Source organism: Lycorma delicatula, chromosome 4 (genome assembly GCF_047948215.1).
Source record: "Lycorma delicatula isolate Av1 chromosome 4, ASM4794821v1, whole genome shotgun sequence".
NCBI lineage: Eukaryota > Metazoa > Arthropoda > Insecta > Hemiptera > Fulgoridae > Lycorma > Lycorma delicatula.
In genome coordinates this window covers 157,403,602-157,622,131 of record NC_134458.1, presented here as the reverse complement: position 1 = coordinate 157,622,131, position 218,530 = coordinate 157,403,602, and the positions used below count along the sequence as shown (strand labels likewise).

General features: G+C 30.9%; 3 protein-coding genes across 8 annotated transcripts; 1 reads left to right on the top strand and 2 right to left on the bottom strand.

Moving 5' to 3' along the window:
• Positions 1 to 12,700: 12,700 nt before the first annotated feature.
• LOC142324017 (peroxisomal acyl-coenzyme A oxidase 3-like) lies at positions 12,701 to 147,229 on the bottom strand. Of its 5 annotated transcripts, none has more exons than XM_075364574.1 (15): positions 147,094 to 147,229; positions 79,775 to 79,919; positions 67,947 to 68,105; positions 65,529 to 65,684; positions 63,650 to 63,797; positions 57,251 to 57,422; positions 50,050 to 50,165; positions 48,532 to 48,695; positions 45,437 to 45,562; positions 42,331 to 42,451; positions 30,800 to 31,030; positions 28,988 to 29,139; positions 23,657 to 23,786; positions 20,004 to 20,158; positions 12,701 to 18,196 (listed from the first exon to the last, which is right to left on the bottom strand). In XM_075364574.1, the coding sequence occupies exons 2-15, from the start codon at positions 79,913 to 79,915 to the stop codon at positions 18,104 to 18,106; spliced, it is 2,064 nt and encodes a 687-aa protein (XP_075220689.1). In that variant the 5' UTR covers positions 79,916 to 79,919; positions 147,094 to 147,229; the 3' UTR covers positions 12,701 to 18,103. The 5 variants fall into 5 exon arrangements, with proteins under 5 accessions (XP_075220689.1, XP_075220688.1, XP_075220687.1 ...); XM_075364573.1 differs by having other exon boundaries at positions 147,085 to 147,220; XM_075364572.1 differs by lacking the exon at positions 147,094 to 147,229 and adding an exon at positions 146,892 to 147,078.
• LOC142324018 (transmembrane protein 17-like) lies at positions 147,214 to 166,502 on the top strand. The gene is made up of 4 exons (XM_075364578.1): positions 147,214 to 147,649; positions 148,265 to 148,368; positions 160,128 to 160,241; positions 165,698 to 166,502. Exons 1-4 carry the CDS (start codon positions 147,547 to 147,549, stop codon positions 165,962 to 165,964), a joined length of 588 nt encoding a protein of 195 aa, XP_075220693.1. The 5' UTR covers positions 147,214 to 147,546; the 3' UTR covers positions 165,965 to 166,502.
• A 4,919-nt stretch (positions 166,503 to 171,421) lies between these two features.
• LOC142324015 (pleckstrin homology domain-containing family A member 8) lies at positions 171,422 to 207,730 on the bottom strand. 2 transcript variants are annotated; one of them, XM_075364571.1, is made up of 6 exons: positions 207,534 to 207,730; positions 201,047 to 201,102; positions 194,689 to 194,807; positions 192,937 to 193,087; positions 191,296 to 191,392; positions 171,422 to 172,793 (listed from the first exon to the last, which is right to left on the bottom strand). In XM_075364571.1, exons 1-6 carry the CDS (start codon positions 207,673 to 207,675, stop codon positions 172,777 to 172,779), a joined length of 582 nt encoding a protein of 193 aa, XP_075220686.1. In that variant the 5' UTR covers positions 207,676 to 207,730; the 3' UTR covers positions 171,422 to 172,776. The 2 variants fall into 2 exon arrangements, with proteins under 2 accessions (XP_075220686.1, XP_075220685.1); XM_075364570.1 differs by lacking the exon at positions 171,422 to 172,793 and having other exon boundaries at positions 189,646 to 191,392.
• Between the last annotated feature and the right edge of the window lie 10,800 nt (positions 207,731 to 218,530).

The window sequence follows — 218,530 nt, the reverse complement described above, 5'->3', positions numbered from 1 at the left end:
AGGAAATTATTACATATATTAAATCTTTTTGTTAATGTAACATTTATGACATAGTGTTTTTAAACGCATGTTTTGTACAGATTCAAACTGACTTTTTCATTAGGGCTTTATATTTTAACATTATTTTTAATTAACTTCATACACATACTATATATAAAAATTATTATACCCTAGAGCTGGAAAAATTAGTTTTCTATTACTTTCATGAAAACAATGGTTTAAGAGATAAAACATGAATAACAACTGTTCTTCACTGTTAATAGTTGAAGAGATTGACAACACTAAAACTGACTGTTGGAACCTTTAAAAAAATTACTGCAAAATATAAATTCCACATCAGATACTTAAAAATTTTCACAATAATACTAAGCTGAAACTCATGTTCTAAAAATTTATGATATAGGTTTTCAATGTATCATTTACAAGTAGCTTAAACAATTTCTTAATGTTTAGCACTTTATCAATTCTATGGGTGTAGGTCTGACTCTAATATTTCTGTACATTAAGGATGCAAAGACATGAATACTAATAGTACATCCTTGATATCTGGTAAGGGAGCTACTTATTGATCAATTTGGGAACTCAGTTTCTTATCAAGTTGCAACACAAGCATAATGGCTTAAGTGTCTATCACAAATGTCAGAGCCTCCTAACCTCCCGTCTATATAACCAGAATGGAAAAGATAAACTCCACGATATAGAATCAAATAACAAGTGGAAGGAAATCTAGATAGACAAGGACAAAAATTAAAACTGAAACAGGAATCTAGATCTACTCCATGAAGGAAAAATAATATCTAAATGTTATTTACCTTTAGTTAATGTGAATACAGTTCCCAAGCATATCAAATTGAAAAAATGTTTTTGGCTGTAATTTTAATACTTTATATCACAATTCAACATTAGCAGTTCTATAATTAGATATTTTAACAGTGTTTAAATTAATCATATTTATTTACCTATGAAAATATAATTATATTACTTGTTCAATTCTCGAAGTAATTACATTTTTTCCCCACTACATGTAGTTATACATTACTTGAGTCTACAGAGTGGTATTAATTTTTATAACACTTGTGCCTTTAAAAAATTGTGCTAATTATATATAAATAATCAATATATTTTAATATATATATATATTTAATCTATATGAATATAGATTGTACATAGAGATAATATAAAAACATACATATATAATATAACATGGAAATAATACTTATATATATATAAAATTCTCTACTATAGACACCATAAACAAGTTACTTATTTAATTAAATTTTGTTTTCAATACTATTTTCTTTCTTCTAACTACAAATATTATCATATGAACTCAGTAAATTTGAAAAAAAATTGAAAGAACTAGATCTTACAAAATAGTATTTTGATAATATATTCAGTGTTTTACATAGGCTATTACAAGGTACATGAAAAGTAAATATAATCATGTGTTAAAAATCAAAGAAAAAACACACGCTATGTAATTACTTAAATAATGTATTAATAAATCACTATTATATTATATGGTAAGAGTATAACATCCTAATAATATTCTAATATTACTGGTAATAAAAGTATAAGGCACACAGTATATAATAGAAAATAAAAATACAATTTGAAATAGTTTTAATAAACAAAATAATACTGATAAGTAGGAAAAAATAGACCTATGAATATTCAGTATGGAATTATGTACCTTCCTGTAAGCTTGTTTGAATTCAGTATTAAAATTCAAATAATATGTTTACAAAGTAACAACTTTAGTATAATAATCTAATTTAAGTTAACTAGCAATAAGAAGGCTCTGACCAACTATTATTTACATAATAAATATTTTTAAAACAGTTTATTAAACATGAGTTTTCTAACAAATGTACAAGGGTCAATAATTATAAACGCAAATAGGTATGGAAGCAAAACAGTAGGTAAGAGGGTTATGATAATTTCAGAACAGTAAGTTGGTAAACCTGTAACAACGTTTGATCAACTGTTTGAAAAAATTGTTTTGTTTGTAACCTCAAAATCTCATTTTGAGAAGGCAAGTCCCCTTGAAGTTTGTGAATTAGTTGAACAGTGTGCAGTGAACAATTTTTTTGTTTTCTGAAGGTTAAAAACTGGTTACCATTTACTCTTGTATGACCAAACAATATAGACAAAGTTGTATAAACTAAAGAAATCTTTACAAGCATGTACAAAAATTTAAAGATTGTCGAAATTCAGTGACTGATGAGCACCGCTCTGAATGTCTAATTGAAGTTTCAACTCCAGCGCTTGAAACTCAGACTCACTGACAAGAAGATCGACAAATTATAGTTGAGATTATAGCTGAAAAATTACAAACAAGTGTTGGTACAGTTAATAAAATTATCACCTACAAGCTCAAGTACCATAAAACAAGGGTAAAATATATTCTAAAAGAGTCAACAGATCACCATAACATGACAAACTTTCGCATGTGCACAGAGTTGAAACAATGGTACCAGCAGAAATGTGATGCTTTTTACACAGTATTCAAACCTTTGATGAGACATAGATTCATCATTATGAACTGGAATCGAAAAGAGAAAGCATGGAGTGGAAGTATACAATTTCACCTGTCAAAATTGTGAACCTGGCCACCAGCAAGAAAAATATGATGATAATCTTTTGGGAAGCCAAAGGCCTGATTTTTGACAATTTTCTAGAAATTAGCAAACAATAAACAGTGTACACTACTGTGACATTCTTATCAACAAAGTGAAGCCAGCAGTGTCAAAAAAATGCCTGGATCTCAGTGCAAAAGCATTATTCTGCTTCATGATAACGCCCAGCCTGACAGAGCTACGGTAACTCCAGAAACCATCGAAAAATTGCATCAGGAAGTTCTACCTCATCACCACACAATCCTGATCTGGCCTCATTGGATTTCCACTGTTTGGTCCACTCATGTTGGTGAAACCTGGTAAACAAGCTGATTCAGAGATGGGCTAAGTGTAACAATGTTGCTGGAAATTATGTTTTAAAGTGAAAAAATTTCACACTGATTAAATAAATTGTTTTAGCTCCAGAGCAATTTATGTCTTTAATTACTGAATGACTCTTGTATTAACATATTAACTCCCCATGTTGAATATTTGGGTTACAGTATAAATATATACAAATGGATCACAAGAACATTTTTGGATCACCCTACAATGTTCTGTTGATGCAATTTTTTACCTTATAAGACAATAGACACTGAGTCAGTCTAGTCTGTTATAAACTAAACATGACCTTATACTAAGTTATATTTATTTATTGTTACATATAAACAACCATAAACCCATATTTACAAAATATTCATAACAAATTTATATTCTATGTTTTCATACAATAGGAAGAATAAACCATATAGAAAAATATAAAATAAAAATGTTTAAAAAATGATAATATCATTATTAACATTAGGTTTTCATATTCATGACTATAGTTAAGCAGACCAATAAATTTTATATTTTGTTTTTGTATGCATTTTACAATAAAATAAATACCACTATTTTTTATATAATATGATTGGAAAAATGATCATTTCTGTTAATAAATTGTCTCAAAACAGCTGAGTGAAATACTAACATTATAATATTTTATTATGCGTTTATTAGCATACTGATGTTTTTTTTATGGTTTACAATTTTTAATCTTAGCAAATATTTATTACAGTTACTATAACCTTACAGTTACAATAAGTTTGTATTTATTTATTACAGTTACAATAAGTTTGTATTACACTATATACTAGTTTTTTGCAATTAATAGTTGCACAAAACACATGAGTATAAAGATGCAGTAGTACAGTATGCAACTAATGATCCAAAACCACTCATAAAATTTCAACTGCAGAACAAAAATATAAAATATATATATATAAAATATTTCAGTATTTTATAAAGTAAAATGCAGTAAATTACTTTAAATACATCACTGTATAATGAAAATTAATCTGGATCACATCTATTATGCATCAAAAAAGTAAACTCATCAAATTAAATATATGTTTTGGTAACAGTCTGAAAAAGTCATGCCAAATCCTTAGAAACCACATTAAAAAAAAATTGACTTGATTTTTAATAATGTCTTCTAATTTTTTTTTTTCTTTTTACAAGAATCAATTTTTTATGTATAACAGAAACAAACATATCTCTCACAAAACAAACTTTTTCATTATCTGATGATATTAAATTCAAACGCTGGATATTTATTAAAAGAATTTTAGTTTAAAAGACAGATGCAGCTACATTATAAAAAATATAAAAATCTTCAATAAAAAGTATTTGAGAAGAATGGAGAAAAATGGTCTGATTTTGGAATTCACTTTGTAAAAGATTATATGCATTCAAATTTCAAGATTGAGAAAATTATTATGATGTAAAGATGCTTATATAATGATTGATACTAAAGAGGAGCAAAAAGAACTACTTGTAGATTTATTGTGGCAATAGATCAATTTTAATAAGCAAAATATAATTTTTAAGGTCATTTTAAATAAGCAGAAAATTCAGCAAAAATTGATCAAGTGTTTAATCATTTGACTTCTTTTTTATCTATGAAAATTGAATCCACCTTGATTCTCTTTAAATAATTCTGAGTTCTCTATGAAATCAGAAGCAGCAGTTTCTATTCTTTTTATTGTGTCACAAGATAAACCCTACTGCAACATTGTAAAATATCCTTACTTTTCAGGAAGATATTCATGATTTTAAGAATGTTTCTCCCTGTGCATCATGGATCCTTATCAGTTCATGGATCTTTGTCAATGCCCTTTCATATTTCTCTTTTGTCAAGGCAGCGTTTAGCATTATTCTTCTAAACTGTCATCTTCCAGTTCAATTCATGCTTTCTCTTCAACAGACTGAAAGTACATCTCGTCATGTAATCACCAATCATCACAGACACTTTGCTTTCCATCTATAGACTTATCATAAATTTTATTCATGTTATCTACCTACAGAGACAATTCTTCTTTCATAGAGAAAAATTCATTTGCAAACTTAATTGCTGTACATTTAACTGTTAAGTATCATTCAACTGTGCACCACTGTTTTGAATTTCTAAAAATACCAATATAAAAATGTTTATTTCAAAGAAAAAAATTTGTTCTTGAGGATATGAAATTTTTTGAATTGTCATCCTAATTTAATTTAAACTACAGAGGATTTTTCAAAGCAATGAGGTTAAATTTTGAATTATTTTGATTTAACATACTACATGAAGAATTATGGTGGCAAACAAAGAAAGGTTAAGAGAATATGTCTGCTTCTTCAGATATCTCAATGGAACTCATGTAACTCTTATAAACTGCAATAAGAACAATTTTATTAGATTAACATGATCTTGCTTAATGCAAAATAAATAAGTTCATATTTAATATGTATGTTAAGTAAAACTAGAGACAGTTAATAAAGAAAAATCCTAAATAGGTATTAAAAAAAACAACAAACAAAATTAATGATTTTTAATCATTAAAATTAATGATTTTCTTAATAAAATTAAAAAGGGAAGAACCAATAGCTCATCAGTACAACCCCAACATATTAGTGGGAAAGAAGAAAAGGATTTCTTATAATCATTGAACCACCAGAATTGACTGCAAACGGAAATGAATGAGGAGAAATAAACACCACAAACCTTGTTCCTCCTATATTAACAATTAGTCATTCACCGACATATAAAGTTCAAAATGGCTCCATAATAGATTAGCCTAAGAAGCTTTTAGAAGTAAAAAGAAAAAAACACACTAATAACTGTGTGTGAAGAGATGGAGATTGGCATATTATAAGGAGAGCTGTCATTAAGTCTCTGATGAGAATCACCAAAAAGAAATGCTGGAATTAAATTTACAACAAAATCATGAAGTTATAAAATCAACACAGGAAGATGTTCTTGTTTCATGAAATTCTGATGATACATGGATAGAATATGCAGCAAAAAATAAATACAATATCCAATTTATAAAGAAAGCTTCAACTTACTGTGTATCATGTACTTCATTTCTTATCATAACTGAACATGCAAATAAACATCATTAATTGTATAATTTTTTATATTCAAAATATGTAGAATACATATAAATGTAAAGAATAATATAATGTAATAATTACTAAGAGAAATAAAATAAAAATCGTACACCATTAATAAATCATTATTTTAACAAAATATCATAATTTCAGCCTACAATATAAATTCAATTTTGAAGGATTTTGTAAATTTGAGTTTGATGATTTTCAGTAAAAAAAAAAAAAAAAAAAAAAAAAACACCAAATACATATATATAATAAAATATTTGTAGATTTATTAAAATATAAGTAGAACAAACCGATGACTCTATGCTGAATTCGAGTAAAATCACTTATACAGAATATACAGATTTGATTCCGACTCTATCCTACCATGGAATTAAGCTCTGATGTACAAATTATCCCACCTTCTTTATTTTCTATTATATTTATGGTTCTAAATCTTGACTTACATATATAAATTTATACCTGATTTATTCAAAATAAATTTACTTCAGTTGCTAGATGAATTCATTAACACTATTTATAAACAGATCTTGGTTTACTGTAAACTTCATGCAAATGTAGATTAAATTGATATTAATCCATGTAAAAAAGTAGACAATCTTTATTTTAGGCTCAAAATAAAATTAGATAATTTTAAAACTAAATTTCTAAAGGTATAGATTTAAATAAATAAAATAAGGCACAGACAGATAAACATTTAAATATACGCTATCTCTATATATATTAAAATAATATTTCTAGAACATTTACTAAATACATACACAATATCATGAAGATTAATATTTAAATTTAAAAGAAAGTTTTTTTAGAGTATATTAAAATAAGTTAATATGATGACTGCTGATGATTAAAATATTATTATGTGTCACAGATTATATAACTTGTTTCACTGTTCTTTTCCATTGTAAAATGAGTACACGTCTAAAATATTAAACTGACAGCCAGTCTTGAACAAAATCATTTTTTTTATACTATTATAATTTTTATATACCTGTATAGGTTGAAGGTCATTCTAGATTTTAACATGTTCAGTTTTTTCTCAATTTTTCTTCTGATACTTAAACTAAAAATTGTTAATATGCAAAATTTAGAATGCTCAGCAAAGGTATATTTATTTACTTTCCAAAATTACATTCATAGAATATAAATTTTTACTCAACTAGATATATAATGACATTTCAACCCTATCTGCCACTTAATCCTAGGTACTACATGTTGTAGTTCTGATTTATAGCAGGGTCATCGTTTCCTTTTATTCTATTTCATGTAATAAAACTTTTGTAAAAAAATAATGCCTTGTACTATTTTATTACTTAATAGAAAACAGATTTACAGTATTTGATTGGACAACTACGCTATATCTGTAAAATCAAATAATCTGATTTTAATGATCACTTTACTTATACAAAATATTTTGGTTCCTTCCATAATACACCTGATTGCTTTAAACTTTTAAAACAATTTATCACAGGAATTTTATGCATTATACTTTTTTAAACCAAAGATAACTGCTATAATTTACTTTAACAATATTTACTCTAATGTCATAATAAGGAATAATTCTAGAATCTAATGAAGATAATTTTCATATAAAATTACATTCAATACAGAGTCAAACATTTAAAATGTTAATTGATAATTAAACTGAATATCCTGAAAACTGTTGGATACCTTATTAGCTTAAAAGTTATAAGGTACAAGTAGCAAAAATAGAAGTAATACAATATAAAATATAGTTAAAACAAATTATCATATCTACTACAGTTATTCACTAATTCAGTCTTGTATATTTTTAAAAAAATTTACCAATAATAATAGAGCATTATGATGATCTAAAAAAAAGTTTAATTTTTGACAAACATTCAGATAAGGTAGAAACTATAAATCCTTTTAATATTCTATAAAATATAGTGAAACTAGTCAATTGTTTTTTGCAGCTGTAATAAAATATTGCATAGTCAAAAATGAACAAACTGAAACTGGGCCAGTAATAACATTTTTAAAGGAATAATGTCTAACTAAATTCCTGCATAAAGAACTGTGTAGAGGGTTTTATTATCAGACCCATGTTTAAACCGTTCAATCATTTTTATAGATTGATTCTTCCTAATAATTTTGAATAATCACAAAGACAGATCTCCCACAGTTTACAAATGCTGTTGCTCATTGTTAAATGCAATTTCAGTAAATAAAATATACTGGATTTTGTGATATTTTTCCCACCAATAGCATCAATTTGAAGTATATGAATACTTTATTCTTTTTGCACTGTTACTTTGGCAGAAAAAAAGTACAATGATTTATACATGATGATCAATCAAAGTTATCTTTTTTAATCAAAATAATGAAACTAAATAAGTTTTTTTTTTGTTTTTTTTTAATTTTGTTTGTTTCATATTAAATGAAAATGTTTAAAAATAATTTACAACTAGATTATTCTATCAATCAATTTTATTAAAAAAAAATTAGTGACCTGTTCAAAACGGACCCTGAACAAGATGGAAACCTTCCCATTTTGGAAAATAATGTTGTTCCCATTAAAAAAGTGGAAAAATCAATGTAAATCATCCTATATAATACGGGACCTCCACAACACTCAAAGTTAGACACCCTGAATAATACGGAAAATATACTGTATAAACTATGGATATTAAGAAAGAAAAAATGGTTATTTTATCAGAATTTTTAGAAGGTAATTAAAATCAACAGTAGCCTATAAGAAAGGTATTACAGATGTATGCCAATTGACAAAACTGATGTCATTGTTTACTGTGTGACAATTTGTCTATACTTCTTTCCTGTCAGTACTGCAGTCGGGTTTACTCACTTGTAAACTAGTCTTACATGTTGAGCAATCCAACATTCATGTTAATTTTTTACTGCATAACTATTAATGTGTTTGCGCTTTACTGTATTCTTGTATATTGAGTCTGCATCTTATTGCTGTTTTCTAACTTACTGTGTATATATATATATCAGTTTACCATAATTTTATAAATTTGTTTTGTTTTAAAATTCACCAAAATATCTCGTAAAAACATTGCTTCAACACTAAATGAAACAGTTAAAGTAACTAAACTAAATAATAAATGTAAATTGGCTGTACATCACTTAATGGACACGTTTAAGTGCAGAAAAACTCAGATCTACAACACTTTAAAAAATAAGAGAAAAGTTAGTGACGAGTGGTTAAAAGAAAATGGGAATATGAAAAGACAGCAGAAAACTACATAAAGAAATAAACAAGATGTTGTGGGAATGGTTTGTTAGCAGTAGATCTAAACATTTGCCAATTTCTGGCTCTATTTTACAAAGCCAAACTTTACTGTTAGCTAAAAAATTAAAAAAACCCTGATTTTAAAGCTTCTAACAGATTGCTGAAAGTCTTAAAAATAGACATAACATCATTTGGAATGAAGTTTGTGGAGAAGCAAGTGATGCCAATAAGTCTGTAGCTAAGGAATGGGAGACAAAACTTTCTACCATTCTGGCTGCTATGATCAAAAATACATTTTTAACTGTTTTGAAACATGAATATTTTTTAGAACTTTGCCAACTAAAACACTAGCGTTAAAAAGGGAAAAATGTTTCGGAGGAAAGATGTGAAAAGAACGCCTTGTTCTTGTTGTGAGTGACTTTATGACTTGTTCTTAAAGTGACTTAACAGAAGTTTGCTGCAAGAAAAAACTGTACTGAATTTTTGGAGTATTTGTGTAAAGCACATATGCTTTAGAACAACATGCTGTTAAAGAAAAGACAAAGCATGTAACATCAGCTGACATGTGAAAATCACACAAATAATCATGATGAAAATTCAACTGAATCATAGGTACTGTATTTTTGAAAATGCTTTTTTATAGTTTTTGTAGTAATAAAATTGTGTAATAAAAATACCTGGTAAGCCTACAAATTGAATTATTTTAATAAATTATATACTGTATTATTATTCCAGTAGATTACAGTATTTTTAGCATGGGACATTATTACTTAGCACAACAGTACACAGTATGTTCATCATTACTGTCGTAACTGTATAAAACGGAAACCTGTCCAAAATATAAAAAAATTGATCCCATTGGTTTTCATTTTAAACAGGTTTCACTGTATATATTAAATGAGAAAATAATATTTAATGGGTAAGTTCAAAGACTGAAATATAACCAATGGTCAGTGTTATTAGCACACAACAGTAACAAGGGCCACTGTGCTACAAAAAAATTCATCAGTAAAAAGGTTATTATAATATTAAAATATACAACAGATATATTAGAAAGAAATTTTAAAAGTAATTTATTGAAGTAAAAATCAGTTCATTAAAAAAATTATCCTAATTTCTGGGTTGTCTAATTTATAACTGAACAAAAAACTTGTAAATTAATAATCTCATTGAGATGAATATATCTCGGTAATATACTCATAAAAAATAATTTTCACTTTTTTTTAAAACCAGTTTAATAGTAACTATTTGCAGTATTAATAGTTTACAAAATAATGATATGCTGAAAATAAGAGCTACAACTATTATAAGCCACTTCACCGGATGAAGATATAATGGAGATAAGTAAAATCCAGTAGCAAGCTAGAAACTGCATTCATTTATTGATGGTTATACAGTATGTCCAACAAACAGCTTTTGATTTTGATTTGCTATCACTTGTCCACTCCCCCACTGATTCTAGTGAAACTTCACAACCTTTTAACTAAAGTTCTAAAAATGTTTTGTTCAACCTTCTAGGATTTATAGAAACAAAATGGCAGCTTTAAAAAAAAACATCAATTTCAGATAAACCAAATTTTTATTCATTACAAAATAGCTGGTAAAAATGATTAAAATAGATGATAATTAAAACTAGAATAATTAAAAACAGTTAGATAATTAGTCATAGTTATAATTAATTATTAATTTGTTTTATTCAATTTGAAGAGCTGTTCAACAATACATCATCTGTTTTTAATCATTTTCACCAGCTATTTTGTAACGAATAAAAAATGTGGTTTATATGAAACTGATATTTTTGTTTGAAAGCTGCCATTTTGTTTCTATAAATCCTAGAAAGTTAAAATTTGCACAGAACATTTTTACAATCTTAGTTAAAAAGTTTATAAAGTTTCAATTAGAATCAGTGCAGGGATGGATGAGTGATGCTAAATCAAAAGTGTATATCTCCTCGTGGGATACGAGAAGATATTTTAAGTGTATATCTCCTCGTGGGATACGAGAAGATATACACTTAAAATATACATTTACTTGTGTATTATAATTACCAAGTCATTGTTAATATCTTCTATTGCAGTTTTAAAGGTATAGAAAATCTCTCATGAGTACAGACTTTCACTCTCTTTGGATTAGTAATACTGTTCTTCCACCATGTTTTTTAATCTTTGTTCTATGTGCAATTTGCTGTCACTCAAATTTTATTCCTTCTTTGTTATTTTATGAGAATGATTATTTTTTGTACCGTTATAAATTAACAATTATTAATTGTAAATTGTAGTCATTATTTCTGACATTTAACTCATTTTAACAACATTCATTTTAACATTTAATAACAATCTTAGAAATTTGTACTCTAGTATTATTAGTTATGTTCTGTAGATAAGATTAAGTATCTTCATAAAACTTTGAATACAATAAAAATGTCTACTTCCTAAAACACATTTTTACAATTTTCCATATTACACAGACAAATTGTAGTTCCTTCAAATTTGGATCAACAAATTATTATATATCATTTTTACAGATGACATAATTTAAGAAAAACATGTCAACGCATTACAACTAGATGATTGAAATAAATCAATGAATCTATTGAAAATTAATGTAAAGAAAGGTGACAGTAATAAGTTGATAATAAGAACAGACAAAAAAAAATTATAAAAACAATATAACACATTACCTATCACAAAATAAAAAAATTACCACAGAATGAAAAAATATTATTGTACAAGTAGTCAGTAACTGAAAGTTACATAATTAATACAATATTTGAAAGCACATTTTAAATATTAAAATTTAAAAAAATTATTAAAGATCATGCAAACAAGAATTAATTTTATAAAATATTATGTGTGAAACAAACAGAATATACAAAACTATTGGAGTAATAAACAATCGCATGTTGATAGATTTCTTAAATGGTTTAAACATATGCAGGAAAATAAAATTGAATGAATACCTAAGAAGAATTGGAAATAATCAAAGGAAGAAGACTTACAGGTAGAACTTGAATAAAAGGTGGATGAAACATTTTTTGGGAAGAAGTCAAGAGAAAACAGCAATGACACAATTGTCAGAGATCATAAGAATTCATTAAAATCTAAGATGAGATTACCAAGTATGATATTATATATGAATTCATGGTAAAGACAAACAGAAACTGAAGCAACAAAATATTACATCTTATCGTGACAATGAGTAATGCTTTTATAAATAAAAATGCTTTTATAATGAGTAAAAGCACTTCATAAATTTATGATCTGTAGATAAAATAATGTAGTAGATTGGCCATATATTTTAATTTTTTACCAGTTTATAATTTATTCCTGATTATACTCCATAGCATAATCAATTATGATTTCACACAATTAAAAATTATCAAATCAGGGATTCTTTTACCATAAAGTGGCACATTTTGAAGGATTTCTAATAAATATATACATCCTAATTAAATATTTTATGTAGTTTAATACCACATCATACTACAAACTTATTTTTGTATCAATTGTAATTATAAATAAAATTATTTATTTAAAACAATATCCGTGTCAAAAATCACAATAAAAAACGTTATTAATGAAAATGTTTGTAAAAATATTTCTAATCTAAAAACCTATCTTCTTTTAATACTTTGTTTTGCTTTAAAAGAAAATAACTATAAAATAGTACAAAAAGATAAATCACAGATAACTCTTAATATAGTTTTACATGTTCAAACTTCTTGATAAAATAACACATAAAAAAACCTCCTACTCTATATATTCTACACTTTTTTAATACATTTAAATACAATTTTTCAAAGTCCATAAACAAAAAATTTAAATTCATTCATAATGAAATCCAATTCCAATTATAATTCTTTTACAATATACTGAAATAAAATAGATCAGCAGAGTAGCTTAATCATGTTACCTTCAAAGATTTCACAAAGTATATATAAAAATTAAATTTTAAATTACTTACTAAATAAAATAATAATATATACTGATCAGTAAATCTGTTCAAGCAAAACTCTGCTTTAGCTAGAAATCCTGTCAGAAAAATGACTAAGTTCTGTTACATTTATCTTTAATTTACATTACTTTAATCAGACATTGTTGCTAATAAAGTTTATTAAAATTCTGGATAAAATTTCTTGAAAACTGTTACATGTCTTTATTTTAAATTTTCATTTGTTTATTATTTAAACAGCAACAACAACAGGCTAATGTCCAACATCAGTTAATGGTAGATCAAAATTAATTTTGTAGTGAATGAAAAATGCCATGCCTAATCAGGACTTGCGCCCAGAATCATCAGATAAAGGGTATCTTATTGTTGTAATAATTAAAATTTTTATTGGGGATATCATTCTAATTCTCTGCTACAAACCTTTTGTGAACTTTTAAGCTTGCAATAGGTAGTTAAATTGTAAATGTTCAAGTCTGATAAAAATATTGAATATATTTATAAATTTACTTCTTTCTGGTTTTGTATAATTTTTGTGCTAGTTTCTGAACATTTAAACAGTTTTAAAAGTATACCGCACAGTATTTATCATTAAAGAAAAGGTTTTTTTTTCAAATGGTTTATTAAAAATAAACCATTTGAAATTTATTATTTTTTTTATATTATAGTTAGGAATTGTAATTTTAAAAAAATATATCTTGCGTACCCGTATTACTGGAAGTACAATTTAAATGGAGTTAATCTTAATCTTTTTTTTTTAAATTACCAACAAATAAAACAGTTTTCCTTACATATGCCTAAATATTACATTTTTATATTTTGTAATGTTATGGAATGTTAAATTGTACAAATGGGAAAAACTGAAATCAAAATCTATGTAATTCCAAAAGTTTTTTCAACATAGACTGACATTTTCAAGAATTATACAGAAAAGAACACAGTTTAGTATGATAAACAATTTTTTCCCATCGAGTGATTTACTTCAGGATACCAACAAAATATCTATTGCTCAAGTAGGTATGTATGGACAACTTTACAGAAAAAATAGTAATAATTATTATAATTTGAAACAAAACTACCTCAGGCTGAAAAACTGAACTTTTATTCTTTTACTTACTTAACTTTTACTTTTCCTAAATTATTTTATGGATAAGATAATTTTTATTTAAAACTGAAGTAATTATTTATTATACTGTAAGGATAACCATTATCATTTATGAATTTATATTTTTCATATGATAAATTTTTGAAATCTTGTATAAGTTTAACAGGGCTCTGTGTTAAAAAAAAATATATTTATGTGCAATCAATTCTATGGTATTCTGATATTTGTCCAATATTAAGTTCTAAATATATTCCTTATTTTTTTTTACTCATTAAAAACAGTTCAGAATTAATTATTTACATTGCATTAATCTTGAAATATTTTTTTAAAGACATCAGAGAGTAATTAATTTACTTTATTAAATAAAAAATAAACTTTTAAACCAAGGGGTGGCCAACATATAATGTACAGTGGAATAAAAGAAAAAAATTAACTCAAAAGCAGTCCTGCCATCTTGTAGTTTCATTTCCTTACTATTAACATTCAAAAACTCATTGACCCATACCCTCTCATTTTTGTCAGTCGCCCCGTCATGGAGTCAAGTATGCTAAGGTAACAGGTCTAAAACAACATGCAGGGATCTAATTTTTAACAGAATAAGTCAACACTAGTGACATTCATTTTTGATTAAAAGCTGCTTATGATGATAAAACTTAAGTATTGTGAATGGGTGGTAAAGAAAATATTGAGGATGAACCTTGCAGTGGTTGATCAGTTTCTGTGAATGATAAGAAGCACCAAAAGAAGATGGAATACCTCCTTCAGTACTTCTAAAACACATAATAAAACATCTCAGAAAATGTGTGCATTGTGTTTGACAATCCACAGGGCAATATTTCTGCAACACCATTATACTTGACACCATACATAATGTAGAAATACTGATTCTATGGTTAAATTGAAATTTAAATCTACTCCACAGTATCCATACTCATCAGGTTTGGCACCCTGCAATTTTCACTTTTTTCCACAATTAAAGAGGAATATTTAGGGTATTAGAGGGACCATGAACACAGTGACATTGTGGATTAAGGAAAGACAGCATTCTTCATTGATGGAATGAGAAATGTGTAGTTGTAAATGGTGATTGTATGGAAAAATAATGTAAGGTAATTATATAGAAAAATAATTTAAGTTTTTGTAGCAAAAAAATGCACTTTTATGCCATATCTACTTCATTTGATTATCTCTTTTCATTTACAAGTTGAGTGACTATACTTTACATTTCAGCCACTCCTTGCATAATTTTTTTTGTTTAGCAAAACAAATTTGACTAATTTCAGATTTTTACTAGAGTATAACTAATGCACTTCTATTATTTTTTTAAAAAGATATTTATATATATTTTCTAAATAACACCAACATTTTATTCTTTGGTGGAAAATTATGAACAGTTTTTATCTGTAGCAGAACTGAGACACACTTGGACACCCCTCAGATTGGCCAGGTAATGAAAAATATTCAATGAATAAACAAGAGTAGCAGAAAATCCAGAGACCAAAATATGGCCTGCTAAATTTTATCTCTAGGAATGCACACTTTAATTTTATAAGAGAATTTTACACCTCCATCCTTATAAAATTCAGTTAGTACAAAAATTTAATCCTGGTGATGTACTATGTTTAGCACATCATTTGAATGAACTGGAGAATAACAAAAACTTTTTGCCAAATCTTAAGACTTTCGATGTGCATTTTCATTATCTGGCTTCATTAACAAACAAAATGGCAATAGTTTGGGGAAAAATTGATAGAAATTTCATAAAAGACCATTGCATTACACTCCTGTAACCATTTGGTATGACTACAAAAATGACTCGATCTTACTTTTTCAAGAAAAATGATGGTTACACAAACCAACCAATGATATAAATAATAGAAGGCTTCACAATCATTTTATTTCAAAATTACAAGAACACATCAGTATTTTATTCGAGCAAAACAGTGGAACTTTTAAAACAGTACTTTACAAATCACACAATCTCAAGGATAAAAACAGATTTGAGAGAATGAACTTTTAATCACCTGATTTGAGAACACCACACTTTTTCCAGAGGAGTTTACAGAAGGAAAAATTATATGCAAAACTTCAATCTTATAAAGAGTTGAAAGCTAATATTTCAAAAGAAATAGCAACACCAGAAATGTTACAAAAGAATGACAAGAAAAAAGCATATTCATGCTTTAAGTGTAATAGTTTATATTTTTTTTTATTTTTCACAAGTAATATAAAAAATGCAGAATATATTTTTAATTTAAAAACTTTTATTTCATTAACTTTAGTGAAAAATGTTATCTTACATGCACTTTATCTGGCACTTGCATTAATTATATCAGGAAAAGATTAAAATAAGCACATTAATTTAAAGGAGAAAGTTATTAATTTCAGTACAAAATTAATACTTTAAAAAATTACATGATAAAAGCATGCATTATACATTAAAAAACACAAATTTATGAAATTAAAAAAATGAATTTATGAAAAAAATAAAAGAAGATTGGTTGAACAGAGCTAAAACACTTAAACTCTAAAAGTACATATTATTTTTAAATGTATATAAGAGAATTAAGTTACTCTAATAAAAAAATAAAAACTTATATACTATAACAATTTTTTGGCTTGCTGCAACTGCATTAAATAGGTAAGAATTTTTTAATACACAAATTACACACTAAATTAAAATTGTTAAAAGATATATTTGTAGAAAATAAGTAATAACTTATATGTACAATACTTTTACACTGTAATCTGGAAAAAACCGTAATGTAGTAATTGACTTTTAAAAAAGTGTGTATATAAAAAACTAGAATACTGTCTACTAAACTACAACAAACTGCTAGTCTCAGCAAAATTACAATTCATGCAAGTTTCACTGAATGAATAAACTTATTTACTCATTTGCAATCAGTTTGTAATTTAAAATTTAAAAGTTTACAATTAAACACACATAAATTTTGAATAAATTTGTTAAACATTACAAAGTGCTAAGAGGAGGTAAAAATACTAATAAAAATAAATTATTTGTAATCTTCTATATATATATATAAATGAATGTTTATTTGTTTGTTTGACCCGTATGAGCTTCTATACCACTCATCTGATGATGATGACACTTTGGTGAGTTGTTTGCATGCCCGCGAAAGTTTCTGAATTAGTTTGGACCCGCTGGGTGGTGCTGGGGTTGAGGTATATCAAAAAATAGTATTTATCGTTCAATTTGGCTCATATTCAGAATATATATATTAGTTATGTGAAAAGAAATATTTTTGCGAAAAATGGACCCGCTAAATGGCACTGGAGTTGAAATATTTAGAAAAATTTAATCACATAATAACTGTCTGAGAAGTCGATAATGAGACAGACAACAATCAATATAGAGAATATTTCTCGATATATACACTACAGTCAATTTAGTAAAATAAGTTTTAGTTTATTTATTTATATATTTTTTTTATGAGTTTAATGAATACAAAGGGGCCCAAGGTGTAGAGCCCCTGGTTAGACAGGAAGGGCAAGTGAAGTGAACCTTGACTGGCTAAACATCCCTGATCATGACGGGGAACACAAGTAACCATATAGCATGGGCGAAGCTGTGACGGGTCTGCTAGTAGACAATAGAACTTTATACTGTGACAATGCTACTGACATCTGCAAATATCACAGTCTGTTATTTTATTACATACATACAGAAAAAAATAAAATTAACAAATCAATACAGACAAGATGGTAACATCATCTAGAAATAATAAACATTTATATAAATAAAAACAGCAATAAAAATATAGTTAACAAATGACATTATAGATTAGCTTTCAATACAATCTCTCTCCACCATTTTGGTCGTTCCATTGCTTCAGGTTTAATAAATATCTCCATCAACCTTTCATACAACTGAAATTTAAAAAAAAAATATTTTTAGATTGTATAAACTAGTGATTTTTTAAAAAAATACAATGCTTATCAAGGCTAACATGTCAACAATAATGTATTTTCATTTAACAATGACCAATGATCAAATGCTTAACTTAACCAATGCCCAATAACAGCTATTCCTCTTTTTTACAATAAAATAAGGAATGAATGTTTAGCATATATGGAAACATTTTTTTCAATTTTTAAAGAGGTTACTTTGCAATTTCATACATTTAGACCAATGATTTTCTAACTTTTTGATACCCTCAATATAAAGCGCGATTTGTACAACTCCTGCAAAATGCCTGGTTGTCTTGGTTTTGACCTTATTATTTGAAGTGAATCTTTGTCCAAAAAAACATTTCTTCATGTTTGGGAAGAGGAAATAATCGCTGGGTGCTAAATGCAGAGAATACATTATATGTGTAAGCACTTTGAAGTGTAGGTCATGGAGTTTTACAGCAATACCGGAGATGTGAGCACAGAGCCATTATCGTGGTGAAAGAGCACTTTCTTTTTGACCAAATGTCGATATTTAGCCTGAATAGCAACTTTCAATCAGTCCAGTAGTGGTGGTTTTTTCAGGTAGTCTATGAACACCACACCAAGAGAATCCCAAATCACAACCACGACGTCTCCTGCAGATTGAATCATTTTTGTTTTCTTTTGGCCCACTTTCACCTGCTCCCACCCACTTTAGGACTGCTGATTGGTCTCTGATTTCATCTACTGCCATAAAATATCAGAGAAACTCAACAAAATCATGTTTAAATAAGTCTAAACACTTTTGATAAGTATTCAGTTAAGTTTTTGACCAATTATTAATAAACATGACACTCAGCGAGTTAAAAAAGCTTTTTGATATACAAAACATGTGTAAACTGTGGTCGACACGATCTTCGAGATGTTTGCAATGTCAGCAAGCTCATATACTTCCAGTCAATGATCATTTAATACAGGATTGTGTATTTTTGTGACAATTTCTTGGTCATAGTGTTTTTTTTGGGCATACCAAGTGTTAATCTTGAATGGATATATAAACATTTTTAAATTCATTAGCCTACATTTTTAGCATCTAAAACAAAGGAAGACTCTTATAAAAGGAAACAAATTCTTTTTGTATATTCATCCTTTAACAAATGTATTAACATCCAACCTTTTAGAACAAAGTACTTTATAACAGCTTGAATTTCAATTTTACCCGTTTTCAGAAAATATAAACTAATTTACTCAATCACCATAAACAAACAACTAATCAAAAGTGTCTGAAACTTTACAGCATGCCATCTATAAAGGATCATTTTGTATATCATAGACCATTTAGTAATATCTGCGTCATCTCCATGTTAGGATTAGAACTTTCTGAATTTCCTCATAAAGATGCATATAAGTGCCAAGTGCATACAGGTTATTTATTTTAAATTCAAAGATATGCATAACTACATGAAACAGTGTCTTAAAACTTGTTAAAGATGCTGAGGAGCTTTGATCATAATCAACAATCACAACTAACCACTATATTGTAGAACACCACATGCATCAATAATGAAACAGTAAAACATTCAACTGATAGAACACCAAATGCAAGAACACAAATCTTTTAAAGATCAACAAAGAAGTTTTATTGTTTAATTAGAAAAGTAAAAAAATAGTATCAGATAACATTAAAAATCATCTTTTTAACTTAAATGATATAAGATTTAAAAATATTGTAAATATTAATTAAATTCCTAACTATTAATGAAATCAAAACATAAACTGAAAAATTATTAGAATAAACACAAACCTTTCCATCAGAACATGCAATAATTGAATTCAGAATATAATCCGGTGGAGCTAATGCATCAACCAGTCCTAACACAGATGATTTTAACTGAAGGCACAGTTCTAGCATCGCTTCTTTCATAAGAACTGAAAGGTTGGGTCCACTACAATATCCACCTATAAAAAAAAAATGTTATTGATGCAAGCATAACATATAACATTGACCCCAGCATTTTCTATCTTTTTACTTGTAAAAGGATTCAAGATTCATATAAAAATGGCATCAAGGACATACAATTAAAATGGTGTAACTAAAAATACAAATATAGGATTCAAGTTACTTCTCCAATTTAGGAACCCCCTCTCTATAGTAAGGTTTCTGCTCTAGCCATTGGTGTAGCTTTTTGAATGTCTTTGATGACTCCTTCAAGTCATTTGTAGGTTGTTGAAGTATAGTACACTCCCTTACACATCGGCTTCTTGAAGTAGAGGCTCAGGTGGTATGATGGCAGCACAGTGTTTGACGAATTGCAAGTGAACATTGTTTGCTCTGTGGAGATGGTGTGTAGTATAACATCACAGGTGTATACTGCTACTACAGTAGTATTCCAAGTTCTTTGAAAGCTAATCTGTAGTCAAGGCCTGCTAGGCACCTGACTGTTCTTTATTAAATCATGATCTCCTCCATAGGGGTACTAGCTGCTCCTCCCAAATACCTATTCTATATCTTAGGTGTGTCTCACGTAAAGCAAAATAGGCAATTCTAGCAGTATTAGTATTGCCTAATTACTTGATTCTGCCAATAACGTACAGTCCATTATCGAGTTTTTTGAGCTGATCTACGTGAGGCTTTTAGGTTAGCCCCCTGTCAAGGATTATGCTCAGATATTTAGTTGTATGTTCCATCTTGATCTCTGGTAGCCCTTCCTTACCATTTGCTTATGGATTATAAGAGTACCTGCAAACTTTTTTTCTCTTTTAATGCTAGGTCATTTTCACTGCAGTATGTTTTGGCTGGATTGTAGGCTGTTTGCATATTAGTATTTAGTTGGGTTCTTTAATTATAACCTAATGTTAACACTATGCCATCAGTGTACATGACCACCTGACAGATTCTCGCAGGCAGTCTGGTAGGTCATTTGTGAGGAGGAGAGAGAGGACCGGTCTGAGTGGTAGACATTGTGAATGCACTTAAGTAGCGTTCCATCTGCTGGGTGATCAGTTCTATAAGCTGCCTCCTGTCATCAAGGTATTAAACCAGTTTCCTGTTCTTCCTGTGATTCCAAATCTCCTCATGTTGTTTATCAACAGGCCGTGGTCCAAGTAGTCTGAGGCTTTGTTAAGGTCCAGGAAAACACTTGTAACATTGCATCTTTCTTCTATTTAGTCTATGAAGTACTATGATACTGATATTATGAAGCCATATTGTTGATCAGTAAGTTGTTTCCCAGTGGTCCACAAATCTTGTCAGAAATATTTTTCTACTATTTTGGAGGAAGGTAGGAAAGAGAGATGGGATGGCAGCTGTTTGCACCTGTAGCTGGGCCACTTTTACATGTAGGGTATACGTTTGAAAGTTTTAATTGTGTTGGGAAGAGATCTTGCTTGAAAGATTTGTTTACTATAATTGTCAGCAGTATGACGATTTCTCTCAAACATTTTTCATCTTTATGGAGATGTCATCCATACCAGCAGAGGTCTCAAGCTTGAGGCTGTTTATAATTATAAAGATGGACATTTCTTTGGTACTTTAGTAACTTTGTTTTTAAAATACTGTATTATACTATTAAGTATAATTGAAGGACTTCTTTAATGATTAAGTTGTAATTTTAATCTTACATAATAGAACTACAAAAATTAACCCAGGTTTTTCAATTTTAATAAATCTGAAAAAATTTTTGAAATTATGAAGGATTAGATTTACAGTCACATGATATTTAAAAATTATTGTTTCCTATATATTTATTAAAAAAAGTAAAGATTAGGAAAAAACAATAAAATAGATAGCCCACCTATGTTACTAAAAAGAGCAATCAATTTTTATTAAAGGCTAGCTGATCCGACAATGCTTTGCCATTGCTAGATTTGAGTAAATATAAAAATTAAATGAACAAAAATGAAAGTTTGATAAAACATTAAAAAACTGAACATTACGGAACTCCACAAAATCTAACCTTTCCCTTCGTCTCTTCTTCCCTTTCTCCCCGTTTCCCTTTTTCCATTTTTCGCAAAAATATTTCTTTTCATGTAACTAATATATATTCTGAATATAAGCCCAATCAGACCATAAATATAATATTTCAAAATATCTCAACCCCAGCACCTACTGGATCCAAACTAATTCAGAATCCTTCATGGGAGTGCTCACAACTCGCCAAAGTTTCATCGCAGTCGCATGAATGGTATAGGAGCGCATACAGGGCAAACTAGTACAGATTATGTAAACTCTTACATATCTCCATTAATATATCTGTTATCTCAAATGTAAATATGCATCTAAACAAAATAGCTGGATGTCAATCAATAAAATATGATTAGCTTTTTTTTTTTTGTATTGTTACAGTGAAATTAACAACTTGACAATGTTGACAGCTGGACTTCCATGTTGGATTGTTGGCAATACATTTTATTTTTATAACCATTGAAGCTTTTGTTCATTCTTTCTTGTCAAGTGAAGCTCACATACTTTTATTTAGTTGAAAATGCAATTTGTTATAGTGGTGAGTACATAGAAAGCATGAATGAGATGTTTCATCAAAGGTTTCCAGGCATCAATTTTTCACATTGCAATGTTGTGTGAATAATTATCAATACTTTTAAGAAACTGGATCTTCTGTTAAAGACAAAACCCAGTCTGGAAGACCATATATTCTGACAGAGGAAAAGTTAAATGATATTTCTGATTGCATAGCTTAAAGCCCAAAAATCTCAGAAATTGGCACAACCACAAATCTCAAAGAGTAGTATGCACAGAGCACTGACTTAATATTTAAAATTACACATATACAAAATAACTGCAGTGTTTCAAAGGACTGTGAAGATTAGTGCCCTGGACGTCCCAGCACATCATCAGTTGACAACATTGAAAAAGTGAAGAAAATGATTATAAACAATCGCTGAATCACTATCAGAGAATCAATAAGGATTACTACCTGGAAGTTCTACAGTGTTTGCATGAAAAAATCTGAAGAAAAGACTCAAATCTATGGTGATACAATTCATGGCAACTGCACCAAGATAATGCAACTGCTCACACTTCACTGCTTGTTCATGAATTTTTGGCCAAAAACAACAGTTATGATTCCTCAGCCTCCGTATTCACTGGACATGTATTTACTGGACATGCTTATGACTTCTTCTTATTCTCCGAGCTGAAAAGAACCATGAAAGTACACATTTTGCCAAGATTGAAGAGATAAGACAAAATCGCTGAAGAAGCTAAATCCCACACCAAAAACCACATTCTAGAGGTGTTTCAAAGATTGGATAAAGTGGTGGCACAAAAGTATTATATCTAAAAAGAAGTTTTTGAAGTGACAAAATCAATATTGATGAATAAACAACAATTTTTTGAGAAAAACTAAAATTCTGCATATTTTTTTATCAAACTTCGTACACTTATGAATTAACAATTAAATTTTGAACATAATGAATTATCTAAATTGGTATAAATACCTTGATACAGCAAGCCAATATGTTTTTGAAGACTCCATAAACCAAATAATACAAACAGATGGTGTAAGACAGGTCTCAGATTAGAATCGCTCTGTTCACATCTTGACCAGAAAGAACACATCACATTATACTGAAAAATAAATAAATAAAATTTTAAATAAAAATATTAAAAATTTGATAACATTACATATAAATAAATAGAAACAAGATCATGTGGCATAAATATCATGATAAAAAAAAATGAAATGTAGCTCAGAAATCCAGCTGATGCAATTATTAGTTTTTCTTCCAACTCTTCTAAAGAACCAATGGCCAGTGTGTATATAAACATACACACACGTATATATATATGTAGGTTATCCAGAAAGTAAGAACTGTTTACGCATCACATGCACAGAGATTCACTCCAACAATGGGTTAAGACTAGCTGGTCTCAGTTGTTCTGCTATTGCTGTAAAAATTTCATATCTGTATTGTGAGAGAGTGATTTTGTGCTTTTTTTTTATCTATGACCGCATAGGATAACTTTAATCAGTATCTTATCCAAGTCTCTTCAAAGGGACTGTTCGGGCTATGTGGGCTTCCCAACACTTTTTCATACATTCTGATCTCCACACCTTTACTGGTGTTGAAAATATTTGTGTTGTGAGTTTCTTTCTTATAAGTGTGAAGTGAGTCCTTGATTTTTTCATTTAATTTTATCTTCTCTCTGGTATCTTCTGGTATAAGGCCAATTTTCTTCAGATTCTCTCTTATTTTCTGATCTACCTGCATCCTGTATTGGTGTTTTTCCAAGTCTAGATTGTACTGTACCAGCTGTTACAGATGTCTTAAATCTTGCATCCTCATGATGTGTCCAAAGAATCCTCATCTCCTCTTATGCATAGTATCAGTGATATGTTCTTACTCTTTGTAAAGAATTTTGTTGGGTAAAATCCATCACTGCCCATCTTTCTGGTACTTTTTGTTGATGCAGGTTGTTCCAATTCTTCTTTGATTTTCCAGCGTTTCATGTCAGATGAACTTAGTGATAAATTTCCTGTATGTTCATGAACTCTGTTAAATAAAAGTGATGACGACATCAAGATAGCTGTTCGTGAATGGCTTAATGTACTGGTGGCAGATAAATACTAGTGCGATGATTTGACAAATCCTTGGAGTGAGGAGGTGATTACATGAAAAAATAATTTTAAAATGTACATTTTAATGCATATATTAAGTTAAAATAAATGTAATAAATTCTGTTATATAACAAAAATGGTTTTTACTTTCTGGATGACTTTCATGTATACATACATAAATATATATATATATATATATATATATATATATACTAACTTAAATGTAATTTATTTAAGTTTATTTTCCTCTCTATTGGATAAAATTAAATATAATAACAAGTCATATTTTACTTAAAAATATTATCTTTATCTCTTGGGTTAACCAATCAACTATACAAACTTATAAATTAAATACACTACGTTTCACTTAGAATTTTCTAAATAGGTATAAACTTCTCTAAATTCTCTAAATAAGTATAAACTTTTTGTTTATAACAATAACTCATTTCGAAAAGAAAATATCAACAAAATAGTATATAAATATCATATCATATAATATAAATTTCATAAATAAAAATATCGATAAAATGGTCATATTCAAGCAGATATCTAAATTTTCTATCAACACAACCAATATCACATAAAAAAATCAGTAAAGAATCTTGCAAACAAAGTAATAAAATTTACAAACCCTGAAGATAAACCAGAATATATAAAAAAAAGCAAAATATCTATTAATAAATAATATTTTTTTGGAAAATATTATAAATAAAATATTTAAAAATACTAAATTCATAAACACTATAATAATATATCAACCAACCATCCTAATAATAAATAATAAGAGTGAGAATTACGTTGCATTACCATATGTTGCAGATCTGTTAGAAAAGATTAAAAAATTGCTAAAAAAGGATTTTGCAAAAGCCCATCAAAATTACAATAATCTAAATAGTATATTTTCTAAATTAAAATTATCGATAGAAAAAAATCAACAAGCAAACACAGTATACAGCATTCAGTGTAAAGATTATAAAGCATTGTATATTGGACAAACACTTCAATGCCTTAAAAAAAACAAAGCCCAAAAATACAGAAAAAAGGAAAGAACAGTGCTCAAAAAATATACAATAGAACATGAACAATTGTTCAATTTCAGCAGCACCAAAATATTAGACACAAGAACAAAATACATGTAACAGGACCACACTAGAGATGATAGACATCAAAAATAATACAAACTCTGTCAACAATAGAACAGACATAACCGAATTAAGCAACATATATGTTAATTTAATTTTAAAAACCTTATTTATATTATAAATCTAGTTTCAAAGATGTTTGTAATTTTTGAGAAAAATTTGTGCATTGTTAAGGTTTTCAATACACAGGAAATAGCCAACAGGTTATATAAAGAGATACATATAATTATCTAAGATAAAATGAGTCATATATGAGTAGGGGGTCTATTACAACAAGAGTGGAGGTATATTGTTATCTAGGATGGGTAGACCAGTTAATTTCTTAGTATGTAAGAGTATTTTGTATGTTATGTGTATGAATGTGTATTGTCACCTGAGGAAGCTTAGAGAATTCTAAGTGAAATGTAGTGTATTTAATTTATAAGTTTGTATAGTTGATTGGTTAACCAAGAAATTAATAAAAATAATATTTTTAAGTAAAATAAGTCTTGTTATTTTTATTTTATTAGATCCTCCAAAGTACAGAGTAAATAAAGTAGGATGACTTACCTTATTCCACTACACATATGCAGGAGTGCTTTCGCGATTTACTCACATCATCAGCTGCATTATACATTCATCTCAAATTGCACTACAAACTTTGTAAAATATAATAACATAACATGCATTTATTTATTTTATTTAAAATTTAGACCCTTTAATCTTTTTATTTTAAACTTTTTTCAGTTAAATTAAAATTAAAACAAAATTTAAAAATTTGAAAAATTAAATAAAATTAACATTAAAAATTAAATTGTAAAAATATGATGTCAAGGCATAAAATCAAATACGAATAATTTTAAGTAACGCAATTAATTATGCATGTTGTCCACTTAACTGAACTTATTTTACTGTACAGTTAAGTTAAATGGACAACATGCATTACTGCTTTACTTAAAATTATCTTTAATTCGATTTTATGCCTTGACATCAAATTTTTACATATGTAAAAATTTTAATGTAATGTTAATTTTAATTAATTTTTCATATTTTTAAATTTTGTTTTACTTTTTAATTAAACTGAAAAAAGTTTAAAATAAAAAGATTAAAGGTTTTAAATTTTAAATAAAATAAATAAATGCATTTTATGTTGTTATATTTTACGAAGTTTGTAATGCAATTTGAGATGAATATATAATGCAGCTGTACTTTGGTTGATCTAATAAAAAAAAATAATATATATATATTTGTATATAGTACAGAAGAGTATATGATTCTTAAAAAAATCGATTTAAAAAAAATATTTATGAGGGTTATTTTTTTTTCAAGGTCCGATCAGTCGCGAAATAAAAATCCGTGCAAAAATCGGATGAACCTTTGCACATATATGTTGCGCAGCGTCTCTAGTATGGCCTTCAATCACGCCGCGTCACTTCGTTTAGTTCTGAACAAGCAGCTAGCACGTAAACATGTCTACAATAATAGCATCTGTGAAGTGCATGTGGTAATTAGATTTCTTCAGGCTGAGGGGTGTAATGCAGCTGAAATTCATAGACGAATAAGTAATGTGTATGGTGAAACTTCAATGAGTGACAGCAAAGTGCGACAATGGTGCAGGAACAGATGTTGAACAGATGAACAGGATGTACAGATGTTCATGATGCAGGCGGTCAGGAAAGGAACCGAGTGTCAACCGATGATCTCGTTGAGCGAGTGGATGAGGCAATTTGAGAAAATCGTCGGTTCACAATTTCTGTATTGAGTGATTAGTTTCCTGAAATTTCAAGGTCAGCACTCTACACCATTGTGAATGAAAGACTTCAGTACCGCAAACTGTGTGCGAGATGGGTTCCCAAGATGCTGTTCGACCATCACAAAACAATGAGAATGGATGCCTCCCTAACGTTTCTCCAGCGCTATCACAATGAAGGAGAAGATTTTTTGAACAAAATTGTCACAGGGGATGATACATGTGTCCATTTTGAAACTGAAGAAACAAAAGAACAATCCAAACAGTGGATGCATTCTCATTCTCCCAGTAAACCAATGAAGTTCAAGCGAACCTTCTCCAACAGAAAGTGTATGGCTACTGTGTTCTGGGACCGGAATGGAGTTCTCTTGGTGGAATTCATGGAACGTGGCAAGATCATCACTGCAGCCTCATACTGCGTGACTCTTCACGTCTACAAAGGGCAATTCAGAATAAGCGGGAAGGAATGTTGTCTTTAGGCATTGTCTTTCTCCATGACAATGCTCGGCCACACACTACAGCTGTAACAAAGAAGCTCCTGCAGCGTTTTCGTTGGGAAGTGATTGATCACCCACCAAACAGCCTGGACTTGACTCCATCCAATTTTCACCTCTTTGCTCACATGAAACACTGGCTAGGAGGACAACATTTTGGCACAGACATCGAGCTGCAGACCAGCGTAGAAACATGGCTGAAAACACAGGCGGCTCTGTTCTATGACGAGGGTATTGGAAAGTTGGTACCACGCTACGACAAATGTCTAAATCGGAGTGGCGACTATGTAGAGAAATAGTGTAACTATGTAAGTACTTGTTACAAATAAAATTTTTTTATTTTCACTGTGGTTTTAATTTTGTGACCGATCGGACCTTGAAAAAAATAACCCTCGAATATATATTATATAAATAGTTTTTAAGAAATAACTTCTTTTTATATCTTATATTTTTTATTATTAACAAAGTATTTTTATTTTTTACTGGTTTATACAAATTCACTGTAGAATACAAATTACATTAATCAAGAAATATAGTTTAATATGAAATTACCTCATAAAATATACTTCTAAATGGAAAGGTTTAGTTTTTAATAAATAAAAATAATTAAAGTATATTTATTTTTACAAATGAAACGTGACACTGACAAAAAAAAGAAGACCTTTTAAACCTTATATTTGATCTAAAATTAAAACATATACTAATAATTCCAGTACATTATTACTCTTTGTTTCTCTATTTTACTATTCCATTATTTTTTTTAATTTTATTATTTCTATTCTATTTTCCCTTTTAATAATATAAAAGGTAATTCAATTCAAAAAATAAATAAAAAGAAAAAATACCTCAGCAAAGACGAGTGACAGTGTGTGCGCATAAAATACTTGAGTTAAAGACCTTGCAGAAATTTTGTCCAACAATGATTCCAACTGCTGACGCTTTTTATCAGTCTCGTATAATAAATGACAGAGAAGCCATTCATAAGTACTTATTATAACTGAAATCATATATTAATCTATAAACAATAATGATTCATCAGGTTAAGAGAAAAGAAGAAAGTGGAAATAAGATGGAAAGAGCATAGCTTGGAAGAAAGATTAAATACAGATTTCATTTCTACAATATGAAATTTGGTGGAGAAAAATTGGTATATTACAAAAATGTAGTATTTTTTTTCATTGACAATAAAAATATTATACCAGTCTCCCTCAAGAATTAATCCCCACATATAAGGTATAAAAATAAAAGAGTGAAGAAAGTCTGATAACGATGATGACATAACACATGCAAAAGTAAGGTGTGTAACATTCAACTTAATTGGGAGAAAGATAGCAATTGAATAGATTATGAGATTAAGACAAAGCAATATACTTTTAACTTGACTACTTATAACAGTAATTGATAAAATTAAGGAAGAAAGGGATGGAAGACTAGGAAAGATAAACAGAAAAATACAGCTGTTTGCAAATGATATGATTTGTGAAGAGAAAAAAAAAGAAATACAGAAAATCAGAAGCTCAGAAAAAGGATTTTGAGTTATGAAAAAAAAAGAACAGGAAAAGAGACTGGAATGAAATACAGAAATCAAAGAGTTTTCCAAAGTGTAGTGGAATTAATGTAAAATGAAAAATACAGAAAAGAAGTAAACAGATTCTATATAGTAACTATATTGTCTTGGTCCTGAGCAAGAAATTCAAGCAGCATCCACAGCAAGTTAATAAATGTCTGAAAATTATGGTGGGAAAAACAAAGGGGGATACAAGATGAAGAAAGGAGTTTAGAAGAAATGACTGAAGAAGAAAGAAACTATGGAAGGAGGAGAAACATAAAATTGAAATTTGGTTGCTACACTACTAAGATTTTATAATATTTTTCATTTAATCATTGTTTTTCCTATAAAATTGAAGTAAAGTAGGACAATAACATGTCTACTTTATCATACAATAATTGTTATACTAATTTTAACAAAACTTCAAGAGTAATATCTGTTTAAACTAGAGTAAAACTTTACGTGTGATAAAACTTATACAAAATTTCATTCCGCTCCAAAAATACATTTCTTTGGCATTTTCTTGTCATGGATTCAATTTTTACTCAGGAAAAATTTTGGCCAGTAAAATCTGAGATAAAAATTCTATAGAAAACTTTTTTAAATGAGATAGGTCCTCCTACCCTCATCATAGCAGAAATTTTGTACAATTTCCTTATTGAGAATATCTTCTGGAAAAAGATTAAGAAACAAATTGAAAACAAGCCATCTGGAGAAAATTTTAAAAATGAACAGGGACTCCACCTCCCATATTGAAACAGAAATTCTGCCCCTCAAACGAGAACAGCTGTGATTGATTTAATTCATGGGATGCATTTTGGCAAAAGGATTCAAAGGAAAAGTTCTTACAATTGAAATCAAATACAATAGAATGAAATTTTAAACGGTAACACTTTTTTGAAATTTTCACTAAGGTCCCTTTCTGATAAACAAAAATTTAACAATTAAATGCTTGATAAATTAGTATTAAAACAAGAAGAAATGGCCTACATTCTTCAATTCAATAAACATATATTAATTTTTTCAAGTATATCATAATTTTACAAGTATCCTTAATAAATTTAAAAAAAGGCTAGCAAAACTAAAATTACATAAAGAGCAAACTTACAAGTATGAGAGCAAACATCTTGAATTGATTTTCCATTCCACACTGCTTTAAGTTTCTTATCATAATCTCGTAAAAATAAGATAGATGATAAAGGGAACTCTTCAGTTATATTTTCAGGACTGTGTAGTTGCCTTAACAACCAATTGCTAGTCTGCTGTAGTAATACATTATTATCACCTTCATAAGTTATACGAGCATCATTGCCGCTTCTGCGTTCTGTTATTCCAGCACCTATAATAATAAGAATAAAAAATAAATTCTATTCTACATAAAATAAATAGATTTTTAAAAATTTATTGAAATAAGAAAAGGTAGCAACATAACTAAGTTTTTTTAGGTATTTATATAAAACTAAAAATGTTGTAAGCTAGAAAAGAATTGTTAATCAAATTTTTAAATTACTGATGGATGAAGCCGTTAATTGATGAAAATCCATTGCAACAAAAAAATAAAATGTTATTAAATTTTTACAAAATTTATTTTAAAAAATCACTACAGCTGATAAATTCTGTTTGTAACACCTAAAGAAGATACAGTGTATGAATCAGTTGTGAATTTTTAAATAAATTCTGTGAAAATTTAATAACATACTTTATTTATTCCATTAGGTAAACAAATTTTTAATTCCAACCACCAGAAAAATATACCACCATCCTTTCATTACCTATCAAATTAAAAAAAATTGAATATAATCAATCCCTCAAATAAAACGTAATAAAATAAATTTCATGATTATAGGTTAGATTGTTTCTGAAAAATAAAAGCCAATAAACATATAGACATGCACATACAGAAAATTATTATTACAATGAAAAGTTTAGTACATTGCCAAGTTTTAAATTAATGAGTCAATAAAGTTAACTACTAGAAAACTTCATATTCATAAATAAGAACACTTATCTTATTACTCCCTAACCCTCTGATGATCAGATTCAATTTTTGTTAATCTTGATACACCACTACTTAAAAAAAAAGAAGAAAATTCATATTCAAACTGATAAACTTGGAGCTGTAAAATGATAAAAGTATTGCAAATCTCTTTTCAATATGCCAAGTTCTATGTTAATGTTTGTGATATCACACCAGCACAATCTACAAGAGGTGAAACAATCACTCATAATTTGCAAATGAAGAGACAATTAAATGAAAAAAATACGGCATAAAAGTAAATTTTATTTGCTATAAAAACTTACTTTATTTTTCTATGTAATCAGTTACATCTTCACACTTACCCCAACAGTAAACCAATTTTCTCATTCTGTCAATGAAGAATGCTAACGGTCTTAACATGACCCATGGGCGGCGATGTTTTATTGCTGTAGGTGGAAGACATTTTCAACAAAAAAAATAGAGTTCATGCAAAAACTATTTCAAGTAACTTAAAACATGCATTCATGCATAAAAACAGCATATACATTGTGTTTTTGCTGAATTCTGCCACCAATCTGGTTAAGGAACAATGTTTAATTATCTCTTGAGAAAAAGCTTACGCAAAAACGGCACAAGTCTCACTTAGCGTACTAGAATTTGCAAACTATAGGTGATGATTTTGGTTATGTTTTATATAGAGTTCTTTTCATGTAAAAGACACTGAATAATAAACAATAGTAATGTATCAATGTTACGTAATATAAAAACAGCAATTTTGAAGAAGTAGTGCACTTAGGCAGAGGATAGTATAATATGGTTTTATTATAAAAATAATATAAATATCTTTATTCATTTCCTTCTGAATTTTTGTCTCAAAAATTTTGTTTGAATTCAAACGAAGCAAGCAGAAAATGAAATTTTGGAAGGAACAGTTTGTAAACAAATTACTTAAAAATGAGCGAAAAACACAAAAAATAATGCATGTGTCTTGTTACATAAGCACAGTCATTGAACTCAGCTGATAACTGAAGTAAAACGGTTCCCAATCATGTTGTATCAAGAATTTCCATCTCAAAATGACTGAAAGAACATCTGCCATCTCTTGGAATTTATATTTAACTACATGAAGACAAACAGCGGGTCACATTCAGAGACCCATATATGGGTATCAGCCCTCCAGCATACGTACACAGGTAGCCCATACATGGGTTTCTGCCCACGAATAGTTAATTATGTAAAGAAGTGAAAATCACAGAGCACCAAACCTGGTGAGTATGGAAACTGTGGAATACATTCAAATTTCAATTATAAAAGACTCTGTAGTTCTACATGATGTATATGTGTGTGTGTGTGTGTGTGTGTGTGTGTGGGGGGGGCAAGCATTATCAAGCAGCAGAATTACTAACCCCGTGGATTAATAAACATGACACACACATCACCTAAGATATTTCAAGCACCAAAATGAAGTGTTCCCACCTACTCACAGTACTTCAATCACCAGTTTCATCAATATAAATGTCTTTTGGATGATAATAAATGTCTCTACCATTCTCTTTTTCACTGTTAAAAATTCAATCACAATTTTTTAGATATGTTGATGCAGCAGGTGTAATTGACTTCACAATAACAGTGACTAGCAAAAAACGAGAAGGTATGGATAAATGAGTTTTGAAATGTTAGTAGTAGGGGAATAAAACTACTACAAGCTGGTAGCCGCAGTTGGTTTGTGTGAAATTTTGTTTTCCTGTTACATTACAGTTTGTATTACTTCGTATGTATAATTTGATGAATACCAACATTCACTGAATTTTAGAGCTTAGTATACTTAAAGCATTAGAAATGACTCATCTGTCATTTGTAAGTGTTTAAAATAAGTTTACAATATCCACCTTGAATGTAAAATGTACTGAGTACCATCCGAAACATATTAAATTTGCTGAATTTATTCTAAGTAAAATATTTTATGATAAGTTTTTACAGTTTAGACTCTTTGGGTGAATAATTCATAACACAAATTTAATTATTCCAAGCAATAATACCATGGATTAAGAATTGACGGACAGTTTTGTAGAACTGTTTAAAAACAAGACTGAAGAAACAGAGAAAAAACCACAGAAAGAAGTGTTAAAAAATGTATTAATAAAATATTCATACTCATTATAGAGTGTTACATTATCGATTCAACTCAACCAATTAATTAAGTTAGCATAATAGTGAATAGCATTATCTTTTAATCAATAAAATATTGGCTGCATTCACTTTACAAAATGATATGATGAATTTATGAAAGTGGGATATATTTTAACAAGCTTCCACAGGTTTTACAGTATTAAAAATTGATTTGATTAACAGTCAGATACCTCAGTAAAAATGAATAGGCAAATATAAAGAATACAGTCAATTAAATATTCTAATGGAAGTATATCTGTAAATACCACTGGGCAGCGCAAAAACCAGTTGAAGTGTATTATTGGACATGGAATTAGATATAAGTACGAAAAAATAACTTTGAGATCTAACATGTATTTAAAAATAAATAAATAAATAAAAAACATTTTACACACACACAGACGCGCGCGCACACCATGGTTGTCTGAAAACTTTTGAGCCTCAACATGAAGATGGCAGCACTAATCAACAAAAGTTAGGGAATGTATTCACGCATGCGTTGAAAGGTACTCACTGAAATTTCAGCCATTTTGGACACTCAGTTGTTTGATAATCATTTGAGTAAGTCATTGTGAGCGTTTGAAAATGGAAAAAAATCAAATATCATGCTGTGATTAAATACTTGCATTTGAAAGGCAATATGCCTACACAAATTAAAACTGAGCTGAATGCTGTTTACAGGGATTCTGTTCCATTATTTGCCACCATGAAAAGATGGGCAGCTGAATTTAAACATGGTCATACCAGCTTGGTTAATGATGAGCGTTCACGATGGCCAAAAACTGCAGTCACCACCGATATCATCAAAAATGTTCACCAAATGGTACTGAACGACCAATGAATTAAGATCAGAGAGATAACAGAGGCTATGGGCATATCAAAAGAACATGTTTGTCAAATATAACTGAAGGATTGGATATACATAATCTATCTGCACATTGGGTGCCGTGTTTGCTCACTTTGGACCAAAAACGCATTCGAATGCGTTTTTGGACGCATTAAACTACTCCAGCATTTCCAAGCCATGCTGGAGTAGTTTAAGCAAAACGAGTCAGATTTTTTGTGTTGATTCATAACTGTAGATGAAACATGGATCCACCACTACACTCCTGAGACAAAATAACAGTCAAAACAGTGTACTGCAAATGGTGAACTCCAAAAAAGGCAAAGACAGTCCCATCAATTACCTTCAAAAAAGGTAAAACATAACAGGACAGTATTATGCATAATTACTTGACAAGCCAAAGGCAGAAATTGCAAAAAAATGACCACAACTGAAGAAGAAAAAAGTGCTTTTCCATCAGGACAATGTGCCTGCTCACACTTCAATGAACGCCATGGCTAAAATTCACGAATTACACTTTGAATTGGTTGATCACTCACCCACTATATTCACCAGATCTGCCCCCAGCAACTTTTTCTTGTTTCCTAACCTTAAATTTTTGCATGGAGGAAAGAGATTTTCATTGAACAAGGAGGTTATCGCATACGTAAATGCCTATTTTGCGGAGAAAGATGCCAGCTACTATTTGGAAGGGTTAAAGAGGTTACAGCATTGCTGGAAAAAGTAGATCAACTTGAAAGGAGATTTTGTTTGAAAAATAAAACTATATTTGACAAAAAAACAATTTCTGTCTCTGTATTTCTATGTTAGACTCAAAACTTTTCAGACAACCCTCTTATATATATAATTTATGGTAAATTCCATGCATCATCTCCTCTCTAATTACAAATAAACTCTTGTCATATTCTTCTTATTCTTACAAGGTTTGTTATATTATGTAAGCTTTGACCAGCTGATATTTATTATCTATTATAGTAATTATTGTATAGTTCGGGATTGACTAATATATCATGGCACCACTATTATATATTCATTCATTTACATATCAATCTTTTTTTTCTTGTTTAACCTCCGGGTCCACTGTCAGATAATGTTTCAGAAGATGAGATGAATGATTTGTAACGTGTGTGAAAATCCCATGACTGACTGGGATTTGAACACGGGACCTCCAGATAAAAGGCAGAGACTACATATCAATCTAACATGGAACAACTATACAGATACATTATCATTCCAAATAACTCAATCTGTTGATACTAAAATGTATAATAAAACAACTACTCTTTCCAATATTGCAGGAGCATTTGACCCATTAGGTCTCATTGCTCCTATTGTTTTCTATCATAAATGTTTTATGCAATCTTTATGGCAACTTAAAATTAGTTGGGATGACAGATTACCCACAACAGTATTATCACAATAATGTTATACAAATATTATAATGGTTATACAATCAGTTGTACTTAATTGAATTAATTCAGATTACTTGACCAATTAAATTCAACAATGGCGCTAAGATTAACTCAACTCAAATACACGGATATTCCAATGCCTCCATAAAGGGCTGCCATATCTACATTCAAACTTTATTTTCTAATCAAACAATTTCATGTAACTTACTTTGTTCCAAATCAAGACTTGCTCCCTTAGAGCAAATAATACTACCAATACTTGAATTATCTGCTTGTTTATTACTCACATGTTTATTAGTGAAGGTAACACTGGTCAACATGATTTTTGTCTCACGAGTACCATTAGGTGAAGTTGATGCAGTTATTTATCCTGTTTTCAAATATGTATTCAGAATTTCTCCATCACACACAGTTTTTTTGTTATTTTAATTTTTTTAAATATTTTAAAACTTATTTTATTCATTTGTCCATTGTCAAGTAAAAGCTCCTTGAGCATTGTAAATATGATGGAACCAAATGAGCTAACTCAAAGGGTGGCATTGCTACTGTTGTGCAGGTTCAGATGTGTATAGACATGTATAAATGTGATTATGGAATGGAATGCAAAGTTGGCAGGAGTCTATTACTCCCTACTTTATCGCAGAACCTGGACAGAGTCCCTTGCTGCTGGATCTTTCTAATCGGGCTTGTTTTTAAAAGGGTTATTTTTTAATCTCGGATCTAATTTTTCAAGTTTTGTCTATTATTATTTTAGTGAATTTAAGACGGATTTAATTGCATTCCAATCCGTTGTTAAACCAGGGTTATCGAACCCATTTCATGGGCCGACCGCGGAAGGCTAGGCTTATAAAGCCTGTCCTCCCGACGTAATTCCCCTTCAGACCGTCCACTGAAGTCCTTTCGGTGCTAACTCTTTAATAGGCTAGCAGGAATACGCCACAACGGGGCACTAGCTATAAGGAGGGAGCAATGCGTCCCCTTTTCCGGAGGAGTCGCAATTGCTGGGTTATTTTATCTTACTGTAAGTTTAACTTACAGATGGTGATACCTATTCGCGATCGCGGTTTTGGGGCGGCGATTTTCTGGAAAGAAGTAAACAAAATCTGATTAGTGTAGCACACATTCATCAGAACGATGCCAGTTGTGAGATAGTAGTGAACCAGTAAACACGTTATTGTGACTGCTTTGTATGTTTGAATTATTGTGTATTACACATTTACAACTTTATTTATTTTAATTAGTCGTTAGTTACAAAATGACTAGTTTTTTTTTAAATCATCCTAACAATTTTCATTATGTAAGTGGTGAAGTGACACTGAAGTTCCAAAGACAAAACCTTACTCCATTAGTAAAAAAAGTGTTATGAGCTTTATTTTGGGTGTAAAGTCAAGGACCAAACAAGGGCCTGGCCCCACACATCATGTTCTACATATAGAAAAATGGCACATGCCACATGCCATTTGCTATCCCTATGATTTGGAGGGAACCCCAAGATCACTCTTCTGACTGTTATTTCTGTTAACATTAAAGTGATTATATCTGTAACAAACATTAAAGGGATTACATCTGTAACAAACATTAAAGGGATTACATAAAATCAAAACTTACAGTGGTGTACCCTAACTTGCGATCTGCAATGGGACCAGTTCCACACTGGAAAGAATTGCCCATACCAAAACCTCCAGAACATGTGACATTAGATGAAGAGAGCTCAGAGTCTGATGGAAGTAAAGAAGAAAAAGAAACAGATTCCTAATGGAGATACTTATGAGGATAACCCAACAGAATGGCGTTTGTTCATTAATTCCTCTAAAGTTAGTTCAAAAGCTGTGTTTCAGCATAATGGCAGTAAATTCCCATCAGTACCTGTGGCCCACTCTGCTAGTATGAAAGAAACATATGAAAACTTTAAATTTATACTGAAAAAGCTTCATATGCAGTGTACGAATGGAACATTTGTGGTGATTTGAAGGTAATTGCACGTATTCTTGGTTACACAGAGTACTGTTGTTTTTAGTGTGAATCAGATAGTAGGGACAGAAAAAACCATTTCATTAGAAAAGAATGGCCTAAATGCGAATCACTCATTCCTAAACAGAAAAATGTTAAACATGACCCATTGTATAATCCAAAAAATATATATCTACCTCTGTTATATATCAAACTAGGTTTAATGAAGAATTTTGTCAAGGCCATGGACAATAATCCTAGTCTCATGTATTTAAAACAGAGGTTTCCTAAAATTAGTGATGTAAAAATTAAAGAAGGAATATTTGTGGGTCCACAAATATGATCACTAATGCATGATGAAAAGTTTGAGGAACTATTAAATCCACTGGAGATAGCATCTTGGTGTGCATTCAAAAATGTTACTCAAAAAAGAGTTTTTTTGGGAAATCAAAAGGCGGAAAATTACTGTGATATTGTCAACAATCTTATAACATTGTCTAAAAATTTGGGTTGTAATATGTCATTAAAACTACACTTCGATGAGCACAGGGAACACTTTCATCAGAAGATTTCAGCTATGGAAAAGAGGTATCAAGGCAAATGGAATCCTAATATGCTGGCCGATTATTGTTGGACCTTCAAGAGGGATGTTCCACAGGTGAAATATAGCAGAAAATCATTTCTTACTTTCGATGCGAGTCAAATGTTTGAATATTGCGTAGTTAAGAATGCAGAAAGTATTAAAATATTTGAAATTATAAATGCCTGTCTCTCAGAAATCTTGCATAATTGGGAAAAACTGATATCATATTTGAATTTAGGAGAAAGAATACTATCAGAATCGTATATTTTCTTCCTGAGACAAAAAAAAAAATTGTTTTACAACATTCTCCAGTGTAATCAATGAACAGAATATACATATTGATGAAATACATTTGCATTCAGATTCAACAATAGCATTGTCCTGGATTCATGGACATCCATCTAACTGGAAGGTATTTATTGGCAATAGAATTACTGAAATTCAAAAAGATACCTCAAATGCTAGATGGGATTACATTAAGTCTTTTGAAAATCCAGCTGACGTATTGTCTAGGGGTTGTAATCCAATTAAATTAATCGATATGTCCCTTTGATGGCATGGGCATCCTTGGCTCTTACAATTTCCATCTCATTGGCCAAATACTCATATTACCTTTAATAATTACAGTAAGGATCCAGAATGTCTTATAGAAAAACTTAAAAATATATCAACATCTTTTATACACACTGTTTTATTTGATGATACATAACAATTTTCATCTTCACATAAGGTAATTTGCACATTCAGCTTGTTTCTGATTTATTCACAATCTTAAATTAAACCAGTGGCCATTAAATTAAATTAAATGAACCATTGGTCATTTAACTACAGGGGAATTAAATCAGACCCTTATCTTTTTCATAAAACAATCTCAACATGGACACTTAAGTAATAAAATAAATAATCTTAAAACCAATCAAGTTATCTCTAACCAAGTAAAATCATTTCACTTAATCCATTTCTGGATGACTTAGGACTATTATGAATGGGAGGCAGATTAAAACACTATTATATTATCAGCCCTATTATATTATCATCCTATTATATTATCATCCTATTATCTTAACACTAAAGGCAAACATAACCAAATTAATTATTACTACTGAGCATTTGCATTTTTTACATTCTGGTATACAATTAATGCATCATTCATTACACCAGAAATACTGGATCTTAAATAATAAAACAAGTATTTCATCAATCATTAATAAATATTTGATATGTTTTCCTTTTAATGCAAAAACTCAAGTGCAATAACTAGGTCGGTCAGTTACCACCTTTCAGAGTTGTACCTTCCCGACCATTCTCTCTGTACAATAGACTATGGAGGTCCACTTACAATTCATCATGACGGGCAGTGGTCCAAAGCCTTAAGTAATCTGACATCACACTTTTTATATGTCTCAGTAGTAAAGCAATTCACTTAGAATTAGTCTCAGATTTGACTACACAGTCATTCAACATTACACTCAAGAGATTTATTTCATGAAGAGGTATTCCTACCCAAATCTTTTCAGATAATGGTTCTAATTTCCGTTCTGCCAAGGACATTCTTTATGACTTATTTAAATTCTTAAATTTGGAGAATCTAAAATCAAACATTCAAGTCTTTTCATCCAAACAAAACATATCATGGTCATTTATTCCACCTTCTTCACCCCATTTTGGTGGCTTATGGGAGAGTGCAATTAAAAGTGCAAAATATCATCTTCGTCGTGTAGTAGGATAAACAATCCTGAACTTTGAAGAATTGTATATGGTTTTGACACAGGTTGAATGAAGCCTGTCTTAATTCTCGTCCCATTTTCACTGTTTCTACAGATTGTAGGGACCCAGAACCCCTACTGCCTGGGCATTTTCTTGACGGCTGCCCACTTATGTCTTTATCTGAGCCTGATTACCAAAAGATTGAAATTAACCACCTAGGGCATTGGCATTTACTCCAGAAATTCGCCCAATCCATATGGAAACGATGGTCTAAGAACTATCTTCATTATCTCCAACAGAGAAATAAATGGAGTTTTCCTTCGAATAATCTATCTATTGTGGATTAAGTATTAATCTCTAAGGAAAACTCTTCACCAATGCGTGGAAACTCTTGAGTTATCACTCAAGTTTATCCAGGTCCAGACCAATTAGTTCGAGTTGTCGATTTGAAGACTGCTAATGGTAAACTACAAGGACCTGCACATAAATTACATTTACTGCCAGTATCTGACGATTAATTGAATATTGTTCATTTAAATTAAAAAAACAAAATAACTGTCAAAATAACATATTACCAATGATAATATTCTTAAAATGATAGTTTCATTGATCTGATATTTTACTTTATTATTGTAATTTATTAATGTGCTTCTGAGATGTGATTCTTAGTAAGTTGATAAATGTTGTATATTGTTATAATTTAATATTCCATAATTAGATCAATATATTTATATCATATTCATATGCTCTTATACTTCTAACACTCTACAGACTAATTATCATACTACACAAAAGGCACATATGCAGAGAATACATACAACACACAGCATAAACACACATACATACATACAACACACAAATATTATTTTATTGTTATTTATTAAGATGCAATAAGTCATCATTTACACTTAATTTTCCAATGGCATCACAATAATTCTAGCCATTGGATACTTCTTCTCAGCAATAGGTGTCCCCACAAACAACATACTTTAAAGAAATCCAAATCTATAAGATTCTAGGTACAAGATTATACAAAATTATTTATAGATTTACATACTTAATAACAAGGTTGATGTGACTGTGAGCATTATCATTACTATTATTATAATTACTAAACATTATCATTATTAATTTGTAATCACTACTGTATAATTGTATATTGATATTAAATGTACTATGTATTCAATTGTATTATAACAGTATACTTGATTAAACTATATTTGTTACACTGTAAGAAATTATTGAAACATTACTTGTATAATTTATATTTGTATTATTATTATTATTATATATATTTATATATATATATATATATAAAATTATTATATATTATATATATAACATTCATGTACCTTATTATATAACTCAATTATTATTGATGTTCTTATGTTATTATTATAAAAAAAAGAATTTTTTTTTTGATGGGGCAGTATGTTAAGATTTATTTACTTTCTTTTTCTTCTTAATTAATGAAAACAAGCTGCTGTCACGTTCTTATTTACTGAACCAGCTGATATAAAATATTACTCTACTTCATAACTGTATTGTTGATTATCCTTTAAGGCGTTAATTAAAACATATTAAAACTGTTCTAGCTATACAGAATTATAAATATGTAATCTAAATGTACACTTAAACTAACTTCATATAATTAATTCAAATGTAATAATTTAATTAAAGATAATATAATATAAAGTGAATAAAGGATGTGTTCAATGAATATTTCAGTATCTGACAAATATTAGTGTATACAGTTAACATAACCAAGGTATTGCACCGAGGCTGTGATTGTTGTACATTACAATATATACATTATTATATGTTAGATTCTAGATTAAAGAGCTTGCCAAGATTTCAAAAGAAAACCTAAGAATTTTATCAACCCATAAGACTAATAATAAGGCCTCCTCCAAAAAAATAAGTATAGAATCCATGAAAAATTAAGGCTAAATTCACACTTAATCTCATATAAAAATTAGCTTTATTAATAACTCACGTTTCAAATATCCGAAGCCTCCACAACATTCACGGCACTCTTGCAATCCATCTCTACAGATCCAAGTTATAAAAGGTTTGAAACATGAAACCATTGCATGAACACCAGACACAATTAAAGGCTATAAGAAAACAATTTTTTAAAAGAATATATTCTATTGTATACCAAAAGCAAAAATATTGAAAATAAAGCTAGATTAAAAAATAAACTAGAATAGTTTAATCTACAACAAAATGAATATTTTAAAATACTGAAATTGACAGCAAAACACTAACTCAGTTGGTTGAAATATACAAAAAGAATAAGTAGATGAAACATTTAAAAAGAATAGTGAGAAATTATAAATATGAAAAATAAAATTATACAATGACATAGAGAATGTTATAACGATATTAAAAAAATGTATATTAATTTAATAATGAAGTAAGATTTGTTTAACCAGAAAATTAGTTCTAAATCTTTTATAACTAATTAAACTATTCATTTTTTAACTGAAAACTGAACCATTTTTTAAAAATGTTATGTTACTCATATTCATAATAATTAATGTAAACAATACAATAACAATAGTGCTGTTATTCCGCACTGTTGTTACAGCTAAAGTATTTGTTATGATTTTATAAGTTAATAAAAGCACATTATTCAGGAAGTGATAAAAAATGTGTATTACATACAAACTGTTACAAATTTATTATTTCATAAATTAATAATATTAAATTAAAATTGGTTTATATTAACACATTCAGTGCTGAGCACTTGCAAATGTGTGGTCTATGCCTAAATGCAACCTGTTGACCACACACACATATGTGGTAGTACAGCAGCTTTTCTATCTCTACGGGTAGAGATCAGCATGTTAACTTGGTACCATACATTAGTGCATCAGGAACGTTTATATTTTGTTACTGTGCAGTTTGATCATAGTAACACTGAACTGGCTTTTTTTTATGGAATTTTAAATTCCATAAAAAAATGTATGGCTTTTCATCACTTTTATAAGAGGATAGATTTATAATAAATAAATCAATTTTAACTGAAATACAAATAATTTATAAAATAAATTATTTGTATTTCAGTTAAAATTGATTAGAAAATTATATTTTATTTATATTATTATATATTAATACTATTACTTTATATTAATATCATTATTATTTACTTTTTATTATTATATTATTGATACTATTATTTACACTTTAAATTATACTTTTTGCAACTATTTATATCTTTTATAATAAAATGTATGTTACATAAATATGTTTAATTTTATTACTATTTTTTAAAAATAAAAACATTAAAATATACAATGTATTATTTCATTATGTTTTTTTGTTTTTTTAAATATAAATAGTGTAGTTAATTTACTTGTTTGTCAGATCTATTCTAAAATGTTCCTAGGAGGAATCTATATAAAAACTAATTTTCATGTTGTAAACAAGTCAGATGACAGATGAAATTATGAAAATAATCTGTAAATTAATCTGCTGATGCAAAAGTAAAATAAAAAATTCTAATCAACTTTTGATATATGGAATAAATTGAGGATTTATTGCAAGTAAATTTAACAGAGACTTTTTATAAGTAAAATCTATAAACTTAGGTCTTTCTTTTTTCATAAAACAAAGAAAAAAATTATTTTTATCTAATTAAGACTAGAAAATTAGTTAACATAAATTGCCAGCATGAACAAATAAGAAGTTTACAAATATGCTCAACCATGTGCAAGTGAGTGTTCAAGGACTGTAAAAATCAAGTGCTTTTTCGTCTCCTGTGCGCAGCATGCACTAGTGTGTGGTCGTATTTTTGGATTTTTCTAACATTTTACATACTTTATACTCAAGACATATATAAATGATAACTAGTATAATTAAGCAAGTTAAAAAAAAAAAGAGACAGGTAATTGACCACCTTTATATATGAAGCATGTTTTTGAAGTAAGTAGTTTGGAATTTGCCACTGCCCATAAATGTGACATAAACAAATGGTGCTTGTATAGCTCAGTTATTTCAATCAATAGTCAAGTGTTATCAACAATAGTTTAGTCATTTTGTTGTTGGTTGTTTATATTCATCTATTTATAATGAAAGGTACATTGGTGATTTCACCAAGTGTGAAGTACAAGGAGTTATCTGATTTTGTTGGCGAAGAACAATTCTGTAGATGAAATTCACAGGCAAATTTTGATGTTTACGGGCCGAATATTATGAGTGACACTAAAGACAATGGTGCCGTTCATAGGCAAATGGATATTCATGATGAAGAATTTAAAAACATATCTCATATTTATTGATTGTTATTTAAGGGATGATTTGCATTTGCTAATTCTATGTTAAATTTCAGGATGATCAAGCCGAGGTTTACCCGATTGGCATCCTTGGCTACTGAGTTTTCTTCAACCCTCACACTGTTTCCTTGCCATGAAGACCCAATAAAGAGTAGTTGTTCTGACAACTAGTAAGAGGTACCAGAGCATAATGATTGGGCCTGAGAGATAGCTGATACAATCTCCATGGTTCCCACTCAAAAGATTATCCTTTAGGCTTCCTAGGCAACTTGCTGTACAATATCAGAATTTGTATCCAAACATGGAGTTAATCATTTACATAACTAGAATCAATGTAAGGAGTGGGAGAAATAACTGAGAACACAATACATTTCAATGCCTGACACAACATTTAGCATGTGACCTAAAGAAGCAGTTTTAAAGGATATGCATAGATATACCGACCAGACTTACACATGGATTATTAAAATATACTAATAATAGAATTACAAAGAACACATAAATTGTATTTTAAAAAATAAAGATACGTTCAATGTAATGAGTAAAACAAGGCAATAATATTGAAACTATGCAAATATAAATCATATCTTATGGAAAAGTAACGACCAACAAATTTTTACGCGATACATTTTCTAAAACAATCTTGGATTTACTCTTTTACAACAAAAAAGTTATTTTAAAGTCAATTTAAAATACCAATATTTTACTTTTTAAAGATTTTAGATTATAAATGAGATCTCATTTTCAAAAACCTTTTTTAAGGATAATATTTTGAATAAATGAATCATTTAAGAAAAAAAAAAATAGTAAGTAATTAATTACCATATCTTTCAAATTAGCTTCCTCAGTTCTTGACAAAACAACACAATCCAAAAACTGATCAGTAAACGTCTGAATGTATGCTTTAAAAGCATAAGTTGCAGCAACATAAGGAAACAACCTCCATTGCTAAAGTCAAACAGAAAGTAAAAATTATTAATCTATACCTATGTTTTATAGAAATATCACTAATTACACTACTTAAAAAAAAAAAACAATCATTATTAAAAGTGACATGTAATGATGAAATCTGCATGTTCACTTTTAAAATATAATCACATTAATAATTATGCTCCATACTAATAATTATAAAACATTTACTGGATGCATAAAAAAATTTCCTTTTATATAAATAAGTGTACCACTGTTCATTTCTTGGAGAATCTGTATTAGAATCAAATTCCTTTTCAACAGACTAGCTCACAAATGTCAGCTTTTTGGCACATATAACTAATAAATTTTATGTTGCATTGTAAAATTTTATGTGCATTCTTTTTTTTTATTAATGCTTTGCAATATTTAAATGTATATTTCTTTTGAAAGGCCATAAAATATATATCTACTTCATCTAGCATGTTTGGCAGATTAGTTTTACTTATTATTCATATAAAGTGTGAAATCTTACTTCTTTTTGCAATCCATCTATTGTAGATTATGTAAATCAATTTCTGTTATCAAAATTAAAAAAAAAAAAGTCTTATAAAATCAAACATGAAAAGCAATTTTTGTTAATTTATAATCCTATAATATAATGTAAGTATACTTTTCATGTTTTATGTTTTTGAAAATATATAAAAATTCCTTACTTGGGAATTTTTTAGAAAGACTGCCAAATTGGAAGCATAGTTGCAGATTCACAAACTTCAGGACAGATGGCAAGCGATTATGCACCACTTTACAAAGCTGCAAAAAGTTGTTTATTTATTCTCTTCCCAGCAGCTTCTGTGTTTGCAATAAGAAATTAGTTTTGTGGTAAATGTAAAACTGTCACACCTGATGTGATTTCAACTGAAAAACTTTCAGATGAAAGGCAAAAGACAGTAAGATACTACATCAAAGAGGTTGACAAAATTATCTTTCTTTATGGTAATAATATGTGAGCCATGGATACATTATTAAATCTTAGTAAGACATATCGTTATAAATTACTGTCACGTGCCATTTTAACCAAATAAGAAGGAATATCGTATCTTTTATTTATTTCATTGTTCATTAATACAGAGTGAGCAACATAAAATTGAACCCATAATGAAACCATTACTCAACACTATTTATAAAAGATTCTCACATAACTAGTGTGACTATTGGATGTATATGTTATTGCTGATTGTTGCTGCTATTTATCAGGTGGTTACATGTCAATACAGTATACATTTTGTTGCAGTGTAGTATTGTGAGTGAAGTTTTGTTTGTGTAAAATGCCTTATTCAATCCAGGAGAGGATAACTATAGTTGAGGCCAATATTAGTTCTGGATCTCTTGAAGAATCATATTAAGTATTCGTAGAAAAATTTCAGAATGCCTGTATCCCAGTGAAGAGTAGCATACACGATTTAGTTAAAAAATGGCATACAACAGGTTCGATTTCAAATGCAAAACGAAACAGGCAATCTTCCATTAGGACTCCACAGGCCACTGCCGATATTGAAAAAATTACTGATAGTCTAAAAAGATCACTATGCAAGTTATCGCAACAATCTGGTGTTAAATATACATCTTGTCGTAAAATTCTTCATGAATTAAAATTGGAACCATACCACATTACAACTATGCAACAACTGAAGAATACAGACAACGAGCTGTCAGCAGAATACGGTGGTCTCCATATTCCCCAGAGTTGTCTATTTGTGATTTTTCCTTTGGGGCTAGTTAAAGAAGCGAGTTTATGTATCTAATCTCCGCAATATTCATGAACTGAAGGTGAACATTCAACAAGAAATCAACACAATTGACAACATTTTGCATCAGATGACTCTCAATATGATCAGTCAAGCACAAAGTGCATCGATAAACAAGATGGTCATTTTGAACATCTTTTGTTAACAATAAGGCAAATAAATGCAACATTTAAATTATGTTTTATGTTTTTGCTTATTTAATTTATCCGTATCATTCATAAAATTTCATTCCAACATAACCTACCCATTCTGTAGCAGTTACGTTATGGGTTCGGTTTTATCTTGCACACCCTGTATAATTTAATAACAATGGGTAATAAACATTTTTTAATGTTTCTAAATGTTTAAAATACTTGAAAGCAACAAATTTAAAAACTTCACTCATTTACCAATAGCAATCATCCTGTAATACAATATCGATAATTAACAATTAAAAATTTTTGTTTGTGATTTACTACTGATAATGAGAAGGCACCATAAAACCAAAGTAACAATACAAACTTTTTATGTTAATTTACTATAGATAGCAGGAGCATACTTACATTTAAGACAACATAGAATATTCATAAAGTTATCAATGATGACCGGGTGGAAGTTAAAATGAACTAATTATTAACTCACAAGTTATCAACTGTGACGAATCATTCTACATGATTACTTAATTACAATAAATTAATCGATTCCAATATTTTTTTTATAACTCTGCTAGTATTCTTCAGAATTTTATTTCTACTTTACATCAAATTATTCATTAAAATATTTTCTTTATAGCTATATATATATATATATATATCACTTACATATATATAAAAGATTCAAAGGAATCATACACCATAAAATAAATGGCATGTGCAACGATTTACATAAATCTTTTTAATAAAAACGTCCATTCTTAAATCTGTTACCTATTTCAGCATAAATTTTTTCACATATAAACAATCAGCAAATTTCTATAAATGTACTGTAACTATTCAAAATTTTTTAATGAAAATTGCAAGAGAGATACATATTTTATAAATTTCATTTGAACTACACCAATGTTGAACTGTTGTGACACTCTCATTGAATAAGTCTTGACAACAAAAAATACATATCTGATTACAAATTCCATACAAATATTTGTGCAACAGTTAAATGAGCAAATAAATCATAAACAAGCAATGAATCATTATTCAAATATGACTAAAATACAAAACTTACATGTAACTGGTAATCTAAAATAGGTAACTCATTGCCATTACTGTCACTGAATTGTGTGCGTTGAGCTGCATATCGTACAGCAATAACAGCAGCCATTGATAAATGGTTAATACTTTCTTGAACAGTTGCAATACGACCAAATGATAAATTTTCTAAAGCAGCTCCTGAAAGAACATAATGTAAAATAATACTTTAGATGGCACTCTGCCTTGATACTAACTGTTATATTGTCAAGCTCTTGAGTTATTCAAATTTAGATACTTACATGTAGTCTTTTGATTTCAAATCAGTCAATTCTAGTACAATTTAAAAAAACATTAGTTATCATTTAACTGAAACATTTGATCACTTTGATTAAATTAATGAAATCCATTAATCTGATCATTTCTGTAATATCTCTACGTGGTACATTAATAGTGTTTTGATCAGTGTCTATTAATGATGAAGTGTTTACATTTCAAAGTAAAAATGGCAACCGTGTTACTAAATCTGCAATACAATCTTCTAATTACCATAAATATAAGTCTTGTGCTGACAGAATATCTCTTAACAAATGAAACAGTTATAAACCATGCTGCACAAAGATTTATACATTAAAAAATTCAGGAACTGCTCTAGTTAAAAAAACTCCAAAACAACAGCTAATGATTCAAATATCAAGAAATTGTTAATTCAGGTGCTAAATTAAAGGCTATTTGGAATCTAATTAGAAATAAATTTGATGAAAAAATTGATATCTCTCAACTGAAGTATCTGCTGTTAACAAGAATCAACACCTTTGAAACGAGAATTGGTGACAAATCAAATGATTTGTCTAATGCTGTTGGTTTTCATTCACACGTGGATATTAGAAATGCAGCTTGGCATTTTTTCAATTTTTTATAAAAATTACAATTTATATCAATTAAATAACTATGTCAATTTAAAAGGTAATTAGTATCTTTATTTAGTTTTCATTAATTTTAATGATAATTTTGTTGATGTTGCAATGAATGAAATATTCAGCTGTGATTCTTTTTACTCTGCATTAGAGTTAATATTGAAATTTACTATCAGTTAAACATTGGTTTCTAAAAATTAATTATATATGATTTTTAAAATAGATTATTAATCTATATTACATGATCTTTCAAATAACCTTATTTTTAATACTGATACTAATGATGTAATGCATATTGATTTATATAATATTTAAAATTATATTTCTGTATTAAATGAAAAAATAATTAATTAGTTTCTTTTAATTAATTATATATAACTTTAAAAATGCAGATTATAAATCTATATTACATGATCTTTCAAATAACCTTATTTTTAATACTGATATGAATGATATGATAGACACTGATTTATATGCTAGTAATATTTAAAATTATATTTTGGTATTAAATGAAGAAATTTGTTCCCAAATTTTTTTTGAAAAACAAAAGATAAAAATAAAAGTGAATTAGCTATGAACACTATTTTAGCTATGCTACAATTCCTTAAGATCAAAATAAAAAAATGTAAAGGAATTACCTAAAATTCTTTGAGGATCAGTAAATGAAGTTTCATAATCACCATCAGGAGTAACATCTCCAGTTCGATTTAAAAGATTCTCCTTGGGGATGCGAAAGTGATTAAACATTAAAAACCTGAGTGAATTAAAAAGAATACTAGATTAAAAATTAATATTCATACACATACATACACAAAAATATAAATAAATAAAGGAAATAATTACAGCAAAACTCTTTGTTTCACAAAAACAATTATAAATAAACAACTGGTAAAATATCAAACCGATGTTTTTTTTATTAAGTAGTCTCATAAACATACTATTACACATGGTTTCACTCACAACACCTGAAATCTGTATGATTAAAAACAGTAATCAGGACAAATGAACATTTTAACTCAGCTTGAAATTATTTTAAAAATATGTAACTTAGTTTTTTTCAATTTTGTGTTTTGAGTGAATAATTACTTTTGTAGTTGTTGTAGTATATATCAGAAGAAAAGTAATGATATTGCAAAAAGTGTCCTTCCTTGAATTTTATATTTCTTACATTCTTCAGTATCCTAATCCAAAAATACTAAAATCATAGTTACAAAAATTCTGTATCCAAGGATTTATGCTTGGAGTAAATATATTTTATGTTAATCTCTATAAGCTTATCTCCATAGTTAAAATAGGTATAGTTTAAATTAAAATCAGGAATTGTCATTTGCATCAAACTTTATTACAAAGGGTCCAGCAGAAATAAGTCCCCGATTTTAAATGTAAATATAAGACATTATAACAAAATTATAAAAAAAATAAAATATTTTCTGAAAGAAGTGTTTACCATTTATTTTCACATTCCTACTGTTAATTTTTAAAAATTATGTGATTCGTATGCCAACCTTCACTATCTATGCTGGTATTTAACTTCTCCCAGAAATTCTACATTACTTTTCTCATCATTTCCAATGATATTGCAGTGATTTGTTGATGGATATAAACTTTTAAATGATGGAGATTTCTAGGCTTCTGCATAAAGATCTTAGCTTTTAATGTCCCCAGGACATCTAAACTTCACATGCTGCAAGATCAGGTGACGATGGGATGTCTCCTTGTTGTGAAATAAGACACCTGGGAAACATTTTTCTGAGGAAATTCATTGATTGTCTTTCTGTGTGAGCAATGGCCCCATCTTGTTGAAACTATAAATTTTTGACTTGATTTCAGACTTCATTAAGTCCTGGTAGCAAGAAGTCATGTAAAATTTTTACTACTCTATCTTAGGAAGTTACTCTATCTTATTGCCTTTCTTCCTCAAAAAAGTATGGCCCTATTATTTCAAATTCAGCAACCATGCACCAAACTGTAACACGCTCAGAGTGTACTCACAAAATTGTATGGAATTATTTTCTGCCCAGTATGAAAAGTTTTACTTGTTAACACAATAGGATAAATGAAAATGGGCTTCATCACTTGACAGCACAGTTGAGTTCACTGGAATATTTTCCAGAATAGCCTAGCAAGAAGCAATATGGCTAACCCAGTTATATTAAATTAGCTGCTGCATGACCATCATTTTGTAATGATGAAACTGTAAGTCAGCGTGTAAAATTCTTCTTACAGTCCGATCAGAAATTTTTAACATAGAAGTGAGTTTAAGAGCTGATTGACGTGGAGACTGTGTAACTGCTTGTTTCACTGCTTCAATAATTTTGGGTGTTTGAATGCTTCGTGGCTTACCTGTAGCGGTAGGCCGCTTCTTGGCCTACCTGGTGGTTTCTTCTTCAAAGCTGAACTGATAGCTCTAAAACTGGATATCCACAATTGAATTGTCTTCTTATCAGGTATCATGGCAAGTCGACCTAGCCAAAAGCATGAACGAAATAATCGCTGCAAGTTGATGACCCTGGATGGGGATACATTTTACTCCCCCCACACACACCCCCCCAACCAGTCTTATATCATCGTGTGGGTACATTGTGGTCGCGTAATTCGGCCCAGAATCTGTTTATGGTATCTTTGAGAAGATCACATGTTCCATTTGACCATGGAAAGAAGAAGAAGGAACATTGGAACAAGTCTCAGACAACTGCAAAGACTTAAAAGGAACTTAGACCAGGTAATAAAACACTTAGGTAAATGTTTTCCGAAGAAGAAGAAAAACTGGCATGGGGGATCATGGCAGAACTTACATATCAGCTGGGACACCTGGTTTTCAGCTTAAAACAAAATATGAGAAGTGGGTTAGCAAAGTACATCACTACTCATGAGAAGGAAGTTTGTAAGATTTACAAGGGTTTTAATGCCCTCATGTAGATGTCTCTACCCTTAACTACATTGACACAGGCTACCCAGACAGAAGGATTCCAGGAATAAGGGATAAAAGACCAGTTGAACATGAATCTATCTGACGAAGAATTGATCGTGTTATTGGCCAGGAGATGGCTGGCACAAATAACTTCATGGATTGGTCAAGTCAATGAACCTCCAAAGGAGGGGGATGTGGTCTGTTTTTGTGACCTCTCTAGTCAGCCTGACTAGAAAGCGCAGAGGATAAAGCAGTAATGGCTAATGCAGCAATGATAATGGTGTGCGATTGGATGAGAACGAAAGGCAAATTTACCTGTTGCAAAGTAAAACCGTGATGATCCCGATGACAGGGAGACGGAGAATAGGTGCCTTACCTATCAGAACTGCAGAAGGACCGATACAGTCTGTTAAGAACGTGAAGTACCTGGGTATGTGGCTTGACCACAGAAGGTCATTTACCTTCCATGTACAAGAAACCTGCACAAAAGCAGAACAGGTTACAAAAAGCCTGAGTGTGCTGATGAAGACCACAACTGGTCCACAAGCCTCAATTTGAAGACTACATTCACATGTTATAAATTCAGTGTTATTATTTCGTGTTATAATTTGGCATAGGGCCTTTAGTAGTGATAGAAATAGACCTCAATTGGAGGGTGTCCAGAGGAAGATAGCTCTAAAGACAGCGTCTGCTTATTACTCTGTTTCTACTGAGGCTCTCTTGGTAGTCACCAGCGTACCCCCACTACAGGAGATGGTGAGAGCAGGAACTTCTGGCTAGAACAGAGGAATGGGTCGCTGGCACTGCAAATGCATCAATCAAAATGATGCAAGAATGGATGATAGTGTGCACCTTAGCAGAGAGAAAACAAGACTAATAGTGATGGCAGGAAGGTGCAGTATCAGACCGATACCAATCAGAGTGGGGGACTAGCAGGTACAAAACCAGAAGACTGGCTGGACAATAGAAGATCGTTTACAGCTCACGTCAATGAAACGTGCTGTAAGGCAAAACAGACAGTAAAGAATCTATGTAGACTAGACTACTGGGTAATACGGCAGGACCATGTGCTTCAAAACGCAAACTGTATGCTCAAGTTGTGGGATCGACATTACTGTAAGGTGTACCAGTGTAGAGAAGAACAATAAAAGCAGAAAGAAACAGAAAGCTACTTTAGGGGGTACAGACTCATTGCACTCAAAATAGCTTCAGCATACTCATCAATGTTGACTGAGGCTATCCTAATGGTACTGGGTATTCTGCTCCTACAGCAGCTGGCAAGAATGAGAACAAGGCTGTGTGATGGATGAACAAGAGAAGTAGCTCTAGAAGAGATGAAGAGCGACTGGCAGACAAGGTGGGACATGTTGAATAAGGGTATGTGGACGTACCAGCTGATAAGAGAATTAGGTCTATGGGTTGAGAGGAGATCCGATGAGCTAAATTTTTGGCTCACCCAATTCCTGACCAGCCATGGTATGTTCAGAGTATACCTGCATAGTAATAGGAGGGGAGAAGACGATACCTGCCCTTATTGTGGCGAAACAGATACTCCAGAGCACATGGCCTTTGAGTGTTGGAGATGGATCATGCAATGGAATGACTGTGAGGGGAAGATGGGAAGACTAACACACAAAATATAGTATCTACAATGCTTGTAGGACCAAAAAACTTTGAGGTAATATCCAAATACATAACGGGGATATTGAGGGAAAAAGAGCGGGACGCAAGGGGAGGATAGACAGCCCGCAGAGGAATTGCCATTTGTCTGTGCTTGCATGGAAGGATGGCAGTGGGACTCTTGAAACCCCGAGCTGTTAACACCGAGTCCCGGTGGGGGTTCCCCTGTTTGAGGTAGCGCAAAGGATCTAGTCCCAGCTTGCAAGGCGGGGCGGCTGTGAATGGCATAGCTGGGTCTAGTGTTGTCCCATTCTGGGGTTAGAGGCAAAGGCATAAACACAGGTGGGGCAACCCCCCCCCCCCTGTGTTTATGCTTAAGTATGGGTCTGGACCTGGAAAGGAAGGAAAAAAGGTTAGGTCACTATTTCCGTGCAGTTTTTTCAATTGTTTTGTTCAAATTCAGTACCAATCGAAAGACCTAACAAAATCATATAACTAAAATAGGAAAGAGAAAATACAATAGAGGAAGAACTATTAATGGTAGTTGGGTTTTTGGTTGCATCGAATGAGAAACAAAAGCAGGATTATTGGTTCCTGTTGCAACATGTGGACATGTCACCTTATTGCCTATTCTACAAAAGTATATTCTTCCTGGTATAATAATTGTTAGCGATTGCTGGAAAACATATAATTGTTTACAACATAAGGGCTACCAACACTTTGTGGTGAACCACAAATATAATTTTATACATCCGGATACGAGAGCTCATACACAGATAGTTGAATGTACATGGCAAGAAGTGCGTTCAAACATTCCTCGGTACGGAATTTGTAAGCACCATTTGCATGGGCATCTCGCAAGTTCTTTTTCAAAAGAAAATACAGGGACTACAAGATCCGACATCATCATTTATGGTCCACTCTTGCTTCAGTGTATCCTGACTATATGATGGAGTTGCCCAAAACAACTGATAACATTACTGCCATTATAGATTCTGAGGAAAATAATAATTTCACTCTTCCAACTTTTGAAACTTGTATTTTTATTAATTATATAACACATTTTTCAACATACTTCAATTTGAAAGCGATTAAGGTTGAGGATGTTCAGGCACACAATTAACTTCTTTTTTTTTAACTATATGATGTATTAAAACAATAATAAATGCGCACTCTTTTACAATGTAAAGTACGAATTAGTTTCCAATCTCTATGGCAGAGTGGCAGCATCTTTGCCTTTCACACAGAAATAATAGGTTTCAGATCTGGTCGGGCATCGAATTTTTTACACGCTACAAAATTCATAATCAACCATTCTAGTAACTGTTATTGAGTGTTAGGCTGTTGTTATATGAGTAAATATATAAATTACATAACTCAGCTTCAAACAAATAAAAATTTAGTTTTTACAGTACTGTGTAGTATGTAGTTATGTGAACAAAAAAAGGTCTACTAAACTTCCACAGAAAACTGCAAAAAAATCATAATATTCATGAAATGTATGGAAAGTAAATAAATATTTATTTACTTGTGTTAGCAACTGTAAACTGACACCCTGTTACAATGTAATTAACATTTTTCTTTTTTTGATTTAATGCTAAATATGGAAAATTTTTTAGCATATGAAAAATTAAAGCCATACCAGGATTCATTTCTAGAACCTTCTGGCTTCCAGATGGTAAGTTCTTGACCAAGGAGACCCAAGCAAACTATATAATAAAAGAATATAACAGGCATTTTAAAGTATATATATGAGGTATATCCAGAAAGTAAGTTCCATTTCTAAATATTGCTGCTGCAGAGCTACAATCACAATTCTAAGCACAAGTACTGAATTGTCTGATATATTAAGAAAGGGTTGACACCATTCTTATTCAGATGTCTAATCTGCATGCTTCTTAATGTGTTTATAATTCTTTAGAAAATCAAGACATCTGCTGTCTATGAAAATTTGGTTGTGATCCATTTTCTGAATGCAAGGAATATTAAACTGGTTGAAATTAATCATCAGATTTCCAAAACTTATGGAAAAAATGTAATGAGTGATTCCACGGTATTGAGATGGGTGTGATTTTCTTTTTCAAAGAAATCACATCCTTCTTTTTTCAAAGAAGGATGTGATTGAACAGAACTAGTGACCAATTTACCAATGATTTGGTGTGCACAATTGATGACAAGACTAAAGAGACTAAACAAACAATTCACTATCTCATCTCTTTTCAAGCATTTTCCAGAAATTTCACCATCACTTCTACATGAAATTGATCTGATAAACTGAATTTTTGGAAATTGTGCACAATGAGTGACTAGGATCTTGGTCACACAAAAATGAAATGGTTAGATAATGTATTAAAATTTTTGATTCCATTCAGAAAACAAAGTGATTTCTTGAGCTGTATACTTACTGGATATGAGACATGGGTATCAATCACCATATAATGCCTGAAGCAAAACAAGAATCTATGGAATTGTAACATATTACATTGCCCAGAAAGACAAAATGGAAGATGTTTTCTACGCACGGGAATAATGTTTTAGGGGGAAAAAGTTGTTTTTTTTGTGACTTCTTGCCTCAAGGCAGCACAATCAATAGTGATGTCTACTGTGAAACACTGAAAAAATTGTATCTTACAATCTAGAACAAGAGATATAGCTTACTTATTCGTGGTGATGTGTTGATTCATGATAGTCACTTAGATGCTGCCATCAAAACATAATCTATCACCCCCTTCAGCTGGAAAGTTTGATCATCTGCTATACAGCCCAGACCTTACACCAAGTGACAATTACCTGTTATCGGTGGCATCATTCTATGACAAAGGGACACATCTAGTGTCCCAATACAGTAAGTGCCTCAATAATGGCAGGAACTATGTAGAAAAAAAGAGTAAGATTTATACTCCAAAGCAATAAAAATTTTACATGAGTATCTCTAATCTTTTTTAATAGTCCTTCGGAACTTATTTTCTAGATAACCTCTCATATATATATATATATATATATAAAATTAGGAATTTCAGGCGCCTCCACTTTATAACATAATAGTATAAAGATATTGTATGCCATGCAAGGGTAGGTCATTATAGTATAAAATATTCTGTTTAATTTTCTACCAACATAAGGTTTAATCCTCCTTTACAGTGAAGTCCTGGACTTCCAAGCTATTTCAGCTGATCTGTTGGGAAATGATTACACCTAAACAACCTAGTTTGTGGTTAATTATAAAACACATCAATTTACCTGTAATGAAATCAATCAACAAACCGATTAAATTAATTTTTAATCTAATGTATAAATTATCACCTTACCCATTGTCAATACCATTAAGACCAGCTTTCTCACCGATATCACCGACAACAATACCAGGATAAGGTAATAATGTTTTTGGATCTCTAATCGGAACAATAAATGCATGTAAACCATGAAGAACATCATTTGATATCAATTGTGCAAATAATAAAGCATGCGTACATTGTTTACCTGGTTATAAAATAAATAAAAAATATTTTAATTAATTTCAATCTTACTTTTTAAATAAATATAACTAATTAATAACAATCAGATTATTAAATGGAAAATATAGTTTGTGTATACAATTACTGAATATTAATCTTTATTACACATTATAGTACATTTTGTAGTAGTTTTTTTTTTTTTAATACAAACCACTTAATGGAAAAACTGAGTTAGGTACCATATTAAAACTTCTTTTTCCCATTACTACTGTAAGTTGCAATTTATACTTATTTGAAGAAATCCTGTAAGAAATAGAAAAATTACACATAAAAAGAACCTTGTTTATTACCAATTTTCTTAGTCGTGCAATTTTATTATTCTATAATTTTGTTAAAAGATTATATTAAAAAAATGATTAACAGTTTTAAGTTTGTATGAAGTACATCTCAGAACAGAGTTGTTTAAGTGCATAAAAAAATAACTGTTAAATGATCAGTTTCAGCACGGTAGCTTTTTTCTAATTAACAACAGAACCAGATCTTATAGTAAATATTATACAGGCAACCCTTACCCAGCATAGATACAGACTGATTGATGTCTTACATGTATTGACAAGTATTATCTTGTAGACTGACTGAACTGAAGTAATTCCAAATTCCAACAGAGGGAATTTAAACTCAATATGTACAGTGAAAATAGGCATTCATATAGCAACTACAAAAATTAATGTCAACATGTTTATATTACTGCTTGATGTAGTGGTAGGAAACAATTTGTCAGTTGTAAAATGCTGAGCTATTGTAACATTCTTCTTGATAAATTTAGTCTGATAAATAAAATGTATCATTCAAAGAGAACGTAATATTGGAGTATACATATGATTTTACAGTAATAGAATTTTTTAAATAAGTTAATGTTATTTTGATTTCACACAGATTTTGGTTCAATTTTAAAAATAATAAAACTGTAATAAGAGGTGCAGACATACTGAAGCATTTGGGAAATTATCAATTAAAAAAAATAATAAAATTATAGCAATGACAAGAAATTTATTTATTATTGATAAAACTCACAAGCTTGTGATGATGTCAATTCATTTTCTTATCTGCAATCTATTCTAAAACTAATAGCAACGAAGAATAAATAAAAGAATAATAAAGAAGAATCTAAACAGAATGGTCATTTACTCTTGAAAATTAACAATATCCAATTATGTCAAATCAGAAAAAACTTCCTTTTTTCCTGTTTAGCCTTCGGGGATCACCATCAGGTATTACTTCTGAGAATGAATGAGGATGATATGTATGAGTGTAAGTGAAGTATGAGTGTCTTGTACAGTCTCAGGTCAACCACTTCTGAGACGTGTGGTTAATTGAAACCCAACCACCAAAGAACACCGGTATCCATGATCTAGTATTCAAATTCGTATAAAAGTTGCCTTTACTAGGATTTGAACGTTGGAACTCTTGACTTTCAAATCAGCTGATTTGCGAAGACGCATTCACCACTAGACCAAACCAGTTGCTTAAACCAGAAAAAACTGTTTTCATGCAACCCAACTTTGGCTTACAAGACAGTAACTTTGAAGAGTTGCCATTCTTTTTTTTTGGCAGATATATATATATATATATATATGGTTTTAATAACTGTAAATTAGCCTGCACTTAATGTACTAAATGAGCACATGTCAATTCTGAATAACAAATATTTTGACCAGATGGGTTAACTCATTTGCTAAAAATATTCTAAAACAATTCCTTTAAAAAAAAGCTATTGTTTCTCATTATATAATAATTATTAACCAATTTCTCTAAAAAAAATTTTTTCAAATTATGTTATTAATCCTTCATGAACAACTTTACTCCTTTTTTAGAAAGAATAATTTTTTTGAAACGTACAGTTCAAATTTACAAAGGGTTACTCTTCCTTTAAAGCCAGTCTGAAAATTATAAACTGTAATAAAACTAACTTGCAGAAAACGTTTTTGTATTAGTAAATAATTATGTTCTCTTAAGAATGGGGCTTCTCGATTGTGCTCCACATATCCTGTTATATAAAAAAAAAAGTTCTATACAATCAGAGGATCTCTAAACTCTTTTGAATTTTATTTTTCACAACAAACATAAGTAGTGTTCCTTTAAAAGCGAAATGTATTCTGCTTCATTTTCTACATTCAGAAAGCTCAGTGTTACCTCCAAGATTATTTTTAATTTTTATTAATGATTTTCCTTACTGAGGAATAAGTAATAATACAAATTGTGACCATCTACTGTATGCTGATAATAAAACTGTAGTCCCTGTGAGAGTAACATAGATATACTTTTAAACAGATCAACTCTGTAACTTAAATAAAAGCAAGACTTAGTTGACCACATTTAGTTTGAATATGGTTACTTAAAGAGATATGTAAACTGTTAAATTTTTGGACTTTCACTTACACATGGAAGTGGCATTTTAAAGCCACATAAATTTGTTAAATGGAAAACTAACTGACTTAATTTAGTTTTGATTTTTTTTTATACTTCAAGAAACAGAGTTTCAGGGAACTGTATCCTTGCAATTTATTATGCACAATTTCTGTCAATTTTACCGTACGGTATACTACTAATTTGGTCAAAGTGTTGTTTGGCAATCTATCTTGTATTAAAAAAATAAATAAATAAATGTTATATCTAGAGCTACATCAAGGAATTCATGTGTATCACTATTTATTAAATATAGTAATTTCTACACTAATGGCATTGTATGCAACTGAAAATAGTCTGAATGTTAAAGATCAGAAAAATGAGTTTCAATGTACATAAGTAGTTGTAATTTTCTCTGGCATAAGAAGATAAGATTTTATTATGCCTTCTCAAAGACTAAGTTTGTTAAATGCCTACACATATGGATATCAAGTTTTTTCTCTTATTACCATCCGATTAGGAATCGCAATACTGTTTAGGACAAAAATACATTCAATAAATTTTTTAATTGTACCCTTTCTACTCCATACAGAAATTTCTTTCTTAGCATGTAATACACTTTAATTGTGTAGTACATGTTTTAAATTTCTTTTACTCACTTTTTTCTGTTTTTATACATTTATGTTTTCTGAATTCTATTGTTAACTTAAGACACATTTAATCCTACACTGTAATGATATAAATATAAGGAGATATTACTAATATTATTATACACATAAGTATAGTAACTACAAAAATAATTTATTTGATATAGATCATTCTCAAATAGTATAGCATCAAAAGAAACACTTTCTACAAAACAAATATAAAATAAGTTACATAAATAATAATAACAGTTTTTCTTTATGCAGATGTAATATTCTTGAATCAAATAAAAAACAAAAAGTAACTGCTGTTGTATGAAGTACAATTGTAAACATCAACCTTTGTTTAGTCTACAAAATTTATTTTTTTATTATTTATATTAGGTTACAAATATCATGTTAAGGCAACAAATGTCATACAACTCAATCTAATATGTTTATACAGATAATGTTTTATTTGCAGATGGTAGGTTGAATCAGCCACTTATGATACTGCTGATACTACTACAGCTGATGCTTATCTCATTAAAAATTTTTATCCTAGTATAAAGAATGAAGTTTCAATTTTTAATTATTTGCTGCATTTTAACCAAAAATTATAACATAATAATTAAAGATTAATAAAGTTTGAAAGACATCAGGTAATACATTTGAATGAATTTATAATATTATGTACAAAAGAATCTTCTTCACTGTTTGGTACGGATTTTTATTTGAAATTAAAATAAACTCCCATAAACATCAGTAAATAAATAATGGCAATTACTTATTTAAAACACATGATATATGTATATATTTAAGTTACCAATTTTCTAGTTTCTGATAACTATGTGAGAGTAAGTCAAAATATTAATCGTGTCAAAATATAATCAAAAAGAGATTAGAACAGGTCTTCAACCTCAAGAAAAGAAAGGAATTTTGCTTGAATGTTCATACTGAGCATGTTAGAATGAGTATGAATGTATACAGGCACACAGATCTGTGTGCCTAATATATAATTAGGCACACTGTATATTGACGTTGAAAGACTGTCTGTATTTGTGTTTATATAGCTATGTTTTATTAATGTATTTTTTGAATTTTAAAGAAAGTTTGATCTGAGTAACTGTTAACTTAAGGAGCTTGCATACACACTTTAGTTAGACTCATTGAATTAAGTAAACAAAAAAATATTATATTTAAATAAAATGTTAAATATTTTAAATAAAGTTGTGTGTGTGCAACAGAAACAACCCACAGTTGTAGAACATTCCCGGAACACGGATTTAGCCATGTGTTTTTTTTTCAGTAATAAACTTAACAATATACCTTTTCAAATATTAATATAAATATTTTTCAAATGGGCTCATAATAAGCACAAATAAGATTGAGCAAATTTCTCATTTAAAATCCACTGAATTAATTTTTGAGTCTTAAATATTAGATATAAATAATTTTCAACCAGTTTTCATTTTCCACAAGAAACGAATTAACTTACCCATTAAAATTAAGCTTAGGGGCTGCTAAGAAACATATATAAACAAGATTTGAAAGAAGTTAGTGTGCCAGCTGGACAATTATTTTTTGGAATTTATTACAACAGGATGAGTTTTATAACAAAAGGTTTTGCAATCAATCTATAGTGCTTTAGGTATAATCCAGTAAATTTCACAATAAATTTTGTGATAAAATTAATTCCACTGCTAGAAATTTAAACACATATTTTTTATCGAGACTAAGATGGAGAACATTTCTTTTACTCAATTTAATAAAATGCTACGTCATGCAAATATATTTAAATTAAAATCAATTATATTTTAGATACGGTATTGCTGTACTATTTAGGCAAAATCTAATCAAAATTATTTAAGCCATTAAACAGTTTTTTTTTTTTTTAATAGTAAATCTTCTATATTTTAGTGTTTCAAAAAAAATCCTTGGAGAAAGGTTAAGAAATAGATTAGTTTTATACAAACATATGTTCTGAATTTGTATTCAGCGATACCAAGCAGATAATTCTTTGATTAAGCTGAATATAACATAAGAGCATATACATGACAGATAAGCACATATACATTTATCGTAGCCTTATAAATTAGGACATGAATTTAATAAAATACAGTATTTACAACAACAAAAATCATTAAATATTTTATTTAAAACCAAGAGAAATTTTTCCAAATTTTGAAAAAATATTATCTGGCAGTAAATGATTGATGTGAGAGGAAATAACTTAAAGGAGATCAAGGTACTTCAAAATGAGATCATAAAAAATACTCAAGATTTTGGATAATTAAAGTACTACGAATGAAAAATTGAATTTTAGAGATATGTGATCCAAGTTTCTATTAAATGATTAAAAATTCTACAAACACGAATCCCCAAAAGTAAAAAATCTAAAACTTTTACAGCTTAGGAAAAGCACAATTATAAAGAGGATCTTGAATTTAACATAATCACCATGAAAGATATTGTACTGGGCCTTTTTAAAAGAGGGGTCTGCGTTTAAACCTCTGTCTATAAAGATACTAATAAAGAAAAAATTTATATCATCAAAAGAGAGGGTATTTTTAAACTGATTTTTATGGATTATAGTTCCAATTTGGGATGGCTCAGACAAAATAAAAGAAAAATTGAAACTATAATCAACAAGCATTAGGATGTTATATGAATACAGACTTAAAAAATCAGTGATAACCTAACATCACTTAGAAGTGGTTATATAGTTAGTTAGTTAGAAACCAAAGTTTCAAAACATCCCTGTAATGAACTAGAATTAGAAATCCCACTAACATTGTTACTGGATCCTTTGCTGTTCTTACTGTCTGTGAGAATTTCAGTTATGTGTCCAGTTATGGGCTAAGGACCATCCTACAAAACTCAAAGATTTAAAGATGTTCCAAGAATAAAGACATCTTCCATTATTGACAGTAGGCTAAATATGGTAAGAGTGGTTGAGGTATGGCTGGAGTTGCCCTCTTATACTTGGCATTTCCCTCTTTAGAATGATAGATAATAATTAGGAAACTTATTTATTAACAATGATAGAAAAAATTTACTGTTAAATAATGATACAGAAATAATAAGTAACAGCTTATCAGAATTTTTAGTTTATTAAAAATCTTTTTGTATAAGTTTTCAGCCATAAGAAGATTTAACAGTTGTTTTATCTAAACTCTTTTGAACAAAGAGCATTTACAATTTTCATTATATATATTTTTACCTAAATTTCCAGCCCAACATTTAGCTGACTTAAAATCAGGAGTGTGAATAACAAATTCTTGAGTGCTAGGATCAAACACAGCTCTGGTACCCATTCTTTTCGTGTCACTACCATGTGCTACTTCAGTTAACGCCAAACAACTTAAAATCTGAAATAAAGTTATCATTATTAACTAATAGTATTGATCACTCCTGACACCAAAGTAGCAACACATACAATGAAGCAATTTGACTCAACATCATACCAATATGAATAAATCAAAGCCAATATTGGTTTACAATATTTTTATGAATAATTTATATAAAAAATGAAATGAAAAAACACTTCTAAAAGATACTTTAAGAAAACTGACGCCAATTTTAAAAATCTGACAGTTTTAGTAATAAATTTAGAATTGCTGTTTTATAATACTAAGTGAATAAAATAATAGTATTGTTAGATAAATAAAAAATAGTAACAAGTACTGCAGTAAAATAAAAAATGAATAAGCCTGCAAAAATAAACAGAATAAACAGAATGCTGAAAATAATGAAAAAAATTAAACTACTAGTACAAGACAGCCAAAAGTTTCTGAAATTTGTATTGAATGCACTATCAAACATCATTAATAGCAGAATACATCCTAATTATCTAGGACATTAGCAGCTTCAATCTAAGCATTTGCTGATAGCGAGCAGTTTTCCACAGTCAATTTTTCTAGTGATTTGTGATTTTTACAATGATCGATCTGAGAGAGAACAGTATATCTGTGACAAGTCCTGTTTTAAACTTTGTAAAGCAGCTGTAGAATCACACAAAATGATAGTGCAACCATTTGCAATAGAAGGTGCAAAAACTGGATTAATGAATAAGACCCTTTAAACTAAGCAGTAATCATTTTAGTGGAAGAGACCATATTCACCTCAGCCAAAGAGAGCACATCAAGTCAAGAGCAACATAAAATCCTTATTGTTCTGTTTCTTTGTACTGATGGAATTGTTCACAAGGAATTTAGTCAAAGAATTATTTGAGAATTCTATCATGCTGTGTTCTAATGTGACTAAGGGAAGATGTAAGAAGAAAGCAGCTAGAGAAGTAGGGTAAGAATTACGGGGTTCTTCACGAAAACAATGCGAGACCAAAAACCGCTTTCATCGTGCAGCAGTTTTTGGCGAAAAACAACTTGGTGGTTGTTCATCATACATAGTATTCAGTTCTGTATGGCTTGTTGCTCTCTCCCAAACTAGTAATGATGATTTGATGGGATAGAAGAGATTCAAATGAAATAGCAAGCAGTGCTTAGCGCATTCACCAAAAAAGACTTTCAGAAAGCATTCTGTTCATCGTGGAAGAGCTGCAATTGGTATCTGAATTCCTAAGAGACCACTTGGAAGATGACAGTAGCAAATAAGATTCAGAAACGATGTGAATATATTTTGTTACATTTTGAAAAGTTTTAGATATCATCTCATATTACACAGTACAGAAATAGTTAAAACATTTCTTTTTCTTTTAAATAGAGGCTAAATACATCCATATTTTAAAAAATTTATTACCCTGAGAAAAAGTAAAATAAAGTACATTAATGTAAAAAAGAAAACAATGAAAAATGTAAAGCAATTTTCTATAAAAATTCTCTCAGCACATTGAAAATCACTTATCTTTTAAGACAACCGGAAACTTATTTGGTTTAATGTAAATACAATATTTCTTGAAGATTGCTAATGTTAGTGAGACATGCTCATGTTTCCTATCAATTCAGCCAAGGAAATATCTCAGCAAAGACATGTTTAAATACAAATCCCATAACCAATTATGTTGGAAAAAAAAATGTCTAAAACTGCCTAAAAATGACAGTTTTAATGATAAGACAAAAAAAATTTAATTGAACATATCTTACCTTCCCATTCCAAACATCATGAAAAAATTCTTGATGTCTTTCTGTCCCAAGATTCAAAATAGCATTAGAAAACAATGATATTCCAAGACCAAATTTTGCAGACAAACTTGGATTAAGCATATTAACTGCTTCATTAACACTCAGCAGAAATAAAGTCTGAAAGAGAAATAAATTATCGAATAAATAACACTTTTATATACCAAATTTAATAAAAATTTCAAATATTGCAAGCAACAGATAATCTGTCAGAAATATATCCACCAGAGCAACATTTTTGTCAAGATAATTAATAATGAACTGCTTGCTACTTTTTTTTTTTTTTTATAAAAAAAGTAAAAGTCATTTATTATCAAAAAATTACAGTATCCACCAACAACAAACCAGAAAAAAGCACTAATTTCACATAATACAAATGTAAAACTGAAATTCTCATTCTTTTGCGAGATTGTTGTGAATAGGAAGCAAGAGATAGGGAATAAGAGATTGAAATTTTCCAAAGGTACTTTCCTTGGAACACTCTTGTGTTTTAAATTAAGAAATATTAAAGAAGAATTTTATTGCTGAATATTTATTCACTATATTATTCCTAGCCTGTGGCAGTTTGCAAGCATAATATATTTTTTATATTACATTCCTCCACATTTTGCCAAAATGAAATATTCTCATGACACACTTTCACTCAAATGCTTGACTGTAACTGCACACACTCTCCAATCGTTTCATGCTGTTAGTTTGTAAACCAACATTTAACTTTTTTTTAAAGTTTTAGTTAATTACTTATTACCAATTTAAAGTATAGTTCCAACTTATTTAAAAATTTTTGGGAAGATTAAAGGGATTATTCTCCACAGTCAGTGTCAAGTACTCTATCAATAAATTTGTAAATCAAAAGTTTTTTGGCCACCGATGCACTTTTCTGATCACTGATGTTTTTATTTTATTCTGATTTCTTTTATTTATTGTCAATTATTTGTTTTACTACTAACTCATATATTTACAAATTAATCTGGCCTTAAAACAGTTCTCTTTTTTTTATTAATTAAGTATTTTGTGATGTTGCTCTGATCCATGATTTTTCCACATTTTTCTTGATATCTTTGGGAAACTGCATGAGAAGACTCCTTTTACACCTATGGAGTAGCACACCTGATGTACCCATTCCTGATATAATCATATCCTGAATAAATATAAATATAATAAAACATAAATAACAAGCATTAGAAGTGATTAAGTGTTTGACAAGGATCAAAGCACTAATTTAATTATTTAAATAAAAAATAATAATTCCAGAATGTAGTCCAACAGTTGAGAAACGCTAGTAGTAAAGCATCAACAGTACAACAAAATACTTTGAAGGAAATTGACCAGAATAACATGTAAATTACAAAAAAAAAATTATTTAAATGAAGTTTGATTCTGTTTACAGACAGCGATAATATCCTTATCTCATTTCTTCCTACATTTTGTACCTTTAAAAACAGAATTATAGTTAGGATGGTAAAAAAAATAATGAATTACAAATTCTGTGGATATTTTTTCATTCATTATTCAGTCTAAAAATATTTATAAGCAAAGTGAAAATAGAAGATAAATAAACAAATATTTTATTTTAAAACAATAACAAATAAATTACAAATCAATATTAACTGAAAAAAAATAAATAAAAAATTTTTTTGTGGTCACCAGCCTATTGACTGATTTGATGCTATTCTCCATTACAGACTACATTTTCAATTATCCATTTTATACACCAATCTTTTTCTGCTTTTCTACATTTTTACCTTCTATATATTCCTCTGCTATAAAATTAACTAAATCTGAATGAGTTAAAACATAAGCCACTAACCCACAAATGTGGGTTAGTAGCTTAATTGGCTTGGTTAGTAGACTTAGTTAAGTCTTTTCAAAAGAGTTTGTAATAAATTTTTCTCTTTTCAATTAATATAATTGATTAAATTTTATCAACCGAAGAAATCTTCCATGATCTAAAAATAAACAGTATAATAGCGAGGCAAATACGTAAAGATACTCAATAAATAAAAACAGGGGAGAGAGAGAGAGAGAGAGAGAGAGAGAGTAAGAGAGAGAGAAATCATAATAGAAATTATATGAACCATATAATCTGCTCGTTAGGCAATGGGGCAGAAAATTTTAATTTTTCAATGAATTTTTTATTTAAAACTTTATCAATTCAGTCATAATGATTCTACAAAAGAAAGTTTTTTAGATAAGTTTTCAAAAACCAGTAATTCAGACTATTTTAACAGGAAAACATAATATTTATTTATTTTTAATAATAAAACCAACACAGGCTTATTTGAAAATTATATTTAAAAACACAAACAAAAAAATACATTTTTTAATTCTGACAAAACACAGGCATTTTTATAAAAATAAATAAACAAATAAAATACATACTCTTTCTTTAAAATTTAGCTTATCAAGATCATTAAAAAATTCAAGTGAATTTAATCTAACAAGCTGTTTGCAAGTCCATCTTTTTTCTTCTTCAACACTTAATGGCTCAGATGTTTTCATAAAAAGTGATTCACTACGCAACTTAGACCAGATTTTGATCTGAAACAGGTATTAAAGACAAAAGATTAAAGCGTTGTTGAAGTTGTAAGAAAAAAAAAGGAAAAAATAGTTGATAGTGATAAATTCATCATGTAATCTTAAAGTATTTGTGGAGGAATGTAATATAAAAATATATTGTACTTGCAAACTGCCAAAGGCTAGGAATAATATAGTGAATAAATATTCAGCAATAAAATTCTTCTTTAATATTACTTAATTTAAAACACAAGGGTGTTCCAAGGAAAGTACCTTTGGAAAATTTCAATCTCTTATTCCTTATCTCTTGCCTCCTATTCACAACAAACTCGCTGAAAGCTTCTCGTACTTAAATGTAGAAAAGAACACTTTGCCAAAATGAAATATTCTTATGACACACTTTCACTCAAATGCTTGACTGTCCGATCGTTATCATGCTTTTATTTTGAATGTTATCACGTATGGGGCTCATATACTAGCCCTCAGCAGTATTTATACAGTCGCCGCCAAATAAAAGTGAACTTGGAGTGGCAACAATTACTACCCAGCGTAAAAACATGTTCCTCACTCTTATCCTAACCAAATAGCTGTTGCCAGCCTCCATGGTGTGAGCAGTAGCATCTCAACCTTTCATCTGGGGTTCCTGGGTTTGAATCCCGGTTAGGCATGGCATTTTCCATAAGCTATAAAATCCCATTTCCATGTAATACGCACAAACTTCAAGCTCATGTGGTGATATCATCAAGTAAAAGAAAAAATTGTTATATTTTTTAATAAAGGGATGCAACAATTTTGAAATGAAATACAGTTGGCTAATTATGTACTTACTGTACATTATAAAATGTAATAACAGGTGACAAAATGTTATCTATTGTACTAATTACAGGGTAAATATTGCAATAGATGGTTAGTACTGTAACTTTAATTATTTACTGGAAAATGAATTATCCATTTAATTCCTCAGCTAGAACACTCTCCTTGCTGTCATCACTGATTATCACTATTATCACTGTCACTATATAAAGAGACAATGAAAGATTCTGTCAGATAATCTATTAACAATTCTTGATTCCAACATTCACCTTCAATTTGTTTAACTTTTCACAGTAAGGTTTCTAGTGTTCGTCGTTCATCGAATTCATTTTATCTTCACACAGTTTCTGCACTTCTGACATCTTACATGTTTGTTGTGGCTTGCAACATGTCGTTTTACCTCTGATTATACCATCTCGATTCAATTAAATCAGGATAGTAAAATGGAAGCAGTAGAGCTTGATCCCCAAGCTCCAACAATCTTTGTCTTTCCAACAATCATTGTTGTCTTTCCAACAATCTTTCAAATCAGTATAGTTTTCTGTTACGTTTGTTCAACTTAATTACTTCATACAATTGTAGTTTAAGCACTTGAGACAAAAATGGAATACAATGTTTCTGTAGTCAAATAGTAATGTTTTGTTTCTAGCTTGATGACACTGGAAGTTTTTCATAAAGGTATTATGATACGAACCATCGTCAATAACTACTGCAGACACAGGAGGAAAATTAGAAACTAATTTTGTTTCAGCCCATTTCAAATAATTTTTAGTATTCATGCTATTATGGTAATTGCCACTTTTTAATTAGGCTGTACAAGTTAACGCGCATATGAAATAAAGCCCATTTCACCTATGGCGTGTTATAATTAAGCGTTCACCTTTATTTATTAGTAAATGAAGTCCTGCACTGCAGTCGTCAGCCCATGATTTTTCTGTTGAATGGCATGATAAAGCATAGAATTTATTTAAGTATATGATCACCTGGTTACATTTTTTTTAAATAACTGATTGCCTGCAAATATGAAATCATTTTCTGCCTAATATCATGTTTTTCAACTAAAATCTTCTTTTCGTTTTCTGTTATGCGCCACTTAAAACCTAATTCTTTCAAAATTCTTCTTAAACCAGTTCCACTACCGTTAAAATTAATTCTAATTTTCACTTATTTACAGAATTTGTTAACTGTTGGCAACTCCCTTATCTTTGAGTGAAATTCATTCACAGTTTGCCTAACTACATCATTATCAAAATCATCTAATCCAGTAACCAGTTTAGAATGTTTCTTCTACTTTTTCCTGAATTCTGGAAATGCCACAGGCAGCTGCAATTCTCTCTTCACACTTCTGTTTAGGGATTAAGTGTTTGTCATTTTTTTATTTTCCTACAGCTAAAGATTCTTTCTTCATGAAATCACACACATTGTTTACAATTTTGCACACCTGTTTTCAAAAATTTTTACCTTTCACAACAGACTTAAATTCAGCCATAACTATTTGCACATGAACGAACTACTTTAAAAAGTTTACACCATAAACCATGACAAAAACCTTTTACAAAATATTGTATCGTGCATTAATTGACTATGTAACAAAATACACAACAAATGTCAAAAGAACTGTACCAAGAGGCAGAACCACAGAATGGAACTTTATATACATGGAAAAGGAAAAGAGAAACAAAAATAAAACAAAATAAAAATAATTTTTTGGTATTTGTAACATGATTGTTTCTTAATACTTTCTTTTTTTTTGTCTTTAGTCATTTGACTGGTTTGATGCAGCTCTCCAAGATTCTCTATCTAGTACCAGTCATTTCATTTCGGTACAACCCCTACATTCTACATTGTTAACAATTTGTTTTATATATTCCAAACATTGCCTGCTTGCATAATTTTTCCCATCTACCAGTCACTCCATTATCAAAGCGACTTTTAACTATATTTTTCGAAATTCTTCATTATTCATCAATTTGCTGCAACACCTCTTCATTTGTCACTTTATGCACCCATCTGATTTTTAACATTCTCCTATGCATTATATTTCAAATACTTCTAATCTTTTCTTCTCAGGTACTCTGATCATCCAAGTTTCACTTCCATATAAAGCTATGCTCCAAACATATACTTTCTAAAATGTTTTCCTGATGTTTAAATGAACCTTCAGGTGCTCATGACTTGGAGAGTTACACAAGCGCTTGTATGGTGGGTATTTGGCTGCCCACCTATTCCAGCTTACATTTCACATTTTACACATTTTTTCACCATGAATAACAGAAGTTTAAATAAAAATCAATATTTATACATAATTTAAATAAAAATCTTTAATACAAATACATGAATGACTTTTGTTTACATGTGTAATAAATGAATAATCCTAAATAAATGATAGCAACATATGAAAGACAAAAGATGCCGCATAAATGAGATAAAAAATGTAAATACAGTAAAACATAATAAAAACAAAGCAATGGCAGGCAATTAAAACTATTTACTAAAAAAAAAAAAAAAAAAATTTGTAAAGTCACTATCCTGTGTCTCTGACAATTTGAGCAAGTAATGTGTCGCACAGAATGCTTTTTGCATACACATGTTGGGCAGATGACAAGCTAATTTACTGAAATTGTTTTTTTTCTATCCGCATATATAACAAATTTGTCGGATGTTTGATACTGACATTGTGCTGGTTGACCTCTGTACTTTTGTAAGAAAACCTGAGGATCTTTTGGATACTTTTCCTTCCCGCCTTCCCGTTCTTGTAAGTTTTGTCAAAGAATGGGTAAAAAAAAGTCTCGGTTTTTTGCCCATTCTTGCAAGTTACATTCAATTAGTTTCATCTCCAAGTTGAATGTGTATTTTCTTCTAAGAGGTTTTTGATCAGAATTGTTTGCATGAAAAGTTTCATTGAATTTATTCTGGTGATATCCAGCAAGCGAAAAAAAAATAGTTATTGGTCACCACTGAGTTGTTCTAGAGGTTGAAAGTCTCAAACATATTAGACCAACAGTGTCCACACCCACTTTTGTGGAATTATAATCCATTACATGCAATGGCTTTCTAGTTTCCTCATCAATTTCATCAGCATCATGCATTGTTGACAAAACCAGACGTTTTTTTTCTTTGTAACCATAGAAACCAAAGTTTTATCTGGTCGACAGCCAAACTGGTATTTTCCGGGAATCAAATGCCAATTTTTGGTAAGAAATTCTGAAGGAACTTCTTTTTTATTTTTTTTTAGAATTCCTAAATTGTACGACCTACATCCAGTAAGTACTCTGCATGTGGACAGCTAGTAAAATAATTAACAGCTGTTACATTTCTATTTATATTTCTGATTGGGTCAATCAATGTTTTGATCAAGTGGCTTGTTTGAACATACAAAAGATCCTGGTTTCTGCTGTTCAAAATAAATAATCATGTTGTGTGTGAAAAATGTGCAGGAATCACACAACACATAGATCTTTAGTCCATATTTGGCAGGTTTCGTTGCCATATACTGTATAAAACTACAACGGCCCCAAAATCCAATTACCATTTCATCAACTGTAACAAATTTCTCTGGGTTATATGAAATTTGGCAGTTTGATACAAAATTATCAAAAAACTCCCTAACTGGGGCTAATTTGTTGGTGTTAGAATGTTGAACTCTAGTATTTAAATCATCGAATGAGGCTTCTTAATAAAAATCGAAAACAATTTTTACTGAAGTTTGCCCAGAGAATTGTTAGCTCAGTGCTGTTATCAGTAAAAAAAATTCTGACAAGTTAGTCTGATTGCCTCGTTTTACAGCCAAAAAAAGTATTGCACCAAATGTAGCTAGTATTTGTTCTTGTAGTTTTTAGATAATCTCCTTTGCAGCTATGAGAATGAGCTAATTTTTTTTGTCAATAAAAATATTTTTGTATTTTACAATATTATCAATCATATCAGTATTTATTATTCAAAAAAAAATAACAATCCAGCTCTGTTTTACTTTGGCAAGAGGTCTTTTAGGTCCAGGAAAAACCTTCACTACATTTTTTGGTTTTGTTTTTGATACTGTTGCAACAGGATCAGAGGCCCTTCATGAGTTGCCCCACCCGTCTTTACCTATGAGGAAGTGAAAGTCGGAAGTTTCATTGACATCTTCATTAGTCAGTGTCCAAATCAACTTCAGAATCACTGTCATGTTCATCTACTTCAATATTTTCCAGCTGAAAAACTATATCACTCTCACTGTCTATATCAAATGCTTCATTCTCATTTTCAAGGTCTACCAGTTCATTGAAAACCTGAAGGATTTCATCTGGTGTATGGAATCGTCCCGTAAAAATACTAGAAAATGTTACTTTCACGTAAAATTTCTCTGGTTCTAACAGAATAAAAAACAAATATGTTTATATAAATTTTAATAAATATAACTACAAACACATAGTAAAAAGAAATAAAAAAAATTAGAAATATTTACTTACATTTTAGTTTAACGAACAAACACACAGTAGAAGACAAGAAGTCACACTGGTCAGAGTGAACGCTCATTTTATAAGACAAGGGCTCACATAGGCGGTAGGTTGGCCACCAGCAGACCCTTGGGAATTTACCTTTTTTTTGCCACTCCCTCACATGGTCAACAGCCAACTTATAATAATATCTTATATCTGAATAGTTCATTTCAAAATACCTAAAGCCCAACTGCCTTATTAAACTCTTTACTAAAAAAAAATTAAAAAATATTAAAAAGGAGGCCAATCTATGCAAGCGCTTGAAGGTTAATTTTTGATATGAGCAAATTATATTTCTGACTGAAAGCTTATTCCACCTTTGCTATTCAGCATTTTATATTGCTCCTGTTTTGCCACCTTTAGTAATTCTACTTCCCAAATAAAAAAATTCATCTACCTACATAATCTTTTCTCTTCCTATTTTTATATTCAGTTGTCCATCTACATAATTTCTATTATATTTCATTATTTTCATTTTGTTCTTGTTTATTTTCGTGCAGTAGTTCGTGTATAAGACTGCGCACCCATGCCATTCATTGTTTCTTCTAAATCTTTTTTACTCTCAGCTAGTATTACTACATCATCACCAAATCGTAGAATCTTTACCTTTTTACCTTGCACTATTCTCCAGATTTAAATTGTTTTTTAACATCATTAACTGTTAGTTCTAAGTAAAGATTAAAAAGTAATGGGAATAGAGAAAACATCCTTGTCAGACTTCCTTTTTTATTATGGCTTCTTTCTTATGTTCTTCAATTATTACAGTTGCAGTTTGGAATTTGGTTCCTGTAAATATTAGCAATTGTTCTTCTATCTCTATACTTGAACCCTAAATTTTTTAAAATGCTTAACATTTTATTCCAATTTACTTATCAAATGCCTTTTCTAAGTCAATAAATGGTATGTATGTTGGTTTGTTTTTCTTTAATTTTCCTTCTACTATTAATCTGACCACTAAAATTGCTTCCCTTGTCCTTATACTTTTCCTGAAACCAAATCGGTCTTCTCCTAACACTTCTTTCACTCTCCTTTATATTCTTCTGTACAGAATTCTAGTTAAGATTTTTGATGTGCGAGTAGTTAAGCTAATTGTTCTGTATTCTTCACATTTATCTGCTCCTGCTTTCTTCGCTATCATGAAAATAACACTGTGTTTGAAGTCTGATGGAACTTCCCTTTTTTTGTAAATATTACACACCAGTTTGTATAATCTATCTATTGCTTCCTCACCTGCACTGCACAGTAATTCTGCAGGTCTATCCCAGGAGCGTTTCTGCCATTCAAATCTTTTATCCTCTATTAAATTCAGATCTCAGTATTGTATCTCCCTTTTCATCTTCTTTGACTTCTTCTTCTTTCTCTATAACACCAGTTTCTAATTCATTTCCTTCATGTAACTCTTCAATATATTCCACCCACCTATCAACCTTTTCTTTCGTATTACAAATCAGTGTATCATCTTTATTTAACAAATTATTAGATTTTAATTTATGTATCAAAAAATTCTCCTTATTTTCCCTGTATGTTCCGTCTATTTTGCCAATGATCATTTTTCTTTCCACGTCTGAACACTTTTCTTTAATCCATTCTTCTTTCGCTAATTCACTATTCTTGTTTATAGTATTTCTTACTTGCCGATACTTCCTTTTACCTTCTTCATCAATAGCATTCTTATACTTTCTACGTTCATCCATCAACTGCAATATATCCTCTGATATCCCAGATTTTCTACCAATTCTCTCTGTTCCGCCTAAGTTCGCTTCTGCTGATTTAAGAATTTCCTTTTTAACACATTCTCCCATTCTTCTTCTATATTTTATACTTTATTATTTTTACTCAGACCTCTTGCAATGTCCTTCTCAAAAATCTTTTTTACCTCCTCTTCCTCAAGCGTCTCTAAATACCACTGATTCATCTGACAACTTTTCTTCAGGTTTTTAAACCCAATCTTCATTTCATTATCACTAAATTATGGTCGCTATCAATGTCTGCTCCAGGATATGCTTTGCAGTCAAGGAATTTATTTCTAAATCTTTGTTTAACCATGATATAATCTACCTTTTTTCTTTTTTCCTGTTTAGCCTCCGGTAACTACAGTTTAGATAATACTTCAGAGGATGAATGAGGATGATATGTATGAGTGTGAATGAAGTGTAAGTCTTGTACATTCTCAGTTCGACCATACCTGGGATGTGTGGTTAATTGAAACCCAACCACCAAAGAACACAGGTATCCACGATATTAGGTAGATATAATCTACCTAATACCTTGCAGTATCACCAGGCTTTTTCCATGTGTATATTCTTCTATTATGATTTTTAAACTGGGTGTTGGCAATTACTAAATTATACTTTGTGCAAAACTCAATAAATTGCTCCCCTCTTTCATTCCTTTGGCCAGCCTGTATTCACCCACAATATTTCCTTCCTTGCCTTTTCCGATGCTTCTTAATACTGTAAACACACAAAAATACACTGCTTCTACTTCATAAACAATGGCTGCATCATGTTTATGCTACTAAGAGATGACCAATCATGGTGTGTCAACATTTCAGAAAACAAAAGTATAGCAGTGACATGCAGGCTGATCATCCAAGCTCACAGGCTACTGTACTTCTGGATCTAGAGCTTGATGCCGAGCTTGAACAGCAGCCGATCCATTTTCTGTTCATTCAAGTATAGTAGTTTCTAATGTTCAAATCTTCCACAGTATTCTAGAAATTTTTTTCCAATACATTGCTTTGCTCCTGGATCTTTCTCTTTTTAAATGTATTTGTCGATCTACATTCTTTATATTCTCTCTTTCTTATTCTTACAATGTCCATTACTAGAAACATTTCTAAATCTACAGGTGACATAATACAAAAAGTACATTCATCCTTCCAAAATTTTTCAATTCTGAAACTGTGTTGTTTGTTTTGAAAGAGAGATCACATCATGAAACTTGAATGAAGATCAGCCAAAACCCCAACATACCAATTTTGGCTCATTACAGCTTTCTTTATAATATAACTATGTAGTGAAAATTAACACAAAAAGGTGAGAAATCTTCATCTTTAAAGCAAAGTAAAGGAATTCAGGGAAAGAACATAGAGTTATTGCTATAAAACCCCTTTTATAATATAGTATTTTACTTTTATACGGATTTGAATACTAGATTGTGGATACCAGTGTTCTTTGGTGGTTGGGTTTCAATTAACCATACATCTCAGGCATGGTTGACCTGAGACTGTACAAGATTACTACTTCATTTACATTCATATATATCATCCCCATTCATTCCCTGAAGTAATACCTTATGGTGGTTCGAGAAGCTAAACAGCAAAAGCAAGAAAGGACAACAACCCAATAATACTAATGATGATAGAAACAAAAATTTTAATATCCAAACTCAACTATATAGATTATGTAATTTTTAATTTAAAAAATAAATCTTCTATTTCCGTTGTCTGGAAGGAGAATGTTTATAGATATATTTTATAGATATTGCTTGACACTTATGTGATAAATATCATCCTTATAAATCAGTCTTTAATGTAAAATTACAGGCAGATAATTAAAATATAAAAACATTACACTCTATATCACTGTTAAGTGATATATATAAACAACACTTGTCAATACAAACAACAAATAATTACCATTTATTAACACAAAAGGCAAAGATGTTTTATAATTAAATTTTAGTAATAACTAACTCCTCATTACAGTTTTGCCTGCGCTATATGGTTACTTGCATTTCCTGTAGCAGTTAATCTGTTCATATTTTTTAGTAAAGTAACACGAGTCAGGAGTATCCAGTCACCCATACAGTAACAGTGGCAGTGGCTGTGTTGGTTGAGCCATAGCGCTATATCCCTTCAAACCCCTTAAAAAAACACGGAATTCAAAAAAGCTTGAAAATGGTTTTTAAATATTTATCTGAAGAATATTTCCAAGACCAAATCTACTGAATATCTTGTTTAGTATAATCATGATTGGGAAAATTTACAATCATTGTTCAACATTATTTTTACATTTCTTCATCCCCTTTCAAGATCAAATTTCAAAAATTTAAATTAAAATTTTTTTTCAAAATTATTTATTCACACGAAGATTACATTCACAAAAAAATCAGGTTGATTTCTTCACTTGTTACCAAGAAATTAAAAAAATAACAGTTTAAAAAAAAAATCAAAAATCCGTTTTATCTCTTGAAACTAGAAATTTCAAAAAAATGTAGAAATTGGTTTTTAGATATTCACATGAATACACACTAAAAAAAACAAGCTGATATTTCATTTGTTACAGAGAAATTAAAAAAGAAATAGTAAATTTCATTGTTACTCCAGTTTACCTCTTTAGACTCAGAATTTCAAAAAATCCTTTCTTAGCATGCAGTTACACAGTAAAACGAAGATGTACATAAATTTTCATCAATTTATCTTCAGCAGTTTTTGCTTGGTGTTATGACTCACTCATGATTTGTTGTCTTCAGTTTCAATAAAACCTATATTGAAAATATCTCTACTGAAAAATATCTTGAGCTGTAAGAAAGCAGCATTAGAATTTAGCAGCTCACCACCTAGTGGCCTGAATGAGAAGTGTAGCACCATAACAGATTATATTACTTACACATTTTTATCAATAATTTTTCTTTTTTTGATAACATTTCCAAATAACCGTAATCTGTTAGATCGAGAGTGTACCTGAAGCATACAAAAGTTAGCCTTCAACCTACCAGAAATACCCCATTTGAATTTTGAAAATCAGACAATTGTTTGCAGAGATAATATAAGGGCATTCCATTGCACCTCCCAAAACAGTGCCCCAGGGGCATCTTATTTGTTACCAGTCAATGGTGATGATTGATCTAGCCTCCCACAAGGTGCTCACATACTTTATCACCCCAGTCTTACACGCAGTCCACACAGGAAGTCCATTATTGTTAAACAGAAATTTTTTTAATTTATTTAATATTATTTTATGTAACATAAATTTAATTGTATTATTTCTGTAATATTATTCATTCAATTGATTCAAATCATTCAGTTCAAACCCAGCTCACACAGTGACAGAGACTCACAGTTTACATTCAATTCATTAAAGTGTGCTTCAACCGGCAAATCTCCACTACTACATATAATTTTTTTTTTTCTGACGTCAAATATATCTAAAATCCTTCTCAGTTATGCCAAGAAACATGGGTAAAAATTTTGTTGCGATTAATAGAGTATGTTTTTGTTTATCCCAAACAAACAAAAACACTCTTCCTCTTTATATATTAGTATAGTTATATCAATAAATTGGATCTACCATTTTTCACCATGTAGGTTAAATGCTGCAATCATAATGGTTCTAAGTAACCTAGCATAAGATGCAAGTCTGAAAACAACAATGCCATCAATATCAACAATAAGCACCCTATGCTAGGCTTACTAAGAAAAGCAGAAAATGAGTTCCTGTAGCTTTTTTCATCGAGCCAAATTTTATTCTTACATGTCAGCAAGTGAAATCCACTATAATGTAGAAGATACTTCTTCCCCCAACAAACAACTCCTCTTTCATTTTATTCACTACAACCATAAACTACTTTATTTTTTGGAACAACTAAAATAAATATACATATTATACTACATTTATATTTTCAAACATATTATCATCCACAGTATTGAATAATATAATTAAATATAATATCAAATCCACCAAATGCAGTCAGTAAATAGTAAGAACACTTATCCAACTAGAGTTCATTCAATGTTGAACTACTTCATCTTCACCAGTTAAAAATTACAAGGTTATACATAAAATAGCAGCGTATCATGTTTTATCATTAAATAAATCCTCCTTCATATACCATGGAACAATATTGAGTGACAATACTTCTTAAACTATTGGTTATGATAACAGGACTACCAATTAAAATAAAACACCATTGTATTCAGTTTGTTTATTCATTAATTTATGATCGCTTTTAAATTCACAAATATTATATTTTTCTAGTACAACTATTTATCTATTATTATCGTTATTTATCTCTAATAAACAATGAACAATATCTCTAATACATATGCAATTACTGATGTATATCAGTAACCGCATGTAATATGATTACATATATAAAATAAACATGCAATACACTAATTTTTTATGAGGTTATCAGTAACTATTAAAGTGCTCTGAAAATCTCTTAACAAAAGATCTGTGGTTTTTCCTTTACGTATACAAAAATCAAAATTATATATATAATTTTTTATACATAAAAAATTAAGATATTACAAATGTATTTGGTAGTTTTGATATTATATTTAATTATATTACATATATTTCATATAATTAAATTACAGCATTTCATAAAACAAATATTTCATTAATAAATAAAAGAGCAACAGATATTTAAATACTTTAATTAAAGATAATTCACCTTATGTTGGAGATCCTTTGGACGCTCAATAAACAACCTCATTTGTTTCCAATCAAACGATGCTTGTCTTCTGTAAGTGTCAAGAGCACTGACTGGAAAATCAGGTACTAAATGATCAAGTTGTTCCATTTCAATTTCCATTATGCTGCAAAAATAAATTACATTTTAAATTAACTTATAGTTAATTACTAAAAAAGTAATTAAGTAAAAATGAATTTTAAAAAATACGAATTACAATGATTAATTAATTAACTATCATTCTAAATTCAATAAAAATGTATAATAAATTTAAAAATTAACAAATTTCCTGACCTAACAAAGCATAACGTCATAAATATGAGTATAATAAGTTTATTTTCAAAAATATTAAAATGAATAAACAAAAGAAAGTAGGTTTTTTCCTTGAAAATTGGCATTTAACTGATTTGATGCCAGAGCTATTCTCTGTTCATTTCTACTCTATATTAATTTATCAAGCTTAACATATTAACTGCATCTAACATCCTCACTCATCTGTTTTAAATATTCCAAATTTCACTTAACCTAGATTTTACCGTCTATTTAAATAATTAATTGATTAAGTACCCCCTGGTATTCTAATACACCAACCTACCTCATCTTTTTTAAAACTAATCTCTTGCTTCTCCTGTTCATTATAAGATCTCTTCACTTCATAGTTTACCTATTTATTCAGTTTTCAACAGCCTTTTGTATCACAAGACTTCAGACATCTGTATTTTTTCTTTTCTGATTTTTTCAACTATCAATGTTTCTCTAGTACAAAATAGGTAATATTTTACAAGAAATAAAAGGTTTGGTTTTAATTCAAGCACTAGTTTGGCTTTTTGTGTGAACTTCAATACAAGAAACAAGAGTCCTTGGGAATTTCCAAGAACTTTATTTGGCAACAAGATGGTGCGCCTCCAGTCACTCAATCAGTCACGTACATTGTGCGTGACTGGTTGAATAAAATTATCCTCAACCGCTGGATCGATTGCCAGTGAACAGATGACAGGGCTTGTTTGCCGTAGCCTCCACGTTTGCCCAATCTGACCCCATGCAATTTTTTTTCTTTGGGGGTTTATGAAGGATCAAGTGTATTTGCCACTGTTATCAGCTAACCTGTTCAACTTGAGACATAGGATTGAAGCAGATGTCACATCAATTACTCCAGACTTGCTGATTAAAGTATAGGCTGAACTCTCCTTTTGGCTGGATGTGTGCTGTGAGACGAATGGTGCTCACATTGAAGCTGTTTGAATTGCTCTATCATTTCAAGTATAATTTATCAATGTAAGTAAAATTAAGGAAATATTACATAACTTTAAATTCTGATATTCATTTTGAAACATACATTAGTTTACCTTAAGGATTATTTGTTATCATACAAGACTACTACACTTTAACATTATGTACAAGAATGTCTTTCTAACATTTAGATCTACATTTAATACATTCATCCCAGTCATATGGACTAATATTTTATTTTTCTTATGGCTGGGATGCGTGTAAAGCACCTGAAGTACAAGAGATACCAAGAGAGCTGCTTAATGATGTTCAAATAAGCTAATCAATGTAGTGAACAGAGTGAAGTTGCAGGTTTAGCATTGATGGTGCCAGTATTTAACAATATTAACGTAACATTTATACTCTTAAAATTGACACATAATATAATTCTATCAATTCTGGAAATAAAAAAAATAAATAAATTAAACATTTAAGATCAGAATATAAAAAAGAAAAACTTACGAATTAGTCGTTACACAGGCTGGTATAAGACTGAATGCCATACAAATTAAATCTTGCCACAAAAATATTATAAAATCTAACAAATAATTTATGGCCAAAAATGATGTACTGCAATTAAATCAAATAATAACTTGGGAATTTCAAAACTACATCTCTCATTTAATTACAGGTCTTCAGGCTTCCTGTAATTACTTTTATTTAGAAAAAATATTATAGTTATATAGATACTGTAATGCAGTAGCATACATTAACATGCTACTGCGTATTAACAAATGCTACATACGCATTTCTACAACATAGTATTTTATTTATCTATTAATTTATTCCTTAATTAAAAGTACAAAAAATATACTTTACAATTGGTACTGCATAAAAAAGAAAAATATTTCAAATTAATGAATAATGAAGATCAATACTGTATGTAAAATAAAAGTTGCACATGAACTATACAAAAATTTAAATAATCTTCAAAATGTAATCCTTGAAGTCAAACTAAACATAATGTACACGGGTTATTAAAAACTTTTAACACAACTGAAAAGGTCCTACCAACCAAATTCAACCCCCTCTAACAACCCTTAATTAACAAAAATCCAAATATTGAATAACTTATAAAAGTATGTGTATTTCTGGAGTACTCGATGTTGCTAGAGTTTTTAAGCTTAAATACGGAACATCTTAAATTCCTTGATACTCTCCCTTGATAAACCATTTGTTTTCAAAGGATGTTAAAACTTTGGGGAGAAATGAAAATAACACACATAAAATTATCTAACATCCTGTCGAATGAATATCTTGGCGCTCGGCCAAAAATTATCATCAAACGCGTAACTGACAATTTAAAAAACCTTTTTTTAAATAATCACGCTTCAAACAATTTGAGACTGATAATTTTTAACTCTAGTTTCATCCTTTATCTCTCTACGTACCATTTCCTACCTATGAGATAGCTACTTACTGGTACTTACTGGTGCTTACTGGTTAGAAGTTCCACAATTTGTAAAATTTCAAAATTCACACAAAAACTTAAATTAGTTCTAATTTGTTTTCTAACTTACAGCAGATATATTTCTGCAAGATTCATTTAAGTGCAAACCATTACAAACAAAATGCTGTCTTCTTAAATAAGTTAAGTGTGATACTCAAAGAGTTACGTTTTTAAAAAAATAACTTTATTTATTACAATTAATATACATTTAACTGTAAATAATTAATCGCTAACATCATTATACATGCTAATGAGTTATAAAATAGGACGATGTAACATCGAACCAGTCCTGAATAGCGATTTTAGCCCATGAGTGCTGCACAAAGACTGACTAATTATTATTACATTAAGAATAAAGAAACATAGGTTGCAGCTGCATTACATTCTTTTTCACGGTGGCTTTTCCTAGAAACTAGGGATAGGCAACACTCGTGGCTTATGGAATGTAATGCAACATCTATTCTCAGGTTATTCTCAGGAAGGTAACCTATATTAATAAAGTGTATTACCATATATTTAAAAATCATTCCTGAGGTAAATTAATACAGATGTGTATGAATTTGCTTTATTTAATATTCTGATTAGCTTTGGCTTATCATATCTAACCACGATTATATTAACAATTGATCGGTTTTTTATTAACTGGAACCAAATTATTGTGTATTAAGAAAATATTACTGAAAGGAAGAAAATTAAGTTACGTATTTTACTTTATCAGTTTTACCTCACACTATTGCAAAACAATTATAATTAGTAAAGTCTTTTATCTGATTTTTAACAGATTCTATAATCCAATACGAGTATAATGATGCTTTCAGTTTAACCTCGACTTCTTATTAAATTTAGCCTTAACTTGTTATTTTATTTAACAAGTTATTTTAACACTTAACAAGTGTTATTTAAATATTTATTCATTAAATTACTGCATCCATATCCACAATGATCCTATAAAAGCAGTACTTTAATCTTTTTATTAATATTATTCCTCAAATTTTTAGTCGCTTTGTTTGTAAAAGTTTTATTTTAATAGGTTGATGATTTAGTTGTTTGATTTTCTGCTTTTTATTTTAGTTTTAAGAATATTATTACTTCACATGAAATAACTGTTACATTGAAATTTAGATTTATAGTTTTTTTTCTTTTATTTTGAGGAATGTTCTAACACATTTAATACACTAATTTAAGCGACTGTATTTGCTCTTCTTCACCTAACGTTCCTTCTTCTACACCCTTATTCGTCAGCTCTACTTTATTTTTAAATTGACCCACTCTATTTTTTAACTGACTTCAAAAAAGGAGGAATATATTCGACCCGAATATACTTTTTTTGTGTTTGTTTGTGCATAACTTTTTTCCTATTAATCCGATTCAAATAAATATTGTTGCAATCCAGAGCTGCTTTTCGAGGTGGTACCATGATATTGAAAAAAATCTTTAGATATAAATCGGTCTGAAAACTAAGAAAAAATCTTTTTTCGCAGTCCAGCAGTTAAGTAGGGACAGTGGGAACCCTACTCTATATGAATGCTTCACGACATATGATATGGTCTTCTGTAGGGCAGGTAGCGTCAGTTTCTTGACAAAATATGTAGCACCGTTAATAAAATCATCAAAAATCGAGATATCTCGTCTTAAACCTTTCAGACCCAATATATATTACATATATAATATACAGCATCAGTAGGGACAGAGGGAATCTCATAATTCTACATACGTGCACACATTACATGGTATTTTGCAGGGTCTCTCACAGGGTCGGGCAACTAAATTTCTTCACAATACTTGTAAAACTGATATATCAACCGATGACAACCCTTCTAAAGTGTGTGTGTGTGTGTGTGTGTGTGTGTGTGTGTGTGTGTGTGTGTGTGTGTGTATATATATATACACAAGCTGTCATTTTAAAAATGAAAATTTTATTAAAAAGTCGTTACGAATACACTTCTTCCACCAAAGGACTCTCAGATTACGTTTGAACACACGTAAACAGAAGAAAGCCAAAAAGGTCAAATTAAAAGTGTACCTCGCTTCGCTAATTCGATAAACACTTTATTCGAATCGGTTCGTAATCATAAGTTAAACTGATCCGCGTTAGGAAAGGGAAAGTGTGCTGCACCAAGGATTACAAACAGAACTGTCAAAAAATGTTATAAAAAAGATTTAGAAAACCGAGTTAAATTCTAGATCAAAGAATTACAGCGTAAAAAAAGGGCATTTAAATATTAACGACTAAATTAAGCAATATTTAGAGAAGCAACTGTGAAAAAGATAAAAAAATATTCATTTTAAAAAAGTATGGATTTCAGTCGACCTCACTGATCCAATGACGCTTTTACCTTAAAAATTATGCAATATTAAAAATATAATTGAGGAAAAAAAAAACAAAATCTTAAGTAAAAAATTTTCATTTCATTGATACCCTTGCTCGACAGCTACCTCATGTAATGTTTTTAATAATATCTACGGCTTGAAAAACAATTAAATCAGAAGTTACAAAAAAAAACTCAAAAGATATTTTTTTAAATTCTTAAATCGTATCGCACAGGACCCTTTTTTTACAAAAAAAAAAGTCCCCGAATCTTCTACATCAATATTAAATATTAAATGCAACTGGATTTTCAATCCTGAAAATTAAAGTTAAAAAAAAGCTGACAACACGGTTGTAGGACTTTCCCGTAGTAGGACTCTTTTAAAGTCCTACAACTGTGGGTTATTCTGATCCACGATTTACACACAATTTAAAATATTTATCATTTAAATATAATATTTTTTCGTTTATTTAATTCAATTATTCTAACTAAAGGCGCGCGCGCATAATGAATTTAATTTGCGCGGGTGTAGCTGTACTAGCGGCGACAGTCAACACTAACTAAACTAATGTAATTTTACAACTTATACAGAACAAATTTCGCTTGTACGGTCAGCAGACTGGGGTAGCCGCGAGGCTTAACACACCAGGTACCGAGTCGAATAAGCGATCGAATTCGAGAGCCAACAAGACACATTTACCTTTTTATACTTTAAATATCAGTCATTTATTTAATTCTACCGCTCACCTGTGACGTCACAACATAACAGACGACACAACAGCTGTACGTCAATGCTACCGACCTCTGAAATATTAAATAAATAATTAAAGTGTAAAAAGTAATTTGATTGGTAACCGTGTGGAATTTTAAATTTCCCAATCCAAGAGAACGGGGAAAAAGGAATCTTGAAACATCGATATTTGCAAAAACCCCTATACCCAATATTTTGGCCAATTGCTATACTTTCCCTTTACAGATAAGGTGCTGCAGCAGCAACAGAATTATAAGGGGGGGGGGGGTAAAAATTAATAAGTATAAAGGAAAGAAATTAAAAATATTAAGAAACCGAATAATATTAAAAGATTTAATATCCATAAATTAAATTTAAAGGAAGAAATCATCGAAAATTTTAAAAATAAAACTGATAAAATCCAAAAGGACTATTGGGGCAAAATTAAAAGTAAATTAATTAAATCCGCAGAAGAAACCTTTTCCCAGCCAAAAGAAAGAAGCAAGCTTGGTGGAATAATACCTGCGACGAAGCTCTTGTTACAAGAGAAAAATTTGGAAAAAATATAATTCCAGCCCGACTGAAGAAAACACTAAAATGGGGATAGAAATTACAAAGGAAACCTCTAAAGTTTTTAGAAAAACAAAACGATATTTTGAATAAGATATAAATAGATAAAAGAAGATATAAAAATAGAAGAGAATTATAATAAAAATAATACTAGAGAATTTTACCAAGTCTTTAAACTTTCCACTTTTAACCCGATCTGCACAAACGTTAAAAACGAACAAGAAAAATTAATAATGAACAAGGATGAAAGTTTAAGACTAGCCAAAAATTATTAAATTGCCTGGATCCCAAAGAAACTTTTAAATTTATTAAAAATAACGAAAAAACTAAAAATGTTCTACCTCCAGATTTAAAAGAAATTACAGAGATCATTAAATCTTTAAAGAATAACAAAACTTGTCGAGATAATTGTATAGCAGCAAAAATTCTGAAGTATGCAAGCGATGAATTACGCTCCAAACTGAAAACCATTCTAAAAGAAATCTTGGAAAAAGAGAAAATCCAGACGGTATGTAAAAACGCGTTAATACATCTACTCCGTAAAAATATTAATAATTACAAAGGGATCTCGCTTCTACCGGTTCCGAATAAAAATTCTGTCCAAAGCCTCGCTAAGCAGAGTACAGCCGATAATAGAAAATGAGATAGGTGAATACCAAGGAGGATTTAGACCCAGAAGAAATTGCGCGGAACAAATATTTAATTTAAAACAAATTTTACAGTACCAGAGAATTAGTAACAAAATTAATTAAGATATTTATAGATTTTCAAAAGCCTGCGAGATTCCATACATCGCGAGTCTTTCTTTAAAATACTAGAAGAACTTAAAACAGACACAAAAACAAGTAACATTATTAAAGAAACACAAATACAAAATCTAAAGTTAAATTTCTTGGAGATCTTTCTGAACCATTTGAAATAAAAACAGGCGTCAGACAAGGAGACGGACTTTCTCCTACCCTCTTTAACCGCACTCTACATAAAGTAATTAGAAAATGGATGACAGAACACGAAAAACTAAATATTGCAGAAAATGTTGAAATGGAAAATAAAAAGAAATTTATAAACACAATCTGTCAGCCTTCGCAGATGATATCGCGATATTTGCAAAAGATACGGACGAGGCTCGTATTAAAGTCCAGAAATTACGCGAATGTGCAAAGATAAATTTACAAATTTCTTTCGAAAAAAAATGGTTCTCCTACGATAAAAAAAAAAATTACTAACTAATAATTCTCGAAAATCAAGAAATTAAAAAGAGTATCAAAATTTAAATATCTCCGAGAAGTACTAACGCCAAACGCTCTAGAAAAGGAAACGCTCAAAATGCAAACGCGGAAACGGCGTTAGCGTTCGATTTAACATGAAATTTATATAATAAAAAATCGCTTTCGCGTAATGCTAAACTTCGACATTAAAAAACAGTTATTCTTCCGGAAGCGTTATATGGTGCTGAGCGTTTGCAAAAGTTTTCGGAAGAAGACCTTTTTGAAATAGAAAAAAGAATTTTAAGAAACATACATGGACCCGATCATCAAAACGGAATTTATAAAATAAAAAACCAAACAGAAATTTATAAAAATACAGACACCATCTGGAGAAGAAGATCACAATTTTACGACCGTTTAAACAGAATGATCGAAAACAGATTAACAAAATAAATATTTAACTTTATCACAGTAGAGCTATTAAAACTAGCCGGTTTAAAGAAGTAGAAAACGATCTTTAAACTTTAAAAATCTCCAAAGAAACCTATTTAAATAGAGACCGATTTAGAAAACTAATCAAAGAATCTAAGTTTCCAGAGAAGGATAAGATCAGTATAGAAAGTGAACCGAGAAAGAAAAATAACAGTGAAAAATGAAAAAATTTTGGGAAAACAAAAGAAGTACCAAACTACTATGCAAACGTGATCCTTAGTAATCCGGACGAACAAAAAAAAAATAAAAAAGAAAAGAAATTGTGCTAGTCTATGCTAATACATAAAGTAATAATTAAACTAAATTCGTAATAATAGTATATTTATTAGTTTACCTTAAAAATGGATGCTATAAAATGATTTTATTATGTATTCAAAACTATAAACTGACTTTTGATGAAAGATAAATTTTCTTGCATGCGAAAAATTAAAATCTGATACGGCATAAAAGACAATACACTATACACAACAATGTAATATATTGACGTCCTTGAAATTATTAATTAATAGATTGAAAATGATTTTTTAAACCCGTAAATTAATTTAAGGCGAATTGTTCGAAAGAGATTTTTATCAAATTTCAATTAAACAAAATGGCAACGGAAGCATGAAAACCACGCTCATAGTTACAATTACGCTGTATTAAGCGGAAATACGAGTAGAATTGTTGTCTCGGTTGATTTTACGTTCTATAAATATGAAGCGACAATTCAACGTGATTTATGTGTCTGTAAATTGATTAATATTCTACTATAAAAATGTCTCTTATACTTATCTGCTTACTTAATTATTGATATCTAGTAATAATAAAATCAAAAAAGCAAAGAAAATTACCCAAAGAAAAACGGCATAACCGACAATTCTATATCTTTTTACTATTTAAACAAATCATGATTTTAATAGCTATATAAATTCTCATATTATATTAAAAAATCCCTACAATAAATTATGTCGGCCACTTAAATATAAACTGTTAATACGAAAATACATTTTTCTAATATCTGCCTTAATTTTCAGTAAATAACACATGGTTTTGAATTTAATGCGACAAATCATTTCATTAATATTAAAAAATCATTTCAAAAGCATAATTGCGGGGGTTATGGAGTTTTTTTGTTGTTTAAAACGCCCTTAATCAAAAATAACACTGATAAACATAATTTCTGTTTCCTAACATGCGATACATGATTTTAATCTGTTTTTTGGTGGTGAAAACGAATATGAACTCAGAATCTTTCTATCACCCACCATTTTTGAAACGTTTTTAGATTTTAATTAAAGGATTTTTTTTCATTTTTCAACCTATAGTTAGCATTTTAAGTTCCTATATTGTATTTTGTTAGCTCATTTTTTATTGTTTAACTTTATTAATATAATTTGTAAGCTATAAATAAACAATACTAGACAAAGAATTAAATCATATCATTGTCACATATTATGACAACGTATCTAGTACTGAAGAGTGAGTCTTCATGGACAAGATTAATCATATCTATGCAGGGGAAAACATGTAGCTGAAAACACAGCTGTGTTGTTTGTATTAAGTACTGGATTTAGGAATGAATTAATTTTGTTCGCTCTTATTGCTGTCTTAAGTTTGTTAACAGTTATGTCATAATGCCTCGGAAATTGTATAAATGATGAGGATGCCTTTTGTTATGTATGTGGTCAGTTTACCATAAAATCAAATAGAAAAATCATTACACCTTTAATTAAAAAAGCATATCATTTGTACTTTCATTGTAAAATTGGTGATCTGGATAAGACGTGGGCTCCTCATATATTGCACTAATTGTTCTGTATATTTAAGAGGATGGCTGAAAGGTACATGGAAGGCTTTGCCATTTGGTGTACCAATAGTTTGGCCTGAACGAAAGGATCATGTAACCGATTGTTACTTTTGTTTAATAAGTGTGTCTGGAATTTCTAAAAAATCTAAACATACTGTAAAATATCCTTCATTGCAATCTGCAATCAGGCCTGTACCTCACAGTGAAATTATTCCAGTTCCTGAACCACTGTGAATGTATGTTTCGAAAGCAGCGATGAAGAATCAGGCAGTACTGAAGAAGAGAAAAATGAATTATCTTTCAATAAGCCACATCTTATATCACAAGGTGGATTAAATGACTTGGTTAGGGATTTAAATTTATCAAATATCAAGTTGAACTGTTAGAATCAAAACTGCAAGGTTGGAATTTACTTCAAAAAAATACAAAAATTTCGGGTTTTCGAATCCAACAAAAAGAACTTTCTCAGTACTATTAATGGAAACCCACCGGGTTGGTCTAGTGGTTAACGCGTCTTCCCAAATCAGCTGATTTGGAAGTCGAGAGTTACAGCGTTCAAGTCCTAGTAAAGCCAGATATTTTTACATGGATTTGAATACTAGATCGTGGATACCGGTGTTCTTTGGTGATTGGGTTTCAATTAACCACACATCTCAGGAATGGTCGAACTGAGAATGTACAAGACTAACACTTCATTTACACTCATACATATCATCCTCATTCATCCTCTGAAGAATTATCTAAACAGTAGTTATCGGAGGCTAAACAGGAAAAAGAAAGAAAGAAGTACTATTAATGAAAATAATTTGGTTTATTGCACAAATATTGATGAGCTTACGTTGCACTTAGGACAAGTTCATACATCTGAGGACTGGCACCTTTTCATATATTCGTCCAAGTTTAGTTTAAAAGTGGTTCTACTGCACAACGGTAACAAATATTCTTCGATACCAATCGCTTATGGTATTAATTTTAAAGAGACGTACGATGTGATGAAAGACGTTCTTGAAAAAATAAATTATAAAAAACATAGCTGGAACATATGTGGTGATTTGAATGTTATAGCTATTTTTTTAGGCATACAGTTAAGATATACTAAGTACATGTGTATTCTTTGCGAATGGGACAGCCGAGCTAGAGATAAACATTATGTTACCAAAGGGTGGAAGAAACGAGACAACTTAACTCAAAATAGGAAAAATATTATTCATGAGCCCTTAGTTGAACCAAAAAAATATTTTTACCCCCTCTCCATATCAAGCTAGGACTAATGAATAATTTTGTAAAAGCAATGAAGAAGGATAGTCCGGGATTTTTGTACATCAGGCAAAAATTTCCGAATGTAAGTGAAGGAAAAATTAAAAAAGGAATATTCGTTGGTCCTCAAATAAGAGAGCTGGTCAAAGATGATGTATTTAACTCGATGTTAAATAATGTAGAAAGTGCAGCTTGGGCTTCATTTAAAGACGTTTGCAAAAACTTTCTCGACAAACAAAACTCCGACAATTACCACGATATTGTTAATCAACTTCTTACTTCATACAGAGCTATGCGGTGTAATATGTCTCTGAAAATGCATTTCCTCCACTCACACGTGGATTTTTTCCCGGGACAACCTCGGAGACGTAAGTGACAAACACGGTGAACGATTCCACAAAGACATTTCGGTGATGGAAACCTATAAAGGGAAATGAAATACTAACGTGCTAGCCGATTACCGTTGGGACATTAATTTGGGAAGTGCCTGAGGCTATTTATAAAAGAAAAGCATCAGCGGAATCATTCTAACACAGGTCTGGCCATGTAAAATTATAAATTTTACAGATTTTAAATATATTATCCCTTAATTTTTATTTTAAGCGTAATTTATTTAAAACTAAGGGTGACAGAATAATTGTATTTACAGATCTATAAAGTACGCAAAAAACAATTCAAGAAATGGTATCACACTTAGAGAAACATTAACATTTTTTTTTCTATCAATGCAATTACCAAACACGATGAAACTTCATATTTTATATGTGTTACCTTGAAAGACCAATATCTGGCAATGTCGATTTTCTCCGGTGAATGTCGACAAATACCAAATACGTCGTTGAAAAACCGAATATTTGTTTTCGAACTTTCGCCGGCATATGTCGACAAAAACAGATAAGCTCTTGTGGGGGTCGAAACGATAACTAGAAATTAAAAAAATAATCACCCGATACCAATCTCGAAGGTAAATAGATTACGAGAAACCCTCGTACAAAAAGGGAAGTTTAAATGTAAGCCAAACATAACCTATACTCGTTTCGCTCGCTATTCTCGTCTAATTAATGTTAAATACACAAATTATATATATGTTATTATCCAACATTGGAGGCGATTAATCAAATTCACCGCGTTCAGCATGCACCGATAGTGAAAGTTGAATAAAAATATTTTTATAAAAAATTGAACAAAGGGCAAACCATCTGACCATTTATTTGTATCGTTATCGTTCATCCAGGCAGTTAACATATTCTGTATATGCTGATCGGCCCTTTCAATTTATAAAATGCTGAAAGTTTGATTCATTTTTTTTTTATAAATGCAGTTAATTTGATTAATCGTCTCCAGTGTTGGACAGTAACATATATAATTTGTATATTTAACGTTAATTAGACGAGAATACAGTAATATTAATATTAGGATACAGTAAAAGTCCCTTTATTACTCGTATTACTAGATCAGTATTATTAGTATCTTCGTCAGTTGCTGATTAACAAAAGTTTCAGATTTCTGGTGTGTCGTATAAATAAAAGTTAATAATAATTAAACTATTCCGTTTAGTAAACTCTTGCATACTGGTTACAAATGTTATTTTCTACCTTACGGTGTAAAATATTCAGTTTTTATTATTGGATTATCTGGTGAATAATCAAAAATGAAAAAGAAACAATCAAACAGGAGAAAGAAAGATATCTCAAAAAACAAGATGAATATGAATAGAAAGAAAATGTTAAGAACAAGGGAAGAATAAAAAAATTAAGAGAAGATGATATATAAAGAGGAAGAAAACGTTAAGACCAAGGAGAGAATAAAAAGATTAATAGAGGATGATGAATATAAAGAGAGAAAATTTAAAAACTAGAGAACGTGTACACAAATTAAGATCAGAAGAATTATATCAAACCAAACAGCGATTAAATGATTGGCAACAAAAAGCAAATAAATGAAATTATCATCACCTCCGACTTAGGGAGAATATTGTCCGACAATGTCAGAGGATTAATGAACTAAAAGTTAAGAATTTTTTGCAATTTATTAAAGATCGGGGATGTATGCCTCAGTGTATATGTTGTTCTTGTAAGGATCTATTTTTCAGTCATTCTGTAGTTAACTTTAATATAGATAAAATTAAACAGAAATTCCAGAATAATTACATAAAACTGAACAGAAATTAAACTAGAAAATCCAAAAATAATATGATTCTAAATTATAATTTTCAATTAATATTAAACAATCAGATGTTTCACCAAATCTATTACATATACACATGTAATAATGCCTATTAAATTACATATGGTATACATATTTTTAAAAGTACATAAAATTTTATTTCACTAATAACTTCTGATTTTTTTTCATATATTTTTTTTATTGTTATTATTTATTGTAAAACTTTTTTTACAATCACGGGTTAATAATTATTAATAAATCAATATATTTAAATTAAAAAAAAAGTTAAAAAAGAAAGAAAGGAGATGAAATATGACTCGAACCAATGTGGCTTCCCTTGTAAGATACAAATATTTCATTAATTAAAATTTGCTTTGGCTGTAACTCTGGAACCAATGAAAATAAGTACGATTTATGATATATCGTTGAAAAGCTCTCAATTAGGGCTTTAAGAATTACTGCAATTAAGAAAAAGTCCAAAATCCAAATTTTGGGGGATTTTGGACTTTTTGGACACTTTTGGTTCAGTCGATTGCAATCAAAAGGGGAGGTGTGCACCTCCCCTAACTAGATGTTACAACAGTTCTAAATTCAAAATTTCAACATCCTACGGCTAATCGTTTTCGAGTTGTGAGAAATACATACGTCACGCCGAAACTAGTCAAAATGGATTCAGGGATGGTCTAACTGGATATTTCCGTTGAAATCTGAAAACCGAAATTTTTCGCGATCACAATACTTCCTTTACTTAGTATAAGGACGTAAAAACGGTGAAACAAGTGACAATCTGAAGAGTCTAAATGTCAATTTTCACGGCTGCAACACTTTCAGTTCCCGATATGTAAAATTTTCATGAAAAAATTTGTTCCCCTTTCGGCCATTGCCGAAATTGGATTTTCATCCAATTTGAATAAAATTGTTAAGGGACGAATTTAGCTGTTAATGAATTTTGACCTGAAAAAATTAAAAACATGGGTCCCAGAACAGTACCTCCATTAGTTTTAAAGATATCTGACGTAAACACAAAGATTGCGGGTAAAAAATAACACGTTTTGGGTTTAAAGTAAGAAAATTTTATGAAATGGTTAATTAAGTTGTATTTTTTTTCAATTAGAAATGAGGAAAATCTAATTTTGAAAAAAATCCATGTAAATCTACTTTTTCCCCCCCTTACTCCCTTACGCCAGACCCGAAATTAAGCATAGAACAGCGTAGGGGGTGTCCTTTATACATCTACTTAAATTACTTAATCCATACTTGTTGGGTAAAGTTAACAAAAAAACACAGCTCGTATCTGCCAAAAGAAATTGGACTTTAATGAGAAAGAAAACAATTGAACTTATGTTAAATCATAACCTTAAAAACTAAAAATAAATTATGAAATTAACTTAATGATGCTAAATAAATATTAGCTGAATTAGCATATGAACGAAGATATTATATGAGAAAATAAATGAATATACATTTTTTAAATACACATTTTGACAATATACAATTTAACAACTCCTGAAAACAAGAGAACATGAAACACCTTATTTTCAATTATAAATTTAGAAAAGCATAACATCAATAAACATAGTATGTCTGAAAAACTATTACATTGCTGACAAATGCTGTAATATTGAAAATTAGGAATGAACAAATGTCATTAACTTAGAAAAATGAATTACAATATTTTCAGTAGAAAAAAGAGTTAATTACAATTATCAAATTGAAATAAGTAATAATATGTAAATAGAGTTCATTTTGGTAAATAAGCATTCTTGAAAATATAAAATTGCAAAGTCCTAAAACATAATTGCACGTCAGGAATAAATTGTTTTAGGTTAATTTTAGAGCAGTATTATGAACACAGTTCATGAGTAGAAAAAAATTAATCTCGAGGATTAACAAGATACAAGATTAAATTGTAGAGTTAATTATCATAACTACAAAATTGAAATTAATAAAGCACGTAAAATAGGTTGCAGCTCAACAATGACAACCTTATGTAAGTAACCTGTCGTGACTGAACTTAAGTGAGTAAATGGTTTTGTGAACTACACTTGAAAGTGAAAATGCATAAGGTACGATGAACTGAATGTTCCACAAATTTTTACTGATAAAATAACTGTTTAAACGTAATAAATAATGAAAAATTAAACTTGCCTGTAGCACACAAATATTAGTAAACGACGAACTGGTGAATGAAGGTAAATGGATACAGAGTTATTCCTGGGCGTAGTCCGCCGTGGTGTATCAGGAATGCAGGGGTGAGACGTGGTGTAGAGTTAGGCTAATACGTAGTATCTCAGATATGTAGCAACGAATTTAAAGATTCTGCATCGAGGAAAATGTAATCTGCAGTTCGGGAAGATTCAGCGTCGATAGAAATGGCAGTTGGTAGTAATTGAAGCACTTTCAGGAAAAACGTAATATAGTGAATTTGAACAATAACTGATCTATTCTGGACTGCGTTGTACGAAGTAAAGAAGTGACTGAGTCCATAGGTCTGCACACCAAGAAAGTCTGTCCTGGACTGAAGAAAACTGTGATATCACGAAAAACTGACGAGTATAACTAGAGAATGTTTTGACAGAGAAATACCGCAACGTTTATGAAGACAACAAAGTATTAACAATTAAGCGAGAAAGAGAAAACCGTAAGCTGTACATCCAAACAACATGAAAAACAGAACTGGAATGAACAAAGCTGGCGTAGTGTGAAGAGGGGGAAAAAGAAGGCAATAGACAGAGGAGTGTGTGTGTGTTGACAACACGAGCTAGTGTGCTGGTATTGTTGGTAAGACAAAGAAATTAGCATAGACGGGAAGTTTGGGTAAGAAAGAACATTTCGAAAATTAATATTATAAGCAAACAGACCATTAAAAGAGTTACGTAAGACAGATAAAAATTGTTAAATACGAACGAGCAGAGGAAATGACGTAGTCGCAGACAAAGAAATGTATATTTCTAGGAACTTGACAATATTGAAATTGGTTGAGAATAAAAACACTAAGCCTAATATATACATTAAGATTAAACAGCAATGAAATAATGCGTGATAGAAATAAGCTAACACCAATAGGCGTTATTACCTTCAAAGTTGCTCAAAGTGGCCCACGTTTTGTTCAATACATGATTTTTCTCGACGAATCCATTCTTTTCTAGCGCGTCTCATAACGTTAGGAGTATTCTTAATAGTTTCTGCAGCTTATACTATGCAATTCCTTAGTTCCTCTTGTATGTAATCTCTTCTAAATAAACAGTTGACTTCATCCAACTCCATAGAAAAACGTCTGGTGGCGTTAAGGTCGGGAGATCGTGGTGGTCACTTCACTGGTCTGTTTCGACCAATCCATTGTCTACCCTAGTTAAATAATCCTTTACATTATCAGAAAAATGAGGAGGTGCCCCGTCGTGCATAAAAATTAAAACTAATGGAGGTACAGTTCTGGGACTCATTTTCTTTAACATTTTCAGGTCAAAAACCATAATAACTAAATTCGCCCCTTAATGTACCTTCCCAGAATTTCAGCAAGTCATTTCCCCGGGGGAACTAAAATCCGAAGTAAATCTTTCGCTAACCGTAAGTCGCTAACGAAGCATTTTCAGGCCATATTTATATGAACGTTTTTCCTACTTTTAGTTATATAATCAGTTTACGAGAGTTTGCCGTATAGTTCTGAATCACTCTGTATGTGTGTATATAAATTATTACTTTCCCGTCTAGACAGCGCTATAGCAGATATATACCTCTAAAAGGAAAAGTAGTGTAATCGGATCGATTTCAGCATATGCAGTTTTTACCGGATCTTGACGTTTTGATACCTAAGGAATTCAAAAACCGAATGAAAATTTCCCGGATGAAATGTTCGTATGTACGTGTTCGAAGTTGGCCTCTAAATCACCTTATATCTCCAGAACTACTGGACTGATTTTTACTAAACTTGATCAGATTACCATTAAATTCTAAACTTAAAAGGTGAAGGGAGTGAGGCTGTAGAGCAAGGTATGCATCAGTATCTAGAGATTTAACCTAATTAAGGACATACTAGGTAAATTTCATTAGAAAGCTACCTATTGTAATGGGTACCATTATTCGACGACCAGAAAATTTCGACATATCTTCGCGTTTCACATCCCCCAGACCCCAAAACCACCGTCAGTTCAAAAGTTTATATATATATATATATATATACGAGGTGTGATAAAAAAATACGGTGAATGAATTTTTATAGCGGCAACTGCCGACGCTACATCCATATGCTGTAATTTGTCAAATAGCGTGATCAACTGAGACAGGCAGGGACAAGTTGTAACACGTTCGAGCTTGCCAGTCAGCTGCCTGAGCCGCTAGAGTGAGGTTGTGTTTATCGTGTCTGTCGCGCAACATGGATTTTGTACAACGCATTAACATTAAGTTTTGTTTTAAGTTGCAAAAGAGTGCCAAAGAAGCTCACGAAATGTTAGAATCGATGTATGGCGATAATGTGGTAACTTTGAAGACTGTGTACAAGTGGTATGACCGATTTAAAAATGGAAATGAGTCTGTTGAAGACGAGCAGCGTGCGGGACGTCCAGTAACCTCAAAATCAGTTGAAAATGAGCAAAAAGTGGAAACAATGGTTCTTTCAAACAGCCGAATGACTGTTCGAGAGCTATCGGAAGACCTTAACATCTCGTACGGATTCGTTCAAAGCATTTTAACTAATGAATTGCAAATGAGACAAGTGAGTGCAAAATTTGTTCCCAGACTTTTGAGTGATGAACAGAAGGAAAATCGTGTGTCAATTTGCACGGAGTTGAAGGGTCGTCTTCATGCAGATCTGGACTTCATGGCCAAAATTGTAACTGGAGATGAAATTTGCGTCTATGGCTATGACACTGAGACCAAAATGCAGAGTTTCCAATGGAAAACCAGTTCATCTCCTCGCCCTAAAAAGGCACGTCAGTCAAAATCCAACATCAAGGTCATGCTCGTTGTTTTTTTTTCGATAGTGAAGGCATAGTGCGATCAGAGTTCGTTCCAAGGGGAACAACTGTAAACTCTGAATTTTATAAGGGTGTACTGCAACGTTTGCGAAACGACGTACGAAGAAAGCGACCAAAAAAATGGACCAATGGCTTCCTTCTTCATCACGACAACGCGCAGTGTCACACCTCGCTTCTCATTCGCGAGTTTTTGGCCGAAAAAAGTGTTCCTGTCTGTCCACATCCGCCATACTCACCGGATTTAGCACCATGCGACTTTTGGCTCTTCCCAAAAATTAAAACTGTGCTTAAAGGAAAACGTTTTGACACCATTGCTGACATTGAGAGGGCCACGACCGAGCAGCTGAAAGCCCTTCCGAAAGACGCCTTCCAGAAACATGACTGGACGCCTCCAGTCATGGAGTCAACGTTGGGATAAGTGCATTGCTAGCCAAGGACAGTACTTTGAAGGAGATTAAATCGAATTCTATGTAACCTTATTACTTTTTTTAATAAAAAATTATTCACCGTATTTTTTTATCACACCTCGTATATACATATATTTTCACTTTCTTGTGGACACGATAACTACCGAAATTTTCACTTCCAAATTGATACATAAAATATAACAACCCAAAATCTCGGTCGAGTTCGTTAATGGGCAAAATCGGACCATGGGGGTGCTTTTTCGAAAAAACAAAATACCGCCATAACTTTCTTAAGTAAAATATCGAATTCGTTTAAAGTTCCTACTATTCTTTAGATAAGGGCCTAAAACTTATCTAAGTAAAGTTTTTTGATATCACCAACCATTGGCTCAGGGAGTGGAAAAGATGGGGGTCTCGAAGACAAAAAAAAATCATAACTCCTTTAATAGGTGCAGTATCGAATAGGTTTAAAGTGGTCGTTAGTCCTCTAAACATTGCCTAAAACGTTTGTCTAAAACAATTTTTGGTATGACCAACCCTTACGGCAAGAGATGACTAAAATGCTGCTGGAAGTGTAAGAAGATGGGGCTTGTCGTATGCTAAACATGTGAAACTTTAATCACATGCAACCATTGTCGTATTGAGTAGATTTGAATTTTTTCTTAGCTTTAACGTGGAAATCTTTTTTATCTGCTACTTAGCACTGGTGAAATCTACCTCCGCCTTCCGACGTGCTGAAAGGAATTTTTTTCTTAGTCGCATTTATTAACAATTAAAAAATAACAATATTTGAAAAAACAATTTGCAAAATCGCACCCCCACCCCAACGAATGCTCTAAATTACTATGTTGTGACGTCACAGGTGAGCGATAGAAAGAAATAATATTTAAAGTGTAAAAAAGTAACCCGGTTGGGCTAGGTCTCGAATTCGATCACCCGGTCGACTCGGCACCTCGTGCGTTAAGCCTCGCGGCTACACCAGTCTGCCGACCGTGCAAGCGAAATTTGTTCTATGTAAGTTGTGAAATTACGTAAGTTTAGTTAGTGCCAACCGTCACCGCTAGTACCGCTACATCCGCGGGAATTAAATACAGCATGCGGACGCGCCTTTAGTTAGAATTAAATTAAATTAACGAAAAAATATTATATTCAAATAAAATTATAAATATTTCAACTTAAACTGTGTGCAAGCCGTACATCAGAAACAACCCACAGTTGTCAGCTTTTTATTGTTGTAATTATTAGTTATTAAACATTATGCCAAAATAATACTTATTATTATTTACTTATAACACAATAAAATAGCCGTTAAGTTACTTAATGATAATAGATTTTTTTAACGTGAAAAACGTCATGCCTGACCGGGACTCAAACTACGAACCTCCGGACGGATGAAAGGAACACACGTTACCGGTTCGCCACAGAGATCGGCGGAGTGGCAGTTCTTTTTATTATTTTAATAATACTACTAATAATAATAAACTACTATAAAATTTAAAAAAAAACAGCTCAACTCAAAGCCGTTCTATGAGGAAATTAAAATAACATATATGTAAAGAATAGGTATAATAGATGTCACACCTAAAAAAAAATTCAATTTAACACGGTATCGTATAATAAACAAAAATAACAATAAAATAGAAAAATACAAAAGGAAATGACGGTATTTATTACACATACAAACGACAATTTAAAGTGATAAACAAACGCACACGCACACGCAAAGAATATTATGATGAGACTGTAGATTTGCGAGACTAATTGAAAAGAATGTCAGCTAATAAAAGTAAAAAAGAATATTTATCTTTAAGCATGTTAATAATGTGTTATCAAAATAAAACAGTTAAGTGAATAATTGCGAAAAATGAATGATTTATTTTAACTGATAAAACCCGAATGAAGTAATTAATTTATCTTTTATCCTACTCGTTAAATTTCAAGTTACTTCAATACCAGTCCATCAAATATGATCACATTCGTCGTTGTAAACGTGTCGTCCATCACGAACACACCTAAGATAAGCAAAAATCACTTCCCCACTAGACGATCCAATACACATATCGATTGAATAGACATGAGAATATGTTACGATCGCGCATGACTAATACAGAATGAATACATTTTATACATGGAATCTTTTCAATAATTTATAACCTACACAGATTTTCTTTCAATTACTTCTTCCGGTCAATATCTTCTTAATATTAATTTAATAATTTTCAAACTTCCAGTTCAAATAAAAACATAACAAATTTTAAAAAAACGAACCATGTTTTACACAATATTTTAAACCTTCATTACAATATCGTACTGTAGACGAGAAGTATACAGTGATCGTGTAAACATATAGAACAGTGTCTTGTTAATAAAATTTAGCAAGCACAGCCCATATTCTGCCACGGTTTTTGGTTTAAAAAACTGGAATTCTTTATTCTTCAGATCTCACATTAAATTTAGTAGCGGAGTGGCAGTGTTAATATTTTATGTACAGTGTCCCACGCAGAAACGAAGAAAATTTCAGGACATGATCTCTGGTGAAGATATTTAAAAATTTTATAGTTTCAAGTTTGCAGATATAGGTTTGGAAACGCTTTATTTTCCAGTTAAGGCTAGCAAAGATTTCGCCCGGATTACAGCTCTTCTAATAAAAAGAAGCTCTACTGTAAATTTTGGGATCCAAATTAAGGAATAAAGTTGATGGTTTCTTACGTAATTTGAACTGGGAAATAAGATAAAACAGGTCCTAGAACTATAACTCCAGTAGATTTTAAGATATCCGACGTAAAACACAAAATTCGGTGTCGAAAAACAAGTTTTTTTAGGTTTATATTTAACAATAGCTTTGTTAAATGACCAGTAAATGCGGAAGATTTAGTAACAAAATTTATAGAGAATTTAATTCTGAGGAAGATTAATGTAAATACAGCCAATAAAAAGTAAATAAACACATTAAAAATCGTTTTTTTTATTGAAGCAAAAAAGGAAAAAACACAGAAAATCGATTTCTTTCTGAGCCTAATAAACATTCTTTTTAAACATTCGTCGGTGTTAACGCTTTATTGTCACTTCAGTTTCTGTAGACATTTAGTCTGGCCGTGGCCTTTGTTTGGATAACATCTGTTTTTTTTTTTTTTTGTTTTGGCGAAAAAATGATTATTTTATTAGAGAAAAGAATTGTCGTGAAATTTCATACGGAACTTGTAAAAACCGCTACTGAAACTTATCTTTTATTAAAAAAAAAAGAAGGTATATGGCACTGAATGTTTATCACGTGCGGGGTATTTGAGTGGTTTAAGCGTTTCAGAGATCGCCAAAAAGACGTTGAAGATGATGTTCGCCCGGGTCGCCCGCCCACGTCAAAAATGAAAACAAATATTGAAAAAATTGGTAATATAATCCAACCTGACCATCGGTTAACTATTCGTGCGATTGCTGAAACCGTAGGAATTGACAAAGAATGCGTAAGGTAAATTTTACATAACAACTTTAACATGCAAAAAGTGCGCGCGAAAATGGTGCCTAAAATTCTCACAATCGAACAAAAAGAAGCTCGTGAAAATGTTTGTTTTGACACTTCGAATGCCATTTCAAATGACCCAAACTTCTTCGAAAGAATGATAACATGTGATGAATCTTGGTTTTTCACTTATGATCCCGAAACTAAGCGTCAATCCATGCCAATGGAAGGCATGCGAGCAAATCAAAATTCAAAGCAATGATGATTGTTTTTTTCATTATTTATGGGACTGCGTACCATCACAGGGTTCCTGAAGGTCAAACTATTAATCAACATTACTACCTTGAGGTCCTTGATCAACTCCGAGTAAAAATAAGAAAAAAACGACCCGAATTGTGGAAGAGCAAGTCATGGGTTCATTATCAGGACAACGCATGATTCACACTGCATTGTCTGCCAAGACGTTTCTAGCCAAGTATAACAACCCAGTGTTAGACCATCTGCCTTATTCGCCTGACCTGACACCATGTGACTTGTTCCATAAGGTCAAATTTGCATTAAAAGGAACGAGATTTCAGACCGTCGAAGCTGTGAAAGAAAAAGCGGCACACGTCATGAAAGAGCTCAGAGAAGAAGACTTCTAGCACTGTTTCGAACAATGGAAAATTCGTATGGAGCGTTGTAGGGACAGAAGAGGGCTGTATATTGAAGGGAATAATAACTAAATATATATAAATTTAAAATACATTACAGCATTAGTCTCGTTATTTAATAGTCACACCTCGTGAATGTATATATATATATATGAGATCGAAGTAGTGGTCTGATACCGAAATATCTATCATTTTGAGGTGGAAGCAATTGCTAAATTTTATTTATTTGTGTTTTTTTTTTGTTTTGGCGTTTCGGTATTGAACAAAGAGGTATTGTAGACCAGTTATAAAACTAGTAAAAACCAGGCCGAAGTGAACCCTAATCAAAATGGCCATTATGGTTAGAATTATCGTATCCCTCAGGTTTTTACATGAAAATGTTTGTCTTTCAATAACCTTTAAAATGGTGTCACCTTAACAGTTTCCGTTTAACATTTTTGAGCTGCCCCCACATGACAGCCCTCTGTATACTTCGGATGTGGTGGTCTCGTACCGAAAAATAGTTCGTTTCGAGGTAGGAGAATCTGTTACTTTTAAGCGGATTTGAATACTAGATAGTGCATACCGGTGTTCTTTGGTGGTTGGATTTATATTAATCACACGTCTCAAGAACGGTCGACCTCAGACTGTACAAGACTACACTCCCATCACATTCATACATATCATCCTCTGAAGTAATACCTTACGATGGTTCCGGAGGCTAAACAGAAAAAGAGATAGGAGCCTCTGTTAAACTTGATTTTCTAATCCACATCCGTTGACAAGTTATTTAAGGACTACCATACTTTGTTAAAACTACACACACACACACACACACACACACACACACACACATATATATATATATATATATATATATATGTATATATATACATATATATACATATATGTACACACACATATGTATATATATGTGTGTGTGTGTGTGTGTGTGTGTGTGTGTGTGTGTGTGTGTGTGTGTGCCCTCTCACCGCGTACGCGGAGGGGGGATAAACGGTATTTATTACTTTTGTAATGTAAAATGTTTTTTTGAATTAACAAAAAACATTTACAAAATTAACTGACAACAAAAGTACAAAAATATAAATTTGAAATAGGTAAATGAACATTTATATTTATTTTAAAATATAATTTTATTTTTAATAATAATCTAAAATTAGTTAGTAAACTTTTTTTTTTATGAAGTAGTAATAAATTCTTAATTTTGGGTAAATAAGTTTAAGCTTCAATATCAACGACGTAATAAGTTATCGAATTCATCGATTTCCATTCGTAATTCGAAGAAAATTAACTTTACTTAACTTAATTTTAAAATGTTATAAAAATAAAAAATTATAAACTTTTAAATACGTTAACTTTAAAAACGCAAAACAATTTTATAAACTTTTACATAAATTAGCTTTATAAACACAAAAAACGACTTACGAAGAATACCAACAAAAAATTCGGGCATTTCGAGATAAACGAGTACGATTTTAGCCGGTGTTAACTTTAAAGCGATTCCTAAAATAATTAGGAATGTGGTTACACACAAACGTCCCTGACGGATGATATAATACGGCCTTAATTCATCTCACCTGACCCACTATTGCGAAAAATATGAAAATCTTCAGTAAAATCGTTGTCAAATGACCATTTTACTTCAAAAATTATGCAGTATTAAAAGTATATTAAACAAAAATTCTTAGTAAAAAAAATTGAACCCAAGCTGAGCTCCTCGCTTGACATCTACCTCAGTTACATCTTACAAAACACGATAAGTATCGGAAATTATAAAAAATTCAATTTTTTTAGAATTCTTAAGTCCTGAATCCCTTTCTTTTTTAAAAAAGCTCCCATGTCATCTACCTTAAATGTAAATACAGAGTATTTAATTTAAAAGAGACCCCCATCGCTAAGTTTAGTCAATAAATAATAGTTTACTGGCAAACACTTAAGTTATTTAATAATTTACAAAAGATATTGAAAATTATGTCCATCCATTTCATTTGATGAAAGATCATCTAGAAAAGTGCTGCAGTAATCCTCCCGTGAGTCATCCTCCCCGAACTACAGGAAGATGGTTCTAAACCTACAAACCAATTCAAAAATTGCCATCATGCGTTTCCGCTCACTATACTTTGTTACGCAGATTTCGAGTGTATCTTAAAGCCGATCGCGACGTGCTACCCCAACCACAAAAGTTCATATACGGTTTCCACAAAGCAGCACATTCTTTACAACAATCTTTACCTGAAATGCGGCGTACTGCTCCATCTTTATGTTTCAGGGAGTACGGATTAGAATGTGCGCATTATTTCACTCTACCTGGATTCTCGTTCGATGCGATGTTGTACAAAACGAATATTCAACTCGAACTGATTACAGACTATGACATCTACATGTTTTTAGAAAAAGAAATCCGCAGCGGCGTTTCAGTTTGTGTTAAGAAACATGCAGAAGCAAACAACCCATACATCGCAGAGGCGTACGATGCCAATCAATCGTCCAAAGCTCATGATTATAATTTTACTATGAATAACGGATGTGATTGTAAAAGTTTGCAAAATGTAGAGGAATTTAAATATGTAGGAATTACTTTAGATAGTAAATTAAAATCGAAAAGCCGTAAAACAAACCTACAAAAATACCTTTACATAGTTACTAGTAAATTTTATTATCTCAGTAATATATTACCTTCACAAATAATGATTCTATTATATAAAACAATGTTTGAATCATTAATTAGGTATGGAGTTGAAGTACGAGGTTCAACAGAAACTATTTAACTGAAAAAATCAAAAAGGCTCAAAATAGAGTTTTTTTTTTTTTGTCTTCAGTCATTTGACTAGTTTGATGCAGCTCTCCAAGATTCCCTATCTAGTTCTAGTCGTTTCATTTCAGTATACCCTCTACATCCTACATCCCTAACAATTTGTTTTACATATTCCAAACGTGGCCTGCCTACACAATTTTTTCCTTCTACCTGTCCTTTCAATATTAAAGCGACTATTCCAGGATGCCTTAGTATGTGGCCTATAAGTCTGTCATTTCTTTTAACTATATTTTTCCAAATGCTTCTTTCTTCATCTATTTGCCGCAATAGCTCTTCATTTGTCACTTTATCCACCCATCTGATTTTTAACATTCTCCTATAGCACCACATTTCAAAAGCTTCTAATCTTTTCTTCTCAGATACTCCGAACGTCCAAGTTTCACTTCCATATAAAGCGACACTCCAAACATACACTTTCAAAAATCTTTTCCTGGCATTTAAATTAATTTTTGATGTAAACAAATTATATTTCTTACTGAAGGCTCGTTTCGCTTGTGCTATTCGGCATTTTATATCGCTCCTGCTTCGTCCATCTTTAGTAATTCTACTTCCCATATAATAAAATTCTTCTACCTCCATAATCTTTTCTACTCCTATTTTCACATTCAGCGGTCCATCTTTGTTATTTCCACTGTATTTCATTACTTTTGTTTTGTTCTTGTTTATTTTCATGCGATAGTTCTTGCGTAGGACTTCATCTATGCCGTTCATTGTTTCTTCTAAATCCTTTTTACTCTCGGCTAGAATTACTGTATCATCAGCAAATCGTAGCATCTTTATCTTTTCACCTTGTACTGTTACTCCGAATCTAAATTGTTCTTTAACATCATTAACTGCTAGTTCCATGTAAAGATTAAAAAGTAACGAAGATAGGGAACATCCTTGTCAAACTCCCTTTCTTATTACGGCTTCTTTCTTATGTTCTTCGATTATTACTGTTGCTGTTTGGTTCCTGTACATGTTAGCAATTGTTCTTCTATCTCTGTATTTGAACCCTAGTTTTTTTTAAATGCTGAACATTTTATTCCAGTCTACGTTATCGAATGCCTTTTCTAGGTCTATAAACGCCAAGTATGTTGGTTTGTATTTCTTTAATCTTCCTTCTACTATTAATCTGAGGCCTAAAATTGCTTCCCTTGTCCCTATACTTTTCCTGAAACCAAATTGGTCTTCTCCTAACACTTCTTCCACTCTCCTCTCAATTCTTCTGTATAGAATTCTAGTTAAGATTTTTAATGCATGACTAGTTAAACTAATTGTTCTGTATTCTTCACATTTATCTGCCCCTGCTTTCTTTGGTATCGTGACTATAACACTTTTTTTGAAGTCTGACGGAAATTCCCCTTTTTCATAAATATTACACACCACTTTGTATAATCTATCAATCGCTTCCTCACCTGCACTGCGCAGTAATTCTACAGGTATTCCGTCTATTCCAGGAGCCTTTCTGCCATTTAAATCTTTTAATCCTCTCTTAAATTCAGATCTCAGTATTGTTTCTCCCATTTCATCCTCCTCAACTTCCTCTTCTTCCTCTATAACACCATTTTCTAATTCAGTTCCTCCGTATAACTCTTCAATATATTCCACCCATCTATCGACTTTACCTTTCGTATTATATATTGGTTTACCATCGTTGTTTAACACATTATTAGATTTTAATTTATGTACCCCAAAATTTTCCTTAACTTTCCTGTATGCTCCGTCTATTTTACCAATGTTCATTTCTCTTTCCACTTCTAAACACTTTTCTTTAATCCACTCTTCTTTCGCCAGTTTGCACTTCCTGTTTATAGCATTAGCCGTATCTTCACGAATTTTTATGATAATCAGGACCTTCTACGGAAGGTTCAGCCTTCTGGCCTCCTCATCCTTATTACAGACGACATCAGTAACATGAGCTGAGATCGTGTTATAATCTCGTTCTGAACATAGCATTTTACTTCCATCTACCTTATTATAGCGTACAGTTCAGCAGTAAAGACACTCGGAATGCCGGGCAGACCAAACATATAGATTCGGTCATTAACAACAAATGCGCATCCAACGATATCGTGATGTTTCGGGGAAGAATATACTGAGAAACTAAAATGTATTCCTTTGTCGGTAAACACCGTTGTTAGGTATATAGAAATTGCTGCCGATAAAGAAACAATATTAAAGCCAATTGCGGAAAATTTGCTACAAAAACTAAATGAAAGAATAGATGTCGCCAACTTTGCTCAGTTAATGGTATTTATTAGTTATTTTTTTAATAATGAATTGCACGAAAAACTTTCTTGTGAGCCACTTAAAAATAGATGTACAGGGGAAGACATCTTTTCAACGGTAAATAACTTCTTTGTCACAAATAACATTTTACGGGAAAACTGTGTAAGTGCAACCAGTGACAGAACAGCTGCTTTAACCGGAAGAAAGAAAGGATTCAAGGCAAAGGTAACTGAAATAACACCCCGCATGAAATTCATACTCTGTATTAGCCATCCGCAAGCTATTGTAACCAGATTATTACAATACTGGTTACTATTGTAACCAGAGATAGTGGCCAGAAATACATCGTGTGTTGCAGGATGTTATCACCGTAGTTAATTTTGTAAAAACAAGACCCTTGAATAGTAAAATATTTTCAATAATAAGCAACGAAATGGGCAGTAGCAACGAAAATCTCCTATACCGCACAGAAGTTCGTTGGTTATCTCGTGGGAAAGTGTTAAAAAAAGTTGTTAAACTGAAAGATGAATTACCCATTTTTCTTTTGGACAAAGATAAGAGTTCAAAGTCAGCCTGCTTTTTCATTGACGATAAATGGCTGTAGATAGCATATGTTAATGTTACTAGGCTGATATTTTTTAAAAAGTAACAACATATAGATTAAATTAACACAATTGAAAGTTTGATAAAACATTAAAAAACTGAACATTAGGAAAATTCACAAAATTTAACCTTTCACTTTTACCCTATTTCTCTGCTTCACTTTTACATATTTCCCCCCTTTCCCGCTTCCCTTTCCCTGTTTCCACGTTCATTTCCCCTTTTTCTTTTTCAATTCCCCCTTTCTTCTGTTCCCCCTTTCCACCAGAAGAAGAGAGTCGTATGTATATTTGTTTGTTTCGTAAATATCTCGGCACCGATGCCACTTAGCGAGTATAGTTTTTGCAAAAATCTTTTTTTCACTAACCAATACATATTCTGAATATGAACCAAATCTGATCATAAATACAATTTTTCGAAATATCTCGACCCTAGCGCCACCTAGCGGGTCCATTTTTTGCAGAAATATTTATTTTCACATAACTAATATATATTCTGAATATGATACAAATCGGACCATAAATATATTTTTTGAAATATCTCGACCCCAGCGCCATCTAGCGAGTCAAAACTAGTTCTGAAACCTTCACGGGCGTGCGCACAACAACTTACCAAAGTTTCATCGCAATCGGATGAATGGTATAAGAACGCATACTGAACAAACAGACAAACAAACATCCATTTATATTTACATCTTCCCAGTTTACAGATCTTCCCAGTCATTTGCTGAAAATGTAAAAATAGATCGTCTTTCGATAGCAGCTCAAGTACACTTAATTGACATGAGAAAGAACAACATTACAGTCCAAATTTAAAGTAAAATCTATTCATAATTGGTGGATGGGAATGAAAACTGAATATCCACATTTAGTTGCAATTTTGTTTGTCTCTACATGCCTGTGTGAAGTGGCGTTTTCTGCAATGACAATAACTAAAACCAAATACAGATAAAGTTAAGAGTCAGAATAAAATTTTCGAATTTCATTAACAGAGGGCATCAACCAGATTTTTCCGATATTACTAAACAAATACAATCACATTGCTCACGTTAAATTCATGTTTTCGTTATCTTAATTTATTGAATTATTAATACTAATTACGTAATAACGAATTATAACTAATAAAACTTAAAAACCGTAATAAATTAAACGTGCATAAATAAAAGCACAACGATTATTATGTTTTCCTATTAGGTGGGTGTAAATATTTTCAGGTTCGGTAGTAATGCAGTCTCGACCTTCTCCAACACAAGCTTTTATTTTCATTGTATGCACTGCACATCATTCTAAAATAGAAACCGATCGTAAAGGTTAGCTTTCATATTTATATATGTAATATCGAGTTAAAACTGCGGCGTTCATCAGAAACTGACATCAGATTAGCACAGGTATAACACTTCCCATTTTTATCTTCTCTTTTCACGGTGCAATGATAAAATCCACCGTAATTTTTTTCCTCACTAGTTTTTCTTTATTTCTTATTTTTGGAATACAACTTAAAGGTTATGAATTATGAACTGTTAATTAATATTTTACATCGAAAAACAATCACGTCAATAAATCGAATATTTTTTATATTAATTGTTACATTAAAGAATAATCGTAAAAGAAAGACAATAAATTATTTATTTAATTAATTTAACTGACTCATTTACAGTTTTTTTTGTTGACATTTTATAAGGCGATTATAAATATTACAGATCTTAAAAAATTTAATTGTTTCATTTAATACCAACTTTACGCTCCAGAAAGGTTTATTGTAAATAATTACGGTATTAATTTGTATATTTTATTCCCGATAAAAAATTTTATCGAAACATTAAAATATCTATATACACATAGTAAAATATTATGATTCGCTTATTAAAAAAAATCGTTATTTTAAATACTACATCTACAAATAAATGGAGAAAAATAACCTAATTACTTTTTATACAATTTGGTTTGTAATATTCACAGATACAGGTATCGATGAAAATAATATAAACATGTACTTCTTTGAATGTTTTGCCTATTTTGGCTGTAACTACCAAAGTAACGTAACTGTGAAAGCTAATCGAAACTATTATAAATAAATTTTATGTAAAGACGTTTTTTCTTTTTTTTCAATTTATACAACTCCACTGCTTTTTTCAGTTTTATTTTTAAAAAAATTGAATCTACTTTTACTTCCTTTTACTAAGTAAAGGAAGTATGGTGATCGCGAAAAATTTCGGTTTCCAGATTTCAACGGAATTATACATTTGACCAGTTTCGGCGTGACGTCTGTACGTACGTATGTATGTATTCGCATAACTCAAAAACTATTAGCCGTAGGATGTTGAAATTTTCGATTTAGGACTGTTGTAACATCTAGTTGTGCACTTCCCCTTTTCACTGCAATCGACTTGACCAAAAGTGTCAAAAAGCTCAAAATCCAAAACATTTGGATTTTAGACTTTTTATTAACTACAGTAATAAGCCCTAACCGAGAGCTTTTCAACAATATATCATAAGTGGTACTTATTTTCATTGGTTCCAGAGTTATAGCCAAATAAAAATTTAATTAATTAAATATTTGGATCTTACAAGGGAAAGGCACATCGGTTCGAATCAGACTTCATCATCTTTTTTTTAACTTTTTTTTTAATTTAAATATACTGATTTATTAATAATTATTAAACCCTGATTGTAAAAAAGATTTTACAATAGATAGTTCAACAATAACAATAAAAAAAATAATATATTTTATTCATTCGTCGACTAAAACAAATCGATTTGATTCCAGTTAATCGAAACTAATTATTATTAAATTTAATTTAATAATTACTTTAAAAAAAGATAAAATCATTAAAAATTACAATTTCAAATGTTAGCTAAGATGAGACATTAGCAAGTAATACAAATAAAACATAAAAATTAAAATATTACAAAAATATATTAGTAATTATTACAAAAAGCTTTATTTAAAAATGGAAAGAATCGCAAACAGCAAGCGCTTTCCCTAGGTTGTCATAATCGTCTGACCTTTTTTAAAGCGATTTAAAATTGTTTAAAATGTATATCGTACTGAGAACAATTAAGATATTAACATATAAATGCGACATCTTTCAATTAACACAAAAAAATAAATTTAATCGATTTACACATACATTTTACGTCAAGGTTAAAAAAAAACGTCCACTGAAAATTAATATTTATAAAAATAATACAGGAAATACGTTTACTTTAAGAAAATTAAATTCACATAAAAAATTTGAATAATAACTGCAATTAAGACCGAACTGAATTTAAAAAACTGTTACAGATACTTAAATAAAATTTTAAATATCTGCAGCAATGAATTTACCACAGCTTAGAATAAATTCTAACGTACAAAACCAAAACTTATGATAGATCAATAACTCGAATACAAACTACAAAAAAAAATTTTAACTGATGTATTTAAATAAATTATTTTTAAATCCTGCATAGATTACGTAACGTTGATATACTTTTATTTTAAACTTTTTTAAATATTATGAATTAATTATGCAATATTTACAATACAATTGCAAATAAGATCAAACACGAGAGCTATTTATAAATTAACCTTAGGTCAAGTAATAAAAATAAACTGAAAAAAATTTACTATACTGTATTCAAAAATTACACACTTATATAGTGTTCAAAAAGTGATGTAACTTTATGGGAAAATGGGTGAGTTACAATAGTTGTTGCCCAAGTGAATAAATGAAGCTACGCCTACTCCAAATTGTCAATTTATAATTAAAAAAAAGATAAAGGTTCAAGTGAACGAAGAAATCCAACTGTAAATAAAAGAACAACCACTCAGAAAAGGATTTCCTAAAACGGCTTCCAATATGCGATTTACATAATTTAATACGATAATGCATGCTCTTAAACAAATGTTGAGAAGTTTGTTAAGGAATTGAGGCGACACATCGTTCAACTTCGCTCTGCGATCTGGGAACGGTGTAAGGATGAGTTTTGTAAGCAGCATCCTTAAGATATCCACACAAAAAAATTCAGGAGGTGATAAATCAGGAGAACGAGGGGGCCACAACCCCTTCGAAATCACTTTTCCATGAAAACACTGATCCAGGAAAGTCACAGTGTTGTTAGCTGTATGAGCCATAGCATTATCCTGCTGAAACCTCGTGTATGCTAGCCGGTGTAGTATTCACAAATTGTTGCACCATCTTATGTAGCGCTCTGTGTTTACGCTGCCATGAAAGAATATCATGAAAAAGATTCGTCTACGTGAAACTGCAAACCAAACACCCACTTTCTGTCCGTGCAGAAGAGGCTAGTGCAGCTGATGTGGATTTTCCGTACGCCAAAAGCATGAATTCTGTGCATCCAAGCATCCATCAAGATGGAACCATGCCTCATCAGACCAAAACTAATCATCGAGTTCTTCCCCATCTGGTGTTACAGATGACATTAACCACGGATAGAAAGTTACACGTTTTCCAGTGTCTGCAGCTAACAACTCGTAAACAACACGAATTCTGTACGGATGCATTTTAAAACACTTCAGCGATGCCGTGTTGGCACTACTAACGGAGAGACCAGACTGGCTAGAAAGACGTTGCACAGATTCTTGGGACTAACAGAATATGCAGCTTGCACGTCGATCAAATTTTGTGGTGTTAGCACTTTCGGTCATCCGCTTTTGGCTGTATCTGCCACATTCCTGCCCCTTGGAACCTTTCTTAGAGCCGTCTTGTTTGGTGCACCCACACCACACTTTTCTGTGAAGGCATTCTGAGTCTGGGCACAACTGGCACATCTAATGTGTTGGAAGATAATGAATATTCTCCGCTGCTTTGTGTAACCAATTTTTCCTCAATTAAATCAGCAAGTAAAGAAGGAAATATTCTGCTATAAGGTTGCGTCACTTTTTGGACACTTTGTATTACTTCTCTACACAGATCTCGCCAATATCAAGCACTTACCTTATAGTGGCATCAACTCGTACATTCTCTCTTCAAAGAACTGCCCCCCAAGGTACCCGTCCATTCATTGACTCCATCCATCGCTTTTGAAGTATTAAGCAGCCGACCAGTTCTTCAAGTTTGTGAGTACATGAAAATCACACGGTGCCAAATCGGGGCTGTAAGGAGGATGGTAAAAAATCTGCCATTTACTCTTGTTTAATATACACCCTTACTGATAGGTGCGAAACTGTGCAATTGTCACGAAAAAAAGATCCACTTCGTTAGCATATCTTACCGTTTAATCCGTATCACTCTTCTAAGCTTTCTCGACTTTTTTCAATAAACGTCTGCGGTTATTATCGTACCAGGTTTCATAAATTCAGGTGACAAAACTTAATTTACGGTTTCAAAATACGGTAGCCGTCATTTTTTTGTTCGAATCGGTTCATTTAAGTTTGGAATTGTTCGGCCGATGTGTGTACGTCCACTGTTTGGACGCTCTTTCGGCTCAATACTGATGCATCGAGCTGTGTCTCGTCTTCGATAACAATACTGTCCAGAAGTTCGCTTTCTTTATTCCGCGATGGATAAAGAAAAATGAATGCGCCTCCCAGTATTTTCGTTTAATGGGCACGTGTTATTCGTTTCGGTACCCGTCGTGCACAGTACTTAGGGAAACCCGATTCGTGTGTCCAATTATCCCGTAAAAAGTAGAAATTTTGAACAAAACTTTCACAGAGTTCTGTAATAGTAATTCTGTTCGTTTTTCACGAACGGCATTTTCCAACTTTTTCTAAGAGTTCATCACTCGCAACGGAATGTCGCCGTCTTCCTTCCTCATTGTGCACTTTAGTTCGCCCTTCCTGAATTTCTTGCACCATCCTCACACAGAACCGTCACTCGTTACATTATTACCGTAAACTACGACACCCGACAAACGATCTCGACTGCAGATGTTCGTTCTACTTTCAAAAAAACGATTGACGCTATGTACCTACCGACTGACGGAAACCGCAACAAACGCAATCACACTTCGCCACGTACTACTCCAACAGTACAGAACGAAACTGTGACTAACTATACGTGGAACGATATTTAAGCTTAACTAATATCTATTGACATGTACTAAGTAGCTATGAAAATCAGTTTGTAATTCGCCCGAACGGAATTTAAATTACAAATACGTATTCAGAAAAAAATGTGGTTCCGATTTGACCCTCTCGACCAACGGACGTTTTTACCATAAAAATTATGGTTCAAATCCTAGTAAAGGCAGTTAGTTTTATATATACCGGATGATTCAAAGAAACGGGAAACTTAAAAAATTAAATAACGCTAATGAAATTTTTTTTTTAGAAAATTAATTTTATTTCATGTAATTGTATAAATGTTGCCATTTTTGGATACATACATTTTAGTTTATTTTTTAAAGATGACATCTTGCAGCTGACCTCCTCTTCTACGTAAACACTCACGAATTCTCTTCGTTAAATTGTTCATGGTTTGACGTAACATCTCAACTGGAATTTCCGCAATTGCTTCTCGGATCTTTGCCTTCAGTTCTTCCGTTATAGCAGGTCTACTGTGGAACACATTGCTTTTAAGGTGACCCCACAAAAAGTAATCGCAAGCTGAGAGATCAGGCGATCTGGGAGGCAATCTAATATCACCATTTCGTGAAATGACACGTTGTCCAAACAATCAGCGTACAGCTGCCATCGATATTCGTGCAGTATGTGACGTTGGTCCGTCTTGTTGAAACCAGGCTGTGTTAAGAATTGATGAAAATCTCTTTTGTTGTTCCACAACAAAGGTTTCAAGCACGGCTAGTTAACGAGCCGGCGTCACTGTAATCGCAAGACCGTTGTCATCCTCAAAAAAATAAGGGCCTATAACACCGTAAGATGACATAGCACACCACACGGTCACTTTCTGGCTGTGCAACGGACGATGGTGTAGCTGCATAGGATTTTCTTGTGCCCAGTATCTGAAATTTTGCTTGTTAACAAATCCACTGAGGTGGAAATGCGGTTCGTCTGTCATCCACAGTTCGTGAACAAACTCTTCGTTATCATTTATCTTCTGAATAGGAAAAAGTTCCTGTCTTCTGACAGGAAAAAGAAAGAGTTAGGGGTTCTTGAAACGTCGACATCTGAAAAAACCCCGATACACAAAATTTTCCGATCGCCATACTTTTTATTTATAGAGTGCAGAGTGGACCACGAAGAAACGGAAACTTTCAGGACATGTTGTACTGGTGAAAATAATAAAAACCTTCATTCATATTAACATAGGTCTAGAAAAGCTTTCAAGTTACGACTAACGAAAGATTTAGCTCGGCTTTCAGCACTTCTAATAAAAAAAAAAGCTATGCAGTAATTTTTGGAGCCAAACTGAGACGTAAAGTTGGTGGTTTCTTATGTAAATTGAGTTGGGAAATAGGATAAAATTTCCCAGAACTGTAACTCCAGTAGTCTTTACGATATCCGACATAAAACACAAAATTCGGTGTCGAAAAACAAGTTTTTTTTAGTTTTGTAGTAAAATAGCTTTGTTAAATAATAACTAATAAATGCAGAAGCATTAGAAACAAAATTTGTAGAGAATTTAATTCTAAGAAAATTAATGTAAACACAGCCAATAAAAAGTAAATAAAAACTTTTAAAAATCGGTTTGTTATTTAAGCAAAAAATACGAAAAAATAAGACAGAAAATCGTGTTTTTCTTTCTGTACCTAATAAACATTATTCTTAAAATAGCAAAACAAAAAAAAAATACATGAAATAATAAATGGTAACAGAATAAATAATCATATCAGGATCGTTTCGTATGAATTCAATGGTATTTAGTATTTTAATCAGTAACTCTTCTTTAGTATTAACTTTTTGTCGGTATACTATCGTTTTCATATGGCCCCAAATGAAGTAATCTAGTGGCGTTAAGTCAAGTGATCGTAGTGCCCGATCGATTGGTCCACCACATCCAATCCAGTTTAAGAAAATAGCATTCAAGTAATTTCTAGCTACTAAAGAAAAATGTGCGGGTGCATTTTCCACCGTTGCTGGAAAATCATTTTCAATCTAGTTTGTAAAGGTACATCCTTCAAAATAGCCGGCAAATTATTTTTCAAGTTATGAATGTACCCGTAAGATTTTCATTAAAAACTAACGGTCACAGAATTTTATCATAAATAACGTCCGACCAAACATCAATGTGAAATCTATGTTGGAAACTAGCTTCAACAGTATCATGTGGATTGTCTTCGCTCCATAAATGATTATTTTTAAAATTTAAGGCTCCATTTCTCGTAAAAGTGGCTTCATCAGTAAATAAAATTGAATTACCTTATCAGCGTTGTCTAGAAGCCATAACGCACAAGTTGTGATCGCCGGGGTAATCTGTTGGCCGCAAATTTCTAAACTTCTGCAGTCGGAAATGATAAAAAATATTCTTTTCGTAGAATGCGCCACACTTTGTGTTTTGACAAACCGGTGCGACATGAAATTCGCCTTGCACTGGTGCCTGGGCTACACTGAATCATACGATGTTCATCATTAACACGATGATATACTTGGCGTTCAACAGAAAACGGAACATGTTGGAAATGATCTTTTCGTTCGTAAATACTGATACACCAGCGATTTTTTTTTAAATGCTTAAAAGAATGCTTTAAAAATAATGTTTATTAGGTACTGAAAGAATAATACGATTTTCTGTCTATTTTTCGTCTGTTGTGCTTCAATAAATAACCGAAAAAAAAGTTTTTTTAATTTACTTTTTATTGGCACATTAATTAGAATTAAATTCTCTACAAGTTTTGTTACTAAATCTTCCGTGTTTATCAGTCATTTAACAAAGCTATTGTACCACAACCTAAAAAAAACTTGCTTTTCGACACCAAATTTTGTTTTACGTCGGATGTCGAAAAACTGCTGGAATTACAGTTCTGGGACCTGTTTTATAATATTTCCCAGGTCAATTTACCTACGAAGCTACCAACGTTTTCCTTAGTTTGGGTCCCAAAAATTACAGTAGGGCTTCTTTTTATTAGAAGAGCTGAAATGCGGGCGAAAATTTTCTCTAGCCGTAACTCGAAAACAAAGCGTTTCCAGACCTATATATATATATATATGAACTTTTTTCATAATTTTCACCAATAGAACATGTACTTAAAGTTTCTCCGTTTCTTCATTGATCAGCCTGCAGATATGCTGCTGCTGCAGAAATGGCCGGGGAAGTAATATTAACGGAATATCCTAAAAATTAAAACGAAAATAATTAATATAAATTCTATATGTATTAAAATTATATTTGTTAAATTATTTTTTTTATAACGGATACAGGAACTGAATACCGGATGAAAGATTCGTCTGATAAAATTTCAATCGCAGTTATAAAATTGTATTTTCATTATAAATTATAATATAAATTAAAACCTTTTTAAGATTAAAGTATTTACACGAGTTTTTGCGGATTATTAAAATAAAAAAAAAACCAACCTTTATTAGCTTCAATTAATAATAATTCGATCGTTAAGAACACACAGTTAAAATCATGGATGATAGTCAGCAAGAGTTGAAAGAAGTTAAAAAGATAATCACGTTATTGTATTTCGCAAGGTTGCAGGAAGCGATGTACTAGAAAATTGATCGTTGAAGATCGGGGTCTTACGTATCAACTTAATGGGCCAATTTTGATGATTAGTATATCTTTTTAAATTTGTAGTGAAAATTCCTCCGGTTTAATAAATAGTACATCATGTACGGACTGCTTGTTATAACGTCACGAAGACAATTGAAGATAAAATTTATAACAATGATATCGTTATTGCTTAAATACAATTTGCATATAATCGATGTTATATTAAAAATTAACATATTTACGCGATTAAATTTTAGAAAATTAATAACGAAATAAACATTAAGTTAAAAAAATGAATATTCCCACAATCCAGCTAATAAATACTTCATGGAAGGAAGTGGTTCATTATATACCACTATCTGCAATTTGTTCCTATTATTATGATTATTATTGCTGCTATTATTAATAAACTTTTAAAAGAAAAACTTACGCAAGATAAAAATTCTTTTACTTGTTCTCTAAATTTCTTTAGTGCCTGCCTAATAAATACTAAATTCATTTGTCATTAATTTGGCGTTTCCTTTAAAAATTAAAATTTATAAGCAAGAATTAAAAAAATATGTTTTTTTTCTATGTTATAGTGTTTTCTTCTTATTTAAAGTTGCTATATATATAAATATATATATATATATATATATATATACACTGTATATCAAATTTATTTTATTACTTTTTTTTGTTTTATTTTTATTTATTTTATTGGGTTTTTTTTTAACTTTTTAAATGACTTCTTAACAAAATAATACAAAACAGAACAAACTGTAATTTGGTACAAAGTAATTGTAAATATATGACACAATATGGTCAGAATAATCCGAGCTTCGATGCTTCGTTAAACCCAATTTTCCATAATCCGAACCGATCCATTTAAAATTTCTAAAGCCCATATTAACAATTTATAATTCTCAATATGGTAAAATATGGTCGACAGACTTGTAATAGAACTGGATTTCGATTCCAAAAATTTTCTCTGTATAGACGTAACTAAAATTAAATTTTATTACAAGAATATGACAGAATATCCTGTTACTAAATAGAGTCTATCTCGGTATCTGTCCTTATGTTACAGGAAATCGATCAAAGCATTTTGTAAACACTGACCAAATGGAATTTCCAAGAATTTCAATTGAGGTATCCGGTTAGCGACTCAAGTAATGACGCTCGGCTGTTCTTTACTAAAACAGTGCTATACTCTAAGTCGTTTCATTAACACAATTTAACTTACGTAAAGTTTTATATTTGTTTTTTTTAGCATTTTGTTTTACTGTATTAATGAATTAAAATGTTTTTTATTTGTTAGTCTACGTTGTAATCTATATAATAAAACAATTTGGTAAAAAAAAACAAATAAATAAATAAAATATTTTTTCTGCAATTACTCCGCAACTGAAAAGCTACAGACTTCGCTGGGATCTTAAACAGGCCATACATAACCAACATGAACCGAATACTCTCATTCAATCATACGTTTTAAAGGAACGTAGCTTTTTTCATACGCAAAGCCTTACCTCAGTGGCATTCAAATCGAGATTTCTCAGCAACTAATTCAAACAAAATTCATTTGCGTCTTAAAACACTCACCACATCAATTCCCATAAAATGAGCTCACACCGACTTAGATCATTCAATTTCTAAAATGATTTTAGGTGAATACACACATTTTCTCACAAAAAAAATACAGTAAAATCGCTCTATCTCAGAAACTAATTAATATAACGAATTCGTTTGGGTCTTAAAACAAACACCACGTCAAATCGTATCAAATGACCCAACAACGACCAACAGGCTGAAGAATCTCAATTTTCGAATTTTCTATTAAAAATCGGAAACGGAGAATAAAGTCCCTTTATACTAGTTATAAAATTATTATGCTAGGTGCAGCTTTTCTTCTATAGATCTAAAACGTCTGTGCGGGTTCCACCATGTTCAAAACACAGCTGTATACGCCTCCATGTCCGGTTTGTTCATCCGTAACAGCATATCAGTGATATTAATTTCAAATGTTAACCGAACAACGTCTTGGATCTGCTCGTTGTTGACACATCTGCGTTCAGATCTCTTCTTTTACAAAACCCCAGAGTGCATTGTTAGGTGTGATGAGGTTAGGGCTTCTTGCTGGCCAAGGCGATGGAACCGGTATCTCTTCTGACCTACGTTCGATCCAGCGATTCGGAAAAATCTCACAGAGGCGTCTGCGGACATTCAAAGCAAAATGCGCTGGAGCACAGTCTTGCTGAAACACTGTAATGTCAGCGATCTCTATTGCTGTTAATTCTGGAAGAAACCACTCGTCGATCATTCTCAGATAACAGTGTTTATTAATTGCATCATCGAAAAAGTAAGGACCAAGCAGATGTTCAGTTGTCATCCCAGTCCAAATTATAACGTGAGGCGGATGGTGTTCGATTTCCTTAAAAAAGTGAGGACTGTCTTTCGCTCAGAAAAAAATCATTTCCGTTACGAGAGCTTCCATAAATCGCTCACTCGTCTGAGATCATGATATTCTTTTTATCGTTTCGCAACGACAAGAAAAGCGTTCAAGCAATAACTGACATGCATAAAACGTAGATAAAAGTCACTGTGACTCGATTCATTAAATGCGATTAGGCGAAAACATTTAACTTTCAAGTCCTTCCGCATATGGTCTCGCATTGTTGATCTTTGAACGCTTAACTCTGCAGAACGTTTGCGCGTTGATTACATCTTAACGCATCAAGAACACTTCCCGTTGCAAAGCCTTCTTCTCCCACGTCAGTAACATTTGACATGATAGTGACGATTTCCCAACACGCACAAAGAACTCATTCATAATGTTCTCCGATGTTTTACCCGTGTGTGGACATTCGTGGATCCACACACAAGCTAACAAACACTCTTCGAGAGTGAACGCACTCGTATCCGCCATTGTTCCACACCTGACTACGTCTAAGGTCATCCCACCACGAATGAATACACCGGACGATCCTCCACCACGGGTTATCCTCACTACCTTTTCCAGCAGCAGTAAGCTGGTTTTATTACAGTGTAAAGGGAGTTCCCGCCCACATACTACATAAAATAAAAATACTGCGGGACGTTTCATTCTTTGTTGCTACGGTGGAAAAATCTAGTCCATCTTTTATTGTACTGAATGAACTGGAAAATTTATTTATCGGCAATGATGAAAAATTACGGAATTTCAGATAATATTCGTCAGTGTAACAGTACAATATCATTTGTTTTATTTGATGCAAAAGTTGACTTTCCGCCTAATTACGGGCCTTATTGTTTCAGAAGCCATGGCGTAGTTCATGATCAAATTTCTCAAATATAAGCCGAAAACCTTGAAAGTAGTTCATATGGTCAATCATATATTTTTGACTTTGCGAACAAGTATCTAAAGTAAAAAACACTTAAAATGTTGAATTTTCTGAATAAATTTAACCCTTATATACATTCATACAAAATCATACATAAGATCTTGCTTTGAAAAAAACGCCGACATCTAAATTTTCAAATGAGGTTTTACCATGAACCCTCTGATCCTCGGCGTTATAATGATCGAACAGATTTTGAAACTTCTACAGTATTTGAATTATTTGTTGGAGCACCGTCATCTATCTCACTGGCATATTACTGTTTATCAAAATGGAACTGAATTGCAAAGAATCGATTACGATAGTACATGCACTGTGATCCTATGAGTTATACGTTAATTTGGCCATGTGGTGATACTGGTTGGCACATAGATATACAAAGTGGCGATGTACAACAAATTAATACATGAAAAAATGTCTATGAAAGAATACAGAATTGCTGCAAAGGTAGCGCAGTCCTGCAGGTGCCTTCAATAATAAACGCTGAAAAATTAATTCAGCAAATCTTTGTTCGCGCTGAAGACAAAATAAAGTATATCAGGAGAGAACAAAATAAATTGCGTGTGGAAATTTATGTAAGTTTAGCGGTTGCATTACGCACGAGGGCTGAACAAGAAGATCTTATATTTGGTAGGATAGTTATTTTACAATCTTCCTTTATTGGTAGCCCTAGAAATATGATGCAAAACTACCAAGATTCTTTGGCATTAGTTAGAAAGTTTGGGAAACCTGATCTCGTTATTACATATACATGCAATGCTGGGTGGCCAGAAATTGTGAATAGTATTTATCCTTTGGAGACGGTTAATAAAGACCAGATATTGTAGTACGAGTTTTCCATGCTAAAGATGAGGACTGAAACGATAATTTGTGGAGTAGAAATATTTGGAAAGATTAACGTTTATGTATACAGTGAAATTCCAAAAACTTGGTTTACCCTACATTCATCTGCTGTTAACTCTGAGAATAATTGCAAATTTAAAGATCAAGATGATACTGATAAAATTGTATCTGCTGAAATCCCCGATCTTTCGAATGAAACATTTTATGAACTGGCTAAGGCTCACACGATACATGGACCATGCGGTCACCTGAATCCTTCTTGCATTTGTATGGAGAATGGCCCAAAACCATTTAGTAAGGAAACCAAAGAAAATGTTAATGGATATCCACTACATAGACGGAGAAATAATAGTAGAACTGTAACTAAAGGTATAAAGGAAGAGTGCATTGAAATAAGCAATCAGTTCATTGTTCCTTAAAATCTTTTTCTTCTAAAAAAAAATTACTTTCGCACACACATAAATAAATGTGAAAATCTGTTCAAGTTCACGTTCCATCAAATACATACATAAATGTACGTACAAAGGTCGTGACTGGTGCAATATGGAAGTTACAGCCCAAGATGATATGATTGAGCATGACGTTATAAATTTCTTTCCTGAATATGTTGGTCCAACTGAAGTTGCATGGAGGACGTTTGCATATTCTACACAGAACAATCCAGGCAGGTAGCTAGGATTTTTTTCAGGGGGGCTAAGCGGATGATGATGATGACGATGATGATAAAATAATAATTAAATAATATTAACAATTGATATAATAATAATAATGAAAATAATTTTTTTATTGAAACGGTCTTTTATTCTTTATTTCGTTTGAAAAATATAAAACAAGCTTAGATTTAATACATCATTTACTACACAAATAAGAATCATAATGTTAGTATATAATTTTTTTTCATAATCCACATTTATACTTCACACTCATAAATTTACACTCCAATAAAAGTTATGAATTATTAGAAAGCTAGTCGTCGATTTTTCTTTCTCGCCATAATATCTAAAACTTCAGCAGGATTAACAGTAATATCTCTATGCATTGACAAATAAACTAACAAAATTAATCTTCCATCCCCCTACTTGTTACGCGCAATCGTTTTGACTCTCTTCATTGTGGAGAACGATCGTTCATTATTACATGTTGTTACCGGATGAGTCGCTAAAACTTGCAAGATATTATGGATATTCGGCAAATATTCTTTATTGCAGCAATCCAATATTATATAATGCATCAATCATTCTAGATCGCATTTTAAATTGAATGATTATCTCCTCGCACCAAATAAGATATTCCATTTCGAGGACAGATTCAGAACATTTATTATGATAATACATCGCTAAGATTTATAGTTCATTCCTTTTCGAGGACTAGCTAAACCTGGTAAAAAAACTTGAAAACTATTTGAAGATTCTTGGAACGCCATCTACCTGCCTACGCATGTGCTTGGAATGCGATAACCAAGTGTTGCATTTCTGGCTTGCAGGAAATTCTCAGTAATCAATTGTTTTTATTAATATTGCATCAAGAGTGAGCGCGGCGCTCACACGTCGAGTAACGGCGGGTTAAGGTATATAGGAGGGAATTAATGACTAGGGAGATGATTATGTACCGATTTATCTCAAATTTTGTGAAAATACTTTTGAGAAGTTATACATTACGAATATGTAAAATGCTAAAAATGGATTTTTTGGACCCAACTTACTAGATTTAACCCCTGAATAATAAAGTCTAATATTGTCAAAGCCCCCATCGCCCGACAATTTCGGCGGAGGTTATAGCTCCCTTAGCTCCCCGCTCGCTACGTGCGTGTAATCACATACTGTAGTTGGTTTGCCAAAATATCAAAATGTATACTTGAAGAGTGAGTCTCCTGAGAATGCACTAATTAAAGCTGAGTTACGTAATACACAATAAGTTGCACGGTATAAGTTGAACAGCAATTCGACTACAAAGAGTCCTTATATTTATTCGGAAACACCTGTTCATTGTACGTAAGAGGGGAAATCAATAACATACATGGAGGTATTATTTAAAAACCATAGGTCTAATGTACAATGTGTCAGGTTCTGATCAAGAACGGTATTATTTACGCCTATTAGAAAACGCACACACTGCGCTACGTAGAACAGTAGCCCAAATGACCAACTAATGTAATGAAGTATTTAAAAAAATAACATTTTCTTAAATTACCAATTTTATTTATATAAAATAGTATACAATGATATAAGGTCAAATTTAATTCAGCCTAATATTTACGTGTTTTTTATCCACGTATGTTTTTTCAAACACATAAAAAAATTAGTATTAACTTAATTAAGCCCGCCTTTTTTTAATGATTGATAGTTAATCAACTAATTCTTTGCATTACTAACTAACTTAATTACTAACAACTAATTCTTTGCATCTAAATGTTTCTCTAACCCAAGAAAACTGTCAAAATGAATTGGGATATCGAGACTTTACTTTAGGCACACGCGCGCGTCTCTCTCTCTCTCTCTCTCTCTCTCTCTCTCTCTCTCTCTCTCTCTCTCTCTCTCTCTCTCTCTCTCTCTCTCTCTCTGTGTGTGTGTGTGTGTGTGTGTGTGTGTGTGTATGTGTGTGTGTGTGTGTGTGTATGTGTGTGTGTGTGTATGTGTGTGTGTGTGTGTGTGTGTGTGTGTGTGTGTGTGTGTGTGTGTGTGTGTGTGTGTGTGTGTGTGTGTGTGTGTGTGTGTGTACGGGTGGGGTGCATGCTTGTACATATATATATATAGGTGTTTAAAAAGTGACGCAACGTTGTGGAAGAATGTTTACTTCTTTTGTTCCAGGTTTAATTGAGGAAAATTGAAGAAAAATGGGTTACACAATGCAGCAGAGAATATTCATTGTCTCCCAATAAATTAGATATGCCAGTTATGCCCAGACTCAAAATGCCTTCACAGAAAAATTTGATGTGGATGAACCAAACAAGTCCTCCATCAAGCGGCTGTAAAAGTTCCAAAAGACAGAAAATGTGGCACATACAGCCAAAAGCGGACGACCGAAAGCGCGGTCGACCACGGGGTCAAGACCGGCTGTAATTTGGTAAGAAGTTAGAGGCTAAGAAACAGGCGCTACGAATCGTTAGTGTAAAAGAAAACTCCAGTGTAAGAATCAGCTATTGACAGTGAAACCGAGAATAAGATTAGGTGAAATAAAGTAGTGAATCAATACACCATTAAATCAATTGTTACAAAGCCTCTGCGGCCTCGTTCATGTTATTGCTAGTTTTTTGCAGTTATTGCTTTTATTTGTTTTTGTGTTAAAGTCGTGTTTATGTTTATTGTTTTGTTTTCTAACATGTCTTTTGTTTTTGATTACGTTTATATTTTGTCAACCTTAGTATTTGATGCTTATGTGTTTTTTGGGGTAATTTAATAATGTGGTGGTTATGTCTGAGCCTGTTTACAGTTTGTTTTGTTTGGATTATTTTAGTGTTATTCTTTTACATGTTTTTTGTGTTTTCGTTATAGTCTATCTTCTTCTTGTTTTTCGTCTGGTATTGCGTGTATAAGTGATGTATGCGCTTGTGACTTTGAATGCAAGAAACGCGTTTAACTGCGTTACGCACACTGCGATCAAACGTGCACTGAGGACTCTTGGTGTTCCTCAATATCTTGTAAGGATCATTTGTGCTTATTTAAAAGAAAGGAGGATGATATGTGAGCTTGAAGGTGATGTGCTGGAACGGAAAGTGAGTGGAGGAGTTCCCCAGGGGTCGGTTTTCGGGCCGACCTCTGGAAAATAACGTATCATGGGGTGTTCCGCGTCCCCCTTCCTTCCGGGGTGACGGTCGTTGGTTATACCGACGACATTGTGTTGGTTGTGTAGGCAGATACTCGGAGGGAGGCATCTGAGAAGATAAGGTCTCCTATTTCTCAGTGAGCTTCTGGATGGAGGGTGTTGGCTTGAGTATGGCACCGGAAAAGACCGAAATCGTAGCGATTTCTACTGCAAAAAGAAGACAGACTTTGGCGGTTGAGATCCATGGAAAGAAAATACTGTTGAAGGCTGCCGTTAAATATCTCAGGATGTGGATTGACGCACGACTGAGATTTGGAAGGCATGCCTTCGAAGCCACTGAAAAGGTGGAGAGGGCAATGCGATACATTGCGGGGATTTTGCCAAATTGTAGAGGGCCGGTTCAACAGCGGAGGAGACTGCTGACAGGGATGGCCCATGCCACGCTATTATACAGTTCTGAAGTCTGGGCAGATGTTATAATATAGGGAGATACAGGAGAGCATTGGAGTCCTTTCATAAAAAAATGCTGTCTACGGGTTGCAGCTGCTTACAGGGCCGTCTCCCGGGAGGCGGTGGAAGTGATAGCAGGATTAATCCCGACTGATCTAGAGATAACTAAACGGAGAAGGCTGCGCGAACCCGGAACACTGACCACAGTGCGAAAGGCAAGTGGATATATCGACTGATTAGGAATGTTGGTGGATGGGTCTGGAAATCTGATGGCTCGATGGATTTTAATTTAACGCAGCTTCTGTCGGGTCATGAGGGTTTTAGAGCTTATTTGTTTAGATTTGGGCTCGATTACACAGACAGCTGCCCTGTTTGTGGAACTCGAGAAACGTCTCACCACATCTTTTTACGGTGTCCCCGCTTTGAACTAGAGAGTGGCGAAATCTTGGACGCGCTGGGTAGGAAAGACATGTTCTTACCTGAAAATTTCGAGCAGATTATGTTAGCGAAGGAAGAGAATCGGAAAACAGTTGCGAGATTTGCCAAGGTAGTAGTAGACAAACTGCACATCGCTGAACAAGTTCGAAGGGGGATTAAGAGCCGAAGGGTTTTAATCCCCCTTCGATCGTGTTCAACGAACAAGGGGAGAGGGCTGCGGTCGAGACTCTAGGAGGTTCCCCGAACTTTTGGGGGTCGACTGGACGCAATGAAGCTGTGGTCACTCCTCCGGCTGGAGCCCGTAGGTAAGTTCCCCCACTTTTGAAGCAAACACTGAAAAGTATTTGAGTTTGTGCATGCTGTTGGGCGTTTGTGTGCGAGTATGTGTACAGTACTGTGTGGCTGTCGCGTGCGTTCGGTTTTGTTTGTGATAATTGGTTGTGTGTGTGGGCGTGTTACTCCGCTCCTGAAGTAATGCTCTATCAGCGGTTTTTCAGGAGGGGAGTTGCCAGGGGCGGAGATTTAGTCGGTAGTGCGCAGGCACATATACGCACTTAATAACATTTTCCAGGACCTGTTAGCGTGTCCGATACTGCTTAGCCGCCCGTAAATGGGGTTCCTCCACCTCTTAAAAAAAAAAATACAAGTGGTTTCAACAGAACAATGCTACGGCTCAAACAGGCAATAACACTATAACTTTCTTGGATCAGTGTTTTCATGGACAAGTGATTTCGAAGGGGTTATAGCCCCCTCAGTGTCCTGATTTATTCCCTCCTGGCTTTTTCTTGTGGGGATATTTTAAGGATCCTGCTTACAAAACTCATCCTAATACTACTCCCGAATCGCAGAGCGATATTGAACGATGTGTCGCTGCAATTCCTCAACAAACTTTGCACGTGTTTAAGAGCATGCAACGTCGTATTCAATTATGTGAATTACATAATGGAGGCCACTTTCAGTAACTATTGTAAGTTACTCATTTTTCTATAAGGTTGCGTCACTTTTTGAACATCCGTTTTACATATAAATATATATATGTGAGTAACAGCAGTTAAAACTCAGTTATCTTCTCTCATTAACCAGTCTATTAATAATGTTTAGGGTTATAATCCGATAAAAATTTAAACAAAAAATTAACAAATAACTCTTATGTTCTTAATATTAGTTATCAGACAGAAAAATTTATTTATATCTGGAGAGATTGTGATAAATAATATAAATAGGAAATGTTAAAGTTTCAAATTCGAATAATTAAATTAAAATTGAATACATGAACTCTCGAATAAATTACGATCACGTATTTTATAAGAAAACGAGCGGTCGAGTAATCAAGTATGGAAAAAAGCCAAGTTTATATGACCGATAAATCTGATACACGGAAAAAATATTACAGTTTTAATTCACACACGGTCATATAAATAAAACATCTGTATCGGATAACTTAATCAGATAATTAACAGCAGCTACCTCATCGTACCAGTAAACACATTTAATATAAATAACGTTTTTATTAACGAACTAATCAGATTAGTTAAATTTATATACTTATTTTCTTAGAAACAGTTGTGATTAAATCATCACCACATCTGTTTATGACTTGTACATGAGAATATATTACGGAATTTTTTTTTTTTTTCTAACGCAAGGCACAAACAAACGTAACGAGAGATTGCAACCTAGTTACTCTCGCTTATAGTCTTTATACTAGTTTTGGGCGACCGATAATATTATTCCATTCTTTTATTTTTGCACAAATATTATTACAACGTAAATATTTTTTAGTTTATATGTTTCTCGTTTTATTTATCTCAATAGTGCCTTTATAAAACTTTATAAAACATTACTGTTTTTATACATCGAATAACAAGTGATTAAAAATTAAGATAAGGTATCTTAATACACAAGAAATTTTAGGATTTATATTTATTTTATGGATTTATTTTATCCATCTGAGCAGTGAAATTACAAAGAATATTAGATTAAATAGAGAACATAAGGTAGAGATAAATCATAAACTGACACGAATACGAACTTTAGATAAACAAGAAAATTAGCGATAGACGCAGTAAGAGAAGAAATCAGCGTAGTAATCAAAATCCAGAGGACAAAAATAGACCTGCTGAGATTTTCGGATGACATCAGTCATTACAGAAAATGAGCGCGATATTAATGATGAAATTTAAAAAGTAAACGATAATTTAAGCGATAATTACAACCTTAAGATCGACAACGACAAAATAAAAGTAATAGTTTGTATACGAGATAATAATTAGTCAAAAAATGAACTTTAGAGCGAATCAAAAAATTCAAGTACTTTGGGAGCGTCGTAATACCGGACAGTAAATAAAGTCGATATAAGAACAAGAATCGCGGTCTAGCAAAGATAACCTTCAACAAAAAGAAGGAACTACTAGGTGCCGATAACATTAGTTTAGAGATACAGAAACAGTTTCTTAAAACGTACGACTGGAGTGTAGCGCCGTAAGGGAGCGATAATTGGACTGCTAGAACCACACAGCAAAAGAATTTAGAAGTACTAGTGATGTGGTGGTCTAAAAGCGAGTGGTAAAAATCAAAGATAAACAAAATCAACGATAAACATGTACTAAAACGAATGAACGAGAATTGTCTGGAAGACTATAACAAATTACTCATAATTGGACATTAGAGAGTCCGCTAGACGATTATCGAAGTAATCGTTGAAGCGAAAAACCTGACAGGAAGGGTTAGGGGCCGGAATATATAACACAGAACGGATAATATGAACTACCCGAAGTACGAACTAAAGAGAACGGCTCAAGAGCATCGGTTAGACGTAAATTTTCCAGCGTGGGAAGCTGAAAATCTGAAGATATTAGGATACTGAGATGTACTGAATAGCACTAATTTAATGTAAAAGGCACAAACTAAATTTCAACTAAAGAATGCTTGCGATTACGTGAAAATTAAGAAACAGAGTTATAGTAAACACATCATCACTTATTTATTTTAACATAACAAGCATGAAAATGCAATAGATCGCCTATTCATATAATCAAGACTAAAAAAAATCAAAATTTCGGAAAAGGCAGAAAAAATTATAATGGCGCTCTCCAAGCTCATGCGGAACGTGGAGGAGCCAAGGTCATCTAAGAGGAGGCGGCGCTTACCTACAGCAAACGAGTCAGTGGTCGCATACGCAGCCCCGGTTAGGCATAGCGCACTGGACGTCTCGAGAAACAAAAGAACTTTAAATCGTATCCAAAGGAGGAAGGCGTTACGAGTTGCCTCAGCCTATAGAACAGTGTCGTCCAGCGAGGCGGTCTTCGTGCCTCCGATGAGGTTGCAGGCGTGCCTCATATGAATTTAAAAGTACGTGAGCGAGTAGAAAGGTGGATGGGCACCCCAAAGAAGCAAGTCTCGGGTACAATGCTGGAAAGGTGGCAAAAGAAATGGGATGAGGCTGTATCGCTGGACGTATGGGATATCCCAGATGTACGTAAGTGAGTCTGTCTGGGGAGGGAGGTGAATGGGAAGGTCAAATTTTGGCTCACAGGCCATGAAGCGCCTATCTGACGAGCAGGAAAAGAAGAGAAGACGCCGGGTGTGTAGTATTGTAGCCTGGAGGATACAGCCAAGCACACATTTTTTCAAGTGCGACAGATGGGCAGAGAACAGACAGCGGTCACTGGGAGGTTGGCTACTGACAATTTGGTCGATGTACTTCTCTGCGACGAAGAAAACTGGAACTCTATTGCGGAAATGAGCAGGAAAATACGGCAGCAGAAGATAGACGAGAGAGATGAAGAAGAAGATGGTAGAATATAACATTTTCAAGAATGGGGTATTTTCTATCTTTATTAATTTTTACATTGTGTGGTATGTGACAATAAATATATAAGTATGTCTTGTTTGTTACAGAAAGGAAATATAAAAAAAAACGAGAGAAGCCTTGCAGCCTTGGCTGCTACTGGGCTGGATGGGGAGAGGTCAGCCAGGCAAAGAGGCATTTGGGAACCCTTAGGGAGTCGTCACTGCTGATGATGTGTCCAGTACTCTTCGATCCACCTAAGGAGTCCCGTAAGTGTACAGTATGCTTTGAGTAATGCTGAAAGGCGGGTACCAGGACATGCTGTATAAGAGGGAGAGGTTTTAGCCGGTAAGAGCCCCAAACTTGCCGTCTGTATGGGCAGACGGCAGCTGGGACAACTTTTCCCCCCCCCCCCCCCGTCGTAAAAAAAATATATAAATAAGTTACCAGATTAATAAACGTGATAAACCTAACACTCACAAACACTAGGTCGAAAGGAAAATTCAGAGGCGAGCTCTTGCAACCATTTGAGATCAAAACATGACTGCGCCAAGGCGATGGGCTGTCACCGCTATTATTCAACTGCGCTCTAGAAATGGTAATAAGGGAACGCCTCAAAATATGCCCCCCAAAAATAAAACTAGGCCGAAAAGACAAAACAAACTGTCTTGGTTTCGCCGACGACTTGGCACTGCTAGCAAATGACATCGACGAAAATTGTAAATAGAACTGGCCTCAAAGTATCAATCCAAAAGACAGAAATTATACCCCAGAAGCCAACACGATTAAAAGAAGTAAACAAAAGCGGTAATAAAATCAAAATAGTAACCCGATTAAAATGCCTCGGAAAAATAACAACAAACAACCTGAACGAAAAAGTTCGATCCAAATAAGAAGAAACAAACTAGCTAAAACTCAAAAATTAACCAGGTACACTTACGAGTACAATAAAAAATGTCTAACAATAATCACAAAAATAAGATACAACACAGTTATAAAACTAGAAGCCACTTATGCAGCAGAAACACTCTACCACCTGAACGAACAATCAAAGACCGACTGACTCCAGAAAATCGAAAGAAGAATTGCAAGAACCTGCACCAATTGAAAGTACCAGAAAGATGGGCAGTGGTGGATTGTGTACAAAGAGTTAAAACCCATCACTGATACCACGCAAAAGAGGAGACTAGGATACTTTGGACACATCATGAGGATACAAGATTCAAGACTTCTGAAACAGCTAGTACAGTACAATCTCGACTCGAAAAACACCAAGACAGGATACTGATGGATTAGAGAAATAACAAAGAATCTGCAGAAAATTGGCCTCACATCAAAAGACACGACAGATAAGATAAAATTAAACAAGAAAATCGAGAACAAAAACACTCGCTTCACATTCACAAGAAAAAACTCACAAGAACATTTTCAACGCCAAAAAGGGCACAAAGATCGGAATATATGAAAAGTACTGGGAGCACCGCAAGGCCCAAAACAGTCCTATCGAAGAAAATTGGATAATGGACTGACTAAAGTGATCCTATGCAGTCATAAAAGATAATAATAATAATATTAAGTTATGACAGGCTTAGCTCGTTGGTTCTTGTGTCATGAGCGATTCGATGTTTCCGTGTAATCATGTCCTCACATAAAACTCAAGATTATAATTCCAGATGTTTAGACCATTAAGCCTAATGAACATCACGGCCGAAACATGTGGAATGGACTGTCTAGTTCTAATGGGCGTTACAATTACACAAGCCTGCAAAATTTGGGTTGTGGAATGTTTTTTAACTTTTGATAATTGATTACTATGTATGTTTTAGCGCTAAATCCGAAAATAACGTTCATTTTTTTCAATCACATCAAGATTTTTAGCAAATCGGAAATTTCAAAATTTGTAAAAAGTTAAATTGCAAAAATGTGACACTATAAAATAGACAAAAACGTTTTTTTTTTATAATAAATTAATATAATATATTCACTTTTTTGGCTTTTACTAAGCCGAATAAAGTTCTCCTTCCACCTCTGCATATCAAGTTAGGCTAGATGAAGCAATTTGTCAAAGCTTTACCAAAAGAAGGTAAATGTATGATGTTTTAAATACATCTATGACAAATTTCCACTCTTATCAACCGGCAAACTAAAAGAGGGTGTCTTTACTAGTCCTGACATTAGAAAACTTCTCAAAGGTGGTAATTTTAAGAAATAAATGGAAATTGCAGAAAAAGAAGCCTCGGAGCTTTTAAAGAGACAGTAAGCAAGTTTCTGGGCAATAAGAAGGATCCGAACTTCAAATCAATAGTTGAGAACATGCTGCAGAAGTACAAAAACTTAGGCTGTTCTATGAGCTTAAAGGTTCACTTCCTAAATTCACATTTGGGCTACCTTCCTGAATCTGGGTGCCATTAGCGAAGAGATGGGCGAATGATTTTATTAGGAAATGAAAGAAATGGAAAGAAAGTATCAAGGAAATGGACTACTACGATAATGGCAGACTTGCTGGATGTTACACTGAAATGAACCCTATAGAGGACATACGAGTAGAAGGAAAAGCGCGAAGCAGAGTATAAGCCGTCCAAAGAGACTTCGACACATGGAATAAAATTATAACTATTTTACATACTTCGTCATTAAAGGTGAGTGAAGAGACTGGTTTCCAAAGGCATGACGTACCTCATAAAAATTAAGTAAATAAATTAATTTAAAAATGCATTATATTAGAAATCAGACTTATTTTAAGGCAATTTTCATTAGAATTAAGGGGTCAATGACCCTCCCCCGCCCACTTCTTCAGACCACTCAATTGTTTAGCTATACAAATGGATAATATAAGCCAAAAAAGTGAATGTATTATATTAATTTACGATTAAAAAAAAAAGTTTTATTTCTATTTTATTGTATCTCAATTTCGTAATTTTTCGACTTTTTACAAATTTTGAACTCCTGACGTGATACAAAAAAATGAAGGTTATTTTCGAATTCAGCGCTAAAAAATACATAAGAATCAATTATCAAAAAACACAACGATAACTAAACAACACAACTGCTTACTGGTGTGGTCCATTCAGCCCTGATACATGACGCCGAGTTGTGGGCGGGCGTTGTTAGATTTGCAAAGTACAGGGGTAAACTGGAATCCATCCACCACAGGAAGTGTTGCATCAGAGTAGCGGCAGCCTATAAGACGGAGTCCAGGGAGGCGGTTGAAGTGATTGCAGGATTCCCGCCTGTAGACTTGATGATAATGCGGAGTAGCATAACTAGGGAACTGACAACACTCCCATTAGAGGAAAGGAAGCGCTCTGCTGAAGAACTAGAAGAGATTGCACAAACATGGCAGGAGCGCTGGATACCACGAAGGATAGGTGGACCCACCGCCTTATTGGGGACATCAGGGGGTGGTGCCGGAGGACCCATGGCATGCTGAGTTTTGAGTTAACACAATTCCTGGCGGGTCATAGGAGATTCAGGTCTTATTTGTATAGATTCGGGCTCGACCTGTCTGAGGACTGCCCGGCGTGCGAGGTGGAAGAGACCCCCCCCCCCAACATGTATTCTTTCTGTGCCCGCGATTCACCATAGAGCGTAGAGAGATGCTCGGCAACCTGAGATGTGAGCACATCTTTTGCCCTGAAGATACCCTACGAATTCTGTTACAAGGTAAGGCAAAGTGGAAGACTGTGGTAAGATTCGTCAGGACGGTCATGAGGAAACTGCATTTATATGAGGAGTCCCGCAGAGGAAATGGCGCCGGAGGGCGCTGGGGCAGACAGGTTCTCGGCTGAGTGCCTAGGGGGTCCCCCGTACGTGTGGGGATCGCCTGGGTGCGATAAGGCCGGGGACATACTGCTTGTGCGTCTGATGGTGGCCACTGGTTAAGTGGTGTGACTATTTGAGATTTCTGTTTTCACTGCTGTGTGGGTGTGTATCGCATGGGTCTTGTGAATGTTAGACGCTTTGTCCTGTTTTCTCCAAGGTTCTTGTGCGATGTTGTTGTTGGTGTTCGTATTTGACGTGCTGTATGTGTTGCTTCCAGTGTAGTGTGTGACATCTGTTGGTTTGTTATGACTGTGTGTGCGGGCGATTCCCCCTGCTTCTGATGAAATGTTTTTATAAGCAGTTCCAGGAAGGGAGGAAGCCAGGGATGGAGGTTTAGTCGGTAGTGCGCAGGTATACATACGCCACCTGTTAGCGAGCCCGACACTGCTTAGGCGCCCGTAAATGGGGTTCCTCCACCTCTAAAAAAAAAAAGGCTTTTGTTGTGTTCATGAGGCTGAATCCACTCACAATGCTGAACTGCACGATATAATCACGGAGCAATCAATCATGGATTTAAATCCTGTAGAACAGAGCCGTTTTTCAGATAATCTCTGTAACTTCTTTTTATTTTATTTGCGTTTAATCTGAATCTGGCACAAAGTTTTTTTTGATCTCAGACTCGCCGTATCCGTAGCCAGCAGGTTTGTTTAAAGGCCAACTGTTACTTTCCAGCACTTTCAATTCTGAAAGAAGTGAATTGTATTCTTCTTGATGAGGGGCGGAGCCTGCAGTTGCAGTTGATGGTTCGTTGCTACTTTCTGTAGTAAAAATTCTTGTTTTAAGGTTGTTTATTATACTTTATAGCAGTTGCTGATTGTTAATAATGGACATTTTAGCATTATATTTTGCAGGTAAGCCATAAAAGTTATCCTCAATTATTTTTATCCAGGCCTCGAGGCAATTGGTACCAGGTTTATCTTTAAAGATTAAAAGAATCAAAAAATTGTACACTCCTAATGATTTTGTTTGCATATATGGTCATCATTTTTTTTTCTTAGAACACATTCTGACATCACTGAAAGTTTGGCTATGTCTCATACATGATGGAATTGAGATGACATAAGACTTTACTTAACCGATCATATATGGCTCGTTCAGTTAGACGTCTACTTTAATTATCTTTAGCCTTGTTGAAATAGGAGTATAACGCTTGATATCCATGCCAAACAGCTGTTACCGACTTGAAAGAGCTCCCTACCCATCTTGCACCTACTATACGCACAATTTGGTTCGTTGCAGGTTTAGCTCATTAGTACATTCGGCTAATTCCTGTTGGCACTACCATGTGGTTCATGCAGTGCCAAAGAACGATGTTGGGAAATTTTTGAGCCAACTTTACTGCAACATCAAATTCTTTCCAAGATGACACTGGCGTATCAGTGATAAACGCGACCAAACTCTCTTTATGACAGTCATCATTGAATTCATATTTATTCAAACAGTTTAATAGAGCTTGAAAATCAGTATCAGCAGTTCATATTTGGCTGTTCAATCAAATCTAAAAATAAAACGTTTGTTGAAGTTCATTTCACATTTTATATAAATAATCAAAGTTCATTAAGCTTCCTGGTTTGTAGATTCGTCAATTATGACTGTAGTATTACCTGAAATATTCAAAACCTGTTGGACGATTATTTCTTTTTCATTTCGTCTAAAACGTGATTAACAATTTCTGTTGCACTAAATCAAGAGAATAATCCAATAGCAATGTTCACCCCATTTAACTTTTGAAACTGATTGCAAACCGATCTGCGGATTGATAACAAGGAAAGAAGAAAATCAGAATGAAATTAAAAATTAACGGATCGGTATATAATTTGAAATGAAGAGATCTTATAAGGAATAGGAAAGGAGAGAAATTAGTAGCAGGATCTTGTAAAGCGACGAACGGAGAATTGGCCATGTAACACGACAACAGGCTTAATTTATAAATTAATTTTTTAATATAATATAAAATTCTAACGGAAGAGAAAAGCAATTTGACATAAAATAGATGACCGAGGTAATAATAGATTGAAATAAAAAAAATAACCACAGAACTGAAAGTAGTAGAAAATAGCATCAACTCTTCAAATGACTGATGATTCAGAAGATTAACAGATAAAGTGTAACATTTCCAGTGTATATATCACTCTATTATTTTTCTTTTTTTTTAAATTTTAAGTGATATCAATTAATAAAGCTATCAGTCACAAATAAACGACAATAGTATCTAGCAGTTCAGTACCCAGCATTATTTAAACTGAGCTATGGTAATCAATTTATTACATGTGGGTTCAACCGTAAACATATTTATCTTTACGACATAGATTTATTATATTTTCCGGGTGCTAAACACTGACATATTCCGAGCATAATAATATGGGTTGTTAAAATCTTTTTCTTCACCACTAATTTTGTATTTGTTTTAATCTACTACAATAAAGGAAAATAATTATGTAACACAGGTATAGGTTAACAGGTGTAACACAGATAATTACAAATTGGCTCTATTTCTATTTATATATATATATATATATTACATTAATTTGATAAGTAAAGAAAAATATGTCTTAAAAAGAACGTTTAATTAAGATGACTAATTTCAAAAGTAAAAACTGTCATTACTATCACTAATTTATAACTCATCGATAAGTATTTTAATAAACACAACGATTTGAATAATTGACAATTACAAGCTTCTCTTAATGTCATCTGTTGCAGAATCAGCAGTAATAAAGAAAAAAGAAATGGCGGAAAAGGTTCACATAGGATCTTGAAAATAACTTCAGGAAAGAAATAGTATGGAAAAGCGTTATTAAAGATAACCATAAGCAGAAGTAATATGGTTACAAAGAATAACAGAAAATCAACAGTAAAAAAGGATTTATATCCTTTTTTACCATCATTGGTTTATGCCAATGATGGAAAAAACAGATTAATAATGATGAAAGTGAAGGCGTATTTAGAAAACTGAGAAACAAAGTGGTTGCTGTGAGAAAAATGAAACAGGCTGTAAGGAGAATAAGAATAGGGCAAATCTCTATGTTTGCCTTATGTTTACTAGGCGGAGTTGCTTATTCCTCTCTCCTGTATGGAGCCGAGTTGCGGTCGGGAGTAGCTAGATACCGTAAATACAGAGGGAAACTGGAGTCCCTCCACAGGAGGTGCTGTTTACGGGCTGTATCAGCGGTAATCGTTAGCGGCGGCGGAACTGCTGGCCGCACGTATGCGGATAGACTTGGTATTGCTGCAACGGAAGAGAATAAGCGAGATGGGGGATTTATAGCCTGTAGACAGGAAATTAGCAATTAAGACAATAAAAGGTGAGCTCGTGGAATTGTGGCAAGAGAGAGGGGATCAAAGCGTGAGGGATCGGTGGACACATCAGTCATACGAAACAGTCTTACGGAACACTCTTACGCAGTTCCTGATGGGCCATGGCGGCTGTAGATCATACCTCTATAGGTTTAACTTGGACCATTCGGACATTTGCCAACTCCGAGGAAGAAGAGACCCCATAGCACGTATATTTCTGGTGCCCGCATTTCATGCAGGATCGCTTGGAGATGTTAGACACGCTGGGTCGTGACCGTATGTTCACGCCAAATGAAACGCAAGGGATCCTGTTGGAAGGTGAAGAAAGCTGGACAGCTGGGGAAGATTTCAATAAGGTGATTGCGAAACTATATGCTGCAGAAGCGTCTCGAAAGGGAATGAGACGTCGGAAGGTTCCGGGTCGGATAGACTCGCGGCTGAGCGCCTTGGGAGTCTCCTGAGCATCTGGAGATCGCCTTGATGCGACGAAGCCGTGGGCATTCCGTTCGTGGTACCCGATGGCGTCTCTCGCTGTTACATTGGAGAATGACAGTCTCAGTTTGGTAAGTACTGTGTTTTACCAATATTGATAGGCGTTTCTTGTAGCTTTATTGCGTTTCATGAGTTTTGTCTGTGTCATGTGTGAACGTTTTGGTTGTTCCTTGATCTGTTGGCGTGTTTGGTGTGTGTGTGGTTGTTGATCTTTTGGCCTAATTTGTTGGCTGTGTGTGACCTTTGTGTTTCGTATTGTGGTGAGTGCGTGTTTGTTCGGGTATTTCCTGTTGTGCTTGCGGTGCCCGTAAATGGAGTTCCTCCACCTCTTTAACATAAATAAACCTTAATAAAGAATGAATTGAGCGTCGACATAACAAAGGCACGCTGGAGTGTATAGATTGAGTCGGGTGATAAAAACTGGTTGGAAAAGAAAAGCTATAAAAAATAGCTAAAAGATATTCCTTCCCACGTAGATAATGAGGAAAATTATCGGATTTAGAGGACGAGTTATACAGACAACCATATGTACAAATTTTTGAAGAGATACAGAAAAAAGAATACTAGATTTAATTGGAGACAAGAAAAATACAGATTCTAGAGAGTAAAATCCACAACCTATTTATTTGACCTTACCCATCCAGCAGGGTAACAAGAAGAGCTTGCAGTATGGAGATCACTACATAATAAACTAAAAATACATTCCCAGTGTGCGCAGAACACAAAAAAGGAGAGATGTTCCCAAATGTTATAGAAATGATAAAAAAAACCTTGCAAATCTCCATAACAAAACGATAGCATTTTAGCTTTTTATCTGGAAGGTCCCAGATATGAATCCTGCTCTGATCTGGCGATTTCCATGCGCTACAAAATGTCTACTTTGTATTCCTATGCGCAATCTTAGGTATTAAGTTAATTATCTTGATAAAAAAAAGAATCTTATTATAAAGCACAGTACCCTCTCGAAAGGATATATACAATTAATGGATATTATTCTGGTATAAACATGCCTGTAAAATTGAGGGAAATAATGAACGTTTGTCAAACAAATAAATGAATCTTTTACTTTCCCGTTTAGATAGCGCTATAGCAGAACTACAACTCTAGAAAGGAAAGTATTGTAATCTATCTAATTTGGGAATATGCGGTTTTCACCAGATCTTGACGTTTTGACACCTAACGAACCTAAAAAACCGGATGCAAATTTTCCGGATGTTAATGTTCGAATGTACGTGTGTGTGTTCGGTGTTGGCCTCTAAATTGCCTTATATCTTCAGAACTATAAGACCGATTTTCGCCAAAATTGGTCAGATTACTTCTATATATACTAGTAGGGCATTGAGCCATTAAATTTTCAACTTAAAAGGTCAAGGAAGTGAGGCTATAGAGCAAGGTAACCTTCACTGTCACGAGATTTCGCCTAATTAAGGTTATATTTTTCTTAGGAACATTCGTTAACAATTAAAAAATAACAATATTTGCAAAATCGCACCCCAACCCAAAAAATGCTGTTGTAGTCGTCTATGTTGTGACGTCACAGGTGAACGGTCGCCCGGTTGAGGCGGTACATGGTGCGTTAAGCCTCGCGGCTACACCAGTCTGCCGACCGTGCAAGCGAAATTTGTTCTATGTACGTTGTGAAATTACATTAATTCAGTAAGTGCCCAACCGTCACCGCTAGTACCACCACACCCACGCGAATTAAATACGGTGTGCGCGCGCGCACGCTTTAGTTAGAATCACTGAATTAAATAAATAAATAAATTTACCATTTTATATTTAGATAAAATGGTAAATATTTCAAATTGGTTGTGTGTGTAAGCCGTGCATCAGAAAGTCGAGTAAGCCGCGTGACGGGAAGTCCTACAACTGCGTTGCCAACTTATTTTTTATTCTGTAAAATTTCTGGATCAAAATATTTCTTTGAAATTTAGAATTAAAAATATAAATATAATAAAAATTTAAACAGTTTAGAAGATGAAATATCTTAGTATTCTTGCCTTAAATAATTTTTTTTTATAATCCTTTTTAGTAGTTCCCTTAGGAGAGGGAACTCCTGTTTTTCTAATTAGAGCATACCACAATGATCAATTGTTGCTTAACTATACATCATAAAGGGTAAAGTAACTATCATTTTTTCACAACCGGATGCAGTACAGATAATTTTGCTCTCAGAAATGTTATTAGTTGTCATAAGTTCAGGGGTAATGGCCAGATGCTACATACTGTATACTTTATTTCTTTTTCCTGTTTAGCCTCCAGTAATTACCATTCAGATAATACTTCAGAGGATGATATGTATGGTGTAAATGAAGAGTAGTCTTGTACAGTCTCAGGTCGACCATTCCTGAGATGTGCAGTTAATTGAAACCCTAAAAGATGCTAAAAAGAAGTTTAAATTAAGACGAAGAACCTCCATTCAAAAATTCTAAAACGGGTTTATGTAACTTTTTTAATCACAGTGAAGATCACAGAAAAGAGACAGTGAAAATTTGAATTTTTTTTGTAAAAATCTGATTAAAGCAAGACATTATACTGTTCCCTTTGTTGCTTATTGTTGTTTTGAACAAGATCCATAAGGAAGAGAAGAAGAAAATAAGAAACCAAGAAAAAAGGAAAAAGAAAATGTAGCTCAATTCTTCTTACTGCTTTGGAAAAAGAAATATGAAAGCAATGGACTCAAATAGTCTATAACAGCATAAACAAAACACTGGTAGTAACAAGGAATGATCAAAATGATACAATTTGCAAACAGAAGAAGCGCTAGAAATTAATAAAAATCTTAGCTATTTGGGTTCAAAAAACTGGGGATGGAAAGATCACTTGAGAAAATATCAGTTGTACGCAGATGATACAAATATTTTATCAATCTGTAAAAAATGTTACACAAGACAAGGAAATGCCAGTGAAATCTGTACAAAGAATATTCATGCAAACTGAAGAATATTCACAGAGGATATTCAAATCTGTACAAAGAAAGATTCATATTATGAGAATATGAACTTCACTAAGTTCCTATTCTAACATACAGCTCAGTCGTAGGTAACTACAATAAGACAGTAAATAAAGGTAACCAAGATCACGATTTTAAGAGAAGCAAGGTAAGAAAACATGAAAAAATATTATACTAAGAAACACTGTAATAATTAAAGATCTAAGATGTACAGTTGCACTACACAAGAGAATTGAACACAGAAGAGCAAAATGATATGGACTTTACTTAGAATGTTCAGTGGAAGAACAGTAAAAGAAATCTGATTCAATCACAAAAGGGAGAAGATTAAAAGGAAAACAAAAAAAAAGATCGTTTATTATGTAGATGAAAACTATAAAAAGAGAAAAGGAGTGCTTTCAATGAAGAATAGTGGATGGACAGAGTTAAGTGGAGCTCTATGAGCTGTACCCAATTCAATAACAACCAGATAAAGAGAAAGAATAACATTTGAAAAGTTTTACGTCTTGATTACGAAAGTCTTTCAAATCTTACTTGAAAAGCAGAATGGTTCACTAATTTTCAAATATTTCATTCATCGCAATTATGCAGTTACATTCATCTGTTCATTCGTTTTGGTGCTTTAGTTAATAAATTAGCTTGATCTTAAATCTTTATGCCTATCATCATCTAGAAAATAAAACAATTATAAATATCAATAAAATACAATAGATGAAAAATCTAATCTAAAACTTTATTTTGCTGATATAAAAAAAGGTGAAAGAGTTGAATAATGTTCATAAAGGTAGTTAGATACAGTAGTAAAAAGATTAGCTGAGATATCTTTTGGACCAAAAGATCTACAGAATTTATTATAACTGTTATAAATTTTAATTAATTTTGATAAACTTTTTGACAATCAGAGGTTAATATAAAAGACGTGGCACACAGATCCACATCTGTCCATGGTTTTATGGTTTTAATAATTCTTATTTATTATTTGGCAAAAAAAATTTATCAATTTATTAATTAATTTTTATTATTTTGATAAAGAAAATCAGATTCCACCTTCTTATAAATATATATAAAAGCCTCTTAATCTATCTTTCATCTCTTTTAATTTGGTCTTACCACACCACAAAGAAAAGCAACCTTTCTATTTTATTATTAAAAGATCTCAATATTTACAGTTGTACAGTGCATTATAAATTAAAAGAATCAACTGATTATTTATCCTACCACAGTGTATATTGGAAGTTTTTAATATATGACAATAATACATACATACTAACAATTTTAAAGTTTTAACTATGTTTTTTTTAAAAATAACAGTATTATTAATTATAATTATGAGTATTTTATAAAAATGTGTCCACTGATTATGGAGTTAAAGCTATGAAAGCGCCACAGACAAGACAGCTAGGTGTTCTTACTATTTATTGAACAGTAAGTGGTGGATTTAAACATCTATTTGCTAATTTTATATAAATATATATAAAACACAGGATGTACAAAAAAGAATATCAAGGTTTTCAAGCTATTTACTACTCTAAATAATAAATCACAAACAGAATGAAAGAGTAACTCTTACAGTCTTTCCCTGCAAGTGTTTAATGTGATCATCACCTATCATCAAGTGGCACACATCCCACCAACTGTACACTTTGTTAAAGTATGTCCCATACTTTAACTAGTATGTTTGTAGTAATGGAATCGACAACTCCTTCAACCACACAACTCAAATCGGATAGATCAGTAATTAGTGGAGGCACATACACAAAATCTTTTATAAAGCCACAAAGGAAAAAATTACACAGTTAGATCAGGTGACCTTGGAGGCCTCTGCCAACACGCTCTATCACTGAGCATAATACAGTACACCCATATTAATAATATATATAATTCCAATATAAAATTAACCATAATAATTTATAATACTGAATCCATATGCGGAAAATAATATGCACATAGAAAACTAAACTATGAATTCATATTACTATCCATTCTATTTTTTTTTTTTGTCTTCAGTCATTTGACTGGTTTGATGCAGCTCTCCAAGATTCCCTATCTAGTGCTAGTCGTTTCATTTCAGTATACCCTCTACATCCTACATCCCTAACAATTTGTTTTACATATTCCAAACGTGGCCTGCCTACACAATTTTTTCCTTCTACCTGTCCTTCCAATATTAAAGCGACTATTCCAGGATGCCTTAGTATGTGGCTTATAAGTCTGTCTCTTCTTTTAACTATATTTTTCCAAATGCTTCTTTCTTCATGTATTTGCCGCAATACCTCTTCATTTGTCACTTTATCCACCCATCTGATTTTTAACATTCTCCTATAGCACCACATTTCAAAAACTTCTAATCTTTTCTTCTCAGATACTCCGATTCTCCAAGTTTCACTTCCATATAAAGCGACACTCCAAACATACACTTTCAAAAATCTTTTCCTTACATTTAAATTAATTTTTGATGTAAACAAATTATATTTCTTACTGAAGGCTCGTTTAGCTTGTGCTATTCGGCATTTTATATCGCTCCTGCTTCGTCCATCTTTAGTAATTCTACTTCCCAAATAACAAAATTCTTCTACCTCCATAATCTTTTCTCCTCCTATTTTCACATTCAGTGGTCCATCTTTGTTATTTCTACTACATTTCATTACTTTTGTTTTGTTCTTGTTTATTTTCATGCGATAGTTCTTGCATAGGACTTCATCTATGCCGTTCATTGTTTCTTCTAAATCCTTTTTACTCTCGGCTAGAATTACTATTCTACACCATTCTATTAAGACATAAAATTATATAATCCAAACATAGTTTTTAATTAAAATACAGTTTGAGAGCTTAATAATAAGGTTTTCCCAACAAACCTTGTTTTGCTACATATATGTTTACATTAAATATAATCAAAAAGACATTAATTACATTTGATATAAGTGCTGCATAAAATCTTAAAATTAATATGATCAATGCCCCATAAATAGTACATATATATTTAAGTATGCACATCCATACATACATGTTTTTTTGCCTAGATGAACTAGTTGGACTGTAAGAACATATGATTTACATGTAACATGATTTACAAAAAACCTGAATAGTAATTTTTGTAGCTATATTTGCTAGGAAAGCAAAAATTCATTAATGTACATGTATTCAAATAATTTTCATTAATGCTTTCTTAATTTTTATTTATTTTTTTTAAAGTAAAATTATCTTCACTTCATGTATTTACCTTTACATTATTTCATTAATTTATATTTTAAATAATTAACATGGACTGTAATCATACCTATCTTTTATTTTATGAAACTGTTTATTACAGTTTCCCATGCCAAACAGCCTAATGCTACAACAGTTCCTTTTTTTATCGGTACAGTAGAATATCTACCCACTCCTGACATAATATATTTATTATTTACCAATGAAAATAAAAGATTTATTTATAATTCTCAACTTAGATAATAAACAATTATTTGTACAGCACAAATTATCTCTATTTACATTATTACTAACAATAACAAATTCTACTCCAAATATATAAATGTATATTCAAAACCTTATAGACAAACAGATGTATATAATTTATGAATAATCAGAATTATAATTTCCTTTACTTTTTATTTTTAATTTCAAAAACTTTTAATCTCACTTAACAATTTCATCAATTTAATTTTCTTTTATGTTTATAGTCATAAGTGATAATTTGAGATTCTTTCTAATTTAGCAAACACCATTAAAAAAAGAATATTTTATTAAAAATAAATCATAAAACAAATCAAAGATCAAAGAAACCCAACTGCAAAATTTCATAAATATCAGAAAACATGTTTGACCTCAATCACTTCATAAGCATGCAAACAAATATATAAAATTCTAAAAGGTCAAGTTAAAATAGGAACTACCAATTTAACTTATTCAATGAACTTTTATGAAATAACACCAACTTGTCTAATTAATAAAATAAAAACACGTATTAACAAGATTAATCATCAGGTGTTTCTTACACAACTTTTTACAATTAAAATATATTCTGGTTTAATATTTCGCAACAAAAGGAGATAAGAGTATAACAAAATGCAAAGATAACAGTGCAGGAGAACATTTATCAACAGAATACTCTATTAAAATAACAACACATTTTATTCATATATATTTTTCAATGTAAATATGTATTTTTTAAAGTCAACATTAATAAAAAAAACTCGGAATTATCTCTTTTTTGTTCATTAATTTCTTAAGACTTTGTAAGTTCAACATTAAATTGCATGCCTAACTCTGTTCACCTATTCAGTTTCAGACTAGGAAATGCAACCAACAGATTACAATGATTAAATAAAAATCAATAATATGGTTAATCAAACTGGATTTGAAACAGGATTAATTCACAGCTGTATGGGAAACCATCAAACCTAATATCTGTGAAAAGAAGCAATGAAAGAAACAAACATGCAACTGGAACTTGCATATCAGTTCACCCAAAACATCTACAATAAAAAATGCATCGCAATCAACGCCAAGATCTGCCCCACTACAAGACCATCATCTGACTCGAATGCTTATGTGCAGCAGAATGCATGGGAACACTAATAAAAATACAACACCAAAGTACTTGGAACGAAAAAACTGACAAAACAGAACTCTACACATGCTATAAAAGACTCAGCAATATAATCCAGAAACATAAGATCCAATATTATGGCCACATTTCCGGTGCACTCCTGTATTTTATTTAATAAGAATTCATCCCTTTAATTTCCTAAATTTAATAAGGTTTCAGATTTGGGGATAATAAAAAAAAATCAATAGCTCCACCACAAAAATTTCAACAAAATAAATCTAACTAGAATAAATAAAAAATTAAAATAAACTATCACTTACAGAAAATCAAAAAAAATCAGAAAGTAAACCATAGATTTATTCTGATATATCAGTTAGTTCTTACACCGATAAAAATAATGCACTATTAGTAAATGTAAAATAGAGGATTATTTTTAAGTTCTTAATTAATGTACTGGTTATTTTATAGCTTTTGTTATCTTTATTTTTTGCCATTATCTTATAATTGACAATATACATAGGCAGTAAAACATTTTAAGGTTATTGGTACTTATAACAAATTTAACAACAGTTTCTAGTAATTTTAAACAATATACTTCATTAACAAAGTTATTAAATATAAAACTAAGTTATGAATAAATATATTGTAATAAATAACATCTGGCAGAAAAATTTAATTAAAAATTAAACCAGTCCGTTTTTCATATAAAACATTACAAAAAATATACATAAGAAACAAGTAAATGACATTCTAGCCTCTTTTATTTAATTTATTCTCACTGTGTACATTATTGTAAAAAAAGGAAAACTAAAACAACTGAAAACGAAAATGTAAACAAAAAAAAATTACTTAATTTTAAATAATTTGCAGAACTATTGATACATAATATTACTTGTCAAATGTTGCACAAAAATAAAAATGAGAAGAATTATAAGTGCAGAACTGTACATATAGTTCATACATAATTTCTGGTTAAAAATAAATGTGATTCATCTAATTAACTCTTAAAATAAGACATAGAATTAAAGTTGCATCTCAAAGTAAGAATGTCTGTTAGAGTAAGTTATTACACTACACGAATATACCTAACGAAAAAAATTAATTTAAATACTTTTTTTTTAAATTTTATACGTAACATATACAAACATGCACGTGACTGGTAAATTAGACCAACTTATCCATTATCAATCGCATAAAAAAACATTTACGCTAGAATTTTTGGACTTCACCGCCTACATTTCGAGAAAGGCAGCGATGCTAAAAAAGTTAATAAATAATTATTGTATTGTGACGAACGACTTCCCAATAACACCGGCAAATTACCGGTAATAATTCGTCGGACAGAAACCTATTAAAACAAGATGAATGAAAAGAAAAAATATCTTACAACCAGATACAATGAAATGAAAAATAATGATAATTATCTACTTACCAATTTTACTTCACGAATTCAAAAGATAAAAGTAAATAAATCACATGTAAAAATAAAGGTTCTAAATAGAACTGTACTTCTTAACAGCGCTAAGATTTTTATTAAATAGCTACGATAAACGAATTTAAATAAACACAAAAGAAGATAATTTGCATCTATTAAATTTAAATACATTTATGATACATAAACTTACATATCTTACCACTGTAAATCAACTACCAACTGCGCAGTTTAACAGAGGGAAACAAACAACGCTCTTATTAAATTTTTTAGGTTAGGCCGCAAATCAGTCGTCAGTGCTCACTTAAAATAACTGGTAAATTTTAAAATTTACCAATTATTTTACTTTTATATTAACAATTAGTTTTACTATAAATTTTGATTTAACAAAACAGATACAATCAATGTTACAGTTCTACAGAAATATTTTTACGTAAAATTTTATTTAAAAAAAAAGTAAATTAGGGGAAAATGTACTTGGTTACATAAGGAATCATCTGTATGGAAGGTTGTCTACCTTGCTATTGCTTAGCAACACGTTTGTTTACACTCTTTCTGCACAAACACCTGGCGGTTTAAGCTTTGGTCATAACTGTAACTTATCAGATTGTAGTAACTAACGTACTGTAGGAGTAATAATGTAAAATAACGTACTATGGCGGAAAACTGGAGACAAACGGTTACAAACGTTTCAGAGCATTTGTTTCCTGGTATTTCATATTATAATCCACCAGTCGATGATTACTTTATAAAATTAGGTAAGGTTATAAAATATCTGTAATTCAAAGACCTGCTACAAAATATTTTTATTTTATTCAAAATACTAATTTAGAATAAAAACTAAATAAAAAAACTCACTCTTTTTTTACTTAAATATGGGAAAAAGTAGATATAGTAAAGTAGATACTTATCACTTATACAACTGTGTTGCATAGAAATACACAAGTTCAATTGAAAATCCTTGTTAGTCTAAAAAGCTACTATAATAATTTTACATACAAAAATGTTATTTACTTAACAGTTACATGTTGTTACTCAATTACAATTTATATATATTTTTTATATAATAGAAATGAGTTAAATTTTGCTACGTGTGAAAAATAACAAACCTGGCCATAATAATTTGTACTCTTACCTTTCAATAATAAATTCTTTTATTTCCACGCCGATGTGTGATAATTTTCTTTGCAAAAATGGAAAGAAGTGGCCCCTTATCAGTTATGAAAAAATGTTACACAATTGAAGCCAAACATTTTCCATTTTGAAAATTTGTATTTCTTTTAAAAGGTGAATGTTTTTTGAATGGATTAAAAAAAATGTGTTTTATGATACTTTTTGATTTTAATGGCATATTTTCTTTTCTCTTTTTATAGGAAATGAAATTGTTTCCAATTTACCACTGCAGATGTCGCTGTATTTTAATGTTATATTCTTTCCAATTTGGGTAATAGTCACATTACTAATGTTACAAATAAAGGTAAATAAAATCTTGTTGTTAGTTTAGATATAAAACCATTTATAAATAATCACTAATTGCAAAAACAAAATTATATTTCCTTTTCCTGTTAAAAAAAAAAAAAAAAAAAAATTTTAAACGTCTTTGACAACTGAAGATATTAAAAACAAATTAATATGGACCATTTATAATGTTAATTATTTTGCATATGCTATATAAATTTCTTAAACTGTTTTATATTTTTTATTTTCTTAATACATAATTAGAAATTAGAATACATAATTTTTAATAAATAATAAATAACATATTATAAAATAATATATTGCTTTGTTCATACAATTTTTATTTTATATTATCTGTGTTCATACATTTTTCTTTATAAACGTCAAATGATTTTATAATTTTTGTAAATTAATTTCAAATCCAAAATTTAAACATGTTTAGTTTCTTAAGAATTAGATGGTTGGGATACTTGCTTTATCAGCATTGACACAGAAACTTAATTTTTAAATCTGTTTCCAATTTATAATATTATACATAATGGTGGGCAACTGAGTTTGTTTAATGGTTTGTTTAGCTGTTAGGCTTCGTAGTTTATGGTTTAGATGGTAAAACTTTAGATTTAGCATAGAATAATATAAATGCAGTTATTTTCATTTTCCTTAGTTTTTAAAATTAATGTTCATTATAATTTAATTTTTATTTACTTTTAACTGTACTATTTTCTCTGCCTATGATGATTTAACAAAAAATAATAACCATCTGGTATTAGATTTAAGTAAAAATCTTTTGTGAACAGTTTTTGAATATTTTCTAGTTTTCAATTATTTTCTCGTAAATGGCTAATAATTAATTATATATTTATTGATATAAATATTTGAATTAAAAAAAAATTATTCACATTGGAGTAGACTTAAACGCTCAGCCTGTAATAAGTTCTACAAAGGGCACAACTTAAATTCATTATATAAAACACTTGAAAGCATCTTAACTTTATCATCAAATATACTTTCATAAATCACTTATTTGAAACAAACTGTTGTGCTTGTGCAAGTGCTTGTCAACAAAAATATGGCAAATCTCACACATACAAATCCTAAATCATCTCCTACATTCAAATAAAGTAAAAAAGCAACATCCAAAAGAATAATGGGTATTTGTTTATTATCACATCATCACTTTTTTTAAAAAATGTAGTAAATGTATTATTGCAATGTATTACACAAAAAAATATTTTTGTTAGTGAGTGAAGCGAGCGACGTAGGTTATACAGGCTCTGTGTACTGATGAATTGTACGTAATCAACATAACCTACACTCACTTAGCTTGCTAACTCATCTCATTAACATTAAATATTTGTATTATGTATAATACAACTTATTAATTCATAATCTTATATTAATTATAGGGTTTATGAATTTATATTGTATTTATGAGGTGTTTATTGTTATGTAATTTTTATTTTTCATTAAAAAAATGTACTTTTTCACCCTAAATAAATTTTATTCATTTTCACATGAAATATGAAGTTGCATTAAAAAAATGAAAAAAGTAGCAGTGCAATAACAAACTACTGAATAAAGATAAAAACTAAAAAAATCTATTAACTGTAAATTGCTAAATAATTAGATTCTAAATTTAAAGCATTCAAATCTGCAAAATAAGTAAATAAATGATTATATTACTAAAAATCCTTTCACCACAATTAGATTTAATAAAAAGAAGATAGAACCAAACTGGCTCATACTGGCTTGAAATCAGATCGTATAAAAGTTTAAAGATCGAACTGGCCCTAAACTGGAGAACCTACCCCACAGTAATTTTTAATCCAGCATTGAAGTCGCAAAACATTTATCAATAAGTACACTCCAGATTTATAAAGCTGTTATCCCTAAGGTATCTTAATATTATAATAAAAGAAGGATCAAAATAACATAAATAAAATAAAGATTAAAAAGTTTGTCACCCCAACAAAATTTTATTTACAAAGAATTACAAAATAAACTAAAAAAAAAATAAAAATGTATTCAATAGGTCTTATAGTTCCTCTTCAACAATTAAAATTTTTAACTCAAAAATAAAATAAAAAAAAAATATTTATAATAAAGTATATTTCTTGTCAAACCATTCATTCAAGACCTCAATTAAGAGACTAATTATTATGCTACCTTAGCACAGTCAAATTACTGTGGCTATTTTAAATTCACTGAGCAAATCAAATCTTTAACAAAACTAAGAACATGTTTTTGATAAACAGGCAGAAATATTTTTTGCTGAAATCATAAGAAAATTATAATATTTATTAATTCAATCATTATTAAAAATTAAATAAAGAGCCAATAAAAAAATAATTAATTTAAATAAATTTTTTATCTATAACAAACTTTAAATGATAAAAAATATTAATAAAAAAAAATTAAAATTATATAAAAAAGAGCTTATCAATCTTGATTAAAAATTTCCATGTGAAATAAAAAAAATAAATTCTTGATTAATTCAATTTCTCAGGTTTCTAGATATAACAAAATTCATTTCATTTCAAAACGACCTCAGTTTTATAAATAATTATTCAACGTTAAAATACAAAATTAAAGTAAATCTTTCTTAATTGGAAAATACAAATTAATTAACCCTGATGCAAAAGGTACTAAAAAAAATTATTATCCTAAAATAAACATTAATTATCCATTACAGTACAGATAACTAAATTGAAAGAAATCAAATAAAAAAGACAAATTTTTTTTTCAAATAATAAAAAACCTATTTCCTATTAAGGAAATAAAAATTAATTAACCCTGATACAAAAGGTACTAAAAAAAATTATTATTCTAAAATAAATATTAATTATCCATGACATTACAATTAATTAAATTTAAAGTAATCAAACAAAAAAGAAAAGACAAAAAAATGTTCAAATAAAAAAAGAAAAATCCTTTCAGATTCAATTGCATTGAACAATCAACTTAATTACTGTAAATAAATACACTAAACTCTGTTTCTAAATACACTTTCCAGTAAATCTACTTTTTTACAACTTATCTAAATTTATGAGAGTGATGAGCAGTATGTACATAATTAAGAGCTAAATTCCAAAAATTAATTTAAAAAAAGATTGCTATTAAATCCAAATTCAAAATAAATCTTCATAAACAAAAATGAATGTAACCTATAATAACCTTTAAACAGCTGAATCTTGTCCTAACGAAAATCTTAAAGAAAAAAAAAATTTAATTTTCATTACATCAATGACAGCAATATACAGGCACAATATACAAATTAAAGGTACAAAAAATTGTGGATTATCATTTAAATTACAGCTTCCTCTAAATCGATTTAAAAATCACCAGATCTATTAAATTCCATTTAATAAAATAATACTACCTTAGTAAAAATAGCTAGTTTTGAATAACAGGGTATCTAATCCTGATTTATTAACAAATATTTTTAGTAAAAAAACAAAAATTAATATAAATTTCACTCAAATATAAAACTAAATACCAAAAATTTAACTTTAACTTTATGTACAACTGCAAGTGCTGCAATAACATTCTTTAGTCCTAAATAAATAATCTTTAAAACATTAAGCACTGAAAATATTCAATTTCAAAACAATTAAGAATAAAACGCCTAATAAAAATTTACATGCATTACAACATTTAATGCTATTAAACTTTTTTAATTTAAAAAAAGTAAAGGACCATCTAAAAAAAAAATACATGTAAGATTAAAACAAATAATCATTCAAAAGAGGAATTTAACAATTATGTTTATAGAAAAAGTAAAATTTATTGGAATTGAAATAGTAATTTTTTTTATGTAATTACATATTTACTTGATTTCATTAATTATTTTTTATATTTTAAAAGTAAATTAAATTATACCCATGAGTTTTCTTTTTTAATAATTTTATAATAATCATATTATTATTAAAATTAATATATTTTTTTAATAATTATATACTTTTAATGTAAATTTATTTTGATAAAAACATATTTAATTAAAATAATAGACTGTATCAAATTAACATTTAATTTAATAATTTTAAACTTAAATATAATTCTTATTTGAAATAAGTATTTAACTTTTTTATACCATTATTTTTACAAAACCTATTACTCATGTCTTCTTATTTTCCCAAACTTGGTTTATAAAGCCTGTCCCGGCACCCATCTACATAGTGGTTTTCCTCTATCTCTTCTACCATGTGATGTGTAATTTTGTAGGTCTGATTGGTAGTCGCTTCTGACATTCTTTCCATATGTCTACACCAGTTAGACTTGTATAATTTTATATAGTACAGTAATGGGGTCACTTATAATTCTCTCCGTATATCTTCATTCTTCTGTCGATTCATTATTGTAAAACCAGCTGTCGCTCTCAGAAACTTCATTTCTGCAGTCTGTATTAAAGACTTCTTCCGTACCACGCCCTTACCAGTAGTATCGTTAGTTTTTAAGAATGTTAAAAAATGTTCCCGAATTTCAATACTTCCTCCAAATTTATATAAGAATCTAAAAATGACCGATATTTGTTCTTGATAACTAACATCGGGAGTACAGTCAAGAAAAATAGAAAAATATTTAGCTTGTAATATCATATCTAAAATATTATTTTGAATGTGTTGTTCCATATCAGCAATCAATTCATTTTGAATCATTGGAGTTAAGTAAGAATTTTGTTTTTTAACCATAAGCCTTTTCTCTGAACATCGCATTAAATGATCTTTCAAAACTGGGTCAAATTCTGCAATTAATTCTAGAAGGGCCAAAAATTACCATTATGAGCTGCATACAGCGTATTACTGCTACCTTTAAATGCTAAATTATGTTCTGCTAAATTTATTATTGATGCGACAATACGTTTTAAAACACTATGCGATCTATTTGTTTCTTGATTTATTAGCTTTTATTGAGACTTTAATTGTAATGTTCGTCTTTAAATTACATAACATTTGTGTCTAAGAATGCGTGCATTCTATGCACGTGCATTCATATGTACGATGGATCATGAATGATCCACCGTTCACTTACCTTCCACCAATCGGGAAAACCTTTATCTGTTAAAAAATTGTTGTCAGAGGAAAATAACTTGCAGCAAAAACAAAATATTTTGCCCGAAGATTTGGAATATACAAGCAATCTTCTGCTTTGTTTTGTCTCTATTTGCAATTGTTCTCACATAATGTGTTGCAGAAAAACATCTGTTGCCTGCATCTTTTGGGAAATCATTTGAAGTTGAAATACAAAGTGGACCACATTGAACAATTAATGTTCTCGTAGCATGATTTAATATTTTTGGCCACGTGGCAAGTAATTGTTCTATTTCCTATCCATTTTGCGATCCGCTTTCATGTTTTCCGGTTGTGATTGTTTGGCATTCACGAGATGATGTGTCATATTCTTTGCATTCTCTACTTATTTCGACAGATACGTCTTCTTTTTGTGCAATTGCGGAATTTTCGTTATCAACATCAACAATATTCCTCACGGAAGTAGATGAAATAATTGATGATTTCTTCATAAATTTACTTAAAAAATCTCTTTTATTTTCCTCAGCCGTTTCTTTATCACTTTTCTTTTACATTTTTCATATCCACTAGGATATTTTCTTCTGCAGTCTCTTTCACGGCTAGTCATTCTGGGATTAAATGGCGAGTAGATTACAAAATAATTAGTGTATTAATATCAGTCTTAATCACGACTACACAGAACACACTACACTACATGAATTTTCTGCGAAAATTCATGGATGTTCAAATCATCCAACTTTTTTTTGTCTGTGGTAAATTTACACCCAAATCTCAAAGAAATATTAATTCTGAATTGATAAGAACACCTTATAAATTTTATTTTGATTGTGCAATCAGGGATCAGGATAAAATATGGGCACCTCATTTTATTTGCTTATTGTGCTTGGTAACTCTTAACTGAATGGTTGAAGAGGAAACTATGAGCCATGCCGTTTGCTGTATCGATGGTTTGGCATGAACCTAAGGAACACTTCACAGACTGCTGTATGACAAATATATTTGGATTTTCATTCAAAAATAAAAAGTTCACAAAATATGCAGATATATCCTCAACTCTAAAGGTGGTACCACATGGAGAGGAGTTACCTGTATCTGTACCACCATCTAATCCAACATTGCTAGAAAAACAATCTGAAAATGAAATATAGAGAATTTTGAAGAATTTCATCCTGTATCTGATGAGAAATCTCCTTGTTTAATTTAATAACATGAACTTAATGATTTAGTTCTTGATTTAAAGTTATCAAAGCAGCAAGCTGAACTTCTGGGGTCTTGACTGCAACAATGGAATCATTTATTGGAAAAAACTAGTTACTGTGTTTAAAACACAAAACAAGACTCCTTCAACTTATTTTACTACTAAAAATTCATTGTGTGTATGTACTGATGTTGATGGCCTGATGAAAGAGTTTGAAATTCAGCATATTCCTAAAGAATAGTGTCTTTTTATTGACTCTTCTAAAGTTAGCATGAAAGCAGTTTTATTCTATAACTGTAGCAAACAACCACCCATTTCATTAGTTCATGCAGTCGACATTAAGGAAATGTATAAAACTATGGCAGCATCAATATTAGAAGCAAAGAGCATATGTGGCATGTTTGCAGAAAAAATCAAAAAGGCTCAAAATAGAGTTTTTTTTTTTTTTTGTCTTCAGTCATTTGACTGGTTTGATGCAGCTCTCCAAGATTCCCTATCTAGTGCTAGTCGTTTCATTTCAGTATACCCTCTACATCCTACATCCCTAACAATTTGTTTTACATATTCCAAACGTGGCCTGCCTACACAATTTTTCCCTTCTACCTGTCCTTCCAATACTAAAGCAACTATTCCAGGATGCCTTAGTATGTGGCCTATAAGTCTGTCTCTTCTTTTAACTATATTTTTCCAAATGCTTCTTTCTTCATCTATTTGCCGCAATACCTCTTCATTTGTCACTTTATCCACCCATCTGATATTTAACATTCTCCTATAGCACCACATTTCAAAAGCTTCTAATCTTTTCTTCTCAGATACTCCGATTGTCCAAGTTTCACTTCCATATAAAGCGACACTCCAAACATACACTTTCAAAAATCTTTTCCTGGCATTTAAATTAATTTTTGATGTAAACAAATTATATTTCTTACTGAAGGCTCGTTTAGCTTGTGCTATTCGGCATTTTATATCGCTCCTGCTTCATCCATCTTTAGTAATTCTACTTCCCAAATAACAAAATTCTTCTACCTTCATAATCTTTTCTACTCCTATTTTCACATTCAGCGGTCCATCTTTGTTATTTCCACTGTATTTCATTACTTTTGTTTTGTTCTTGTTTATTTTCATGCGATAGTTCTTGCGTAGGACTTCATCTATGCCGTTCATTGTTTCTTCTAAATTCTTTTTACTCTCGGCTAGAATTACTGTATCATCAGCAAATCGTAGCATCTTTATCTTTTCACCTTGTACTGTTACTCCGAATCTAAATTGTTCTTTAACATCATTAACTGCTAGTTCCATGTAAAGATTAAAAAGTAACGGAGACAGGGAACACCCTTGTCGGACTCCCTTTCTTATTACGGCTTCTTTCTTATGTTCTTCAATTGTTACTGTTGCTGTTTGGTTCCTGTACATGCTAGCAATTGTTCTTCTATCTCTGTATTTGAACCCTAATTTTTTTAAAATGCTGAACATTTTATTCCAGTCTACGTTATCGAATGCCTTTTCTAGGTCTATAAACGCCAAGTATGTTGGTATGTTTTTCTTTAATCTTCCTTCTACTATTAATCTGAGGCCTAAAATTGCTTCCCTTGTCCCTATACTTTTCCTGAAACCAAATTGGTCTTCTCCTAACACTTCCTCCACTCTCCTCTCAATTCTTCTGTATAGAATTCTAGTTAAGATTTTTGATGCTTGACTAGTTAAACTAATTGTTCTGTATTCTTCACATTTATCTGCCCCTGCTTTCTTTCGTATCATGACTATAACACTTTTTTTGAAGTCTGATGGATATTCCCCTTTTTCATAAATATTACACACCAGTTTGTATAATCTATCAATCGCTTCCTCACCTGCACTGCGCAGTAATTCTACAGGTATTCCGTCTATTCCAGGAGCCTTTCTTCCATTTAAATCTTTTAATGCTCTCTTAAATTCAGATCTCAGTATTGTTTCTCCCATTTCATCCTCCTCAACTTCCTCTTCTTCCTCTATATACCATTTTCTAATTCAGTTCCTCCGTATAACTCTTCAATATATTCCACCCATCTATCGACTTTACCTTTCGTATTATATATTGGTGTACCATCTTTGTTTAACACATTATTAGATTTTAATTTATGTACCCCAAAATTTTCCTTAACTTTCCTGTATGCTCCGTCTGTTTTACCAATGTTCATTTCTGTTTCCACTTCTGAACACTTTTCTTTAATCTACTTTTCTTTTGCCAGTTTGCACTCTCGTTTATAGCATTTCTTAATTGCCGATAGTTCCTTTTACTTTCTTCATCACTAGCATTCTTATATTTTCTACGTTCATCCATCAGCTGCAATATATCGTCTGAAACCCAAGGTTTTCTACCAGTTCTCTTTATTCCGCCTAAGTTTGCTTCTGCTGATTTAAGAATTTCCTTTTTAACATTCTCCCATTCTTCTTCTACATTTTCTACCTTATCTTTTTTACTCAGACCTCTTGCGATGTCCTCCTCAAAAATCTTCTTTACCTCCTCTTCCTCAAGCTTCTCTAAATTCCACCGATTCATCTGACACCTTTTCTTCAGGTTTTTAAACCCCAATCTACATTTCATTATCACCAAATTATGGTCGCTATCAATGTCTGCTCCAGGGTAAGTTTTGCAGTCAACGAGTTGATTTCTAAATCTTTGCTTAACCATGATATAATCTATCTGATACCTTGCAGTATCGCCTGGCTTTTTCCAAGTGTATATTCTTCTATTATGATTTTTAAATTGGGTGTTGGCAATTACTAAATTATACTTTGTGCAAAACTCTATAAGTCGGTCCCCTCTTTCATTCCTTTTGCCCAGCCCGTATTCACCCACTATATTTCCTTCCTTGCATTTTCCAATGCTTGCATTCCAATCTCCAACTATTATTAAATTTTCATCTCCTTTTACGTGTTTAATTGCTTCATCAATCTCTTCGTATACACACTCTACCTCATCATCATCATGGGCACTTGTAGGCATATAACAATATTAACAATCGTTGTCGGTTTAGGTTTTGATTTTATCCTTATTACAATGATTCTATCGCTATGCGTTTTGAAATACTCCACTCTCCTCCCTATCTTCTTGTTCATCACGAAACCTACTCCTGCCTGCCCATTATTTGACGCTGAGTTAATTACTCTAAAGTCCCCTGTCCAAAAGTCGCCTTCCTCTTCCCACCGAACCTCACTAATTCCTACTATATCCACCTTTACCCTATCCATTTCCCTTTTTAAATTTTCTACCCTACCAACCTTTTTTAAGCTTCTAACATTCCACGCTCCGACTCGTAGAATGTTATTTTTTACTTTTCTGGTGACCCCCTCCTTAGTAGTCCCCACCCGGAGATCCGAACGGGGGACTATTTTACCTCCGGAATATTTTACCAAGGAAGGCGCCTCCATTATTATTATGTGAAAATGCAGAGAGCCACATTTTCTTGGGAAAAAAAACAGCTGTAGTTTTCCATTGCTTTCAGCTGCGCAGTACTCAGAGGACTGAGTGATGTTGATATGACCGTTAAGTCATTGTGACTCACGCCCCTAACAACTACTGAAAGAGCTGCTGCCCTCTTTCAGGAATCATTCCTTAGTCTGGCTCTCAACAGATACCTCTCCGATGTGGTTGCACCTTCGGTCCAGCTACTCTGTATCCCTGAGCACTCAAGCCCCCTCACCAACAGCAAGGTCTCATGATTCATAGAGGAGGATGTTTGCAGTATTCTGAAAGTTGTTGCTATGCTTCTCGGTTTACAAGGTGGAATTGTGAAATGTTGTTTTCTTTGTATTTGGATAGTCGTGACAGAAAAAGTCATTACAAAGTAAAGAACTGGCCACTATGGTAGAACTTTGTGACTGGTGAAAAAAATGTAAAGCATTTATCATTAATTGAGAACGGTAAAAACATACTGCCGCCACTTCACATAAACCTCGAAGTCATGAAAAATTTTGTTAAGGCACTAAACAAAGATTGACCAAAATTTAATCATTTAAAAATAAGTTTTCCTAAACTGAGTGATGTTAAACTCAAGCAGGGTATATTTATCATTCCACCGGGTTGGTCTAGTGGTTAACGCGTCTTCCCAAATCAGCTGATTTGGAAGTCGAGAATTACACCGTTCAAGTCCTAGTAAAGCCAGTTATTTTTACATGGATTTGAATACTAGATCGTGGATTCCGGTGTTCTTTGGTGGTTGGGTTTCAATTAACCACACATCTCAGGAATGGTCGAACTGAGAATGTACAAGATTACACTTCATTTACACTCATACATATCATCCTCATTCATCCTCTGAAGAATTATCTAAACGATAATTACCGGAGGCTAAACAGGAAAAAGAAAGAAAGAAAGAAAAGGGTATATTTATCAGTCTGCAAATCAAGAAACTGCTTAAGGACTCAAATTTTGACGATAAACTTAGTGAATGTGAACTAGCAGCATGGAAGTCCTTCAAAGATGTTGTAAGTGGGTGTTTTAGGCAACAGAAGAGATGAAAACTATATTATTTTGGTTGATAGAAAACTACAAACATTTAGGATGTAGGATGTCATTAAAAACTGATTTCCTACTGTGTTTGAATAAATAAAAATTTACTTGATTTAAACAAAATTTAAATTAATATACATAAATAATAATTTTTTAAAGTATTTATTTCACAGTGATTATGCACTTATTGGTAAATAAATCGTATATATCTAAAAAAGTGACTTAATTACACAAATTCTGATAAGTTTTGAATTCAGCATCCAAAAATTAGTTAAAATCACCATGTATGATTCCAGAAGTATGAAACTTTTTTTTAGTAGGTATTAAAATCTTTAATGAATGGCTACAATACAAACAACTTACAACTTTCAAAAATATTCATATAAAGAATTACCAATAACAAAATTCTAAGAGTGGCAGAAAATTACTGTGAACTTAAAATTCATTCTTAAATTAAAAAAAATCGAATTAACTGAGCTAGTCCAACTATAGAACATGTATTAATATTTCCCGACCATGCAATAATAATTTTATTATCAGTTACTGTAATAGAAGCAATCATCATAATATTCATACAAAAAAATAAATTATAAAATAATGTACAACAGAAAGTCAAAAAACAAAACTATTTGAACAATAATCCCAGCAATCACCTTAATTTCTATTGCTATCCCGTAAATTAAAATTTTATATAAAATAGAAGAAATTGTTAATTCATTAATCACCATTAAAACTATTTGTCATCTATGATACTGGTCATATGAAAAAACAATTCAAAATATAAAAACACACGAAAAACAAAATTGAGGAAGAACAAATAATTTGAAGTTACCACAAAATAAAAAGACCTTTCAAAATCCAATTCAAACACTTATTACTTCCAAAGTGACTAAAAAAGTTCATTAAAAATTTTTTAGTTAAATTTTGGTCTTAAACTTTAGCTCAGGTACTATTAAGTTTTTTAAAAATAATTTTAACATTAAAATGAAATTTATTTTAGTCAATTTTAAAAAAAAACTTTTCACTAATTCCATTTTTTTATTTTTTTTATTAACTTTCAGTTTAGTTGTCTCAGTATGCTGTATCAGATTATTATATTAGTTGTAGTGTTTGTAGTAATATTCATTGAAGCAATTCGATTATATTTGGGATATGTTGGAAATTTACTTGAAAAGGTAAGAAAATTTTCTTTTACTACACTAAATACTAAGTATTGGATAGTATAATGAAGCTAATGAAGCTAATTGTGTAGTTTGCTGAGTGGAATTTGTAGACACTACCATTAATGCTATTCATCTGTAAAAAATAGGTATCGTGTTTAGTGTGTAACCAAATTAGATTTCCACTATTATTAGTGTTTAAAATGGTTTTCAGCAAAAAATATTTTTATTATACACTATTACACTTTTTATATATTTATTTTTAATTCAAAATTGAGATTCTACTGCTTTGAAATTAATTTTTCATTTGGAACATATTTTCTTTTCATATAATTTTTACTTATGGTCTTTTCCAATTTTTCTTGAGTTAAATTAAAAGTAAAATGTATAATTTATAGAAAATTAGTCAAAAGAGAAAAATTATACAAAAAGTTACTAGAAAGATTGAGGTGAGGAAGATAGGTTAGGCGTTAGTGTATTTTAACCTAATATAATGTTATAAAATTTAGAGGTTAAGAGTTAGTTTACTGCTTCTATTTTTATTTCATAAAATAATATGATATTTATAACTGCTCTCTAGAAAGTTCGTCAATCTAGGTATGTTCTTCTGGAAGCATACTTCCAGAAGATTGTTTCAGAATTATAACTCAATTCCTTCCTCAAGTAACATCATAGATAATTTTTATTTAATATTCTTATTATTCAAAGTGGCTTTCTGACTTAATTTAGTTACTTTTATTGCCAGTAATAGCTAATCATAAACATGAAGTTATTTTTGTGGAAGTTTTCCAGTACTGTTTGAGGAAATAGTCATTACAAAGTAAAATATTATACTTATACAAGCAAATATTATACAAGTAAAAGGATATTATACTTATAGGTCCACATTAAGCAATTTTGAAAGAGATGTCACTGTGGATAATTTTATATTGTTACATTGATTTAACCAATTTCTGGAAAGAATAACTGCCAGGTAGATCAGAAAGAATTTTCTCTTAACCTTCTTTATCAGGTGAATCCAGATATTGTGATTTACACTTATGCTTCTAAGCAACTCAACTCAGTTTTTTCTAATTGTTGCTAGTAAGGAACTAACACACTCGATCTGTCTCACAAAACAAGCTACTGATGTTATCTTTTGCAGTAAATTAGGAAATGCATGTTACATGTTTTTATTCTCGGCCATACTAACTTAGACACTAATAATTTTAGAATGCACATATCTGCCTTAATTCTCAGCAAATGATGCAATTGTGTCAATTTCAGCTTGGTTCCTAGTTACATAGGTACTCTAGGAAACTTCAAATTAATAGCAGAATAAAAGACAATTTCAGAACAGAATTTTAGAATAGCTGTTAACAAATGTACCTAGGACAAGCTTTTGCTCCTTTAATCACATATTTTTGAAAACTTTTGCATTATAACTCCTGTAATTATTTCAATTTCACTTTTTTTATGTCACTCTTCAGTTCTTACATTTTTCAAAATACCCCAGAGAAAAAAGTTTGATGATATGAGATCAAGAGATCTGGAGAATCATAATCAGTTATTTCCTTCAATAATTGATGGTTTCACATGCTGTATGAGCTGTCACACTTGTTAACAATGCATCTTGTTAACAATACCTATCTTAAAGCTTTAAAAAGACAATAATTTTAGTAATAATGTCTTGGTAAACATGTTTATAATTTACAGTAATATTTTTAAATAAAAAGGAGTAAATTTCTATGTAAGAAGGAATAAGAAAGAAGAAATAAAAAAGAATCTGGAGGTGATTCTTGGCGTGCGGATATTTTGCTCTGAATTTAATAATTTTGTATGTTAACATAGCTGCTTAAATGGAGATCAAAACTTCACATCATGTTGCTGAACTTTTTCTTTAGAAAGTCTGATCTGTGAAGAGAGTTAATGCAACAATCCAGGAGGCTACAATAATTGTTGGTTTTAAATATTGTCAAAAATGACAGCATTTTTTATTTTAAGACAACCAGAGTATGAATTCTCTCCTACTCATTTTTACAAAAATGATTGAATAAACATTTCATAATCTATTAATTTGGCACAGATAGAAAATATACTCTGAAAAAAAAATTGTAGATCTAATGAAAAATGAATTTTATATTTCTACTCAACAAACTTTCATAAAAGAAGTATAGATGACTGTTTAACTAAAATTATAAACATATACCACATTAAGAAAAAAAAATTCAGTGTTGTCAATGGTGCAATAATAACTTCCCTATATATCCTGCTGTTTGAGGTACAGTCTCAAATTCTGAGTCCCATGATTTTTAGGATTATGCAACCCAAAAAATATGATCAGGTATATGGAATGGAATGTAAGAACATTTCTACGAACAGGCATATTAAAGAATTTAATAGTACATAAGAATGAATATACTAATTGGAGTAAATTAAACAAAATGGGAAGGAAAGGTGAGGTTAACAATGATGATATTACAATATACTTATTATTCAAGAAATAAAAAAGGAAGAAATGATGAAGCAATTATTTTATACAAAGAAATAGCAAAATGTGTATGAAGGACAATTTTTACTAACGATAAATGCTGTCAGGAAGAGGCTAAATGAACCCAAAGAATTTGCTTTTTGTACGAGTGTACATGCTAACTACTCAATATGAAGTGTAATGTATGAAAAGAAAAGTTTGGAAAAAGAAGTTAAAAATAGAGGATTGGAATGCTGTGGTAGGGAAAGGATAGAATGAACGAACAATGAGAGGTATCTCATTGTTCGTTCACATTGTTCTTGTTCAACACATTGGACTGGGTACACAAAAAAATTTTAGAAAGGAATTTTGTAAAGAAATAAGTTCATAATAAATGATTTAAAAACCATAAACAAGTCATGTAGATATTGAAATCACTAGGAAATGAAAACCGATATAGATTGATTATATAATTGTTGAAGAAAGATTTAGAAATTGAATAAAAAAGGAAAACTGGTTACTAAGTGCAGTTATTGTTAATGATGGTATCTAGAAGCATAAATAAAAGAAACACTAAAGAGCTAAAAAAAAGAAAATCAATCAAATCTGGAAAAAATAAGGTACAGATGAAAAGAAGGTAGTAGGGTAGAAATTAGTTTGTTTACAGAAAAGACGTGCAGAAGGCAAAAATGTGAATGAATTTTGAGTGAATATGTAGACTGCTGTCGATAATTACATGTTAAATTTTGTATGTATTTAGTTAAGTCAAAAGAGATACTGCAGAGCTACAGCATGTTCCATGTTCTACTTTCAGGAAATTATTTTACTAATGAAAATTGTGTAGCTTTTCTAAAATATGATTTTCTTTTACAGTTGAAAATTGCTGAAAAAAATGAAATTAGACATTTAGGATATCCTGTTCCTAACTGACTTATCTCAAGCGATTTCAAGTAGTGAAAATAGCTGTATTAGACAGTTTATAAAACTATTATATACCAACTTACATTATGTGAATTATTAAATATATGTAATGTAAATTATGAACAATAAAAAAAAAAAAAATGGTTTTATTAATAAATCAAAATAAGATAGTTTGAAACTAGTTTGTCACTTATTTGTAGGAGTGATTATGTAGATACCTAATGTTTAATTTTCCATGTAGGAAGCTGACAGTTCGAGGCCTGGCAAACAGTTTGTCAGTAAAATAATGGTGTGTTTTCTAAGTCGTTTTTTTGAACAAAACATGATAGAGACATGGAGGTGTCAAAATGAGGAGAAACTCTCCAACAATCTCATCTATTCAGTAGATTTTGATATGTGCTCCTTCAGTTATCTTGCATTCACTTCTTACCATATAAGGCAGAGAACATTCGGTATGATAGGTGAAACAGTTTCAGTGATCTATTCAGATTTCTTATTTGAACAGAGAATAGTTGTTATGTAAAAATCAGTAGGGTTAAGAGCTTGATACATGGAAGCTAGGTTACCCACTTCTGACCTATCACTGAGGATATATTTTGTTTAAGTAATCACTCGCATTCTTTTATCACACCTATGTTTCCTGTTAGTTTTTTAGCAAAAAACAAGGGACCAATAATTCTATATTGTCCAATTACACAACACACATTAATTTTTGGGCTGTCACATTGTTCTTCCATAATTGCATATGGAGGTTCGGTTCCTTGTATTCAATCATTATGCTGATTTACTCGCTCTGAAACATGAAATGTAGCTTCATCACTGAAAATAAACTTACTGAAAAGCTCCCCATCATTATCTAAAACTATCCAAAATATCTGTGGTGAGTTAAAATCATTTAATTTTGATTCTATTTATAAATTTTATATCTGAATTGTGGAAAAAGTTTCTTAATATGTTAATGAAAAAGTAAAACAAAGTTTTTTTGTATTTCAAATGAAGTTTATTAAATCAAGTATGTGTTGTTTTGATCAACCACCTTTTGAGGTGAAATGATAATTCTGTTAGAAATTCTGTGTTTTCTAGATGAAAAAAAGTAATTTTCGTAGACCTTACTGAAGTCAGCTTTATATAGTTCTTTAGTGACTGAAACAAAATGGAAAGAGAGTGAGGTGCATCATTGATAAAAAGTATTTGGTTTTTGTTTGCCTAACTCAACAGAACACTTTTGCATTGATTTTTTTGGGCTACGCAAATTATGAATAACTGTTTTGCAGACACTGATGTTTGTCCTTGACATGACTAGTTCAGTAGACTGCCTGTATTTCTGAGTTTTTTGTCCCATCGACTTGAGTTATTTATGTGCAGTGGTTCATCATTGAACATATGATTATATTTACATTTACACCTAACAAGTGTAACTGACTAAAACTTAACACGGTGGCTAATGAGCTTCATACCCAATTGAACTTTTATCACAGCATACATGTGCCAGTATTAGGACTTGTTGAAAACTTTAACAACTTACAGACAGTTTCTCTTCATTTTGATGTATACTTCATGTCACTGTCATGTCATGCTTTGATCCTAACTATGATTTACAGCTTGTAAATGTAAGTCTTTCATGACACATAATGTATAAAAGCTGATTGTGAAACCAGGATTACTGCTGAGAACTGTCCCTAAATATAGGCATGTCCAACAATGGGTGATAAGGTCTTTTAGTGCAGTGATTTTATTTCATTGTTCCACAACCAAACTGTATACTGGTTTACATTTTCATTATGAAAAGTAAAAATAATATTCAAACTACAGTTCTTCACATAATACTCATTTGTAATATTTTTTTTTAATCACTTGAGTATTTTATGACGATTTTCTGGTTAATATACACTTATTTCACTTTTTTTATAATTACTCATGTAGTCTACTTGCAAATACTGTTAAGTGCATTAAATATTTCTCCAAGATTACAAAGGTCACGTTATTCTCATTTCATCCGACTTCAGTTCTAATAACCCTTTCAAATAATATTTATTATAGCAAAATAAACATTTTCTTGACATTATTAAAATGTAATTAATATGTTTTTTTCTTTCTGTAGATACCAGAATTAGCTGGATTTTGGATATTATCTGTACTTTTGCAAGCACCACTTCAATTATTTTTATTATTAAATGGCTCACTTCATTCATCGGTACTTGAAAAAGTTGTACAAACTATAATGGCTTTATTTTTAATAGTACAACTTTTCACTGGATATAAAGCATTACAAGATGCTGCAAGGCATTCAGCTGAGCAGTTTCATATTACACAATTTAAAATGCCAGGTTTTCCGAGTAATTTAGAATTACGAACAAAATCAGATTAATTCTGCTTTCAAATATCATAGACAGATTTTGAATTCTCTTATGTCATGATGTTAAATAACTCAATGGATATTACCAAAGAAAATCTTTAAAACTGTTCAAAGAGGAAATATAAAATTTACACACATATATATGTATACAAAACAGAGAGAGTGAATGTGTGGGGGTGTATGTCATGAAGAAACAGAAAGATACTCTGGACATGTAAGCTGAAAATCATGACATGCATGACATAACAAGTATAAATGAAAATAAAGAAAAAAGTTCATACAAACATGTGTTCAGAAACACTTTGTTTTTGAGTTAACATCTTGCAAAACATTTCGCTGTGATTTCTGCTGCAAGGGTGAAATGAAGATATATTGAGATTCTAGGTACTAAAATTATGGGTAAATTTTATGATTTTTGATCTGAGAAACTGAATAAAGAAAGGTAATTCATTTTTTCCAATTCAATAATTTTATTTGTATCTTTATGATAAAATTAATTTTATTTGTATCTTTATGATAAAAAGGACAATAATCAAAATTATGCAGTCTTTTTTTGCACATTTTAATATAAAAATATTTATTTATAATTTTATGATACATAGTTAAATTAATACAAAAAACTGATTATTTCTATACTTGTGTAGGACTTTTTAATATTGGTTCAAGTTTTAATAAGTTGTCTCACAATTTTCCACAGTTATGCTAATTACCTTCCAAAAGTTAACATTTATTTCTCTAAATTTTTCTTTCACCAGTTCTAGTGTGTATGCTAAACTGAATGTTACATTCTTTTGGGCAATGTAAATTTTTAACACATATCCAGACATTCTCAGTAGCATTTAAGTCATGATGATAAGGTGGTAATCTGATAACAGTATGTCCTCTTTTAGCAGACAAAAAATCTATTTTGTATATTTTAAATTGCGTTTTATCACCATATACAATTCATGTGAAAATGGTATCTTGTTCTTAATGAGCCAGTAGATCATGTTTTGTTTTTTTGAATTTGAATTAGGGGCTGGATTTATCTGAACATTGTGGTAAGGTGTGTTGTCAGTGACTATTACAGATTTCGGTAGCAACTGAGATGCAACCCATTTTTGAAAATTATTAAAGTTCATATCATCATGGTAATCAACCAGTGTTTTTTACCATCTTTAAATACATATCATAGTATTAGTAGAGCATTTTCAAAAAACAGTCTTCTCCTCCTGCATTAACTATTATTGCTAGACTCCATTTAGAAATGAGAGCTTTCAGCCATTCTGAAGAATCATTTGTCCATGTTTGACCCATCGTGTGGGAAGAATGAATGTAGATTTAATTGAATGTACATAATTGGACGATTTTCTTTTCTGTACCAAGTTATGGAGTGCAGGTAATGCAACCTTTTTCTTGTATATCATCATGCTTTGTCAAAATATTTCAGTTATCAGATTTTTTCCACCAGAAGCCTAAATTTTTCATGACTACATGAAGAACCCAAAGATCCCCTTTAAACATTGTTAGTTGCTCTTTTACTAATGGCAAAAGTTTCCTCAGAGGGGTGGGGCATTCTCCATATGCCAATCATCCAGGTCAGTTTTCAACCTCTTCCTTGACTGTTTTTTACAAGGAGTCCTGAATTCACTTCCACTAGTTCTTGTTGCTTTAAAATGCGCTGAAGGGATCTTAACGGATGCACCGGTCGCTTTAGAAACACGAGTCTAGTTTGTTTTAAATTTTTTGCTTGTCCTCTTCGGCTTCTTTCATAGAATAATAAATATTAAGAATAACTGCTAGAGTCTGACTTTTGATAATCCTCTTTCTCATAATTTCACCTTTTTTTTGTGGACGTTATGGGTTTAGTTTTACACTAAAATAATTTTTTTCCTCTCGTTTACAATAATGTTTTTTCACATAATTTAAAAAAAATTAATTTGAAATACAAAAATTTGGTGTCACAATATACAATTTTTAAGTTTGATATACAATAACTTCATTGAATATCTGATAAATAAATAAAATTATTTCAACAAAATCTGTAGAAAATTTATTTAATGACTGACAATGAAGTCAAGAAATTTGACTTTAAAAACAAAACATGATGAAAAAATATTGTATTGTAATTTTAAACTGAAAAGAGAATCATTAAGTAATGGAAAATATTTACAAACATAATCAGTTATTAAAAATAAATAAAATTATACCTACTATTTCAATAATCGTTAAATGGCTCCTTCATTATTTACAAAACATTACGCTCGAATTAAAATTTCTTGGCTGGTTCTTCTTAATGTAGGATTGTTTCATATAATTTCAATGGGTTTGAACATTTTTATTGCCAATACTTATTTTCTAGATACTTTTTGTTCGTATACTATGCTTTCATAATAATAATGATTTTATGACTGACTGCACAGTTAGTAGGAGTCGTTGGTTAGGTGACCTAACATATGACTCGTACAATAGGAGTCACTGGCATTAGATTAAATGATCTAGCAATCCAATTCATTGATCCGCCTTGTCTTATTCAGTCACTCGTAAATATAAATGTACTTGAAAATACATATGTAATCGTAAGTACATATTTCCGCTAAGGCAATCTTAAAAAATAAAGGGTGCAATATGCTTGTTAATAATACCAAACCAAACATTTAACATAAAACTTGGGTTAAAACAACTTTCTACTGTGTTAGTGGATTTTTGAAACTTCAACCATTATTAATTCCAACTCTTGAAACGTGATACATTAAAAAGAGCCAGCCAAGGAATTTTAAATCCAGTGGAATATGGTGTAAATAGAGAAGATTTTGAACAATTTTTGTAACAGTCTATAATAAAATGTTTTTATTACAAATAATTTTCTAAAAATAACTGAAGATTCAGTTCTGGAACCAATTTTATTCTATCAAGACTAAAAATCGTATAAAATCGTCAAGTTTACCTCTCAATTTAAGTATGGTTTTATTTTACAACCTCGTAAAAGAAATGAGAACAAAATTTTTCCCCAGGTGTTACTCGAAAACTAAGTTTTCCAAACAAAGTTTATATGAACTTTTTTCTCTTTTGGAACATGTTTTGAAAAAGTTTATTCGTGTGACAACCGTATATAGCAGACTAAAGGCTGGTTAATGAAAGCTAAGTTAGGCTATACTAAAATTTTGTCAGTTTGGTTTAACATTCAAGTAGTTAAGCTACTGTTCCTCTTTTCTTAATTCAATGTTGTTTCAGTTCAATCTTGGTGAGTTACCGTGATTTCCTACAATTTTTGTGCAAAGGAAGTGTTAGGCTTCTGAGTTGGATTTCTTATAAATCAGCTGTATGTAAATTTCATTACCAAACATAATGCATGCTATTTTTGTTGTGTTCAATAATTAATAGTAAAATAAAACCAAAATGGAGTATAATTTTTAACGCATACCTTATCTAGAATATGTCATAATTATAATGCATCTACTTGTAATTTTACACACAACAGTTGATTTGCAGTTTTAATTCTATTTGAAATGCACTTAATTTTTCTTTTAAAAACACTCATTAACAATTATTATATTCATACTTCATTTGGCAAGTAAATATATAAAAAAATATAAAACAATTACTATTTAAAATTGCTTTTAAAATAAGTATAATATATTTTATCTGATTTCCATTTAAATTTAATTTACATAACATTTCTTTACTTGATTTGGAAAGGTCAGTTAATATACAGAGTGGGGATTAATTGCTGGGGCCAGCAACTGGCTTATTGTTTCCTACGTTGTTTGTAATATTAAATGTATAAACACTTTTGTAGTTTTATTCAACAATCCATAAATATTATTAATTCAGATAACTGCTCAACCCATTATCTATAGTAAAAGGACTATATCTATATATATATATATTTGTCGAGACTGAACTTCTTTCATACTAGCAATAAAAATAAAAAAATCTTTCACAGTTTCAATTCCTTTTATTCAACCTATATAATTTCATTAATTACTCAAAGTTGTCTTTCAAAATGTGAATACTAAAAATTACTGCCATTGGCTTAGTGGAATGTTTAAAATAGATTCTAAATACATCATCTATTAACTGTCTTATATAAAAATGACTAATTTTTTGTAATTGTTTTGTCCAGTTTCAGCACTTTTCAATGTTATTCCAGTTAATTGGTCATTTTTTGACAAACCAACATTTCAGACAAGAATGGTTTTTAAAAATTAGAAAAATTATGTTCATCTTGATAAAGTGAGTAAGAAAATGTAAATAATAATTAAAAATAACTATTACGATGCAGATGAACTGGAATTTGTGATTAAAATTTTTGTGCTGTATTATCAGACTTATGTATAGTAATGAACAACATTGTTTAAACAGTCAAATCTGCATGATTGTTACAGTACTTTTTCCTTTCCTCAACAAGTTAGTGTAACAGAATTTTTTCAAAATACAATTGCATTCCTGTGGTAATGATAAGTTACTTTTAATTACTGTATACATTTTCTTATTAAGCTAATCAACACAAACAAGCCAGTACATTCATTTCAAATATACTCACTTGTAACTGAAGCAGTTATTACTTGAAAAAATAACTAAAATACTGTTGATTGAAAAATGCTGAAACTTGATGAGGATGATGAGAAAAGATAGTTACTAAGCAGTTAATAGGTCTTATTTTAAAATATTTTTGAATGTTTAACCAGCATCAAGTTGTCAGATTAAAACGTGGCTTAAAGTGCTACTTCATAATGAAACTAAATTATACATGTCAATAAAAAAGTGACTAGGGAATAAAACAACATCCTCTTTTTTTGTTATGAGGGGAGTAGTTAAGCTTTCTCATTCAGTATATAGTGTAACTAATATCAATTGTGTTTTGTATTTGAGCTACATAAGATGATTGACGATGAAAGATGGAAATGAACCAGTATATCATACCCTTAGTGCAAGATTGTAAGTGACTCATTTGTAACTTATAATTATTTGTAATTATTAGAATACAAACAGATGTAATAGTCTTGTTTCAAGTAGACATCGTTATTTGCACAAAAAATAGTATCAGGTCTAAAAATAAATTTTTTTGAGATGTTATAGGCTAGCACTAAAGATTATACACATTTAATAATACAATCCTAAAAAAATTAGAAAGTAAAATCTTATCTTAGATTCTGAGCAAATTGGCCTTAGAGGTGGAAAAAGTTTTCAACACTTTAAGGAGTTACTAGAAGGATAACAGAATATTTTTTCATAGGAGATAAAACAGAAAATATGTACAGTTCTTGAGATTATTGGATAAATAAACATTTTGAATGTAACTTTGTTAAGTTTTTATATTGATTGTATATATGGTTAACCCAGTTGCTTCTTTAGAACTGTTTGTTAATCTATATATGCGATTTACTGTAGAACCTTTTTCTAATAGTTCTGTAAATTTTGCTATCTTCTTGCATAACTAAAAAATGTTTTAGCATATCAATAAACCTCAATAATCCATGCAGAAGAAACAGTGATAAAACGTTTATTCTTCAATATTACAAACTTTATACAAATATTTTTATTTTAATAAAAAAAAAAAACAATTATAAAATAATCTTAAAAGATTAACAGGAAAATAAACTAAACAAATATATACAAATATTACAAGCAATTTGTCTAATTAACTTAATTTAATTAAAATTAAGTTTATGCTAAATTACATCTTACACATTTTAAATTCCTCAAACAGATAGCTGCTCTGCAAATATTTGATACATATAATTTGTAAAGAAAGGTTTTCAGTACTCTTTCATGCTAAAATTTAATAAAGCTTTTACGCTGAAATAGTTTATTTTTCTTTTATTTTTTAAGACTTATATCCTGTAATTATATAAAATTATAATTTTAAGATAAATTTTCCATAACTTCAGATTTATATATATTTGTTAATAATAATAATAATAATAGAACTGGTTTTTTAAACAGCATGATAAAATGAAATATAACATTTTCATTATTACAAGTAAAGTTTTCTATTAGATATTTTGATCAAGAATTTTTTTAACTTTTTTTGAGTTTTTGCAAAAGCAAAATTGTTATAAAACAGTACTAGGCATTGATAGATGATGGAAATAAGCTTTGTTATATTTTTATAGATTTTCTAACTTTTCACAGGCGTCAGTCTAATTTATTTCTAGTACAATTAGTTATAACAAAAGTAGAGAATCTAATCGTTAACAATCATTAAATAAAACAAATTCAAAATGAAAAACAATTGCAAAAATTTACTTTGAACTAGTTCAATTATATAAATTTAAATTTTAAAATGTGGACACCAGACAATAGAGAATTCTAAAAGATTTCTCAGTAGCGAAAAGTACAATACTTTTAATCTGAATAACAATTATTAATTTGAAAAATAAATTCTTAATTTTTATAAGCTTCATTTAGAATAATATAAATTTGAAAGGAAAATGATAAAAAAGTTAATATTAATTACAATTGTACATAACAACTAAAACATTTCTTGAATTAAATGTAAACAGATTTATTTTACTATATTCATGGAAATTAAATACTCTTATGTAACATAAATTAAATTTAAAACATTAATATATTTTTTATCTTTTTAAAAACTCTAAAGCATAGCTGCATGAAACGTATTAAGTTTCTATTAAGATACTAAAGTATTGCCATTGTTTAAACCAAACTCAACTGGAGCTGTGGGACTGGATGTATTTATTTTTTGATTTGATGAATTACACAAAACCTTGTACACGCTTATGGAATATGCAGTTTTTGTAGGGTATGAAAAATGCCACGTCTGATAGGGATTCAAAACCCAGGACCTTCAGATGATAGGTTGAGATGCTACCACTCTGTCACAGAGGATCTTGTACTGTAGAAAGAACTTAAGAAGAATTACAGCTATTCAAAGTGTAAAAAAGTGTATTCAAAGTGTGATTCATAACAGAAAAAAATAATTAACTTAAGGGGGGAGTCTACTTCAATTTTACACGAAAAAAAAATTTCCTCAATTTTTTTGCTTAATTTGTAGTCCAATATTTTATGAAAAAAAAATGGTGTATTTATTTCTGTCCAAAGACATTAATAAATATATTTAATTAAATTTAACAGTACTGCACGTCATGCAAAAAGTTTGTAAATTATAGATAAAAATTATGCGCGATACAAATTTAAATAGCACATGAAGGAAATGAAGAAGAAAAACAATTTATAATGTCATTTGAAAGCTGAATTCATTCTGAAAATGATTTCGTACATTAGCAAACGACAGCAGTACTTAGAACATTTCTATAGTACAAAAAGTAACACATGGTTTGCAGGTTATGAGTTTTATTGTCATGGTGCAAAACTAATAAAAGGAACATTTTAAACAAAAAAAAAAAAAACTTTCGGAATCAGTTCTGGAATTGAATGAATGTGCAGTTCATGAACTTAGTGTATTAATAACTTAGTTCAAAATTCAGGTTTGTGTGTATATTTTTGGTAACGTGTTTTCTATCTTCTTTATTGAAAACATTGTGATTATTTACAATATGCCACCACCAAGCAAACAGATTGCGCTAAAAAATAAAAATTTACAGACATTACAAACTCAATCTGCTATTCAGAAAAGGTGGAAAGGAAAAAGCTAAGTTCCCAAGCGGTTTCCTCAAAAACTGATGAAGGATCAGTACTGCCTACTGTTATTGTATGTAATTAAATGTTAATGTAAATAAAGATGTCAACTCAATCAGACAGGCTGTTATGATGACATAAAGCCATTGTTGTTCCACCGATAAAAATATTGAAACTGCAGTTTCACAGGCCATAGCAGCTATTGCTGTCATGAAGACTACCTCTTTGTCCCCTGGACACAACACTACAGTTTTTTAGCTAGAGGATGTGACAGTTTTAGCTAGGAGGTGGAAAATTAAAAGTGTGCATTTACTGTTACAACATACAAAAAAGGAAAACATTATTGAAATAAATTAGTACTAGGAAATAAGAACTGAATAAAAAAAAGAAGGTTGTACAAATGAACCAGAAGAATTTTAATATCAACTCAGAATATACAGGAAAGCTGTGAAGAAGCACTGTTCATTTTTAATATGCAATTTGCAAAAATTGTTTTTTTTTTGTACTAGGAAGGTCTTGAGTTCCATGGTTGCTAGAGCCTTAATTTTTTTTTAAAACGTTCATAATTTCAAGGTCTATTATCTGACGTATGGGAAAGCAATTAAACCTAACTGAATATTTTATTTTTTAGCTGAAACCTGAAATAATGAGTAATTTTTCTAATGTTTCACAATAATAACAAAAATGTGCTAATACATCAGATAATAGATCTAATTTTCTAAATATTTAAAAAAAAATCATTACTATGAGACAATTCCTTGCTGAGATATTAGATTCCTAGCATTTTCACCCTCCACCCTTATACTAAGGGTTGCGTTGTGAATCTTCAAAATATATTTATATCATTTTTAATATATTTTATTGCTTAAATTATGCACCTAAAATGAAAGACGTGGCTATAAAAGAAAAAAACTTAATTTGTGAGGTAGACTCCCCCCTTAATTTTTAAAGTAACTGTAATTTAATAACAGTTTTTAAAAATTGTACGATTAACATGTACAAGAGCTGGTCTAAATAATTAATCTGAGGAGTCACATTCTCCACTTCTGATGGAAAGCAAGTAGTATATTCCATATTCTTCATGTTGAATTAGATTATGTATAATTACTTATATAAGATCAAAACTTGTACTCTTCATTGTATAAATAAATTCAAAATATGGACTGTACACATTTTCCTAATCTAAAAGCCACATTCCCCATATAACCAGTACGAAGCTCTGCTTTGGTCACATGAACATAAGTATGAGTGTTATTTGGAAAGTAACTTCCAATTCTTTATTAAAAAAAAAAAAACAATTTATTATAAACATCTTATAGCTACTTTTCTACACAACTGCCATTCAAATTAAGGCATTTGTCATATCTATAAACAAGTTTTCGAATATGCTCAAAAAACTCTGCTGCCTGTGAATTAAGCCAGGTGGTTAGTAACATAGATTTCAACTTATCATTTTCAAAACACTGCATTGCTAATCATTTCATCATTTTTGGGAAAAGGTGATAGACAATCACTGGGAGCTGTATGGAGGATGGTTAAACAACTCCCATTTGAAATTGATTTGGCGTTGAGTGTTTACTCTCCAGTATGCAGATGAGCATTGTCATGAAAAAAAATGATGCCTGAACTCAGCATGTAGAATCATTTGTTTTGTATGACCCTTCTCAATTTTGTCTTTTGAAAAATGATGTTACTACCTGGTTTAATTCACAGGTGGCAGAGTTTTATGATAAGGATATTCAAAAATTTGTTTACAGATATGACAATTGGATGGCAATTATGTAGAGAAGTAACTAACAGATGTATATAACAAATTTTTTTACCAATAAATTGGTGTCTTTTTAATAACGAATTCAAAGTACTTTCTGAATAGTCCTCATACATAAGCTTGGTAATTTACCTTCATACAGGTATAGTGATAGAGAATCTCTGCGCAAGGCATTATTTTACTCATTAAGTCTCTACTACTTTCATAAATAGCAAACCTTTTTTCCACAATTAAACTCTATAATCATTTTGTTTAATTTCAGACAATAATTTCTTTAAGAATATTTAGTATAATTATAAATATTTCCTGCTATATGCAGTACAAAAAAAGATAGTTTATACTTGCATTCATAGATTATTATTACACTCCCCCCATCAAGTGAGTCATAAAATGAATGACCACTTTATACGAATAAAGTTTACCAAAATGTTTCATTTCAGTTAGATTTATATGCACTTATAGTGGGGATTAGTATTGTGGATGATGTTTATAGTAGTAATAAACATTATCATTAAATAATAGGCAAACACCCTACAAATTATAATAATTTATTAATAGCTTAATCATTTTATATGTATTCATAGCTAAGTAATTTCATCGCACTGTTGACTAATATTCAATACTAATGTTTACTTTTCATTTCCAATACACTGATTTAGTTCATTTCTTGGCATATCCTGGTATGAATGGCATATAGTTGTTTACTTCTGTAATGTGCGCGCGTGTGCGTGCGCGCGCGCGCGCGCGTGTGTGCGTGCGTGTGCGCGCGTGTGTGTGTGGGTGTGTGCGTGTTTGTGTGTGTGTGTGCGTGTTTGTGTGTGTGTGTGTGCGTGTTTGTGTGTGTGTGTGTGTGTGTGCGTGTGTTTGTTTGTGTGTGTGTGTGTTTGTTTGTGTGTGTGTGTGTGTAGTTAATGTTTTGCATGTATTAATGAATTCATATTTTGCATTTTTTGGTGGTGATTTTTTTTCAATGGCAGAATTAAAATCCTTAGTTAAGAATAAGGAGCTCTGTAGTCAAGCTGGTAAAATAGTTAATAATGTATACAATTTTATAAAGAAAGAAGCTGTTAAGTTAGGAAAATTAAATGATAAACATTTAATACACATTCAAAAATGTGAGGAAAGAACAAGTTTAAAAACTGCAAAAAGAAAAGCAAGATCTTTTTAAATTTAAATCACAGTTGTGCTCATTCAGCACCAAATAAATACAAACAACGTTCAAAACCAGTTAATGGATTAGACAGTATTGATCAAGACATTGTAAGAAGAACAGTTAACACGATTCAAGCAAAACATAATGAACTGCCTACATTTAATTATGCGAAGAACTTTAAAAGAGTATCCAGTTTAAAGGTTCTAGAACTACACTAGCAGCTATCCTGAAAGAGTTAGGGTTTAACTGATGTAAAACTGATAATAATAGGAAACCTTCAATTGGGAAAAAAGATATCTGGTGGAAGAGAATAGAATATGTAAGAAAAATGACAGATTTCAGAAAAGAGAATTCTTCAACTGTATATTTGGATGAATTGTATAATTTTAACATCCCATTCAATGACAAAGTCATGGTCGGACAATAGTGGTGCAGGAGTAAAAGTGCTGATTAAATAAAGGTGATCAGTAAATCATAATCCACACTGGAGGAAAATGGGATTCATTCTGAACATGATATTAACTTTGAGAAAGAGTTCAAAAGCTGTGACTATCATGACAGAATAAACAATTTTATGAAGTAGGCATCTGAAAAATTAATTCCTGGTCTCCCCCCCCCCCACACAGTAAGTGATTATTATTACTAATCTGCCATATCACAGTTCAAATCTAGAGAAGCCTCCAAATTTAAGTTCTAGGTAAAGTGGCATGATTAATTGGTTAAAAAAGAACAACAATATTCTGTTAAATAAAGCAATATTAGAACCATAATTTTTAGACATAATTAAGACACATAAATATTCAAAAATAAAGAACCATTTTGATGAACTATTAGAAAAAACATGTGCATCAGGTTCTGTGACTTCCAACTTAACCATCCTGATTTAAATCCGATTGAGGTGATATGGTTGGCTCTGAAAAGATATGTTGGTAGTAATAACACAACATTTTTAATATTGGATATTAAAAAATTATCTGAGGAAAAAATGAATAAGGATGATTGGAAACCATACTGCAAACGTGGAGAAAGGCTGAAACTGAGTATAAGAAGATGGAACTGCTAATCTAATCAACAAAATGATAAATTTATCATACACCTAGGTGGTGGTAGTGAAAGTGACTTCCAATGAAGACAGAGAAGATGGTGAGCTTGCACAGGAACTGGACATATAATGCAAATTTCAAGTAAGTGTTAATAATAACAGATTCTAAATATTGTAAAAAAAAATAATTGTACAATAATAAATATACATCTAATTTTGTGTAGTTAGGGATACAATATATATTCAAACACTAGTTAAGATTTTTTAGTTTACATATACACCTAAATTAAAATTTTGTTTTTTGCAATTTTTATTTATTGAATTATTAACACTAAAATTATATAATAATGAAAACAGTTATAAATTAAAAGTGTATAAATAAAAATACAATGATTATCATTGTTGTTCTATTAGATGGGTATAAATGTTTTTAGGTTTGGTAGTAATGCAGTCTCAACCTTCTCCAACAAAGCTTTTATTTTCATTATATGCACTGTAATTGGTTTGGTCCATGTACGTTAAACTTTTAGAATATTATTATAGAAATAAAATAAAATGGATATACAAGAAAGAACGGTAAGTGTTTCTAATGGAGGAACTCTAAATAAAGCTTAAATGGAAAAGGAATTTTTAGTAAAGAAAATAGAAATTTAAATTATGAGGGGCAGCTGAAATGTAATGTATACAGGAACGTAATGGAAGAACAAACAGTTGCACAAACGGACAAGTGCTGCCATCTTGTAGTTCATTCCCATACTATTTATATTCCAAAATTCAAAGAAATTGGGAAATGATGAAAGCGATTTATGATGATGAAATTCGCTGTTAAGTACTGGGGGCAGGTACGGAATAAAATTTCATTCATCAGAAGCTGATAAAGCAAATATTAAGGATGAATATAGGCAGCTATTGTCCAATTTCTGTGACCAATGTGAAGCACCAAAAGGAGGTGGGTGAATCTATTCAAAACGCAACTGCATCACCACCCAGATATATCTAGGCATATCGAAAGTAAAGTAACAAATTATTGCACAACTGGACTACCATAAAGTCTGTATTGTTGGTGAATAGCTTCTGAAGAAGTGTTATTGTGACAGAAAGATGACTTCCTTTTCAATATTATCATTTGAGATGTAACTTGGGAGCATCATTATTACCAGAAGAAAAACAGCAGAACACAGAATACTGGTCCTAAGGTATGCTGTGATCAAAAAATTCAAAACAAAACCCTCTGCAAAAAAAATCCTTTTGATAGTGTTCTGGGATTTCAAACAAATGAACATGACTGACCCCCAGTAAGCGCAGCATGAATCACATGCAACTGCCAAAGCTCTTGTGAAGTTGAAATTTGAACCTATTCCACATCTTCCATACTCACCAGATTTGGCAGTCTGTGATTTTCACTTTTCTGCAATTAAAGAAGGATAAGGGTGTTAAGGGTATTTATTTCACTACAGAAAATCTATAGATGCATTGAGATTGTGGATCAAAGAAAGAGTAGGTCAACATTCTTTATTGATTGAATAAAAGAATGGCTTAACCGTTGGGAAAAATGTATAGGAATAAATATTGTCTAAAAAATAAATGACGGTTTTTACAGCAAATAAAATATACTTTTATACAACATTTTTTTCATTTGACAATGTTTTTTAAGTTGTAAGTTATGAGCAATTATGTAGTACATATCAACCCCTCGTATGTTTACAAAAGTTAACAACACAACTAATATTTTCTTTTCTCAAATACGTTTCTAAAGAGATTTCAAAACATTTTCAGTCACATTTGCATTTTTGTACCTAAAATTGCCTGTAAAAGATACACGACAGTTCCATAAAACATCTTATGAAATATAAAAGAAAATCCACCAAGATCAATGTCTACTTAAAACATGCAATCAAAAGACAAAGATTTAAAAATGAAAAACAAAATTCTGTGCTAATTGCATTCTAGCTGAGATACCAGATTTATTCTAGCACAGTTTTCTGAACTGCTTACATGTTCCATATTTATAGTAAATCATGTAACTCATAACTACTATGCAACTGGAGACACTTCAAAAGAAAAGGTGTGTTCATGATACAACTGATGAGAAATTTATGACTAAAAAAAAAAATATAATAAAATTTTGAGCAGTTTAATGTGTAATGAGACTCATTTCTGTACTTACAAAACTAGGCCAGAATATCTTCCTTTCATATTAAACATTAAAAAACTATGGACTGAGGAAGAACACTTCCAAGTAAAAGAATCATACTTTTCCTATTTTATCATAATTACAATTTTGGGATTGATACAAGGATGGATGTATGCAGTAACTGCTCAGAAATCATTGAGGGAATATAAAATTGTAAAGATAAGGAAAAAATACACTTTCACCAGAAAAAAAAATCCATAAATAAAACAGCTAAATTAGTTTGGCATGCTCAAGGAAAGTGCCCTGAATATATTGATAGCATCCTTTAATTGTCAGAGACTTTACATTACCAAAGCTGTCAAACCAGGCCACCAACTATAGCCAACAAATTTATTTAAATAATCTTTGCATAATTACTGATTAAACAAAATCAAAGGCAATAAATATCACTTACTATGTTTGGACTGATGATGTGATTCTTAAAGGAGTCAATAAATCTCACCATGTTTATCTGAATTCCTAAACAGTAGTTTACAATTTCTACACAATTGTGTGTAGAAAGGGTGTGGCGATCAGGATATGAACATTTTGATAAACATGGTTAGCTACAGACACCTAACGCACTAAATAATTACATTCAAATTGTGTTTCTGACCATGAGTTACAATTTTTGACTACTGGACTGTGTTTGGAAGCACCATAAAGATAACGAGCACATAAACATTATTTGAAATTGTAAAGAAAACTGAGCATAGATGTTATAAAGAGATTGGAAAGTTACGATAGAAAAAAACATGAAATAATCTGAGTAGTGGCATTTTCACACAAAATCATACATGTGACACGGCCATCAAATAATAAAAGTTTATTAATATGAAGAACAAAGATAACAGATCAAAACTGGATAAACCCAGAGCATAATGAAACATGGGGAAAGTTAAGATTTCTTGGCTGGGGAATGCATGAACTAAACAAGAGAAAAAGAGAAATTTAGACAAAAATATTATACTGAACTGGAAATCAAATTATTTATTGCAATTTTATAAAAATATTGCTGATACTGAAGAAAAATTGGTTAAGAAGGTGAAAATGTAAGTGAACCAAAATGAAATTTGATAATAAAATATTTTTAGTTATAATTTCAATCTGTAAAAATCATTATAATTAAAATTTTTGCAATAAAAATTTTATCACTATTGTAAAAATATTATCCAGCTTACTGGTTTTCTTTTCTAAATATCAAACTAATTACTTCTGGTGTAAGAAATAAAATTTTATCCATACAAGTAAAATGCAAAAATCAAATGCTGCATTCTCCAATTTTTTAAGTGAAATTACAACTATTCTTGCAAGAAAAAGCCTTTTAAAAACTTCTATGAAAATATTGATAATTGAATTGAATATCTTAATTGTAAGAGAAAAAATTATATAACAGTTTTAAGTTTAGTTTTGTTCAATTCTAAAAGTTTTCAGCTGATATCTAAAAACTTCTAAAAAGTAAAGAATGTGAGTTTTGTAGTTAACAGCAATCATTAGCTTGTGTTTGGCTCATCTGAAAAATAATTTAATGAAAAAATTTACCTAGTTATTTAATTTAATTTAATTTTATTAAATTAAATTAATGATGAATCAGGATTGCTTTTCATTCACAAAAGTTTTGCTTTTCATTCACAAAAGTTTTGCTTTTCATTCACAAAAGTTAGTCATTAAAGGATGGTAATTAGTCTTGATCAATTTCAGCCTATTTGAACATTTTTGGGGTTCTGCTAATCAAATCCCAAAAATAAAAGTATTTGAATTCATTTTATTAATAACTGTATGCTTTGACTAGACCAACTATATTTTTATATCACAGAACAACTGTATCAAGCCAATAGTCCTAATATAGTAGATATAGTTAAATAAAAACTACAACTAACACATACTGGTAAAATTAGCTTTTAAATAAAAATATATATATTTATAAACTTTCTGAATAAACTATATATCACTACTAAAAGTTTTAATTCCTTCAGTGTATAATTGACAAGAGTAATGTTTTTATAGCTAAGAAAAATCTAATTAATTTATACAGTATGCATACGATAGCAAAACCAAAATCAAAAAATCAAACACAAAAATCAAAAATGAAGAGGTACTATGTAATCAAAAAAGTGCCCATTTTCATCCCCCTAGAAAGAAATTGATGTATCACTAATACCACCAAACATGTAAAAGTCACATGTACCAAATTAAATATTTGGGTATTTTCCATGATTGGCAGCATTTTATTTTACTGAAATTTAAACCGTGCCTTTTAGTAGAATTTTTAGAATTATTGATCTCATAAAGTTGGATTTACTATTAATTTTTTACATTTACTTTAATTTAATTATATTAATTTATTTTTTATTTTACGAAGACTGTTTATTTTAATGTTATAACATTTATTTTTTAATTTAATGTTTTTATTATTCATACAATTAATTTAGATTTAACATTAACAATACAACATAATTAAATATTACTGTGAAGTGTAAATCCATCTCATAGGCATGAATTCTAAAATATCTTATTTTATCAAAACGACTGTATTATTATATCATATTGTCACCATATATCAACTAGATAGGCAGCAATCATTTATTTTGTTCAGTGTGTACAATAAACAATTTTATTAAAAAAACTGTGCCAAAGGAATGGCAGTATATACTTAAAACAGAGTAGGAGTAAAAAGTGTAAGAAATATCTCATACAGATAACTGGAAGGTTATACAGGTGAGTACACTTTTATGTAGTTTTAAAAATACTACCTATTAACCTTTTCAGGACTGCCACTACGCTTACACAACTGCAGTAAACTGTCCACATAGACTACCATCGAGTAAACTCGTTTAAGAACTTTATCATTTGACTACCATCATAGTTTTAACATGACTAATATATATCATTCTTTCACAGACATGTGCAGCATTTTATCGGCTTTAAAATGAACTACTTGCACTATCGATAGGTTGCAGCAACAGCTGAAAATAGAAAGAATAAAATAATGTTGCCAGCATTCTAAAACTAGGTTCTATAAGTTTTATTGAACTCTTTTAGTAAACATGACCGATTTGTCACCTTCATGTCCAGGATTTATTTCCTCTCATTAAAGCTCTAATAACCCCTGAAATTATTGAACAATATAGTAAATGGAACACATATTATACCCAAGCCTCTGAACAAATCGATCTTGCTCATTCAAATTTATATAGATGGAAACCAACCGATACAGACGAATACATACACTTTTGAGTTTGACCATGCTTATGCCGAAAAATTCTATAAAAGAGTACTGGTCAACAGACTGACCATTACATTCCCCAATATTTTGCAAAAAGATGGCTGGAAACAGATATTTGAACATTCTTAGTATGCTTCATTTAGCCAATAATAAAAATCAACCACCACCACCACCACCACCACAATTATAAGATAAATTTAAAAAAAATTTCTCAAATGTGTTTATATCCTTTTCAAAATATAGTATCTGAAGACTTCTTAGTTTTATTCAGAAGAAGGATTAATTTTGTTTGATTAAATTTAAAATAAAGACTGTTTTAAAATTTTACAAAAAAAAAAGAGTTTTAAATTTTAAATAAAATAAAATAATATTCATTCCTATTGAATGTGAAGTGATAAATCATACAGAGAAGGACTACATAAAGATGAGTAACTTTAATAAAATAACCTAGCCTGAGCCTGGGTTTACAGCAGCACCCATGCTGTAAATCCTAACTACGATTTACAGAATGCAAGTCCCGAAAAGGTTAACAAAAAGTTATTTTTTTTACTCTGATATATTTAAACTAAAAAATACTACTAGCAGTTACACTATTCTCACATAACCAGTGGAGATTATCATCCTCTTATCAAAATCTAATCAGATTAAAAATTGACATGATTGTAAAGTGCTAATATGTTAGTTTAAATTACTATGACATGTAAAATGACATGAGGATTTATTGAATTAGTTTTCAAATGGTAAAGTGCAGAGTAAAACTATTAACTGATGTTAAGTAATTCATCTTTGGAAGCATCAGTAATTTGTTAACAATATAGGAAATTAAAAATCAGCAGAAGGATCCTGATCAAGATGAGGCTAACTACTCTGATTTATCCTAATCAAAGGCAATCCCTTGTTGGTTGATTGTTCTCTATCTCTGAGAAGTCAGCTTCTTTTATTTTTATTGATTCATTCTCAGATAACTTCCTGAGAATTTGATAGCTAACATATAGATTAATTAACCACTGCCAAGCTGCCACTCCCCTAGCTTCATTTGCAGCTGGTCAGGACATACTAGTGAATTTTGGACCAGTTCTAATGACTTGCTTAGAATTTGGGTCAACTCTTAATTTAGCAGTTAACAACTGACTGCAAGAATACAGCAGCTCTAGAAGTGAATGGACCCCCGATGATAACACAGTTTCTTTTATTTACAAAAATGACTTCAGTTTGGGGCTTAAATGCTTCTTTATTAAGGCTCAGTGGGGTAATAAAAATTCAAGGATTCTACTTCATATCCAAGGGCTGTACAAAAGCCTAATTAGGTGGATGAGTTTCCTATCTGGTAAAAAGTCAGTCCTCTCATTTCCTCTTAAATTCTAATTTGTAATACAATTTAATGAAAGTGAACAAAAAAAAAAGTCTTTTTCCGATTTGAAGGCTAGTTCCTGTTGTTATGCATAACTTCACAAGATCTGTTCGTTTGAAGTAGGAAATTACTATTCAGTGGAACTGTTGTGATGTTGAATTCATTTGAGTGCTCAAATGTGAAATTGTTTTTATAAACGCCTTGAATAATTAATCAGACAGATTGTATAAATAAATTTCAAAACTCCAGTTCCATATCCAGTATCCATAAAACATCTTCCTGTTCCATGAATCTTCACCCTGATAAGCTCAGTAGATGGAGCTGTTCTACAGTGCGGCTAATGAAGTGTTGATCAATGATGTAAGATAATACTGATAGATAATTGAAACCGATAATACTGATATATTAATGATGATTATGTAATATAATTATGATTATAATACATAATTATTTTAATACATAAAACTTCTAGAATCAAACAGAAAATACAGCTTTAAATTGCTGTTTTATAGGTATGGTTTATATACTGTGGAAATCCTGTTACTATAAGGCATTCTAACAAACAGAAAAGTAACTAAAATATCCTCTTGGGATTTCATGCATTATAATTGCAATCGTAATAATTTTGAATAATAAAAATAAGTTAAGCATCATTGCTTTTCATATCTGAGAAATACTCCATGAGTAGCTGTAAAATGCACTGATTTCAAAATCAACTAGCATTATTTTCATAACTTTAACAAATTTTTCAAGGAAAAAAATTCACAATTTTACAACAATAACTAGGAAAATAATAATAAATTATATCTTAACTTTCCATTGCTTATTCTTGTAATGATTAAATAATATTAGAAGTCTTTACAAAGATTCAAAATCACAGTACCCAAACTTTGACTTCATTGGTTTCCTAATAAAATTATTTCAACAATTCTTAAGCCAAAATTCTGAATTTGTTTATTCTCTTTATAATTAATCAGCTCAAAGTAAGCCATGAAATGTTTATGAAAAAGTAAGCAGGTTATTCAAAAAATTATCAGTCTCTGTCATGTTAAATCATAACAGAAAATTAATGCATATTATAGAGTTAGTAAATAAATTTGTTATAAGGCACTAATCAAACTATTTTCAGATTACTGGTTTTTAGTGAAAATTATTCTAATCAATCTAACACACACACACAGACAGAGACACACACACACATACACAGACACACACACACATACACAGACACACAATCTACATAATATATATAATCAACAGTAAAAAATGTAAAAATTATTTACAAACAAATTTGGTTACTATAAAATTCTCAAGAACGTATTGCTTAATAAGTGTCTTTATTCTGAAAATAATATATTTATTATGATTATGAAACACATAATCATAATAAATATTGTACAAAGACATGGTGGACATGAAAAAAAGTGAAATACAGAAAAATAATGACACAAGGCAGTAAAGAAGAATATGTTAGGGGAAAGTGATGTATCAGAAAAATTATAAATTTCATGGAAACCTTTATAAATGTTGTGTGATGCTTTGAAGACAATTAATTCACAAGATGAAATGTTGAAAAATATATATAATATAGTTTTAAACTTTGAAAAAATCATTTAATGAAGAAAATCATACATAATTTTCATAAAAATTGAAACATAATTACAGATAGTAATTTCTGTATCCCATTTTTATTTTTTAAAAGCATACAATGTAATTTTAATTTATAGTAAAATATTATATAAGTAATAATATGCTTACATTACATTACAGTACGTTAGAGAGTACAAGTTGAGTACATAACAGAACAGTTTTATAGATACAGTACAGTTTCATTTATACTTTTATATAACTGCAATCTCTTGGCCGTTTTATAGAACTAGTTAAAAGTTCTTTTAACTTTCTACTAATGGTGTCTTTACAAAAGTTTTACAGTGTTCTCATTTGGTACATACATGTACCAAATATGGAAAATATGGAATTTGAAAAATATTCTTTTAAATGAAATAAGAAATTATTTCTTTTTAAGTATATTACTCAATTAGAAGTACTACAATAGACTTTTTATGAAATTATTTATTGCAAATGAGTACGTATTGCAATTACTAGGATAAGGTTTTATTTTATATGTAATTTTGTAATTACCTCCAATGGATATTATGGAAATTGATGAGTTCTTATATTACTAAAATCATTAAATTGTTATAAAACACGATATGTGATCTGAAAATTAATATATATAATACGGCATTTCTTTATTTTAAGAATTAACTATAATTATCTGAAGTTAAATTAAAAATATTATGTGCATATTATAATGCACATTTCACAGCAGCAAAAAAACAGCATTTGTCAGTTAACAAAAAATTTCCCCCCCTAAGTTTTAAGATAAATTACTCAAAAATTCTGAAATTAAACCCAATAAAATAAAATATGAGGCATTTAAGGGAGGTTTCAAGAGGTGAACTTAAAAACACTTGTGCAGTCCATGATGACAATCTCATGAATAAACAGCTTACAAAATACACAAGTTTTCTGCAGCAACATGGTTGTTAATTGTCATGCCCTTTTAGTCACTGGATTGGGTTGTTCTTTTGACATCAAATCAAACTTTTTAATAGAATGTTACAAGGGTCTGAAACTCCTGTTGGGACTTCTCAGTACATTTTTCTCTATGTGTTACATCTATAAGAACTCTTGGTTGACCGTTTTATCAACAGATGTCACCACTTTATTGCTTGTAGTCAGAGATTGTATGAACAGTAATACTTCACTACTTTCATAATTTTGTTACAATTTAATTTTTAGGATTTGGTTTATTATTTTATTGGATTTTATTTAATTAATATATATATATTTGATGTAAAAAAAAATTTTTAAATGTCAGAAAAGTTATTAGTTTTATAATATTTACTGAAGTTGTGGCTGAACTTTCCGGTCCTGTCAGGACATCAGTTGGTTTTTTTGGCCATGCTGACAAATGAACATAACTTCAATTAGTAAGTATAGACTAAGGTTATAGCATTTTGTTAGTATTGAGCTGAGCATTTATGTTAGTGACTTTTGCGGCTTTTTTTTGTTAGTGGTGAATACATAATTAATTTATATAGTGTTTAGGGCATTTCTGCGACAATGTCAGATAAGGAGCAAATTAATTTAGACCTGTTTGAGTATTATTTGAATGGAGTTCTTCTGGAAGATATTCCTGATACAGACTGCTTATCAGAAATATATATCAGAAAGTTAGACCATCTTCTCCCCTTGGTAATTTTGACAGAGTGTTTGAAGCCCGTGTACAGACACAAAATGTAAATAAATCTCCCAAAGTGCCTAGTATTGATAATGAAAATGTAGTAAATACTGAGCAACCTACTTCTAGTTCTACAAATACAATTGCAGGTAAGTGGAATTACTTTTATATTTATTATTTTTTAAGCATAATTCTATATTTATTCATTTATTGTAAATAGCCTAATTATTTGTTTAAGTTTTTAAAATGACAAAAGCACGTAGAAATAGATATCTAGAAGTACATTTTAGAGACTGGCCTTTTTACTTTCTTTTTAATTTTAGATGCCAATACAAGTAATAATAATGCTGCTGAAATATTGCCCAGTACATCTAACACTGCCAGTAGAAGTACAGAGAGCAGCCTAAGTAGTGCAGCTAATATAAAGGCTCCTTTAGTAGAACCCAAAAGAAAATGGATAAAGAAGGAAGTAAATACGGGAATTCCAAATTTCCCCCAAAAAGAAGGTAATATATATGGCATTGTTAGCAAAGAATAATTTGTCTAATAGCCTACAGTTACTTTACAAAATATGTTATCAATTTGTAAAAACGCATATACTTATGTATATCTTTTCCATTTCTTATAGATCGACTGCATGTAGTTTTTGCTAACTGCAAGACGCCTACCGACATTTTTGTACAACTGATAATGCCTTGTTTGGAAAACATTATTTTTCAATCAAACTTGTATGCAACTCAGAAAAATAAAGATTTAAAACTTCATGAAGATGAATTTCTTTCTTTTATGGGAATTAACTTTTTGATGGGTTACCACAAGTTACCATCCAAACAACATTACTGGTCGACAAGCAGGGATTTGCAAGTTGATATCATTGCTGAGACCATGACTCATGACAGATTTGATAAAATTTTGAGTTATGTTCATGTAAATGATAATCACTTAATGCCAGGAAATTGCAAAGACAAATTGTACAAATTAAGGCCCATGATTAGTGAATTAAATGATGTATTTTTCTCCTCATATTATGGGACAAATGAACTAAGCATTGATGAGTCTATGTTATTATTTAAAGGTAGACATTCAATTAAACAATACAACCCAATGAAACCCATTAAAAGGAGGGTATAAACTCTGGTGTATTGCAGATATGAAAGGCTACATATTAAATTTTGATGTATATCAGGGAAAAAATGAAATTTTACAGAAAGATTGAGAATTACAGTTTAGGAGAGCAAGTTGCTGTCAGTCTTTCAAAAAGGTTTTGGGGTACAAATAGGGTTATTGTATTTGATAATTATTTTAGCTCTGTTGCATTAATGGAAAAACTGAAAGTTGAACAGTTACTTGCTTGTGCAATGATTAGACAAAACCGTAAATGGTTACCTGAAAATATGACATCAGATAAAGATTTAAAAGGAATATGATTGGCATTTCATTTTTTAAATGAAATAATGTATACATTATTTATATGTATACATTTTATTTCAAATTTTCATGGCATAGAAAAGAGAAGTTAAACATACACAAAAAGATGGTTCTAGAAAGTGTTTTCCATGTCCTATAGTTGAAAAAGACTACAATGAATTTATGGGTGGTATCGATTTAGCTGATTGATACAGTGTTTTGTATGGAATAGACAGAAAATCTCAAATGGTGGCACAGAATTTTCTTTGGGTTACTTGACATAGCCTTTGTAAATGAATATGTAATATACTGTGAAATGTTTGATAAAATTCCGGTTTTAGAAATGAGGTGTTCTGTTGCGCTTGGTCTAATGGCTAAGAGAAATCTTAAATCTCAAAAGGGGCAAAGATCACTTGATTTAGATAGGGCTAGCCCTTCAACCCAAGTTACTAAGAGGAGAAAATTGAATTATTCTGTTTTCAAAGATGTTAGATTAGGTAATGGACTCACTGGCTATTCTTCACTGAAAAGAGGGGTCATTGTGAAATGTGCAGTACACTTAAGATAGAATCTAGACCTTTTTCTAAATGTTCTATGTGTAAGGTTTATTTATGCATAAATGACAAGAAAAATTGTTTCATACAATATCATGAAATTAATGTTAACCTAAATTATGTTAATCATAACCTTATTCCGATTTGTTATTAATTATTATTATTATTATTATTACATGTATACTATACAAGTAACTTGGCATGCAAAATGTATATCTGCTTATTGCATAGTTATTGTGAATGTTTTCTTCCTCTTTATGTCCTGATGGGACTTATGAGTCCCACCTCTGTATTTTGCACAAATTTGAAAGAAAAAAATTTATTTTTTATATTACATTTGATGCTTAAGCGTAAAAAAAAAAAAAAAATTGAATTTTTCATAGGTTTAGCATTTGAAGGGTTAAAAAAGCTTCTAGCAGTATCTTGACTCAGAGTACACAAAGGATTACGCTATTAAATATTAAAATGCAACAATAGTGGAATTCTTCAATTCCACTTTTATACAAAGAACATCCATTATCTGAAATTGTTAAAATCAAAGTAACTTCATTACCGCAGTGTGCAGGTTTATATGCACAGTCACTTCCATAATTATAAAGAGTTATTTCTATAACTGTCATTCGTCTTCCTCATTTAATAAAACCTTTAACAGCTCTCTGACCAAAGCTGTAACAATGGCACTTTTAGAAAAGTGCCCTTTCCACTTCTAGAAAAAAAAATGTAATAAACAAAATTTATACCATTGTACACAGTTTATACCATTGATTTGTGTATAAGCAAGGAATCATATTGAAAATAGAATGTTTCTGAAAAGAAGGTGATCTTGGTAATGTGATAAGGTTTCAGAATAGAGAAGAGGTCAAAACAAATGCGATGTAGTGCCTGTTGAATATTCTAAAAATGTTCTGATGATGAAAGAAGCATGTAAAATATATACTAACTCAAAAGATTTACTTTGAAGGACTAACATTTCAAATGTTCAGAAAAACATTGTTTTTCTTTCTTTTTTTAACAGACCTAAGGTCAAAGTCTTTTTAAATAGATCCTGTGTACAAAGGAGTAAAAGAAATATGCTTCAACTTTTTCTTTGAATTTAAATTTGATTAATGCTTAAAATATTTGTCACCAATTATTAAATGTTAGACATTTTTAACAGATTTTTTGCATCAATAACGTTTTTCTTTTAATTCATAAAAAATCAATATAATGCAATAAAATTACACAAAATATTAACATAATAATCAGACTGGTTCTGATATGATATAACAATAATCTGAACATATAACAATATATAACAATAAATACATGTATATGGTAGCCTGTTTATTACAAATGAAATTAATAATTGGCATTTTATAAGAAAATGGAATGCATAATTATAAAAATTTTGTGAATACTTTACATACTATTATATTATCTTATACTAAAATTAAATTTTTTAATGTTTTAGAACAAAAGTTCAGCTAAGAAAATGGAATGCATAATTATAAAAATTTTTGAATACTTTGCATACTATTATTATCTTATATTAAAATTAAATTTTTTAATGTTTTAGAACAAAAGTTCAGCTAAGAAATTTCATTCACATAAATAATTTTTTATTACTTAACTACATAAAATAATGTTTTTTTTAGCAATATAAAATAATGGCATTACACCAAATATCACTCAATATATATGAAAATTAAGTACCACAACTGTATTTCCGTGTTACAACTAAAAAAAAAAACAAAAAAAAACTAATGATCATCATGTTTTTATTCTCGCTTCAAGACCATGTTCTTCATAAAATTTTATAATAGTAGTTACATTATTTTTTAATCTTGATATAAACTCACCCATTTTTGTTACAAATATTGATTTTTCATAATTATCATTTTCAGTCAGTATACATTTTATAACTTGAGATCTATTTGGACACATTCTTACTATAAGCTGCAAACAGGGAAAAATGATATTTTTAAGTAGTCATTAATAAACAATATAAACAGTAAAACTTCAATAATGTGTCACCTTTCATAATTTATAACCTTGTTGAATATGTATGTGAATTTTATATATTTTTAAAATATACTCAGATTGTCTAACTAAACCTGCGAGTAAAATTACTTCATATCTTTTCAAAAATGTGAAGTCTGTCCAGAAAATAAATGAACATTTTTAATTACGTGCCAATGAAGATATTTAGTGACACGTGATTGGCAACATTATATTCCACATAACCTCCTCTGTAACCACATTTCTTGGATTGTTGATATCTCATTTGGTTTGCATGTTTTTTTTTTTATTTGAGTACAACGTGTTTAAGTGTTAATAGCAATTTTTTTAATGTACAATTTTCAGGAGCAACGATACAATGTAAAATTTTGTGTGAAAGCAGGGATAACTTTCACTGTAACGTTTCAACTTTCGCAAAAAGCTTACGGAGATAATGCTCTGGGTCGTACACAATGCTATGAATGGTTTTCACAATTTAAAAGTGATCGTCACTCAATTGAAGATGACCCTCAACCAAGAAGGCCTTCAACTTCAAGTGATGACGACCCCCACATTCAGAAAATCAATGATCTAGTGCGTGCTAATTGCCGATTGACTGTCAGAGAACTTGCAGAAGAGGTTAGCATCTTGACTGGATCATGCTTTGACATTTTGACTAAAAACTGAACATGCATTGTGTTACAGCAAAGTTTTTTCCTCATTTGATGACCAAACAGCAGAAAAAACATCGAACCGACATTTGTTGGCAACTTCTTGAACAAGCCGATGACTGAAACATTCATGCAAAGGATCATAACAGGAGATGAAAGGTGAGTTTATGGCTAGGACATTGAGACAAAAGTTTAATCATCACAATGGACTGGACAAGGATCTCCACGCCCCAAGAAAGCACATGAGTTTCGATCCAATATAAAGCGATGCTCTCTGTTTTTTTTTATTTTAATGGAATTGTGCATTTTAAATTCTTGTCTCAAAATGAAACAGTGAACCATGTATACTACTACCAAGACGTTTTACAGTTACGTGAAAAAATTTGCAAAAAGAGATCAGAGTTGTGGCAAGACAACTCATGGTTCCTTCACCATGACAATGCACCCACACACTCGGCTTAGTCAATTCAAAAGTTTTGTGCGAAAAATCAGATGACTCTCCTCCCTCAGCCTCCCTACTCGCCAGACCTGGCTCCTTGTGAGAGGAGTACTTTGAAGGGGACAAGGACCAATAATCTGTAAAATGAATAATAAAGATTAAAAAAATAAAGTTCGGATATTTTCTGAACAGACCTCGTACATAAAACACTATAAAGTTTAATATTATTTGAAGATGAGATTTTAATAACTTAAATATCACTTATTTATTTAAGAGGCAAACAATATTACGTTAAAAAACATTTACAAAAATGAAAACGTATATTAAAAATTCTCTAAAAGGTTTTTAGAAAATTTTGGTTAATTTTACAGCGAATACATTAAAATACTTACTGCAAATAACTGATGTCCTACCCAACCATGATGTTGTTTTAATGTTTCTTTATAAGCAGTTTTTAATAAAGGTACTAATTCATCAGATGTATTTGAGTTTTCAACATCTTCAACAAGTAATTCAAAGAACCTTTGCACAAGATGTAAACCACTAAAAATAACACAGAGAAAAATCAGTAGTAATATATCTTTAAATAAACAGTCATATCATTGTAAAATTTTCTGGCACCTATAATTATATATATATATATTGAACATTGTTTCATTAACATAATCTGCTTCATTCCATACAAATATTTTCAAAAATTATAATACCAAATATTGATCTAAAAATTAGGATTATTACACAACTTTTACAGATGAAAACTTTCCTTGGTTGTGCTAGTCTGCTTTTAACCATCAGCTTACTTTGTTCATCCAATGTAATATTATACCTAAATTACAATATTTTAACTTGTGATATGTTAACATTATCCAAAAGTAATGTTTAATTAATTACAATATAGAACAAATAGATTATGGTACAATAGATTACAAAGAAGAAATCATCTAAAATTCATTTCTTAAACATTTTTTATACGTGTATATACGTATAATTTATTTTTTCTCTCCTTTAAAAAAAATTAACCCACAAAAATAGCATTAATACATAATAATTAACTTAATACTAGCTTCATAATATTTGTCAATACCATTACTAAAGTTATTTTAAACAATTGCAAGTGGATTTAAAACCTTATGGTTTTATATACACTAATACTTTAGTAAAAACAAAATACAGATTGCACATAACACAGATGTTGTTTAACACAAGTGTTTGTTTACAAGTCTGTAAATAATCATCATTAACATCATATTGGAAGTTCATATAAAATACAACAGAAAATTGATTAAAACTATATATAAATGTGTAAAACTATATATAAAAATTAAATATAACCTATTCAAATGGGAAAAGTCTGTTTTAACTGTATACTAGCAGCGAACAATAAAAAATAAGTTTTGAGACATTATTAAGATATACTTAAACAAATCAATTAAAATGTTTGTTTACACTTTGTCATATAACATAGTGATTTAGGTGTAAAAACATCAGCACTGTTTTAATGTATTTATTTTATTTATACATAGTTATGATTTGTGACAGCTGTTCCTTCATTCTTTTTGTAATGTGAATTGTTTTATTTATATCATTATTTTCTTAGTTTCCTTTATAATTTTTTTTTTTTTTAATTGAGTCACTTTACAGGTTATATAGAAAAGGCTCACTTTCTTACATCATAAGAAATATTGTCAAAAATGGCTTTCTTTAAAAATATTTGATCTTTAGTTGATTCAATCATAACCTTATTAAATACACTTATTTGCTTATAAAATTTTGTAAAGAAAATTTTCTTATTTAAAAATTGGATTATACTTCCATCAATGGCATCTTCTTTCTTTCATATTTTAAATATCTATTTATAGTCAAAAAATAAATCAGACCAAATTAATACAACGGAGCTAATTTTACACTGTTGATAATAGGTCACCCCCAAAAGCAAAAACAATCTTTATTTTCTAGACAGCCCTCATAAATGGTGGCTCACATAAATCAATATATCCAGAATCAATATCAATATATCCAAAAGTTTGTGCAATATAAATCTTGGTGTAATATTTGTACAAAAAAATAGTTACAAAACATTAAACATTTATTCTGCATTTTATACATTAAAAAAATAAAACTTAAGAGTAGAATAAGGAAATTACCGGCCAAGCCATAAAAGTGCATCTGTGGCTATAATCTCACTTGAATCCTTCTCACTTAATATCATATCATTAAGATATACATATTTCTCTTTATTTGTACTATATTTATTATTTAATTTCTGTAAAAATAAAATTAGCAAATAAAAATTAGGATTGTAAAAGTTTTTATACAGGTGATAATATTACAAATAAATACTTACCTATAAACAGCACAATTCTCATAACATAAATCAACAAATTCAGTGAATACCAATCCTACAAACAGGTGACTAGTATTTAAAGGAAAGTCAATTTGTTGAAAAGTATATATTAGTCAGTTAATGCAAAATTATAAATCAGTAATGTGCTCCTCCCAGAACGAATAAAGATACCCTGATTTATGCTGAAGGACTATTAGTAGGATGAATGTTAATTGCCTGGAGGGTACAAAGCATTTTTTTTTTATTTTGTCTCACAGTTGGTTTATTATTAGACTACCCCTTCCCATTTGCTCAAATCCTATACTTCTGATTGTTTCCTTCCTGATTGCTTTGCCTAAAAGTTCACTGGATCTGTACAAAGGGTAACTACTTCCATTATTTACAAATTCTGATAGGGATGGCTCAGGCGGGACTCAACTTGGCACCGGAGAAATCTGAGTTTGTGGTTATATCCTCTGCCAAGCGTATACCTACCTTGTACCTTGTCAGTCGAGATGGATGGTGGGAGAATCAAAGAATTCAACAAAATATCTAGGCGTATCGATTGACTCCCAGCTGAGATTTGGAAGGCACGCCAATGAGGCTGCTGAAAAGGTGGAGAGAGTCACGCGCCATATAGCAGGAATTCTACCTAACTGTGGGGGTTTAGGGCAAGTGTGGCGGAGGTTACTTACAGGAGTTACATATAGCACACTGCTATACAGTGCAGAAATCTGGGTGGATGTGGTGCGGTACAGAGGGAGGATTGAGGCCTTACATAGGAGGTACTGCCTCTGGATTGTAACAGCCTACAGAACTGTTTCTCTGGAGTCTGCAGAGTCTTAGCAAGGATGCTTCCTGTGGACATAGGAATCGCATGCAAGAGAAGCCTACGAGAACTGGTACCTTGAATCCGACTGAGAAGAGAGAGGCAAGTTCGGCGATCACAGGGGAGTTGATGAGGACATGGCAAGAAAGATGGGACGGATGTGAGAAGGGCAGGTAGACCTATAGAGTAATAAAGGATGTTGGAAGATGGTCCAGAAGAACACATGGCTTGCTGGATTTTAATTTAACTCAGTTGCCGGTGGGCCATGGGGGATTTAGAGAATATCTATTCTGTTTTGGATTGGATTATTCAGATGAATGCCCTGACTGTGAGGTTGAGGAGTCTACATTCCATGTGTTCTTTTGTAGTCCTTTAACACAAAGAATTGATGATGGATGCCATTGGAAGAGATGTAATTTTTGAACCAGAGGAACTAATAGGGATTAGGGATATCTTGTGGATGTGTAAGGTTGGTGTCTGTTGACTGTAGTGTCTGAATGTGTGTGAGGGTGTATTCTCCCCTTCTTGAAGTAATGTACACCAACTGTACCAGAAAGGGTGGGTAGCCAGGGATGGAGGATTAGTCAGTAGTGCGCAGGAACACATACACATTTAATAACATCTTGCAGAAGCTATTAGTGAGCTCAACATTGCCTACGTTCCTGTAAATGGGGTTCCTCCACCTCTTAAAAAAAAAAAAAGAAAGGGTTTTGTCTACATAATCATCTAAAAATCCCTTGAACAAGGGACCAAGCAGTAAGGCTACCTCATATTACAATTGATGGAACAAAAAAATTAGCTTTACTGGCACCACACATAACTGGCTTTAATTTTTCACAATTGAGAAAAAAGAAACCATTACAAGCACTATGCACAGCAATTCTAGCTAAATAATTACTGATCTGTAAGACTCATTAATTTTATGATTCTAGCTTGAGTTGTAAAATTACTTCAGGAGGTAAATGATTACTATTACATATTTGCATGGTTACTGTTACTATTATATTAGGTTAATATTTTCTACACCAGGTTACTCTAGTAGTAGTCCAGATAGACACGAGGCCACACGAGAAATACTTGGGCGTTTGGTTTTCGCGGTCAGGTAACTTCAACCAACACCTTCAAGAGACAGTGCAGAAAGTAGAAAAAGCTATTAACACCCTAGGACACCTAATAGGGAATAAGTGGGGGCCATGGGTGGCTAAGAGGAGGCTGCTGTTGTTGAGCTCCATGCTCTTGTACCCGTTCCAGCATGGATTGTTGCCTTTAATAGCAAAAGGAATGCAAGAAGACTTGACTCTCTGCTACAGAAGGCGACTCTAAAGATTACTAGTGCATATAGGACAGTGTCTATGGTGGCCGCCGGGGTGATGGCGAGGATCCCTCCAACTCACCTGCAGGGCCTACAGAGGTGTAGACAGTATGAAGGAATAACAAAAGAGGCTGCACACACACAACTCCTCAAGAGTGGCAAGAGAGCTGGAATGATACATGCTCTGGAGCCTGGACACGCACGTTGATACCTGATTTAGGACCATGGTTGAAGAGGAAGCATGGGGAGGTGGGATACTATGTCTCTGGTCACAGGAAGTATCTGTATAGATTCAAAAGACGACATTTCCAAACTGTATATATTGTAGAGCACTGGATTCACCACTATACACTTTTTATAAGCGCCCAAAATGGGATGACTTTTCTTCAGGATTATCTCCGGGATAATCTAGCACCTGAGTTGGATTACCCTGAGAATACAATTGGGCATATGCTACGTGGTGCAGAAGAATGGAGGGCCATTGAGAATTTGGTGAAGGATATCTTGAAACAGAAAGCAGAAGACTTCCAGGATTGGAGAAGGAATTGAGGTTACTCAAAAACAAATGAAGACTGAGTCCCGGCTGTTGGGGCGGGAGCCGGGAATAGCATAGCCGAGCCTAATCCTCTCGTCTCTTAGTTTGAGGAAGGCAATAAACTACAGTGAAAAGACAAGAGTCTTGGCTGCCTGGGCAGGGTCCCCAGGAACGGTATAGCCAGGCCTGGATTTACCTCTGTCTGGCCAATTTGAGGCAGGCAGTAAGAGAAAAAAATATCCGGAACTGGCAGGTCGACCTGCCATGGCAAATTTACTGATGGCGGGTGAGAAGGCCCATTAATCGTAAGGACACTTCCCTGGCATGAGATTTTTGATCCAACCCAGGGGAGCAGGAAAAAAGGTAACTCTACTAGGAATAACCAGTTAGATACAACACAGCAATTCTAAAAATTACAAGCTCTCTACAAATTTTGCGTTCTCTGAAATATCAAATGCCACCCTCCACCTAAATAGTTTTATTTATATAAATTTGATTATCAGATTAATTAGTGACATATCGTAAAGTTTAAGTACATATATGTTTACTTTTGATTGGATTTGAACATCTAGATTAACAACACCACCTACTCTAGCCACAAAACTTGGTAGCCAAAGATAATATTACTATAAAGATTATTTATATATGTATATGTAAGGTAACTGGTCATAAATTAACTAAATTATAACATTTCATAAAGCACATGATGTTTCTCTTTCAATTTTAAGCTTATGTCATGAGTTTCACATTCAAAACACAATCACATAGCTATCATCATTACCACTTACTTATTTGAATGTAAAACAAATTATTTACATCCTGTTCCTCCATTATCTTACCACTATCAGTATTCTCTACTCCCACCAATAAAATTGTGTGAAATCCTGTTGACTCCCCTCTCTAGTTCCTTTTTTCAAAATAAGATATAATACAATCTACTTATTCTTAAGTCTACTTCATTTTCAGATTACAGTAATATCATCTTCACCATCTTGTGTGGGGAGAAACAAAAGCAAGGGAGAAAAAACAAATTACAGATAATTTTAGTAGTGGGAGTAGGAAAGAATATGGCAGCAGGGTATAGTGCTGCAGAAAAGAAAATACATTAATATCTTGTCTGATCCAAATAAAGAACTAATAATAAAAAACCCTGTAATGGAAGTTGCAAAAACCTAACATTTTAAGAGGAAGAATTGCACATTTTATTAAATAGTAAAATTCAGTAAATATATGGCCGATCATCTAATAAAAAAATAGAGATAATTTGATAATAATTTTATATGGTGTTTTATTTTATATGCATTAAAACAAAGAAAAATTGTAGGCTTATAAATTGTACATATATTTACTCTTTTTAAGATGAATTTAATGTAAGTCACTAATAAATTTACCAACTACCAAGGTCATTCAGAGAGTTCACAACCTTTCAAAGAGATGACACAAGTATAATCAAATGACTGTGATATTTATCAAGAATGATCCTTTGGATAGTATGTTGCAAAGCTTCAGACATGTGTTTAGTTCCTTGTTTACGATTCACTAAAGAAAATAAATTTTGTAATTTTCTGAAAAATGGATAAGTTGAAGTTCTAACAATTGTAAAGTACTTTGTTTTAAAGGATTCTCCCCCTTTGTTTCAACAGTAAAAAAAAATGTGGCTGTTGAATTAAAACGCATATATCCATTCAAGACGAACGCCTGACACATACAAAAGCTGCTATGACTGATAAAATTGTCACAAAAATACACAATGCTCTATTAAATGATTGTCAATTGAAGATAACTGAATTTGCAACATTGAAAACACTGCAACAAACAGTGTGATGGGTGCTGTGTTTGCTAACAGCCAACCAAAACTCATTTGACTGAAAACTTCTTGAGGGTATTTAAGACTTTTATAAAACTTTGAAGAAACTCAGCAAGATTGTGTTTTAATAAGTAGATAAAACATGGATTTACCATTACACACCAGAAATTAAACAGTGGGTGGAAGCAAGTGAAAATGCACTTAAGTAAGCAAAAACAGCTCCTTCTGCAGAAAAAAATCATAGCTAAGATTTTTTTTTTTTAATTATCATGGTGTGGTATTCATAGACTACCAGGAAAAAGGCAGGACCATCATTGGGGAATATTACACTTCACTACTGGACTAATTGATGGTCGCTATTCATGCTAAAATGTTCACATCTGACAAAAAAAAAGAAGCTATTTCACCACAATAATCCACCTACATACACATCTTGGTTTATTGCTGTGAAACTTCATGAGCTATACTTCCAAGTGCTTCCACATCCAGATATGGTACCTAGCGATTACTTACTTTTCCCAAACCTGAAGAAATGGCTCACTAGGTAAAGATTCACTTCAAATGATGAAGTTAAACTTGAGACAACCATTTATTTTACAGAGCTGAACAAATGGCATTACACGGAAGGTATTAAAATGTTGGAAACTCGTTAACCTAAATATATTGAATTACAAGATGACTGTTGAAAAATTAAAAAAAGAAGTACTGAAAAATTTTCTTTTTTCTTTTTCAGGATGAGAACTCTGTGAATAACCATTGTAATAAAAAGAAAAAATAATATTTCTTACTACCAGTACAGTTTATACAAAATATTCTTATTTCTTTTATAGCAATTGACTGCTTATAAATGCCAACTCCAATCAGTGAAATTGCATCCTGATAATACCTCTGACTGAAGGCCATTGGCATTATCCTTACTTCACACATACAATTTCTATTGTATCTACGAGAAGTACTAGGTATTGAGGAATCATTCAATCATAAGGAATGTAATGTGCTATCTAAACTTAAGATCTACAGCTGTAACTCACTGTTAAAGTATATTTAATAATATGGTCTGGGTATAATCATTCTGTAATATAAAAATGTATCAGGCTAATTTAATAATCATATTTTGTAGTTAGACATGTTTCTGAGATGGAGAATAGATAGGTTTGCTTCTCTGTAACTATTATATTTACCAATAACAAAATTAAGAAGACAAGTAGAAGATCTATAAGTAAAATAATCTTAATTAATTTATCTCTCTTATCAATATCTACATAATTTCAATAACACATTAGTTTTGTACAACAGATTACTGCAGAATGGCTTAATACAACACTTTATCTTTGTGACATTATATCTGCATCAGAGAAAAGGCAACCATCGTTTTATATATATATATATATATATATATATATAAATAAGATGATTATGGGTTTAACACAAGGATTTATATTATGCTCTTTGGAATAATGTAATTGTATTGCATCATAACTAACTGTTCCATTAATAAGCATAAGTATTACTTAAATCTTATTCAAAGTAATAAGGCAACTAGACTACTCATTACTGTTAACTGAAAAAAAAGAATTTGAGGCTAGTGAAATTAATTTGGAAATTAAATCCTGGCTAGAATTACAGTCACACACCCTTACACACACAACCACATATACACAATAACATGCACAACATAAGTTTTTTAAATACTTACTACAATATTGCCATTCATATCACATTTAACAGCAGTAAACACTTTTCCAAATTTCTCTGTAAAATATAATTTATTAATATAGTCATTAATAAATTAGAATCATAAATTAAAGTATACAAGAAGGAATGATTCAAAATAAGACTATTTATTTAATTGCTGCAAACATAATTCATGTAACAAGATGTTCTTAGTGAAACATGATCACACTTTGGTAAGTAAAATCGCTAATGTAACTCCCTTTTCTTTCTTAACCCTTCAATGCATCATATATTCTACATAATTCATATACCTATGTGCATGACTTTTTTCAACAATGTTTCATTTATTTGTATGTAATATTGTTAATTCATTTTTTATAATTTATAATATTTTGTTATGTAGCTTACTAATATTTTCATAATACTACAGAGTGGTCTATCTGTCATGCAACTTGTATATAACAAGTGTACTTACCACTAAAAGTTGATTTTAGTGTGGTAAATTTTAAAACATTCTTGTAGACACAGGCCAACCTTGGAATCTGGGCACCAGTAAACTGTGTCTCTTCTTTTACCTTATTTGGAGTACACAAACACGCCTTCCTGGGGGCTTTGCCTTTTTGCCAGATGGCAGAATATTTTCAATAAAATGTCTTTCAGCCAGTCTTGCAGGCTGGGACTCAGTTGATGAGTGACCGTGTACTGGTTTGCTGCCCTGAATTTTAAACTTGTGAATTAGCTCACTCACCAGGGTTAATCTAAATGACAAATGGTCAAATTTTAGATGAGTTTGCTTCCAAATTATATATGAATTTAACACTGCTATGTTTATTAAAGACTTTACATTCCCTTTGGTCTTGCATTTTCTTTCTATTGGGTAACTCTGGAGCATTTGGTCACATAGGTCCACACCTCTCATATTTGTATTGTGTAATGTAATACTATAGAGGGCTTTATTGTTGTTTTATTTGATTTTGATATGTGCTCTTTCATTATGGGTATAAAAACTGGCATACGGAAAAAAATAGTGCAAAATATGCTTCATTCTCTATGCAGCTAAAAACAGTAGTTTCAAATGGATTACCTGAAGGGTCGCTAGAGGGCAGCATATGATGGGATGTCGCAAAACGTACTGAGTACATTAAAAACCACTAAGGGGACATAAAATTATGAATGTACTCAGTACATCAAAACACACTGACTGGTTAATAAAGCTACTATATTCTCTTGTCTATATATAAGAAGAGATGTGATCCATTATTTCATTTTGGTGAGCAAAAAGGACAGTTCTACACAAAACCTTTCATTAACCTTCTCATGAAGCTTTTTACAGTCCAGTAAGAGAATTGTGTACGTTATAAAAAAAGATTTATCGTGAATGATGTTCAAGACACTGTTAATAAATGAACAAAGAAGTAGTCTTTCTTCCATATCAGCAGATCTTGTTCGTGGAAACTGAACAAACTTTTGTAAGGTAATCACTGCACAAATACTTAAAGACCAAAGAAAATGTTTTATCTTACAAATTTTGGAACTATTAAGGATACCAAAAAGTGTGTCCTCAGCAAAGGTGAATCCCTCAGCAGCAGAAGGAGGACTAAAATAACACTGAATCATTTTCTCTGCTGTAATTAACTTTTTGATATCTGTCTGAAGATGAAAGAATTAACGTTTATGACAAGTGTCAAACGTGAAGTATGAAAATAGCTACATCAACAAGATTCCACACTTTCTGCAGCAGAGTACTAGAAATGGAGTGTAAGAATGTATCATTTTTAAATATGTTAACACTACATTTTGGTGAATGCAATTTATTAAAAAAACAGAAGTTAATTAGTTATAGTTAACCTTGTCTTCCGATTTTCCTTCAATAATATTCTAAGACTACATTGAAATAAAATGTATTTTAAAAAAATGAAATGAATACAAATAAAAAATAATAATTACAAAAGGTTAATAATATACAATAAACCAGTAAATGCTACATCATACACTGTACTTTCCTATTCACAAATTATACAAATAAATCTTTTTTGGCTACCAATTATTTGACCAGTTTGATGCATTTCTCCAATCTTTTTTACAGTCAACATACTTCTTACACAACTCAAGTTACATGTTTTAGATAATCCTATATTTTTCTTTGTTTACTGGTTTTAACCTACTTCTCTTATAAATTCGCTAATTGTGGATCCTTTATACATGATTCTGTCTTATATTTACAAAAATTTGCTACAAATTTCTCGCTTCTCAAATTCAACTTAAAATCTCTACATTTATTATTACAATTCAGACTATACACTATATAGCTACACCTTAAATAATATCTAATACACCTAATATCTATATTTTTCTAAAGTCAATACTTAAGAGACCATATTCCTCTGCACCAACATACTGTATTTTTTTTTTTTTTTTTTTTTTTAATTATCAAAAACCAAAACTTGAACAACCCAAGTACAGAATTACAAAGTAAATGAAATGACACTCACCTTATCTTTCTTTACCGCATCATCAGTTGTATATAAAATTTCAAACATAAAAATTTTTTTTTAGAATAAAGATTAAAATTACTATCATATATACAAAATATGAAGTCAATTAAATAAGTACGTATGTATAAATATGACGTCAAATTAAGAATAAGAATTAAAATTAAAAATAAAATAATTTGAAAATTTATACCATGTAACCTGGCCAGCCAATGTTACATTATTGAGTGGATTTGAAATTATTTATATACATTCTGATATATCTACTTTTAACTAAAAACATGCTGCCATCTGTTGCCGCTTTTATAAGAATATCATCTTCATATTATGTCTGAAAGTTGATAAAGTTGGAAATTCTTTTGTATTTATATATATGTATATATATAATCTCTCCAAAATGTACAAATTTTTAATATTATTATTTAAATTAAATTTCTTGATTTCCACTATTTCAAAATTTGTCCGAATATCAGATACAGAATGTTTGTTATTAATAAGGTGGTCAGCAACATTAGATAAACCCAATTTACCTATTCAATTTATCTATTTTTTTTTTTTTTTTGATAAAAATATATATAATCAGAATTTATACAAATAATTTCAAATCTACTCAGTAATGCAACATTGGCTGGCTAGGTTACATGGAATAAATTTTTCCAATTATTTTATTTTTAAATTTAATATTTAATTCTTAATTGACATCATATTTACATATGTACTAATTTTTATTTAATTGACTTCATGTTTTGTATGTATGATAATAATTTTAATATTTTAATTTCTATTTAAAAAAAAATTTGTTATGTCAGATATGTAATTTTATATAATTTATATAAAACTGATGAGGGATCCTGCGAAACTGCTATTGGAATAAAAAAAAAAAGGTAGGTGTCATTTCATTCACTTTGTAATTCTGTACTTCGGTTGTTCAAGTTGGTTTTTGATTATAAAAAAAACAAAATATATTATATAAACCTCTGACCAAATATAGTCATTACAACATTTATTGGCAGGTGGCAATTCAGAAAATTGCTAAAGGTGATTCCAGTACAGATGATTGATTTTAAAATTACTTAAAAGAAGAATTGGTAGAAATTGACCATTCTAAATTTGGGTTTCAAGTTATCTGATTACTTAAAAACACTAGATGGATTTTCTTTGGACAACTACCTATCGTTAATCAATTTATTTCTATATGAACACAGATGTTGTCCTGTCCTTCCACTTCAAGCTGGACAATTAGCACCCCATCCTCATCTACAACTTAACAACTGCAGCAGTCTTTGCTGATAACATTAATGATAATTTTTAATACTAAAATTGGAACAAGGCTGAAAAACCTAGATTTAATATTCTAAAAAGTACTATGTAGAATATTATTTCCTGTTTCACACACAATACTAAAGCTGTTAGTTTCACATCACGAATGTTGCAGTTAAGCAACAATGCAATGAAATGTCAGCAACTGAACAGTACACAAATATCAAATTTTGCATTTAGCTTAAAAAAAATCATCATCAGGTATTAACGCTGCTTGGACAAGCAGACTATCAATCAACAATTGAAGAAAATAGCGATTTACGATTGGTTAAGCATTTTAGTGTTGAAGATACCATTTGTAGTGGACGCCTGTCTACTCTCACAAATGAATAAAATATTATGAATGTTGAAAATGTTGTTCAAAGCAATAGAAGAAAAACTGCCAAAGAAACAGCAGCGTCAACAGTTGGGGTATTAATTGGAAGTTGCAACAGTATTCTCTGTAATAATCTGAACATATGTTTATCAATAAATTGTTCCAAAATGTTGTTTGCAGAACAGAAAGAAACTTGCATGACATAAACAGAAGACCTAGACCAATGCACCAGCACATTGATTCATGCTTGTCATATTACATGGCAAGACATAATGTAACAACTCTGGAGCAACCAACACACTCCCAACTTGGCACCAGATGATGCTTACTTGCTTCCTCACTTGAAAAGCGTACAAGTAAAAAGATACAAGAATACTGATTATGTGATCCCTAATGTAATGAAGTAGCGGAGGTCAATATCTCAAAACGGGTTCCAGGAATGTTTCAAATAATTTTATACACGTTCACAAAATAGTGAAAAAACAAACAAACTCTAAATTTTTTCATGCAAGTGGTTTTATGAAATAGACTTTGAAAAAAATTATATAAACAGCAAAACCATATCAGAAAATGTAAATGTTATCACAAAATGCCATTTTAATAATCATGTTCAAAGATGTATGAAAGAAAATTGTTTTAACAAAACTAATACACAGGTGTTCAAATGGAAAACTAAAATGTTTAGCATAATACAGAAACAACCTTTGGTGGTAAAGACAAACAGTAAGAATAACAGAAGCGTCATGGTTACTAAAGTTGCAGCTGGAATATATACCATTATTAGGGTTGATGCAAAAATCCCAGTACTTTTTCAGTCTTAAATGCTACCCAGAATTCTGCTTGTGGAATAGTGTGAATGTTCTGTAGTGAATTTTCTTTAATTTCTTTTATTATAATAAAATTTAACACTAAAATAACTTTTAAAGTAAGTTTTAGTTTTCTGAGCAACAAAAAGTAAACAAGATATCAGATCAATTATGACACCTTATTTCAATTATAAAGATAACTTTCCTAAATAACATAACTATGTTTTGGTTTTTACAACTCAACTGTACACTCACTTGTGTATCATTACATTTTTAAAAATTCTTTCTCATTTGAAACTGGCACCTTGTAAGTAGAAATAGTATTAAAAAGATCACTTATACATATGGCATTACATAAGCATATGGCATCATCCCACTACATTCAAACATTTTTCCAAGTTCACTATATGGGTGGATGTTGCAATGAGTTTACAAATACAAAGGATTATGTAAAAAGTAACCATGCATTATATTAAATGACTGTATAATTATTTAAAATATTGCTAGTTGTCAATTAGCACAATTGGTCAACTTTCTACAGCTTTTTACTGGATGAATGTTTATTACTAAACTTTACGATCATAACTGAAAATTTGACCAAAATATTTCTAAAAAAACTTAAAAGTACTCTACAAAAAAAAAGGAACCAAGATCAACTACTACTCTTTACCATATTCACAACAGTTGCTTTGCAGTTTAATAGATCTTATATTTCATTCTTGACATCTTCTTTGCAACAGCTACAATAGAAATAATGTCAGTAAATGTAGTTTCAGTTTTGTCATTCAATTCAGTTCTGGACAATTGCCTCAATTCCTATATGGCCACCCACACGTTTTATACAATAGCAAACCTACTACCTTTGTTTTCTTGACACTCATCCCTAAATTTATTTAAATTAAAAGAGTCAATTACTACTTAGTTATATCTGCAATTACTGACAGAACAGCTGCTTCCTGGAACTTGTTTGGGCTGGTTAGCAACCAGGAAAATATAAAACGCCCAGGAACTAAAAGGCAAATCTATTCAATAAATTTGACTTGTATTCCAAAAACATAAAAAATAGTTTATCAACATGGATTAATCTTATTCAAACAGCAATCTCTAAAACATTATCATAAAGTAAATATCACACAACTTAACATGAAATACTAACAATTTTGGGCAAATATAAAATTACAATAAAAAAGTTAATAATAATGAAAAAGTTTTTTTTTATTTAAAAGTTAAACCGTAAGAAAATACTTGTATAGGTGAATGGTACTTATGCTAAATGCATTCTTTAAATTTCATAAACTTATGTTAAGAATTCATTTTATAAAAACGAAGATATAAAAATTAATTTGTAAAAATCCTCTGCCACGTCATTATTCGAACTTCGTTGTAGCAAAACAAAAGGAATAAATATATTTAAGTATAATTTCGTGCACGTCACAGTATATAATATCACCACTGTTAGTCGGTATACTTCAACTTGCATTCACTTAAAAGCGGATAAATAAGTTCGAGATATAAACAGAAAACGCATAACCTCAAATGTTGTATTCGTTTAAAATTATAGTGAAATATTAATACCTAACAACGTTACCAATCCTCTTGATGCATCTAAAAACTGACAAGTATTAATTTTTCCATCTATAGGTTCTGGGAATGGAGATTGAAAAATGCTACTACCGTATATTTTTTTGTCTTCAACCGCTAATTCAGCGCCAGACATTTTAAGCCAATTTTAGAGCATCCCCGCTTCACAAACGACAGACAGCTGATTCTCCTGTTATTACAGATGGCTTTGGCAGATACAGTCATGCCATTCGTCGAGAATTGAATTTCCGTGAGTGCCCAAAAGAATTAAATTAATAAAATTTGTATTTGGCAATCATTTGTCAAAGAAAAAACGCGAAGGCTTTTTGTGAATAATACCATTGCATTTTCGTATTGATTTAATTTCTGACATTTTATAATTAACTCATCGATATTTAAGAACAGATTCTTACTAAGGCGCTCAGAGTTGTGTATAACAACTTACAAGACATAATTCTACAAAATAAATACATTTATTTAACAATTTAAATGTATTATTTTAATTTTTTTATCTTCTTGTTTTGTTAAAGTATGTCAACCGAATATATGTAATACGCAGCAAAAATATCATTTAATTTTAGATAAATTATTCCAGTATAATGTAATATAATCGTCGTGAAATCCCACATCGAAGTATTATTTTTAAAGTCTGCCTACCTTAATCTAATTACCAAAACTTTTATACGAGACTACATGACTTCCAGGTCCGCCATTTTTTTTTCTGACTCGCTATCAGGTATTACTTCAGAGGTTGATATGTATGAGTGTAAGTGAATGTAGTCTTGTACAGTTTCAAGTCAACTATTTCTGAGATGTGTGGTTAATTGAAACCCAACCACCAAAAAACACCGGTATCCTCGATACCGGTGTATCTATATTTCTATTTCTATAGAAGTATTTCTATATTTCAGTGACTATACCAGCACTGTAGGTTTCCTGGTATGCCTATTAAATTGCATATACACTTTTTTTTTAAAATGAAAAGTACATATCATGTTATTTCATTAATAACTTATGGTATTATTATTTTTTTTATTGTTACTGAATTATTTATTATTTTTTTTTTACAATCAGAGGTTAATAATTATTAATAAATCAATATATTTAAATTAAAAAAAAGTAAAAAAAAATAGACGAAGTCGGATTCGAACCGATGTGCCTTCCCCTTATAAGATCCAAATATTTCATAAATTAAAATTTGATTTGGCTATAATTCTGGACCCAGTGAAAATAAGTATAACACTTATGATAAATAGTTGTAAAGCTTTCAATGAGGGCTTATTACTGCAGTTAAGAAAGGCTTTTTTGTACACTTTTTATCCAGTCGATTCCAATCAAAAGGGGAGGTGCACAGCTAGATGTTACAACAGTTCTAAATCTAAAATTTCAACATCCTACGGCTAATCGTTTTTGAGTTATGCGAGATACATACATACGTACAGACAACACGCCGAGAGTTGAGCAAGAACTTTTGAGTTATTATGACGTGTTGTCGCTCCGCAGTTTTTTGCTTTTTTAAGTGGTATTTTTGGCTTTTTACGAATTGGAACTGATTGTGGTTAATTTATTGGATGGGTTTAAGTTGTTTTCGCGAGTATTGGTTGACAGACACATTTTTTATTAAGTTTTTTCAGTAATAGAATTTATTGCCATCAGCAATAAGGACTACAGTCGCACATTTCTTAGCTGTACAAGAACAGACAAGTAGAGCAAAATAGTAAACAAGGGCTTAGAACATTTTTAGCAATTTTCTTTGCAGAGGTAAGCGAGAATAATTATAAGTCCTCGTGTAATTTACTAGGGGGATTACTTTTCCTGCCGTATTTCCGCCCCTATCCTTCCTAGCCAAACACCCCCGGGATCTTTGCGTCCCGGGTCCTCCGGACCCGTTTTCCCCCTCCCACAAAATTTTGACCCTATTTTTGGGGAATATATTTTTGGACCGCTCTAAACAACTTTTTGGGATCCCGAAATTTTTAACTCTATTTTCGAAGACATATAAATTACGTACCCCAAAAAAAACCGGAACCCCCCTTCCACGTAGTAGGTCGAGTGGAGTATCAAATTACTTCGAATTTAACCCCCGATTCAGCGGATATATAAGGAAGTCGATCCCACCATTGGGTGAGTCATGGAGAGGGAAAAACTAGTTTCTTGTGCGGAAATGAAAAATCCAGGGACCTCGAGTGCGGTTTCTCAATCTGCAGAAGAAAACTGGACAACATCGGAAGAAGAATCCCAACCAGGGGGTTTAGAGGACCTTACTACAAGGCTGGGGCAGTGCCTGATTGCGCTCAGACAAAACATGGGAGCGAATCTGGCTAAACATACAATCCAGCATTCAACGGAGTTGGTGAAAATCTTTGAGGCATTTAGAGGACTCATGGAGTTGTCACCCTCACTGGAGAAAGTAACACAGGCAACGCAGACTACCTGGTCTGGAGATTAGCGACGTGAAGGCCAAGTTTAAGGCACCTATGACTGAAGAAGAGTTAGTGGAAATGGTTAATAGAAGATGGCCAGCGGAGGTTTTTAGCAAAGTGGTATAGATCCAAAAAAAATCTAACAAGTGTGATAGGAGATGTAGTCAAACTCTATGACCTCTCGGGGGAGCAGGCAGGTAAAGATCCAGCAGAAAGACAAATGTCCAGGTTCTGTGAAAAGTAGGGGTGTAAAACATTCCCTGACACACTAGTGTTCTGTTCTGTTCTATTATCAAACTGAAAATTATATATATATATATATAGTAAATTAGAACATGTAAGAATTGAGTCTCAGCCATAAACTCAAAGGTAATCAAGGGCATTAATTAACTGTAATATACAAGGGCGATTCAGAAAGTAACTAATGTTTATTGTTACCAAGCGTGGAGATGGGTGGGGTAGAGCCGCCATCTTTGCATCAAAACATATTTCTACACTCGGTACACATCAAGCTGTCATAGTGTGTGGCCTGTAATTTTTCTACTTTGTTCATTGTGAATTATTGAAATGTGTGCTCCAATAGAAAATCCCACAAGTTGTGAGGTGCATTCAGTGATTAGGTTTTTACTGGCAAAAAACCTTAAACCAATTAAAATTCATCGGCAACTTTTTCAGGTGTACGGAGATGGAATAATGAGTGATGGTGGAGTGAGGCAGTGGTGCATTCAGTTTAAAAATGGCCGCACCAATATTCATGATGAGGACCGCAGTGGTCGGCCTAGCCTTGTGACTGATGATGAAAATCAACGATAAAATTCATGAAAATCGCTGCATTACGATTACAGATCTCTCTCTTCATTTCCACCATATTTTACGAAGTTTACTGCATAAAACTGTATCGGAGAAGCTTGGTTATCACAAGTTTTGTGCAAGATGGGTGCCAAAAATCTAAGGCGGCAGATTTCTACAGAGAAGGAATTGAAAGGTTTGTGCATTGTTATAAGCGTCTCAATCTAAATGGCGACTATGTAGAAAAATAGTTTAAGATTGTTCCTTTCAAATGTATATACAAGTGGTGGATCAAAGAATAAGTTACACCCTTGCCATGTTCTTGAACTGAAAGGTATTAATGTCTTGTAATGGCATCACTGGTTGTGTTGTTGTCTTCACACTCCCCCAGCAGTAATAGATTCAGTATGTGTGTAGTGTTGCTGTCAATATGGCGTGTCCTCTAGGGGTTTCATCCAGATTAGAAGTGCAATCAGCAGTCCAATTTTTGTAAGAAAAAATTACAATTGTTGTGAAATTCATCGCCAAGCTGTTGAGGTATACGATGAGAATGCAATGTATCACAAAATGGTGCCAAATGTTCAGAAACAGAAAAACAAATGTGACCAACTGCGTGCTGGGCATCCAACTGCAAACACAATGGGTAATGCATGAAGGAAATGAACTTGAGTGACTGGCGCATTAAAATTAAAGAGATTGCAAGTGAACTTAACGTCAGTTATGGTAGTTTGTTTGTGATTATTCATGATCAGCTTGGTTACCGTAAGATGTGTGCCACATCTGTTGACCAACAACCACAAACATCAAGATTTTGCGTGTGCTCTTTTTTTCTTCAACATTATTCCAGGACTGGTCCATAGTTTTTGAAACAAATCAATCACAGGGAATGAGAGCTGGGTGCTTCATTACACTCCTGAGACTAAACGAGCATCACATGAACGGAGACACAAAAATTCACCGCAGCCAAAAAAAGTGAAAACATTCCCACATGTTCGAAAGGTTATGCTGACAGTCTTTTTCGATTCTGAGGTAGTTGTTTACAACATTCAATGTTGAATCTTACTGAGACTTTAAAAATATTGCATAAAGCCATTAAAGATCAAAGATTGAGAGATGGGGTTGCTTTTCCTTGCAACAATGCTACTCCTCATTCAGCTCATGTGACAAAGGAGTTACTGCAAAAATTCAGTTGGGAAGTATGGTCTCATCCACCTTACAACCCTGACCTAGCACCCTATGACTACCACCTGTTTGGTTTCTCAAGTGAGACCTGGGAGAGGAGAGTTTTGCTAATGATGAACTGAAGGAAGTGGTTGAAGGAAATTGAACAAAATTTTTATTAGAATGGAACTGAAAAATTTTGATTATGTCGAAAAATAGATAAAAATATGTAGTTTTTTGTTCAATAAAAACAAAAATTGTCGTATAAATATGTGTTTGTTTCATAGAGGGTGTGTAACTTACTTTCTGGAGAGCCCTCATATATAGGTGGCAACCAATACATATTAAAAAAAAATAACCCTATTGGGTTGAGACTTTACTAGATCAATTGCTGAAAACTGAAAAACGAACTCACTTTTTGTTGGAAAGCAAACTTAAATCTTAAAAAAAATTATTGTTTTATATATACATGAAGGCCTTGAGGAAAGTTCACGGCTTGACAAAGAAAACAGAAAATTTTACAGACTTTTTATTTATTTTTCAACATTGTCACCTTGTAATTCAATACATTTAGTTCAATGAATTCCTACTTCTTAATCCCCTCAGTAAAATGTGATTTGTCCAACTCTGCAAAATATGTAGTTGTCTCAGCTTTGACCTTATCATCTGAAGTGAATCTTTATTCATAGATATTTCTTCAGGTTTGAGAAGAGGAAGTAATCTGCAGGAGCCAAACCCAGTGAATACAGCACAAGCACTTCGAAGTCATTAAGTTTTATAGCAACAACTTGAGACATGTGTGAAGGTGCATTATAATGATGAAAGAGTACTTTCTTTTTGGTCAAATGTGGACATTTAGCTTGAACACCACCTTTCAATTGTTCCAATAGTGAAAAGTAATATACAGGACCGTCAGTAAAAATTCTTGGGCCATCAGAACTTGCTTTTTTTCAGGTAATCTATGAGCTTAACCCACCGGGTTGGTCTAGTGGTGAACACATCTTCGCAAATCAGTTGATTTCAAAGTCGAGAGTTCCAATTTTCAAATCCTAGTAAAGGCAGTTACTTTTATACGGATTTGAATACTAGATCGTGGATACCAGTGTTCTTTGGTGGTTGGGTTTCAATTAACCACACATCTCAGGAATGGTTGACCTGAGATTGTACAAGACTACACTTTACTTACACTCATACATACCATCCACTGAAGTAATACCAGACTGTGATTCCTGGAGGCTAAACAGAAAAAAAATAGTCTATAAGCACCACACTACAAGAATTCCTAAAAACTGTAGCCATGGCCTTTTCCTGCACATTCAACAGTTTTATTTCACTTTCCACCCATTGTTAGGTTGGTATGTAATGATGAACCCATGTTTTATCTATTGTTATAAAACACCAAAAAGAATCTGCAGAATCATGTTTAAATACGTCTAAACCACTTTGAGTTTTCAGTCAAATGGATTTTGGTTGATTGTTGAAAAACATGCACCTATTTGGGGGAAAAATTTTTCATACTCTAAATATCATGTTATATGTAGTGGACATTATCTATTGAGATGTTCATGATGTCAGCAAGCTCACATAACTTCATTTGGCGATCACTTAACTGTGGATTTTTGTGATGATTTTGTCAGCTGTAATCACGTTTGAGTATCCTGAGCATTCATAATCCTGATGGATGTATGACCATGTTTAAATTCGGCAGCCCACTTTTTTACCATCAAAACCAAATGGGAAGAATCCTTTAAAATGGAATCTAACTCTTTTTGTATGTCTGTCAAACCTTTTAAAGCAAAGTATGTCATTATAAGCTCAAAGTGCAATTTTATCCATTTTTTAGAAAATGTCAGAACTTATTTGCTTTACTCATTACCACAAAAACAAGCTCTAAATGTCTTTGTCTTAAAGGATCATATGTGACAAATATCATAGTCACTTGGTCATACGTGCATAATCTCTGTTCAGGCAAAGAACTTTTCAAAATCCTATTATGTCATTTCATAATTTACAGTAATAGCATAACAGACGAATTAATATGCCCATTACCGGTTATAGGCAGAGATTAATATATTAGTCAATCTTAAAAATGGATAATCATATCAAGAATTACACACTTCCAACATTATTATTATTATATTATGAAAACTATGAGAAATGAAGTGGGGCACTGCTAGCTTCTTCATTAAGCTAAAATATATGTTTTATATATGCTTATATTCAACAAAATCACTGCTCTTATTAATTTGATACAGAGGGTTCAACATGATTTCCCAAGTTTGCTAAAAAAAATCTGAAAAAACAAAAACATCAACATTTATGGCAACACAACTCACATGGTATTCAAACCACAATATTTGACCATGATGATCACCATAAACCATTACACAACTGAAAGTCTAAATCTACCACCTGCTTGTTACTCTAAAGTTTACATGAGATTTGCATGAAATTATCACTTTTATATGGAAACTTACATAATGTAATATATTACTTTACAGTTTTATAACAGTAGTTGATATATTTTGTTAATGCACAATATATCATTTTACTTGCCTTTGGAGGTATTTGGTATTGGTGAGTGGGTGTAATGGGAGTATATAGGTTGGGAAGGGAAATAAACCGTTATATGTATACAAGACAATGCTCAGTCATCAATCACATTCCATAATTCTGACCAGTGTTGACTGAACTATTTTTCAATATATAACAATTAGTATTTCAAAAAAATGATCACAGAAAGATAAAAAGACATATATTGAGACATTGCTTCTTCTATTTACAGAAACATACAAAATTGCCCCCCAATGGTGCTGCAAGAGTATAGTTCTGTCATTGGTGTCTAAAATATCCCTCTCAACTTAAACAAAAATTATGCTTACTAAAATTAGATTTACAATTTAACAATTTTAGTATTCTAAGTCCTAAAATTTCAACATCCTACAGCTAATAATTTTTTAGTTGTGAAAGACAAACATGTATGTACAGAAGTCATGCTGAAACTAGTCATATTGGATATTTCTGTTGATTATTTAAAAACCGAAATTTTTCATGATCACAATACTTCCTTTACTTTGTACAGAGAAGTAAAAATTAACCGTGTATGCTATCCAATCTGTAAATGAAAACAACACTGGTTCTATTCACAAAATATAATTGGATCAAAGCATTTTCATGCTCCCAAACAAATCAAAGTGAAAAAAATCAAATTTAAATATGTAAAGACTTTTTTGTGAATTTTCAAAATTTAAATTACATGTTTCAAACAGAGTACACAAATCAGTTTTTAGGAATCTTAAATTTGGTTATTGAAGAGAATTCTCCTCATCATACAACAATATTTAGGTAGACTGAGAATTTGGAAGAGGGAATTTTGGCCTTGACGATACTCCAACATCAGCTTGACCATCCTAATCTGCGACAGGAAAATATTGCTGCAGTACAAAAAATGCTTGAGATAGGCATGTGACCTACAAACAAATAGAGGTGTCCCTGAGCATTAATGCACCAGCAGTTCATGCTATTATGGGAAATTACCTTCAAGTCAGAAAGCTTTGTACCCTTTGGATGTCACATAACTTGATTGATGAGTTAGATGGCATGCTTGGTTGTGTTTCATGGACCGTGAAATGCTGAAAAACTTTGAAAATGGGAAATCTTCCTACGTGAACAATATTGTAATAGGTGATGAAACTTGCCTGTACTATTATTATGATTCTCCTGACCAAGGCTCAGAAAAAAGTATGTGTTTGAAATGACAAGACTCTCCATGGCTGTTCGAAAATACAGATTAATGAAAAAGAGAACGGTGGCTGTATTTTAGTGTGAAAGAAGTGGTAAAGCGAGTTGAACTGAGCGAAAAAGAGGACCACAAGAATCTGATGTGCATAATCACATATAGTAAAACAATGAAATTGCTAAATTTCATTTCAATGTTATTATTAGTGATTAAAATTTTCTTGAAAACATCTTTTTTAATCTGGGTGCTGCAGTATTTCTTAACATTTGTTATACAAAAAAAAAAAAAAAATGTTTAGGGGTGAATAAATCTGATAAAATTATTATTTTGATTTTTTAGAATATTAAAAAATATTTATTTTAATAACAATTTTTTTTTTAAATAAAACTTATTTTTTTACAATTTAAAACTTTATGTAACTTTCTAATAAAATTCTTTGAAAGCTGTAAAATTTTTGTATCACTACTAATTTAGTTTATTGTTCAACCAAACAATTAATTTCACATAGATAAAAACTTAAGCTTACAGAAGTTAAATAAAATGAACTTAATACTGCTCTAATTCTTTAATTTCTTCTAAAATTTGATACCAACATAAAAAAAATCTAATCCTTAATTTTGGTACAAACATGAAAAATCAAAATTTAAAGTAGAATTAAAAAGGTATACTTTTATTAATTTTTTCTTATGGATTTATTGTTCATTATTTTTTTCAAGTTTATTTAATTTTATATTTTTTAGTTTTATTACATTATTGGTTAATTCTACACCATAACAATTGGAAGTATGATAATCATGCCAAAAAACATTTTTTTTTTTTACTTTTGGCTTAGGGAGATGTGAAATGGAAAAAAGAGTAAATTCTGCTTGTACATGTATGTGTAAAGTATGAATACTATAGTATTCTCTATAAGGGTTAATAACTTGAAATCGGCTGGATCAACTCCAATTTTCCTCGGGTTACTTTTTATACAGGGCATTGGGATAATTTAAAATTGGAATTTAGGACTTAAACCGGTATGTAGTTAGGAGTCATACCCCAACTAGGGTTGACATATAAGATTTTTACTGGAATGAGTTTAGAAATAATTTTAAAATGTTACTCATAAAATTTTTCCACATGACTTCTGAATTAAAAAATAAAGGTTCTAGTCGGAATTTTAACTTTCTCAGATTTGTTGTTTTTCATTCAATTTAGTAAAAGCCTGGCAAACTTTAGTAAATTTATTGTCACAAGAAACGCAAAGGTAAAAAAAAACCTGTCTACATGGAAATAAGAGAAGGATGCCAAGAACTGACAAAAAGTCTGGTGCTGCATTTGCTAAGGCTCTCTGAAATATGAGAAAGAAATACTTTGAATATTAAAATGACAATAACCAAGACCATATATAATTATGCTACAATGACCCAATAATAATCAATGAGAAAAAAATCAGAAAAATACTTTTAAATCATCTTTAGTTTAAAAATTCTTCCACGTAAGTTACATGTAGGAAACTTAATACACAACCAACAGAGTAAATTCTTCATTTGATAACAAAAGTAAGGTATGAAGGTAGACAGAAAAAAGTAAATAAACAGGTCAAATAGAAAACCTACTCTGAAAGCTTGTTAAAAATAGGCTTTTTTTAATTCTTTAAGGGACCTAAATTAAAAATATACATATATACACCTATATATTAACATTGTATAATATTTTATTATACACAAGTCACAAAATAAATATATGTATTTTAACAATGGCATAAATGTTCTTATTTTTCAATTATAATTAATAAATAATATTTTTAATAATAGCAATAATAAAAAAGAATTTAAAAAATAATATATTTTTATTTATTTATTTTTTTAATATATCTATTCTAATTAATACAATAATATAATAATAACAAATAATAGTTAAAAACCACAAAATATACATAAACTTGTTTAATTAATATTAACATCTCTTTAACAATAGATAAAATAATATCTAAGATGAAGCAATAAAAATAATTATGTAATTTTTATTAGGTGAAGTAATTAATATCATTAAATTAATTAAAATTATAGTGCATTTATAAAGTCATGACTGGATTCTAAACTGTTGAATTTACAATATGAAACATGATAGTGACATAAAACAGGTATTGAATTTAACAGCAACTCATAAATTTTGACATGTATTTTTAGAAAGTCTGTAAGAGCCCTGCTAGTGTACTGAAAGTCAAATAGATGATACTTCCAAGTATGACCTGCATTTTAATAGGCATCATCATTGTTGGTAAATTGTAACATATACATCATGATATAATAAACAGGTTATACCAAAAACTGATATATTTAAAATAAATAATATTCTGACAATGCTCCCCAGGATTTCTTTCAATAAGAAATAAATTAAATAATTAAGAAGCTACAGCAACATAATTTTTATGCTTCATGTTTTATAAGTACATAGTTTCTAATGTGCACAAAAACAACAAATTGAATTTTCATAATAACTTTTTTTTCTGCAGTTATTGCATACATCTTTCATTAAAGTAATATCATTTCTACTTTAATTATTTATTCCCTCACCACCAGAAAGTATAACTTTACAATTTATTTTAATACAGTTTAGTAAAATACTCTTCATTTATAAAATAATCTACTTATAAATAGAGATTAGAGATACATGTTCTAAAATGAAAAACCATAAAGTTAGCAAAATAATTGTTTATCTACTTTGTAAGAAATAAACAACCGACTTTTTTGCAGTATTAGTATGACGTCTTGAGCCAGTTAATTAAATTTTCTAAAAGTAACAAATATATATATATATATATATTTTTTTTTTAATATAAAACTGAAACTAAAATGGTTACTGAAACATCTAAAGATTTAAAAGAAAAACAAATA

Bases quoted from the DNA above. Each gene is read 5' to 3' on its own strand.
- LOC142324017 (XM_075364574.1), bottom strand. From the start codon at position 79,915: ATGGAAATTGAAATGGAACAACTTGATCATTTAGTACCTGATTTTCCA. The intron at 68,106-79,774 runs GTGAATTATCTT...TACCTGTTTCAG, and splicing joins CAAAGGATCTCCAACATAAG to ATCAAAATCTGGTCTAAGTT. The intron at 57,423-63,649 runs GTAAAAATATAT...TTTTATAACCAG, and splicing joins ATGTTGGGCTGGAAATTTAG to GTAAACAATGTACGCATGCT.
- LOC142324018 (XM_075364578.1), top strand. From the start codon at position 147,547: ATGGCGGAAAACTGGAGACAAACGGTTACAAACGTTTCAGAGCATTTG. The intron at 147,650-148,264 runs GTAAGGTTATAA...CTCTTTTTATAG, and splicing joins TGATTACTTTATAAAATTAG to GAAATGAAATTGTTTCCAAT. The intron at 148,369-160,127 runs GTAAATAAAATC...ATTAACTTTCAG, and splicing joins TACTAATGTTACAAATAAAG to TTTAGTTGTCTCAGTATGCT.
- LOC142324015 (XM_075364570.1), bottom strand. From the start codon at position 207,675: ATGTCTGGCGCTGAATTAGCGGTTGAAGACAAAAAAATATACGGTAGT. The intron at 194,808-201,046 runs GTAAGTATTTAA...TTATTTTTACAG, and splicing joins ATATGAATGGCAATATTGTA to AAATTAAATAATAAATATAG. The intron at 193,088-194,688 runs GTAATTTCCTTA...TGTTATTTTTAG, and splicing joins GCACTTTTATGGCTTGGCCG to TGGTTTACATCTTGTGCAAA.